The following is a 275,102-nucleotide window of genomic DNA, read 5'->3' as shown; positions in this document are numbered from 1 at the left end:
CAGCAGCGGCACCACAAGCGCCCCGGCTGCCCGTTTCTCTGCCCGTTTTGCGGTAGGTCGCTCACGGAGGACTTGGCACGTGCCGGCATTCGGGAGCCACATGGCAGGCGGGCGGTCCAGGACACACAGACACAGAGATGCACAGGGCCCCACGCAGGCCTCATGCCACACACGCCCCACCCCCCATGCACACGCACGGGGGAGGACCCCGCCCCGCCCACACGGCCAGGCCCCCCTCCTGCTGCGCTGGTGCGGGCCAAGGGTTAAGTGCCTTTTGCGAGGTGGTGAGTAGGAGAGAGCGGAGGCTTCCTGTTTAGACAGGGAGGTAGGGGGAGTTATCTCGCCCGGCTCCCACGCTGGGCAGAGGGAGAGATGGGGGGGAGCCGGAGTCCAGCGAGAAGGGGAGGTGCTGGCGGCAGGCAGGGGGTGGGGGCTGGCCGGGCACAGCAGGGACAGTCCCTGGGAGCGGAGGTCCCGAAAGACCACAAAAGCACCCCCCACCCCTCCTGTCCCCCAGCTGCTGTGGTGGCCCTGAGCCCACCCCTTCCACATCAGGGAAGCGTTTGCTGGTGGCTTGCTGGGGTCCGGGATGTCAGGGCTCCGGCCCCCTGGGCCCTTCAGGGACAGGGCTGTCTTTGTGTCCTAAAGGTGGCCGGGAAATCAGGTCTGGGCCATCCAAGAGGGGTACAGTGGGCGGGGCCGGGCGAGGCAGGGAGTCGCCCGGAACTGGGCTGGCTGGTGGTGGGCAGTGAAGCAGCAGGAGGCCGGGGGCGGGGAGACCCCACCCCACGCCCTCCTGTGACACTGCCCCGCAGGCAGTAAGAGGGGCCCCGGCCTAGGACTCGGGGAATTGGGGTTCCCCACTCATCTCGCCCGGCCCTACGCTGAGGACACGTCCTGGCTCTGGGCTGGGCCCCAGTGTCCCCACCTGCTGCCCAGGAGACGTCCTCCCAGGAATGCCCGTCACAGCCGCCCACTGGGCGCTGGCTGGAATGCATGTTCCCAGGCCCCGCCCGGCCCCTGTAACCGGACTCCCGGGGGCCGCCCGCCTCCAGCTGGAGAGGGAGGGGGCTGCCCCCGTCCCCAGGGACCTGGCTTTGTCCAGGAGAGAATAGCTGCCCTCAGCCACCCACAGGCATGCGTTGGGCGCCTACTGAGTACCAGCCCAAGAGGGTTTTGTGAGGGGGAGCTTCCCGCCCTTCCCCCAGCATCCTGGCTCCCACCTGGTTTTGGGGGGCACTCAGCCTCGCTGCTGAACCCAGGGTCTCCGGGCGTCCAGGCTCCCCCCCCACCAACACTGCTGCCCCTGGGGGCTCCCCTGGGGATGGGGGAGCTGCTGTCCCCAGGGGGCCTCAGACTCTGCCCCTCTGTCTGGCCTCCCTCACCCCACCCCCTGCCGCCGAGGGCACAGCCGAGATGGCGTTATTAAAAATGACATTTAACCAGAGCTGGAATTACCACGCGGATGGCTGCAAACCTCGGAATCAAAGCGGGAGCCGCCGGGCGGGCGCGCCTGGCAGGGGCCCCGCGGCCTCCTGCCGCCAGGGCTCCGCGGCCTCCCGTATAAAACCCCGCGGCCCCGAGTCCGTGTACCTCTTTTCATTAGACTAACAAATAGCACGTAACCAAAAACATCTGTGGACAGCGGCCCCTAATGCTCTCAAGATGGGGCCGCCGGTCCAGCCAGTGGGCAGCCGGGCGGCTGCTGGACGCAGGCTTGGGTGCAGGGCCCCCAGGGAGCACCTGCCCCCCACCCCGCTCTCCCAGGCCGCCTCCTGCACCTGGGGGACCTGGGAGCTGCCCCCCTCTCCTTTTGCTCGCCCCATCTTCTTGCTGTGAGCCCAGGCATCAGAGCTCCTGCATGCAAGGGTCTGGTCCCCTGCCCCTTGGTGGGGGGGCAGCACGGCCAGCCCTGGAGGAGGGGGCACCATCCAGAGCACAGGGCCCAGAGGCTGCTGTGTGACCTTGGCCGGTTTCTTTCTGTCTCTGGGCCCCTTGTTCATCGCAGGGGGAAGGGCTCCTGCCTCCTTGCAGGGTGCTCCTGGGCTTGGGGAGCGGGTGCAGGCACAGTGTGCAGGCGCCAAGGCGGGAGCGGCGTCTGGCAGGGTGATGGCAGCCGAGGAAGCAGGCTCAGAGCGCCGAGTGGCCGGCCCAAGGCCACACAGCCGGCTGAGGCTGCCGGGGAGGACCCAGGGCCTGCGCTGCCCTACTCAGGATGCTGGGAAGCCCAGAGCCGGGAGCAGATGCCGTGGGGCGCAGCGGGCGGCTTGTCCAGAGTGGGCCTGGCCCGGCCCTGGCCTCGGTGGCCTTCTGGTCCGGGACACAGCAGAGGGTGGGCTCATCCGGGACACAGCAGGCCATCTCTGCCACTCCTCCCCCCACCCCTGGCGGCCCTGCCTCTAATCCCTGGGCTCTGAAGCCTTGCAACCTAATGCCCGCTGCCGCCGCCCAACACAGATCTGGCTGCTGCCTGGAGGAGGGAGGGCTGGGGGGAGGGGACAAGTGCCTGTGGTGGAGGAGGGAGAGTGGCCTGGGTTCCATCGCCCCCGGCAGTGACCCCTCCCAAGAGCCAGTGCTGTGAACTCCGCGCTTCCCCCTCCGCACCAAGATGTCCCGTGTGCTCTGTCGCTCACTGAGCACACGAGCAGGCCAGACCCCGGCCCCCAGGGCGTGCCGCGTGCCGGCTGTGTGGCTCCCTGCGCTGTGCCCAGCGTCCAGCTCCAACCCTGCAGGCGGCCCCCCTGCATTCTCCCCCATCCCCCCCATCTGACAGAGGGGGAGCTTAGCTCAGGAAGGTAGGGCGACCCCCAGGGCCTGTGTCACTCCCCGGGAGCCCCAGGGGTCCCCTTGCTGGAGGCAGCGCAGGCCTGCCCAGCAGGGTGGGGCCCCGCCATTGCACCGGGGCACGGGTAGGGGCTCCGGCTCCCACGTGCCACTGGGAGGAGTGTTGGGGCTGCCGGGGGAAGCTACTGGAGACCTGGAGTGACACGGCTACTCTGGCTTCACGCGGAAGCACCAGCAGGGATCCACCCCAGCTGGAAGCCAGGCTGCGTGCCGAGAGGAAGAAAACTCGCTGTGGCCGCACAGTCACGTCGGCGGTCTTCAGGAGCGAAGTCGGGGAGGCACCTGTGAGCCCTTCCCTCCTCCTTCCTTCCCCCCATAATCTCCGGGGCCCTGCAGGCTCGGCGAGGAGCCCCAGGCATGAAGGAGCCAGCTGGCTGCCAAAGGGTGGGTGATGGCAGCGCTGCCTGGGGTGAGAGGGGAAGTGGAATTCCCAGGGGACCTGAAGGACCAGGGCGTTAGCCCCAAGGGAGCTGGGAGGGTGCTTCGCGGGAGGGAGCAGCAGGTGCAGAGGTGGGGGCACGAGGCCGTCCCAGGGACAGAAGGCTGGGAGACAGCCACGCAGCCGCCTTGAGCCTCATTGGCCGTTTCTGTGTTAAGAGTGGTGGGAGAGCTTTCTGTGAGTCCGGGGTGTCCTGAGTGTCCAGGCCGCCCAGGCCCGTCTCGTGGGAGGCCAGTGGCTGTCCTGGTGACAGTGGTTGTGTCCAGGCTTTGCGTGGCCTCCTGGGGGTGCCCACGTTCCCCAGAAGCCATTACTGATTGCGCCAGCCTTGGTCTGACCCCAGCTCCTCTGCTGAGGAGCCCAGATCCTGGGTTGGGGCCCCTGCTGGGAGGGGGCAGCAGGGAGCTGGGAGCTGGAGCAGCGTGGGTTCCTGTGGCCGTTCCGCCCTTGGGGGAGGCAGCTGTGGAAGGAGTGGCACCATGCAGCTGCGTCTGGTGACAGATCCACCACCAGGGCTGTGTGTCGCATGTGCACAGTGACCGTTGGATGGAAGTTTCATTGTCGCGGTGGCGAAGGGCGTCCCAGGCTGTCCAGCTGCAGATCCCACGAGGGATAAGAGTTTGGGGCACTCCTGGCATGGTGGGGACAGCTGAGCTGGGTGACGGGGGGCTGTGTGCCTGAGTCATCTCAGTAAATCATTTGCATGGCCCCATTTTCCAGACAAGGAAACCGAGGCCCAGAAACAGTGGTGAGGACACGGGGGCACCGGACCTGCAGCTCTCGTCTGCGGGGTGCTCCCCACCCCTGGCAGCAGGACCCCCCAGGCTGGGCTCACTCTGCCCTCACCCCGCCTCTCCAGCCTCGGTTTGGTGGTGTGTAGGAGGTGGTGGGGGGAGATTCCACAGCACTGGAGCAGAAAGAGCTGCCCCCCCCCGCGCAGGTAGGCAGGCAGGACGGCTCCTGGGGCAGGGACAGCCCCATCGTCCCCCATGTGGCTGGATGGTGGCTCACACAGAGGCAGCGCCACCCAGCAGGATCCCCGTGGGTCAGGTCAGGGCTACGGCCCCAGGCTCAGCCTTGCTGGCTGGGAAGAGCTCAAGTCTCTGAGCATCATGACAGTACCCGGGGCTCGGGCCGTGCAGGGCCGACCGCTCACACACACGGGCTCAGCTCCGTGCTCCCTGTCCCGACAGGAGTCTCCCAGCACCCACACACGCACGCTCAGCTCCGTGCTCCCTGTCCCGACAGGAGTCTCCCAGCACCCACACACGCACGCTCAGCTCCGTGCTCCCTGTCCCTGACAAGTGTTTGCCAGCGCTCTCCCTGCCACCTGGCGGGAGGGGCAGGTGTGAGGTTAGGACTGTCTGCCCCCTTAGAAGTGGGGAAACAGCAGTGAGCGGTTTCCCAGGCTCCCTCGGGCAGGGGGCTGCAACCAGGAGCTCTGAGTCCCAGCAGGGGGCGTGTGGGGGAGGGGGCCTTGCTGGCACCAAAAGAGACGCAGGGACCCTCTGCCCCTGCCAGGGCTCCTGGTGATAGGGGTGGGGTGGGGTCCCTGGTCTCGAAGGACGGCGCTGACTGGCCGCAGCCCTGGGCCAGCCATGGAGGGACCTGGCCACGGCGCCCGTGCAGGGGAGACATCTTGCTTCACTTTCCGTGCCTCCAACTGTAACCATATCTAATTTCATGACAAATAACGCCTATGAAACACAGCACGGTTATTCTTATAATGCGGCATCTGAGGTTAAATATTCCAACTGGAGATGCATTGCAGCTTCTAGGAGATCCGTGGGTCAGACAGCTCTGGGAGGAAGGCGGAGGGGCCCAGAGGTGTGTCCTCAGGCACCGCACTGGGCACCCAGAACATGTACACACACACACACACACGTGTGCCCTCGCCCCCACGCACTCAGCCAGCCGGGGCTCCGGCAGAGCTGGCTCAGCCGTGGCGTCGTTGACACCCCCTGGGAAGCTCCTCCCAACGCTGGCTGGGCTCAGGCAGCCACCGGAGCAGGGCTCCTGCTCTCTGGAGCAGCTCGGGGTGTGCAGGACAGCATGGAGCTTGGGGCATGAGGAAGAGGGGAGCGTATGGGGTTTGCCTCCACCGCGCGCCAGCTCTCGGCTTCTCCGTCAGTCCTCCCAGTCTCCACGCCCAAAACCAGAACCAGATGAGAATGGAGATGAACAGCGGGTGGGGTGGGGGGGCACTGACGGCATGGAAGGGGGCGCTGGGAGAGAAACGTGGAGGCAGTGAGCCCGGCGCCAGAGAGGCCAGTGGCCGATGCGACCCCGGTGACACCCGGGGGTCGGCTGGGAGCCCCCGCAGAAAACCTCAGGCTCCGGCGAGCTCACGGCTGCCCGGCGGGTGGGACTATGAGGTCACGGCCAAGGCTTTGCTGCCTTCTTCAAGACAGGGACCAGCACCGGTGGTTGGGAGTCATCTGGTCTCCCTGCAGGGTCGGCAGGTGCAGGTGTGGCTCCTGGGCAGGAGGGAGGCAGGCCCTCCCCGTGTGGCTTGCGGGGCAGAGGGCTTTCCCTCTCCAAGCCTCAGCTCCTCCCCCTTGGAGGCGGGGCTGGGAGGCGAGGGTTTGGGGGTGCACACACAGAGCGCACTTCACACACAGCTGCTGCCCGCCCCATGATTATTATCACTGCCATCGCTATCATTAGCCGCTCAGGCATGGGCCCCTGAGAGAATGGGCTGAGGTCCTGCCGCACCCCTGGCAGCTGCTGGCCCCCTGGGGCCCTCCTCCCTCCCAATCCAAACTAGCCTGCAGCCCCACCCTTGGCGGGGAGCCCTGAGCTGGGGCCGGGGGGGGGGTGTTTACTCCCAGTGTCTGCTGGGGCCCAGGCGGAGGGGGAACGGGCAGTGCCTGCACTCAGCCAGGCCCTTGCAAGGTGACTGCTTGGCCACCCCCATTCCTACCGAGCCCTTTGCACAGCGGCCCAGCTGGGCCCTGTGTGTGTGTGCACGTGTGTGTGTGCATGCGCACTCAAGGGAGGGGCTCCACCCCAGGGCCTCCTGCTCCACCATGGAGGCCTCTCAGGCCGGGGCCTCGGGGAGCCCCTGCTGGGACCCCCTTCATAACAGGGTGGCGTCCTGTCCGCCTGAGGACGGTACACACCTCCCTCGAGGTCGGGGGAGTTAGAGAAATTCCCATTTCACCCAGAGAAAGGGGCTCCCCGTTCGGCCTCTGTTAGCGCCTTCAGCGAGTTCATGGAAAGTGCGCGTTGTGAAAAGACCGTGCGTGGAATTGTCTCACACGCAAATCAGCTTTTAATTACATTTTCCACGCACTTTGGGAAGGACGCTTGCATTTCTTGTGCAGGCACTGGGCAGACGTCCACCCGTCAGGTAACAGGAAGCAGTCCAGGTTTTTCATTTGTTCCAGCAAGGAGAAGCTTGGGGGCATCTGGGGCTCAGAGACGGCGTCACCACCCCAAGGCTGCACAGCCGGCACTGCCGATCCTGCTCCCTGCAGTGTGCAAGGCTGGGGCCGCCAGGAGTCGTGCCCCCACTGTCCCTGGCCACCAAGCACACACACTACAGGCTGCAGAGCTCCGGGGCCAGCCCACGTGGCAGGGACAAGGCTGGGGGCAGAGAACAGAGGACGCCAGAGGCAGGTGCCCAAGTCTGTCTAGCCTGAGCTCCCTGCGGATAGGAGTGAGGAGGGGGTCCTGGGGCCAGGGGGGTCCCAGCAGCTGGGGCTTTGCCAGTGTGCGCTAGCTGAAGCGGGGCTAACGACTGCTAGTGAGCTCCGCCGGGAAACCCAGGGCCAGGCTGCCGCCAGGGCGCGGACACCCGGCTTCTGCCTCCAGCTCCATCTTTTCCTATCAGGGGGCCCGCACCGCCGTGGGAGTCAACCAGGAGTGGGTCCCCGCCCACCTCTGAGCCAATCACACTGGCCGGAGACGCTGGCTGTGTGCTGGTTGGCCGAGGCCTGGGAGGGGCGGAGCTTAGCCTGCACTGCCTGCCCCCGGGGGTGGGGGGTTCTGGAGGAGCCTTTCATCCCTAATGCTCAGGGCGGGACCTGCCGCCGGGCTGCTTGGTACAAGGCAGGCACAGCTCAGCGAGGACCAGTATCCTTCCCAAGGGCCCCCAGCGCCCGGGTGCAGAGGAGGGAACTCACTCCAGGGCCGCCGGCGCAGCCACTGGTGTCCACGCAGCAGGCCTGGGCAGCTGACTCCCGTCTTGTCCCATGTACAGGGAGGTTCTGTCACTGAGCCCCCTTGCCCAGGGCTGAGGGCATGCATGCTGGGCCCGCAGGGGTCTTGTGGGGCCTGGCCCTCCCCCCCTTGCAGCAGCCGCCGACATCAAACACTGCCAAACGTGCTTGTTTGTGACCGAGAGCAGTGGCAGCCACGGTTCGGAACCTCTCGCTCGTGCGCCGTCTGTGCTGCACTTTGGGACGAATTCAAAAACATCTGTGCATCAGGGCGCCCGTTCTGGGCCTTTGACAAGTCCGGGGGCTTGGGCTTCGGGGACCTGCAGGCTGCGCGGTCCCAGGTCGTGTGCCACTCATTCATTCATTCATCCATCCATCCCGTGTTTGCAGGCACTGCTGCCAGCACAGGGGGAAAGCAGCTGGGGCAGTCGGAGCAGACCACGCATGGTGGCCGCTGAGAGGTGGACAGGGCCCGAGGCTTCTGGGGGGAGGAAGCCATGCTGAAGATGAGAGTCCCGGCCAGAGGGGACAGTGTGTGCAAAGGCAGGAAGTGATGGGGTGTGAGCATCCAGGGACCTTAAGGGAGGCTGGCGTGGTTGGTGGGAGGCTCGGGAGGGGCAGGGGCCCCCCAAAAGGCTGGAGAGGCGCAGGTCCTGATGCTGGGTCCCGCCAGGGTGAGGGGACAGAGACCTACAGCGTGCAGGGGAAGAAGGCACCACTGTCAGGGCAGTGCTGGTGCAGGGTGGGCGCCTGGCCCAGCCCCTCCCTGACTGTGCCTCGCCAGGCCAGGGCTTGCTCAGAATGAGCCTCCCGCCTGGCGCGGACCTGGGACTTTGCCCGGTCAATCGGCAGTGCCTCCTCCACCCCGTGCCCCCTCCTCTCCTCTCTGAAAAAAGCTGCAATGTCCTGATCTTTTGAGTGGGGGTCTTGGTGGGTCCAGTGGGGGAGGGGGCAGGCCGGGCAGGCCGCTAATGAAATCAGGGCACCCTGGTTGGGGGGAGCGAATCATGAAAATGGCTGTATTTGGTCAGCAATGGCTGGGTGACACTTGTGGGTCCCGCCTCAGCCACCTTCCAGGCCTGGTGGAGGGCCCACAAGGCCCCCCACGTGCCCTGCTGGACAGACGCAGCTGGCGAGAGGGAAGCCGGGCCACGGTGCCTGGGTCTGTGGAGTCCTGGTGACAACTTGGTGGGGTGGGCGTTATGGGTGCACCTGCCGTTGGGACACAGAGAGGCGGCGTGGACATAAGGGCAGGCAGATGGAGCGGCTCAGATACTCGAGCCTCGGCTCCTCCTCTGTGAAGCAAGTTCGTGACGGCGCCGACTTTGCGCGGCCCCCGAGGGTGGATGAGAAGGGCTCCCAGGCCTCCCTGGACCCCCGCTCTGGGGCGTGGCTACTGACCGGTCTCTGCCCCTCTCCATGGGCCTCCCTGCCCCCCGGCACGTCCGTCCCACGTTTCTCCCAAGACGGGACAGTGTGTCCCAGCCTTAAGCTGCTACGCTACAACACAGATGCTACTTACAATGAAATAACAGGAACCAGCGTCGTGGTTCATCTGGGGAGAGAACCAGCAGATGGAAGCTCTCTCTCCCTCTCTTTCTGTAACTCTGCTTTTAAAATAAATAAATCAGGGTCCCACGTTGTGGCATATTGGGTAAAGCCACTACCTATGACGATGGCATCCCATCTGGGTGCCAGTTCTAGTCCCGGCTGCTCCACTTCTGATCCAGCTCCCTGCTAACACACCTGGGAAAGCAGTGGAAGATGGTCCAAGAGCTTGGGCCCCCACACCTACGTGGGAGATTCAGTAGACGCTCCTGGCTCCTGGCTTTGCAAGGGTCCAGCCCTGGCCATTGCGGCCATTTGGGGAGTGAAGCATCGCATGGAAGATCTCTTCCTCTCTCTCTCTCTCTTCTCTGCCTTTCAAATAAATAAGTTCCCAACTCACTTGGGCACATGACAAGAAATAATTGCTGACGCTGGGGTGAGAGGGTGTTTTGTCACATACGAGGCTGCCAGGCGTCCCCCAAAGTGGCTGTGCCGCTGGGCGTCCCCAGCAGGGGCTGGGGGTCTGCATTTGGGCCGCTCTGATGTCTCCCTGTGGCTTTGATTGGCATTCCCTGGAGAGCAAGGGGCGTGGCTCATCTGCCACCTGACTGCCTCTCTGGGTGATGTGTCTGCTCAGATTTTTTGTCTACTTTATCACGTTGCGTAGAGTTTCATTTTATGAAAAAAAAAATGTTTTTCTCATGGTGGTTTCAAAAATACGTTCTTCTCTTGGGGTAACACTTGCCTCCTCGGCGTTACCTAGCAACCTGGGGTTGAGCTGCGGGGTGGATGTCAGCCCCATCTTTCCCGCCCCTGCCAAGCCAGGGGCGAGGATTTGCCGCTGGCTGCTGGGTCCCTGCTCATCTGTTTGCTCTAAGAAGCAGAGCCTGCCGGCGCATGGCTCACTAGGCTAATCCTCCACCTGTGGCGCCAGCACACCGGGTTCTAGTCCTGGTCAGGGCGCCGGATTCTGTCCCGGTTGCTCCTCTTCCAGGCCAGCTCTCTGCTGTGGCCAGGGAGTGCAGTGGAGGATGGCCCAAGTGCTTGGGCCCTGCACCCCATGGGAGACCAGGAGAAGCACCTGGCTCCTGGCTTCGGATCAGCGCGGTGCGCCGGCCGCAGCGGCCATTGGAGGTGAACCAACAGTAAAGGAAGACCTTTCTCTCTGTCTCTCTCACTGTCCACTCTGCCTGTCAAAAAAAAAAAAAAAAAAAAAAAAAAAAAAAAAAAAAAGAAGCAGCAGCAGCAGACCCGAGCCTGGATGTCTCCCGGTGCACAGCTTCCCCGAGGGAGCGTGTGGGACGGGTGGTGAGACGGTGGCACCTGAGATGTAAAGAACGCTGTGTGGGGGACCAAGGCTGTGCCCGCACTCCGGCTGTGCCTGGGACTCCCGCTGAGCCCACGGCAGACAGAGCCAATCAGCCCCAGCCCCTGGGACTCCGCCTTCGCTCGGTAGTGGTCCTGGCAGTTACCAGCAGGTGATCAGAAGTGGCAGGCGACGGCACCGCGGGAGCCAGCGCTGGACCTGGTGTCTCCCGAGTTCCTTCTGAGCCTGACGCTGCGTGGGCTTCCGCTGCCCGGAGAGGGGGTCAGCGCAGACTCGCACAGGCTGAGCGGGCGGCAGGGTGGGTCAGTGGTCCGTGACCTGGGTGCTAGACTGGCAGATGGGCTAAGTGGCTGCGTGACCCTGGGAAGTCCCTGGGCCTCCCTGGCCTGCTCTCTTGATTACAGATGGGCTCCGTGGTCACATTGCTCCCCAGGGTTGCAGATGTGAGGGTTCCCGAAGTTGTGCGTGCTAGGTGCCTGGCACACGGGGCTCTGTGGGGCACAGCTGGGGAGGCCCCTTTCAGACTCGTGTGGGGTCTGCCCGTGGCTGGGCGGGGCCTCCGCCCTAGGCGCATCCGAGCCCCCACCCAGTCCTGTCCGAGCCCCCACCCAGTCCTGCACCTGCAGCTTCCATGGAGGACGACTTGGGGTGTGGGAGGCAGGTTCGGAGGAGCAGGGCCACAGCACCCCGCTGAGTGTTTTGGGGTTCCCCCACGGGCAGGGGGCTGGACCTGGCCAAGGCCAAGGGCTCATGAAGATCAGAGGTGCTCGGGCACCCGTGCCCCCCGTGTTGTAAGGGCACCCGCGCTGGGCACCTCCTGCAGAAGCTCCTGGCTGTGGGGCGGCCGTGAGCTGAGCGGACGGGGCTCTATGAGCGGACCCGGCTCCCTTCCAGGCCTCCGAGCTGCACCCGACCGGCTTGCTTGCTGGGTCTGTGGTCACCCCGGGAAGAGCCCAGTCTTACCACGGCCGCCAGCTGACTCAGAGCACCCAGAGTGAGTGCGCGAGCCCCACCTCCTGAACAAGACCCTGCATCCTCACTGATGATGGTGGGGGCGGGGCCGGGGTGTGTGCACCCCCCCCCCAGCCCTGGACCTCCAACCCAGAGCCTCCCGCACCTGCAACCTGACCGTGCAGTTTTGTTCTGGACTGCAGGAAGTCTGACAGCCCCGGGGTTCACAAGCCCCCCAAGTGAATTCAGAGGGCACATCCAGGGTGTAGACCCAGGAGGGAGGGGCACAGAAGCTGCACCCAGGCCAGCACCACTGGGGAGGGGGAGGTAGGGAAGAAGGGCAAGAGAAAGACAAAGGCCACCTCTGCCGGGCAGCCCACGGCCCACTCCCTCCGATTCAGGATCGTCCCCCCTCCCAGTCGGCTCTCAGAAGCAAAGCCAGCCCCAGGGCGAGGGGGGGGGGGCCGGGTCCCAGTGCTGCCCGTGATAATGGGCCGCCTTGCCACGGGAGGGGACCCTAGCCCCTGGACCGTGCCCACAAAGCCTCCCTTCCCCCAGCACCTCGGCTCGGGGACAGGGTGCCTCCCCAGGAACGGGGTGCTGGTGGCCCTGGGGTCCAGGTGTGTCCCGTGGCGGTTGAGGAGGGGTCCCGCGGTGCCAGAATCTCCGAGGCTGGCGGCCAGCAGCCCGGCTGTGCGCCCCTCCCCGGGGGGGCGGGGATGCCTCGCTCCCCAGCCTCAGTTTCCCCGGCTGTGAAATGGGGATGGTAGCAGCGGTACTCGGCCGCCGAGGGTAGTCGCGCGTGGAAGGAGGCTCCGCGGGCCAGCTGGGGAGCAGATTCCCCTGCGTCGGTGCCCAGCCCGGGAAGGGGCAGCCCCGGCGGAGGAGGCGGCGTCTACGGAGGGCCGGGGCGGGGCAGGGGTCGCCGCGGCCCCCTCCCCGGCGCTCTCACCCGCGCGGCTGGGCGGCGGCGGCGGGCGCGGGGCTGGGCGCGCCGGTCTATTAACGTCTGTGTGTCTGGGCCGCGGGTCTGCGGCGAGGCAGGCGCCAGGGGCTCGCCTGGAACCAGATGTGCCTCGGCGCCGCTCTGGCCGCTCGCACGCACGGGCTGGCGCGCACATGGCCGGGCGGGGCGGCCGCGGCTGGGGGCGGAGCGGCCCGAGCGCGCCCCGGGGCGCTGGGCTCCCGGGGCCGGGGGTGGGGGGCGGCGGGGGGGGTGTCCCGCGGGGGCCCTGTCCCCCTCCTGGGGAGCCCAGCCCCTTGCTCTCGCCGCCCCCGCCCCAGTCCCCCAACTTGTTTTCCTAAGTTTATTTCCGAAGCTTTCTGAGTCACAACTTTTCCCCTAAGCCGGGGCGTTTGGGCCGCACCGGGTAATGGGGGCGGGGGCGGCTTTGAAAGGCGGGGATCCGGACGGGGGGCTTTCCGCCCACCGCGTGAGGACAAGGGCTTCATTGAGACCGACGTCCGCCCCAGCCCGGGGTGGCCGCGGCCCTGCCCAGGTCAGCACCGCGTGCCCAGCCCGGCCCTGGGGTGCTCGAGCCCTTGGGTGCCCGCTCCCGGCCCAGGGCTGGATGGGGAGGGGCACCCGGGTCCCTGTCCACGGAGGCCCACGGAGAGCAGAGAGGAAGCCAGCGGCCTCACCAGGGCCTCGGGGCTTGGGGAGTTCCCTCTTGGTTTGCAGGCCAAGCCCGCTTGGAAGAAGAGTTTCTTAGAGGCGATGTGGCAAGGCAGGGCTGGGCCTTCCCAGCTGCCTCATTCTGCACCCCAGGCGCTGAGATGACGCTGGGGGCGGCGGCGGGGGGCCCGCGGGCAGGGAAGACGCTGTGTGGCGCGTGGGGGCTGCGCTGCCCCATCCCATCGAACCCGGTTCCCGGCAGAGCCCTGGGAGGAGGGGGCGGCTGTGCTCCAGGGATCCGGCTGGGGCCTGGGGTCCAATCCACTGTGCATTTGGAGGCTCAGGAAGCAAGGTGGGGGGAGGACGCTGGTCCCGGTGGCATCCTGCGGTCCGTGCACGTGTGTGTGCGCGGGTGTGAGTGTGCACGTGTGTGGGTGTGCGCGTGTGTGGGTGTGCACGTGTGAGGTGAGTGTGCATGTGTGAGGTGAGTGTGCATGTGTGTGTTCACGTGAGTGTACACGTGTGAGAATGCATGGGTGAGTGTACGTGTGTGGGTGTCCATGTGTGTGCACATGTATGAGTGCACGTGTGTGAGAATGCACGTGTGTGAGTGTGCATGCATGTGAGTGCACGCGTGTGAGTGTGCACACGGCTGAGCGCACGTGTGTGCACATGTATGAGTGCATGTGTGGGTGTGCACGTGTGTGGGTGTGCGCGTGTGTGGGTGTGCACGTGTGAGGTGAGTGTGCATGTGTGAGGTGAGTGTGCATGTGTGTGTTCACGTGAGTGTACACGTGTGAGAATGCACGGGTGAGTGTACGTGTGTGGGTGTCCATGTGTGTGCACATGTATGAGTGCATATGTGGGTGTGCACGTGTGTGAGTGTGCACGTGTGTGAGTGTGCATGCATGTGAGTGCACGCGTGTGAGTGTGCACACGGCTGAGCGCACGTGTGTGCACGTGTATGAGCTCGTGTGTGCATGCACCTGTGTGCACGTGGGGGTCTCAGCCCCAGCTCTGGGAGGGAGCGCAGAACCTGACTGAGGCTTCCGCGTGCCTGGGCCTCCTTCCCAACAGCGTCCCTCCGCCGGACACAAACCCTGAGGTTTAGAGAGGGAATCGGTGAAAAATCGCGCAGCCAGTGCGCGGCCGGCAAGCGTGGGGCCCGGATGCAGCCCCACCCGGCCGCACATTGACATGCGAGTGCGACTGGGGGGAGCACTTAGGTTGCCCGGGCACTGCACTAAAACTTCCCGTGTGCTGTCTCGCGGCAGCCCCGGGAGGGTCTCGGGGTCACGGTCCAGCAAAGCTGGGCCTTGAACCTGGGCGGCGTCCAGCACCCTCCAGCTGGCCATCGCTGCGTGCCTGTGTGGGCCAGCCTGTGGGCGCCCTGGGCAGCAGAGAGTCCCCACAGGTCCCTGCCACAGGAGCGTGCACCTGGGGGTTAGGGCTTCCCCACCGCGTTCATCCAGAGACGCTGCAAGAGACCTAGCGCCAGTAGGAGGGGCCGGGTGGCTCGGTGGTCGGCGTCCCCAGTGGGCGAAGCGGTGCCGGCAGCCACCACGGCTGTGATGAAGGAGAAGGGAAATGGGGCAGGGAGCTTCGGGGTTGGGTGAGCGCCGGCCTCCGTGTGCCCAGAACTCGGCAGGCGGCTCACGTGGGGGCTGCTGCCTACAACCAGGAGGTCACCGTCACGGTCGCCGGTGTCACCTGCGCACGTGCTGGGCGCCATCGACAGGAAACTGAGGCAAAGCCACTGCTTCCCAGGGCTCGCCCAGCTGGCACGGGAAGGCGGGACTTCCTGTAACTGCTTCCGGGCAAGTGGGCAGTGGCTGGACAGTTGTCCAATGCCTAACTGTAGGGGGCACCAGTCCCATTGTAGTCTGTGACATTGGCACCCTTGGAGTGTGCAGTGCACAGCCTGGGCGACCATACCTGGTGTGCCTGGCTGTGTCTGATCCTAACCCTGGACACAGGCCCCATGCCAACGAGAAGCTGACATTCCCGCCCACTCTGCAGTCCTGTGATAGCCGAGTGCCCCTGGACACTGGCCACAGAGTGACGGGCGAGCTCCCTGTGGCTCTGCCCACTAGGGCAGCCTCCAGCCACTCGCGGCTGCCGACCCAGGCGCCCGCAGAGGCACTGGAGCCCATGAGGTCTCTGTGCCGCTCGCTCCCCGACGGCTTGCAACGAGGGAGACTCCACCGCGGGGTCCCGCCTGGCCTGTGGACAGCACGTCCCTTTTAAAGAGGGGACCCGGGGCTCCCAAGCAGATTGTGAGCTAGGGTCAGACTGTCGGTGGCCTCACGTTGAGCTTCTGGGAGCCGGGGTGGACGGGTACCACCGTGTCTGGCTGCTCCCCGCTGTGGGCTGGCCAGGGAACCTCGACGTGCATGGGCCGGGGGTAGAGGAGAAAGGTGACTTCCCTTGGAGCCCAGTGCGCCGGGCCAGGCCAGGGGCAAGATTCAGGGCCCGTGATGTCACGTGTGACCTTCCCTGCACGCCTGGACTACGAGGGCTGTGCAGGGTCCCGCAGGGCCCTCAGTGGGGTGCGCGATCCAAACGGGGTGCACCAGGGAGCCAGAGCGGGTGTCCCTCGGGGTTGGGGTCCCTGCTGCAGCACTGCACTGTCCTTGTCCTGATGGGCAGAGGGTCAGACCTGGGACCCCTGGGGGGCTGTTCTCGCTCTCCGGTGCTCAGGGGACACGGTCCCTGCTGCCTGGTGGAGTGGGGGGCTGCCTACTGTGCCCCCCACCAGGGCCCCCTCCCAGGAGCCAGAACAGAGATGGGAGCAGGAAGGAAAAACAGAGGGTGGAACCGAGGGTCCTGTGGCTTTGCTGCCCCTCTATGCCTCAGTTTCCCCACTTGCAAAATGAGAGGCATTAAAAAAGTGGGTTATGGCCGGCGCCGTGGCTTAACAGGCTAATCCTCTGCCTTGCGGCGCTGGCACACCGGGTTCTAGTCCCGGTTGGGGCGCCGGATTCTATCCCGGTTGCTCCTCTTCCAGGCCAGCTCTCTGCTGTGGCCAGGGAGTGCAGTGGAGGATGGCCCAAGTGCTTGGGCTCTGCACCCGCATGGGAGACCAGGAGAAGCACCTGGCTCCTGGCTTCGGATCAGCGCGATGCGCCGGCCGCGGCGGCCATTGGAGGGTGAACCAACGGCAAAGGAAGACCTTTCTCTCTCTCTCTCTCTCTCTCTCTCTCTCACTATCCACTCTGCCTGTAAAAAAAAAAAAAAAGGGGGGGGTTATTTTATTTATTTGAAAGAGAGAAAGATCTTCCATCACTCCCCAAATGGCTGCAATAGCCAGGGCTGGGCCAGGCTGATGCCAGGAGCCAGGAACGCCATCTGGGTCTCCCACGTGGGTGCAGGGACCCAAGCACCTGGTCCGTCCTCCACTGCTCTCCCAGATGCATTAGCAGGGAGCTGGATCGGAGTGGAGCAGCCGGGAAGGGATGCCGGCCTCGCAGGCGGCGGCTTAACCCATTCACCACAGCGCCCGTCCCCAAATGAGGGGCTTTGAGAGACGCCTTCCAAGGTTGCTTTGCTACTAAACCAACCTACTGAGAACGGCCAGCTCCGTGCCCGGCCCCCGGCCCCCGGCCCCCAGCCCCCAACCAGCCTTGGCAGCTGGCTGCAGGCTTTGAAAGACCCAAGAGCTCCTAAGTGGGGAAGAAACCCCCACCCTGGGGTCTTAGCACAGAGCTCTGTCCAGGCCTGGAGATGGTTAAGGAGGGCAGCCTCCCGCCCCCAGCAGTGAGACGTCGGCTTGACAACACATTTGGCATCTGGCCATCCGCCTTGGATGAAAACCAGGCGGGACAGCGCTCACCCCTTTTGAGACCAAGTTCTGAGCACGGGGCTGTCCGCTTCCTCTGCCCAGGTGCCGCCACTCTGCAGCCCTCTCCGGGGGTCTGAGCAGGGGGAGGAGACAGGGCCGGCCACAGGTGTGAGCGGAGAGCCGCTGGCTGCTGGTGCCCTGAGGGAGGCGGCCAGGGTCAGAAGCCAGAGGCCTGGTTGGGTGGGAGGGCGAGAGAGGGCCTCACACCGGTACCACCCCGGGGAGCCCCAGGCCCCAGAGCCAGCAGCTGCGTCTGGCCCCGAGGACAGGACTTGATCCCAGCCCTCTTGGGCCCAGGGGGCCCCCATTTCTTGCGGCAGCACCACGTGGGGATGCTCTGAGCCGAGAACCACACCGCAGGGCCGGGGAGGCTCCCACAGATCCTTGCCAGAGCAGCTCTGAGCCTCTCTGGCCATGCCAGGCCCCGCCTGCACCCCAGTCGCCTGCACCCCAGATATCAGCGATGTGGGGCGCTGCTTTGTGTGCCTTCACCTGCCGGTGCCAGTGTTTCTCCCAGCTCCCCTTTTCCATGCATTTTATTTATTTATTTATTTGAGAGGTAAAGTTACAGACAGTGAGAGGGAGAGACAGAGAGAGAGGTCCTCCATCCACTGGTTCACTCCCCAGATGGCCACAACGGCTGGAGCTGGGCCAATCCGAAGCCAGGAGCTTCTTCTGGGTCTCCCACATGGGTTCAGGGGCCCAAGCACTTGGGCCATCTTCCACTGCTTTCCCAGGCCACAGCAGAGAGCTGGATCGGAAATGGAGCAGCCAGGACTCGAACTGGCACCCATATGGGATGCTGGTGCCGCAGGCAGAGGATTAACCTGCGCCACAGTGCCAGCCCTTCTGTGCATTTTAAAACATAACTTTGTTGAGCTGTAACTCACAGACTGTGTAGTTCACCTGTTCACCGTGTACGGTCCAGTGATTTTCCAGTATATTCGATGGTACAACTGTCATCCTCATTTTTAAATTTTTAAAATTATTTGAAAGGCAGAGAGGGGAGAGATCGACCTTCCAGTCACTGGTTCACTCCCCAAATACCCACAACAGCCGGGGCTGGGCCAGGCTGAAGCCAGGTGCCGGGAGCTCCATCCGGGTCTCCTGTGGGCGGCAGGGCCAGGACTCCTGTGCCGTCATCTGCTGCCTCCCTGGGTGTGCGTTAGCAGTGGGAGGCACAGGTGGGACTCGATCCTGGGCTCCCGACACGGGATGCGGGTGTCCCAGGCCGGGGCTTCACCCACTGTGCCACAGGACCTGCCCCAGTCCTGACCTTGGAACATCTCCCGGTCCCCAGAGCGCCCTGCCCCCCGCCAGCCGTCACTCTGCAGCCTCCGATCCCCTCGTCCCAGCTCCTGGCAGCGCCCGTCTGTGCTCTGTCTGTGGATTGGCCCACGGTGGGGGCGTTCCATAGCCCTGCGACGTGTGTCCTTTGGGGTCCGGCTCCTGCCCCTGGCGTGGTGTTCTCTGGGTTCGGCCGAGCCAGAGCAGGTGCAGGTCTGCGTGGGCCACGTTTGACGGCCGCAGTGAGTGACGTCACTGGGCATGGTCGCGTCGGTCCTATGTGCAGGCGATTCTCCACCTGCTTGCCCAGCGCTGGGGCTGCAGTGTCCTCCGGCAGCCTCAGGCTTAACCCGCAGCGGGATTCGCACGCGGCGGCACCACCGTCCACGGCCACCGCGCTGCCATCTCCCCGCGTCCTGGCCCGCACTCGCTGTTCTCTGTCTCTTCCGTTCTCCTGTCCTAGGGGCTGCGAAGTGGTACCCATTGTGTGCGTGGCTTGCTGTTTGTTTTTAAAAGATTTATTTATTTGAAAGGCAAAGTGGCAAAGAGAGACAGACAGACAGAGAGAGTCTTCCATCCTCTGGTTCACTCCTCAGGTGGCTGCAATGGCCAGGGCTGGGCCGGGTTAAAGCCAGGAGCCAGGGGCTTCAGCCAGGTCTCTGCCCCGTCCGTGGGTTGCCTTTTGCTTGCTCCGTGGTGTTCACGAACGTTTCCAGCTCTGCCTTTGTCTCTCTAGTTGCTTTGCGTGTCGGGCCCACGAGACGGTCGTCTGGCCCTTGTGGGGGTGAGGGGGCCTGGCTAGGAGGTTGAGACTCCCCACTCCCTGCGACGCGCCGCTCCACATCAGCTGCCCACTCAGAAACCCAACCTCTCGCCTGCGCCTGGGGATTTAACCGAGGCCGCAACCCCAGGCCCTGCCTTCCTGGAGCTTCGAGTTGAATGGGGCAGGCAGGAAGCAGGTGGCCGAGCACGGGCTCCTCTGTTTTGAGAAATTGTAGATGTGCGGGGCACAGACCTGGGATTCTGCAGCGTGGAGACCTCGCCCCGGCCAGGGGCTGGGGGGGGCTCTCGGGGGGCTCGCAGGCTGGGCCTGAAGGCTGGGTAAGCGTTGGATGGCACGTGCAAAGGCCCCGAGGCGGGAAGGAGCTGTGCTCCCTGCCAAAGGCAGCTCCACTGGGGCTCCTTGGGGTCTCGTGGTCCCGTGGGAACGTGTGCCAGACCCCAGGGAGACGCTGTGCACTGCGCTGCCTCCTGCCGTGCCCTGGGGGACACGACGGAGCCGCCCTCCAGACTGCAGGGTCATCCCGAGCCTGCTGAGGCCTCCCCGTAGCCACAGAGGTACTGGCCGCAGGGCTGGGGGCCCAGCTGGCCCAGGCTGGGGTGGCCTGTGACCCTGGGATCTCACATGCGGCGCTGCGGCCTGGGGAGACCACAAGACGGGGCCGAGGACCCCCTGGGGGAGCGCAGTGCCGCCGTGGGCCCCGCCCGCCCTGGGATGGCTTTTCTGCTTCTCCAGGCCGGCAGCAGCAAACGGGTCAGTATCTTGGGTTCTGCTCTGAATGAACGGATGAGCCGTCCCCCTGAGCCCAAGGTCCTCCAGGCTGGGAGGCCGGGCCCCTCCTGTGCCTCCTCACTCATTTACTCAACAAACACTTACAGAGCGTTGCCCTGTGCCAGGCCCTGCAGTGGGGTCGAAGGAGACAGGAAACACTGAGTCTCTGGGCCAAAGACCCCACGCAGAGCCTGCAGTGCGACAATAACCCAATAACCGTGTGTACTGGGGACCCACAGGGCTCTGGGAGCCTCAGCCTGCGGATCTGGGAAGGCTCCCTGGTGGAGGTGGCGCCTGTGCTGGGACCTGATGAGCCAGGGAGAGGGAGGAATGTGGCAGGCGCAGGCCCGACAGCAGCAGAGAGGAGGGGTGGGTGCCCCGTGTGAGCACTGGCTCCAAGGATGTCACCGGCCTGGGACAGCAGCCGCTCAGCCCCGAGACCACCCACGGCCACCAGCCCTGGCTCCACCCACCAGAGTGGCCCCAAGCCACGGGTGGGCTCCAGGGGTGTGGGTGCCGGTACCCAGCGCAGCCGAGGCCTCAAGCCCCTCCTCCCTGAGGGTCCGGGGCTGCTGTCCACGCGGGGCATCAGGTGGAAGCCTGGTCTGGGGTGGAGGCGGGGCTAGCAGGGAGGGACCCACTCCTGGGTCTGGAAGTAGCTGGAAGCCGGGCATCCGTACCCACGGGTTTCGGGGGCCCTGTTTCCTGCTCTCCTTGCTCGGCCCCCTCTCTCCTTCCACCTCTTTAACCGCCAGCCCCCCAGCAGCCCATTCTGCCCCAGGGACCCTCGGGGGCGCTCTGGCTCCCAGGTTCCCGCCCGAGCCCACCTCCCAGGGCCCCTTGCTAGGTGGGGGAAGGCGCAGGCTCCACGGGCCGCCGTCACCTCCACTTCCTGCCCCGGACACCGGCGCAGCTCGGAGCGCCCGGCCCAGCCCCGTGTTAATTTGTGAAATCCACATCAAGGTCCCAGGGACCCGGGGTTTATTTTTGCGATCCTGTTGGCAGGGCTCGCACGGGGGCGGGGGCTGCTTTACTTGGTCAGAATAAATGCTAATTAATAAAAGTTATTTATTTGGCTTGGAGCTGGCCGCAGCTCCGGGGTCAGACGCAAACTGGCTGTTTGAAGCAAAAACAGAGCGCGTCTCTCAACAGCTTGAGAAAGGCCGCGGCGAAGAGGCCGGGTTTATTTGTCTTAGGAAGAATTTGCAGTTAATTCCCTCCAGACTATTTAGGCCCTTAAATTACACGGAGTAAGGAAAACCCTGGGCGCGGGGCGGGGGGAGCCCTGGGTCGTTTGGTTTTTAAACGTCCCGGGCCCGCCAGCGTCAGCCAACTCCATGGTATGTGTGAAATAAAGAAATGGCAGGGAACTGGCACCCGCCTTATTATTATTATTTTTAATCGTACTGGAATCAGGAACGATAGAATTTTAGAGAAGCGAGCGCGGCAGGCCTCCTCCATCTGACTGCCTCTTCCCCTGCCCCCGCCCTGGCATCCAAACGGCCCGTTCCGATGGCAGCGGCTCCTGCTTCGTGTACCATCACAGGGAAACGTACGTGGTTGGGAGCTTGGGGCACAGCCAGGCTGAGCGCCCAGCATCTGTCAGCCTGAGGCCGAGGCAGAGGAAGGGGCCGGGTGAAGGCGCCCGCGGCTCGGGACTGTTTATTTGTTCTCCAAATGCCTGCAGCCCCAGTGCGGGCTCACGGAGGATGTGGCCGCCCACGGTTCCAGGAGGTGGCTCAGGACAGACGGCCGCCGGACCCTGCACGGTCACCGCCTGCAGGTTGAGCCCCGAGCGGGGGATCTGAGCGGGGCTGCTGGGGACAGCAGCTAGGCCTGGCCTTCAGCTTCAAAGCTAGCACAGGACAGCCTTGCTAGGGGCATGGACCCGTGTCAATATCTGTTTTTATTGTTAATGGACGCACAGCACTTGTACGAGAGGACTTTGAAAAGTTCACGGGAAAATGGCACTAAAAGGTTGTTTGTTTTGGTGCAGAGATACCTGGAATCCATGCGTACGAGGGCTCTGAAGAGCTCCTGGTAGCACGGTAGGTTAATCCTCTGCCTGCAGCGCCGGCATCCCCTATGGGCGCCGGTTCAAGTCCCGGCTTCTCCACTTCCGATCCAGCTCTCTGCTATGGCTTGGGAAAGCAGTGGAAGATGGCCCAAGTCCTTGGGCCCCTGCACCCACGTGGGAGACCTGGAAGAAGCTCCTGGCTCCTGGCTTCGGATCGGTGCAGCTCCGGCCGTTGCAGCCATCTGGGGAGTGAGCCAGCGGATGGAAGACCTCTCTCCCTCTCTCCCTCTCTCCCTCTCTCCCTCTCTCCCTCTCTCCCTCTCTCCCTCTCTCTCTCTCTCCCTCTCTCCCTCTCTCTATCTGTAACTCTACCTCTCCCGGGAGACACATATGCTGAACAAACTACAAGGGGCTTTGCAATCGCTCTGCACCCCACTCAGTCTCCCCTTCAGTTCCCTTCCTCCCTTTCACAATTTAAGAGGCAGAGAGGGAGAGAGGAGGGCTCCCCGCTGCCGGCTCACTCCCCCAGAGGCCCGCGGTGGCTGGGGCTGGGCTGGGGCTGCAGCCAGCGCGGAAGAAGCCGGGTCACTTGCACCGCCCTCCCCGCCTCCCCAGGAAGCTGCAGTGGAGCCGGAGTGGCCGTCAGCTCGGGCGCTCAGCCGTGGGTGTGCGCGCTAGCCAGTGGGCTCAGTGCCGCCTCTCTAATCCTGTCTTTCCGTGGACTTTTTGAAACACTCTTGTCCTGTTTATGGGGTGAGGGGGCCATTTCTTAAAAAAAAAAAAAACGTAATTGAAAGATACAGCAACAGAGTGGGGAGGGAGAGAGAGAGAGAGGGAGGGAGTGAGGGAGAAGGAGGGAGGGAGGGAGGGATCTTCCATCTGCTGGTTTACTACCCAGATGCCTGCAACAGCCAGGGCTGGCCCAGGCTGAAGCCAGGAGCCCGAACTCCATCTGGATCTCCCACACGGGCGGCAGGGGCCCAGGCACTTGGGCCGTCCTCTGCTGCCTGCCGAAGTGCATTAACAGGGAGTTGGGTCGGAAGCAGAGCACGTGAGATGGAGCTGGCACTCTGATGTGGGATGCTGGGGTTCCAAGCAGCAGCTCAGCCTACTGCGGCACAGCACTGGCCCCCAGGGGGACATCCAACAGGTGGAAGAGCATATCGGGGCAACTGGTATACCCATCGCCTCAGGCATTCTTCCCTTCCCTGTATGGGAGGCGTTTGAAGCCCTCTGTAGCAGCTTTTTTGAAGACAGGTGCTGTCATCCAGGCTGCCCCTCCATGTGACACGGCCTTGGGAGTTTCTCCTCCCGTCCCCTGCACCCCGTGCCCCTCACTTCCTAGGCCCTGCCGGGCGCTGTCGTCTCTCTACGTGGGAGTGACCGTTCAGGCAGCACTGACTGCCGCTGGCGCCAGCTCCAGCAACCCAGTGTTCCCGGGGGCCGCTGCCTCGCCTGGCTCCCAGGGTGCCCGTCCGCGGGCTGGGATGGAGGCCGGGGCATCTCTGCACCCGGGAGAAGACGTGGGGCTGGAGGCCCCTCTCGGCGGCATCTCCCGGAGCTCGGGCTCTGGGGGCAGGGCCTGGGACATGTGCTAGACCCCTCATGTCCCCGTGCCAAGCTTCAAGGTGGCCGCGGGAGCAGGCGCCCTATCCGTGAGCTCCAGCCTTGGCCTGCTGAGCTGTGACAGATGTGGGTTCCTGTCCCAGCCGCACGGCTTGGGAGAGACACAGTCCCTGGTGGTGCGGGGCTGGGGGTCATGACCAGCTTCGGTCGGGTATGTCCCATCCCAGCGGCCCTGTGACCCCCGGAGGGAGCTGGTTTGAGACCCACTGTGGAGCCCAGCTGGTGTCAGGGTGTGTGGGAGGGGCCCACAGCACCTTGGCATGAAGGTTTGGGCCCCACGACGCTGCACACCGGGCGTCTCCGGCACCGGAGCGGAGCTGCTGCTTCCGGTGCCCGCTTGGCCAGCGAAGGCTGCCGCGTGCATTTCATCCAAACGCCCCCCAGGTCTGAGCTGCTCAGAAACTTCCCCCAAAATCTCCTTTTTTGGCTGCAAATGCCTCCTGCGTTGGTCGTGTGCCCAAACGGCGTCGGCTGGAGGAGGGCAGAAATCAGCTCTGGGCTGGTGGGCGTTCCAGAAGCTTCCATGCCTGCCTCCAATCCGTGGATCACCGCTGGGTTTTCAGCACCCGCGGCCTTGCCGTTCCGGTTTAAAGTTTCTCTCCATCAAGGGGGCGGCGGCGGGAGGCGAGTGAGACAGCGAGAGACGTACCCAGGCCCCAGGGGCTCGCTCTCGCTCTCAGCCGCCTTGGCCTTTTCCTGGGGAGGGGTGAGGAGTGACGGGTGTGCCCCTCCCTCGTCTCCCCCGCCCCGCTCTGTCTCATGCGTGTTTGCCAGTGTTTCCCTGGAGGCGACACGGACTGAGCGTGGGCTCCCAGTGCTGTGTCTGAGCCAGGTGGTTTGCAGTCTGGGACCGCGCGAGCCCTGGAGGCGGAGGCCTGAGCCGGGCACAGAGAGGGGCCTGCCGCCAGACCCTCGCCAGCCGCTCCCCACTCAACACTGTCTCCCGGGGCCAAAGTGCCCTCGGCTGAGAGCCACTGGTTCAAACCCTGCTTCAAGGTCGTCGTCCCAAGGTCACCCTGAACCAGGGCACCCTCCCTGGTTCCTGCGGGTGGCCCCCACCCGCACAGGCACGACCCTTTGCTAGCCCCATGGAGCAAGCTTTGAGAGGCTGAGACAACAGAGCGCCCACCCACTGGTTCATTCCCCCAAATGCCTCCAGTGGCAGGGATGGGGCCCGGCTGAGGCCGGAGAAGCCAGGAGCTTGATCCCCGCCTCGCGGGGAGGGGGCAGGGGGACCCAATTACTTGAGCATCACCACAGCCCCCAGGGTCTGCACTGGCAGGAAACTGGGGAGGGGGAGCTGCAGCCAGGGAGGAAGCCCAGCTACACCGGGGTGGGACCCGGCATCTTCACCCCCAGGCCAGGCCCTGCTCCTCCCACCGGTGTAACCTACTACCCGCCAGCCGGGGCCTCCAGAGCCCCTGAGCTCTGCTAACCTGCGGCTGTCAGCTCGAGGGCAGGGCCCTGTGGCAGCATGGAATGTTCTAGAACCCCAGAAACCGGACAGTGACCACACGGCCGGCTGTGCGCGGAGCACACGGGGACACAGCGGCCGTGGGACAAAAACAGGAGCCGCAAGCCCGGCCATGTGCTCTGTGGGCCGACGGCGCGTGGGGACGCAGGGCAGGGGCGGGGAGCAAAGGCGAGTGCGTGTGCGTGTGCGTGTGCGTGCGCGTGGGAACGCAGGGCGGCACGAGCCTGGCGGGGCCCTGCAGCTCCGCTTCTAGGGGTCTGTGCCAGACATGCGCGGGCAGAAGCGGGAGCGCTTCTTGCGGCCTCCTCGGTTTCCAAGGCTGGGAACGCGCCCGGGCCCGTCTGTGGGGCTGGCACATGGGGAGCGCAGCGGCGGGGGCGGGAGCCAAGGCGGCAGTGAGGGCGTGGGAGGGCGTGGTAGTGCTCGTGGGGAGGGCGGCGCACCAGCGGGGGCGGGGGAGCCAAGGCGGCAGCGAGTGCGTGGGCGTGCGCGTGGGGAGTGTGGTGCACTGGCGGGGGCGGGGAGCCAAGGCAGGGGCCAGTGCGTGGGCGTGCGCGTGGGGAGGGCTGGGGCGGCACTCTCCGCAGCAGAGGAAGCGAGAACACGCGTGACTGCGAAAACCAGCAGCTAATTCTAAGAATAGTTCCTGCAGGTGCGGGGAAGGAGGCTGGGGACCCTGGACCAGGACACAAAGACAGAGGAGAGCGGGGGCGGGGGCGGGGGTCGCCCCAGGCACCAGGATGCCCGGCTCTGACCCAGCTCCCCGCCGGTGCACACCCGAGAGGCATGGCCGGGTTCCTGCCTCCCACGTGGGAGACCTGGCTTCCGCGCCCAGCTCCTGGCGTTGGCCCCAGCCAGGCTGGCACTGACGTTTGGGGAGTGAACCAGTGACTGGGCGCTGGTTCTCACTCTCGCTCTCTTCCTCTCAGTTAGTAAATAATAATAGTAAAAGCACAGACGAGTGGAAGCACCAGTGTGTGCAGCATGGTCTCATGCTTGCTCAGTTTTTGAATAAGAGGGGCCAGCGCTGGGGCGTAGCAGGTAAGCCACCGCCTGCAGCGCTGCCATCCCACATGGACACTGGTTCGAATCCCGGTTGCCCCTCTTCCAGGCCAGCTCTCTGCTGTGGCCCGGGAGGGCAGTGGAGGATGGCCCAAGTGCTTGGGCCCTGCACCTGCATGAGAGACCGGAGGAAGCTCCTGGCTCCTGTCTTAGGATCACTGCAGCTCCAGCCGTTGCAGCCATCTGGGGAGTGAACCAGTGGATGGAAGACCTCTCCCTCTCTCTCTCCCTCTCCCTCTCTCTCTCCCTCCATCTCTCTCTCTCTCTGCCTCTCCTCTCTCTCTCTGTATAACTCTTGACTTTCAAATAAATAAATAAACCTTTTAAAGAAGTTTTTGAATGAAAGTTTTTTAAGATTTTTTCATTTATTTGTTTGAAAGTCAGAATCAGAGAGAGAAAGAGAGAGAGGTCTTCCATCTGCCAGTTCACTCCCCAAATGGCCACAACAGCAGAGCCTGGGCCAGGCCAAAGCCAGGTGCTTCTCCTGGTCTCCCATGTGGGTGCAGGGCCCAAGGACCTGGGCCATCCTCCACTGCCTTCCCGGGCCACAGCAGAGAACTGGCCTGGAAGAGGAGCAACCGGGACTAGAACCGGTGCCCATATGGAATGCCAGTGCTGCAGATGGCAGTTTTACCTGCTGTGCCACAGCACCGGCCCCTGATTTTATATTTTAATCTTGGAAACCATAGGGCAGGGGGCTGGTGAATTCTTTGTCTCCCTCTGTACCCTTCGGGATTTGAATCTGTTACTGTGATACTGATTTTATTTTATTAAACTATACATTTTTATAAGAGAACCAGATAGGTGAGGCGGCGCTAGGCTGGGCGGCATGGGTTCCCAGTGCTGGATGAGCTTTCAGAGGGAGGGGGGCTCATTGTGGACTCGGGTGATCATGGAGGGCTCCCTGGAGGAGGAGGTGATGAACTGAATCCCGGAGCAGGGGTGAAGTTCAGCAGTTTCACCCCTGGCTGGTATTTTAATGTGGGAATAGTAGTTGAACACTTCTCTCTCGATTCCCCACCCCCACCTCCGCAAGGGACAGGACGGGCCCAGGAGGTGACCATTACTGGGAAGGTGCTGACCGCTGTGTGCCTAGGGCTGTGTGCCCAGGGCTGCTTCCTCTGTGCCACAGGCGGGCTCTGAGCCTCTGCCAGCCCCGTCGCCAGCGCCCACCCCTGCCCGCCTCCTCCTCTCCGTCCCGTCCTTGCCTGGGCTGCCTCCCTCCCTCAGTCCCTCCGGCCAGAGTAGAGAGCCCTTGTGCAGCCCTCAAACCAGGTCAGCCCCCCCCCCCGTATGCCCTGGGTGGCCCCCCGGGAGCTGAGCGCCCCCGTGCACCCTGGCCCACACCCTGGCACGGCCCTCGGCCTGTGGCGGTGACTCCCGGGCCTGCCCCCAGCAGCCAGCGCACAGCAGGTGCACAGGATGCCCGCGGCTGCTCTCCACCGCTGGTGTTGGGATGGGGCTGCGAACCCTGGAACGTGGGCCCGAGACCTTGGCTTTGAATCCCCTCCCCTGCCCCGCCCTTGCCCTGTAGATTTGGAGGAAGGAGACCCCAAGGCCTGTCCCTGCCCTGGGCTCTCAGAACCTAGGCCCCTCCCGTTGCTTGTTGGTGTTCTTCCTTTATTATTACCATCCAACAACAAACGGTGACGCCAGGCGAGCGTGCCGGGCCCCAGAGCCTGGCCAGGTGCTGGGGACACGCAGCTGCCCCCTCGGCCCTCGGTGAGGCATTGTCTCCGAGGGAGCATGGCCCTGTGGCGCCCTGTCCCCATCTCAACCTTGGGCTCCACGGGGGGATGGCCTGCGGGCTTGTCAGTCACGCCCCCGGGGTCTAGCCGGCACGTAGGAGGTGAAGAACGAGAGGGAGGGAGTAACCAGATCCTGCTCTGACCCTGGGTGCGCGCCTCCCCTCCCCCGCCCGCAGGCGCACTGCAAACGCACCGGGGGATGGAGCCCCTGCCCGCTTCCCCCAGCCCCGGCCTGGCCTGGGCTCCGCAGGCACCTGCTGACCGCCCGTCCCCGCCCCTCCGCAGGGGAGTGCCCCAGCCCCGGGCGCGGCGGCGCGGCCAAGCGGAAGAAGAAGCAGCGGCGGAACCGCACCACGTTCAACAGCAGCCAGCTGCAGGCGCTGGAGCGCGTGTTCGAGCGCACGCACTACCCCGACGCCTTCGTGCGCGAGGAGCTGGCGCGGCGCGTCAACCTCAGCGAGGCGCGCGTGCAGGTGAGCGCGGGGTCGCGGGGGCCGCACCTGCCCGCGTCGGGTCCGAGCTCCGCCCCTTGCTGGCTGTGCCACCTTGGGTGGGTTCCTTAGCCTCTCTGTTCCTGGGACTCCCCCTTGTAGGATGAGGATCACGGGGGTCTGTTTCGGGGCGGGGGGGGGGTCTTATGGTCATGGAAGGAGAACAGGTGTTTGGCTGCGTGCTTAGAGGAGTGCCCAGCTCAAAGGATTTTCAGGAGTGAAGCCGGTTTTCAAGTCCCCAGCACCAGCGCCTGTCCCACCACTCATTAAAGCCCCAGGCCGGGGCTGATGGCCCTCACCCTTTAATCCGGCCGGCCGTCCACCCTGCCTCCACCACGCGCTCTGCGCCAGGCAGGGTTAGAGAGAGGGGGAAAGAGATCCGCCCACTGGTTCACTCCCCCAGATGGCTGCAATGCCCAGGGCTGGGCCAGGCGGAAGCCGGGAGCCTGGAGCTCCATCCGGGTCTCCCACGCGGGTGCAGGGCCCCCAGTCCTTGGGCCCTCCTCTGCTGCTTTCCCAGGCTCATTAGCAGGGAGCTGGGTCGGGAGCGGAGCAGCTGGGACCCGCACTGGCCCCTGGGCCGCCCCCGTTTTACAGATGAGAAAACCGAGGTTCCCAGGGGTGATGCTGCTAGCCCAGGGCCGTGGTGGGGCAGGTGCACACCCCCGGCCCACAGGGGCTGGGAGTCCCCTCTGCCGCCCCCCCCCCCCCCGCGCACCCTCTCACCACCCTCGCGCCCCAGGTCTGGTTTCAGAACCGCCGTGCCAAGTTCCGCCGGAACGAGCGGGCCATGCTGGCCAACCGCTCCGCCTCACTGCTCAAGTCCTACAGCCAGGAGGCCGCCATGGAGCAGCCCGTGGCCCCCCGGCCCACGGCCCTGAGCCCCGATTATCTCTCCTGGACGGCCTCGTCCCCCTACAGGTGAGAGCGGGAGCCCCACAGCTCGGGAGGGGGCCCGGGGGTCTGGGTCTGGGGTCCAGCGAGGGGTGGGGAGTGTGTGTGTGTGTGTGCGTGACCTGTACATGTGAGTGTCAGAGCGTGCATGCGTGTTCACGTGTCTTGTCGACGTAGCACACAGGAGCGTGTGTGTGTGTGTGTGCATGTGCACGTGAGCCCCCGTGTGTACCCGGGGCACCTGTGTCAAGGTCCAGGCGAGAGAGTGAGGCTGGGAGGGCGGAAGAAATGGCAGCCCTGAGCCGTGAGCCACGCCCGGGGCAGGAAGGCAGGGGGAGATTCGGGGGAGCTGGGGGGATCGCTGGACCCCAGAACTCCAGGGGCATCAGCTGCTCCTCCCCTGTGTGGGCGGCCACTCTGGATCCAGGGTCCCGTGGGAGGCAGGGATGGAAGCCGGCAGCTGTGGGACCTTGGCCCTCGCCCCCTGCAGGGGAGGGACCCAGAAGCACCCCAGTGCGGTGTGTGCTCCATTCCTGCCCGCCCGGCCGGGAGGCCCAGGGCCAGTGCCTTAGAACCGCCCGACACTGCTCTCACCAGCAGATAGGCCAGCTCCTCCCAGATCTGGCTGCCCCGCCCCCAGACAGAGCCCCCCAGGAGAGCAAGCTTGGGGGGAGGGGCGGGGGCAGGAGGACCAGTGGCCAGAGTCCAGAACCAACAGGCACGGGCAGTCAGCGGCAGCCGCGGGCCAGCCTGACCCATGTGTCCTTGTGTTCCTGTCGCCCCCAGCTCCGTGACCCCCTACAGCCCTGGGGGTTCAGGCCCTGCCACCCCAGGGGTCAACATGGCCAACAGCATCGCCAGCCTCCGTCTCAAGGCCAAGGAATTCAGTCTCCACCACAGCCAGGTGCCCACCGTGAACTGAGGGCCAGCCCCGCCCACAGTGGAGGAGAGGGCAGGTGCATGGGAAGGGATTCTCACCTGGCCCCTCCCTCCCGACGGACTCCTGAGCCCCGGAGGCTGCTGTGGCCCCAGCGCCCCATCCACGGCCCCTGGAGGGTGCCACCCCCCGTGGAGCAGCTGGGCCCCAGGCGCCAAGGACCTCACTACTTTGTGTATTAAAACGAGAGAGCTTTTGTCTTTAAGAAATAAAACCGTTTTTTTTTTTTTCCAGTCCCAAGAAGTTGTGGGAGGGTGGATGAGGGCAGAAGCGGTGGTGGCTGCTCAGAGGGAGCTGGGAGCCCGCGGTGTCCCACCCAGCCACGCCCACGCTGGGAGGGGGGGAGGTCTGGCTCTGCCTGGGGCAGCCGTGGAACCCGCCCCCGGGCCAGGCTCAGACCCAGGCCACCACGGTGCCCTCCCGCGGAATGCGTCTTCTGCCCCCTGCAGGCCTCGGACGACAGTGGGTTGGGAACAGCACCTGTCCTGGACCCTTCTGCCATCCTGGGTCCCAAGGGCACCCCAGCGGTCCAGGGGACCTTGTTCTGCGGCTGGGGGCTCCTGGACTGAGCGACAGGGGCAGGTGCAGGACCCGAATCTTTCCATCCTGGGAGGAGCCCGACATGCAGCCGGGAAGATGGAGTGCAGACCTGGCCAGAGGAGGGGTCCCCTCCCAGCTGACGTCCTCGGGCCCCCAACCCACCAGCGCACAGACAGAAATGGGGGTGACATGAGTGGGGTCTGCAGATGAGGCCAGCCCCTCCCCCTGGCCCCGTGCCGCCCTCTCACGGGCACACCCACTGGCCAACAGCCCCAGGAGGTAGGACAGCACCAGGAGCCGTGTGGGTGGGAGGAGGCGGCACCCCTGGAGCTGGGCCGAGTGCCCCCATTCTGCCCTCCCCCGCCACCCACCGCAGGGTCCCCAAAGTCCCAGCAGTGGTGAACAGGCAGGAGCCGCCCCAAATCCTGGCCCGAGGGAGGTCCCGGGTCTGACGTGGGGCTTCCTCCTCTCCCGGGCGCCTCCCCAAATGCCCCCGGTCCTGCTCCTCCTGGAAGTCCACCCCAGGGACCTGGAGCGGTGGCCCCAGCACTGCTGCTGCCCGGTCCGGGGACGGGGCGGCGCCTGCCCTGATGGTAGCGGGGACTCCGGTCAGCGGGTGAGCGTGGGCACTCGGCCGTCCCGCCCTGGCCCTGTTGGGGGGGGCGTCTTCCTGCTTGTTTGAGCTCGGCCTTGGTAAGTGCTGTCTGGGCCTCCATTCACGTGCATTTACTGAGAAAATATGAGAGCCTTGCTGTGTGCCCAGGGCCCTGCCCCAGGTCTGGGGGAGGGGAGAGCAGGCGACAGACCCTGACCGCGAGGGCTGCACCAAACAGGTAATGACAGAGGCTGGGAGGGGCGTAGCTCCGGGGCCCAGGTGGGGGCAGTCTCGGCGAGGAGCTGTGCGAGGGAGGATAGACAATCTACCAGGCAAAGAGCGGAGGCAGAACCGTGTTTCTTGCTAAGGGCACAGCACGTGGGAAGGCCCCGAGACAGGCATTGGAAGCGTCTCTCTGAGAGGCAGCGGCAGGCCTGGCACACAGCAGCGTCCAGGAGAAAGACACTGGACTCCGGGCCTGCCTGGCGGAAGCTCCTGGAAGAGGCTGGCCTGTTCTCCCCTCCCGACAGAGCTGGGGCCAGGCTCCTCCCTGCTCAGACCTCGCCTCTTCTCCACCTGGGAGACAGCGCCTGGGAGCTGACGGACGGACAGACAGGGCCCCAGGCGCCCGGCAGTGTCTCAGGGCTGGACAGCAGGCATGTCAAGTCTCTGCTGTTTTTATTTTTTAAAGATGTATTCGTTTATTTGAAAGAGTGAGAGAGAGAGAGAGAGCGCACAAGAGCGAGCACTCCCATCGGCTGCTTCTCTCCCCAGACGGTCACAGCTCCAGGAGCCGTCCGGGGCTCCCACGTGGTGGCAGGGGTGCAGGCACTCAGGCCATCCTCCGCTGCTCTCCCATTGGTGTTCAGAAGCGGAGCAGCGGGGACTTGAACTGAACCAGCACCCTGATTTGAGAAGCTGGTGCTGCCGGCGGTGGCTGACCCCGCTGTGCCAGCACCCAGGCTGCTCTCGGCTCCCACCCGGAGACCCTGAAGCCCTGCCGGAGGGGGCCTGGCAGTGGTCCCAGGAGCGCCAGCTTTGCCAAGGGCTGGGGTTCGCTCCCATGGCCATGTGACCGGAGGCTGTCAGGGTCCCTTCTCCCGCGCTCTGGTTCATAACGTGCCACTCGGGGGAGCTGAGGGCGCCCGGCCGCCCTGCCCGGGAGGCAGGAAAGAGCCAGCCCCACTGTGGCTGCTGTGGCTGCTGTGGCCTGGGTCCGAGCGTCCTGGGCCTGTGACCAGCACAGCGTTTGTCCTAAGGACAGGTGCAGAGCCTCCCGGGGCTGGGGGTCTGGGGGACAGGAGGGACCAGGCCCCTTCCTCTCCCTGCCTGCCTTGGCGGGTGGGGCCCAGGGGCTCAGCACAGGGCTCTAAGGTGGCTGCTTTCCATTTCCTTTACAAGATTTATTTATTGGGCCGGCGCCGTGGCTTAACAGGCTAATCCTCTGCCTGCGGCGCTGGCACACGGGGTTCTAGTCCCGGTCGGGGCGCCGGATTCTATCCCGGTTGCCCCTCTTCCAGGCCAGCTCTCTGCTGTGGCCCGGGAAGGCAGTGGAGGATGATCCAAGTCCTTGGGCCCTGCACCCGCATGGGAGACCAGGAGAAGCACCTGGCTCCTGGCTTCGAATCAGCGCGATGTGCCAGCCGCGGCGGCCATTGGAGGGTGAACCAACGGCAAAAAGGAAGGCCTTTCTCTCTGTCTCTCTCTCTCACTGTCCACTCTGCCTGTCAAAAAAAAAAAATATATATATATTTATTTATTTATTTGAAAGGCAGAGTTACAGAGAGGCAGAGAGAGAGAAGAAGAGAGAGAGAGAGAGAGATCTTCCATCTGCTGGTTCACTCCCCCATGGCTGCAATGGCTGGAGCTGAGCCAATCCAAAGCCAGGAGCCAGGAGCCAGGAGCTTCTTCCAGGTCTCCCATGCAGGTACGGGGGACCAAGGACTTGGGCCATCTTCTACTGCTTTCCCAGGCCATAGCAGAGAGCTGGATTGGAAGAGGAGCAGCCGGGACTCGAACCGGCGCCCATATGGGATGCCAGCACTGCAGGCTCTGGCTTTACCCGCTGGTCCACAGCGCCGGCCCCAGCGTTCCATTTTTACATGACATAAAGGAAGAAGGACAGGCAGCCCGGCTCTTGCCAAAACTAAACCCAGAGAAACCAGGGCGGAGTTTCTGGCTCGAGGCCTTGGGCAAAGCACTTCCCTGGACTCAGTTTCCCCTTCCGCACAGTGGGGGATGGAAGCAGAGTCTGCCCCATGGGGCCGTGGGCTCCAGTCCGTGTGGGTGGCCGAGCAGCAGGCAGGGAAGAGTGCGGGGTGTGCATGTCGAGGTCCTCCCGGTGCCTGGGTGCCCACATCTTGGGGGCCCCTGGGGGACCCACTGCAAACCGTTGCCTGTACTCCTGCAGCCCGCCCCTGGGGGGCGCAGTGGCTCCCGGTGCGGCCCGGGCTATTATGTGGTCGCCGGTCCTGGAGAACCCAGACCGAGGCGGCCGGACCTTGTGGCTCAGGGTGGTTCACAGCCCGCCGGGCGCCGGGGTGTCTGTAGTAAGTTCACAGGAAAACGAAACAGCCTTGCAAAACGGAGCGGGCAGGCAGCGCTGCGGGATCCCCCGTGAGCGCTTAGAAGGTTACGCGTGCGCTTCCACGGGAGTCTTTCCCACGCCCCAGGGGCAGGCTCCGGGGCTCCACCCCAGCTCCCCGCTAAGGCAGCAGTGCCGGCCCAGCGCTGGGGTCCCTGCCACCCACCCAGGCGGAGCCCCTGCTCCTGGCCTTGCCCCTGCTGGGGGCGTTCGGGGCAGGACGCTGGGAAGGGAGGTGGCTGTGGTGCACTCCTAGGTAGCCGGTGTCCGAGTGTGTGTGTGTGTGTGTGTCCCTCAGTCCCACGCACAGAGCCACGCGCCCTCCCCCATCTGTGGCCGCCGCCCGGAGCTCCTGCTCGGCTGCCCGGGGCTCCCTCAGTCCCCAAGGTCCTGCCGCTTGCTGGGCACCAGGCTCCCTTTACGTCATGAGCGATTTTTTTTTTAATAGATTTATTTGAAAATTACAGAGAGATCTTCCATCCACTGCTTCACTCCTTTATCCCGATCTCCCACATGGGAGCAGGGGCCCAAGCACTCGGGCCATCTTCTACTGCTTTCCCAGGCCACAGCAGAGAGCTGGATCAGAAGTGGAGCACGGGGCGGACACTGTGGGGTAGTGGGTAAAGCCCTGGCCTGCAGTGCCGGCATCCCATATGGGCGTTGGTTCTAGTCCCGGCTGCTTCACTTCCCCGCGTGGGAGGCCTGGAGGAAGCTCCTGGCTCCTGACTTCAGATCTTTGCAGCTCCGGCCCTTGAAGACAATGGGGAATGAACCAGCAGATGGAAGACCTCTCTCTCTCTCTCTCTCTCTCTCTCTCTCTCTGCCTCTGCATCTCTTTCTCTTTCTGTGTAACTCTTTCAAATAAATTCATAAATCTTTAAAAATAAAAAAGAAGGCCGGCGCCGTGGCTCAACAGGCTAATCCTCCACCTAGCAGTGCCGGCACACCGGGTTCTAGTCCCGGTCGGGGCGCTGGATTCTATCCCGGTTGCCCCTCTTCCAGGCCAGCTCTCTGCTATGGCCCGGGAGTGCAGTGGAGGATGGCCAAGTGCTTGGGCCCTGCACCCCATGGGAGACCAGGAGAAGCAACTGGCTCCTGGCTTCGGATCAGTGCGGTGCGGTGGCCATTGGAGGGTGAACCAACGGCAAAAGGAAGACCTTTCTCTCTCTCACTGTCCACTCTGCCTGTCAAAAAGTTAAAAAATAAATAAATAAAAATAATAAAAAAGGAAAAAAGAAGCGGGGCAGCCGGGACTGGAACCAGCGCCCATATGGGATGGGGACGTCGCGGGTGGCAGCTCTGCCTGCTGTACCCCGAGTTGGAGAACTCTGTAAGTCCTGGCTCAAGCCCTGGAGGAAGTAGCAGTGCACTGAGCTTGGAAGATAAGGCCGGGAACAGGTACCCTGCATCAGAAGGGGCGCTCCGGCGAGAGACGGTTTGTGGGGGAGATTCCAAGCCGGCCTCGCGGTTCCCACCCCAGGAGCCTCAACCCCGTGTCGCCCTCTCCTGTCGTGAGTGGAGTCTGCGACTCACTTTTAGCTGTCAGAACGTGGCGAGGGGGAGGGGGCTTTTCCCAGGGAGGGAGGTCGCGTCAGTTGACTGACGTGGAATCTACAGGGCGGGGGTTGCCCTGGAGGGGGACCGGCGAGGCCTCTGTGGGCAGAGCCCGGGGCAGGCACACTGCCCAGTGGTTAAGACTCCTCTTGAAGGGCTGGTGCAGTGGGGCAGTGGGTCCATCCTCTACCTGCAGCACCGGCATCCCATATGGGTGCTGGTTCGAGTCCCGGCTGCTGCACTTCCTATCCAGCTCTCTGCTATGGCCTGGGAAAGAAACAGAAGATGGCCCAAGTCCTTGGTCCCCTACACCCGTATGGGAGACTCAGAAGCAGCTCCTGGCTCTTGGCTTTGGATGGGTGCAGCTCCAGCCATTGGAGCCATTTGGGGAGTGAACCAGCGGATGGAAGACCTTTCTGTCTCTCCCTCTCACTGTCTGTAACTCTACCTCTCAAATAAATAAATAAATAAAAATCTTTAAAAAAAGACTCTGCTTGGGACGCCTGTACCCCCCACTGAGTCCTGCTTCTGGCCAGTGTGGCCCTGGGGGGCAGTGCGGGTGGCTCAGGTCCTTGGGTCCCTGCTCCCCACGTGGGAGACCTGGCCAGGGCTCCAGGCTCCTGGCGTTGGCTTGCCCCAGCCCTGGGAGTGAACCGCAAATGGAAGACGTCTCTGATGTCTGTCTCTCTGCCTTTCAAGTAAACAAAAGTGAATCAAGTGGAAAGAGGACCCCAAAAGCCGAACGCAGAGCAGAGGGCCCCTTTCCTGGGGGCTGACGGGGGGGGGGGGGCGGCTGCTGGGCGCGGGCAGTGGGTGCTCATGACCTTGGGGGCTGACGCTGAGCCTCACAGGAGGCCCCAGCCTGGGTGACGCCTTGACGGCCACCTCCTGAAACCCTAAGCCGCTTACCTGTGTGGCACCTGCTGCGCGGAGTTGGAGAGCCAGGGCAGTGTGGGCGGGGCCGGGCAGCCCACCTGGTCCTTGCCTCCCTCTGCCCAAGCCACGCCCACAGAGCCCCCAGGCCCGCCACGGAGGCTCCCGCTGTCCGCCAGCCCACAGTCACAGCCCCCTGCCCTTGGGGGCCGCTCTGCACGGACCGCACACTGGTGTCCTGAAACAGCCGGAACCACGCCTCTCCCCTGCTTGACCCCTGTGACGGCTCCCCAGGGCCCCCAGGCCAGGCTTCTCCCCTCCCCAGCCCCTCCCCCAGGTGCCCCAGTGCCCTCCCCGCCGCGCCCCCACCCCGTCACCTGCTGCAGGGGCGCCTCCACCTGCCCCGGGAAGATCCACTCTGGTGAGCGTGGTGATGCCGTGCCAGCTTTTCAAACACGGACTTAAATTCTGCACAGTTCGCAGCTCTCATACACAGGATGGCTCTCCGTGACAACGCTGCGTGTGGACCGTGGAAAGAGAAATCCCGCCGCTTTGAGTTCAAAGAGTACGGCTGTTCCAGGGCATGAGGACGCCCCAGGAGCTTCCAGTGACACCACGGGGGGCCGGGGCTGGCGCTTGGCCACCGGGGCTGCCGCGTGCTTATGTGGGGGTGCCGGGTTCAAGTCCCAGCTCCACTCCAATTCCAGCTGCCTGCTAACGCACCTGGGAGACAGAGTGCTGGGCCCCTCCCACCCGCGTGGGAGACCTGGCTGGGGTTCCCGGCTCCTGGCTGGCCCAGCCCCAGCTGTCTCGGGCATCTGAGGACTGAACCACTGGGCGAGATTCCCTCTCTCTCTCTCTCTCTCTCTCTCTCTCTGCCTCTCGATATCTCTGCCTTTCGAATCTATTTTGAGTGGGAGGAGGGGGGAGTGGGGTCAGAGGTGAAGCGGAAGCAGCCCCACCCGTTGGCACACGCCCATCACTTGTCGATTATGTTACACGCACGGAATGTGCCCGGGACAATGGAATTCAAAGACGAGTTTATTTCGGTTCTTAAGAAAGTTCACGGCAGGCGCTGGTGTGGCAGAGCAGGTAACATCTCTGCCTGATGCCGGCATCCCACAGAGGCGCCGGTTCGAGTCCCGGCTGTTCCTCTTCCAATCCAGCTCTCTGCTGTGGCCTGGGAAAGCAGTGGAAGATGGCCCGAGTCATTGGGTCCCTGAACCCACATGGGGGACCTGGAAGAAGCTCCTGGCTCCCGGCTTTGGCCTGGCCCAGCCGTAGCCATTGTGGCCACGTCAGGTGCAAACCAGCAGATGGAAGATTCTCTCTCCTTCTCCCTCTCTGTGTAGCTTTGATTTTCAAATAAATAAATTAATTAAATATTTTTAAATTTTGGCCGGCGCCATGGCTTAACAGGCTAATCCTCCGCCTTGCAGCGCCGGCACACCGGGTTCTAGTCCCGGTTGGGGCGCCGGATTCTATCCCGGTTGCCCCTCTTCCAGGCCAGCTCTCTGCTATGGCCCGGGAAGGCAGTGGAGGATGGCCCAAGTGCTTGGGCTCTGCACCCGCATGGGAGACCAGGAGAAGCACCTGGCTCCTGGCTTCAGATCAGCGAGATGCGCTTGCCGCAGCGGCCATTGGAGGGTGAACCAACGGCAAAAAGGAAGACCTTTCTCTCTGCCTCTCTCTCTCACTGTCCACTCTGCCTGTCAAAAAAAAAATTTTTTTCATGGCAAATGTATATGATGAAGAAAACCATCCGTGGGCTTCCAAAGTGTTTGCACCAAATTAGTTTGTCTCTCCATTCCGGTTTTGCACACGTTCTTTGAAGCACCCTCGTATGGATTTCATACGCGTAGTAAAACATAAAAAGCCCTGGGAAGTCATACACAAGGCGTGAGTGGGGTTTTCCCAGGGGGTGGGATCGTGGGTGGCCTCTGTTCTTCATGTGAGTCTCTGTACTTGGGTACCAACAATGACAAAACTCCAGGAATCCTGTTCAAGCTGAAACCATCTGTCTGGAGGACACTAAATATGGCACAGCCTTAATAACATCCCTTGTTTTCTCCCAGTAGCTGTACTTCTGGAAATGTTACTTCTTAAAATGTAATTGCTTAGTTACTTATTTGAGAAGCAGAGAATTGGAGGGGGAGTGCTCCCCCTGCTGGTTCATTCCCCAAATGACCACACTGGCCCGGTTTCCCACATGGGTGGCCAGAAGCCCGGCTCCGGGAGCCATTGCCTCTCCCCCCCGCCCCGGGGTCTGCATAGCCGGAAGCTGGAGTCCGGAGCTGGGGCCAGGTATGGAACCCAGGAATGTGGCTGTGGGACGTGGACAGCTCGAGCAGCATCGTCACTGCCCGGCTGAGTGCCTGCCCTGGACGGAAATGGGCGTGCTCGGGGTGGCTGTGCCGAGGTGCCCCCCGCCCCTGAGAGCACCGCTCGGGCTGACGCAGTCTGCAAAACTAATTAGCCAGGAGCAAGGGCTGACAACAAGGGATGGTGCGCGGCAGGGTGCCTTTAGAATCCGTGTTCCTGGCCCCTGGCAGCCCTGGGAGGCAGTGTAGACGTGTCATGGAGAAGCTGCAGCCACAGAGAAAGCCCCGTGACCTGGCTCTCCAGGTCACGGAGCGGCACCGTGACCTGCACCTGTGGCTCCCCGGAGCCCAGGCACCCTCGGCGAGTGTTACCTCCCACCCAGGACGACGCAGTGAATTCACACGCAGTCATGTAACCCCCCATCCCCGGACATTCACTCAGCAGCCCTGCCGGGGACACAGGCACCGCGGGGCACAGCAGGGACTCGGGACCCCGTCCCCTTGATGGTGAGGAGGCCAAGGAAGGTAACAAGACAACAGGAGTTCTGCACACAGGTCCTGCCCGGCGACGCGTGTGGACCTGTGCCCCAGGGCTCGCCTGGGTCTGGTGCCAGCACAGGTGTTCATTTTCCTGTTTGGGCTTTTCCGTGGTCCCTAACCCCATGCCATTGACTGTCACCTGTGAGTGCCTGTTAGCAGTCCCACCCCCCTTCTGGCTGCCTCCCTTGGGAAGCCTGCCTGGGTTTCCACCAACAGACACCCCCTCTTCCGGGACTCCCCAAGCTCAGCCCTTCCAGAATCGGAAGGGGTTCATCTCTCCTCCTGGGATGCAGAGAGGCCCCCAAACCCGAGTCCCAACCTGGCCTCGGAGACCAGCACCCAGGGCTAAGGAGTCGGCCCCTCTGTCCACCCTCTGCTGCGCCTGTCCCCCAAGTGCCTCCCACACCGAGGGTGCAAAGAAATCCACTAGGGCAGGGAGCCCTGGGGGGGCCACCTGGGGGGCCAGGGAGCCAGGTGGGCAGGGGCCACAGGCATTGGGGGATGGGGAGCCAGGTGGGTGGGAGCCGCCAGCATTGGGGGATTGGGGGCCAAGGAGCCAGGTGGGTGGGGCTACCTGGAGGGACGGGACCAGGTGGGCGGGGGCCGCCAGCATTGGGGGACTGGGGGACAGAGAGCCAGGTAGGCATGGGCCACCAGCACTGGGGGTGGGGGGACGGGGACCCGGTGGGCGGGGGCCACCAGCTCTGCCTGTCCCAAGGAGGCATGTGGGGGAGGGGCGTGAATGCTGGCACAGCAGTAAATTTGTACAATTTGAAAGCTCAGTCCCCGCCCACCCCTCCCCTCCCCCTGGGGGGGGGGGTGTCTGCACAAACCCCAGCTCGCCCATTTCCTAGGAGATGGCCCCTGGCCTTGACCCCACGCCCCACCCCCAAGGGGCTGAGAAGTCCTGAGCTGCCTCCCTGGGCTGTGGCTCTGGAAGCCCCTGGACCAGCAACAGGAGGAAGGGGGAGGTGGCCGCCACCTGGGTGGAGTCTGGGGCGGTCGAGGTCAGGAAGAAGCCCACCCGCACTCTGGGCTGGGGTGATCGCGGGGGGTGGGGACAGCCGCATTCTGCTGCCTCTGGCTAGGGCAGCAGGTATGAGCAGCCCGAGGCCCCACCTGCAGGGGTGGCCCTGCCTCCCCTCTCCCTTGGGACTCTGCTCTGGGCGCCACCCTTCCCCACTGCCTCTCCTGCACCTGCCACTCCCCGGGGGCCCCCAGCAAGGGCCATGCCACAGCCACTGTGCCCGCTGCCCCCTGTCCAGCCCCTGCCCTCCACGCGGGACTCCAAGGCGCCTGGCTCTCCTCCCCCTTCACTTCCCAGCCCAGGCCCTGGGGTTCTCATCTTTGCACCCGGGCTTGGAGACCCCTGAAGCCTCAGACTGCGTCTGGGGGCCCCTGCCCTGCCAGGGTCAGAGGGCTCTCCCACTGCTCCCGCACCCGCCTTCCCCTGGGCTGTGGGCACTTGCTGTTCTGCAGGCCCTGGCCTGCGGGTGCAGGGTCGTGGAGGAGCTGCTGGGCCGGTGGACGGATGAGGGCCCGGGAGCCTGGGCGGCCGCCTCCATCCCCCAGGGCTCAGGCTCACACGGTTGCCGCGGATGCACTTCCCTCTTCCCAGGGATGGAAAACACCGGAACAGACGTGTGCCAGGCTGCCGCCCGACCCGTGCCTTCCTCTGGAAATGCCGCCTCTATCAGTGCCGGGCTCTCCCAGGGACAGAGGCCGCGTCTCACCACCAGGGGGCACTGTGACCGCTTCCAGCTCGCAGCGGAAGCTGGGCAGAGCCGGCTACACTTCCTGCCGAGGTCTGGGGTCTTGCAGCGTTGAGCCCCTTCCCCCCACACCCCGCCAGGGCAGGCCCCATCAGTCAGAGGTGCTCGGGGCCCGCGGGGTGCTGGGAGGGAGCACTTGGGGAAACTGAGGCAGCAGAGATTTGGAGCCGGGTAGCCCCGGGCTGAAGGTGTCAGCCTCGCATGGACAACAGCCAGGCGGGAGCACCACAGGGCAGGGGACCCCGACTTGGGCATCCGGGGCTCATCTGCTCCCGCACCGGGAGGCTCGGTGGGAGCAGCACCGGGGTCCCTCGGTGTGTGCCAGGGACCAGTCCTGACGGTCGGCCCCAGGCACACACCAGCAAAACCGCCCAGCAAGCCGGAGCCTCAGGCCTGCAGGGGCAGTGGGGGGGGGGGGGGACCCCGGGAACGCAGCAACCCCGGAGGCTCCGAAACTGCCGTTTAATGATCGACAACCACATGCGCGTGGTCCGACGGGAGCCTGGGACACAGGCGTGCACACACACACATGCACGCGGTTCCCCCGCTGTTCTGAAACTTCACAGATTTCGAAGGAGCCACAGCGCTCTTAGGGACGCAGTCTGGACCGCAGTGGAGTGGCCCGGAGCTTGGCCTGCGCGGTCCCGCCCGGGGCGGGGGTTGGCTCTGGGAGTCCTGAGCAGTCTCTCTCCGCCACGCCCGGCTGTCACTCAGGGTGGAGGATTTTCTACTTGTCTGAGAGCAGTCTCTCAATGGCTCCAGTCGGTGACTCCATCCAGGAATCTAAGGGGCTAAGAAACACGCAGGCACACGCAGGTACATACATGTATGTGCACACAGACACACGTGCACACACATGCTCACACAGGCCATGAGTGCAGCTGGCTTAGTAGGAAGCCAGGGCCCCTCACACAGCAGACGGGGTGCCAGGCCCCTGAGTGGGCGGCGCTGGCGCTGGGCGGTCACAGGTGGCGGGTGGCACTGGCGCTGGGCAGTCACAGGTGGCGGGCCGCTTCCCAGAGGATCTGCAGGGCCATGGAGGCGCAGGGCAGCTGGGCCAGGGTGTAGGCCAGGGAGCGCGTGGGCGGCCGCAGCTTCCCCAGGTAGGCCACCGTGTGCACCAGGCGGCCCAGGAAGAAGACCAGGAAATGCATCCAGGCGATGAGGGGCTCAGGCCCCAGGAAGGAGTAGACCAGGCCCAGGAAGAGGAAAGGGTAGATGGTCTCCATGTCGTTGCGGTGGGCTCTGCGGAGGCGAGGCGGGAGTGAGCCAGGCCCACCCAGCACGGCCGCCGAGGGCAGGGGGCTGGTGGGGGGTGAGCCAGGCCCTCCTAGCACGGCAGCCCAGGGCACGGGTGAGCCAGGCCCTCCCAGCACAGCCACCCAGGGCAGGAGGCTGGTGGGGATGAGCCAGGCCCTCCCGGCATGACCACCCCGGGGCAGGGGGCTGGTAGGGGGTGAACCAGGCCCTCCCGGCATGGCCACCCCAGGGCAGGGGACTGGTGGGGAGTGAGCCAGGCCCTCCTGGCATGGCCACCCCAGGGCAGGGGACTGGTGGGGAGTGAGCCAGGCCCTCCTGGCATGGCCACCCCAGGGCAGGGGACTGGTGGGGAGTGAGCCAGGCCCTCCCGGCATGGCCACCCTGGGGCAGGGGGCTGGTGGGGAGTGAGCCAGGCCCTCCCGGCACGGCCACCCTGGGGGCAGGGGGCTGGTGGGGGGTGAGCCAGGCCCTCCCGGCATGGCCACCCTGGGGCAGGGGGCTGGTGGGGAGTGAGCCAGGCCCTCCCAGCACGGCCACCCTGGGGGCAGGGGGCTGGTGGGGGGTGAGCCAGGCCCTCCCGGCATGGCCACCCCGGGGCAGGGGGCTGGTGGGGAGTGAGCCAGGCCCTCCCGGCATGGCCACCCTGGGGCAGGGGGCTAGTGAGGGGTGAGCCAGGCCCTGGGCAGCACAGCCGCCTGGGGCGGGAGGGGGCTGGTGGGGGGTGAGCCAGGCCCTCCCCAGCACGGCTGCCCGAGGGGCCGGGGCCTTGTTCCCCTCCGGGTCCCAGCCGCTCAGTTCCTTCATGGGCATGACCAGGAGGGAGGCAGCAGTGCCCAGCAGGGGCCTGGAGCAAGCAGCCCGGGAAAGCCAAGGCCCTGGGAGGGGGCGTCACACAGGGCCGCTGGCTTCCGTCTTCCCACGGTGGCCCCTGCCACACTCGGCCCTGCAGTGCCCTCTGCTTCCAGGACACGGGCAGGAGACGCAGGGCTCTGAGCGGCTGGGCACTTGGTGGAGCTGGGGTTCGAGCCCATTCTGACTTGAGTTAGGGCTTTGGACCCCCAGGGCGGGTCTCTCCTGCGCCTCCTTCTCCTGACTCTGCCGCTGCCCCTACACTCAGGTGCCAGGGACAGCAATCCCCAGAGCCGCGTGTGCCCCCTGGGGCCGGCCCAGCCCCCACCCGGGGCCCAGGGCTCCCCCTCCTCCTCCTGCCCCGGGATCTGGCTCGGCTCCTTGTTTAAAGTAGTCGGGCGTGTGGGTGGGAGGAGCGCGGGCTGTGTGTACCCCACTGTAAATAATCTGCCGAGAGAAAGCTCACCCACTTCTGCTAAGAGCCGGCTCACGTTTCCCGTGACCCCTGCTAGCGGTCAGTTTGCTTTATGAAGGGGAAGGACGTCAGTCCCATAAATTAGAGACTAGGAGCAACCAGACCCTGGACGGCCATGAGCGACCACGCGGAGGGCGCGCAGGTAAACATGAGTCCGGAGCCCAGACTGTGCCCTCCCCTGCGACAGGCCACGGCCCTGCAGGGACAGAAGCCCCCTCTCCAGACCCCCGCTGGAATGGTCACCGCAGGTGCTGGTCCAGCTGGAGGCCCCTGAAGGTGACCTGACCCGGAGGCCTCCTTGTCACTCCTGCTGGCAAGTGGGGTCTTGGGTGAGGGCCTAAAAAGAGGGCAAGGCGGGGCCCGGAGTGCTGGACGCCCCGGCACTGGGCAGGGCGGGGGCGGGGACATCTCCGCAGTGTGGCTGGGTGGTCCAGAAAGGAGACTGGACAGAGGCAAGGAAGAACTCTCCTGGGAGTGGGATGGACATGTGCAAAGGCCCTGTGGTAGGAGTAAGCTCAGAGAGGCGGCGCAGGGGCTGGGGCGTGGCACAGGAGAGGAGGGCACCTGGGGAAGTCGGGGGAAGAACCTGGGGTTCAGCCTGAGGCACAGGAGCTTCCAGAAGCTTTCTCAGAATGAACTCGGGGGTCGGCCGCCGGTGTCTCCGTCCCTGACGTGAGCCTCGACTTCGTGACCCAGCTACGGGGAAAGCAAGTGGACAGCGCCCATCCCATCCGAGCACGGGTTCAAGTCCCGGCTGCTCCACTTTGATCCAGCTCCCTGCTATGGCCTGGGAAAGCAGTGGAAGATGGTCCAAGTGCTTGGGCCCCTGCACCCACGCAGGAGACCCGGAAGAAGCTCCTGGCTCCTGGCTTCTGCCTGGCCCCGCCCTTTGGGGAGTGAACCAGTAGAAGACCTCCTCTGTCTGTCTCTCCTTCTCTCTCCGTAATTCTGCCTTTCAAATAAATCTTTAAAAAAAAAAAAAAAAAAAAAACAAGTTTGCATCCGGGCAGGTGTCTCCCAGCTCTGGGAAGACGCAGCCTGCCCACAGCAGAGAGAGGCGGGCTCTGGCGGATCCTGGGGGGCCAGCCTCGGAGGGGGGGGGAGAGGAGTAGGCGGGGACTGGGCCACTCCAGGTCCATAGCCTTGGCCGGGGCAGCAGGGGACAGCGTCTGGAAGGGCGGGGCCTGCACTGCCCCAGGCCACTCCACCAAGCTCCCTCCCTACCATGAAAGCAAAGACAAGCTTCCCCCAAAATCGACCACCAACAGCCCCCCAGGCGGTACCCCGGAGGAGCCGCTCTGCGGTATTTATGTACAGGGCCCGCCAGATGTTTATGGGAAAACACGGGACAAAAAGACGCATCTATTTTGGTGCCAAAACCTCTGGAATCCAGACATGCATGGGGCTTTTTTAAAAGCCCACTGGAAGATGCTGTAATGAAGAAACTGCACGGATTTCAAAATTGTTTAACACCAAAATAAACTCTTCTGATCCACCTCCCGCAAACCTCGTATTTATTTGAAAGCTGCAGGGAAAGTACAAGCAGCGGAGAGAACCGCTCCGCCCAGACCTCTCTCCCCAAAGAGCGCGTTTACCCTCACGGGCAGAGCCTGGGAGGAGCGGCAGGGCCAGGGCCAGGGCCAGGGCCACGGCCACGGCCAGGCCCAGAGAGCCGGTGGGGGAGGAAGCCGGGCAGCGCGAGCGGGCGGAGGAAGCAGAGGCCCCTCCAGACAGCAGGCTGAGCGTTGAGCCGCAGCAGCTCCCGCCCAGGGTCACCACGCAGGGCTGAGAAGGCTCCCTGCGGCTTGGGGCTGGCCCAGCGCAGGGACAGGGACGCAGCCAACTCACCTCCCGCCCCCGCCCCCAAAGCTGAGACCTGGAGGGAGTCACGTAGCAGACAGAGCCCGAGCCCGGGCCGTGTGTGTCACAGTCAAGGCAGCCGCAGCTGGGAGGGCGGAGGCTCCCCAAGCCAGCTCCTGCCAGCCGTATCTGGCCTGCCTCTCACCTGCCAGGGCCAGCCACCTGACCTGGGGCAGCTGCGTGGTGAAGACAGGTGCCAGCCGGGGCAGACAGCCCGGGAACGCTAGCGCCAGACCCGGACCTTGAACCCCTGGAGCCGAGAGCCAAAGCAAGCCTCCTCCTCTACAGCTCAGCCGGGCTGTGGTGCTGTGCCCTTGGCGACAGAGCACGGAGCGCCACGCTGTCCTCGTGCATGCGTGCCCAGGGACAGCCGGGCCTCCTGGCCTCCTGCAGAGTTGGCCCACATTCTGGCTCCAGCCCATGCCAATCTGCAAAGCAGATCCCGCTCCCAGAACCAAGCTGTAAGCGTGCCTGTGTGGACTGGGACTGCCCCCTGCACGCTGGGCTAGCATTTAGCCAAGTTTTGCTTCTGGGGGGCTGGGGTGTGGGGGGGTCTCGCTCGGTTCCAGCCAGCCTTCCGGAATGGACAGCAGGACTGGTGGCCCCCTGAGTTTGCCTGACGTCCGGTGAAGTCTGGGGGCTGACGAGCCCTGGGGTCCCAGCCGCCCCCCCCCTCCCGCCCCCCGCACACAGGAGCCCCCAGTGCATCCTCACGGATATAAAGTGGATGAGTGAGGGTGGGGGAGGGAGGATGGACAGACGGGGGATGGGCGGTGGCTGGGTGGGGCTCGCACGGCTCCTTACACATTGTAGCCACACTAGGAGAGTGGGAGAGCAAGAGCCTCCACGCCTACATTACACATCCTGTGATGGCTGGAAACCACAGGTGCGGATATTATTGTCCAGGGCCAAGAAAAACAGCAGAAGAAAAGCCACAGCCTTCCTTTTCATGAAGGAATTCCTACTATTCAAACTTCAGTGTCCCACCCACGCCCGCACACCTGGGGCCTCGCCCGCACACCTGGGGCCTCGGGAGGGCTTCCTGCTCCCCCCCCCCCGCCCTGCCCCGGAGGCCCCCTCCCCAGGCTGCTGCCAAGAGCCGCGAGGCCGGCACTGGCCACAGGAAATCCACACCGCGTCCCACGCTGATTTAGACACGGCCGGGCCTGAAGCATCAGGCTTTGAGTCAGTCTGACAGCGTGGAACCGCGTATGACACAGAGGATGCTGGGAAAACAGAGCCCCGAGGACAGCCCACGGCGCGCCCGCTTTTGTGAACCGTATTTCGACACAGAAGACGGGCAGGAGAGAGCCGGGAGTGTTAACAGGGCTGCGAATCGGCAGCGGTTTCCCTCTTCGCATCCTACGGATTCTCACCACGACCCAACGCGTCTGCAGTGAGCCGCTCCGATGGCCACAGGAAGGGAAACTGTTTCTAACTAGCTGGGGACGCGTGCGGCCCACGGAAAGATGGCCACCTCCACGCAGGAGGAGAAACGCAAAACAAAAACCAAACACGGTCTGAATCTTTGCCGGTCACGTCGGCGGAGGTCTGACAATTTGACCGCATGTCAAACAGTCCGCTGAAAACGGCGTTAAGGGCCGGCGCTGTGGCGTAGCGGGTAAAGCCGCCGCCTGCAGTGCCGGCATCCCATGTGGGTGTCAGTTCAAGTCCCGGCTGCTCCACTTCCCAGCCAGCTCTCTGCTGTGGCCTGGGAAAGCAGTGGAGGATGGCCCAAGTCCTTGGGCCCCTGCACCTGTGTGGGAGACCTGGAAGAAGCACCTGGCTCCTGGCTTTGGATAGGCACAGCTCTGGCCATTGCAGCCAATTGGAGAGTGAAACGGCGGATGAAAGACCTCTCTCTCTCTCTCTGTCTCTCTGTCCCTCTGTCTGTCTCTCTCTCTCTGCCTTGGGGATGGCCTGAGTTCAGGTCCCAGCTCTGCTCCCGCACACCCTGCGAGGCAGCAGTGACGGCCCGGGTGCTTGTGCACCTGCCACCCACGTGGGAGACCTGGATCCTGGCCCAGCCGTGGCTGCTGTGGGCATCTGGAGGGGGAAGCAGCAGATGCGAGGCCCCCCTCTGTCTGTCTCCCCCTCAGCCTTTAAATAAAAGTTTGTGGAAAGTGAAATTTAAGGGAAGTTTATTTTGGTGCAAATCTTGCTATCTACACATAGTCAGCACCACTGTACACATTTTCCATGAATTTTTGTTCACGAACTTCTTAAACACACCTCGGAGCCGCACATTCGTCATCTACACGGACTTCAAGATGTTTTTGCACCAAAGAAAACTTATCTTTTAATCCCATTTTCCACAGACTTCTCGAAGGGCCGTGCGTCACTTTCTGAGCATTTGTTAGACAAGGAACAAACAGGTGCACGGGAGAGCTCGGCCCCCCTGCCGTGACCTGGAAGTACTTGCCTGAGGCACCGCTCCACATCCGGGTCGCTTCTGCAGTACTGGGGGCCTCCGTGCCGCAGGGCGTCCTCGGGGTTGGCGAAAGCCTGAAAGACAGCAGTGGAGGATCACTGACCGGGAGACGTGGCCGTCCCCCCGGGCCTGCGCTCCGCATTGGGACAGAGGTCTGGGTCACACACCTGTGTCCACAGCAGCCACTGGGTCTGCCCCAAGACCCTCCTGTCCCTGCTGCTGCGAAGCTCACAGCTGACAGGGAGCCACCTCGGAACCAGGGGAGACCAGGTGGTCTCACCTGTTCACAGAGATGTCCGTGGGGGGTGAGAGAAGGCTTCCCTGAGGTTGAAGGGTGCATCGACAGAGAACAGCAGGTGCAAAGGCCCTGGGGTCAGAAGGAGCTGGACAGCTTAGAGCAGGAAAACCAGCATGAGGGGAGCCCCGAGACCATGGGCCAGGGCCCGGGATGGAGTTGTAGGGGTCAGCGGGGTCCTGGAGGCACCGTCAGAATTTGGACTTCGCCACAAATGCACGAGGGGAGGCTTGCCAGCCCTGGCCTTGAACCCCGGCTCTGAACTTCCCCGTGCCTCAGCTTTCTCACCTGCAAACTCGGGTGAAAGGGAGCCCAGGCACCCGGTGATGGGCGGGCCGAGGCCTGGGGAAGCCTCTAGCACTGGGGGGGGGGGGGGTGCTCAGGGACTCGTCAGTGTCCCTCAAGGTCACGCTCCAGGCAGCAGGGGTCCAGCGTCCAGCCCCCAGCCCCCGCTCCACCTGCTGCCGCCCGGCCGCTCCAAGCAGAACCTGTCTCTCGGCAGCTTTGCCATAGGGCTCATCCGATGGCCAAACCCGTGCTTCTGACTCAGCGCTGGCCCGAGGGCAGGCCTGCCCTGCCCCCATGTGAATGGCCTGACGCCTGTCGGGGTTACAGCAGGAGCTCCACACCCAGAGTTCCTCCCTGCTGGCCCTGGAGACCACGCATCGGCAGCTACCCAGAGTCTGCAGGCCCGGGACCCCCCTCCTAGGGCCTCGGCGTTCAGGGGACGCCTGCCTTCCGAACCCATGGCCTTGCTCACCTCGCGTTCACGCCAGCCGGCTGCCAGGAGCCAGCCTTAGCACCTCCTGGTGCCGAGAACCTGGGCTCCGACTCCCCCAGGAGCAGGGGGCAGGCTTGCGGGTAGGAGCCACTGGCGTTGGCTCCAGTCATAGGGGCTGAGAGCGTGGGCTCAGGGCAGGCACTGAGTGCCCCCCCCCGTGCCCCCAGACTTGCCCGGGGTGGGGGATGGGCAGAGAAGCCCCAGCCCATGTCTGTCATCTCTGCTCCCTGGACACCACAGGGGCCTGTGCAGACCCCGAGCCCCAGGAGAGGCCGCAGGGGCAGGCGAAAGGGTTCCTATCTGCAGAGCAGCAGGCCCACCTCCTCCCAACCCTAAATCCCCTCGCGGAGGCTCCCCAGCCCTGAGAGGCTGTGGGCCCTGGACCCGCCCCCTACGTTCAACCCCGGCTGTGTGAACTTGGCAAGCGTGAGAAGCCAGAAGCCCAGGGCGGCCTCTTAGCCCAGGTGAACACAGCCCCCCCCCCCCCCCCCAGCCTCCCCCAGGGCCGGGGCAGGAACTCTCGCGTTGCTGTTCATTTATTCTTATGTGAAGGGGAGAGATCTCCCATCCGCTCATTCACTCCCCAAATGCCTGCAACTGTGGGAACTCGAGACTCAATGCGGGTCTCCCAGGTGAGCGGCAGGCACCGGGGTACCTCAGCCATCACCCAGGGTGTGCAACGTTAGCAGGAAGCTGGAGGGGGAGTGGAGCGGGGACTGGAACCCAGGCCCTGGGGCACTGCACGCCCACGCCCACCCTGCTGGGGATTTAACACCCAGGGGGTGGCACACAGGAAGGGCTCTGGGACTGACTGCAGGTGTCGGCTCTTGCACCTCCCACCCCGTGCCCCCAGGCAGGCTGTGTGTGCCTGCACCAGGGACTGAGCGTGGCTCCCGGGCAAGCTCCAGGCTCCCAGAGCAGGTGTCTGGAGTCTGCGCCCCTAGCTTGCCTCCCGACAGGAAATGACTCCCCACTTAAAATACCTGGGAAGATAAGCAGCAGGTGCCCCAGGGCCTCAGCATTCTCTCATGGACCTGAGCATGGCCTGGGCTTTGCAGACCCACCGCGGTCGTGGTCAGTGCCAGGTGCCGAGTGCTGCCGCGCTGGGCCCTGCGCCTGCCCCGGCCCCCTCTGGTCACCGTCAGGGTTCAAGGACTTGGACGGGGAGGAAAGTCCCCACTGGGTGCCCCACGGCCGAGACCCAGCCTCTGGAGGCCGCCCTGGGTCCTGGGCAGCCTGCGCCTGGCCGCCTGGGAATTTCCACTGGGAGGTTTGCCGGCTCCTGCTCGCCCCGGGCGTCAGAGCTCCTGGGCCGGGAAGCCGCCAGGTCAGGCGCAGGCTTTGCGCCCTCACACTGCTCACGGATCCCACGCGCCACCGTCCAGGGAGGCCCGGGCTGAGTCACCTGTCCCGACGGCAGGAGCCAGAGGTGGCGGGTGCTGCTGGCCCCCAGAGCCAGGGGGGAGCCATCCAGGGGTCTGGGAGGACACGGTCCCGAGCCAGCTCTCGCGCTGGCCCTCACACCGCCTGGCTGGCTGTCCCAGGGCAGGAGCGGGCCGGGCCGGGGGATCCCCGCGGAGGGCACGTACCTTCTTCCGAAGTCTCACTTGCCCAGTGATGACGGCCACCGCGTACATCTTAAGAACCAGCAGTACGCTGCAGAGCAGGAAGGCTGGGAGCGCCTGGCCGCTCGTCATGGCCAGGCTGGGGGCAGGCATGTCCGCGAGGAGCGCTCCGGGATGGACAGACGGACAGACGGACGGACGGATGGATGATGGCGGCGGCAGCAGCAGCAGCGGCGGGACTGAGAGTGAGACGGGCGGCTGCGGGAGAGCACGGAGGAGGTGGGCAGAGCCGCCGAGGCCGTCCCCACCCAGCACCCGCCCACTCCCCGCCTGCCGGCCCGCCCACCGGCCGTGCCAGCAGCCCCCTCTCCTAGGACGCTAAGGAGGAGCAACTTCTGCCTCCGGATGCTGCAGAGCCCGGAGATCCCCACGCCCACCCCCACCCCCACCCCCATCCGGCGCTGGCAAACCCTGAAACACTTTCGAATCCCACTCAGATCCGTTTCCTCGGCTGGAATGCTGGGGGTCGGTGCCCAGAAGGGGATCCCCCACGTGGCGGATGTCACAGATCCATGACCGGAGGGGTCAGGGCAAGGGGACCAAGCCATCTGCCCCAGCCCAGCCCGGACTTGGGACTCAGCCACACCCGTGTGGCCGAGGCTTTGCTGTCCATGGGGGCTTCCCACCTGCCTGGGGTCTACATGTCCTCCCTAGAATCTGCGAACGCGTCACCTTCCGCGGCTAAAGGACTTTGCAGACAGGGGTCTCGTAAGGACTGCAGGTGAGCACCAGGCTCCCTCAGGGCCTTGTAGGAGGCGGCAGCTGGCCTGGGGACAGACGCAGGGCTGAAGTCATGGGAGGAGCGAGCTGCAGGTGCTGGGAAAAACCAGGGGAAAAGTCTCTCCCCAGGAGCTCCTCCAGCCCGCAGAGCCTCGGAGCCTCGCCTGAGCCCCGTGAGGCCCAGTGAGGGAGCACCTGGGCCATTTGTTACCATGGTGACAGCGACCAGGCCCCTCCAAGGCCAGTGGCCCACTCCTCCCCTGGAAGCCCCTCCCGGAGAGCACCAACCCTCTGAGCCCTAACATTCGCCGCTCCACCACCTTGCTGTGTCCCCGGGGGTCCTGGTGAACGCAGGGGTCTCCTACTCTCTTTGGATCTGCTGGCGGGGGGGGAGGGAGGGAGGGAGAAAACAGCCTCCTGCACCTGCTCCATTCTTGGGAATACCTGGAGCCTCAGGGATGGCGCAGAGATCCGGGGCGGACCGGCCAGAACCAGACCCAGCTGGCCTCGAGCCTGGTGCCAGCCCTGGGAGGAGGCGGGCAGCTGTGCGGCCCCGGGGAAGGCAGGGTCCCCCTCTGAGCGGGTCTCCTCGGCTGCAAGGTGCACCGGCCCCCGTTGCCGCTGCTGACCGAGCACCCGGCGCGGAGGTGGCCACGATCAGGATGAGCCTCTGGGCCTGGGCTTCCTCCTCCTGGTAATGGGGCCGCTTCCCTCCCCAGCGGGACGTCAGGAGGGAGGCTGGGGAAACCCGCCCCTGCTGCTGGGGACCGTGATGTCCTGCCCCTCACGACGCGCCACACACTGCTTTACCTGGACGAACGCTGTGTTTGATAAAGCGACCCTCGTGTCCTGAGTCCCCGGCTGCCAGGCCAGACTGGCGCTGGCGCCCACAAAGGCCCCATCGGGCACGGCCAGTAGGGGTGCACCCCTGCGTCCCGGGAGCCGAGCGAGCCCCCTCCTTGCTGCGTGGGGACTCCGATGCCTGCTTCTCTTGTCCCAGTTCTGGGAAACCCCTGGAGGCAGCTTGGGCACGTGGGCCTTTGTCCTCACGGCTGCGACCCCAGGTTAAGACAGCCACGCCCACATCGGAGTGCCCGGGCTCCTGGCTGCAGCTCCCTCGGAGGCAATGGTGACGGCTCAAGTGCTTGGGCCCCTGCACCCTCGTGGGAGACCCGGAAGAAGCTCCTGGCTCCTGGCTTTGGATCGGCCCAGCTCAGGCTGTTGTGGCCATTTGGGGAGTGAACCAGCAGATGGAGATCTCTCTCTCTCTCTGCCTCTCACTGTCTGTAACTCTACCTCTCACATGGGTACAGGGGCCCAAGCTCTAGGGCCATCTCCACTGCTTTCCCAGGCCACAGCAGAGAGCTGGATCAGAAGTGGAGCAGCCAGGACTCTAACAGAGGCGCCCTATGGGATGCCAGCACCACAGGCGGCATGTTTACCCGCTACGCCACAGTACCGGCTCCAATAAATAAAATCTTAAAAGAAAAAAAAAAAAAAAGGCCCAGCTATCCGGTTGGGGTCCAGTGCCTGTGCCACCCCCAGAATCGTGGACCAGACCCATCCTGTGACAGCCGGAGTCTGTCCCTGCCCGGCTGGTTCTTCTGAAAGGTCAGGAGAGACGCGCTCCTGCTACAGGGCTGGGCAGAGGGAGACCCTGCCGGGAAACCTCCCGCCCACGGACCCGACCTCAGCCGGAATCTCTTCCTCCCGGCCGCTGAAATGAGCCAGCGAGGCCACGGCTTGGCAAGGAGGACAGAACCTTCTCTGATCTGCAGCCAGGAGCGTCCACAAAGCCACCCCCGGCCAGGGGAGCCGCCACTGCCGTTCGGAGTGCGGTGCCGACCGTGGCCGGGCTCCTCACTGGGCCTTGGCTTCTTTGCCTTTCGGTGAGCTCGGTGCCCCTGGCCGCCGGGGAGGGGCCGGGAGCCTGGCGGTGGGCACGGGGAGGGGTGGCCTGCTGGACACCCAAGAGTGCGTGCACAGAAATAAGCGCAAGGCCTGTGTCTTCCCAGGTGAGGTCAGGTCTTCCACGCTGTCAGGGCTGCAAAGGTGCCCCCGCCTGCCCCCTCGGCTGCCTGCTGGGCGGGTTTATTCCAGCTCCAGTCCTTGGTATTTCCTGAGGATCCGAAACCCTGCTCTTCATGCTGGTTAATTGCCTGGAACATCAGAGGAGGCCGGGGGAGGAGGAAGCGGCCCCACCTCGGCCGCTGGTTCCTGGCCCATGCAGCCGGCGGTGGGGAACCGCACACGTGGAACTCGAAGCGGCTGGGGCTGAAGTGACCTTTTACCGTCACTTTAACGGCCGGGAGTCATCCCTGTGGCTGGCGTCAGCCCTCGTCTGAGATGCAGCGTTTGCGAAATGTGCTGTGCGGGCCACAGATGCACACCAGGCACGGAGCAAGGAGCTGTCTACTTATTTCTTTATTTATTATTCATTTGAGAGACAGAGGTGGAGATCTCCAGTCTGCTCAGTTCACTCCCCCAAATGCCCACAAGGCTGAGGTTGAACCAGGAGGACGTCAGGAAACAGCCTGGCGCTCCACCAGGGGCTCCCACGTGCGGGGCAGGGACCCAAGACCTTGAGCCATCACCTGCCGCCTCCCAGGGCGCGCCTTGCAGGAAGCTGGAACTGGAAGCGGAGCTGGGACTCGAACCCAGACACTGCAACTGGGGACGCAGGGGTCCCAAGCTGCCTCGGACCCACTGCTCGGGTGGCTCGGAAGCCCCTCCTGGGACAGAGGCCCGGCAGGGGGCCACCCCGGCACCCCCCACCCAGGGTGAGCCGGCCACCTTGTCCGTCTCCCTTCCTCTGACTACTCCTTTGCAAGAACTGAGCTCCTGTTGAGCATATGGGGCAGGGGGCAGCCAATCAGAGCACCCCTTTTTGTATGTGGCAGCCATGTGACCCAGGCCAGCCAATCACAAGCTCCCTAGCACGGGACTCAGTGAAGGAGCCTGGGAGATTCTGGTACTGACAGCCGGGCTCCCTCCCCGCACTAAGGGAGCCCCAGCCCGGGAAGAGACAACGAGGCCCTGGCCTCCCAGTCACCCCGGGGCTAGATGTCTAGAAGCTTCCTTCTTTGCTTAAACAGACGTCAGAGAACACCCCCTTTGCTCCAAGCTCTGTGGTGGCGCGGACAGAGCCCTGGGGTCCGCGCCCAGCTGGCTCCACTTTCTCTCCGATCTCCATTCCGTCTCCCACTCGCACTTACTGAGCCAGCCACCCTGCCGCCTTGCTGGTCCCCAGGTATGCCCATCCCACCCCGTCGGAACTCCCTTCCCCCAGGGGTTCACTGAGCCGAAACCTGGCCTTCAAATCTGTGCTCACATCTCGCATGCTCGGCCAGGCTCACCCAATCAATCATTGATTGATCGTGGCCGTATCCGTTCTGCCCTCTCCAGAGGCCGCCTCCCTGTCTCCGCGCTCCGGGGCAGGGGTCGTGGTTCACGGGGTCTGTGCCTGACCTCCAGCCACAGCCACAGCTCACTGAATTGCCCGGAATCCAGTCCATCTGATTCGGATTTCTGGCCCTGAGACCCAAGATAATCCAGATGGAGATGAGGGAGGAGTGTGGTTCTGGGTCCTGACTCCAGTCTGTCTGCTTCCCAGAGCCTTTGGGAGCCCGACGGGTATGTCAGAGTGGGGCTGGCTGCCGGATGGGCCGAGACCACAGGAGATAATGGACAGTGCCCCGGGACACCTGCTTCCGCTCCCCCCCGCCCATCAGCCAGGGCTGGGAAAGAGTGCGTTAGGAATTCGCCAATGACACACTCATCCTGCAGCTGAAACACACAAGCTGACACATCATCAGGTACAAGTGGTGAGAGCTGGAGGCTGCCAGCAGCCCGCCCGGCTGCCGCGGGGCCGCTGACGCCATGCCATTCCCAAGACATCCAAGGCGGCCTTCGGAAGTGGCACCAGGAATGGACGCTGGCATCCCATGTGATGGCCAGGTCGAGTCCCGGCTGCTCCACTTCCCATCCAGCTCCCTGCCAATGCGCCTGGGAAAGCAGTGGAAGATGGCCCAAGATGGCCCCTGCACCCACGTGGGAGACCCGGATGGAGATCCAGGCTCCTGGACTCAGCCTGGGCCAGCTACAACTGCTTTGGTCTTTTGGGGAGTGACACAGGGATTGGAAGAGCTTCCCCCCGTACCTCTCTACCTTTCAAATAAATAAATCTTTAAAAAGAAGGAGTGACACCACCCTACAGCTGGGGCAATGGCCACAGGGTCACTGGACACTGTCTTCTCGCCCCACACTGGGCCAACCACAGAGGGTGTCAGATTTAAGGGAGGTAGAGTTAGGAGACCCCTTTTAAAGATGTGTAGCCTGAGGCCCGGTTGGCAGCTGGCCTCCGCGGGCACTGGTCCATGCTGAGCTCCCCAAGGCGGTGGGACCTCTCCCTACTTTAGTCACCTTTTGTCACTGTGACAAAATACCCGAGGCAAGCCGCCTTATCAAGAAAGCTTCCATTGTGCACGTTCAGGAGGGAGCCAGGTGCGGGGGCCGCGCACGTCACCACCACGGCGCTGACGCTGACGCCTCTCCCTCTGCATCCAAAGTCACCGGGAGGAGGGGGCTTGGGGCTCGATCTGTGACCCCACCCTGGTGACTTCCCCGAAGCCCCGCCTCTAACCAGCAGCATCACCTTAAGTTCCACGCTCAGAATCCCATTTAACCCAAGACTTCCGGAGTTGAAATCCCACGTGAGTTTTTGGGGGGCAAGTCAGATTCAAGCCCTAGCGCCCCCATCCTCCAGTATCAGCATGGCCTGAGTCAGGAGACTCCGGGTGGAAGCCCCTCCCCCTCTCGGGAATGGGGACACGGACACAGCTCCGACGGACGCTAACGGGAGACCCCAGGCACACACGGGCACACGCTGGGTGATCCTCTTGATAGGGACCGTCCACCACAGGCAGCCGCACAGGGATGGCAGATGGAGTGGTGGTGGCCGGGGGTAAGCAAAGGGAGACAGGAGCGCCTTGGAGGACGGCCCAGTGCTGGGGCTGGAGAGTGGGGATGGGCACACAGGCTGGTGACCTTGATCTTGACATTGACTGGGAAGCAAACAACCGGTGTGGGGGGTGCCGGCCCCCTTGGTGAGGCTGTGCTGGAACGCCGGCGCCATGAGATGCTGGCACATTCCTGGCGGGGTGCCCTGTCTCAGGGGACACCGGCCCCGCGGCGGCGGCTGCAGCAGCCCGTGATGGAGGCCATCTGCCGCTCCCGGGGCGGGCGCCGGGCCTCAGGCCCGCTGCTGCTGCGCAGGGCTACGGTGGGGCAGGTGCGTTTCCTGGACCCAGCTGAGGGAGGAGAAGGCTCTGTCTCAGCAGGAACGGCTGCCAGGCAGGGCACTTCCAGGGAAGTTGCTCTCTCCCCGAGGGTGGCTCCCGACAGAGGCTCGGGAGCCGGGGGTGCCAAGACCCTTCCAGGGTCCACACGCACACGGCCCACAGGGCTGGCTCCCGGGGGGCGGCCCAAGGATGGGCCACCCGCCATGCGGCTCCGGACAGGAGTCCAGGAGTCCGTTCCTGGTGCAGGCTCCTGGGACAGCTGGCCAGGCTCCGCACAGGAGCAACAGGAGCCCCTCCGACTCCCCCCGCCCCCGCCCCACTGCAGCCCCCAGGCCCCAGACAGCCTCGGGTTGCTCCCACAGCCTGTCACCAGCCAGGCATTTATGGCTGTTTGTTATTTTTTTAAAATCTCTTAAGCACACTTCCTGCCTGGCTTCTGACGCAAGGACCATCCCTGGAGCTCCCTGACGGCCCCGACAACATCAGCCTTGCCAGGCACGGGGGGCCCAGCACCTGTGACAGCAGTAGCAGCAGCAGCAGCCGCCGCCGGCATTTCTTCGGCGCCTCCTGGGAGCCAGGCACACGGTGGATGCTTTATGCATAACCTCAGCGGCTTCGTCCTGGGCGCCCCACCTGCAGGGTAGGGCAGCTTAGGCCCATTTTACAGCGGAGGGACTGGCTCGGGGCTGCGGATGGCCGGCCTTATCTAAGGCCGCAGATCTGGACGGCCGTGGAGCGTTCCCAAGCCAAGGCCCTGTGCTCCGAACCCCCAGGCGGAGCTGCGGCTGGGATTCCAGCCAGCCGTTCCCTTCTTGCACAACTCTCGTTGCTTAAAATTCCTTCTTCGTGCTGAGCTGGATCTGCCCTTCGAGGCCACGGGGGACACGCGCGCGCACACACACACATGCTCCCTTCCCCCTCCCCCAGCCCTCAGGAACCCGAGGACACTGCTGCATCCACCCTCAATCTTGTTTTTGGGGCCAAGCAGCTGCCAGCCAACAGCTCGCCCTCGGAGCTTGGCTTGCAGCCCCTACAGCGGGCAGAGGGTCCCTGTGGCTCGTTACGGCCCCTCGCAGAAGGCCACCCTCTCCATGTGCGGCTGACTCGGCCCAGACCGGAAGGGGCACACCCCCCCCCACAACCCTCTCTGCTCCGGGCGCTGGGAGTACTGGGCTCGGAAGCAGGCCTGGACACGTAGTGGGCGGCACCAGTGCTCTTGCCCCAGAGTGGGGACAGGACAGAGCAGCCTTGGGCTCGGGGCCCTCCTGAGGCGGGGGCCGTGGGGACTGCGCAGAGCTGGCCTCGGCTCCCAGCTCGGGGTGACTCCACACAGGCTGAGTAAGGAAGGCAGGTCCCAGGGACAGCCAGCCCAGGGTAACATCGGAGATGGCCAGAGCCGGGATCAGAGCTCAACAAGTCCTTCCTCCGTCTGTGCGGGGTACAAGTGCAGGCCAGCGTTGATTACAGTGATAGCATCAGTGGTGATAGTAGATAGCATGCTGCTAGTGCTTCCCCCAGTCAAACACCCTGCAGAGTTACGGGGGGAGGGGGGTGAGAGATCCTCCATTCACTCCCCAAGTGGCCACAGTGGCCAGGGCTGGGCCAGACAGGAGCAAGGCGCTCCATCTGGGTCTTCCATGTGGATGGCGGGGCCCAAGCACTTGGGCCATCCTCTGCTGCCTTTCCCAGGCCATTGGAAGGGAGCTGGATTGGAAGTGGAGCAGCTGGGACTTGAACTGGCGCCCATATGGGATGCCAGCACTGCAGGTGGCGGCTTCACCTGCTGCACCACAGCGCCGGCCCCCACAGTGTATTTTTTAAATGACATTTGCCCAGTGCTCACCACGCGCCTGGGAAAGCTCACTCGTTTGATTTTCATTGCCTGCCGTTGGCATTGGAGTCTGTGATTATTCCCGTTTTATTGATGAGGGAACAGAGGGACTGCTCACCCAGTCCCGTGGCTCGCAGTGGCCTGCCCGCAGCCTTCAGAGTACCTAGGGAGGAGGCCTGAGGCCAGAGCAGCACACAGCCCAGGCCAGAGTCCCTGGTGCGCTCTCTGCCGCCCAGGGCGTGATCTCCCCGTCCCTTCCTCTCAAGCCCTCAGCCAATCGGATGGCGCCTACTCCGGGGAGGCAGACACACACAGATAGCATGGAGCCAGGGCACCCCGTGGCGAGTCCAGTCAACCCAGGAAACTAACCATTGTCTGTGCCCCCATCACCAGCAGGCTTCCACCCACATCTCCTAAACGACGTTTAAGCTCTCACTCAGGTCAGAAGCACAGTCACGACTCCACCTGGCGTGACACAGCTGTCCCGGTCCAACCACAGCCGCACCGGTCGCCTCCCCAGACGGGGAGACCAAGTCTTCAAGTGAGGTTCACGCCTTCTGGTACCCCATGGCTTCAGTGCTACTGTATAAAGTCAGTGCCTCTGGGGCTGGCGTTGTGGCACGATGGGCAAAGCCACCGCCTGCGACGCCGGCATCTCACACGGGTGCCTTTCGAGTCCCGGCTGCTCCACTTCCGATTCAGCTCCCGGCTAACGCACCTGGGAAGGTAGCAGAAGATGGCCTAAGTGTTTGGGTCACTACCACCCATGCGGGAGACCCGGATGGAATTCCAGGCTCCTGGCTTTGGCCTGGGCCAGGGCTGGGCCATCTGGGGAGTGAACAAGTCAATGGAAGATCACCACCCCCATCCATCTCTGAAACTCTGCCTTTCAAATCACCTTTAAAATTTTTTTTAATTTTAATTTTAGTTTTTGACAGATTCAGTGTGATTTGTAGATACAATTTTAAGAAATAAATCTTTAAAAAAAAAAAAGGTCAGTACATTATACGCAACGTGACCAAGGGATAAGAGCAAAGAAGGCTGCACGGACCCTCACAGCAGAGCGCAGTGGCACTGCTGTTTCAGCCGCTCCTCCTGCTTGTGAGCCCTGGCTGCTTGGAGAAACATCCCCACTCGCCGGAGGCCGGGGCAGGACACGCACGGCCGGCTAGGGACCTTGCTCCGGCCCTGCTGGGTGGTACGGCCACTGAGCTGTCCGGCTTCGGGATGGTGGGAAACACAGAATCATGGCTTGCGGAACCTCTGTGGCTGGGAAGTGGGGCCTGGCCCGAAGCGAGGCAGTGGCCAAGGCGTCAGTGGGTCCCCAGGGGGTGGTTTGGGCAGAAATATTGCATGCTGGGAAGGCAGATCGATATCCTGAGTGTCTATTCCAGCAAGGACGGAGCGCCACTCCTTCCACGATGCAGGTGGCCGGGCACCTGGGGGAGCGGGGCTCCGTGTCGGCAGACCAGACGCTCGGCGGGGGCCACAGCAGGTCGTCCTGGCTCTTGAGTTCTTTGGGCAGTGACGGGGTGGCTGGGGACGAGGTGAGCAGTGTCCACAGACAGGTCTTCCTGTCTACCCAATTTTTTAATTTTAAAAGAATATTTATTTTCATTTGAAAGGGTTACAGAGAGAGAGAGAGAGAGAGAGAGAGAGAGAGAGAGAGAGGTCTTCCATCCGCTGGTTCACTCCCCACATGGCCACAATGGCTGGAGCTGCACCGATCCGAAGCCAGGAGCCAGGAGCTTCTTCCAGGTCTCCCACGCAGGTGCAGGAGCCCAAGCACTTGGGCCATCTTCCACTGCTTTCCCAGGCCACAGCAGAGAGCTGGATGGGAAGTGGAGCAGCCGGGACTTGAACAGGTGTCCATACGGGATGCGGGCACTGCAGGCCGGGGCTTTAACCCCCTGTGCCAAGCGCCGGCCCCGTGTCCACCCAGTCATTCTCTGCCCCTCTGCTGAGGTCACCTTTGGTGAGCATTCTCATGGGACCCAAAAATCTTCATCCGTCCTTCCTCACTCAGAGGGGCCTTTCCCACACAGTTCTCCCCCAGAAGGTTTTGTCACCTGCTTTCCAGCCCTGGTCCTTCCGAGCCCCTGACCAGGTCACTGGCCACAGCCCATGAATCCGTATACGGTCGCCCTGTGGTCACTTGTGCTCCCAAGAAGGGTGCGGTGGTCAGAGTTCTGCCAGTGGGGGGCACTCCCCTCGCCACTGCCCTACAGGGCTGTCCCAGAGACGGGCCGTGGTGCCACCCACCTAGTGGACACAGCCCCCGTGAGCCAGGCCTGAGTCGTCTCTTCGTCAGCTGACTGTAGAGTACCCCTAGGAGGCCACAGGTGCACCTGGGAGAGAGCAGGCAGCAGGAGCAGGACCAAGTGTGTTGGGGCCACTGCAGGTGACTTACCTGGACCACCCAGGCCTGCTCGGGCGGGAGAGGCAGGAGCTCACCTTGTCCCAAGACGGGAAGTCTCAGCACGGCCTGTACCACAGGAGTCCACGGAACGCCACGGCCGTGGAGGCCCCGTCCTCGGCCAGATCTGCTTCCCAGCCCCGGCCGCTCGTATGCCCTCCCAGCGCAGTGCCTGCTGCTCCTTGCTCCCCGGCTCCAATCAGCAAAGCGTTGCCAGCACCGTGGGTCAGTGTGGCACTTTGTGGAAGGAAAATTGGCCGAGGTCCCTGCAAATACATCGCGAGCCAGGGCTGCAGGAGTGACCCGCCCCGAGGCAGCACGCTGGCGGCACGGCTGGCCTTGGCCGTGGACGGGAAACTGCTGCCTGTGCCCTCGTGCGCATGGGGTGGGGGCACACTCCCCAGATCAGCAGCTGCGCACGGCAGGGACTGGGGCAGGGGTGGGGGGCGGGGGAGGTGCTGTCAACTCGCTCAGGCGCTGAATCTGCTTGTGGGACAGCAGCGAAAGACAGAGGCAGGACCAAATCTGGAACTGGGGAAGTGACCACGGAGGGGCTCGGGGACGCACTGCACGCACAGTGAGACGGACCCGAGCTGGAACCACGGGTCCCCTGGCCTCCATCAGCCCCTGCCCTGCCCGGGGGGCCGCAGTGACACTGGGGGTCTCCCGGCATCAGTGTCATTTGTCAGTGTCCAGTAGTCCCCAGCTGTCTGATTACTTCCTTTTCCCTGGGCACGTTCCCCCGGTGGAAGGCCATAGCTTTGGGGAAGGCTGGGAAGGACCAAGCACCACGCATTTCCCATAGGGCACTGGGGTCCCTCCTGGAGGGGATCTCAGCCTCCTCTTCGGGCAAGGAGTCGCAGGCTGGGGGCGCGCCGCGGGGCCCTGACGCGCTGTTTTGTGATTCAGGATGGAGGTTTGTGCGTCTGACCCGAATTCTGCCTGTGCAGACCACGTGAGGCCTCCGAGGCTTCCTGTCTCCTCGCTGCTGGGACCCCGGGACCAAGTGTCCAACGCCACAGCCCTGCGGACTGTCTCCTCCGCCATGCACGGACTCAGCCCCATCGCGGCGGCCACGCCCACCCTGAATGTCACCACTTGGCCCCTGCACCTTGGGACCTGGTGGCCCCCACTGCCTTTGAGTTGCCAATTGGCTGAGTGCCAGGTCCCTTGGCCAGATTCTGCCCTACAGAGGGGTAGCCACAGGGCTCCACTCCCAGCTTGTTCCTCACGGTACTGGAAGGGACATCTTCTGGGTCCCTCCAGGTGGGTGAGGGCTCGTAAACCACATGTCCAGGCTAAGGTTCCCATCCCCCTACGCCTCTGCCTCCTACGGCGTATCTGGTGCTTCCACTCAAGGCCATTTCGGGATGCGTGCTTCAACCACCCCCTAACCAACCATCCCACCAACCAACCAAAAAATAACCCCCTAACCAACCATCCCACCAACCAACCAAAAAATAACCCACTAACCAACCATCCCACCAACCAATGACACAACCCACCTACCAACCCACCAAACAACCCACCAACCCACAAAACAACCAAAAAATAACCCCCTAACCAACCATCCCACCAACCAATGGCACAACCCACCTACCAACCCACCAACCAAAAAATAACCCCCTAACCAACCATCCCACCAACCAACCAAAAAATAACCCCCTAACCAACCATCCCACCAACCAATGGCACAACCCACCTACCAGCCCACCAAACAACCCACCATCCCACCAACCAACCAAAAAATAACCCACTAACCAACCATCCCACCAACCAATGACACAACCCACCTACCAACCCACCAAACAACCACCAACCCACAAACCAACCAAAAAATAACCCCCTAACCAACCATCCCACCAACCAATGACACAACCCACCTACCAACCCACCAAACAACCCACCAAACAACCCACCATCCCACAAACCAACCAAAAAATAACCCCCTAACCAACCATCCCACCAACCAACCAAAAAATAACCCCCTAACCAACCATCCCACCAACCAATGACACAACCCACCTACCAACCCACCAAACAACCCACCAACCAACCCACCATCCCACCAACCAACCAAAAAATAATCCACTAACCAACCATCCCACCAACCAATGACACAACCCACCTACCAACCCACCAAACAACCCACCATCCCACAAACCAACCAAAAAATAACCCCCTAACCAACCATCCCACCAACCAATGACACAACCCACCTACCAACCCACCAAACAACCCACCATCCCACAAAACAACCAAAAAATAACCCCCTAACCAACCATCCCACCAACCAATGACACAACCCACCTACCAACCCACCAAACAACCCACCATCCCACAAACCAACCAAAAAATAACCCCCTAACCAACCATCCCACCAACCAATGACACAACCCACCCACCAACCCACCAACCAAAAAATAACCCACTAACCAACCATCCCACCAACCAATGACACAACCCATCTACCAACCCACCAACCAAAAAATAACCCACTAACCAACCATCCCACCAACCAATGACACAACCCACCTACCAACCCACCAAACAACCCACCAAACAACCCACCATCCCACAAACCAACCAAAAAATAACCCACTAACCAACCATCCCACCAACCAATGACACAACCCACCTACCAACCAACCAAAAAACCCACCAAACAACCACCAACCCACCAACCAACCAAAAAATAACCCACTAACCAACCATCCCACCAACCAATGACACAACCCACCTACCAACCCACCAAACAACCCACCAACCAACCAAACAAGCAAACCACCCACCAACTGAACAACCCACTCACCCACCCTCCAACCAATGAGCTCCCCCACCAACCCACAAACCAACTAATCTACCAAATAACCAATCAGCCAGCCCCCCAACCAACCAACCTACCCGCTCACCAACCAACCTACCTACCAACCAATTGACCAACCCACCAACCCACAAACCAACCAATCTACCAAGCCACCCACCCACTGAACAACCCACCCACCCACCCTCCAACCAATGAGCTCCCCCACCAACCCACAAAACAGCCAATCCACCAAATAACCAATCAGCTAGCCCCCCACCAACCAACCCACCCACCCACCAGCCAACCTACCTACCAACCAATAAACCAACCAAACAACTCACCCAACAACCAGCCAAACCACCAATCCACAAACCATTCAACCCACCAAACAATCAACCAACTCCTTCACCAACCAACCAACCAAAAAACCCATCTACCAATCATCCCACCAAGCAACCAAACAATCTACCTACCAACCAACAGGCAAACAACCCACCAACTCACAAACCAACCAACCTGCCAACCAACCAATCAACCCACCCACTCACCCACCAACCAACCAACCAACCAACACACCTACCAATCAATCAACTAGCCCACCAACAAACCCACTAACCCACCAAAAACCCACTAACCCACCAACCAACCAACCCTCCAACCCCCTCACACACAGCCCACCCACCCACCCACCAGCCAACCAGTCTGAGCCCTTTCCAGCGCCCTGGGCCACCTCGTCAAGTGCAGGCTCTGCCCGCTGAGCTGTGGCTCGGGAGTTTCCCCAGACCGCGTGTGGGACCCATAATCCCCAGAGCCAGAGGGTAACGGCATCTGGAGGCGGGGCTTTTGGGAGGTGCCTGGCAGGTTGGTGGGTGATTGAGCCAACAGCTTTGTTACCAGAGCAAGCTCTTTCCCGCAGCTCATCCGCCTCACCCCGCGATGCCCGGTGCTGCCTCGGGACTCTGCACCTGCGGGAAACCCACACCTCCCCAGATGCAGCCACGTGACCTTGGACTTCCCAGCCCCAGAACTGTCAGACTCAGATCCCTCTACAAGCTGCAGAGCCTCAGGCATTCTGAGAAATGGCAGAGCCCACGGCAGTACACTCAGCCTGAGCCAACTTCCCACCCCTTCCACCCTCACCCCCCTCCCCACCCTCCGTGCCCACTCATGGTCTCAGACGAGTCTGTGTGCCTTAGCCCAGTCTGGCTTCCAGCCAAGTGTAGGACCTGGCCAGAGAGAGCAGGCTGTCACTCCCAGACAGGCCGCTCTGTTGGAGAGCAAGGCGCCCCTCACTCCTGACCCCAAGCAAGGGGTCATGAGAAGCCCTGGTCTGCAGCCAGTGGTCAGGGGCACGGGTGACTCTCCGGAGTCACAGCTGACATCTAAACGAGGGGCACAGGGGGCCGGCGTCGTGGTGCAGTGGGCTAAGTTGCCGCTTGGGGCACCCGCATCCCACGTCAGAGCGCCGGTTCTGAGTCCTGGCTGCCCTGCTTCTGATCCAGCTCCCTCCTAACGTGCCTGGGAAAGCGGCAGATGAGAGCCCAAGTCCCTGGGGCCCTGCCACCCATGCAGGAGACCAGCATGGACAGCCTGGCCCAGTCCTGGCCGTTGTGGCCATTTGGGGAGTGAACCAGCGGATGGAAGACCTCTCTCTCTCCTCTCTCTATCATCTCTCTCTCTCTCCCTCCCTGATTCTGCTGCTCTGCCTCTCAAATAAATAAGTACACCTTTACAAAATGATAGAAACAGGAGGGAGGGGTACTGTCTGCCGGACGGAGCCTTTAACCCAGGGGTTTCTGCCGACTCCAGGAAGTAGCAGGGGAAGGGCGTTGTGAGCAGCAGGGGTGCAGGAAGCGAGCTATTCTCCCAGCAGGGCATCGCCATTTCACTCATAATCAGAATTTTGGAATCACTCAGACACTTGTCACTCTCTTTTGGGCCAGGTCTCACCATCCAGTGTGAGTTATCTCAACGGACTGCGTGGGCTCCCCACTCGCTGGGCCCTCGGGGACCACATGTGGCCCATGGCTGCCGTCGTGGCCGTCGTGGCCGGGCATCTTTCCCCAAGGAGGAGGCCGACCTCGCCTGCCTTTCACCGTGTAACGAGTGTTCTAGGACTCGACACCCTCCTGGGTCAAGGTCACGGGTGTGGTCAGACTCTCAGACCAGCCTATCGGTCCAGCCCCGGAGCCCGCGAAGCACGACGCTGAAGCTGCCCTAGACCCAGGCTGATCTGAGCCTTTGAGGGCCACTCCGCACACGCCAGTGAGGGATGGAGAGCACACAGAGTGTGGCAAACCCAGGACGGAGCTTGGCCGTTGGAAAAGTGCTACCTGCAGCCATCTCATGCAGTGAGTCTCCCCACGTTTTTAGGGCAGGGGAAGGTGAGGCTGGAGAGGCCACGTACCTGCCCCCGTAGCCTACAGGAGCAGGAAGGAGCACAACCCCGCACCAGTGCCTGGGCCCCATCAGGCACCACCCCTGCCTGAGAGTACCGCCCAAAGCCTCACTTTCTCCATCTCTAAAGTGGGCACAATAATAGACCTGCCTCCCACGACTCCTGAGACCGCAGAACTGTGCCGGCTGAACTGCTATTGCTGGTGTTTTAACAGCTGGGATTCAAAGGGGCAACACCTTCACGCAGAGGGCAGGCGATGTTTCGTTTGTTTTCTACTTTATTCAAGAGGCAGAGAGACAGGGGGTGGGGAGAGAGAGCGAGGGCTCCCCTCCACTGGTTCACTCCCTAACTGCCCACAACGGCCAGGGCTGGCCGGGGCCAACATGCAGGAATCCCATGTGAGCGGCACCTGACCGCTTAGGATCCGCATCACCGAGAAGCTGGAGTCAGGAGCGGGAGTTGGGCTTCGAACCCAGGCCCAGACTTGGGACACAGGGCACCGTAAACATGGCAGCCACTCGGGACACACGAGGACCAGCCCTGGGTCCCCCCGTGTGCCTCGTGAGGCCTCCCCACAGCAAAGCCCTGGCCCCCGGGGTCCTCGGGGCCCCTCTGCCCCGGCCTCGGAGGCGGAGCTACCCCCATCTGCTCCGTTGGGTGCTCAGCTACCCTGGAAGCAAAACCTCCCCTCCTCCAAAAGCCAGTTCCGGGTCACCTGTCCCGACCACGTGGGGCTCCAGGACACTGCCCGCGCAGGAGGGCCCGCCCGCTGTCACCTTGCGCTGTACAGACAGGACACAGTGGCCGGCCGAGCCCCTTGCTGCCAGCAGCCCCCTCCTCACTGCGTTTCCCGCCGCGCATTCTCCAAGCAGGAGTCTGGCTGCTGGCACTGGGACCCTGTCACCGCTGAGCTTGCCAAGGGCAGCCGCGGAGAGACGAGACCACCAAGCCCCCACCCGGGGGGGGTGCCCAGAGGCTGAGCGGGCCCATTCTGGCTTCCAGCCAAGTGCAGGACCTGGCCAGAGAGAGCAGGCTGTCACTCCCGGACAGGGGGCAGAGACCCGGCCTCGGCTTGGGGTGTTACCCCCTAGCCGCCAAATTAATGCCAGCAATGAGCCAGCGTGTCCGGCCCCCAGAGCTTTCCATGTGTGAGCTCATTGTCGCCCTGCAGCTGTCTTCGTGGGTGGGGCTGTTAGGATCCCCATTTTAGAGATGAGAAAATTGGGGTTCAGGATAAGGACATGACTCAACCAACGTCTATAAGACTCCGCAGAGAGCCCCGGGGCGTGGGGAGGGCTTGGCTGAGCGGGGGCTGAAGCCCGGAGCGGGGTGTGGCTGGGCCCAGCTGGACGCTCCAACCACACCCAGGGTCTCGGGGGAGCAGGAAGGGGGTGCGTGCGCTCTGCGTGCCGGGAAGTCATCCCAGGGCTGGGGAGCGGCACGCCTGAGGCCGGAGCCTGCCAAGGCCACCCCGCCCCTACCCGGGCACAAGCTGCAGCCCGGCGTGACAGCCCCAGGAGGCCCTGCCCCTCCTCTCTCATCCCCGGAAACCCAGCCAGCCCTGCAGGCGGGCGGCGTGCCTGGTGTGCTTTACAGGCATTACCGGGGCGTGTGTGCGTGTGTGTGTGTGCACGTATGTGTGTGCTTGCTGTGTGTGTTTGCGTGTGTGCATTTGTGTGTATGTGTGTATGTGTGTACGTGTGTGCGTGTGTATGTGCATGTGCGTGTGTGTACGTGTGTGCGTGTGTGCTTTGCTGTGTGTACATGTGTGTGCACGTGTGTGTATGCACGTGTGTGCTTGTTGTGTGTTTGTGTATGTGTGTGCGTGTGTGTATGTGTGTACGTGTGTGTATGTGTGTGCGTGTGTGCGTGTGTATGTGCATGTGCGTGTGTGTACGTGTGTGCGTGTGTGCTTGATGTGTGTACATGTGTGTGCATGTGTGTGCGTGTGTGCGTGTGTGCTTGATGTGTGTACATGTGTGTGCACGTGTGTGCGTGTGTGTGCGTGCTGTATGTGTGCTTGTGTATGTGTGTACGTGTGTGTGCATGTGTGTGTTTGTTTGTGTGCGCGCGTGTGTGTATGTGTGTGCATGTGTGCACGTGTGTGTAAATGCTTCTCCCCCTACTCCCACCTGCTCTGCTCAGGTTCGGCCACGCGCCTGGTGCAGGGACTCAGGGCTGCGGGAGGCCCAGGGGCCTGGGGCCTCGGAGCAGAGCCGTGTGCGGCTGAGCGGGGGTGGGTTGGACCCCACTCCAGCTCAGGGTCCCAACCCCTTGCCCTCCTCCCCCACCCCTCCCCCAGCCGCCCAGGCCTGGCGCTGCTTCCAGCCTCGGACCCCGGCCCTCGCGGGAGGCCTGGGCCAGCTGGGAACCCGAGGGGCTCTGGGGCTCTGCTGTGTCCTCCCTCTCTCCCCAGCGTGACTCAGGCCGGGACGGGGCCTGGGCGGCAGCCAGGGCCTCCATTTTACGCAAGCGTTGTTCTTCACGCAAACCACAGGCCCGTGAGGGCCTCGCCTCTGCCTCTCTCTCCAAGGGCAGGCTCCGGGCGCCGGGCAAAGAGCAACCCCCCCCCGCCCCGGAAGCAAAGTCACCAGTGAGGGGGCTTCCCCAGAGCCAGCTCAGCCCCTCAATGCTGCGTCCTGCTGCCCCCCCGTCCTGCCTGCTGTCCCCACCACGCCCTCGTCCTCTTCTCCAGCCGAGAGTGACCACCCGCTAAATCCGGCAGGCACGCCGTGGCCGCAGGGTTTTTCCAAAGGGAGCTTCGCGTCCGAGGACAGCCTGGGGCTAGGTCACGTGTTCATTCCGTCACGCGTGTGTGCAGTGCAGTGGGAAGAGCGTGGCTGCAGGAGTCAGCCCGTGGGCGTGTCCCGCTCCCCAGGGGCCACTTGTGCAACCTGGGACGTCCCCGTCCCTCCTCCGTCCCCTCGCGCGGGCTGTGGGCAAAGGCTGCTCTGCAGAGTTCAGACTGAGCCGGGGCACCAGCCGCACGGCCGGGTGCCGAACCCGAGGGGCCGCTCGGGTACAGGAAGGGCAGCGGCGGGCTCAGGTGTCTGGGGGCTGGGGGAGCCCGAGGTGGGGGACAGTGAGACTGCTGCAACCGGGCCCGAGAAAGACCTGCAAAGGGGACATCCTCGCGGGCAGCCTGGGCCCAGAGCAACAGGTGTGACCAGGGCAGGACCCAGGGGACCCACACCTCCGCAGGCGCTGAGAAGGGACCGTGTCTCCCGCTGGTAGGGAGGTCTGGGAGCAGCCACACAGGAGAAAGCTCAGAGCTGTGAATTTAAGAGCTGAGCGCTGGAGCCAGCACTGTGGCGTGGTGGTTTAAGCCGCTGCCCGTGATGCCGGTATCCCATGTGGGTGCCGGTTCGAGTCCTGGCTGCTCCACTTCCGATCCAGCTCCCTGCTAATGCAGCAGAGGCCGGCCCAAGTGCTTGGGCCCCTGCACCCACGCGGGAGACCCTGATGAAGCTCCTGGCTCCTGGCTTCAGGCTGGCCCAGCCCTGGTCATTGTAGCCATTTGAGGAGTGAACCAGCGGATGGAAGACCTCTCTCTCTCTCTCTGTATCTCTGCCTTTCTTTCTGTAATTCTGACTTCCAAATAAATTATTTATATAATATATATAATTCCAAATAAATAATTTATATTATAAAATAATATAAAGAAACACTTGGGGAAACCAGAATTAAGACAAGTTAGTTGGGGCCAGCGTTGTGGTGGTGGAGTGGGTTAAACCTCCATTTGCGGCCAGTGGAGGCCGGCGCCGTGGCTCAACAGGCTAATCCTCTGCCTGCGGCGCCGGCACACCGGGTTCTAGTCCTGGTCGGGGCGCCGGATGCTGTCCCAGTTGCTCCTCTTCCAGGCCAGCTCTCTGGTATGGCCAGGGAGTGCAGTGGAGGATGGCCCAAGTGGTTGGGCCCTGCACCCCATGGGAGACCAGGAGAAGCACCTGGCTCCTGCCTTCAGATCAGCGCGGTGTACCGGCCACAGCGCACCGGCCGCGGCGGCCATTGGAGGGTAAACCAACAGCAAAGGAAGACCTTTCTCTCTGTCTCTCTCTCTCACTGTCCACTCTGCCTGTCAAAAACAAACAAACAAACAAAAAAAACAAAAAACCTCCACCAGCAGTGCTGGCACCCCACATAGGAGCACTGGTTCGAGACCCAGCTGCTCCACTTCCTATCTGGCTCCCTGCTAATGCATCTGGGAAAGCAGTGGAGGGTGGCCCAAGTGTTTGGGCCCCTGCACCCACGTGGGAGACCCGGATGGAGTTCGGCCCTAGGTCTTGTGGCTACTTGGGAAGTGAACCAGCAGATGGAAGATCTTTCTCACTCTGCCTGTCCAATAAGTTTTTAAAAGGTCGTAAAGGAAGATGTTAACTTTGATGCAAACATTTTGAAATCTGGGTCTTCAAAGTGTTCATGAAAAAACCACGTATGGATTTCTATGTTCTTTTGCACCAGAATCAACTTAATTAATTCCACTTTTTCCACGAGCTGCCGGAAGTGGCCTCGTAAGGGATCTCTGAAGGAAGGGGGTGGACGGACACGCAAGAACAGCGCAGGGCCTAAGGGCCACGCCGTGCTCGCTGCGTGCCGAGCGCCCTGCGGCGGTGCCGTCGGCACAAATGGACATTCTTGTCCTACCTGTGACCTCTCGTGACCTCCGTGACACACGCAGACCACCGGGCACCGCCTGAGCCCTCTCCCCAGCAAAGGCGATGATGTTGGCGCGAGGTGCGAGCCTGCCGCGGGCCAGCTTAGCCAGCTTTGGAGCGTGCGAGACAGTGGGCCACCCAGTGCGGGCCCAGAGGGGGGTGGTCAGTGGAGCAAGCCCAGGCGTGAGCTTCAGCGCTGGGGTGCTCAGAGTCCCCTGGACTTGGGTTTGAATCCCACCCTTGGGGCACTGGGTCCCCAGACCTCATTTCTGTCCACTCCAAGCCCCAGCAGCTCTGCCGTCCGACAAGTTCACCCCCTCTGCTGCATAACGTAGGCAGCAGCGCCCCCGACTGCACTGAGGCGTGGGTAAGAGGCTGTGTGCCGGGGGCCCATCCGGGTCTCACCAGGCCCGCGGCATCCGTTAGTTCTGGCTCCATTCAGACGGTACGTTAGCAGGGCCAGCTCTGCGGCGGAACGGTAAAGGCACAGCCTGTGACACCAGCATCCCACATGGGCACTGGTTCGAGTCCCAGCTGCTCCTCTTCTGATCCAGCTCCCTGCTAAGGCACCTGGGAAAGGAGTGGAAGATGGCCCAGGTGCTTGGGCCCCTGCACCTGTGTGGGAGACCCGGAAGAAGCTCCTGGCTCCTGGCTTTGGCCCGGCCCAGCCCTGACTGTTGTGGCCATTTGGGAAGTGAACCAGTGGATGGAAGATAGCTCGCTCCTCTCTCTCTGTAACTCTGCCTTTCAAATAAATAAATAAATCCTCTATTAAAAAATGGAGAAATTCCAATTTGGACTGTATAATATAAATATATTTGCTGGTGTCTGTTTATTTGAGAGGCAGAGAAACAGAGAGAAAGAGATCGGTGCCTGGGCCCGAGGGCCAGGCGGGGGCATGCAAATTCCCAGCACTGACGCAGGCGGTCAACAGGTGGCGCAGGCCCTGAGGCACGTTACAGACCCCCCCCCCCCAGATACCCTGAGGCACGTTACAGAACCCCCCCCCAGATACCCCAGCCCCTCCGCCTCCAGGCAGACAGCCCAGAGAGAGCGTCTCTGTGTCCCGAGGACAAGCCGGCCCCTCCCTGTGTTCCCTGATAAACACTTCCGCTGATTCCCCTGGTGTTTAGTGGTTCTGTCTTCAGAATCCCGGCCCAGCCCAGATGGTCTGGGGCTCTGGTTTGTGGGAACTTGGCTGCCCGAGGCTATGGGGTAGCTCTGGCTATGTTGGACAGATGGTGGGCTAGCCTGGGGACCTCGCGCCTCAGCTGCTGCTCCCAGAGCTAACCACTATGAGCAAACTTTTGACAGCCCGGGTGCTGGCTTCGGCCGCCAGCCTCGACTGCTCGCCCTCTGAGCGCCGGCCCCAAGCCCAGGCCAGGGTCTCTGCCAACAGCGGCGCCTGACTGAGGCCGGCTCCGCGAAGTCAGCTGCCTCCGGTCTGGAGTTCTGCTTCTCAACGTTGGGGGGGGGGGGGGGGCTCTCCTGTGAACATTCTAGAAAGTCTCCCAGCCAATGCACACATGCGGTACAGGTGGCCTGCCGAGGGGCTGGCGGACGGGGCCGCGTGCACCTGCTGCCCAGGGTTAAAGTGTGCTGAGCTCGTCGGAGCTGGAACCCACCGGCGAGTCCATGGACGGAATGAGCCAGGGAATCGGATTTGCCTACGGATTCCCACCAGGGCGGGGAGGAACCTGCCCCCACCCCCGCATGCCAGGCGCAGGCAGAGGCAGAATCCTGTCCACTCTGGGTATGGGGAAAGCAACACAATGAAGGGGGGTGTGGGGCCGAGTCACTGCCGGAAGGGGGCGGGGCAGGGAGCAGGAGAGAACGGGCCGTGTGCAAAGATTCTGTCAGGGCAGTGGGCATGACTCCAGATTAACTCAGGGGGCCGGCGCTGTGGTGTAGTGACTAAGCCACCACCTGCAGTGTCGGCATCCCATGTGGGCGCCGGTTTGAGTCCTGGCTGCTCCGCCTCCGATCCAGCTCCCTGCTAATGCGCCTAGGAGGTGGTGGAAGATGGCGGAAGTGCTTGGGCCCCTGCACCCCCGTGGGAGACCTGGGAGAAGCTCCTGGCTCCTGGCTTTGGATCGGCCCAGCCCTGGCTGTTGCAGCCACTTGGGGAGTGAACACCAGATGGAAGACCTCTCTCTCTCTCTGTAACTCTTCCAAATAAATAAAGAAATCTTTATTTCTGGGGTCTCTGGGGGGTTTCTGGAACGTGCCTCAGAGCCTGGAACTCCATCTGGGTCTTCTTATAAAAAAAGAGAATGAAACCGGTTCACCAGAGGGAGTTGCTGACTTGAACAAAAGCCAAGACGTTGGGCTTGTGAAGGCTGGGTTAGAGGGTGAGCTTCAGACTCACTGGGCTGGAACCGCCAGGCCGCTCCCAGCATGCACTGGGGCGTCCCTCCCCAGCCGCGGGCAGTCTCTCCCAACTGGGAGGGTGGCGAGTGGGGTGTCGGCCCTGGGGTCCACGCGGCCGCACTGGGCAGCCACCCTCCCAGCACTGGACGGGGCGGGGACGGAGAAGGGACAGTGGCCGTGCCCCTGGGCTGCCGGCGGCTGCTTTCGCAAGCTCCTCCACACCCAGCCTCCCTCCTTTCCCACCACGGCGCACTTGGGAACTTTCGGAAAAGGTTTGCTGATTAGAAAGGCAGACTGACAGGGGCGAGAGACGGAGATCTCCCATCCGCCGTCCGCTCCCCACGTGGCTGCCAGGCTTAGCCAGGGGCCGGGACGCCGTCTGGGTCTCCCATATCAATGGCAGAGCGGCCGGGACTCAAACTGCATCCTAACCAGCAGTGCCACAACCCCGGCTCCCCCGCGGGGATGTCCCCCCCCACACACACACACCGCAGGAAAGCCTTGAGCTTTGCTTGCTGGGTTGCGGGTTGGAACAGCGTTGTTGCTCCCTGGAGCCGCTGCTCTCGCGACGCCTGGGGCGCTGGCCCTACTCCCGTCCTCAGGGCTCCATCCCCGTCCACCCCTGTAGCAGTGCAGTGGAACGGGCTCCTTACTCTCCCCGGGCTGCAGGTGAGGAGACGGAGGCCTGGGGGAGGGGCCAGGGCGGTCGCCCAGGGTGACAGCGGGACGTGAGCTCAGGGCCTTGACGCCCAGGCCCAGGGACGTCAGAGGAACCCCGATCTCGCCGCCTGGACAGGGCGCCCCCCACGCGGCGGTGAAAGATGTCAGTCAGGTGTCCTGGGAGCAGCCGGGATCTCGGAGCCCTCGTTCAGAATTGTTTTAAGGCCTAACAACTGCTTCTTGGGTAATTTTGAGGACAAGAAAATGGGTTCTAGGGGCCGGTGCTGCGGCTCAGTGGGTTAACACCCTGGCCTGAAGTGCCAGCATCCCACATGGGCACTGGTTCTAGTTCTGACTGCTCCAATTCTGATCCAGCTCTCTGCTATGGCCTGGGAAAGCAATGAGGAAGGCCCAAGTGCCTGGGCCCCTGCACCTGCATGGGAGACCAGGAGAAGCTTCTGGCTTCAAATCAGCCCGGCTGCAACCATTGTGGCCATCTGGGGAGTGAACCAGCGGATGGAAGACCTCTCTCTCTCTCTCTCTCTCTCTGCCTCTCTCTCTCTCTCTCTCTACCTCTCTCTGCAACTCTGTCTTTCAAACAAATAAAATAAAATCTAAAAAAGAAAGAAAATTGGTTATTATTTTAAAATTTATTTATTTATTTGAGAGGTGGAGTTAGAGAGAGAAAGAGACAGAGAGACAGAGAGAGGTCTGGTTCACTCCCCAAATGGCTGCAACGGCTGGGGCTGGGCCAATCCAAAGCCAGGAGCCAGGAGCTTCTTCCGGGTCTCCCATGCAGGTGCAGGGGCCCAAGGACTTGGGCCATCTTCTGCTTTCCCAGGCCATAGCAGAGAGCTGGATCCAAAGTGGAGCAGCCGGGACTCGAACCACAGGCAGAGAGTTAACCTACTACACCACAGCTCCGGCCTCAGAAAACGGGTTCTTTACCAACACCGGTGCATGGTGTTCGTCCCTCAGCGAGGGGTCCTCGTGTTATTGGCTGCCGTGTTCCTACCTCTCACCCGCCCCTCCAGAGCTCCAATTCTCTGCAGAATGGGTTCTTCCTGTGTCTGTGGGTGGCTGCCCATTTCTAACCCTGTGCGCTGGCTCCATCTAGTGGTGGAGCTTGGGAAGTACAGTAGCCTGGTGAAGGAGACAGGGTTGGAGGACCTGACCCTTGGGGTTGCCAGAGGCCAGGACCTCCTGTGTGCTTGAGCGATCTGTCTGGAGGTCATCTTAGCTCTTCTGCTTCATCATAAATGACCTCATCCAAGAAAGAGGCACTGGGGCCGGCGCTGTGGCGTAGCAGGTTAAGCCTCCGCCTGCAATGCCGGCATCCCATATGCACGCTGGTTGGAGTCCCGGCTGCTCCACTTCCCATCCAGCTCCCTGCCTGGGAAAGCAGCAGAAGATGGCCCAAGCGCTTGGACCCCTGCACCCACGTGGGAGGCTCGGATGAAGCTCCTGGCTCCTGGCTTCGGCTGGATCAGAAGTGAAGCAACAGGGACTTGAACCAGCGTTCTGGTCTGGGATGCCTGTGCCCTGAGTGGCGGCTTAGCCTGCTGTGCCACAATGCTGGCCCCTGGTGTACCCAGTTTTTTAAAGATGTATTTATTTAATTTAAAAGTAAGAGTTGCAGAGAGAGGAAGATAGGCAGAGAGAGAGAGAGAGAGAGAGAGAGAGAGAGAGAGAGAGAATCTTTCATCTGCTGGTTTATTCCCCAAATGACTGCAATAGCTAGAGCTGCACCCATCCAAAGCCAGGAGCCAAGAGCTTCTTCTGGGTCTCCCACGAGGGTGCAGGGGCCCAAGCACTGGGCCATCTTCTACTGCTTTCCCAGGCCATAGCAGGGAGCTGGATCGGAAGTGGAGCAGCCGGGACTCTAACCGGAGTCCATATGGGATGCCGACATTGCAGGTGGTGGCTTTACCTGCTACGCCACAGCGCCGGCCCCGGCACCCAGTTCCCCAGCACAACGTTCCACTGTAAGGCCACAGTGGTTTGTTGACCCCTCCCCTAGCGGTGGACAGTTAGATTTTATTCCAACCATGGCTATCACAAAAGTGCTTCAATAAGGACCCGTCACAGTGTCTCCTCGCGCCTGCCTGTGGGTCCCGCGGGGGCCTCCCTGCCAGGAGTTGTGCAGGTGGGAGAACAGGAAGGGCCCAGGGCAGGCAGGGCTGTGGGCCCAGTCACTGCCTCCACAGCCTCCTCCCCCAGTCCCGGGGGCTGAGCAGGGTCTTTGTGCGAGCCAGGGACGGGGGAGGGCGTGGTGGGTCCCTGTGTATGTGGGGGGGCACTGCTGATGTCCTGGGGGCGGTCACACACTGGTGGACGGGGGAGGGCGCGGTGGGTCCCTGTGTGTGTGTTGGGGGGGCACTGCTGATGTCCTGGGGGCGGTCACACACTGGTGGACGGGGGAGGGCGCGGTGGGTCCCTGTGTGTGTGTTGGGGGGGCACTGCTGATGTCCTGGGGGCGGTCACACACTGGTGGACGGGGGAGGGCGCGGTGGGTCCCTATGTGTGGGGGGCACTGCTGATGTCCTGGGGGCGGTCACACACTGGTGGACGGGGGAGGGCGCGGTGGGTCCCTGTGTATGTGGGCACTGCTGATGTCCTGGGGGTGGTCACACACTGGTGGACGGGGGAGGGCGCGGTGGGTCCCTGTGTGTGGGGGGGCACTGCTGATGTCCTGGGGGCGGTCACACACTGGTGGACGGGGGAGGGCGCGGTGGGTCCCTGTGTATGTGGGGGGGGGGCACTGCTGATGTCCTGGGGGCGGTCACACACTGGTGGACGGGGGAGGGCGCGGTGGGTCCCTGTGTGTGTGGGGGGGGCACTGCTGATGTCCTGGGGGCGGTCACACACTGGTGGACGGGGGAGGGCGCGGTGGGTCCCTGTGTGTGGGGGGGGCACTGCTGATGTCCTGGGGGCGGTCACACACTGGTGGACGGGGGAGGGCGCGGTGGGTCCCTGTGTATGTGGGCACTGCTGATGTCCTGGGGGTGGTCACACACTGGTGGACGGGGGAGGGCGCGGTGGGTCCCTGTGTGTGGGGGGCGGCACTGCTGATGTCCTGGGGGCGGTCACACACTGGTGGACGGGGGAGGGCGCGGTGGGTCCCTGTGTGTGGGCACTGCTGATGTCCTGGGGGTGGTCACACACTGGTGGACGGGGGAGGGCGCGGTGGGTCCCTTTGGGGGGGGCACTGCTGATGTCCTGGGGGCGGTCACACACTGGTGGACGGGGGAGGGCGCGGTGGGTCCCTGTGGGGGGGCACTGCTGATGTCCTGGGGGCGGTCACACACTGGTGGACGGGGGAGGGCAGCACCTGTGAGATCCCCTCTGCAGGATCCGCACTTGCTGGTTTCCATGGCGATGGTGGGGGCAGCCAGGCGCCTTCCTGTGATCCGGCCTCCCCCACCCGGGCACAAGTGTCTGGATCCACGGGGCACTGTGCCAAGCTGGGCCAATCCAATCCCTTCCCTGGGACTTTGGAATGGGGGGGCTCCCTCTGGGTGTCTGGCCCAGCACACGCACAAGGTCATTTCCACGTCCTTGCGGAAGCTGCTACTGTGCAGAAGCCTGGAGCGGAGCCCAGAGAGGCGGCGATGGCAGAGGAGGAGAGGGCCGGCTCTCCTGCCCTGGCTCGTCCTGCCTTGTGGTCCCCGGGCTCCTGGATCCTGGGAGACCCCCGTGGGCCTGGGGCTCCAGCTCCTTTTCTCCACTCGACCCCATTCCAGAGTTTTCTCCTGGTTGGAGCCTGAAGTCCCACAGATGCAATCCACGTGGACCTTGCTGGGGGCGGGGGGTGCCCAGCATTTGGGCAGGGACTTTCCTCCTTGCCTGGTGGTCACTGAGCGGCTGAGCAGCCCTGAGCCCACGCTCGCCCAGTGGGCAGGCCCTGCGGGAGAAGCAGTGGTTCTGGGTTGGCCCCGTTCCACAGAGAACCCTCGGCCACCCAGGCTGCCACAGCAGCCTCCCCCGAGCCAGGCCCGTGTGTGATTGGCCCAGGGCTCTCGGTCAGGGAACCCCAGCGATGGCTGTGGCGTGGTGTGTAGGAGCAGAGGGTCCTGGGGTGCTCCCAGCCCGCGGGCTGAGGAAGACTTCCAATGAGGCCTGCAGGGGGAGGGGTGTAGCTGTGAGCTGGGGGCAGGCTCACCTGGCTCTCCCACTACTCTGGGTTCCCACTGCTGGGCCTTGCTCTGCCCCCAGCCCCCAGCCTGGAGTCCTGGTGGGCAGTGCCCAGTGTGTCTCCCTCCCTGCAGAGCCCAGCACCTGCCCCAGAAGAAGCCCCGGCCACCATAGATGGTTGAGTTCTTTTTCCATCTCTGTAGAGCAGAGCACAGAGGCCCAGAGTTCAGAGAGAGAACTTTCCAGAAGCCTGGCCTCCCGCTCCACCCATCCCCCTCCATGCCCTGCACCTGTCTTGCTGCAGGTGGCCACCAGGACCGTGTGTCTGCTGTGTGCCCAGCCCACGCCCTGCGCCGCCAGATCTCACTCGGCATCTGTGGCACAGGGACAGCTGTGACAGCCAGCTGTGGGGACAGCCACAGAGTGGGGACCTGGAGAGGTTGCCCAGGCTCATGTCCCCGGCCAGGGCAGAGGTAGCACTGGGGCCTGGGCGGCTTGGGCTGGTGGAGGAGCGAGGAGAGAGGCAGGGCGGTGGCTGGGGGCTCAGGTGGGGCGTGCCCTGGCTGGGGTGTCCTGAGGCCCCACCCCTTCCTACTCAGGTGCTCACCTCCTTTGCCGTTACCTAACCTCCCCACGTCGAGCCCTCCCCCTGGCCTGTCCCACGGGGATTTCTCTGCCACCTCACAGGGTTGCTCTGGAATTGGACAGGAGAATGACGGCAGTGCACTTAATACAGACACAGAACACAGCACTTTCAATGTGCGTCATAGTCTATACAGAGGACGCCAGTCCGTGAGGACAGGAAGCAAACCGGGGAGGGGGCGGCACTGTGGCACAGCAGGTCAGGCTGTCCCCACGGCACCGGCACCCCATATTGGAGTGCCAGCTTGAATCCTGCCCACGTTCTTGGGTTCCTGCCACCCATGTGGCAAACCCCAGATGAGTCTGGGCTCCTGGCTTTCAGCCTGGCCCCTGTGGCCATTTGGGGGGCGAATCAGCGGACGGACGTTCCCTATTTGCTGCCTTTCAAACAAATAAATCTTACAACACCAGCGGAGAAGGCAGAGGGCGTTGAGAGGGAAAGGGTGACACAAGGGGTCTTCCGGCAGGGTAGTGGAGCTCACTGTCTGATCCACCCCCCACACCTGTATCAAAATGTATCTGATTGTATCAGGGTGTGCTGTTCGTGGGTCAGACCTCAGTACAGCTGTCTGAAAGCACCCTTATTGTTCCCTAACTATCCAGATTTCACGGGAATAAACTGTGTTGTTGGTACACAAATAGCAGACAACAGAACACCAAATGTCACGTGTGTAAGGCCACCACAAAACACGCCAAACCCCAGAGTTAAGGGAAAGGGTTTATTGACTGGGGAAATCCGACCGGCCAGAGTGAAGAGACAAAGAGAGAGGGGGCGGAGGCCGGCGCCGTGGCTCAACAGGCTAATCCTCTGCCTTGCGGCCCCGGCACACCGAGTTCTAGTCCCGGTCAGGGTGCCAGATTCTGTCCCGGTTGCCCCTCTTCCAGGCTAGCTCTCTGCTGTGGCCCGGGAAGGCAGTGGAGGATGGCCCAAGTGCTTGGGCCCTGCACCCCATGGGAGACCAGGAGAAGCACCTGGCTCCTGGCTTCGGATCAGTGCAGTGCGCCCGCCACGGCGGTCATTAGAGGGTGAACCAACAGCAAAGGAAGACCTTTCTCTCTGTCTCTCTCTCTCTCACTATCCACTCTGCCTGTCAAAAAAAGAGAGAGAGAGAGAGAGAGAGGGAGAGAGAAGGGGGTTGGGGTGAGAAAGAGAGATCAGGAGAGATCAAGAGAGATCAGGAGAGATCAAGAGAGAGCAAGGGGGTAGGGAAGTAGGAGCAGTGAATCCCATTAGGGTGAGGGAGGAGCTGACACCTGTGGATGGGCCATCTGGTCACCTGGCTTCCAGCAATGGCGGTGGGGGTTGGAGTCTAGGATGGTGTCCCGGACATAAATCGTGCCACAGACAAGACCGTGCCATTTTACTAACAACCTGGCCCAGACACTAAGTTACGGAGAACAGGACACAGTGTAGACTCCTGGCGTTTTAAATGAGCCAGGCTTTGGGGGCAGGGAGTTTGGCACAGCGGTTAGGACATGGAGATGCTCAGAATTCGATCAGAGTTGCCCGGGTTCAAGTCCTGGCTCTGCCTCCTGCTGACATGCACCTGGGAGGCAGCAGGCGATGGCTCCAGGACTTGGGTCCCTGCCACGCAGCTGTGTTCCTAGCTCCTGTGCAGACCCCTGGGCAGCCCTCAGACCTGCAGCTCACTGGCGCCCTCTAGTGTCTACCCTTGTGTGAGCACCTGAAGTCTCCCAGCCGGGGCTTCCCCGACACCTGTCTTCCAGGGATACAGGTGTGGAGCAGAGGGCGCTGTCTCTGGTCCTGAAAACCCCAGCCAACCACGACGCTGTCGGCAGCCGAGTCGTCCTCCCAAGCCCTTCCTGGCTTCTCGTTCAATTTGTGACTCACCCTAAATTCCTCCAACACGGAAAAGGCCAAGCCAGTCAGGGTCACCAGGAAACAAAGAACTTCAGTGGGCGGAGACACTGAGTGAGAGGGAGGCAGGACGACAGGTGCTGGAAATGCGGTGGGAGTCAGAACTGACTCTGAGCCCGCGTGGGGGCAGTGCGGGAAGAGACCCCTTCCCCACCATCAATCTTCCAATAGGGGGTGGCAAGCCAGAGCCCATGGTGACAAGACAGAAATGCAAATGTCACCTGGGCTGCCCTGGGGACCGTGTGCCACCGAGGGCTGAGCTGCAAGGGTGACCGAGGCAGCCAAGACCAGCCACCTCCTCCTCCACCACCACCACCAAGGTGGGCCTCCTAATGAAACAGCAAAGTCAAAATCTATTGATGGGGCCGGCGCTGTGGCGTAGTGGGTAAAGCCGCCGCCTGCAATGCCAACATCCCACATGGGTGCTGGTTCGAGTTCTGGCTGCTCCACTTCTTATCCAGCTCTCTGCTATGGCCTGGAAAAGCAGTAGAAGATGGCCCAAGTCCTTGGGCACCTGCACCTGCGTGGGAGACTCGGAAGAAGCTCTTGTCTCCTGGCTTCGGATCGGCACAGCTCCGGCATTGCAGCCAATTGGGGAGTGAACCAGTGGATGGAAGATCTCTCTCTGCTTCTCCTTATCTCTTTGTGTAACTCTGACTTTCAAATAAATAATTTTAAAAAGCTATTTAAAGGTGCCTGCAAATCTTGGCCACTTCCCTCAAAGACTTCTAGATCTTTATTTTTTAAAGCTTTAGTTATTTACTTGAAAGGCACAGTTATAGAGAGAGGGGGGGAAGACAGAGAGAGATCTTCTATCTGCTGGTTCACTCCCCAGATGGCCACAATGGCTGGGTTTGGGCTAGGCTGAAGCCTGGAACTCCATCTGGGTCTCCCACGTGGGTGCAGGGGCCCAAGCACCTGGGCCATCTTCTGCTGCCTTCCCAGGTGCATCGGCCGGGAGCTGGATTGGAAGCGGAGCAGCCGGGACTCAAATTGGTGCCCTTGTGGGATGCCGCCATTGTAGGTGGCGGCTTAACCCGCTGCACCGCAACAGTGGCCTCAAGGGACTCCCAGACAAAGAATTGTCCAGAAACATCTACGGCCTCCAACAGGCCGAGCTTCTGGCTAACAAGACTACAGGGTCTGGACGACACCCAGGGTTAATGCCAGCTACCCAGGTCCTTGACAGGGAAAAGGCAGGATGGGCACAACTGCATGGAGGACTTGTGGGGCACCTGGCATGGCCGTCCGGGTCTCCAGAACCCCCGAAATGTTGCTGAATCCCATGGCCCCTGACTCATTCTCAAGGTGGCCCCAACAGGGAGAGATGGGCTGAGCGGGACAGGGAAGTCGCCCACAGAAGGAACTGCGGGCCCACTAGATTACATCCCCAGGCCGTTGGGGGAGGGGAGCCAGGCATTACCCGACCAAGCAGGTGGAAGTGAGGGCTGCAGGACACGCAGGGGGTCTGTGTCCAGGGCCAGCTGGAGGGGCCCGGGCCGTGGGAGGTCAGGTGGCGCTCACGGCTGCTCAGTGCACACTCACACCAGACGGACACTTTACCTCCACGGCCTTAGTCCCTGAGACCTAGAGCCCCGGTCTCGTCACGAGGAAGACGCCGGTCAGACCCATGGAGTACGTGACCAGCACTCAGGGCCGTCAAGGTTATTGCTGGGACTTGCGTATGAGCTTGGAGTCCCCCTTGTGCTACAAAAACCAAACTCTCCAGGGGAGACTCGGATGCAGTTCCGAGCTCCTGGCTTCAGCCTGGCCTGGGGCTGGCCATTGCAGACATTTGGGGAGTGAGCCAGGGGATAGAAGATCTTCCTCTCTCTCTCTCTCTCTCTCTCTCTCTGTACTCTGCAGTTCAAGTGAATAAGCCTTTGGAAAAAAAAAAAAACCGGCCGGCGCCGTGGCTCAACAGGCTAATCCTCCTCCTTGCGGTGCCGGCACACCGGGTTCTAGTCCTGGTCGGGGCACCGATCCTGTCCTGGTTGCCCCTCTTCCAGGCCAGCTCTCTGCTGTGGCCAGGGAGTGCAGTGGAGGATGGCCCAAGTCCTTGGGCTCTGCACTCCATGGGAGACCAGAAGCACCTGGCTCCTGCCATCGGAACAGCGCGGTGCACCGGCCGCAGCGCGCTACCGCGGCGGCCATTAGAGGGTGAACCAACGGCAAAGGAAGACCTTTCTCTCTGTCTCTCTCTCTCTCTCACTGTCCACTCTGCCTGTAAAAAAAAAAAAAAAAAAAAAAACCATACTGGAAGAATGCTGTGTGGGATGCAGGATACCCTGCCCTGTCGCTGAGACCAAGGAATGTTTCCGAATGGCTAGAGACCTCGTGGGATTTTTTTACATTGAGTTCCCAGGTCACAGTTCTACGGAGCCCACAAGGTATGAGTGACCAGAGCTTTGGTGAGCGTCAGTATTCACAGGGCCGGCGCTGTGGCGTAGGTTGAGCCTCCACCTGCTGGGCCACCTGGACCACCTGGGCCACTTCCCAAGACCCAAAGTCACCAGGCTCGTGTCTCCCAGGCCGAGGTCACTCATTCTCCCCTGAATAGATCTTATTTATTTCTACCGACACCATGAATTAAGGGGGAAATAGAGCTTGCCGTATGGTAAGGGAAGCAGAAACCAAAGTCAGCCAACGGGATTTAGAGGGAGAGGATTTCTTAAAGAAATTATTTTATTAATTTGAAAGTCAGAGTTACAGAGAGGGGAGAGGCAGAAAGTCTTCCATCCGCTGGTTTAATCCCCAAATGCTACGACGACTGGGGCTGGGCCAGGCCGAACCCAGGAGCCAGGAGCCAGGAGCTTCTTCCAGGTCCCCCACACGGTGGCAGGGGCCCAGGGACTTGGGCCATCTTCCACTGCTTTCCCAGGCACATTAGCAGGGAGCTGGACTGGAAATGGAGCAGCCAGGACTCGAACTGGGGCTTGAATACAGGATGCCAGCGCTGCAGGGTGACCACAGTGCCCAGCTCCTATTTATTTTCTTGAAAGACAGAGGGAAGAAAGGAGGGAGACAAGGAGGGAGGGGAAGAGAGAGACCTTCCTTCCATGGTTCACTCCTGAATGCCCACAACAGCTGGGCTCGCCCAGGAAACCCCTCTGGGTCTCCCAGACGGTGACAGGGGCCCACACTGGGCCATCACTTGCTGCTTTTCCAGGCGTGTGAGCAGGAGGCCGGACTAGGAACGTGGAGTGGCTGGTGCTCTAACCGGGTGCCCTACACGGGACACGGGACACAGCTGGTGCTCTAACCGGGTGCCCTGTGCGGGACGTGGCGCGGCTGGCGCTCTAACCCGGTGCCCTACACGGGACACGGGACACGGCTGGCGCTCTAACCGGGTGCCCTACACGGGACACGGGACACGGGACACGGCTGGTGCTCTAACCCGGTGCCCTACACGGGACACGGGACATGGCTGGCGCTCTAACCCAGTGCCCTACATGGGACACGGGACACAGCTGGTGCTCTAACCCGGTGCCCTGCACGGGAGGTGGCGCGGCTGGCGCTCTAACCCGGTGCCCTGCACGGGACGTGGCGTGGCTGGTGCTCTAACCCGGTGCCCTGCGCGAGATGCGGTGCGGCTGGCGCTCTAACCCGGTGCCCTCCACGGGACGTGGCGCGGCTGGCGCTCTAACCCGGTGGCCTCCACGGGACGTGGCGCGGCTGGCACTCTAACCCGGTGCCCTGCACGGGACGTGGCGTGGCTGGTGCTCTAACCGGGTGCCCTGTGTGGGACGTGGCGCGGCTGGCGTTCTAACCCGGTGCCCTGCGCGGGACGTGGCGCGGCTGGTGCTCTAACCGGGTGCCCTGCGCGGGACGTGGCGCGGCTGGCGCTCTAACCCGGTGGCCTCCACGGGACGTGGCGCGGCTGGCGCTCTAACCCGGTGGCCTCCACGGGACGTGGCGCGGCTGGGGCTCTAACCCGGTGCCCTGTGCGGGACGTGGCGCGGCTGGCGCTCTAACCCGGTGGCCTCCACGGGACGTGGCGCGGCTGGCGCTCTAACCCGGTGGCCTCCACGGGACGTGGCGCGGCTGGGGCTCTAACCCGGTGGCCTCCACGGGACGTGGCGCGGCTGGGGCTCTAACCCGGTGCCCTCCACGGGACGTGGCGCGGCTGGGGCTCTAACCCGGTGGCCTCCACGGGACGTGGCGCGGCTGGCGCTCTAACCCGGTGCCCTGAACGGGACGCGGGCACCACAGATGGTGCCCAGGAGTGTTTCCTGACCATCAGCCTGAACTTCAAGACCCAGAACGGGCAGTCCCGGGGTGGGGAGGGGCCGAGCCCCTACGCTGCCCTGCCCCGCTGGGACCTGCGAGCCCCTTAGGAACGGGCAGCCCCCGCCCCGCCCCCGCCCCAAACGAGCGCATTATCCCGGCGTGTGTCTCAGAGAGGAACCCCCTGCACCCCAGGCCCCGCCGAGCAGGAGTCTGGAGCCCCCAGGACACAGCTGCTCACAAGGCACCAACCGTGGGAGGCGGCCCCGGTGCCCGCGTGGGAGAACGCCAGGCGCCCACTGGCTTCGGGTGTTGTCGAATCCCCAGCCTGCAGGGGGCGCTCCAGAAAACAAGCCCCCCCACAGCCCCTGCGCTTCCGGAAGTCACCGCCACAGCCCCGCCCCGCCCAACATGGCCGCCGAGGTGGGCGGGGCCTCTGGCGGAAGTGACGCCACCGGGGCGGAAGTGACGCCACCGGGGCGGGAAGTCCCCTGACGCCTGCGGCGGGCGTGCAGCCCGGCGGCGGCTGCGGGCGGCGGGGCGCGGGATGCGGTGCGCGGGGCTGCTGCGGCTGCTGCGGCTGCTGCTGGCGGCCCAGGCGGCGGCGGCGTTCGAGCCCATCAGCGTGGGCATCGCCATCGGGGCCGTGTCGGCCCTCACCGGCTACCTGTCCTACACGGACTTCTACTGCCGCTTCGCCGAGTGCTGCCGCGAGGAGCAGCCGCTCAACGCCACGGGTACGCGGGGGCGGGCGGCGGGCGGCGTGGGAGGCCTTGGCCGCCGGCTGTCCGGGGGACCCCGCCCCAGGCTTCGCGGGGGCCGGGGTCTCGGCCCGCGCGGGTGTGAGCGCACCTCGGGGGACCCGGCCTGCGGTGGGTGTGAGCGCGCCCCGGGGGACCCCGCCCCAGGCTTGCCCGTGGGCCGGGGTCTCGGCCTGCAGTGGGCGCCCCGGGGACCCCGCCCCAGGCTTCCCGGGGGCCGGGGTCTCGGCCCGCGCTGGTGTGAGCGCGCCCCGGGGGACCCCGCCCCAGGCTTGCCCGCGCGGGTGTGAGCGCGCCCCGGGGACCCCGCCCCAGGCTTGCCCGCGCTGGTGTGAGCGCGCCCCGGGGACCCCGCCCCAGGCTTGCCCACGCGGGTGTGAGCGCGCCCCGGGGACCCCGCCCCAGGCTTGCCCGCGCGGGTGTGAGCGCGCCCCGGGGACCCCGCCCCAGGCTTGCCCGCGCGGGTGTGAGCGCGCCCCGGGGACCCCGCCCCAGGCTTGCCCGGGGCCGGGGTCTCTGGCTGCGGTGGGCGGCCCAGCCGCCTAGTCGCCCGCCCTGGTGTGCGCGCTGGCCGGCCCGGGGCTGTCTTTATTTTGTTTTTTGGTAACGAGTGCCGTCTCTCTCGCAGCCCTGCAGCGGGACTTGGAGAAGCTGTTCGGACAGCATCTGGCCACAGAAGTGATTCTGAAGGCGCTGACCGGCTTCAAGAACAACAGAAACCCCAAGAAGCCGCTGACCCTGTCCCTGCACGGCTGGGCCGGCACCGGCAAGAACTTTGTCAGCCAGATCGTGGCTGAGAATCTTCACCCCCGAGGCCTCAAGAGCAACTTTGTGCACCTGTTCGTGTCCACGCTGCACTTCCCTCACGAGCACAAGATAAAGCTGTACCAGGCAAGAGAACCCGCCGCCGCCGCCATTGGCCGCCCGGGCTGCCCGCTCCCCGCCGTTGGCCGCCAGGGCCGCCCACCGGCTGCTCTGCCTCCTGCCCCGCCGCCCGGGCCACCCCCGGCCTGCTCTGCCTCCTGCCCCGCCGCCCGGGCCGCCCCCAGCTCCCTCTGCCTCCTGCCCCGCCGCCCAGGCCGCTCCCCGCTCGCTCTGCCTCCTGCCCCGCCGCCCAGGCTGCCCCAGGCCACTCTGCCTCCTGCCCCACCGCCCAGGCCGCTCCCCGCTCGCTCTGCCTCCTGCCCCGCCACCCTGGCCGCCCCCGGCTCCCTCTGCCTCCTGCCCCGCCGCCCAGGCTGCCCCTGGCCACTCTGCCTCCTGCCCCACCGCCCAGGCCGCCCCCGCTCCCTCTGCCTCCTGCCCCGCCACCCAGGCCGCTCCCCGCTCGCTCTGCCTCCTGCCCCGCCGCCCTGGCCGCCCCCGGCTCCCTCTGCCTCCTGCCCGGGCCGCCCCCGGCCCGCTCTGCCCCCTGCCCCGCCGCCCGGGCCGCCCCCGGCTCCCTCTGCCTCCTGCCCCGCCGCCCGGGCCGCCCCCGGCTCCCTCTGCCTCCTGCCCCGCCGCCTGGGCCGCCCCCGGCCCGCTCTGCCTCCTGCCCCGCCGCCCGGGCCGCCCCCGGCCCGCTCTGCCTCCTGCTCCACCACCCTGGCCGCCCCCGGCCCGCTCTGCCTCCTGCCCCGCCGCCCGGGCCGCCCCCGGCCCGCTCTGCCCCCTGCCCCTCTCTCGCAGTGTGCATCCCCGCGGCTCCGTGGCCCTGCCGGTCACGACCTCCCCTCCCACTGTTGCTTTCTCCGGTGCAGAACTCCAGTGGGCGAGGGCCATCTGCGGAAACGCTGGCTTGCTGCTTGCAGTCTTTGTGATGGGCCGCAGGGCGGAGCAGGAAGGTGGACCCAGGTCTCCCAGCTGGAAGTGTACAGAGCAGCCGGCCCCGGCCTGCAGGGACGAGGGAGCGGGGTCCAGGGTGCTGGGGTCGGGTGGGGTGGGCCTGACCTGTTTGCTTTCCCGCCGTCTCTGCTATGTGTTGCCAGGTGCACTGGAGGAATTTTTCCCCTCCTGAATAGCATTTATTCTTTTTTTGTTTGTTTTTTTAAAGATTTATTTATTTATTTATTAGAAAGTCAGTTACACAGAGAGAAGAGAGGCAGAGAGAGAGAGAGAGAGAGAGAGAGAGGTCTTCTACCGATGGTTCACTCCTCAAATGGCTGCAACGGCTGGACGGAGCTGGGAGGAACCAAAGCCAGGAGCCGGGAACTCCATCCTGGTCTCCCACGCAGGTGCAGGGGCCCAAGCACTCGGGCCATCTTCTACTGCCTTCCCAGGCCATAGCAGAGAGCTGGATTGGAAGTGGAGCAGCTGGGACTCGAACCAGGGCCCATATGGGATGCTGGCGTGGCGGGCGGAGGCTTAGCCCACCATGCCACAGCGCCGGCCCCAGCACTTACTCTTTTTGTTCCTCCCATCCTTTTTTGAGATGTCGTTTGTGTGAGGTTGGTGAGGAAATTCTCACTTAAGTGGGCATTGGCCCTGACGGGGTTAATCTTCCTGTTGGGTGGGGACAGAGGGAAGAAATAGAAACTGACCGGGCCAGGAAGTGGAAGTGCAGGAGCGCCACTCGCGGAGGCTGGGTGTTGGCCTGCTCCTCAGATTCCTCGCAGACAGCTAGACGTCCATGGGGCAGAGAGGGTGTGTCTGCGGGCGCGTCACGGTCACGGCCGTGGGTGTCGGAGGCTGGAGGGCTTGTTGCCTGGGTGTCTGTCGAGAAAGCACTGGACGGCTGCTTTCCCGCCGTGTTGCCCGGCCGGCTCCCACGGCCGTGGTCTTGGGCACTGCGTGGGGTGAAGCCTCTGGGTTGCCGGCTGATCCCAGCAGGGGAACGTGGTCCGCGGGGAGGTGGAATCTGGGTGGTTCTCTGACTGTCAGACGGCAGGGCACTGAGAGAGTTTGTGGGAGACAGAATTACACAAGTTTATTTCTGGTGCAGAAGTATTTAGAACCCGGGCCTGGTTTCCCGTGGTGTGCGTTTTCCCCGGACTTCTGGAAGACCCCTCGTGTTTTCACCTTTGCAGCGAGGAGCCGACCCCCCTGCCAGCTCCCACTTGTGGATTCTAGACAAGGCCTGGGAAGCCGTTAGGGAGGCCTCTGTGAGAGCCCCGACCTGGGGCCTCCCGGGCAGGAGGAGGACCGGCACCCGTGCCCCTCCGCACACTACTTGCCTCTCTGCTTGGCCAGGACCAGCTGCAGAAGTGGATTCACGGGAACGTGAGCGCCTGTGCGAGCTCGGTCTTCATATTCGACGAGATGGATAAGCTGCACCCGGGCGTCATCGACGCCATCAAGCCGTTCCTGGACTACTACGAGCAGATCGACGGCGTGTCGTACCGCAAAGCCATCTTCATCTTCCTCAGGTCGGCCGGGCCCGCGAGCCCCTGATTCTTCCCTGGGCTGGGCCAGAGTGGGTGACGTCCGGCGACCGCCAGCATTTTGTTTACCAGCCTGACAAAAGGCACCTAACTCGCTTCGGGAAAAAGGACCTGAAGGCAGACTGGCGGGCGGGGAGATCGCCCATCCGCCAGCTCACGCCCCAAATGCTTGCAACAGCTGGGGCTGGGCCAGGCCGGAAGCCAGGGGCCTAGAACAGCATCCGGGTCTCCCACACGGTGGCAGGGAACCAAACGCTTGGGCCGTTGTCCGCTGCCTCCCAGGGTGCCTTAGGGAACTGGATCCAGAAGCAGGGCAGCCAGGACCAGAACCGGTGGATGAGAGATGCCCGCACGCGGCAGGTGGCCCGGCTTCTGTCATTTTCCTGTTGCCATATCAGCGTGGCCCAGAGAATGAGCTGCAGAAATGGTCGCTGATAAACGGACGACCTGACTGTGTGACAGTTGAGCGACCTGACTGTGGGTGACAGACGGGCGACCCGACTGTGTGTGGCTTCTGAGGGTTGTAAGAAACCATAGCAGGACCCAGCAAGTTCTGGAGAGACAGATTGTAGGTCCCTTGAGGGCAGGTGCCGGTATCTGTTTCTGTATGGTCCAGCAGTACCGGTATCTGTTTCTGTGTGGTCCAGTAGTGCCGGTATCTGTTTCTGTGTGGTCCAGTAGTGCCGGTATCTGTTTCTGTGTGGTCCAGTAGTGCCGGTATCTGTTTCTGTGTGGTCCAGTAGTGCCGGTATCTGTTTCTGTGTGGTCCAGTAGTGCCGGTATCTGTTTCTGTGTGGTCCAGTAGTACCGGTATCTGTTTCTGTGTGGTCCAGTAGTACCGGTATCTGTTTCTGTGTGGTCCAGTAGTACGTAGTAACTGTTCCTTGATAAGCACAGCCTTGGAACAGGGTCATTGCCCAGTGCAGCAAGGGGACTGACTTAATCTGTGAGATTGTTGTTTTTTTTTTTTTTAAGATTTATTTATTTATTTATCTGAAAGAGTTTCAGAGAGAGGTCTTCCACCTGCTAGTTCACTTCCCAAATGGCCGCAACGGCCAGACCTGGGCCAATCCGGAGCCAGGAGCCAGGAGCTTCTTCCAGGTCTCCCACGTGGGTGCAGGGGCCCAAACACTTGGGCCATCTTCTACTGCCTTCCTAGGTAAATTAGCAGGGAGCTGGATCAGAAGTGGAGCAGCTGGGACTCGAACAGGCGGCAGCGTTACCTGCCACGCCACAGTGCCGGCCCCTAATGCAGGTTTTAATCTGTGTCTCTGGCTCGCAGCAACGCTGGTGGCGACCTCATCACCAAGACGGCCCTGGACTTCTGGCGGGCGGGAAGGAAGCGCGAGGACATTCAGCTGAAGGACCTGGAGGCGGTGCTGTCCGTCGGGGTCTTCAACAACAAACACAGTGAGTCGGCCGGCGTGGGGCGGCCCCGGGCTCGGCCAGCAGGGGGCTCCCCAGGCTCCCCAGGGCCGCGTGGCCGCTGAAGTCAGGACTTCTGTTCCAGAAACCAGATGGGGGTCCAGCCGAGTGCTGGGTCCGGTGTGTCGCCCCCTTGGTGCCGAGGGGTAAAGGCCTAGAGTGTGCGCTGGCCCGGGATCAGGGTGGCCCAGGTGCCGTGGCCGGGACAGGCAGGAGACGCGCCGGGTCTCGTTTCGCAGGTGGCCTGTGGCGCAGTGGGCTGATAGACAGGAACCTCATTGACTACTTCGTCCCCTTCCTGCCCTTGGAGTACAAGCACGTGAAGATGTGCGTGCGGGCGGAGATGCGCGCCCGGGGCTACGCCGTGGACGAGGACATCGTGAGCAGAGTGGCCGAGGAGATGACCTTCTTCCCCAAGGACGAGAGGGTCTACTCGGACAAGGGCTGCAAGACGGTGCAGGCGCGCCTGGATTTCTACTGAGCCGCACCTTTGCCCGGCTCCTCCGGGTTTTGCACATTTGCACCTGCGGGCTCTGGGGACACGCCAGTGGAAGTTTCTAAGAGTTCGTTTTTGGAGAGACACTCACCTGTCTGGGATGCGGGTCAGTCTGCCACGTGACAGCTCGTGGACTGCCAGGATCTCCCGACACTTACCTGAGGTGGCGCGTGCGAGGCCCACGGCGGCCACGCCCCGGAAGCTGCTCTGTCTCGGGGCTCCTGGCCCGCTCTCCGCGGGAATTGGGGTTGGCAGCGCCGTAGACGGGGTGCTCCCTGCCTGGAAGGATGTCCGTTCCGAGCCCTCGGCTGGCGTGAGCTGGCTGCGTGTGGGGTGGGGGCGCCCCCGGGCCTCTGCAGCCGCCTGGGCAGACCGGGCGGCCCTCCGTGTGTCCCTTGCCCTGGCTGCTGACAGCCCCGGCCCTGGAGTTCCTGTGCCCGTCTCTCACTTGTGTCGGTCCCATCCTGCCTTGCACCGCATCTCCTGCGTGTCAGTCACTGGCGGGGTCCCTCCTCCCGGCCCCATACACCATCACCAGAGACAGACGGAGACCGCAGCCTTTCCACCTGAGTCCACGGCCCCCTGTCAGATCCCACGCGGTCGGCCACCGCCCCGCAGAGCCCCATGAAGTCGGCAGGAGCTGCGCACGCTGCGGGGTGGACACGGCTGGACAGGGCAGTTCGTGGGCAGATAAACCCCGTGGGTCCCAGGGATTGGCCCTGCTGGAGGCCGGGGAGGCCGGGTTTTAAGGATATATTTTTTTATGATGTTTTTACTTCATAGGGTGTTGCTTGTTTTAAAGCAGGGGGCGGGCGCAGAGCGGGACGAAGCTCATTCCTCTCTCAGGTGCTCGGTGTCCCCCGGGGTCACACCTGGAGTGGGAATGGGCAGAGGCCAGCCCCTGGGGGTGGTTGTGTGTGTGTGTGTGTGTGTGTGAGCATGTGTGAACGTGTGCACGCCCTGGTCCTGCAGCGTGTTTGTACGTGAGGGGCGACAGTGAATGTTTGGCGACACAGAAGTGCCTCGAGGTCCCACGCAGCGAGGTGAAGCTTACAGTGTTCAGGGCACGTTCTAGAACCGGAGCTGGGTTACATTTTTTGACCACCTTCTGGGAGCCTGGACGAGAGCAGGCACGACTTTGTGTTTACGATGACGCAATAAAGTCCACGTGGTGGCCACCTTTGACCGCTGTCGCTGATTCCTGACTTGGAAAGGCCCTCGGCGAGCACAGCCCCGCCCCAGCACCGCCGCCACCCCTTGCGAGGTGGGGACAAGGCCTTGAGCAGATTTCTTGAATGGGAAGTGACAAAGCTCCCGTCCGCCGGGTCGGATGTCACTAGCTAACTCTTCCCTTTGTTTACTTATTTGGTAGCAGCTTGAGCCTGGAAAACAGGCTGTCCAGCAGGGCGGGCACTGCCGGGGCCAGGGCCTGTGAGTTGGCAGTCTTTGCATCACAGAACCAATATTTACCCTGAAGACTATTATCCCCAAACAAACAGGATGGAGCTGCCTTAGGTGATGGGCAGTTGCATCAGAGATGGGCTTCTCTCTAACAAATGTGCTCCTACAATGAGTGGAGAGCGGCCGGTGCTGTGGCGTAGCGGGTAAAGCTGCTACCTGCAGCGCTGGCATCCCGTGTGGGCGCCAGTTCAGGTCCCAGCTGCTCCACTTCTGATCCAGCTCTCTGCTGTGGCCTGGGAAAGCAGCAGAAGGTGGCCCAAGTCCTTGGGCTCCTGCGCTTGTATGGGAGACCTGGAAGAAGCTCCTGGCTCCTGGCTTCCGATCAGCTCAGCTCCGGCTGTTGTGACCATTTGGGGAGTGAACCAGCGGATGGGAGACCTCTACCTCACCTCTGCCTCCCTCTAACTTTGCCTTTCAAATAAATAAAATCTTTAGAATAAAATGAGTGGAGGAAGCAGACTGAGATGCTGGGAAAATGATTCCTTGATGGTTTCCCTGAACCCAGCTCGCTGGACGCTTAGGCCCACGACTGGCTATGCTCACCAGGTCTCAGCGCGGCACTGAACTTGGCGGCTCTTCTCTTACAGGAAGTGGGTGAACCCAGGCCCGTCCGCAGGATTGAGAGGAGCTGACTTCCTGTGAAGTTTAAACCCCCTGCACCGGGGTTCCCCGCTCACTCCTGTCATCTCTCAGTTCAAGGGGCCCAAGTCGCAGGACACTGGCTTTGTAGGGCTGGTTCTCAGTTTCCACTCCATCCCGCAGTGCTTCGAAATGGGACCCCTGTGTCTCCAGCGAGGGTCTGCAAGGTGCAGTCTTTGCGTGATCGATAGGCCGACTCTCTGGCTGCTAGGGGTGGGACGGCAGGCCAGCTCCGGCTCAACGCCAAGAACTGCCTTGGAGACCCGGGATGTGCTGAAGAGGAGCCCAGTGGAACTACTGGCATCCTCTATCAGAGCGCAGGTTCAAGTCCCGGCTGCTCCACTTCCGGTCCAGCTCCCTGCTAATGCACTTGAGAAAGCAGCAGAAGATGACCCAAGTGCTTGGGCCCCTGCTGCCTGCGTGGGAGACCCAGATGGAGTTCCAGGGTCCTGGCTTCAGCCTGGCCAGCCCCAGCTGCTGTGGGCATCTGGGGAGTGAACCTTGTCAGTCAGGCACAGCAGTGTGTCTAAGACAAGGAGTGAGGGCCAGTGCTGTGGCGTAATGGGCTAGGCTGCTGCCTGCAGTGCTGGCATCCCATATGGGCGTGGTTTGAGTCCCGGCTGCTCTGTTTCTCATCCAACTCCTTGCTGATAATGTCTGGGAAAACAGTGTTGGGTGACCCAAGTCCTTGGGCCTTTGCACCCACATGAGAGGCCAGATGAAGCTCCTGGCTTCAGCCTGGCCAAGTCCTGGCCATTGCAACCATCTAGGGAGTGAAGCAGCGCATGGAAGAGTCCACATTCCAGCAGCTGCCTGGTCCTGCGTGGCACCGATGCCTGGGCTTGAGCTCCGTGGCACTGGACGGGGACACCAGTGCCGCCAGGTGAGGGGCTGCAGCGGTCCCAGCGGCCTCGGCCCTTGTGTTAGACTTCACCCGGATCCTGCTGGCTAGGCGCCGCTTCGAGCCCCAGCTCCCAAGGCCTGCAGTGGAACACAGCCGCGAATCACGTGCAGCGCTGTAAAGCCGTGGCCGCCGGCACGGGTGAGCGCTGTTCTCAGCTGAGCCCTCCCAGGTTCTGCTCCAACAGAGACGAGCGAAAAATGAGTTAAGACTTAAACAGCGTGGCAAGTGACCCCACCACGTTTTAGAAGCCGGGAGAGAGCAGAGGGCGTTGCTCGCTGGGGGAGCTCAGGAAGCAGGTGCCAAGCTGCCTGCACCTTGCTTTCCACTCTGGCTCCACACACGGCGGCTCAGGTGCCACGCGGGACGCTTACATCCGGTACCAGACTGCCCAGGACCGAGTCCCGGTTTTGCTCCCGACTCCAGCCTCCTGTGACGCAGACCCCAGGGAGCAGCAGTGGCTGCTGGGCCCCTGCCACCAGGTAGGAGACCCACATTGTGTCCTGGCTCTGGCATCTTTGGCCTGGCCCAGCCCTGGCTGTTGCAGGCATTTGGTCTGTGAGGCAGTGGATGGGAGATTCTGTATCTGCCTTTGCAATAAATAAATGCTCAGGTTCTGAGTAGTCACATGGTCCCAAGCCTGTCTGGTGCCCGAGTGACCCCCTGAAGTACCTTCCTTCTACCCAAACATTCACTACTCCCCATGGTAGAATGAGAAGGCCATGCCAAGATGGCCGCTGGCAAGGGAGCGCCAGTTACTCAGGAATGGCTTCGGAAACTCCCTGGGAACCCACCTGGCAACAGAGCCTGCCTGGCAACAGGCTGTGATTGGTTAGGGCATAGACCGCCCCTTGACCAGATTGGCTGCCTTGGCTATATAAGCTGCTGTACCCACAGAAATAAACGAGTCTGCGGGCTGCTGCCTCTGGCCTGCTTTCACCAACTCCCGGGGTCTGTGCGGTGACTCCGCCCCCACCGCGCGCCTCCTCTCAGAACAAATCCGCAGCAACAACTCCCACCAGCATTGGCTGTGGTCGCCCTGGGATGGAACTGGCCCCTGCTGAGCCTCTGTCTCCTATCATGCTGTCCCACAGGACAAACGCCATGGGCTGTGCTGTGTCACGATGTACATGACAATGACAGGAACTTAGGACACATGGCTGCTGTGGTGGTGCAGTGGGTTCCCCTGCCTATGACACCAGCATCTCTCGTGGTCACTGGTTTAAATCCTGGCTGCTAAGGGCCGGTGCTATGGTGTAGTACACTAAGCCTCTGCCTGTGGCGCCAGCATTCCAAATGGGCGCCGGTTTGAGTCCCGGCTGCTCCTCTTCCGATCCAGCTCTCCGCTATGGCCTGGGAAAGCAGGCACCTGTGTGGGTGACCCGGAAGAAGCTCCTGGCTCCTGATTGGCCCAGCTCCAGGTGGGGAGCAAACCAGCAGATGGAAGACCTCTCTCTCTCTCACCCCCTCAAATAAAATATTTTTAAAAATAAATAAATATGGGCCGGCGCCATGGCTTACTTGGTTAATCCTCTGCCTGTGGTGCCGGCATCCCGTATGGGCACCGGGTTCTGATCCTGGTTGCTCCTCTTCCAGTCCAGTTCTCTGCTGTGGCTCGGGAAGGCAGTGGAGGATGGCCCAAGTGCTCCCATATGGGAGACCAGGAGGAAGTGCCTGGCTCCTGGCTCGAATTGGCGCAGCGCCGACCGTAGCAGCCATTGGGGGGGGGTGAACCAACAGAAGGAAGACCTCTCTCTCTCTCTCTGTCTCTCTCTGTCTGTAACTGTCAAATAAATAGATAAATCAATCCTAGCTGTCCCACTTCTGACCCAGCTCCCTGTCAATACACCTGGGAACGTAGCAGAGGGTGGTCCAGGTTCTCGGGCCTCTGCACGCACGTGAAGACCTGGATGGAGTTCCAGGTTCCTGGCTTTGACCTGGCCCAGCCCCAGCCATTGTGACCATTTGGCGAGTGAACCAGCAGATGGGAGATCTCCCTGCCTCTGTCTCTCTCTCTGTAACTCCGTCTTTCAAATAAATTAATTAAAAAAAAAAAAAAAAGCCAACAGCTTACAATCTAAAAAAATTTCTCATAATGTTAAAAACCATTTTAAATAAAGTTATCACATTTTCAGTAAAACATTCATCCTTCCTTGAAACAGAAACACTTGAAATTAAAATATAATTTAAAAAAAATCATGATCGCTTGTGGGAGCTGGGCGCGAGGGCCTCGCGTCCATGTCCGCGGTCCCTGAGCGCGACGGCCTGCGGCTCAGAGCGGTGTAGACGACATTTGTCCGGTTCCTGGCGGGGGCAGGGCCGGGCCGGTGGGGGTGTTCCTCCTTCACTGGAAGCCGCGGCCCTGGCTCCTCAGCCGTCAGTCGTCGTAGTAGTAGTCTAACTTGGTGAACACAGTCTTGCAGCCCTTATCCGAGTAGACCCTCTCCTCCTTGGGGAAGAAGGTCATCTCCTCGGCCACTCTGCTCACGATGTCCTCGTCCACGGCGTAGCCCCGGGCGCGCATCTCCGCCCGGATGCACATCTTCACGTGCTTGTATTCCAGCGGCAGGAAGGGCACGAAGTAGTCGATGAGGTTGCGGTCGATCAGGCTGCTGTGCCAGAAGCCGCCTGGGAGGAGCAGAAAGGCGCTGTCCCCACCAACCCTCCGCCGTCCGTCTGTCCCGTGCGACACCCAGCTGCTGCTGTGCGCCCAGCGCCCGCCCCAGGGGGCTCACCTGCAGGGGGCTCACAGCCCAGGGGACCTGGGGGGTCCCACCGGGTGGAGAGGAGGCTCATAGCCCTGGGGGCCTGGGGGGTCCATGGGTGCAACCATCCACCGGGTGGAGAGGAGGCTCATAGCCCTGGGGGCCTGGGGGGTCCATGGGTGCAGCCATCCACCGGGTGGAGAGGAGGCTCATAGCCCTGGGGGTCTGGGGGGTCCATGGGTGCAGCCACCCACCGGGTGGAGAGGAGGCTCATAGCCCTGGGGGCCTGGGGGGTCCATGGGTGCAGCCATCCACCGGGTGGAGAGGAGGCTCATAGCCCTGGGGGCCTGGGGGGGTCCATGGGTGCAGCCATCCACCGGGTGGAGAGGAGGCTCATAGCCCTGGGGGCCTAGGGGGGTCCCACCGGGTGGAGAGGAGGCTCATAGCCCTGGGGGCCTAGGGGGGTCCCACCGGGTGGAGAGGAGGCTCATAGCCCTGGGGGCCTGGGGGGTCCATGGGTGCAGCCATCCACCGGGTGGAGAGGAGGCTCATAGCCCTGGGGGCCTGGGGGGTCCATGGGTGCAACCATCCACCGGGTGGAGAGGAGGCTCATAGCCCTGGGGGCCTGGGGGGTCCATGGGTGCAACCATCCACCGGGTGGAGAGGAGGATCATAGCCCTGGGGGCCTGGGGCCCAGCAGAGGCGGCCGGGAGGAAGCTGGTTCTCAGGCTGGCAGTTTCAAGACAATGAAAGGAGAAGGCGGGTTCCCAGGGAAGGGCTGGGCCGGCCACGCCCCTTCGTCCTGGGACCTGGGCCTCTGTCCGCTCACAGCAGTGGGAGGGGCCAGACGAGTGCACCTGGTGCCTCTGGGCAGGGGCCCTGCCATGTGTCCCCCTCCCACAGGGGCTGGCGCTGCACCTGCCCAGTCCCCCTCCAGGTTCCTGGAACCCTGACCCAACACTCGCTCCCTCCTTGTCGGCCACGGGACGCCCAGCACCGCACGGCTTTCTCCACCTGAGCCGTTTCGCTTCAGCTTCGCTGTGTAATTCCTCTGACTCTGCTCCCCCGAACACAACTGGTGCCGACAAAACGTGGGAGAGATCTGACACTGAGCGGTGAGGGCTGGGACGCTGCCCACCCCCTCCAGCTCACTGGAAGGCCTCCCGTGTGCAGACTCCCACTCGGCCCTGGGAAAGGGGCAGAGAGCCAGCCAGGCGTGGACGCTGCCCGCACGGGTCTCCCCTTCTGGGTGCAGACAGGGGACAAACCAGCGAATTCACAGGTTCAGGTGGTGCTGGGGGCACTGGAGAGTGGGCCAGGCAAGCAGTGTAGACACAGTGAGCAGCGAGGGCTGGCTGGGGAGGTGCCCCCCGGACGCAGTCTGAGTGACAAGGACCAGACCACGCCGAGACAGGAAGCTTCCGCCGAACAAGGGACCTGAGGGCTGGCGCTGTGGCGTGGCGGGTAAAGCCGAAGCCTGCAACGCTGGCATCCCAAACGGGCACCAGCCGGGCCCTGGCTGCTCCACTTCCGCTCCAGCTCCCAGGGAAAAGCAGTGGAAGGTGGCCCAGATGTCTGGGTCCCCGCACTTACGTGGGAGACCTGGATGAAACTCCTGGCTTTGGCCTGGCCCAGCCCTGGCCGTTGTGGCCATCTGAGGAGGGAACCAGTGGATGGAAGACCTCTCTGTCACCCTCCCTCTCTGTAACCCTTTCAAATAAATACTTAAATCTTTTAAAAAGTAACACCTAGGGGTCTCAGGCCCGTGGCTGCACAACCACCTACTGCCGATGCCCAAAGGGGCACCCCCAGCTCGCAGCCTCCCCGGAAAACCACAGCGGCCAACCTCCTGCTCGCGCCCCTGCCTGGAGGCCCTACACACCCTCTCGCGGCTGAGCCGACCCCGCGCCAGTGTCTCTTTCCAGCCGCTGAAGCCACACTCCTCCCCCACACAGCCCCGAGGGAGTCCTCACTTCAACCTCCAAGACCCCAGAATCCTAGCACCTCCCCCCACCCCGAGAGCTACCACGCCGGTCTCCTGGCCCGGCTGCCTTCGGTCTGCACACCCGGCAGCCGGCACAGCCCAGTGCCAGCCGAGCCACTGCCTGCTCAGAAGCCTCAGTGCCTCCCCCACCTGGAATCAAACCCAAGGCCTCCGTAACCTGCACCCCTGACCTTAGCCCTGCTCACCTCCACTTCCTGCCGGACCAGCTGCGACCCCTGGCCTGCGCCCACCGCAGGGCCTCGTCGGCCCACTCCCTCCACCCTCCCAGGGAGCTGTCCACTCAAATCCAGCTTATGCATGTCCCAGCACCCCCAGATCTATCCTTAGTTTCTTCTCCCCGCTGGGGGCAAGAAGAGAACACACACACACCTGTGTGTATGTGTGTGCGCACACATGTTATCTCCCACATCTGACAGGCTTTCCTGCCATTAAGATGTAAGCTGTGGTGTAGCGGGTAAAGCCGCTGCCTGCAGCGCCAGCATCCCTCATGGGCGCTGGTTCAAGTCCCAGCTGCTCCACTTCTGATCCAGCTCTCTGCTGTGGCCTGGGAAAGCAGTAGAAGATGGCCCAAGTCCTTAGGCCCCTGCACCCACGTGGGAGACCTGGAGGAAGCTCCTGGCTTCAGATCGGCACAGCTCCAGCTGTTGCAGCCATCTGGGGAGTGAACCAGCGGATGGGAAACCTCTCTTTCTCTGCCTCTGCCTCTCAAATAAATCTTAAAAAAAAAAAAAAAAAAAAAAATTGGCCGGCACCGTGGCTTAACAGGCTAATCCCCAGCCTTGCGGCGCCGGCACACCGGGTTCTAGTCCCAGTTGGGGCGCTGGATTCTATCCTGGTTGCCCCTCTTCCAGGCCAGCTCTCTGCTGTGGCCCGGGAAGGCAGTGGAGGATGGCCCAAGTGCTTGGGCCCTGAACCCCATGGGAGACCAGGATAGGCACCTGGCTCCTGCCATCGGATCAGCGTGGTGCGCCGGCCGTGGTGGCCATTGGAGGGTGAACCAACGGCAAAAAGGAAGACCTTTCTCTCTGTCTCTCTCTCTCACTATCCACTCTGCCTGTCAAAAAAAAAAAAGTGAGCTGGGTGAGGGCGGGAATGTGTTTCTCCCCACTGGCTGTGCTGCTGAACGTAGCAGGTGCTCAGTGAGCCTGGGGGTATCTGGCACCTGCCTGTGGCCGGAGCAGCAGCCCAGCCGGTCTGCCTGATTCCCAGGAGGGTCCCCCAGAGTGGCTTTGCAAGCTGGCACGGCGCGGGCTCTGGGCCACTGGCCTCCATCAGGGATGTGCGGGATTTAGTCTGAGTCGGCACCCGTCTGACGGTTCTCCACCTCCCGGGGTTCAAGGCCAAAGGTACGGATGACATTCATTAGAGAAGCAGCGAGCAACACAAGCTCCGGTTCTGGATTTGGAGACACGGGACAGGGCGCCCGTCTGCCCGAGCCTCAGCCTCACCTGCACACTAGGGATGGTCGTAGTTTTTCCCCAAGGTTACTGAATGGAGATGAGACAAAATAGACACGTGGGCAGTGCTGAGACAGTGGGGGCCCAGTGGTCACCTCCCCAACAGCCATCCTTGGTCGCCGTCTGCTCGGCTTCTACGAGAACTGGCAGCCGAAGAAATCGGCCAGTGCTTTGCAGGTTCCCACCACAACGCCGCTTCCGGGGCTGTGCCTCGCGCGTTGGAAGGGGCCGGGGCAGTGCTGGGCGGTGGACGGGAGGGGCCACTTACTGTTCTTGTTGTTGAAGACGGACACGGACAAGGCGTGCTCCATGTCCTTGAGCCTGATGTCCTCCCTCTGCCTTCCACGCCTCCAGAAATCTAAAGCCACGTCTGTGATCCTCTCTGCACCCGCATTGCTGTAAGACACGGCCAGCGGGTCACGGCTCTGCTCCCGGGGGCCCGGCCCCGGCCCGGCCAGCCCCGGCCCGGCCCTCACCTAAGGAATATGAAGATGGCCTTCTGATAGGAGACCTCGTCCACCACGTCGTAGTAGTCCAGGAAAGGCTTGATGGCGTCGATGAGGCCGGCGTGCATCTTGTCCATCTCATCGAATATGAAGATGGACCTCGCACAGGCACTCACGTTGCCTCGGATCCACTGCTGTAACTGATCCTGGGGTGCGGGGCAGAGGTCAGTGCCGGCTTCTCGGCGAAGGCTCGGACCCTCGGGCCAGCGCCCACCACCTGCGCTTCCTGGTGCCGTGCGCACGCTGCTCTGCTCAGAGCACTGCACACATGAGCCCTGTGGCTCCCTGAACACCCCCGTGGAGCAGGCGCCACCATACCCATTGGACAGATGAAGAAACCGAGGCCAACAAGAGCTTAGTCATCTTGCCCGAGACTGTAAAATGCGTGTGGCGGAGCCGGCTCTGAACCCACCCTGCCTGTTTCCCGAGCCCCACGCTTGGGTGGGGGAGTCCCGTGCTGTGAGCATCGCCCACATTACTGAGCAGTGAAGGCGTATCCCGGGCGCACCGGGGAAGGCAAGTGGGGAAGGAGAGCAAGAGCAGAGCAGCCTGGGGAAGGGGAGGGCGGGAGGGCCGGCGGCCGGCTCCCGTGGGCAGCGACACGCCGGGGCCTCTGCGACCCCATGCCTGACGCAGTGTTCCATGAGAACACACTTAGGGGCCTCCTGTAGGACAGGACCCCTTGAGGACGTCTGAGACCTGAGCGCTGGTTCTAAACAAGTGGGCGGTGCCCCCCGTGCCCCCCGCCCCGTGACAACAGGGCAATCTGCTGTCTGTCGTCTGGGGAAGATTCTGGAAGTTATGGCGTCAGTCTTGCCGCCTTTCAGTTTTTTTTTTTTTTGTTGTTGTTTTTTTTTGTGACAGGCAGAGTGGACAGTGAGAGAGAGAGACAGAGAGAAAGGTCTTCCTTTTGCCGTTGGTTCACCCTCCAATGGCCGCTGCGGCCGGTGCACCACGCTGATCTGAAGCCAGGAGCCAGGTGCTTCTCCTGGTCTCCCACGGGGTGCAGGGCCCAAGCACTTGGGCCATCCTCCACTGCACACCCGGGCCACAGCAGAGAGCTGGCCTGGAAGAGGGGCAACCAGGACAGAACCGGCGCCCCGACCGGGACTAGAACCCGGTGTGCTGGCGCCACAGGCGGAAGATTAGCCTAGTGAGCCGCGGCGCCGGCCTCCGCCTTTCAGTTTTGACCGGACCTCCGTGGCTCCGGTGACAGTGCTGCCTGGAAGCTAAGGCTGGCGGCAGCCGCCTGCCCCGGCCAAGAGGGCAGTCACTGCTGGAGCGGGGGATCCCTCAGATCTGCTCGGCCCCCACAGCCGCCTGCCCCGGCCAAGAGGGCAGTCACTGCTGGAGCGGGGGATCCCTCAGATCTGCTCGGCCCCCACAGCCGCCTGCCCCGGCCAAGAGGGCAGTCACTGCTGGAGTGGGGGATCCCTCAGATCTGCTCGGCCCCCACAGCCCAGGACGTCGCCTCTGTCACCCAGACTCCACGAGCGACAGGGGACACACGGTGCCCGCTCACCGCGAGCAGAGCACAGAGCACAGAGCTGGTCCCAGCGGCGCCCACACGGCCCCCCGGAGCCCACCACGGCGGTTACTGCTGCCTCCCCGCTGCTGGGGGACACTTGAGAGGCACAGGCAGGCCAGGACACCTGCCCGGAGTTGCCCAGGTGCAGCCGCAACTGGACCACGAGGACCAGCGCCGAACGCTCCCGGCTTTATCAGCGTGCCTGGGGCGGGGGGTCCGCTCACCCAGGCAGAATGAGTCCACACCAGTGAGCGCCGTCCTGCCCACACTGGGGTCTGCTGCCCGGCCCCTGAAAGGCTACAGTGAGCCTTTGCTTGAGGTTCGCGTGCCTGGCAGGGTGATGGGTGCGAAGCCTCCCACGCACCTGTGAGCTTCACGGAGCTCCGGGGAGGCAGGTGGGAGAGCAGGGAGTGTCCCGCCCAACCGGGCTGTTAATCAGTGACCTGCCCTGGGAACCCAGTTTGCAACAGTTAGGCTAAACAAACAGGTGCCTGCTTCCTCTTGGATGACATGAATGAGACCTGGGATCCCTCCAGGCACCGGGCCTCAACCCCTCTGCAGCTGCCACACCTTCCAAAGGGAAACTGAGCCAGGCGCCAGGCTGGGGCTCACTCCCCTCCACAGGGACTCCCCGCACCCCTGCCCACGCCAGGAGCGGGGCGCTTGCCTTGTACAGGGTGACGTTGGAGGCGTGGGGGAAGTGCAGTGTGGCCACGAACAGGTGAACATAATCACTGCTCAGGCCGCCCTCGTAAATGTTCTCCGCGATGATCTTGCTGACCAGGTTCTTGCCAGTGCCGGTCCAGCCGTGCAGGGAGAGGGTGAGTGGCTTCTTGGGCTTGGGGTTGCTCAGGAAGCCGGACACGGCGTTCAAGATGACCTTCTTGGCCAGATGCTGCCCGAACAGCTTGTTGTCCAGGTCCTGCTGCAGCGCTGGGGAAGACAGGGCCGCTGAGGGGCGGGGGCCGCAGCGGCCGCGAGAGCTCCTCCAGCATCTTGTGAAAGAGGGGGCAGCGCCCGAAGTCCTGCCTCTGCTGGTCCTGCCCAGCTCCTTGCTGGACACGTCCTGGCCCCGCGGCCCCGGGACCCCTGCTCGGTTCCTCCAGGCCCAGCGCCCGGCGGGGAGAGGACCCAGTCCGCCCAGCCCTGGTGCCCTGGCTCCGACCACGAAGGAGAAGGCCCGCGGAGCCGCCCACGGCCCCGTCGCGCCCTCCCCGCAGCTCGGCTCCCCCCGGCCTCCGCCCGCAGCCCTGGCCTGGGCGCCAGGCCCGTCCTGCAGCCGGAGCCTCGGCTGCCCGGGCCGGCCGGCCCCGGGGCCCCTGCTCACCCGGCTCCCTGCGGCCTGAACCCCGCCGCCCCCAGCCCCCACCCCGCCTACCCTCCCGGTTGAGGCTCCGCTTCTGGCCGCAGCACTCGGCGAACAGGCAGTAGAGGCGCGGGTAGGAGATGTAGCCGGTGAGGACGCCGGCCAGGGCCAGACCCAGGCTGATGGGCTCCACCGCCCGCACCACCGACGGCGCCAGCAGCAGCAGGCCCAGCGCGGCCCGGCCCAGCTTCATGCCCAGACCCGCGCCTCCCCGCGCGTTCCTGCGCTGACCACCGACCGGCGCTACCGCCAGACACGCTCTTCCGGTCCCACCCCGCCGCCGCCGCCATCTTTGTTCGGGGCGGGCTATGGCTGTCTCCGGTGTCCGCCATCTTTTTTAGGGGCAGCGCGGCTTCCTGCTTCCGGCAAGTGGGCTCCCAGACCTCGGTTTGGCTTTTGTATTTTTATAAGGATACGCAGTGTTTTTTTGTTTTTGTTTTTGTTTTCTCTTTTTTAAGGACAGTTTTGGACTTACAGAACATTGACGAGACAGTACGGAGAGACCCCATGAGCCACACCCCCACCGTTTCCCCTATGACTAAAATCTTCACACTGGTTTGCTGTAACTAGTATTTGGCTGTCAGCTGGTTCAGATCTCTACTTTCTCTGCTCCAGAACCCACCCCCCGTCTCGTTGCCACACTGCGGTTACCCTGATGCTTTCTTAGACTTCCCTTATTTCGATGGCCTTGGGTACTGGACAGCACTGGTCAAAGGTGTTGCAAGTTCTCCCTCTGTTGAAACCGGCACGGTGCCCGCTCTGACCAGGCTGGGGTGCGGGGGTCACGGGAGTGCAGCGATGTCTTCACCTGCCCACGTGTCCAGCACTGCCCACGTGACGGAGGCCATGGGGCTCCGGCTCTCCGGCCCTCTGCACTCCGGCCGGGTCCACCCCAGGGGCAGGAAGCTGCTCCACTCCTCGGGACAACAGCGCCGCAGAACTACCCAAGCTGCGCACGGCCGGCCTCTCCACTTATTCACTCAGTTATTACAGCGGCGTGGGCCCCCGGCTGCTGATTTCACACTCTGGGTTGTAATCCACTGCTGCATTGTTCCTCGGATTGTTCCGGTTTTGCTCACGGAAGTTTTCAGTTCCTTTGATGTATAACCAATGTATATATATAAACAAGGTATGCATTTTTAAAAGATTTTATTTATTTACTTGAGAAGCAGAGTAAGAGGGAGAGACAGAGAGGTCTTCCATCTGCTGGTTCACTCCCCAGATGGCCGCAGCTGAGCCAGTCCAAAGCCAGGAGCCAGGAGCTTTTTCCAGGTCTCCCATGTGGATGCAGGGGCCCAAGGACTTGGGCATCTTCTACTGCTTTCCCAGGCCACAGCAGAGAGCTGGATCGGAAGTGGAGCAGTCGGGAAAAAGACTGGGGCCCATATGGGACGCCCGCGCCCCAGGCAAAGGCTCAGCCTCCTGCGCCACAGCACCAGCCCCTATTGCTGCTATTAACCATTCTATTCATTTATTTAAATTTTTAAAACTTATTTTCATTTTATCTGACAGATAAGAGACCTTTCAGCCCCCAGTTTACTCCCCAAACACGTGCAGCAGCTGGGGTTGGTCCAGGCCAAAGCTGGGAGCCGGCAGCTCCATCCTGTCTCTCTCATGGGAGCAGGGGCCCACGCACACGGGCCATCTTCTGCTGTTTTCCTAGGTGACCTGGCATGAAGCTGTGTCCCAGGCGCAGCAGCTGGGCTATGAACTGGCACTCTGATGCTCACACCGCAAGCTGCCCCACAGCGCCTGGCCCCTTTCTCCATTTCATCGATGAGAAAACCAAGACTCAAGAGAAAGGAGATTTGCCAACGAACAAGGTTAGGAGCAGCGAGCAAGGGTCAGGTCTGGCCCGTGTACACCAAGCCTGCACAGCCGCAGGGCCTGCACTCAGCCAGTCCACAGGTCACCAGCCCGCTGCTTCCCAGAGAAGCACCTCAGCCAGCCGGTCGGAGCGTCTACGTCTTCTGAATTAGAGGAGGGAGCCGGCACTGTGGTGCAGAGGTTTGAGTCCCACCTCAATGCTAAATGCCCCTGGGAAAGCAGCAGATGGAGGCCCGAGTGCTGGGACCTGCACCCATGTGCGAGACCCACGGGAAGCTCCTGGCCCAGGCCTGGCCGTCGCAGCCATTTGGAGAATGAACTTCAGCTGGGACGATCTCGCTCGCTCTCTCTGCCTCTGGCTCTCCTTCTCTGTAATTATTTTTTTCAAATAAATAATCTGAAAAAAAAAAAAAAAAAAAAAAAAAAAGAATGGAAGGAGAACCCATTTCTCAGTAGCTCGGTTTGACATCTGAGCCACCCAGGCCTCGGGCTATGAAAGCATCACCTGGTGTTGCTGAAGGTGACAAGGCCGGTTCGCTTTGTATTTAATAATTCAGCCCCACACGGGATAGGAAGTGGAGTTCTCCCAATGCAGAGAAAGAGGCCATTTTGCAGAAGTCAGAAAATACAGGTGTCCACTGAAGTCGTCCCAGCTGCTGCCGCTCTGAGCCACGGATGCGTCCCTCCCCGGTGTCTGGACGTGGAGGACACGAGTCCATGTCCACCACTAAGAGCACAAGCCAAGGGCCGGGACCACTGGGCACACACAGCTGTTTCCTCCCAGACCAGAACAAAGAGAGAAAGCCAGTTTATTTACAAAACAGATTTAATGATGCAGAGTTTGTCCCCAAAACAGACGAATGAAACACCAGTTTGTTTTCAAAGCTTACAAACTGCGTGCTTGAGGGCCCCACCAGGTAAGCCCGGGATGAGTCTGTTTCGGGGAGCGTGCGTCCGGGGCCCAGCAGCTACTGTCCGGGAGCCTCCGTGCTGGGGCGGGGTGCTGCCACCGGCCCCACCTGTCTCAGCGTCCCCCCCCCACCTCAGTACCGCCTGTTCATCTTCTTGAACTTCTCGTAGTGGTAGTCATCAGTGGCTTTCTCGTTAGCGGGCCGCTTGCGGTTAGGAGGGGACCCTGCAGGGAGAAGACAGCATCCCACTGGCGCCCACCAGCCTCCTCCATGGGAGCCCCAGTGCCTGACCCAGCCCGTGGGACGCAGCAGGCCCCCTAACTGCCAGTTACACGAGTGACTTGTGGCTCCAGGCTGCTGACAGCAGCTTCCTGCTGTCTCTGTGCTCGGCAGCCTGGTGCGTCCTGAGCGCAGGCCCAGGGGCGCGTTCTGGTGTAGCCCCATTTAGAGGGGGACATCGAGGCGTGGGGAGGGCCAGCGCGGGCTCCACGCGGGCATCCTGGCCCTGAAGCCCAGGCTCTGGCCCCGCCCCACACGGCCCCGGCGGGACTCACTCTCGGGCTCTGGCTTCTCCGTGTCGCCCACTCTCAAGGGCCGGGCCTTGGGCTCTTCCTTGTTTCTCCGGATGGGGGCGTTGAGCTCCTCGTGGTAGACTGCAGCGAGAGACCAGGGGCCGAGTGAGGGGGAGGAGCCCCAGGACCCCTCCCACGGGGCTGGGGGCAGGGGGCGGGGCTCACAGCGGTTGTGCTGCACGTAGTTCACAGCCATGTTGGTGGGCACGAAGGATGTCTCACTGTCCTTCTTCTTGTTCTGCTGCTCGGCCAGCAGGCGGGCCTTGGCGTCCTCCGTGGAGATGATGTTCTTGATCTTAGCACTGCCGGAGAGAGAGGCCCCAGCGCCATCAGAGCAGAGCCAAGGGCACAGGGGGCGCCCTCTGCTGCTCAGAGGAAACCAGGCCTCAGAGAAGGGAGGGACCTGCCTAAGGCGCCAAGCCTGGAGGGCCAGAAAAGCGGGCTCCAGACCCCCCCCCCCCCACTGTACTTCTTCCCCCTGCAAAGCAGACTTCGTAGCCAAAATGAGAAAAGGGATCAGGAGAGCGGGTGGGGGAGCCTTTCCCGTGCTCAGAAGACGGGCACAGCGTGGCAAAGGCTGAAGACACGGCCCCTGGCCTCCTCAGCCTCTGCCCAGGCCTTCGGGGCAAGGGCACGTGACCGCGCGACGCGCCTGCGCGTACTCGATGCCGAGGTCCACCTCGGGGATGCCGCTCAGCATCTGGTTGGACAGCATCTCCTCGGTCTTCTTGGCGGAGGACACGCGGATGTTCTCGGGCAGCTCGTAGAGGCAGTCCTCGGCGCTCCGCGGCTTCACCCTCTGCTCCTCGCACTCCACGATCCCCTTCCGCCTCTTCAGCTCCGTCTCGATGTACTTCATCCTGGGGGCGGGGCGGGGAGCTCACCACAGGCCCCTCCCGGGCGAGGGCTCCCCACGCCGCCCCAACCCGGAAGTGCCCATCAGACCACAGAGAAGCGGCAGAAACACAAACAGCGAGTCGGAAGTGTTCAACCTAAAGCATCAACCCATAGGAGATGCCGGCTCTCTAACGGCCTGGTCGGCAAAACGGCGAGCAGGGGAGGCCGCCTCTCCGCCGGCAGCGTCTGGGGAGTATTGCCAGTCGACGGCCGCCAGTGCCGCAGCCCCCTTTCACTGGGCTCTGGAGAGGTTTGCAAAGCTCTCAAGCCTGAGAGGCGGCAGGAGGGGGCAAACTTCGATGTCTTTTAGGAAAATTCTAGAAATGCCACCTCCGAGGGCACAGCTGGGGGACACCTACATGTCCGCGTCCTCGTCCCTGCGGTTGGTTTCTGCAGAGAACGACGTCCCCAGGTGGAGGTCTTCCTCTTCGCTGATCCTGCAGGGGGGACCAGAGCAGAGTGGGCGGAGCCGCAGTCACCCTGGGCGGGGCGGGGGGGGGTGCTGCACAGTGAAGAAGGCGCAAGCACAAGTGATAGCCTGCTTAGGGCCGGGAGAGAACAGACGCTGCGGGAGGGTGGGGTACGGGGAGAGCCCAGGATGCCCGGCGGGAAACCATGGGCCTCCGGCGGTCCCGTGGGGCATGCGTGGCGACCCTCAAGCTTGTGACTATCTGAGAGCGCTTTTGTCATCGTGCTGTTCTGCAAACTCCCAGGGTTCGAAGACCGCGGGCACAGGCGGCACCCTGCCCCGCGCTGAGCTCGCGGCCACAGTCGGTGTCGTTTCTGCCCGGTCCCAAGGGCCCGCGCGGTGACAGGTCATCCCACGGTCAGGTACTGAGGCTGGCGGCTCAAACAGACCGTGGTGCTCGGGGGGGGGGGGGGTAGAGGAGGCCATCAGAGTGGGGCGCCCACCACTGCGCCCTGGTGGGGCTGGGAGGACAGAGAAGCAGAGGCCACACGCCCAGCGCTGCCTGTCTCCTCCATCTCAGGCCACCGCCAGACGCGGCTCTGAGAAAGTAGAGCTGTGGGCTGGGTGAGCCTCTCCCCTGCAGAGCCAGCCTCCTCGTGCGGGATGGCCGGGGCAAGCGTGGAAGCTGGGAGCAGGCCGGCGCTTGGTGCAGCGGCTGAGGAGCCGCCCCGCACCCCCCGGCCCCGCCCCCCCCCCTTACTTCTCTCTGCCCCTCTCCTTCAGCTTCTTCATGTCCACCATGCCGCCCGTCTTCATCTGGAACGCGTCGTCCTGTGGAGCGCAGACGGCACAGGGAGGCAGCTGCACACGCGGCGGGGCTTCCGTCCACGGAACAGCGGCCACGGGGAGGCCCCCGTACTTACCACCAGCGTGGTCTCTTCTTGTACCTTCTCTCCCACCAGCAGGGCGGCAGCACTGAACAGACCCAGAAGAGGAGAGAGGACTCGCACAACCCTGGTCTGAAGGTGCGACGTCACTCGAGGGGCGGCATTTGAGGGGCAGACACCAGAGCCAGCGGGAAGACCCCAGGACTGACCCGGGGCTCCCCGAGCACTGTGGGTGCTCCAGCCATTGCAGCCAATTGGGGAGTGAACCAGCAGATGGAAGACCTCTCTCTCTCTCTCTCTAATTCTGACTTTCAAATAAATAAATAAACCTTTAAAAAACAACAGCAGTTGCTGGTGTGCGGTAGCTTTGGAACACACCCAGGGCTACAGGGCTCAGGGCACGTCCTGGCTAAGCGTCGCGGCCAGGAACGCGGTCCCTGGCCGGCAGTGTCCGTCACCCCTGCCCCGGCCTCCTCGCGTCCGCGGGACCCACCTCACGCCGTTGGGCCTCTTCCTCAAGTTCTGCACCTCTCGGGTCTCCTCCAGTTTTAATCTGGGAAAAACAAAAAGCCACGCACAGGCTGAGTCTCACCGGGCGCCTCCCAGGGCGCCCCAGCCTGCTGCCGAGTCCAGAGGGCGACCCGGCGCCTGGGCCCACCGGGAGTCAGCTCCACCACGCGCCCGGCCCTGGGGCGCCTACCTCACCCCCAGGCGCCTCAATGTCTCCGTCCGCAACCCCAATTCTCAAGCGTCCGCGCCGGGCCTGGCCGGCGGCAAGTCCCCCAAACACATCGCTCCGGGCCTGCACAAGCCCCGCCCCCAACGCACCGAACCTCCTCCGAGTCCTGCTCATCTTCCTCCGACTCCGAGTCGGCCCGGCGCCGCCGGAAAGTCTTCCCGGTGACTGGCATAGCGGCAGCCGGACCCGCGGTCCCGCCGCCCCGCCGCCCCGCCGCCCCGCCGCTGGACAGTGGCAGGGGGCCGCTTCCGGCGCGCCGCAGTGACGTCAGAGCGCCGGCGGCCCTCTGGTCCCGCCCCCAACCCGCCAGGCCCCTTCCCAACCAGCACCGCCCCCGCGTGACCACGCCCCCGCCCGTGGCGCCGGCCTCGCCCGATTGGACGGCTGGGGGGGAGGAGGCGGGGCGCGGCCGAGCACGACCCTGCGCAGCGCGGCGGAGGGCTCGCTTGACTGACAGGCGGCGGCGGGGGCTGTGGCGGCGGCAGGTGAGTTCCGGGCCGCCGCAGGCTGCCTCCGGGGGGCCGGGCCTTTCTCCTGAGGAGCGACCCCAGCCGGCCCCGCTCCGGGCGGTCGGGGCCTGGTCCGGCCAGCGGCGCCGAACGCTGCGGCCAGGTGAGCGGAGCCCGTGGCCTCCTCCTCGTCGCCGCCGCCCCTTTTGGCTTTCGCGGCCGGCGCCCGTGGGGGCCTCGGGGTGCTGGCGCCCCGCTTGCGGGCCGGGACGGAGGCCGGCCTCCGGGCTGCTTTCTGACGCGGCGTTGGAGCTTGCGCGTGGCGTCTCGGGGCCCTGTGGCTTTGGTTCCCCGGGGGCTCCTGGGCCCTGACCTGGGTTTTTCTCTGCGGGACAGGAGATGACCGCTGCTCGGGGTGGCGGGTTACAGCCCCAGCGCCGACCCCGAGCGCCGCGGGAGCTCGCGGGCTGGTCGCCCCTCTGGCCCGCGCCCCGGAGAGGCGCCGGGAGCGTACACTGGACGTGCAACGCGGGGTCCTGCAGCGCCCGGGGGCGCGCCCGGCCGTGGCGCAGGTCCGAGTGTCCGTGTCGTCTCCGGGGCCCGGCCGGCCCGTGCTTTCGGGAGAAGGCCCTCGGGTTGTGTGGCTCGCTACGTGGCAGGCGCCTTGAAGGCTCTCAGAATCCTGCGAGATGGATGCAGCCGCTTCGTGTTTTACAATGCGGATGCTGAAGGTGGAGCCGGGGCCCCGGCGGGCCCAGCGCGGCTATCAGGGCTGCCCAGCCGAGGGCGGGGCCTGCGGAGGCTGGGCTGTCGCTCGGAACCAGGGCGGTGCCTCGCTGTTCCCTGGAGCGGCCCCTCTGATGGGTGCTGCTGCTCCTGGGAATGGGGCCGCCCGGAGCCTCGGCACTTCTTGGTGTATGAAAAGCCTCAGAAGGCCGCCTTGGGCGGACTGGCTCAGCCAGGCCCAGATGCACACGGCACGCGCCGGATGCGTGGGTTTGCTGTGGGCACCCAGCCAGTGCCGTCTGCAGCTGCCCGCTCAGAGCCCTCCCACCAAGGTGGACTTGCGGGCCCCTTCCCACCCCACTCCAGGAGGGCCCGGCGACACCCAGCGGTCTGTGGCCGCTCTGGTTCAATCTCCGTTAGCAGAGGCTGCGGGCAGCGGGGCTGCAGGGCCTTTGGGGGGGGGGGGGGATGAGGCTGCTTCCTCCAGGGAGCTTGGGTTCCGCTCAGCTCAGAGTCTTGGTGTTGGGGTCTTGTGTGGCTGGCTGCTTGTCCAGGGCCGGCCTGGGGTGGGGTTGGGTTAGGTTGGCTTGCCGGTCCCTTTCTGGACCTCGGTGGAGTGCTGGCTGGGTACCGTGTGGGATCCAGCGAGGTGAGCCGAGCGTGGTCTGGCAGCTGTGGGTGCCCCGTAAGTGCTTGTCGGGCCAGTGTTTCGCTTCAGCAGAGTCCGTCGGGCACTTACTGCGTGGGCAGGCGCTGCTCTCGGTGAGACGTGTCCGTGTGCAGATCCCGGGTCGAGTATTCGCATGCGGGGTGTACTGATGGGTGCTTGGGGAGAAAGGTGGTCGGACGCCGGGCTTCAGTCAGCACGTTCTGGTTTGTGGTCGGAAGGGTGACCAGGCAGACAGCGCACGGGCCCGAACCGCAGGCCCTGGGTTCAAGACCCGGTTCTGCCGGCTCACCCCGTGGGTCTGGGCAGACTCCCCCCACCCCCAGCTTTCGTCTGTCCTGGGGCGGCTCTGCCCTTTCGTGGCCCTCTGCCCTCTGGTGAGCCTCTCAGACCCTCAGCTGCTTGGGGGCTTTGGGGTCTGTGGGTCTGGACTTTTTTTAAATTTCATTTGACAAAGGTGTTTGTGGAGTATGTGCGGTGGGCTCCAGTCCTGACAGGCGGATGTGTGTAGTGGTGGAAAGCCCAGCAGATCAGCAGACAACAGCCTGGCTGGCTCACGCTTCTGGCCCAGCCCTGGCAGCCCCGGGACTCCTGCACCCCCTCGGGAGTGCCTGGGTTCAAGTCCCGGCTCCACCCTGTCAGTGCACTCCCTGGGAGGAAGCAGATCGAGGTAGTGGGGCCCTGCCCCCCATGTGGGCCACCTGGATTGAGGGCCTGGCCTGGTGCAGCCCTGGCTGTGGTGGGGGCATTCGGGGAGTGAAGCAGCAAATGGGAACTCTCTGCCTCTCTCGGCCTTCCCCATAAATCATTAAAAGAGAGGTCTCGGAGAAGACTTGAAAGCAGAGAACAAATATTTAAAGATACAGAAAAAATGACAGTTCTCTGGCTCCAGTGAGCAAACATGGATCAAAGACATAGAAGTTTCTGGAAGACCAGCTTCCATTTGTTACAAAGACTTTGAAACAAAGACAGCTGCCCTCTGGGACAAGAGCGAGTCCGGGTGATGTGGATGGCGGCTGACAGCGATTTCGCAGTGTGGGAGGGAGACGGATGCTCGTAAATCCCATTAAGCCCTGATTGCCGGGCGGACGCCGGCTGCCAGACGCCGACTGCGTCACCTGAGCGGCCAGCCGCTGATTTCAGGCTCTAGGAGCCGCGGCCTGCCTGGCCCTCGGTGGCCGTGGCCGGGACGCAAGTCTGGATCCGTTCCGAGTCGTCTCCGTCTGGCCTCCTGCTTGCCGCAGGGCGTGAGGCTTCCTGTGGCTGGTCACTGCCCCCGACCACTGACCGCTCCCAGCAAGCGACTCTCAGAGCCCGGCACAAGGGTAAGGCCAGGCTTTGGGCTGCGCAGATACTGGCCTAGGCTCCGGGCTGCCCAGTGTAGAGGACGCGCTGGGAAGGGAGGCTCAGAGGGGCTGCCTGCGAGGCTCTCCCGGGCAGGCGGGTGTTTGGGGAGGGGACGCTCATCTCTAGGCCAGGCTGGCCGGGGGCTGTTGGGGCGCTGACAGCAGTCCTGGGTTCAGCTCCTGAACAGTGACCTCAGCCGGGAGCCGGGAGATGACGCCAGTCTGGAGCCGCGTGATGACCTCAGCCGGGAACCGGGGGATGGCCTCAGCCGGAAACTGGGTGATGACGCCAGCCGGAAACTGGGTGATGACCTCAGCGGGAGCCGGGGGATGGCCTCAGCTGGAAACTGGGTGATGACCTCAGCCTGGAGCCATGTGATAACCTCAGCCGGAAACTGTGATGACCTCAGCCGGGAACCGAATGATGACCTCAGCCGGGAGCCTGTGATGACCTCAGCCGGGAGCCGAGTGATAACCTCAGCCGGGAGCCGAATGATGACCTCAGCCGGGAGCCTGTGATGACCTCAGCCGGGAGCCGAGTGATGACCTCAGCCGGGAGCCTGTGATGACCTCAGCCGGGAGCCTGTGATGACCTCAGCCGGGAGCCCGTGATGACCTCACTGGGAGCCCGTGATGACCTCAGCTGGGACACTGTGATGACCTCGGCCGGGAGCCTGTGATGACCTCAGCCGGGAGCCTGTGATGACCTCAGCCGGGAGCCTGTGATGACCTCAGCTGGGAGCCTGTGATGACCTCAGCCGGGAGCCGAGTGATAACCTCAGCTGGGAGCCTGTGATGACCTCAGCCGGGAGCCGAATGATGACCTCAGCCGGGAGCCTGTGATGACCTCAGCCGGGAGCCGAGTGATGACCTCAGCCGGGAGCCTGTGATGACCTCAGCCGGGAGCCTGTGATGACCTCAGCCGGGAGCCCGTGATGACCTCACTGGGAGCCCGTGATGACCTCACTGGGAGCCCGTGATGACCTCAGCTGGGACACTGTGATGACCTCAGCCGGGAGCCTGTGATGACCTCAGCTGGGACACTGTGATGACCTCGGCCGGGAGCCTGTGATGACCTCAGCCGGGAGCCTGTGATGACATTAGCCGGGAAGCAGGGAAAGCCACTGTGTGCTGAGAGGCAGGGGGAGCGTGGGGGTGCGGGAGGCTGGCATGGCAGGGCTGGTGGGCATCCTTGGTGGGAGGCCTCTCTACCCTGAGGGCCTGGCTCCGCCCTGAGAGGAGGAGCATGGCCCAGAGCCCTGGGAAATGCTGAGTAACGGCACCCGAGGCAGCCAGGCGCGATGGACGTGCGGCCTGTCCTGCCCTTGCTGAGCTGGCTGTCCCTCCCCAGGTCCCACCCTCACTTGGTCCCCTGGGGGCCGGGGGGGGCACCTTTGCCCTCACTCCAGCCCAGCCCTTATCAGGATGAAGCATCTTGGAAATTTCGATGGGGCCAGGCATTGGTGCCCTCCCGACGTCCCAGCCCTGCCCCCAGGAGATGAGGGTCTGGTGGGCCTGGAGGGCGAGCACACCCGGCCAGCTCTGCTCCAGGCCTGGCGGCTTGCTGACGCAGCAGCGTGGCAGTCCAGCCGCTCCTGGGGCCTGAACCTGGGTCGCGTTCTTGGAGCAGCGCAGCGGTCTCCCTTCAGCCTTTATGAGATGCCTTCTCCGTGCACCCCACTTTAAGGAGCCAGCCACTTGGAGGAGCATATGGGCCAGGAAGCTTGGGGTGGGTGGCCCAGAGGCCACGCACCCTGGAGGTGCAGGGCAGCATGGGCCCACAGTGGCAAAAGGGCGGGCCCACCATGTCCCAGGCCTTCAGTCTACTTCCAGAGGGGAGTGGTTAATTAACCTGATTGGCAGGTGGGCACAGTGGTGTGGCCAGGTAGGGGCATGAGGTCACACAGGGGCGTGGTAAAGGCATGGTCTTCCAGCTCACAAACCTGATCAGTTTTATCGTGTGTGCCTGCCTACATCATTCCCGGCTCAGAGACTCCATTCCCTTAATCCTAAGGGATGCTGATGGATGTAGAAACATCATGTCCTCTGTACCAGCTTCCATAAGCTATGAGGGGCGTAGTGCGGGCCCTGCCTGTCCTGGGTCCGGAAGTCTCCGCCTGTCTCATCTAACACGTTCGCCTTGTGAGCTGGAGCAGTCTGTCACCTCCAGTGTCTGTGTAACCAGGGCTTGAACTGCCACCTGTGTGGGATGCCAGCACTGCATGTGGTGGCTTAACCTGTTACGCCACAGTTCTGGCACCCAAGGTCCCTCTCTTCTTAAAAGATTATTTACGTGGAAGACAGAGGGACAGGTGCCTCCATTCACTGGTTTACTCCCCACATGTCCACAGCAGCCAGGGCTAGGCCAGGCCAAAGCCAGGAACCAGCAGCTCCACCCGGGTCTTCCGCATGGGTGGCAGGAACCCAAGGTCTCGAGCCGCCATCCGCTGCCTCCTGGGGGTGTGAGCAGGAAGCTGGATCAGAAGCGTGGGCGTAGCTGGGACCCGCGCCCTCGCACCGGCGCTCGGATATGGGAGGCAGGTGTTCCAAGCAGCAGCGTGACCGGCTGCACCACAGCGCCCACCCCAAGAGTCCCTTTCGTGTCTCTCTCTCTGGCACAGTCCCTCCGCTTCACTGAGAAGGGGCTCTTGCAGGCACGGGGAGGCGGGACCTGCAGCGGGGACGGGGTCCGGCAGGACCAGCTGCCTCTGCGGCAGGGTGCCGTGGGGCTCGGCGCGGGTCCTGAGGTTGCTGATCCTCTTGAAGCGGGAGCTTGGGTCTTAGAGTCACCTGAAAATCAGAGCTGCTGCGTTAGTGCCCTGCGGTGTGCCTCACTTAACCAGCACCTTTGGGCACCGGGGCTTTGGGGGCCCCAGTGAGGAGCGATGGGGGGCCCTCCTGTGTGGCGTGGGCCTGTGACTTCCGTTCCTGTTTCAGCCTTCTCTCTCGGGAGCACAGCCATAACGCACGCTGTGTCTGGGGCCGTGCGGATCAGTGGGAAATCTGAGCGACGGGCCTGAGTGCCCACCCGCGGAGGGAGGGCCCAGGTCCTGTGGGCAGCTGTGGAGTGCAGCAGGGAGGTGTGTCTGGGCCTGCGTTCTGTTTCCTGAAGCTCCTGTGGAAAGTGTGAGATGTGGACGCTGGCGTTCTCGGGTCTCCTCTCTGTCTACCTGCAAGTGGGATTGTAAGGTTGTATGCTAGGAGCACGAACACGCTTCAACAGGTTCCTGAAAAATGGGTTTAAAGGTCAGCCTGTTGGGGCCGGCGCCGTGGCGCAGCGGGTTAAAGCCCTGGCCTAAAGCACCGGCATCCCATATGGGCACTGGTTCTAGCCCCGGCTGCTCCTCTTCCGATCCAGCTCTCTGCTATGGCCTGGGATAGCAGTAGAAGATGGCCCAAGGGCTTGGGCCCCTGCACCCATGTGGGAGACCCAGATGGTGTTCCTGGCTCCTGGCTTCGGATCGGCACAGCTCTGGCTGTTGCGGCCAACTGGGGAGTGAACCAGCGGATGGAAGACCTCTCTCAGCCCCTACCTCTCTGTAACTCTGTATTTCACATAAATAAAATAAATCTTTTTTAAAAAGCCTGTTTTGGTGCAAAACATTGAAATCCATGCATTCTAGGGATCTTCTAAAAGTTCATCAAAAACATGTATTATGAAGATTGTGTGTTTGGATTTCACATTTCCCACAAACTCTTTGAAGTACCCTCAGATGTTTAGCTTTGTACAAGATTGCCAAAGTATTTTCCAAAGCTTTTTACACCATTTAACCCTCTGTCAGACGACACGAGAACCCAGCAGTTCAGCAACACCTGGCATTGTCTTTCCAGTTTCCGATCTGGGGCATGTGAGGTGTTAGCTCGAGGTTTACCTTGGGTTTCTCCAACAACGATGATGTCCAGCGTGTTCTCATGTGCTCATTGACTGTTGGTTTTTTTTTTTTTTTAACACTTACTTTATTTGAAAGGCAGAGTGACAGAGGGAGGGAAAGAAGGGGAAAGAGAGAGAGACAGAGCTTCCATCCACTGGTTCACTCCCCAAATGCCTGCAACAGCCAGGACTGGGCCGGATTGAAGCCGGGAGCCAGAAACTCCATCGGGGTGTCCCACGTGGGTATCAGGAATCCAAGTACTTGGGCCTTCACCCACTGCCTTCCCAGCTGTGTTCTCGGGGTCCTGGGTCGGAGGCTAGGGAGCCAGGACTTGAGCTGGCACTCCCAGTCGCGCCTGCCCGGGACGCTGGCTTCCCACTGCACACAGGCTTGCTTCTCCCGATTCCTGTGTAGACACACAGTAGGGGTTAGTTCATGTTTCTTCCACTTGGATGTTGTTAGCATCACTGTTGAAAAGTCCATCTTTTGCCCATTGAATTACGCTAACATCTTTGAAAATCACTTAACCGTGTGTGCGTGTGCTTCAGAAACCTCATGGAAAATGTGTATGATGAAGAAAACTACAGATTTTGAGGGTTTTTTTTTTTTTTTGGCACTAAAATAAAAACGTTACCTTTAACTGCACCTTCCTGTTGACTTTTTGAAGTCCCCGTGTGTTCAGTCTCGTGCTGGAGTCTGTGCTGTAGCTTTGGAGAGAGTCTTGAAGTCAGACGGTCTAAGTCCTCCAACTTTGTTCTTTTTAAAAATGTTTTGACTGTGCTGAGTCTTGGTTTGCACTTTATGATCAGCTCCACCATTTCCTTAGCCTGCTGGGGTGGGAGTGGGCGTGGTGGCGTAGTGGATAAGCCCCCGTTGGAACGCCTGCCTCCCATGTTGGAGTGCCTGGGATCGAGTGCTCCCTTCACTTCCGATGCCACGCTTTGCTAATGCACACCCTGGGAGGCAGTGGGTAATGGCTCAGGTTCTCGGTCCTTGACGCCCGTGTGGGAGGCCATGTTGGAGTTTCCACCCCTGGCTCTTACAGGCATTTGGGGAATAAACCAGCAGATGGAAGATCTCTCTCTGTGTGTCTCTGTCCCCCCTCACCCCCTGGGTCTGCTACTCTGCCTTTCAAATGACTTTTTCAAGCCTGCTGTGGGTGCGGGTATGGGGTGAGGCTGCCACTGTGGGCACCTGCGTCCCTATCTGAGTGCCTGAGTCTCGAGTCCTGGCTCCACTGGCTATCTCTGCTTCTTCCTGATGATCCTGGGAGGCAGCAGGCGACGGCTCAGAGAGATGGGTCCCTGCCACCGATGTGGGCAGTGACCGGGAACTCAATCCAGGTCTCCCACGTGGGCAGTAGGGGCCCAGCTGCTTGAGCCATGCCCTGGTGCCCCCAGGCAGCTGGTCTGGGAGCAGCCAGGACTGCAGTTCGGGCACTGTCGTGGCAAGTGCAGGCGTCCCAGGTGGAGTCTCTACCACCACACCAAGCACCTGCCCCAGGTCTTTTTTTTTTTTTTTTTTTTTTATGATTTTTCATTTATTTGTGTAAGAGGTAGAGTTACAGACAGAAAGAGGGAGAGACACTCCCCAAATGGTCGCAACTGCCGGAGCTGAGCCAATACGGAGCCAGGAGCTTCCTCTGGGTCTCCCACACGAGTGCAGGAACCCAAGCCCTTGGGCCATCTTCTACTGCTTTCCCAGGCCACAGCTGGGAGCTGGATGGGAAGAGGAGCAGCCAGGACAGTGGGCGGAGGTTTAGCCCACTGTGCCACAGCGCCGGCCCCCGTCCCAGTTCTTAGTGGCTGCCTGTATAGTGCAGCAGCGTGTGTTCTTTGTCCGGTGGCCTGCTGTGGCTCACGTACACGCAGTTTCCCTCCCTTTACTAACAGTGGTACAGTGAACGGCCTTGCGTTGTCTCTGCACACAGCCTTGTTTCTTTACTGGATTTGCTGTTCTCTGCTGCTTACACTGTTGAAGCTGTTGGTGATTTGTGTGCAGTTGGCTATGGAATGGCGGCGCTCCCGGCTGGCATTTGGAAGCTGAAAAGTCTGGTGATTCAGAACAGAGCTTGGGAAACTGAGGCAGCGGGTCAGGGTTGTTCTGGTTGGCCCATGAATTAAGAATCTTTAAGGGGCTGGCGCTATGACGTAGCGGGTAAAGCTGCCGCCTCTGCAGTGCCGGCATCCCACATGGGTGCCGGTTCGAGTCCCAGCTGCTCCTCTTCCTATCCAGCTCTCTGCTATGGCCTCGGAAAACAGTAGAAGATGGCCCAAGTCCTTGGGACCCTGCATCCATGGGGGAGACCTGGATGAAGCTCCTGGCTTTGGCCTGGCCCGGCCCTGGCTGTTGTGGCCATTTGGGGAAGATCTCTCTCTCTCTTTGCCTCTGCCTTTCAAATAAATAAACCTTTCAAGAAAGAGCGGGCCTGTTGCCGTCATCCTGGTCCTAGGTACCAAGGTCATACCGGGCTTCCACGGTCGCCAGCCATCCAGCTGCAGAGACAGGGCACACAAAGGTGCTGGAAACACCACACACTGCAGCTTAAAATAGCACAGGACCGATGCCAACCCAGGGCTCTTGGCCTCCACAGAAAAGATAAACAAACCAAGAAACCTGTCTTCAGGTGTTCACATAAGAAGGCCTGGAATTTAGAACCTTGAACCCTGTCATTGTCATGTGAATCTTTTAAACGTCGGCTTCTAACTGCCTCTCCCTCTTTGCCCTGCCTGCCAAGGGGGGCCGCAGCCATGCCGATGAACCCTGTGGTGCCATAGCCTGAACTCACTGAAGACCTGGGGGCCAGGGGCCCTGAGCTCTAAGGATGATCCGAGGGGCTCGGCCGTCCTGTCCAGAGGGCCCGGCCAGGCCGTGGCAGCCTGAGGAAGGCCCCACAGCCCCCTCTGCACGCTGTTCGAGGTCTCCTGTCTGAGGGATTACAGAGGTGATGCCTGGCAGTGACCGCTGGAGGGCCCTGCACTCCCGGACCCAGGAGGGGCCGAGCCTCTGTGCCAGCTCTGCCCAGGCCTTAGCTGTCCCAGGGCTGGTGGGGTTTTACTGCGCCTGTGGGTGGAAAGGAGAGTGTCCAGCCATGGAGAAGTTCACCTGCCCCTGATGCGAGGAGTTCCGTGCTGTTTTTTAGCTTTCCTTTGGTGCTAAGAGTGGTTTTTGAATAACAGGACCTGCTTGTAACCCACTGGTTTGTCCCCCAGGTTCCTTGGCCGCGGTCTCCTGTCACCACAGACCACCGCAGCCCGTCACTGCCAGCTGTCCTGGGAGAATGTGAATGCTGGCTGCTTGCTGTGAGCTTCGCTCCGCCCAGAGGTAGCCCCCCAGCTCCGCTCCCATGTGCACCCCTCGAGTGCAGACCAGGGAGGGAGATGTCTGCCTCTCTCTCTCTCTCTCTCTCTCTCTCTGCCCCTACCTCTCTGTAACTCTGCCTTTCAAATAAAAAAATAAATCTTAAAAAAGGCAGGAGGAAGTCGGAGATAGAGACAAGACTGGCTGTGGATGTTCACGGACGAGGCCAGGCACGGAGCCGGGGTGAGCCAGGCAGCCGTGTCCATCTTTGCCCGCTCAGATTCCCTGCGAGTTAAGAGCGCCAGTGAGCCCAGCTAACTTGGGTTTAGTGTTAGCTGACTGTGCCTGTCTGTGAGGCCTCTAGACAAGGGCCGGTGCCCTGGAGTGTGGAGGCGGGCACCATGGGAGGTTGCAGCAGGCAGCGTGCCTCGGGGCTGGTGCCCAGCTTGGTCAGTGCCTGGTGTCTGGGTGTGTGGGCCGGTCATGCCCCAGCTGCCCCTACGGTGTGGGCCGCGGCGGGGGACCACGGGGGCCTGGGGTCCTCGACACACAGCCCTGCCTTCGACGGGACCACTCTTGGCTCCGTTTGCTTTTGTGGCTGGTTTGGGCCTTTCTTGGCAGCAGAGTGGAGCGCTACTGCGGCCAGATTCCTGGGTCTGGTTCTGCTGAAGACGCCAGGCAGCTGGAAAAATTACTTAGTTATTTTTAAGTGTTCTTTTGAAATAATTACAGATTCACAGGAGGTTGCAAAAAATACACCAAGGGGTCGCTTTGACCCCGCGACGGCACGTCGCTGAGATGTCAGTAGTGACGCTGGTGCCACCCACGGGGCTCTCCCAGGTCCCGCCAGCTCTGTGGGTGCTCCCTGGTGTGTGTGACCGACCCCCACCCCCACACGGGGCTGTCTGGCACCGCCGGAGGCTCCTACAAAAGAAGCATTTGTTTCCCAAGGCTGAAACCTTTCAAATCTGACTTAAAGAGAAAAAGGCCACAGGCAGAGGAATGTGGGGAGGACGTTTGCCCCGAGGTCACCAGCGATGTGTCCCCGTGTTACTGTGAGCTTCCTGTGATGGACGCGTGTCGCTTACACAAACGCGACAGAGCTGTTTCTCCGCCCTTGCCTGAAGCCTGTCCCCCAGATCTGCGCTTCCCGGGCCCCACTCTGACGCCCCCTACTCCCAGGACACGTCCTCCAGAGGCGCTGCCGCCTTGCTGCCTGCCCCGGGATCGGGTGTTCAAGCGACGGCAGGTGGGGCTCTCCGGGACGCGAGGCAGGGGCCCTGCCTGGGCACTTGGCCTCACGGAGGCCCCTGCCAGACCTGCTGGCTCCCAGGGTTGGGAGGCAGCCTCTGCCACTTGCCTTTTTGACGCCCAGCCTCTCCACGCTGTCCCCTCCCCGCCGGTGCACTTGGGAGCGGTGGGCCCCTGGACGCGGACTTGGCCTCCTGAAAGAGCAGCGGTTGTGGGTTCTTTGGCACGCAGCAACCTGAACGCAGGCAGGGCCTTCGTCTTCCCTAACAATTATTCTGCTCATCTCACCCGCTGCTGGCCCGGCGCTCGCCTTAGGGTGGCCCTGCGCCGGGCTCTGACATCCTCAGTCATGGAGAGTGAGGCTTGGAGGTCCAGCGGCCCCCCTGCGTCCGCAGCTGCTCTGAGCAGAGCCAGGACTCCTTCCCCCGCCCTCCCCGGCTCCCACCAGCAGTGGCTGCCAGAAACCTTGAATCGCCTGTGTCTTCTCGTAGGTGAGCCCGGGCCACTATGGGGGACTCCAGGGAACTCTGCCCTCACCTGGACTCCATAGGGGAGGTGACCAAAGAGGACCTGCTGCTCAAGTCTAAGGTAACGGAGCAGGCCTGTGGGGCCGGGGCATGGCCTCCGCGGCCCTCTGTGTAACGGGCGCGCCGGCGTCTGTTCAGAGGCCTCCCGTGGAAGCGGGCTGTGTCCGGCACGAATTACGGTCTCAGCCGGGCCACCGGGGAGCCACTGATGCTGTCGGTGCGTTAGCGGCTGGCCAGGCGCACAGGGCAGCCTCCGGGCGGAGGAATGAGCGCTGCGTCCGGAGCCCTGGGGAGGGTGGGGCGTGGGGCTGGGAGGGCAGCGTTCCCTCTGAGAGGGAACTTGTGCTGTTCGCCCGGCTCAGAGGGAGGGACTGTGAGCAGGTGGGTGGCAGGAAGCCCCTCGCCGGCACGCCCTCCCTCCTGCCTTTCCGGTTCCTGTGTGTGAATACAAGCAGGCGGCCTCAGGTTTCATGTTTCCCTTTCTCACGTGGACAGTGGGTGCCGGGGTTGCTTCGTCCCGGAGCAGTGGGTCGTGGCGCTCTCTTCGGCCTGGTCAGTCGGCATCTCCTTGCATCGCGAGTCACGGTGTGGACCCGGGGACTGGTCCTCGCTGAGTGGCCCTGTGGGCTCTGCAGCCTCCCACCAACGCAGGCCGTGTCTCACAGAGTGTGAGGTGTACGTGGGCAGAGCTGCGTGTAGGACACATGACCAGCGTGGGCACATGGGGTCCGATTCCTGGACATCCTGCCAGGTCCTCTGTTGAGCACTGCATGGCCGAGCTGGCCGTGGGAGTAGCTGCTTTCGGGGAGACGTTGCTTCATGTGTGTGGTGAGAAGGGGCAGCGGGAGGCTCAGGTGCAAACGCTTGCCCCGGCTGACTGGGTTCTCTGAGTGCACACGCGTGTGGTGCTGTGGGCTCACGCACAGAGAGGATTCCTCCTGCAGGCAGGGATGAGGGCGACCCTGAGGGTGGGGAAGAGGCGGACCTCGTGGGAGCAGGTACAGCGTGGACCCGCCCTGCTGGGCCAGCAGCCCCCGTGTGTGTCCGTGCCTGGAGCAGGGCCAGTGCAGGCCTGTGGGTATCCTGAAAGGGACAGAATAGGCCAGCACTGTGCTAACGTGCTCAGAAGGGGCAGGGCTGCCAGCAGGGAGCTCACAGGGACGGGGGACACGCGTGGCCGAGAACCATCTGGAAAGATGTGTACCTGCACCCGTCGTCGGGGCGTGGCTCCTGGGAATAGGCGGGTGCATTTCTCCGTGGGCAGAGGCAGGGTCCTAGCGTGCTCAGAGCTTCAGAGCCGAGTGCTGTGGGGACGCCTGGCCCACCACTCTCGGTAGCAGGGCTGGGGTCCCTGCAGCAGAATGCGCCGGTCACAGCCCTCCAGGGGCAGAGCCTTCACTGAGCCATGAGCCCAGGAACAGAGCTGGGGCAGTCAGCCAGGGGAGGGCTGAAGAAATCACAGTGTCTGGCGTGGGACCCCGTGTGCACGCCGCGTGTCTGGCGTGGGACCCCGGTGCACGCCGCGTATCTGGCGTGGGACTCTGCACATATCACGTGTCTGCCATGTGGGACACTGCGCATGTCACATGTCTGCCGTGGGGGACACTGCACACGTCATGTGTCTGCCATGGCGGACCCATGCAGACACCGTGGCATCTGGTGTGGGACACCACGCGGACGTCCTGGAGCCTGAAGTCTGGTCTCCGTTTGGTCTTAGGTGGATGCCCACAGATAGGTCAGCAGACAGGAGCGAGTCAGGAAGCTGTGTCGTGTGGCCCGGATCTCATCTACTTTGTGCGGAGCGTGTCTGGAGGGCCATGCTTCAGAGTGTCGTAGCCCAGGTGCCCCCAAGTGCCCAGGTCACACGGCGTGTTCACGTGGGGAGTGTACATCGTGAGAACTAGGCCTGCTCGGTCACACACGCGTGTTCACGTGGGGAGTGTACATCGTGAGAACTAGGCCTGCTTGGTCACACACGCGTGTTCACGTGGGGAGTGTACATCGTGAGAACTAGGCCTGCTCGGTCACACACGCGTGTTCACGTGGGGAGTGTACATCGTGAGAACTAGGCCTGCTGAGGTCACACACGCGTGTTCACGTGGGGAGTGTACATCGTGAGAACTAGGCCTGCTGAGGTCACACACGCGTGTTCACGTGGGGAGTGTACATCGTGAGAACTAGGCCTGCTCGGTCACACACGCGTGTTCACGTGGGGAGTGTACATCGTGAGAACTAGGCCTGCTCGGTCACACACGCGTGTTCACGTGGGGAGTGTACATCGTGAGAACTAGGCCTGCTCGGTCACACACGCGTGTTCACGTGGGGAGTGTACATCGTGAGAACTAGGCCTGGACTTCCCAGTTTCTTGGAGCCCAATATAGTTTTATCTCCTTACTTCCTTTCCCACGGACTTTTTGAAGTCCCCGCGAGTTAGTCGTTGAGTGTCTGTGAGAGCACACGACGCGTTTGTAATGGTGACTGAAGTGAACGCATCGGGAGGACGGGGTGCACTGGAGTGCGGGGGTCGCAGCTGCCTGTCAGTGGGGCGAGACCCCCAGCGCCACCTCGCTGTGTCCGGGCCGAGGGAGAGGGAAGGGGCCCAGGCTGCTCTGTCGCACAGGGAGGCCTCCGAGCCCCACGTTCTCATCTGTGAGGAGGAGGCTTTGGTGGGGCCTGCTGCCCAGCTGGTGCCGAGAGTTACCAGGGCTGCGTACAAAGCCTTGCAGGATGCCCGGCTCGGCGTAATGCCTCGGCAGGTGTCAGCTCTCCCTGCCACGGCGCCTGATCACGCAGCTGCTGCTGAGAGCCCACTTAGAGCCCACCTCACGGTTGCTGTGGGATCTCGGCTGGCAGTGGCTGTCCTAGACACACACAGACAAAACTATGTAGGGCACAGTTGAAACTGCAGTAACAGACCCTGTGTGCACAGAACTGGCCAGAGGTAGATGGTGGGGAGGTGGCTCTGCTTTCTCAACACGTGGCTTTCGTCTGACTCCAAGGGGATTGCTTCCTCTCCAGCCATCACATCTGCATTCCAGCACATAGTAAGAGAAGGGCAAAGATGGCACGCAGCTCAGAGGAGGCACGCGGCTCAGAGGAGGCACACAGAGGTGGCACACAGCTCAGAGGTGGCACACGGCTCAGAGGAGGCACACGGCTCAGAGGAGGCACACAGAGGTGGCCCACGGCTCAGAGGTGGCACACAGAAGTGGCACACGGAAGAGGCACATGGATCAGAGGTGGCACACAGCTCACAGGAGGCACACACAGGAGGCACACGGCTCAGAGGAGGCACACGGCTCAGAGGAGGCACACAGAGGTGGCCCACGGCTCAGAGGTGGCACACAGAAGTGGCACACGGAAGAGGCACATGGATCAGAGGTGGCACACAGCTCACAGGAGGCACACACAGGAGGCACACGGCTCAGAGGAGGCACACGGCTCAGAGGTGGCACACACAGGAGGCACACAGAGGTGGCACGTGGCTCAGAGGAGGCACACAGCTCTATCTCTGACTTTCAAATAAATAAATAATCTTCTTAAAAATTTAAAAAATTAAAAGAATCTGAAGAGTGGCAGGTACTGTGCCCGGGGGAAGCTTGCTCAGGTGGGTGGGGTGCTGCAGAGACCCGGCGGGCGAGTGAGCCTCAGCCGGATGGAGCCGTGTGTGCGACTCCCTCCAGGCAGGACCTGCGTCCCCACGCTCGCTCATGCTCCACTCTCTCTCCAGGGAACTTGCCAGTCATGTGGTGTCACCGGACCAAACCTGTGGGCCTGTCTTCAGGTAAGGAAGCCCCTGTAGCTCCTGTGTCGCCCGTGGGCACCGTCGGAAACTTTGGGCAGGGGCATAGGGCCACGGGGTGAGTGCGTCCCTGGCCGGCTGCTCTGGTAGTGGTAGAAGTGACGAGAGAGAGGCGAGCAGGTGGGAGAAGGCTCGCACCGAAGGATCCATCTTTGTAAAGACAGCTCTGCACTTGCCTGTGTACACGCGTGAGCGGCGGCGGCGCCTGGCCTGGAGCCTGCCCCTCCCCCGGCCTTTGTTCCCTCACCTGCACAGGAGGGGCCTGTGCCACGCCATGTGGGTCGGGGTAGACTCTGGTGAGGTGCGTACTGTGATGGGCCGTGTGGCCCCGGGCCCCAGTGGTGCTTTGGTAACTCGCTTATGAAGAGTAAAAGCCGACGTGTCGGAAGCTGACGGTTTTCTCTGGGTGGTGGAATTACAGGTCATTTTTTTTCTTTGTACATCTGTAGCCTTTTTCAAATTGTCTTCGAGTATGTGTTTCATTTTACAATCACACTAGCAATGGCCGTTACTTAGAATTTCTTTAGACAAGAGAACAGCACAGGCCAGCGCCGTGCCTCAATAGGCTAATCCTCTGCCTGCGGTGCCAGCACACTGGATTCTAGTCCCAGTCAGGGCGCCGGATTCTGTCCCAGTTGCCCCTCTTCCGGTTCAGCTCTCTGCTGTGGCCCGGGAGGGCAGTGGAGGATGGTCTAGGTCCTTGGGCCCTGCACCCGCATGGGAGACCAGGAGAAGCACCTGGCTCCTGGCTTCGGATCAGCACAGTGCGCAGGCCGCAGCAGCCATTGGAGGGTGAACCAACAGTAAAGGAAGACCTTTCTGTCTCTCTCTCTCTCTCTCTCGCCGGCGCCGCGGCTCAATAAGCTAATCCTCCGCCTGCGGCGCCAGCACCCTGGGTTCTAGTCCCAGCTGGGGCACCGGATTCTGTCCCAGTTGCTCCTCTTCCAGTCCAGCTCTCTGCTGTGGCCCGGGAGTACAGTGAAGGCTGGCCCAAGTGCTTGGGCCCTGCACCCGCATGGGAGACCAGAATAAGCACCTGGCTCCTGCCATCAGATCAGTGCGGTGCGCCGGGCGTAGCGGCCATTTGGGGGGTGAACCCACTGAAAAGGAAGACCTTTCTCTCTGTCTCTCACTGTCTAACTCTGCCTGTCCAAAAAAAAGACACATTGCTGTCTCTCTCACTGTCCACTCTGCCTGTCAAAAAAAAAAAAAAAAAAAAAAACCCACAAATATATATAAATGAGATGGCACGCGGGGGGTCGAGGGTGAAGGCATCCAGTATGGCTGCTCCCGTCGGACCTGTCAGCCAGGGGGAAGTAGACTGTGAGGCGAGGCACTGTCCAGGCCCCCAGGGGACCGCAGGATGTGCGAGGCCTGGCCCTGCCTCGGGGGACCCCACAGCCCCTCCAGAGACAGGTGTGGGAACCTTATGCAGAAAATGGTGCCTGCCTGTTCTGAGACTCGGACTCCCCTGCCTGTGCTGACGGCAGGTGGGCGTGACGGGCAGGTGGGCGTGACGGCAGCTGTGGTTGCCAAGGGCAGAGGCCTGCAGGGGAGGCCCTGGAGCTTGGAGGGTGGGCAGCTCTGGGATGGGAAAGTGCAGGGCACCAGACAGGGTCCTCAGGGGCGTGTTCGCCATGGCCCCCACCACCTCGCTGCTTATTCCGGACTCACTGCACATCCCGTGTGCCTCTTAGAAAATGGTTGTGCCAGGCCGGAGTTGTGACTCAGCAAGTTAAGCCGCTGCCTGCGACGCTGGCGTCCTTATATGGTGCTGGTGCGAGTCCCAGCTGCTGCACCTCCCATCCAGCTCCCTGCTAATGCTCCCGGGAAATGGCCCAAGTGCTTGGGCCCCTGCACCCATGTGGGAGCCCCGGGTGGAGTTCTAGTGTCCTGGCTTTGGCCTGGCCCAGCTGCAGCCATTGCGGCTCTTTGGGGAGCGAACCAGCAGATGGAAAAATCTCTCTCCCCGACTTTTTTTTTTTTTTTTTTTTTTTTAATAAAAAAGACTTATTTGTTTATTTGAAAGAGTTACACAGAGAGAAGGAGAGGCAGCCCAATTGGCCACAACGGCCAGAGCTGTGCTGATCAGGAGCCAGGAGCTTCTTCCAGGTCTCCCATACAGGCGCAGGGGCCCAAGGACTTGGGCCATCTTCTACTGCTTCCCCAGGCCATAGCAGAGAGCTGGATCGGAAGTGGAGCAGCCGGGACTCGAACCGGCGCCCATATGGGATGCCGGTGCTTCAAGCCAGAGCTTTACCAGCTGCGTCACTTTTATCTTTCAAATAAATAAAATCTTAAAAAAAAAAAAAAGAAAGAAAGAAAAGAAACAAAATGGTCCTGCAGTCTGGGGTTGCCCACCACACACGTTGGCCCCAGTAACTAGCTCATCAGAAAAAGGGTTTTGGTGGAGGGAGAAGGTCTGGGATCCCAGCAGCCAGGCCGCAGCTGCACCCTGCCTGGGTTCCTCGCGGGAGGGTGGTCTTCCAGGGCACCTTGCCTGGCACAAACTGCAGGTGTAGACCCGTGCTCCCCCGGCGTGATGGTCCCACTCCCGTGCAGGTCTTGGTGGGCGGAGAGGGGAGGCGTCTTTGGGGTGGGGTCGGAGACTTGCTGGGTTGATGCCATCTGCCGCCCTCCCCCTCTCCCCAGGTCGCCTGCCCCTACGTTGGCTGCGGGGAGTCCTTTGCTGACCACAGCACCATTCACGCACAGGTGGGTGTGGTGGCCGAGAGCAGGGCTCTGCAGGCAGACGGCCTGGGGTTCAAACCCCAGCTCTGGCCACCTCCCAGCTCCATCTGCCTGCTCTGGGCCTCAGTGGCTGGGGCTGTAAAATGGGGATATCCGGGGAGAGGGACACAGTAAAGCCAGGGGCATGTGGTACTTTGCGCACACACGCCTGGCTGACAGGTTGCAGCCCTGGCGTTCCTGTCTGGAGGGTGAACAGCGGCTGAGCTCACGGCCCCTCCCTGAAGGCTTCCTGAGGCTGGGCGGTGGAGGCAGCCCCGTTGCAGGCTGGGGGCCATCCGTACAGCCAGGGGATCCTTGACCCCATTTTGGGTCTTATCCCCTAGGCCAAAAAGCACAACTTGACCGTGAACCTGACCACGTTACGGGTGTGGTGTTACGCCTGTGAGAAGGAGGTGTTCCTGGAGCAGCGGCTGGCGGCCCCCCCGCGGGGGTCCTCGCCCACGTTCTCTGGACAGGTAGTGGGGCGGAGGGGTCAGTCTGGCTGCTGAGGGCTGTCAAGGTCGGGTCAGTGGACCTCAGCACTGTGGCGCCCGGACCAGTACATCCCCCGTGCAGTCTGGTCCTGGGTTAGCACCTTGTCAGCAGACGCTCGCTGAGCCCAGCTTTGCACCTGTGAGGCAGTGAGGGTGCAGGAGGACTGGGAGCAGGCTGTGCACGTGAAAGGCAGGGGTTGGGGTGGGCCCAGGCTGTGGGCTGAGTGTGGACCCTTCCCTGGCCTAGGGAGGGGGCTGAGCAAGGCCACAGACAGCCCCCAGCTGCTCCGGGTCTAAAGCGCACCCTAAGGAACCCTCAGCAGCAGGCTGCTGGCCAGCCCTGAGAAACAGCGGGCCCAGCGCAGGCCTGCCCTCGGGAGGGGAGGAACCCCCTGTGCCAGGGCTGCCCGTGTGGACGCCGGGGAGGCTGGAGTCACGCCCGCATCCTGTATTGGAGTGCATCCTGGGAGGCAGCAGGTGTGGCCCAGTGCGCGGTCCCCGTCACCCACCTGGGAGACACAGATGGGATTCTGTTGTTTCTTTGTTTCTTTTTCCCAAACTTGTTATGAATGAAGTAAGTTTGTTACTCATTATTGCAACTAAAAATTATAGGTCAGGGAGTTCCCAGGGCAAGGCTACCAGACCCATCCCTCCCGGCAGCGCCCTGTGCTCTGGCGGGCTCTGTCCAGGCTCGGGGTGTGGGGCTGGGCTGCCCACCCCCCGGAAGTTCCTGGGCCTCTGTCCCCTACCCTCTGCCCCCATCCCTGTGTTTCCTCACCCTGGGCCTTTGCCGCAGGACTCTCCCCCGCCTTCCCACCCACTGAGAGCTGTCCCCATAGCCGTGGCTGATGAAGGTGAATCTGAGTCAGAGGACGACGACCTGAAACCCCGAGGTGAGGCCTCCAGGCCCCCTGGCGGGGGCTCCGTCTGCTGCACCGGGCAGCCGTGGGGGGACCAGTGATCTGAACGGTGTGGTGGCTTCCCGTGGAGGCCAGCCGGCCCAGCTGAGGGCCTGGGGGCCTGGCCGTTCTCACCCCCTCTCTCAGCCCCCTGCACCGGGGCCTCCCTGAATGTGTGGTGCAGGCAGTGGGCCCGGCGGGGTGGAGAGGCCAGGCATCCGTCTCCCTAAGCCACTCAGGGGACCACAGCTGTCGGGAGCAGGGGTGGCCTGTACGTGCCTGGAAGATTTCTGGGTGGGCACCCCTGCCCGTCCTCCTCTGGCTGGGTCCTGTGGTCTTGAGGGCCACAGGCCAGCGCCCTCCCCTCTTCTGTTGTGTTTGTCCCCCAGGCCTCACAGGCATGAAAAACCTTGGGAACTCCTGCTACATGAACGCTGCCCTGCAGGCCCTGTCCAACTGGTAGGTGGTCACCTTGCCTGGGGCAGTGGGGGGCGGGGGAGTGGCCCCCACGCCATGCTGCACGTGTCGTCCACAAACATCAACGTGTATCTCAGAATCCCTAAAAACACACGTACCCTTGGACCCAGCAGTGTCTTGTGGGAATTTACCCCAAGGAGGCCCCGAGAGAGGGGGAGAAGGCTGTGTGTGGCGGGGCTGCCTGCCGTCCTGGGGCTTCATGCCGGGGCTGTGTCCGCAGTGGTGTGCTGGCCTGGGCTGCAGGAGCAGCGGTTCTTGGAGCAGGAAGGGTTCAGAACCTGGGGACTGTGGAGCCGGGGTCAGAGAGCCGCAGGTGGCGCTGCCTGTCTGGGGGCAATAGTGTTTCCTGTGGGGGGATACTGTTTCCTGTTGGGGGTAAGTTGCCAACCCCATGAGCTCATCCCTGGGAGGGACTCCATGTACCCATGTGGAGAGGGGAGGCAGGGGATGGGTAGAAATGCGTAGAAAAGTCTGGAAGGAGGAGCGCCCAGGTGTTCAGAGAAGGCATCTTGCTTGTCTATATTTTCTGTTTTTTCTAAGCTAAATTTCTGACAGCTTTAAAAACGTGTGGGCAGGAAGGTCTCTGCAGGCTAGGCCATAGGGGAGCAGGAGCTGGTGGGTCTTGGTCACAGGGCTGTCCCCTGGCCTGGCAGGACCCCAGCAGGAGCCTCCCATCCCTGCTGGCAGAGATCCCAGGGCCACCATAACAAAGGACCACAGGCTGGGTGACACCAACAGAAACGTTCTCTTCCCGGTCCTGGAGGCTGGAAATCGGGGTTCCTCGCCAAGCCTGCCTCCTTGATGCCTGCCGGGGCCTCGCAGCGTCTCCCTCCGTGCGCGTGTGTGTCTGTGTTTCTGTGTGTGTCCCCTTTCCTCTTACAAGGGCCTCCTTTAACCTGACTCCCTCTGTGAGGCCCTGGGTGCACACACAGCCACACCCCGGGGTCCCAGTCTGTGAGCTTCGGGAGCACCAGTCCAGCCTGTGATGGGCAGGGTCTCCCGCAGCCACTTCAGGGTCCACGAGGCCACTGTGTGTGCCAGGTTGAGCACCAGCGGCTGCGCCCGTCTACCCCACTCCTCGTAAATGATGCCACAGGCCCCTTCTTGTGGCCTGGCTCACCATGCCCTCCCTCCCGCAGCCCTCCGCTGACCCAGTTCTTCTTGGAGTGTGGAGGCCTGGTGCGAACCGACAAGAAGCCAGCCCTGTGCAAAAGTTACCAGAAGCTGGTCTCTGAGGTCTGGCACAGGAAGCGGTGAGTGGGGACCTCCTGTGGCTTCAGCCTGAGCGGCCCCGCCTCACCTGATCCTGGGGGGCACCCATCCCTGGTTTACAAGCGGGGAAACTGGGGTGCAAAGAACTTTAGGCACCTGGCCAAGGCCACACAGCCTGTGGAAGGTGAGTCAGAATTTGAAGCTCGTGGCCATTGGCAGGTATCTGTGGGGGCCGAGAGGTCCTCCAGGACCAGTCCCAGGTCTGGGCTGCAACCGCCGAGTGGGTGCTCGCGGGAGGTGGCTCTGTGTGCTGCGGGTTTTTGGCCCAGAGGATGGGGTAGGTGGTTTCTCCGGGGAGGGTCCGAGGCTGCTGGGTGGCTCCCGGGCGGAAGGTTCGGTGCCGTGTCATGCAGCTGTGTCAGAGAAAGTGTGAGTCTGTGTACGTGTTCTCCCAGGAAGCCCTGGGAGTCTCCGTGGTGCCTGCCTGGGGAGGGCCCTTGCTGGTGGTGATCCGGGTCTGCACTTGCTTGAAATTGGGTTTCCAGTGATGAACACGTGCTACTCTGGAATGAGAAAAGACACAACAAACATTCCAGAGGGGAAGTGGGATTTCTGGCGGACTTGTCACAGCCCAGTGGGGGCAGGTGCCGTCTGTTCTCTCCGCCTGGCTGGGGCACCTGCCGCCTGGCCTCCCTGCCAGCCGTGGAGGCGTGAGGGCTCCTGGGGCTCTCAGGACAGCCTGTGTCTGAGCAGCCTGCCGCCTGCCTGTGTCCCCTCAGGCCAAGCTACGTGGTCCCCACCAGCCTGTCGCACGGGATCAAGTTGGTCAACCCAATGTTCCGAGGTTATGCCCAGCAGGTGAGCTGCCCAGGGCACAGAGGGGCCTCCTCTGCCAGGCCTGACTTGGAAGCCAGGCCAGGGTGGACAGTGGTGGCAGCAGCCCAGCATCGCCAGGCAGGCCCCAGTGACCAGGCCCTCACTACCTGAGCCCCTCATGTATGTGAATATGTGGGGGCCTCCCAGCGACCCCCAGGTGTTAAACCCCACTGTACAGATGGGCAGACTGAGGCTCGGGGGCCAAGTCCTTTGGCCTGGTCACACGACCTGGACACAGAGTCCCCACCTCCAGCACTACACTCAGATTGGCACGTAGGAGGGATTTCATTAAGGAAAAAAAACACTTGATTCAACTTACTTTCAACCTAGAGAACACCTTTGAAATCAACTATATCTCTGTTGAATGAAAATCATGAGACCAAGACATAGCCTAGAGTAGTCACACGTGTGCCCCTGCTGTGTGCTGTGGTCCAGTCCCCGCCCCTCGCCAGGCTGCCGCACAGGAAGCAGATAACCAGTGGCTGAATGGGTTCCCAGCTGGTCCTGCCCAGAGGGGCTGGACCTGCGTGCCTGCCTGAACGTGGGCCGGATGGGGCAGCAGGCATCTCGGGGAGGCCTGTGCTCTCCCCTGCTGCCACCGTCCCCCTGCTGGCCGCGTCTGTGCGCATCCTCAGGGGCGAGCAGCACCGCCCGCGCACCCCCTCTGGGGGAGAAAGGCCACCCAGTCACGGCGCTCCACCTGGCGCGGCCCTGCGTGTCCTCACAGGTGCCGCCCCTCCCTGCAGCACTGCCTCCCCGCCCCGCATGAGGCACCCTGCTGGCCCTGGGACCGGCAAGGCCACGGCCACGTGGCTGGATGACTGCTGGGTGGCGCAGCTGCGTGCGGGAGCAGCACCCCTTTCTCTGGCCCCTGGGTCGCTTCTGAGTCTGAGACAGAAGCAGCCGTGGTGCCGGAGGGTCTGTGCTGCCGAGCCGACTGAGGATCTGCCAGGGGACACGGCACTGGTGTTACAAGCAAAAACACAAGGCGTGAACGTGGCCTCTGGCTGTTCCCACTTGCCCAACAAGCCCCAGGTTCCACACCTCAGAGTGCCGGGCTCTGCCTGAGGGACCTGCCCTGCAGGGGGGTCGGGGGGCCCAGCTCCTCTGCAGACGCCTGCCTGGACACTTGGGGTGCTTGGCTTGGCCCCGAGCCCAGGTTCTCCAGGGAGAACACCCCAAGCACCCCGGCCGTCAGCCTTGGCCGCCACTGCCACCTTGTGACCTCCCGGGGCCAGGCCGGGGGCCTCTGCTTCCACCAGGCTTGCAACCCGGTCACAGTGGTCAGCGTGGAGCCTGCTTTCACCTGAGACCAGTGGCAGCTTAGTCCGTGTTGTGCCCAGGTCTGCAGGAAAGGGGCTCCGCCACAGGTGTGCCCTGGTGCAGGCAGGCGGGTGAGGGCGTGTGGGGGCTGGCCGGCCTGGCCTGCTCATCGTGGGCCCCTGCCTTCAGTGTCTGCTGCGATCCCCCTGCCCGCCCCACTGGCCTCTCGGTCAGGTAGCAGATGACCACTGGCTGAATGGGGTGCGATGCTCCCCCACCCGTGAAGCACCTGTGAGTGGGGCACGTGCACGTGGGGGCTCCGCCACTCCTCAGCTCTGTGACTTGGGGGGAGCCCTCAGCCCCTCTGCGCCTCTGCCCTCCTCAGGGTGAGGGTGAGGGAGAGGACAGCTGTCCCCAGTGCCGGTCCCTGGAGGCCGTTGACGCAGGCCCTGGTCCTAGGACACCCAGGAGTTCCTGCGCTGCCTCATGGACCAGCTGCACGAGGAGCTCAAGGAGCCGGCCGTGGCGGCAGCGGCCGCGCTGACAGAGGCTCGGGACTCAGACTCGAGCGACACCGAGGAGAAGCGGGAGGGCGACCGGAGCCCGTCAGAGGACGAGTTCCTGTCCTGTGACTCGAGCAGCGACCGGGGTGAGGGTGACGGGCAGGGGCGTGGCGGGGGCGGCTCGCAGGCCGAGACGGAGCTGCTGATCCCAGACGAGGCGGGCCGTGCCATCTCTGAGAAGGAGCGGATGAAGGACCGGAAGTTCTCCTGGGGCCAGCAGCGCACAAGCTCGGAGCAGGTGGACGAAGATGCCGATGTGGACACGGCCATGGCCGCCCTTGACGAGCAGCCCGCAGAGACCCAGCCACCATCACCGCGCTCCGCCAGCCCCTGCCGGACGCCAGGTGGGAGACAGCTAGGGCTGCGTGGGGCTGTTGGGAGGAGGCTCAGCCCTGCTTGCTCGGTGCCACAGTGGGGAGCAGGTCCCACCGCTAGGCACACCCCGTAGGTTCCGGAGGCGGGACAGCGTGTCCAGGTCTGCATAGTCGATAAGGCTGGGGCCGGACACAGCCCTGGAGCCCTGAGCCCTCAGCTGGACATGGAAGGGACAAGTCTGTTCCCCTGTGTGTGCTGGGCCCACAGGGGTGGTGGGCGCAGGGCGGGGGAGACAGCCGGTTCAGGCCTCAGTCCTGTTAGGACTTGCTCGCAGGTCCTCTTCGCACGGGCCCTGGGGTTGGCCGGGGGCTCCTGGCCCGGCTGATGGCTGCCTTGACCCACCGTGGCCTCCTCTGCCCCCAGAGCCGGACAACGACGCCCACATACGCAGCTCCTCTCGCCCCTGCAGCCCCGTCCACCACCACGAGGGCCACGGCAAGCTGCCCAGCAGCCCTCCTCGTGCAAGCCCTGTGAGGGTGGGGCCGTCGTATGTGCTCAAGAAAGGTTCGCAGGCAGGCGGGGAGGGCAGCACCCCGGGGGCTGGGCTGTGTCCCCCTCCCACAGCACCCTGGGGCCCGAGTGGAGGGGCCCATTTTACACACAGTGACACTGAGGCGTAAGGAGGTGTCGTGTGCCAGTCACAAGTCTTGTAAAGATTCCACCCCACATCTGGCCGAGAGAGCCCCGGGCCTGCGCCTCACCCCAGCGGGGCAGGTGGGGGCTGGACCTGGTCCCATGCTGTGCCCCCAGCCCAGGTGCCGAGTGCCGGCAGCCGGAGGCGGAAGGAGCAGCACTACCGTAGTGTCATCTCCGACATCTTCGATGGCTCCATCCTCAGCCTTGTGCAGTGTCTCACCTGTGACCGGGTAGGTGCCCCAGGAACGCGGAGGGCCAGGCTGCCAGTGGCCCCCTAATCTGGGGCTGACTGCCTGTCAGTCTGGGGGGCTCCTGTGTCCCCTGTCTGGAGATCTGCCCCTCCTGCAGCTGGGGCTGGGGCTGGGGCTGGGCGGGCGTCAGGCTGCCTTCAACCCCACAGGTGTCCACCACGGTGGAGACGTTCCAGGACCTGTCACTGCCCATTCCTGGCAAGGAGGACCTGGCCAAGCTGCACTCGGCCATCTACCAGAACGTGCCGGCCAAGCCAGGCGCCTGCGGGGACAGCTACGCCGCCCAGGGCTGGCTGGCCTTCATCGTGGAGTACATCCGACGGTACGCCCACCCCCGCCCACTGGGACGGGAGCGGGGCCCACCCCCCGCCCGCTGCTCTCCTGGGCAGAGGACGGCCTTCACACAGAGACGCGCGGGCACTGCAGGGGCAGGGCAAGTTGGGCAGGGAGCTGAGGCCCAGGAGTTTGCTAGACGGTGGTGTGAGGGGCTGTTTCTTGGCCACTATGGGATAGCCTGCATTGACAGTTCCGAGGGAGTGACCAAGTAGCAGCTAGAGCAGGGGCGCAGCCGGGGCGCAGGCCGAGCCTTCGGGGAGAGTGTCAGCTCTCCGGAGCCCTCCCGTGAGCCGTGGCTGCTTACCCGCCTGATGCCAGGGACGCAGTGGCCGGCTGGAGGAGCCGTGTGCCCCGGCCCCTTCACAGAGGACAGAGGCGAGGCTCAAGGAGAGGAGCTGCTGCTTGCCCACGGATGCCGCGGCGCCTGCCTCCAGGAGGCTGGCCGTGTCCCCCTCCCCTCCTCTGGGATTTCAGGCTCCTCCTGGGGCTTAGGCCTGGGCAGACCTCAGCCAGAATCTGGGTCTGGCCCAGGCCCTGGTGACACGGCCATGACCCGCCTCTGTAGGTTTGTGGTGTCCTGCACCCCCAGCTGGTTCTGGGGGCCCGTCGTCACCCTGGAGGACTGCCTCGCTGCCTTTTTCGCTGCTGACGAGCTAAAGGGTGAGTGGCCTGGCTGGCAGGGGTGGGGGTTGCTGGGGACCCCTCGCACCCATGCTTCAGGCCACCAGGGTGTAGCCAGGCTCATAGATGTGGCTGGGCTGGGCTTCTGAAGTGGAACCTGTTGAGTTCCCTCCCAGCCACTTGCCAGGCTAGGCCTGGATTGAGTCTTCTCCCAACCCTACCTTGTGACCCTTGGGTGTTGACCTGTCTTGTTTTTTCACTGGTTTGGTGGACAAAAGTGATACTGTGCTTTGATGTCCATTTTCCTGATGGTTGATGAGGTTGGGTGTTGTCAGCGCATTGGCAACGTGTGTCCCGCCCTCGCCCTGGCGACATGTGTCCCGCCTGCCCTGTTTCCTGGCTGATGAGCACCTTGTTAACATTCAGAAGCGCTCGGCCTCCCGCACACCATTTTCCTTTGGGATTTCAGTTGTGGTAGAATACACACAACGTACAAGTGACCACTGCGCCCGCCTGTAACCATTTCACAGACCTGGCTGCTGGGCAGGCCCCCGCGTCCCTCTCCAGAACGCCTGTGTCTTCCCGAGTGTAACCCTGTCCGCGGAGACAGCTGCCCATTCCGGTCCCCCCGCCTGGCCCCCTCCTGCTCTGCCTGACCGCTCTAGGGACCTCATGGAAGTGAGGTCGCACAATGCTTGCCTAACTGCACTGGGTGCAGCGTCCCCCAGGCACCTCCACGCTGCAGCAAGTGTCTCTGCCCCTTCTGTCCCCGTATCCGTGCTGTGGCTGGACCACCCTTCCTGCTCGTCCACCAGAGGCTGCCCCTTGGGTTGCTTCATTTTTTTTTTAAAGATTATTTATTTGAAAGGCAGAGTTACAGACAGACAGGCGGAGAGAGAGAGAGAGAGAGAGAGAGAGAGGTCTTCCGTCTGGTTCACTCCCCAAGTGGCTGCAATGGCTGAGGCTGGGCCAGGCCAAAGCCAGAAGCCTGGAACTCCATCCGGGTCTCCCACGTGGGTGGCGGGGGCCCAAGCACTTGGGCCATCCTCTCCTGTTTCCCAGGTGCGGCACTGGAAGCGGAGTGAGTGGCTGGGACTTGAACCAGTGCTCTGATTTGGGATGCCTGCGTCTCAAGTGACAGCTTGACCCGCTATGCCACAGGACTGCCCCTGCCCTCCCCAGCCCCTCACCCCCTGGTTTCACCTTTTACCCTTGTTTTTGATGAGATCCATACCGGAGTCCAGGTGTTCCCAGGGTCAAGTGTATCCTAGGTCTACTTTCGTTTTCCTGGTCTGTCTGGGGCCTGGACACGGCCTTCAGTGCTCAGATGTTATCACACCCAGTGTTTACGCCACTCCCTGTCCTGCTCACCGTCGGCCTTTGGTCTTCCCGCCCCAGGTGACAACATGTACAGCTGTGAGCGGTGTAAGAAGTAAGTGCGCCTGCCCCCCGACCTCCCGAGGTGACCCCTCCGTCTCCCACGGGACACCAACCCCCTCGCTGCCCCTCCTCCCAGGCTGCGGAATGGAGTGAAGTACTGCAAAGTCCTCCGGCTGCCCGAGGTGAGCGGGAGGCTCCTTGTCCACGCGGCGTGACGTCTGGTGCCCTCGGTGCTGAGGGAGCCCCTGGAGATCCCGCCTCGGTGAAAGCCGTCCCCCTGGCGCTCGGTGGCCTCTGCGTGGGCTCCGCGTATTTGTCACGCGTGTTTCTGAGGCCCCTGAGCAGGCGTGGGGTCGTGAGGCCTCGAGGAAGGCAGCTGGGCCCCTGCAGACAGTCCAGTGGGGAGGAGGCCGAGGCCCGGCCGGGCTGTTAGGGAACACCTGTCTGAGGATGTGACGGACAGGCAAGACCCCAGCACAGGAGGCGTGGCCAAGCCCACGCGGGCTGAGAGCTCAGTGCGTTTGGGAAAGCTTGGCAGGGAAGCTTCTGGAAGTCAGTGCCCACACAGCTGGGCTGCAGAATCCTTGGGCCTGGCAGGCCAGTGAGAGCTTCCTGGAGGGCCTGGCCAGAGCCCCTGGATAGAACCTGTGGGTGACCCCTGCGGGCGGGCCCCAGCAGTGGCCTGGCTCCCTTGGGCAGCCTTCCTGACCCCGCCCCGCCCCGCCCCGCAGGTCCTGTGCATCCACCTGAAGCGCTTCCGGCACGAGGTGATGTACTCGTTCAAGATCAGCAGCCATGTCTCCTTCCCCCTGGAGGGCCTCGACCTGCGCCCCTTCCTGGCCAAGGAGTGCACCTCGCAGATCACCACCTACGACCTCCTGTCCGTCATCTGCCACCACGGCACGGCTGGCAGTGAGTCTGGCCGCTGGCCCGCGCAGCCTCTCCCCTGCCGTGCCCGTCCCTGGGGTCCTATAGCCTCTGTCCCCCCAGGCGGGCACCCCCTGGGCCCTGTAGCCTGCTGTCCCCCCAGGCGGGCACTCCCCAGGCCCTGTAGCCTGCTGTCCCCCCAAGGTGGGCACCCCCTGGGCCCTGTAGCCTGCTGTCCCCCTAAGGCAGGCACTCCCCGGGCCCTGTAGCCTGCTGTCCCCCCCCAAGGCGGGCACTCCCTGGACCCTGTAGCCTGCTGTCCCCCCCCCCAGGCGGGCACTCCCTGGACCCTGTAGCCTGCTGTCCCCCCAGGCGGGCACCCCCCGGGCCCTGTAGCCTGCTGTCCCCCCAAGGTGGGCACTCCCCGGACCCTGTAGCCTGCTGTCCCCCCAGGTGGGCACTCCCCGGGCCCTGTAGCCTGCTGTCCCCCCCCAGGCAGGCACTCCCCAGGCCCTGTAGCCTCTGTCCCCCCCCCCAGGCGGGCACTCCCCAGACCCTATAGCCTGCTGTCCCCCCAGGCGAGTGCTCCCCAGGCCCTGTAGCCTGCTGTACCCCCCCCCCAGGCGGGCACTCCCCAGGCCCTGTAGCCTGCTGTCCCCCCCCCCAGGCGGGCACTCCCCAGGCCCTGTAGCCTCTGTCCCCCCCCCAGGCGGGCACTACGTTGCCTACTGCCAGAACGTCATCAATGGGCAGTGGTACGAGTTCGACGACCAGTACGTCACCGAGGTCCACGAGACGGTGGTACAGAATGCCGAAGCCTACGTCCTCTTCTACAGGTGGGCGGGCTCGGGGCGCTGGCCAGGCGCGGGAAGGGCTGGACGGATGCTAAGCCAGGAGAATAAGGATTCGGGATTTGAGAAAGGCCTCTGGCTGCCCCGGGGCCCCACCCAAGACTCCTGGTATGAGAGTGGTGGTCCCAGTGGGACGGCCTGCAGAGATGGCTGCGTGGATACGTGGGCTCCCTGTGGCCCTGCACGTGCCTGGCCAGTGACCCCCTGCACAGCAGGGAGCCCAGGCTCAGCTGCTTCCTTGTGCCTCCCGGCCCCAGGAAGAGCAGTGAGGAGGCTGTTCGGGAGCGACAGCAGGTGGTGTCGCTGGCCACCATGCGGGAGCCCAGCCTGCTGCGCTTCTACGTGTCCCGGGAGTGGCTGAACAAGTTCAACACCTTTGCTGAGCCAGGGCCCATCACCAACCACACCTTCCTCTGCTCCCACGGAGGTGAGGCGCCCTCTGTGGGAGGGCGAGGGCGGGGCGAGCGGGCTGAGCCCCCAGCCTGCCCTGCCTGACCCTTCTGCAGGTATCCCGCCCAACAAGTACCACTACATCGACGACCTGGTCGTCATCCTGCCCCAGAACGTCTGGGAGCACCTGTACAACAGGTGAGGCCCTTCCAGGCCGGCCTCTGGGCAGCGAAGGGGGGTGGGAGAAGGGCCAGTGCCGGGGACCCCCCCCCCCCCCGGCCAGGAGCAGGGAGCACTAAGCTGGCCTTTGCCCGTGACACAGTGCCCCGCCGGGCCCAGGGCAGACACGCAGGTGCCCCCCTCCCCCGGCCTCCCCCTCAGGGCTCGTCTCTCTGCCCCGCCCCGCCCTGTGCAGGTTCGGAGGTGGCCCCGCCGTGAACCACCTGTACGTGTGCTCCATCTGCCAGGTGGAGATCGAGGCGCTGGCCAAGCGCAGGAGGGTCGAGATCGACACCTTCATCAAGGTGGGGGCGGGCTGGGGGACAGGGCGGGATGTGTGCTGTGGGACATGTGCCATGGGACGCTGGTCCCTGAGCAGCCCGGCCCTCCCTGGCCTCTGCCTCCTGAGTGTCAGTGACAGCCACGACGGCCCCCAGACAGGGCCCGGGGTCCCCATAAGTGAACAAGCAAGCTGGGAGGCGGGACTCCGAGCTGGGTCCTGCACGGGGGTGTGGGGTGTGGGGTGTGGGCGGGGCCATGCTGCCTGTCTCCGAGCGGTGGGAGCAAGGGCTCTGCTTCGTGGCCATCACAAAGGGTGCTCTCAGAAGACCAGCGAGTGGCGTCTAGAAGGGGGCAGCAGTGCCCACCGCGGGGTCCTGCTTAGTGGAAACAGTTACGGGGAGAGGCTCACTGAGATGTCCCCAGTGGTCTCTGGTGCCAGGCAGAGGCGGGGTGACTCAGGGCGGGGGTCTGAGCCTGCGCCCAGTGGTCTCTGGTGCCAGGCAGAGACGGGGTGACTCAGGGCTGGGGGGGCTGAGCCTGCGCCCAGTGGTCTCTGGTGCCAGGCAGAGGCGGGGTGACTCAGGGCGGGGGGGCTGAGCCTGCGCTCCCGCCCACCCAGCTCAACAAGGCGTTCCAGGCCGAGGAGGCGCCTGGCGGCATCTACTGCATCAGCATGCAGTGGTTCCGGGAGTGGGAGGCCTTCGTCAAGGGCAAGGACAACGGTGAGTGCGGCCGAGGCTGGGCGGGGTCTGTGCTGTCCCTGCAGGGCAGGCTGGGCGGGGTCTGTGCTGTCCCTGCAGGGCAGGCTGGGCGGGGTCTGTGTTGTCCATGCAGGGCAGGCTGGGCGGGGTCTGTGCTGTCCCTGCAGGGGAGGCTGGGCGGGGTCTGTGCTGTCCCTGCAGGGGAGGCTGGGCGGGGTCTGTGCTGTCCCTGCAGGGCAGGCTGGGCGGGGTCTGTGCTGTCCATGCAGGGGAGGCTGGACGGGGTCTGTGCTGTCCCTGCAGGGGAGGCTGGGCGGGGTCTGTGCTGCCTCCTGGGACTAGGGAGCCGCCTTTGCTCTGCCCTCCCCCCTGCCCCCATCCCCTGTGGCCTCCCTCCTGTGCCCACTCCGCTGCCCAGGCGGTAGGTCTGAGCTGCTAGAACCACGGAGAGGGGGAGGGCAGGGCTTGGCCGCTCCGTCGTCTGACCCCTCGGAGCCAGAGACGGAAACATCCCCGGGAGCTCCTGGCAGCCCCGGAGGCCCCAGCAGGAGCAGCAGAGCCCAGCTCCGGCCTGGACGTGGTCGTCCTCGCCACGAGCGTGGCCTGGCGGGGTCGGCAGAGCCAGTGGGTCCCATGCTCGGGAAGGGGCGGGCCCCCACTGCCGCCTGGGCCCGCTGGTCGGAGTGGGCAGCTTTGCCGGCTCAGCCGGGTGTGCCGTGGTTGGGAGCCGACGGCCAGAGTCCCAAGCCCCGGCCCGGGTGTGGGTGCTGGCCTTGGCCTTCTCCAGCCGCGACCCAAGCCGGACACTCGCCCGCCCAAAGTCTCGGTCTCTGCACACAGCCCTCATCTCCCTTGGCTGCTGGGGGTTAAACGAGACTGAGGCGCCTGGGGAGGGGACTGGCTGGGGCACTGCCTGCAGGGGGAGGGCACTGCCCGCCCTGACCGGCTCCGCCCCCCATGCTGGAGTCCAAAGCCGTGGTGTGGTTCTAGCTGGCTCTGAGGGCGCCCTGGAGGGGCTCCCTTGCCTTGTGGGGGTGGGGCCTGGAGGCGCTGAGCCTGAGCTGTCTCTTCCAGAGCCCCCCGGGCCCATCGACAACAGCAGGATCGCCCAGACCAAAGGAGGCGGCCACGTGCAGCTGAAGCAGGGTACGCCCGTGGTCCCTGGTGCCCTGCCCTGTCCTACCCCACCCCACCCCGCCCACGGCCCCTGCTGCCTGGACCCATTCTACCCCACCCCGCCCACGACCCCCAGTGCCCGGCCCCGTCCTACCCCACCCCACCCCGCCCACGACCCCCCACTGCCCTGCCCTATCCTACCCCACCCCCACCATGCCTATGGCCCCCAGTGCCCGGCCCCGTGCTACCCCACTCCACCCCGCCCACAGCCCCAGTGCCCGGCCCCTCTTACCCCACCCCACCCTGCCCACGCCCCCCCCCGCCCTGCCCCTCCTACCCCACCCTGCCCACGGCCCCTGCTGCCTGGACCCATTCTACCCCACCCCGCCCACGACCCCCCGCTGCCCTGCCCTATCCTACCCCACCCCCACCATGCCTATGGCCCCCAGTGCCCGGCCCCGTGCTACCCCACCCCACCCCGCCCACGGCCCCCACTGCCCTGCCCCATCCCTCTACCCCGAAGCCCCGCTGCCCAGACCCGTCCTACCCCACCCCATCCCGCCCATGGCCCCCTGGTGCCGGCCCTGTCCTAACCCACCCACGCTCCGCCCACCCCCCCACCCCCCCCACCCCCCCCATGCCCAGCCTCGTCCTCCTACTCCTCCACCCTCCCACCCCCCCCAGCCCCGCCTGGGAGCAGGGCCCAAGCAGGTCCTCTGGGCCTCAGCTCTCTCCCCCACCTACCTCCTGCGCCCTCTGCTGGCCTGGCCTGTGTGCAGCAAGGGGCAGCAGCTGCAGACCGGTGCTTGGGCTTCTCTGGATGGGCCTGTGGCTTCCGTGTGACTGCACTGACCTTGAGCCCGTGCCTCCCGCCCTCCTGAGCCCCCGGCCCCCGCCCAGGCGTGCCTCTCCCGCCCTGCAGGGGCTGACTACGGGCAGATCTCCGAGGAGACCTGGACCTACCTCAACAGCCTGTACGGAGGCGGCCCCGAGGTCGCCATCCGGCAGAGCGCGGCGCAGCCCCAGGACCCGGACGGCCTCCACGGGGAGCAGAAGATCGAGGCCGAGACGCGGGCTGTGTGACGCGGCGGGCCGGTCTGTAGGTCACCCTGGCCGGGTCCTTCCCTCTCCCGACACCCTCTCGTGTCCCCAAACTCGCCTTCCACCGGGCTGCCTGGCAGGATCCGCGTGCGGCCCCGGCTGAGCGCCCGGTGTTCCCGCAGGCCGCGTCTGCCCCTCGTCCCCGGGAGGGCGCCGGAGGCCCAGCCGTGCGCAGGCAGCGAGGGGTTTGCTTCACCGTGCATAGCGCTACTGCCAGGAAATAGACTCCCTCCAGGCTTGTTTAAACGACCAGGACTCTGTGACGTTCATTTGACACCAGTCACTGTCAGCCTTGTGTCCCCAGACCTGCCTCTCGCTAGATCGGGCTCAGCCTTTGTCCCTCGCTCCTGACGCCGCCCCCGAGTCAGACCCCGGGGCCGGGACGGAGGCCTGCAGCCGTCTTCCGCTGTGCACTCGGCCCGGGGCCCCAGAGACTCGCGCAGGGAGCCGGGGAGCCAGGGAGCTGAGGGGCCGGGAGCCGGGGAGCCAAGGGGCCGGGAGCCGGGGAGCCCAGGGGCCGGGAGCCGCAGGCGGGCAGGGCTCCCTGTGCCCGTCCCTGCAGCCTCGCTTCACCCCTGCATCTCTCGGTGTCGCCAGGAAGACCCCAGAGGCCTGGGCTGCTCCCAGGATCTCTGTGCTGCAGACAGAGCTTGGACGTGAAGGGGGCGTGGGTTGGACCTCCCACGGTGGGGACGCCCTCCCCGGCCCTGCTGAGCCTGCCCTGCGACTTGCCTCACTCCTGGGGAGAGCCGGCCCGGCCCCCAGGGCACCGATGACAAGCAGAAATACCTCAACGTGTTGTCACCTGCTGCCCCTGCGCGCTCGGCTGAGCCTGTCCTGGGTGAGCCGGCGAGGACGGGCTGCCTCCGGGTCAGACTAAGCAAATGGGCAGTGGAGGAGGGGTCCTGAGACCAAGCCCCCCAGCCCGCCGTGGCCTTCTCCGTGGAAGCGTCCCCAGGGAGTTGGAGAAGCCCTGAGACCGCCCCGGGGGGGGGGGGGGGGGCGTCCTTCCCAGGGCCTGTTCCTTCCCCGGCCAGCAGGTGGCGTTGCTCGGAGAAGGGCCCTGCCAGGGTTTCCTGTGTTGGAGCGCTGGGAACCTGGGGTCGGCCCGCGGCCAGTCTGCCGAGGCTGTCACAATAAACACAGATGCGTTCCCACGGCCCGCACCGCTGTCTGCGCTTACTGCGCCGCGTCCGTCACAGGGGGAGGCCCGCACAGGCCCACGGAGCCGTGGTGATGAGCGGAGCCGTGGTGATGAGCGTGGCCCGTGCTGGGCGAGGGAGGGGCCCCAGCATGCTTTTAGAGATGGGAGCGGGGGTGGGGGGCGCTCCAGCAGCGCCTCTGGAGAGCAGGGTGCCGCCTGTGGTCCTGCGTCCAGGGGCCCACATCAGAGGCCCTGGGTTCGAGCCCTGGCTCCGGCTCCGGGGGGCAGCCAGGGAGGGCCCAGGTGATTGGGCCCCTGCTCCCCCAGGGGAGACTGGATTCAGTTTCTGGTTCTGGGCTTCGGCCCTGCCCAGCCCGGGCAGAGGGGGTGGACGGGTAGAGTGGCACGCTTCTCCAAGACAATTCACAAGATGCCTGTGCAGGATGTGGCTGCCCAGCGTGGCTTCCGGCGTCTGTTCTAAACCCAGCGCGGGCAATCGACCCTGGGGCGCGGTGCTGCCTGGCGCCGGGGCCTCGCGGGCTCTTCCCTTCTTCCCGGATGGGAGAGGGCTGGGCGCACCGTTGGCCTGAGAGAGGGCAGTAGAGGCCTGGGACAGGTGACGCCAGGAACTGCTGGCTGGGCGCTGCTTGGCCTCAGGCGGCCAGGGGCCAGCCCCTGCCCGGGGGCCGCGGGGCCTGTTTCTGCCGTCCCTTTGGTGGCCCTGAAATGTCGCCACCTGATGTCAGACAAGCCCGATGCAACTCCGGACACGCGCGCGTGCACGCACACACACACACACACACACGTGCGCGCTGCTGAGCCCGGTGGGCGGCGTTGACACGCGAATTCCCCGCCCAGGGCACCCGCGCTGTCGGTCACCATCCAGCCTCCTCCTGCAGTTTCAGCAGAGCAGGAGGGGGCGCGCCGCACCCCTGCCCCTGCCTGTCCATGCCCGGGCACCTGTCGGGGACGCTCGGGCTCCCCTCTCTGCACTGCCTCCCGCGTCCGCCAGGGGTCGCCACCGCCTCCGCGGAGCGGCCGCCGGGCTCGGGCGCGGCCGGGCTGCACTGACCCCCGCTCGGAGTCAGGGATTTGCTTCCGTTCCGAAGCCCGGGCGCCAAGTTTTCCCCAGTGCCCAGAGAGGAGCGGTCCCGACCCAGGGGCCGGTGTCCGCGACCGACCCAGGAGCTCCCCCGCCGGCCGGGAAAGGCTTCCTAAGAGCCTCGCCCCCTTGGGCCATCTGCCCAGCGCCGGGGGCCACAGCCCCGGCCGGGGAGCCTGGCCTTGGAGACGGGGACAAGTGCTGGTGCAGGGACGCCCCCGGCCCCCGTGGTGACCAGCACCTGGCTCCCGCAGGGCTGCCCCGCCCCTGCCTGGTGTAGCTGCTAGCATGTCACTCTTTGCTGAAGCGGCTCTGAGAACCCCTAGGGAACAGAGGTGTGGGCTCAAGCCCGCGCAGGGGGCCGAGACCCCGGCCAAGCCGCCACCACGGAACCTGAGCGGGTCACCAGGGAGGAGCCACCAGCTGAGCGGGCACCGCACGGTGGGACGCAGCGGGCCACGGCTCGCCCCTGCCACCCACGGGGAGACCTGAACCGAGTCCCCAGCTCAGGCTGCCGTAGGCATTGGGGAACGAATGAGCCTCTGGGTGGGAGATTCATCCTGTCTGGTATTCTCTCTCCCCTCCTCCTCTGCCTTTCAAATAAAACTGAAAATCAGCGTTAGAAAGAAATTCCTGCTCCAAGGAGCCTTTGGAACCCCGGGGCTGAACCTGAGTGGATCTCACATCACAGGAGGGGGTGGCATCTGGAGCCAGGGGGTCTCCAGCCCCCGCCCCAAGCAGATGACGTCATTGGGCCTTGTGTTTACCCAGCCCATCAGCAATGGTGCAGACCAGAGCCAGCCCCCAGCCCAGGGTCATCTCCGTGCAACACAGCAGTCCCGGGGTCCTAGGACAGACGTCACCTTTTATTGAACACGTGGATTAACACACGGTCAGCAGTGGCCCCCTGGGAAGCACTGTACTCCGACAGTGGGCCAGGCTGGGGCCGCCCCCGACACACACAGGCGTCCGAAGGTGCTCGACACAGGTTAACATGGAATTCTGGGTCTTTTTTTTAGACAAAGTTTTCAGATGACCTAAGCACGGGAGGCAAGCCAAACCGAACTTTCTGGAAAAAGACTTAGTAGGAACATAACCTCACTGTTGTGTAAACTTTATCGTCCCAGATGTTCCCCAAGGCATCGGGGGCTTTGTGCCACGCGAGTCCCGGCAGCCACGGGCGCCTGTGCAGGAGGAGCCCAGCTGAGAACACTGGAGAATCCCATCACAGCTTCCCACGCCTTGAAAAAAAAAGGTTTTTTTTCCCATCCTGCAAAGGAGAAACCGGGCACAAGTTCCTCCCCTTCGCCTTGTGTTCAGCTCAGTTCCAAGGCAGTTTCCTTTCAAGGTCGTCATTCTCACAGCGCTGCTGGCGGCGGGCGGACAGGCGGCGGGCGGACAGGCGGCGGGCGGCAGATACACGGAGGGCGGTGGTCACGGGGAGCCCCACGCGCCTGGGATGCGTGAGCCGCTCCACGGCACAGATTTCACAGTAGGATCCACGGAGTGAGCGCTCCATCTCCACCGTCAGAGCACATTTCCTACGCCCAGCCCGGGGGCTCGGCCCCTCCCCCCCCAGCCGCGAGCCAGCGCCAGAGACCCGCTCGCTTTTTTGGAGGGTGGGGGAAGGGTCCAGATGACCTGAAGCGAATGAACCAAAGGCGGCCTGGGGGCCAGGAGAGGGCACAGGCTATGCTGCACCAGGTCTGACTGACGGCAGGACGAGCGGCAGGATGAGCGGCGGCGGCCAAGGGCTGTGTCGGTCCCGACCCTCGACCAAGATGAGGTGCACGCCATGCAGTGCCGAAGCTTCCAGGACCCACTCAGCATCCCTGGCGTGGGGGGGGGGGGCGGAGCCCTTCGTGGCGCTGCCGGCAGCAGCGTGGTCGCCGTGCACCTGCTGCTCCACAGGGACAGAGGCCGGCCATGCCGTCACCCTGACCTGCTGGTGTGGGTTCGTCCTCTCCAGTGACTGCAGCGAGGCCGCACGGCAGGGCCCCGGGAGAAGCCCTCAGGTCTCTCCGCGGTTTTCAGCGCCTGTAGGCTCACTGCTTAAACCCAAAGCCACTTCCTCCTCACCGTCTTCCCCTTGCATGGAGTCCCCGGCGCTGTGGGACTGCTGTGCCCACAGCTCCACAGTCTTAGACTCAGGGTGCTGGAGGCAGCGCGTGGTCGCCAAGGTTACCAAGGACAAACAGAAGAATGAGGATTCTGGCCCCACCCTCGGGCTTCCAGTGCGGGGTGTTCCTTCTCTCTGGCCAGTTCTGCCCCCAGCAGGGCCAGGGACCCCGCCAAAGATCCACAGGGGGAGGAAAGCGGCCCCCTCTAATTCTACAGGGCCCGGGGTGGGGTGGGGGTGGAATGCAGGAGTGGTGGCTACGGGGTCACACGGAGGTGCCCATGCCGAAGCCCCAGGACGCTGGTACTGGGACTCGCTGGAAGAGGAACCTCACTTTGCAACGGGGAGACCATGCCTGGTGGGGGCGAGCAGGCCGGATGCTCCTGGGAGAGGCAGACCCAGGCCAGGAAGCAGGTCGCCCGGGAGCTGGAACTCGATGTTCAGTGCGGCCGCTCCCAGGCCTCTGAACCAGGGCTGCACGCCCAGCGCCCACGCAGGTGCTCCCGGGCCGGAACAGGGCCAGAGGGCCAGCACCAAGCACCCAGTGCGAGCCCAGACCCAGAGAGCGGGATACTCACCAGGCATGGGGGAGGGTAAGTTTGCTAACGTAAACAGCGGCCTGGGCTACTCCGCCCCGTGTGCGTCCAGCCCCCCTAGTCCCCAGGAGACCAGCGGCAGGGTTCCCACAAAAGGCACAGTGTGAAATGCGGGGGGGGGGGGGGGACGGGCCACGGTGAGCCCCGGGTGGACTGGGGGCCCCAGAGGGACACAGCTGAGGCCCTGAGGGGCAGCGCTGTGGAGAGAGGAGGAGGGGGTGGCAGGCGGCTGTGGGTGGAGACTGGCGCGGCTGGGGCGGGCGCTGGGGCCTGGGGGGACGGAAAGACCCCGCCGTCCCTCCGAGAAGGCTCACCCGAGGCTGTGACTCGCGGGCACCACGTTTAGGGATCTACAACACAGAAAGAAAGAGAAAGAAAAACCCCGGGTTAGAGGAGAGGTGCAGGTGGGAGGCGGGAGGGGCGGGCCGCGGGATAGGCAACTTTCACCATAGTATCTCCGTATCTCCGGCTCCAGCTGCGGGGCTGGGAGGAAGCCACAGAGCTGGCGTGGGAGGCCAGCCCCGCCCTGCAGAGCCCGCGCCCTCGGCCCCTTTAGTTTCCAGGGTGGGCACTCTGCAGCCGGCACCAGTGAAAGTTCTCCATCGCGCAGGGCAGACTCTTGGAGGCCAAGGGCACAGAGCAGGAAGGAGGCAGTGGGGGACGGGTGGGGGGAGGCAGGGGCCTGCCGGCCATGGGGGTTAAGCTCCCTGGGAAGGGAAGAAGCACTTGAAATACACGACACTGGGGAAAACAGAACGTTTATTGTTAGGGATGCGCGAGGGCACACGTACAGGACGCAAGACGCAAGACGGGGCCTTGTCTTGGAGAAGGGGAGGATCAGCCGAGCCAGAGAACTTACTCAGAACAGCGCCAGCCGTGCGCTCCGGCGTGGAGCCGTGGCAGGGGACCCGCCAGCGCGGAGACCAGGGGGCCAGCAGCCGGCAGTCACCCAGGAGACAAACGGAAGAGTGAGCCGTCCGCGCGACCCACGCCAGGGATCCCCTTCAGTCGGGTGGGGGTGGGTGGGGGGTGCAGCTGAACCAAAGGCCATTTAAGAAACACAAACCACACCACGCCATGCCAGGCCATGTCCGGCCGACCAGCGGGAAGTGACTCTAAGTATTTAGGCAATCTAACTAAGCACACTGTAGACACACACACAATGGGCACACACCACACGCATGTACACACACATGCACAGAGAGCAGCAGCCCCTCCCGGGCAGGGGGCGGGGCTCGGGCCGGGCCCCCACCCTGTCCCCTTGGCCACCTGCCAGCGCACCTCTCAATCGACACAGCAGTTTCTGTAAACAGCCGCGGTTTTGTTTCTTTTATTTTAACAGAGAACTGTTGGAGGAAAAAAGAGTGCTTCCGGTGGAGACGGAAGTTCCGTGGGGCCGTTTCCATGGTTGCGTGTGGTTCGGGCACCCACTGGAGCTACCAGATACCTGTCCTGTGTGGTCCTGCTGCGCCGCCGCGGCTATCGCGGGTCCCAAGGCTGCGACCCAGTGACCAACACCGCGACAAAGCCCCCAGCCCCAGCCCTGCACCTCAGCTCTCCAGAAACAAAATGTGCACAGCGCTCATGAGACAAAAACCACGCAAACCTGGGTCCCACAGAAACCGCGCCTCCCAGAGCCGGCCTGGCGGGAGGCTGTGCCCGGCCCACTGCGGGCCTTTTCACTCGTTTGCTTGCACCTAGAGCTGGTCCCCTTCCCCGCGTCCCCCCCCGGGGGGTGGCCGCTGCCCTCCTTAGGGAGGGGACCTGGATGAAGCTCCCCAAGGGGCTGGGTCAGCAGGAGTGGCTCTGGCTGCACTGCGGTGGCACAGGTGCAACTGAGAATCAAAAAGTGACCACGCCCTTCAAAAATCCGGCTGTGCCCCTGTGACCTGGGGGAGAGCACACAGGAACCTACGGTGCGTGCGGCGTCCCGAGAGCTGTCATTATTTCCAAATAAAAAGTGTTTAAAAAGAAGAGGAGAAGCCGCCGGCAGTGGCGGGAGGTGACTCCGTCCCGCGCCTGCGGCTCTTGTGGAATCCTCCCAGACTCAGACCCCAGACGGCTGCATGTGCAGCTGTCGCTTTGATAGGACTTCGGGGGCCGGCGCTGTGGTGCAGTGGGTGGAGCTGCCACCTGCAGTGCCCACATCCCCATGGGTGCCGGTTCGAATCCCGGCTGTTCCACTTCCAATCCAGCTCCCTGCTATGGCCTGGAAAAGCAGAAGACGGACCAAGTCCTTGCCCCTGCACCTGTGTGGGAGACCCGGAAGAAGCTCCTGGCTCCTGGCATTGGATCGGCGTAGCTCCGGCCGTTGTGGCCATCTGGGGAGTGAACAAGCAGATGGAAGACCTCTTTCTCTCTCTCTCCCCGCGCCCCCCCCCCCCCCGTAATTCTTTCAAATAAATAAATCTTAAAAAAAAAAAAAAGAAAAAAAAAGGACTTTGAACTTGGGGGCAGAGCCCGCAGGCGGAGGCCGGGAGCCTGTTTCCTACTTGCAGGCAGAGAGGACGTGAGCTAACAGCTTCCAGAGCTAGATGAAAACTGACGCTTCGCGCAAGCCTTCTCCTGGGCCCTGCGGCTGCTTCTGCGACCTGAGGCGTGGCAGCCTGGGCAGCTCCACCGCCTGCCCTCCTCCCTCCCGCCCACACCGGTGCCAGACCCCTCGGGAGCCGGTGAGACTCTGTCAACTTTGTTCTGGCTCCGGTTCATCGTACGAAGGAGCCAGAAATTCTGACACTTCCCAGGAGATGCAAGTGCCGAGTCTGAAATGGGCTAATCATTAAAAAAGAAGAAACACAGGAAAACATCTGCAAGTGGATCTGGGGTCTCCGCCTCCTGGAGTTCTATCCGCCTGCGTGGGCGCTGCACCTGCGCGGGGCCGCCAGCAGGGGTCTGGCTGCGATGGGCGGAGCCAGGGCACCCAGAACGGCTGTGTCGAATCCCTCCCCCCACTCGTTACTGGCACAAAGCTGGCCAGCTTGCAGTGGGTTGCTTGGGATGAGACAGGTGTCCAGCGCCCCTGGACGCTCTCAGCCGCGGGGCTGGCCCCGTCCAAGAAAGAGGCACACTTCCGGTACCAGCATTCGAACCCAAGGAGGGGCAGATGGCTTTTTTTTTAGCTTTATGACTTCCTCCCGAGTGAACGATTGTAGCACTTAGCCGGCTAGCATGGTCCAGTTTATTAAGCTACAAGACGTGACATCCTAGAGCCCCAGACAGTATGGCGGACGCGAGCCACGGAGCACCCCGGGGGGCCGCGCGTGGACGCTGCCACTCAAACACTGACCGGGGCTGGGACGCAGCGGTCTGTGCCGCCCACACAGGAAGAAGAGCTTAGCAGATTTCACGGCAGAGCTGAGTCGGCGGCGGGCGCCTTCCACGCGCGATCTCACAGCGAGGGAGGCGACTACAGCGACACGAGAAGCAAGGGCAGGCGGGCGACACCTGCCGTCCACTGGGAGGCGCTCTCCTTCCGGCCTCGCCCAGAACTGCCCCGAGCAGTCACAGCGTGGGACAGACAGCGCCAACGGCTTTAAGAAGTGTGTGTGTGTAAGCGGTATTAAATATAAGTCTTAGCACCTTTGGCATTTTTGTCCAAATAGACTTGGACGTAGGAAGTGGGGACGTAGCCCTCCTCGTCCTCGCTCCTCCGGATGCGGGTCCAGCCGTCGCCTTTGTCCTCCTCAATGACGTACAGCGTCTCTCCTTCGGCCACAGAGATGGTCCCTTCGTTCTGGCCTGGGAAGGCAGGGTGGGGACAGTGTCTACTCAGGTGCCATGCGGCAGGTGCAGCAGGAGGTGCGGGCCGCCATGTGCCGCCCTGGCCCTGGCCTGGGGCCTGCCTCCTGCCGCAGATGCCGCCAGGGCCTGTCCTCCAGGTCCCCAGGGGGCTCCCTCTCCTCCCCCCCAGGGCAGTCTTGGTAGGGGGGGGTCTCTATCCTTGCACCTCCCTGGATTTCCAGCCGGGGCCATCGACTGTGCTGGCTGCAGCCACGCCCCCTTTGAACGCCGCCCTCCCGTCTCGCTCCCCGTCTCTGTCTCGCTCCCCATCTCCGTTGTTTCTCTGTGGCTAAGGCTGCTCCCTGCCGTTGCCTGGGCCCTGAGTGCAACACAGGGTGCACCCGGCCCCTCCTCCTTCCCAGGGACGCACTCGCGGGACCTCCTGCAGCCCCCTCCTCTCTGCTCCTGGCTTCCCGGCAGCCTGAATCCGAGCGGTTTCTCTGTGGTCATCCCTTAGTGGGGTCTCCCAGAGCCACGCGCCAAGGTCATGGGTAAAGACCGGCACTCGGTGGGGAGACCAGCGTGGAGGTGCAGTGGGTTAAGCCACAGCATCCCATGGGAGCCGGTTTGGGTTCCGGCCGCTCCACTTCTGAGCCAGCTCCCGGCTAATGTGCCTGGGAAGGCGGCGCGCGCTCAGCCCCTATACCCCCACATCTGGCCAGGGCCCAGCCTGGCTGCACGGGCCGTTCTCTGGACCCTGGAGGGACACACCGTCCTCCCACCCCCCACCCTTGTCTGGGAGACCCCGCCAGCTGCCCTTCGCTGTGCGTGGCTGGGGCAGGGGGCTCGCTCCAACCTCTGCACCTCCCTGGCTCCCGTTCAGGACCTCTGCAAGACAGCCGCTCTGTGCGCGGCCACCGAGCAGGGAGCACGCGTCCCCCACACCGCCCACCGCAGCCGCACCGGGCCAAGGGGCGGAACCCAGAGCCAGCAACTGCACAACGACACAACTCCTAGGCAGCCTGGGCAGGGCGGGGCCCAGGCGTCACCTTCGAACGTGTAGAGCGCCTTGCAGGTGCCGATGGCGGGCAATGGCTCCTCGTCGTCAAACTCGTCGTCGAAGTCGGGGGCCAGCACCTTCACCTCGCTCTCCTGGCTCTGCTCCTCCGTGTAGCTGCCATCCGGGCTGCTCAAGAAAGCAAGGCACACAGCCACTATAGCGCCCGCCGCCCGGGGCCGCCCGCCCGCCGCCGCTGCGCCGCCCAGATACTGTACCTCTCGCGGTCCTGCGCGCAGTTGTTGACGGCCGGGGCCGTCTGGCTGTCGTACAGCCCGCTCTGCCTGCGGGCCGGGAGCCGCCCTTCCACCTCCGCCAGCCAGGCCTGCAAGGGAAAGACGCCGACGCGCACTCGGTCCCAGGGTCACCTGCAGGCTGCACCCAGGGCGCAGGCCCTGACTTTCCAGACAGCCCCTCCCCCCCGCCTCCAACCCAGAGGCAGAGGCCCGCGGTGGGAGGGGCAGTGGGCGCTGGGCGGCAGTGACTCCGGAGGTCACTCCCTGTTCTTTCTCTTCCGGGGGTCCTGGGACCCTGAGGTCCCTAAGGGAATCTGGGGAACTTCGGCCCCAAGCACGGAGGAGGTTTGAAAGCCACATGGCCCACGTTTTAGGAGTTGTTACCTCTTTTTTTTTTTTTTTTTTTTGAGATATATTGATTTCAGTGAAAGTCAGAGAGAGAAGACGGGAGCGAGGGAGGGAGCTTTCATCTGCTGGTTCTCTCCCCAAATGGCTTCAACGGCCAGGACTGGGCCAGGCCAAAGTCAGGAGCCCAGAGCTTCGTCCAGGTCTCCCCCGCAGGTGCAGGGCCCAAGCACCTGGGCCATCTTCCACTGCTTTCCCAGGCCATAGCAGAGAGCTGACCTGGAAGAGGAGCGGCTGGGACTCGAACCAGCGCTCTTATGGGATGCGGCATTGCAGGCAGTGGTTTAACCCACTCCAAAATGCTGGCTCCTTCATTGATTTTTAAATTGCTTTTGGATCCACCAAGACAGTGGGTCGCTCTGGACTGCCAGCTTCACTGACAGGAGACAAAGCAGAGTGAACTCGGGTGAAACGCTTTGAAACGAACCGCGTGTGGGCTTTGGGCCCGGCAGTTAGGCCCACAGGGGGGCCTGGGCCCCAGCCCTGGATCTGCTCCCCATCCCGGCTCCCTGGAGTGTGCACGGGGCGGGGGGGGGGGGCAGCAGGTGACGGCCCAAGTCCTTGGGCTCCCCCACCCTCCGTGGGTGCTCCCTGCTCCTGGCTTCAGCAAGGCTTAGCCCTGGCTGCGGCAGCATCTGGGGAGCGACGCGGCAGATGGGAGAACTCGCTCACGCACACGCACACGCACACGCACGCACACACACGGGGTGTAAACACAACGTGAGCGCTGTCAGTTTTCAGAGCCGATTAAACCAGTACAGGCAGAGGAGCAGGGCCCTGGGTGACGGGCGCTCGGGGACCCGACCTCCCCACCCATCTCCGCCAGCCTCAGGCGCCCGCTCCCGTCTGCCGCGCTGCCTCCAACAGCGGCTGTCTCATACCTCGAACTTCTGCGCCTCCAGCCGCAGCTTTTCGATGTTGTGGCTGACTTCCGCCAGTTTGTGGTCCAGACTGGCCGGGTCCCCCATCTGAGGGTTCCTCAGGTACACGTCCTTCATCTTTGTTATGGCGTCTCTGGAAAACAGAGCAAGCAGGACGTGGTGTCAGCGGCGCTCCCCGAGGTGGCGCCCAGCCTCCGCGCAAGGAACCCTGCACCCAACGTGGCTGCGTGGCTGCATGGTGCTGCAACCCACGGCTGATGGCTGATCTTTAACTTGCCCAAGCTTCTCTCAACGACCTCAGCGAATGAGAACCAAATTAACCCTGCGCTTCCCAACCAAAGCTGCAGCAGGCTCACTTCATGAAGGGCCACGGCACTGCTCTTACAGTGTCATGCATACCACCTTAACTGTGGGCGCCTGAATCTACTGCAGACCACCTTAACTGGTAGGGAAATGGAATCCTCTGGGGTCCCAGCGGTGGCATGGTAGGTGAAGCCACCACCTGCAACACCGGTTCCTACCCCAGCTGCTCCACTTCCGGTCCAGCTCCCTGCCAGTGGCCTGGGAAAAGCAGAGGAGGACGGCCCAAGTGCTGGGGTCCCTGCACCCACGTGGGAGACCTGGATAGAGCTCCTGGCTTGGGCCTGGCCCAGCCATGGCCGCTGGGGCCATCTGGGGGGTGAGCCAGTGGACTGAAGATCTCTGTCTCGCCCTCTCTCTAGTCTTTCAAATAAATAAATGAGAGAGAGAGAGAGAGAGAGAGAGCGAGCGCGCCAGCAAGCAGGCATCCCCGCTGGTGCCCATGGGGAGCGGGCACCTAGAGGCTGGAGGCCGCCTAGGGGGTGACTCACGTCCTCCCGAGGTCCTGCTGGCAAGCTGGACCCCAGCGCCCCAGCAGCGCTGCCCCGGGGAAGGCCGTGGGCCTTGTAGGACCCTGGGGTGCCCCGACTTTAACCCGGCCTCCAGGTGCGGTCAGCAGGCTGACCCAGAGGACCCTGCGGGTTAAGGAGCTCCAGATAAACAAGGTGTGACCCTGTCGCCACGCAGCACCGCCGAACAAGCTGTGTCCTGACCTGGGACACGGAAGTGAACGGGAGAGACGCCCATGGGTCCTGGGCGCCGCTCCGCCTGCCTGCGTGCCTGCCTGCCTGCCTGTGTGCGCCCGGGCCCGCGGCCCGCCCCTCCACGCGTGTCCCAGCCCCTTCCCTGCTCGCGAGCCTCCCCCACTCCCTCAGCACCGCACTGGCCGGCACCACCAGCGGGGCCCTGGCGGGGGCTCAGGGCTAACCTGGGTCCCGGTGTCAGGAGGGGCCCTGTCACACGGCAGACGCTCAGGGTCAGTATTTATGACGTGAACGAGCGTCCCCACAACAGCTCCAGCGTCTCCCTCTGCTGTCTTCCACACAGGACCCCGGCCCGGCCTCCTGGTCCACCCCTCCAGCTACTTCCTGGGTGTGAGCCCGGCTCTGCTCTCATCCAGCTCCCGCTAAGGCACAGCCTGGGAGGCGATGGCTCCAGTACCTGGGTCCCTGCCACCCACAGCGGAGACCCGGATGGAGCTCCCGGCTCCCAGGTCCCGGCTGTTGCAGGCATCTGGGGAGTGAACTAATGGATGGGGGGTCTTTTGGTCTTCAAAATAAATGATACATTTTTAACCACAGAAGTTGGTCCACTTCGTTGCTGTTTGTGAGGACCCAGCGTTGGGACCCGCGGGGCCTCCCTGCTGAGCCGCTTATTTTAATATTAACTGGGCGACCTCCTGCGTTCCATCCGTTGCCCTTTTTTCTCCAACTTCCTGAGGTGGCTTCACACCTTGCTGGCCTCTCGTTTTCTTAAGATGTACTTTATTCATTTATTTAAAGGCGGAGTGTCAGAGAGAGATCACAGGTCCACTCTGCATATGGCTGGGACAGACCCCAGCCAGGAGCCTGGGACGCCATCCAGGTCTCCCTCACGGGTGGCGGGGGCCCGAGCACCTGGTGCTCACTGGCAGGACGCCGGCTGGGAGCAGAGCGGCCGGGACGTGAAGTGGCGCTCCGGATGCCAGCACTGGTGCCCGCGACGCCAGCCCCGACTCACGCTCCGAGCACAAAGCTTACGGCGCGCGAGCTCTCTCGGGCGTTTCCTCCAGTGTAGCGAGAAGCACAAAGCAAAATTCCTCCCTCGTGAACTATTTCAAACACAAAATTAAAGACCAGGCAACCGCGTGGGTGCCTGCCCTTCCTCGCTGGATGTTTACAAGTGACCTGTGTTTCAGGAGTGGCTCTACGGCGGCCACTGCCAGCAGCAACGGCGCCGCCTCCCCGATTCCGCCTTCTACGGAATCAAACTTCGCCACCGCAGAGCTGAACCGTGCGCGGGGCCAACGCCGAGCCTCTTCAAAGGGCACACGACCTCGCCATCTCAAGTGTGAAATTCAGATTTTGAGATGTATGCATATTTCCTCATAATATACTTTTTTCAGGAAGATTTGAGAGACCCCTCTTTTTCTTTTTTTTTTTTTGCAAGAGGGAATCCCACGGGCTGTCACGAAGCCATGCAGTATTCAATGACAAAACACACAGCTAAGATGATCGCTTTTAAACCTGCTGTAGGATAGCCCGCCTTCCCGACTGAACTTGTTTTGTTTTGTATTTTTTTTTTTTTAATTAGTTGGAAAGGTAGAATGATGGAGGGAGAGGGAGAGGTCGTCCATCTGTAAGTTCACTCCCCAAAAGCCCTGAACAGCCAGGCCCAGGCCAGGTGGAAGCCGGAGCCTGGAACTCCACCCGAGTCTCCCACGTTGGGGGCAGGGGCGCTCGGGCTTGGGCCGTCATCACCTGCTGCCTCCCGGAGGCATTGGGAGGGGGAGCTGGATCGCGACAGGAGGGGCGGGGACTTGAACCGGGGCTCACAGGGACATGGGAGCCCCGCACTTGGGTTTCTCCGTGAGCGGTGGCCCACTCTACCTCTGATCCACCTCCTTCTGAATGTCCTTGTTGAGCTCGTCCACTTTCTGTTGCAGCTTCTTCCGCCTCTGCTCGGGCGGGAGGTTGCTGAAGTCCTCCGGCGTGGCGCCCTGGGGACGCAAACAGACGTGAGGAGCCAGGGAGCCCCACGCGCCCCGCGACAGGGACACGGGGGCTGCAGGGGGCTTCCCGAACCCAGTGAAGCGCCCTCCCGCCACACCCAGCCGGGGTGCAGAAATCAAGGCATGCAGACGGCAGGGGTCCCACAGACCAGCCCCACAGCCCCCTGGAAAGGCAGGAAGACAGGCTCTCCACTTCCGGGCAGAACCGGGGAGCATTTCCAGGGGGACCCCGCTTGTCCCCCGCACCAGTGTCCGGAGCAGTGCTCGCCTCGCCTTCTACCGACCGGAGACGACCCTGGCAGCCGCCTGTCCTTCCCTTCCTGTCTGCGCAAGGCAGGCTCGGGCTTCCATCCCCGGGACCGACTTTGTCAGGGAAAAAGTTTTTAACAACACGCTCTTCCCTCTCCCCCTCCACTTCCTGGCCCCTGCTGCTGTGTCCCAGGGCAGGGCTGGGAGCCGGAGAGAAGGCCCCCCGGGGCTGGCTTCCACCCGGCACCAGCCATCCAGGCGACCCGACTCCTTCCTCCGGAAACAGTCGCTCTCTGCTCCGAGTACGCGCCTTGGTAAAGCAGACCTGGGCAGCCCTGGGCAGACGCGCCGTGGAAGGAGGCGCCAGGGGCCTTCACGTAGGCGAGGCTGTTTCCATGCGGACAGAAATCTGCTCCTCTAGCCAGGGGCAGGGCGAAGCAGCGGCTGCTAGCGGACTCCAAGCAGCGCACTCGGGGCTCGTGATGGGCGACTCCGCAGATGGTTACCCGGAGGCCTGGCCCGGCCCTCTGGGCCCACGCTGTGGGCGCCGGCAGCACGGCTCCTGAGGCCAAGCCCGGCAAGCAGCATTCAACTCCAGAACCACGAGGACGCAAAGCTCGCGTTCAGTCCAAGGCCAACGCGACCTGTGCTTGCAGGCCGCGGCGCCTACGGCATGGGAAGCCCCGGGAGTCAATCCCTCGCTTGTCGGCTCGTCCCACTGCCGCGTGCGCGGATTCCGCTCGGGGGTGATAGGCACGGTTTCTACAATGCTGGGTTTTTGCTTCTGCTTTCTAAAAGTTGAAATATGACAAAACTCACGTCAGACACGCTGCTTCGGGAGCCAGGGGGTGAGGTAAGCGGTCAGCGTGAACTCTGGGCAGGCCTGTTGGGCCTCACCGTGCTGCTGAGAGCCGGACAGAACTTTCTAGAAGGAGGGAAGTGTGCCCAGCGGCAGGCCCCCGCCTGGCAGCTACGGGTGGCGACTGAGAACATGATGTGGGGAGTGACTTTTCACAGTCCACTTCATGTTAATGAGTCAAACGTGCATGGACGGCACGTGCCGGGGGGCCGCCTCCGACGTGGACGGCGTCAGCAAGAGCAAGGCCCGGACGCAGAGCACGCTGGGCCCACAGCCTGGGACAGTGTGGACAGAACTCAGACTTCTCTCCCGTCGACCAGGAGTTGGCCTGAGTGACCGCCTGCGTCCCTTGTGGAAGACGTCCCGACTGTCGCGTCGCCGCTGGACACCTGGGCAGGCACCTTCAAAGGCCGCTGCGGCCGGCTGGAGCCCGCGTTCTTTCAAACAGCACTCGGCCATGCACCCTGCCATGACGGACTTTCCCGTCAGGCGGTGAGTCAGGCCCCGCCCGGGCGGCTGGCGTGGCTGCACCTGGCGTGCCGCCGTGGGAGCGTGGATCCCACACACACACACACACACACACGCACGCACAAGTTCCAGAGGCCTTGCTTCACTCGTGGGCAAACGCTGGCTCCTCGCAGGCCCCTGGGTTTCCTTTCCCCCTCTTCTGGGGTCTCTGTGTGCAACACGTGGATTCACAGGGATGCCAAAAAGTAACACCTCGGCAACAAGCCGGTCAGGAGCCGCTGGCGCTCAGCAAAAGAGCAAATAAACGCCCTGGTCCCAGCAAGACTCCGGTCAGTCGATCTCATCCCCCAGCCCCCCTGCAGGTGGCTTCACGTCCTTGAGAACACCCGATCGCTCTGCCTGGAGCGGCTGTGAGGACGCTGAGGGCTCCTCTCGCAGCCCAAGGGCTGGTTCATGTCCTACAGGATTCTTCTTTTAAGGGTTGAGTTAGATGACAAATAGGTTGAAAAAAATACGCATCTCTCTGTATACAGACACACACTCATGAAGGTATTTCAAAACGTTGTGGCCAAAAATGGAATTCAAAGCTAAGTCTGTTTTGCTCCAAGAGAAAACTTGCAAATCCATGCACGGTTTTTCCCCGAGAGGCGACGACCATGAGCCTTCTGAAGTTCCCTCTGGAAACTGCACGCATCGGCACGAGAGCCCGTCCTGGGCTGCCTTCGGCGGTGCCCTCGGCGGTGCCCCCGGCGCCCACTTTTTCCTGGCTAAAGGGTGGCCCTCAGCTGCGGCCCAGGGGGAGACCACGTAACCAGTACGGTTATGGGTTATGTCGGTTAAGAGTTTCTTTTAATCAACATAATGATTAGTTTGGCTGTTCACCAGGGCTACGCGTTAAACAGAGACGACACAGGACGCTAAGTAAGGAATTCTGAAAAGGCTTAGGGGGTCTTCTCACCGCCCACACATCCTCTCGTGGGCCTCGAGCCAGCTCTGCCAAGGCCCCAGCGTGTATATGCGGCCCCCACGGGCAGCCGAGCTCGCCCCGCCTGCCTCCTGCAGGTGCCTCCCCCACTTACAGCAACTCCAGGGGCTCCCAGAGGGGGGCATCTTTCATCTCTTGAACTGACTTTTATTCCACACAATCCATAAATAGCCCCGTATTTAAAATGCACATTCAAGTTCCCACGGATGGACCCCAACACCTGTCACCCTCCCAAGGCCCCCGATCACGGGTTAGGCGTTAATTTTCTTAGCCACTGGAACAGATTACGGTCACCTCCAGGATGTCTGTACCCCAAAGGCCCCGTAAAGAAACCCCCACAAAGCACAGGCGAGGAGAAACACACACCGACAGTTAATGTGGACACGGGCACAGCGTGGCAGCCACAACACACACACCACGAAACCAGGGCGGACCCAGCACATGCAGGGGGGTTGTGCTTACCAGCTTGAGAGAAAGCTTCGTGGGAAAATTGGAGAGAAAACGGGAAAAAGAGAGAGGGAGAGAGAGAGAGAGAGAGAGAGAGACAAGTGAGAAGGGAGGTACTGGGTGAGCTCCCGCACCAGCGCCGCCCGGAAGGCCACCTGTCGCCCGGGGGCAGTGGCTCGGGCCGATCTGTGCCAAAGTTCACAAGAGGGGCTGGGCCCTGGCGCAGCTTCCGGGCGCCACGCCGCCAGCACAGATGCAGACAGACACGCAGGGCTGACGTCACAGTCCGCTCAGCCCCCTCACGCGGACCCGGACGCCGGCCTGCGGTCGGCAACAAGTGGCTGTGAAAATAACGCCGTGGCCTGTGGCTCACAGAGTCCCCCTGGGCGGCCCTGCACACAGGGCCTGACCGCTCATTCCACACTGTCCCCCGAGGCCGCTCGCGTGCCTTAGACCACCCAGCAGGCCACCTCTGGAACCCGTGAGAGGGGCCGCCAAGGACGAGGCCGAGATGACGCCCGTGCCACACGTGTACGGGGGCCGGGAGCCTGGTGCCTCCGAGGGCCGGGAGCAGGTGCCTCCGGAGGCCTCCCGTTGAACTCAGGGCCCGCCAGCTGCGTCAGCTGCAGGGCGAGCACCCGCGGCCCTGCCACCTCCACGGGAGAACAGGACGGGACCGGCGAGGCCCCGCCTGCGTGTTGAGATCCCAGCGCAAGGCGCTTGGCCGCCGTCAATCCAGAGGTAGGGCAACTGCCAGCCGGGGCCAAAGACACTTTGCAGGCGAAGGGCCGAGCAGTGCCCTCTGGGTTGGAGAGGCCTTCAAAACCCCTCCACCAGCTTTAACAATTCGAATTCTTCCGACTTACTCAAGGGTGATGCTGTTTTTTTTTTTTTTTTTGAAATAGCCAATAACCTTCTAAAGAAACTGTCTCTATGAAGAAGAGATTTCTACAGGAAGGAAACAGCAAGACGGACTTCTGGGGCAAGCCGGGTGGCTGCAGCCGTGTTCCGGCCGGTGCCGCGCCCGTGGGCCCTCCTGTGGACTTTTGCACAGATCTGCTCAGCACGGGTCGAGTTCGGCACACACAGACACCACGGTGGCGCCCCCGGCGTCTCCCCCACAAAGCGCACGGCCGAACACAAATACCACCGCACGCGTGGTCTGGACAGCGCTCACTCGCGGCCCGGCACCTGCACCGGTGCGCCGTGGGCTGTCTACCCAGCTACTTCTGGACGTGGAGTCGCCACGTTCTGACACGGACAGGTCGTACAGGAAGCAAGCCGTCAGGGCTGAACGCGAATCCCGCCAGATCCCCGCGCGGTGCCGCGTCCCGAGGCCGCCGCGGCACCGGGGATTCTTGTCCAGGATTCGACCCTGGTTTCCAGCCTCGAGCCAGCCAATCAGATCACGGAAAACCAGGAAGCCAATCAGAGGTTTCGGTAGGGACACTGCCAGAGGCCACATGCGGGACAGAGCCAGAGCCAGGGTGGCCGAGCGCTGAGGGACAGTCACAGGGACCAACCTCACGCACAAAGAAGGGGGACCGGGAGGGAACGCACGGCCGTGTATTTAAGGGGGGGCTCGTTGTGCCCCCCTGGGATGCGCTCTGCTGCGTCCCCCGAGCTCCAGGGCACCCCCCCTTACAGAGCCACGCGTGCCACACGTGCACGGGCACTCAGCTGCCCGCGGCGGCGTCTCAGGGTGAAATTTGGCCAGGAAGTCACACCCAGTGCCGTCTTAGACGAGGGCCACGGCCCCTCTGAAGGGAGTGCAGAAGGAGTGGAAGGGGCTCAGCTGCCTGCCGTGAGCGGCACGGATCGGGGCTCGAAAGATCGGCTGCTCTGCGCACGGTGGTTGCCGGCCGAAGCAGCCTGTGGCCGCACGTGCACGATCAGGCTTTTTCCTGGTGAGAATTTCACCGGGTGCCGGGGCCTGAGTCCCCGGTCTGGTGCTGTCAATGGGGTTAGTGGCTGTGCCGAGACAGCGCCACCGGTAAACTTACAACATAGTCCCTAGCCTCGAAGGCACAGGTGGGTTTCCCTATGGTCCTCTTCATGAGTTCTCTGTGAAAACAGAGAGACTGAGGCTGCCAATCACCAGCGAGAGAACAAGACAGAAAAATTAGAATTCAAGTGACCGGAAGACCACAACCCTGGACAAAGCCCTGACAGTCGCTGGGGACTTTCAAAATCTTTTGGATGGTATTTCCCATATAATTAACATGGGAGAGTCCATATTTGAGATACAGAAGTCCCTGCAGAGGCCAGAAGAGCAGACCCTACACGAAGGCAGGGAAGCCACGCCGTAGGCTGCCCCGTGAGAACAGAGTGTGGGTGTTCAGAGAACAGAATTTTCTCCCAGACGCTGATGGCTTACAAGAAGAAACGGTTTACCCTGTCGAATTCCTTAGACACAAAACAAATTCTGGGAACAGCGGTTTGCACAGGATTTGTCCACTCTGATGAGTGACTGAAACTGAACCAGGGCCGGCGCAGCGGCACAGCGAGTGCCAGCATCCCATATGGGCACTGGTTCGAGTCCTGGCTGCTCCACTTCCGATCCAGCTCCCTGCTGTGGCCTGGGAAAGCAGTGGAAGTTGGCCCAAGTCCTTGGGTCCCTGCACCCACGTCGGGGACCCGTTTGGGTTCCTGGCCGTCTGGGGAGTGAACCAGAGGATGGAAGTTCTGTCTGTCTCTCCCTCTCTCTGGCCAGCGAAAGCTTTGGCCCGGCCCTGCAGGTGGGCCTCGAGTTTCAGCGACTCTACAGCAGGCTCGTTTTTAAATTGATCATTTGACACGGCCCTTGATGGTGTCATCAACATCTGAGTGACCCTTGGCAGAGAGAGGGTCCCTGGTCCCTGCTAAGCCCTGCACCTTCCATGCTGAGATCGCTTTAACATCAAGTCCCACCTGGGTTTGCTCCTGAGCCTGCTAACCCCACTTCTGTGAAGTATTCCCTAGTCCTTCTTTTTTTTTTTTTTTCCCCCCACTTTTCGCAGTGCTGCTTCCTGGGGAAAGGACATCAAATGCGGCCTAAAATGAGGGCAGCAGACGCCTGTTCTTAATGAAAGCACGCCGTGCGAGTGGCCCTCAGAAAAACACTCGGCACTTGGCAGCTGCTTTTTTTGTTTGTTTGTTTTTTTGACAGGCAGAGTGCACAGTGAGAGAGAGAGACATAGAGAAAGGTCTACCTTTACCGTTGGTTCACCCTCCAATGGCCGCTGCGGCCGGTGCACCGCGCTGATCCGAAGCCAGGAGGCAGGTGCTTCTCCTGGTCTCCCATGGGGTGCAGGGCCCAAGCACTTGGGCCATCCTCCACTGCCTTCCCGGGCCATAGCAGAGAGCTGGCCTGGAAGAGGGGCAACCGGGATAGAATCCAGCGCCCCGACCGGGACTAGAACCCGGTGTGCCGGCGCCGCAGGCGGAGGATTAGCCTAGTGAGCCGCGGCACTGGCTGGCAGCTGCTTTTAAGCTTGCCAAGCACATATTTGAGAACTAAGAAATAAAATTTGTTTTGTTGAATATGGTTTGTTTAAAAAAAAAAAAAAAAGGCCATTTTCCTCTAAATCATCAAAACAGCCAGTTTCTCACGTCACCGTTTCGTGGTTTGAGTATTTTTCCCTAACCGCCGTTCTGCACGTCCTGAACGCTGACTGCTTGGTCTTTCCCTAAACATCTGGGGATACCGCGAGCACAGAGACCCCCTGGCAGCCGACGGTGTGACGGTGACAGATGGTCAGATCGATGCATCAAGAGCAGTGAACAGTAGCGCACATCCGAGAGTCCCCCGCGAGAACCCAGAAGACAAACGCACAGGCCTTCACCATCAATGGATGAGTGAGGGAAGCGGCATTGGCGGCGTAGCTGGCCGAGAGCGCCCGGGCCCTGCTCGGGTTCTGGAAGTCTAGGGGGACGGGCCGGGGAGGCCTAAGCCGGCGTGATCGAGCCAGGAAGCCACGGATTCCTCGGCAAGTCCGAACAACAGAGCCCGGCACAGTCCATCATCCACTCCTGACCAACAGTCCCTCTGCTGGGCCACTGCGGGTGTCGCTAGGAAAGGGGCCGTCTGCTTCTTAGCCGGACCCACAGCGCTGCTTTCCCACGCGCTGCAGAGGGAGCAAGGCCGCTTCCGGGCCGCGCCTGGAGAGGCACACACAGCTCGGTTCGCAGCCACTGCCACCATTCTGCCACCACTGGCCAGCCGCTGGTTCCGTTTCCAGGGCGGCTACCTCTCATCGAGGGAATCAGCTAGGGCCTAGACTCTGTCCCCAGGCCAATGTGGCAGCTCACAGCACGGCAGGGGGGAAAAACCAAAATGTGACGGGCACCCAACTCTGGCTTCACAGACACGGGAGGAAGTTACCCGACTACCAGGGGCCTGGGACCCCAAAGAAAAAAGGCGAAATCACGTTAGACCAGAAGTGTTCCTACAACTGCTGCAGCTCCCACAGCACAGGAATGTTAAAACCTTGCTGGATTCAGTAAGGCACTGAGTGCACGTGTGTGTGTGTGCAGGGGCTACTCCTGGGTGTGCGTGTGTGTGCGTGTGTAGGGGTTACTCCCGGGATGTGTATGTGTGTGTGTGTGGAGGGGCTACTTCTGGGGTGTGCGTGTGTGTGTGTAGGGGTTACTCCCGGGATGTGTATGTGTGTGTGTGTGCAGGGGCTACTCCTGGGTGTGCGTGTGTGTGTGCGTGTGTAGGAGTTACTCCCGGGATGTGTATGTGTGTGTGTGTGTGTGCAGGGGCTACTCCTGGGTGTGCGTGTGTAGGAGTTACTCCCGGGATGTGTATGTGTGTGTGTGTGTGCAGGGGCTACTCCTGGTTGTGTGTGTGTGGAGGGGTTACTCCTGGTTGTGTGTGTGTGTGTGTATGGCGAGGTTACTCCTGGTTGTGTGTGTGTGTGTGTGTGGAGGGGTTATTCCCGGTGTGTGTGTGTGGAGAGAGGTTACTCCTGGTTGTGTGTGTGTGTGTGTGGAGGGGTTACTTCCAGTAGCAGACCTGGGGGAGCTGAGAGTAGAGCGCTCAGATTTACCTAGGGGGCTACAAACGATGCCAGTCCCCCTCCTTTTCCATAAACCCACCGGCATCTACGTGGGACTGAAGCACCAATCCCATCAATCCCCGTGGCCAGCAGAGGTGCCACCTGGACCACACCGCAGGCCACAGAGGAGTCAGCCACGTGAACCACCTGCTGCCCGGACAGGGACGTCACAGAGCCTCAGGCTCCGAACACAGACTCCGGGCTCAAACCCTGGCCCGGCGCTACCCACCCTCACCTCTGTGCACTTCAGGTTCCCTCACAATAAAATAAGAAATATTACTACCCAGGCTTCAAAGCGTGGTTGAAACAGTTACATGGGCGCGTGACACTGAGTGTGTGGTAAGTAGCAGCCACGTCTCGCCACTGGGGACCCCTGCGTCCCAGACTGCGGTCCCGGCTGCTCCACTTCCAACCCAGCTCCCCGCCGATGCACACGGGAAGGCAGTGGATCAGGACCCAAGAACTCGGACTTGAAAGACCCAGATGGACTTCCTGGCTCCTGGCTTTCGTCTGGCCCAGCCTTGGCTGTCGCGGGCACGTGGGGAGTGAACCAGTGAATAAAAGACCTGTCACTCTGCCTTTCAAGTGGATAAGTAAAGAAAGAAAGAAAGAATTAGGCCTTTTGCAGGCAGCAGGTACTTGAATTTTACTAAAAACGCTACTGGAACCATGAGACCTCGGCCAGTTCCGCTCTGGCTCTGCACGGCGTTCACATGATTTCAGCAATTATTAAGCAAATATTTTCTGACCGTGTGGTCACTTCCAATTCCTCATCTCATTGCTGCTTTTAGAAACAGAATCTAAAGTCCCCCTTTTTGGTAAAATCAAGGTAAAAAAAAGCAATGACTTAGGTGCTTTGGAGAGGAAGCGAGGAACGTTCCAGAATGCCGGGCCCCTCTCTCCCCCGCCCTCTGTCTTCGCTTGCTGTCTGCCTTCTCCTTCCAGCTACAGCCCCAAGCTCTTTCTCCGCGTTCACGGGAAAACATAATGGATTCACTCACAGACACAACGGCTCCTGCAGAACAAAACGTGCAAGGAAGAGTGTGCGCGAGACGGACCCCGGAGCGGCACTTACCCCACGCTTTAGGCTCCTGAAGCAGTGGATTTTGGGTTTGGAGGTCATGAACTCGTTGAAGCGATGGGAGAGGGGTTCCTTTGGCTGCTTGGGAGACTGGGGGCCGTTGGGAACAGCAGAGGGTGAGGCAGAGGCAGGGGGCGGGGGGGGAGGCTGACGGGGGGATGTTAAAAGGGACACAAGCTACGTGTAAGAGATGGAGCAGTGACAGAGTAAAAAACCAGAAACAAGAAGACACAAAACAAAAATAAGCATCAAATCATATCTGAAACCCAAAGCAAGTACAACACAAACAAGTAAACATCGAGGCCACGGCCAAACGCCAGCGTGGAGAGCGTGTGACGTGCGGCGCGGGGTGGAGGAGGGTGGGGAGGCACCCGGCGCATGCAGCCTGCCCACGCCCACCAGCCCCGCCAGCAGCAGCGTTCAGCGTCTACACCGTCTACACCGTCTACACTAACACAGCTGGGGGGGAGCCAATGGATGACCTTCGGTGCGAGGTTGTGAAAACAGCAAGACAGTGTCAATGGAACATGAACTCGCTCTACGGTTAAAGCGGGAACATTGCCGCCACCTGTCTTCCGCCACCGTTACTGCCGACATGCACCTGTGGGTCCCGTTAGGCAAACTCAAGGGAAGGTGTGCGCGGACGCACGTGTTAACCCACGGCCACCAGTGCGGTTAGATCATCGGTTACAGGGACGCCACGTGCTCTGCCCTCCGCCGGCCTCGGCCGTCTGGGGACCGTTACGGATGAAAGGCGGGAGCAACACGCCCACCGGGCGACTCAGCCGTTAGTGCGGTGATACGGGACAGGTGAGATGCGTCCGAGACAAGACAGAGGCCATGGCAGACACCACCACCGACGCCGCCACCGCACACCGGGACACGACGGCACGCCCGCGCCTCGTCTTCGGCATCGCGGCAAGACCGAGCCGCCACGCGGCCGCCTCCGCCCCGGATGGGCGCCTTCCGCACCCCGACCGAGCAGCAGTACCTTATTTTTCTTGATGAACGGCCAGAGCTTCCCCTTGGATTTGCCCGCGAACTTGGGCTCCGGCTTGCCCTCCCCTCGCGAGCTGGACAGGCTGTGGTCGGACACGGCGCGCTGCATGGGCTGGGTATAGTCCTCGAACTCCACGTCGCCCGGCGGCTCGAAGCCGGACTTGTAAGCTTCGACGACCAGCTGGGAGTCCTGAAATTACAGCCGCGAACAGAGACTTCCTGAGGGTGAGCTCTGACGACCTCCGCCAGCCGCTCTGCGGCCCTGACTGGCAGCGGGTTTTTTCTGGGAAGATTCTCATCACTGGCTGTGACAACGTAGTCTGTAAAGCCCTGTCTGTCGTCGAGATTCCAAGACACTTTGAATACCCACTTTTCTACATTTGGAGAAAGAAGTTTTGGTTAAAAACTGGTGTGGGTAGCGCTGGTGCCGTGGCTCCCTTGGCTAATCCTCTGCCTGCGGCGCCAGCATCCCATATGGGCACCGGATTCTATCCCGGTTGCCCCTCTTCCAGGCCAGTTCTCTGCTGTGGCCCAGGAGTGCAGTGGAGGATGGCCCAAGTGCTTGGGCCCTGCACCCCATGGGAGACCAGGAGAAGCACCTGGCTCCTGCCTTCAGGTCGGTGTAGCTCTGGCCATTTGGGGGTGAACCAACAGAAAGAAGATCTTTCTCTCTGTCTTTCTCTCACTGTCTGTCAAAAAAAAAAAAACCACACACACACACACACACAAAAGGCCGGCGCCGTGGCTTAACAGGCTAATCCTCCGCCTTGCGGCGCCGGCACACCGGGTTCTAGTCCCAGTTGGGGCACCAGATTCTATCCCGGTTGCCCCTCTTCCAGGCCAGCTCTCTGCTATGGCCCGGGAAGGCAGTGGAGGATGGCCCAAGTCCTTGGGCCCTGCACCCCATGGGAGACCAAGAGAAGCACCTGGCTCCTGGCTTCGGATCAGCGCGATGTGCCGGCCACAGCGGCCATTGGAGGGTGAACCAATGGCAAAAAGGAATACCTTTTTCTCTGTCTCTCTCTCTCACTATCCACTCTGCCTGTCAAAAACACACACACACACACACATACACAAAAAAACCCGGCATGTTCAATGCAGGAAAAAAAAAAAAATCAATGGCTTATGATTATGTAATTCCCTTGAACAACATGTGATTCAACAACCTGGTTTCCATTAATACTTTTTAGGGGCTGGGACTGGGGTACAGCAGGTTCAGCCCTCGCCAGAATCCCACATGAGTGCCAGGTGACTCCTGGCTGCTCCACTTCTGACCCAGCCTGGGAAGGCGCCTGGGAAAGCAGCAGAGGACGGCCCAGGACTTGGGTCCCTGCAACCCACTTCAGAGACCTGGAGTTCTTGGCTCCCAGCTTTGCTCTGGCCCAGCCCCAAATGTCACAGCCATTTAGGGACTGAACCAGAGGACACAAGATCTCTTTTTCTCTCTGTCACTTGCCTTTCTAAGAAATTTTTTTTGGTAAGTTCTTTTTAAAATTTATTTTTATTTATTTGAAAGGCAGAGAGGGGGAGAGGAGGGAAAGAGAGACAGAGAGACAGAGACAGAGACAGAGAGAGAGAGACAGAGAGAGACAGAGAGAGACAGAGAGAGAGAATCTTGCCTCTGCTGGTTTATTCCCCCAATGCCCACAGCAGCCAGGGCTGGGACGGGCCAGAGCCAGAGCAGGGACCCGAGTACCTGCCGCACTCTGGGCGGCCCCTCGGCGCGCGCTGCAGGAACCGGACTCAGCAGCGGGGCTGGCACTTGAGCCCAGCACACGACGGGGCTGCACCTTAACCACTAAGCCAGGCGCCTGCACTCTGACCGCTGGATTCTTCTTGTTTGTTTTAAAGATTGATTGATTGATTTGAAAGGCAGAGTTAGAGAGAGAGAAGACACACAGAGGGAGACATAAAACTTCCATCTGCTGGTTCACGCCCCAGATGGTCACAAAGGCAGGAGCTGGGCTGGTCAGGAGCCAGGAGCTTCCTCCGGGTCTCCCATGTTGTGCAGAGGCCCAGCACCTGGGCTGTCTTCCTCTGCTCTCCCAGGAGCATCAGCAGGGCGTGGAGCAGAAGTGGAGCAGCCGGGTCTTGAACTGGCACCGCTAAAGCAACGGCTTTACCCACGACACCACAGTGCCGGCCCCCATTGAATTCTTTTTAAAACATTTATTTCAAAGACAGAGTGACAGTGACAGTGACAGAGAGAGAGAAAGAGAGAGAGAAGAGATCGTCCGCTCGCTGGTTCACTCCCCAGATGGCTGCCAACAGTCAGGGCTAGGCCAAGCCAAAGTTCCAGCCTGGAGCTCCATCTGGGTCTCCCACACGGGTTACAGGCCCCAAGCACTTGGGCCATCTTTCCCAGGCGCATCAGCAGGGAGCTGGCTCAGAAGTGGAGCAGCCGGGACTGAAACCAGCGCTCTGGTACGGGCTGCCTGCCTGGCCAGCGGGAGCTCAGCTGGCAGTGTTGCGACACTGGCCCCAGGACCTTAAAGAAGACCCAGCAGAATGAAGCAGTCGGCCACTCGAGTAGACCCCAAGGGGGTGAGGAGTGACCCTGCAGACGGGGGGGGGGGGGGGGGGGTCCAGGCAGAGAAGAGCTGGGAGGAGGGGTCTGCGTTTTCAGGAAAGTCCAGGGGGCCACTGTGGCTAGGATGTCGGGGAGGGCACGGAGGACAGGGGACGCGCCAGAGATAAATAGCGTGGGCGGGGGTCTGTGGCCAGCTCAGGGCTCTGCACCCCATGTGACTTTGGCTCCTGCCAAGGGAGACGGGCGCCCCTGGACGCTCCTGGGCAGAGGGGCCATGCTCCACGTACGACGAGGCTCTCTGTGGAGGGCAGGATCGGCAGTGAGGCAGGGCACGGGGCCTGGGGGCAGCAGAGGAGCAGGGGACGTGGGGGGAGGGGGCCGTTCCAGGTGCTGCACGTTTGCAGGGCTGTAGACTGACACGCGTGGAGAGGATTCCTGTGGCTGGGTGGAGAGAGGGAGGGCCACAGGGAAGGTGGGGCGGGGCTGTGGCGTAGAAACAGCCCTCGAGTGTCCCCCCAGGCCTTGGGGTGCTGGGCCTGGGCCGCAGTGGCTGAGCTGGAGGCCGGAGGGGTCAGGTCCCTGGGCAGCCCGCTGGGCTGGGACGAATGCGGGCTCCCTCCCACCTTGCACACACCCCTGCAGGGACACCAGTGCTATGCCGTGAGGAGCCGGTAGAGCCCGCAGCAGGGCCACACGGGGCTGCCTGCTACTGGGCTTTCAGCCTCCATAACCCGGAGCTAAAGCAACCTCTTGTCCTGAGGAGTGAGAGAGAGAGAGAGAGAGAGAGAGAGAGAGAACGCTCTTCTCTAATGGTTTACTTCCCAAATGAACACAACGGCCAGAGCCAGAGCTCAACCCTGGTCTCCGGCGTGGGTGGCAGGGCCCCGGCCACTGGAGCCATCACCGCGGCCTCCCAGGGCCTGCCTCGGCGGGAAGCAGTCGGGAGCTGCAGCCAGGAATGGACCCAGGTGCTTGATGCGGGCCACGGCCTCTTCGCAGGTGTTTCACCTGCTACGCCGCATTACGCCGGCCCCGTACGCCGTCTCTAAGTATTCAGCCCCAGGCATTTTGTGACAGTGACAGAAAATGGGCCAGCCGGTCATCCAGGCGGGAAACCCCCCGGCAAGTGAATCTGGACGCCCGCAGCGAGGCCCAGAGGCGCAGGCTGGACGGGCCAGCGTGGGCGGGGAGGGGCGCTCCGAGAGCCTGGCCCTGCTGCGGAGAGCGAATGCAGAGACCGGGGCGAGGGCTAGGGCCTGCGGAGAAGAGGAGGAAGCAGCCACGAAGGAGCCTGAGACCAGCCAGGCCGGCGGCGAGATGTCCCGGGAACCAGGAGAAAGCAGGGCCGGCAGTGCTGCCGGTGCGAGGAAGAGGAAGGCGGGGAACAGACCCTGGGCTAGCAGTGCAGGGGTCGTGGGGGCGGGGATGAGCAGTTGTAACAGAGAAGCGGGTCCCTGTGACGGGAGAAAATCCTCGAAATCTAGACGGTTGGATTTTCCCAGATAGGGGCTAGCACCGGTTCGAGTCCCGGCTGCTCCACTTCCGATCCAGCTCCCTGCTAATGTGCCTGGGAAAGCAGCGGAAGATGGCCCAAGTCCTTGGGCCCCTGCACCCTCGTGGGAGACCCAGAGGAAGCTCCTGGCTCCTGGCTCCAGCCTGGCCCAGCCCCGGCCGTTGCAGCCATCTGGGGAGTGAACCAGCAGATGGGAGACCGCTCTCGGCCTCTTCCGCTCTGTAACTCTGCCTTTCAAATAAAACTTAAAAAGAAAACACTTTGATTCAGAAACGTCTCAATGACCACTGACGAAATGTTTTGTGCGAAAGGAAGTGAGAGAGCCAAATCCAAGACTCAGAGGTTTTCACAAAGGGCTCTCAAGCGGGGCCGCCCCAGCGGCGAGGCGCCTGGGACCCCAGCGTCTCCCTGGCACGCGCCGTGGGAGGGGCGGGGCAGAAGGGAGGCCCGGCACTCGGCCGTACGCAGCCCCGGGGCCGATACTTGCGTTTTTCTGGTCGATGGACTCGGCCGCCTTCACGATGCCGTCCAGGCACTTTCCGAGGATGGGCATGACCTGCCGGTCCACCTCGGCGTACATCTTCATGGACTCCCCCAGCCGCACGATCCGCCTCTCCTCCATCTCTTGTATTTTCTGCAAAATCCGACTTTGTGTGAAATCAACGCGTTCCACTCTTCCGGCAGGGAGGTGCTCCCTGGCGGTACCGTGACCTCCCGGAACTCCCCGGGAAGGAGGCGGGCTCTGAGGCAGGGCCGCCGGGCCGCCCGGTGCGCGCCTCCCACGCCTCCACCGGGAAGAGCCGCAGCCCCACGCAGGAGTTTTCAAGTGACAGCACTGTTTGTGGCTGCTCCAGCTCAGCCCCGGCGGAGACATCACCAGCGTGCCTCCGGCTGCACGTCAAGAAGCAAATCGTTGTTGTTTTCTGTAACCGGACTCACATTTGTACAAAGATTCCCAAGCAGGGGAATACGTACGGGGCACCTAAAAATATCCTGGTACAGAAATTGTTGAAATCCAAGCACTGGAGGGGTATTCAAAAAGTTCATGGAAAAACTGCATGGGGGCGGAGCTGTGGTGCATCAGGTTAAGCCTCCGCCTGCAGTGCCGGCATCCCATACAGGCGCCGGTTCTAGTCCCAGCTGCTCCACTTCCAACCCAGCTCTCTGCTATGGCCTGGGAAAGCAGTGGAAGATGGCCCAAGTCCTTGGGCCCCTGCACCCATGTGGGAGACCTGGAAGAAGCTCCTGGCTCCTGGCTTCAGATTGGCCCGGCTCCGGCCGTTGCGGCCAACTGGGGAGTGAACCAGCAGATGGAAGACACCTCTGTCTCTCTCTCTGTGCCTCTCCTTCTCTCTGTGTGTAACTGTGACTTTCAAATAAATAAATAAATAAGTCTTTAAAAAAAAAACCCAAAACTATGCATGGACCTCAACATTTTTTGCACCAAAATAAACATATCTTTGTTTAATTCCATTTCTCCATGAACTTCTTTAAGTAACCCCCCATATGTAAGTTTCCTCGGCTATTTTGACAACCTAAAGTTGTCAGAATGAAGCAGTCCAAGGAGAGCCGTCCAGGTGTTCAGACCTGCGGGTCTACGGCAGCTGCTCTGCCTCCCGCGACCTGGGCCACGACTCCCGGCTCCACACCTGGCAAGGACACGGTGACCGGTGCAAAGCAGGCGGTTTCCGAGACACTGCCCTGGACCGCGGCTGGGTCTAGATGCTTCAGCGCGGCGGCGGTGCAGGCCGGGGTTACAGAAGCATCTAGAAGACGACGCGCGGGCAGGGCGAGGGCCGCGGCCTCACCTGGAAGATGCTGGGGATGTGGGTGTGGTAGTGCTCGTGCTGCTCCTGGTTGAACTTCTGCAGGACTGCGGAGTAGTCGGCTTTGCTGTCCTCTGCCATCTGGTGCCGCACCTGCGCTTGCTGCCGGGCCTGCGGGCACAACGGGTCCCCTCACTCCGGGCAGGGGTCAGCCCGGGGCTGCCCTCCAAGGGCCCACCGGTAGTGAGTGGGTTTTGGGGGGTGAATGTTTTGAATGTGAATTTCCTTAGGGCAAGCAGTGTGGATGCCAGCCTGCTGCAAACCCCACCGGTCTGCACACTCTCCAGTGGGACCAAGTGCCACCGTCCCCCGGGCCCACCCCTGGGCCCACGCTGACACCAGGGTGGCCACGCACCTCTCCACACACGCACTTCATTTTCTTTGAGGAGGGGAAGGAGAACCCATCAATATGTTTACCCGATTCCCAAGAGGGGTTCGCGCTCGGAAAGAGCCTACGTATGACCTACAACCTATGACCTAGACCACGGGTCTATGGGGGCGTGTCTAAAACTCTCCACCACGTTTATTTTTACAGACATGTGGGCCTGTCAAAGACTGTGGAAAATGGAATTAAGACAAAATTAATTTTGGCGCAAGAAAAGCTTTGAAATCCACACCCATGTTTTCTTTTAATGTACATTTCCATGAACTTTTTGAAGACCCCTTCTATACAGGGTTTTAAACGTTCTTTGCATCAAAACCGTCTTTTAATTTCATTTTCCATGAACTCTGGCAACCTTTGAAGCAGTGGTAAGCGTGGCGCCTCCTTTTAAGCCTGTTTCTTCTAACTCAAATGCACGCCTAAGACATGAGGACGCTCCAAGCAGCACGCCGCGTCGCACTCACGCACATGGTGCTCAAGGAGAGGTGGTGCGCGGCCTCGCGGGCCGGACGCCCAGCCCCACCCGGTCAAGGCTCGGCTCAGTGCCCGGTGGGTGGCAGAGTCCCCACGCTGAGCCACGGACTGGGCGGGACCCCAGCCAGGCGGCCGGGTGCTCTGTCCACTGCTTTACCGCCCTGCACCACTCGGTCACAGGGGTTGGAGACCACCGGCGACAGCCAGCCAGCCAGACCCGGCACAGGCGGCCCAGACGCCGGCTCGGCCCACTCCCCGGGTGACCTGACCCGGTTTTCCACCTTGCGGGCTCCTGCAGGTTGTGGGATTGGCACCCCCCACACCAGGCAGGGTCTGGGCAGGGCCGGCAGGGTCTGGTGCGTTCGATCCCTTGCTCATGGCCCCGCAGCTCCCTCCCTGGCCATCTGCTTCGGCTTCCGCCCCTGCTGGTGTCCACGGCTCGGTCTCTTCGGCCAGTCTCCAAAATATTAAAATCCCCAGCTACCTTCAAAACTCCACCCCCTCCCAACACACACACACACACACACCCCGTGGCCTGCCCAGCCCCCACACCCCATCTGTTCCTCTAACTCGTCCAACCCCAGACTCTCCGACCCGTTCGGATCACCGACAGCTTCGGATTTACCGAGGAACCCAGGGAAAGCCCCACCAGCCCCCAGGCGTCTCAGCCGGCGGAACCAGGACACGGGCCTGGGCCACGGTAGCTCCTCGCCCGAAAGCAGGTGACATCCCCTTGACCCCTCCACCCCTGCCTTCTTCCCAGAGCCCAGCTCTGCCCCACCCCCCCCTCGGCTCCCCCACTGCCCACCGCGCCGGACCCTTGGCCCACCCCAGGGTACACAAGACCCAGCCGGCAGTCGGCCACCTCTGTGGAATTTATTTTTCTTCTTGAATAAAATTGTTTCGGCTGTGAGTTCAAATCCGGCTCCCTGTCCTGACAGAAGCCATTCTCCACTTCACTCGCCAACCTCCCCCAGAGAGTCTCAGAGCCGGCACCGCGAGCCGCTCCCGCACCCCCGGCACCCTGGCTCCCCGGCTCGGAAGCGGCTGCGGCTGGGGTCCCCTTCCTCCCACTTCCCGGAATCCCACCATCGCCTTTCTTCCTGTTTATGCGCCGCGATCCTGTGACCCGGCTCAGGACCGCTGGACCTAAACCGTGGGAGAGATGAGTCAGGCAGAAGGCACCCAGCCCGGGGGCAGCCGGGCAGAGCTCCCGCGGGCACGGGCCTGCGCAGGCAACCTGCTCTCTGCCCGGACGTCACCCGGCGAGGCCCACCGCGTCCACAGGCGCGGCCTCGCTGTGGCTGCACGGGGGGGACTCAGACACACCGCCGTGACGGCTGGCCCTCGGGCCCAGACGCTACCGTGGGGGGAGCTGCTGTTTGTTTTTCCACCGCAACGGGAGAGTCCTCTGACGCCGGCGGACGACTACAGATACAGGAAAGGGAAGAAGTGTCTTCACGAGCATGTGCAAAGACGGTCCCGGGCCCCGCTGGGTAGCAGGTGTCTCCGAGGGTTCACCTGCTGACGGCCGAGGCCGGCACCCCGCCCCCACTTCCCCAGTCAGTCTAAAAATAGCATCGGGGTCTCAGAGGTGCAGGGTTTCCATTCTAAACCAGGACCGGGGGCTGAGCTGTTTCTCCTAACTCAACGAAGACACACACCCCGGATACACACACACAGACACTCCCCGGACACACACACAGACACCCTGGACACACACCGACACACACATATACAGAGACACACCCTGGTACATACCCCGACACACACAGACACCCTGGACACACACACACACACACACTCCCCGACACACACACACTCTGGACACACACACACACCCTGGACACACACATCCTGGATACACACACATACACACACACCCCAGACACACACACACAGACACCCTGGACACACACCGACACACACATATACAGACACACACCCTGGTACATACACACCCCGACACACAGACACCCTGGACACACACACACACACACCCCGGACACACACACACAGACACCCTGGACACACACACACACACTCCCCGACACACCCCGACACACACACACTCTGGACACACACACACCCCACACACACACATACAGACACACACCCTGGTACATACACACCCCGGACACACACACAGACACCCTGGACACACACCGACACACACATATACAGACACATACCCTGGTACATACCCCGACACACACAGACACCCTGGACACACACACACACACTCTGGACACACACACACACCCCGGATACACACACACACACACACACCCCAGACACACACACAGAGACACCCTGGACACACACCGACACACACATATACAGACACACACCCTGGTACATACACACCCCGACACACAGACACCCTGGACACACACACACCCCACACACACATACAGACACACACCCTGGTACATACACACCCCAGACACACACACATACAGACACACACACCCTGGTACATACACACCCCGGACACACACACACCCCGGATACACACACATACACACACACATACAGACACACACACCCTGGTACATACACACCCCGGACACACACACACACCCTGGGCACACACACAGACACACACCAGACACACACACTCTGGACACACACAGTCTCACACATACACACACATGTACCCTGGACATACACACAGACACACCTGGTCTCAGAATACAAGGAGGTGCCTGGGACTACAACCTCACCACGGGGCAGACACACACACACACACCCCGGTCTCAGAATACAGGGAGGTGCCTGGGACGGCGGCCTCACCACGGGGCACACACACACACACCCTGGACACACACACACACACACACTCCCCGACACACACACACTCTGGACACACACACACACACACTCCCCGACACACACACACTCTGGACACACACACACACACCCCGGTCTCAGAATACAGGGAGGTGCCGGGACGGCGGCCTCACCACGGGGCACACACACACACACACCCTGGACACACACACACTCTGGACACACACACACACACACACACCCCGGTCTCAGAATACAGGGAGGTGCCTGGGACGGCGGCCTCACCACGGGGCACACACACACACACAGACCTGTGCTGAGCCCTGCTTTGTTTTGTTTTGCTCCGGATGAGTCAGACTTGCAGAATTTAGAGAAAATATTCTCAAAAGTCCAGAACGACCACAGCCGCCCGCGGCTGGCAGTCACAGACACCGTGGACGAGATCTGGACGCCGCCTGTGGTTTCCATCGGAAAGACGGAACTTCAACCCGAGAAATTCTTTGACAAACCCCTGGGGACGCCCCCTAGATGGACGCGAAGGGGGTGCGAGCACGTGGCCTGCAGGACTCCGGGTGAGTCCTAACGAGGACCCCCAGGGGTCGGCGTGGCAGGTGCGGCACTGCAGCCCCCGACCTGGGGGTCTTGATGGGTCTAGACAGAGACACTGTTGGGGGTCCTGATGGGTCCAGACAGAGACGCCGTGAGCCACTCACGAGTGACGGGGCCACATCGCGCTCTCTAACCCAATCGTCCTTCTCCCCGAACACCTGCGACAGCAGGCACAGTTCTGCAGGCTGTCCGGCGGCCGGCAGCAGAGCAGCCGGGGCACGCAGGCTGGCTAACCACACGGCACCCTCCCGTCTCCATCCAAGGCCCGCGGTTTGAGTTTTAACCACACGAGTGGGCACGGACGGTTCCATGTATGCACAGCACTTTAAAAAGTTGGGGGGGGGGATAAAACTGAAAGATGAGTTTATTTTGGTACAAAAATTGTTTTGCAATCAATGCCTGGTCCATGGCAAGCAGGCAGCGGGACAGGACTGAGGTATGGATTTCGGAATTTTTTTTTTACAGCAAAATGAACTGTTAACTCCATCCTCTCTCCTTCCCTTTCTCTGAAAGGCAGAGCCGCAGAAAGGGATCACAGCGGCCAGGCCGAGGCCAGGAGCTTCCTCCTGGTCTCCCACGTGGGGGCAGGGGCCCAAGCACTTGCCAGGCACATCAGCAGGGAGCTGGAAGGGAAGTGGAGCAGCCGGGACTCGAACCGGCGCCCGTGGGGCTGCAGGTGGCGGCATCACTGCCTACGCCAGCACTCCAGCCCCTGCCTGCATTTTCCGGGACCATGTTTCCGGGTGCTCGTGTCCCTCAGCATCGCGCACACTGCTCTCCCTCAGATGATAAACCATGTAACACCGCGGCGGCCAGCGGTTCGGGAAAGACGCCTTTCCCTCTGCCAAAGGGTCCAGCACATCACTGACGTCCCCCTCTGACACCAGTCCTTTGGGGAGAGCAATGGGGGACGTCGGACAGCACCGCGGCTCCGGCAGCCACAGTTCACCGCACCACAACGGTGGGCGGAGACAGCCTGGCTTTAGGCGGGGTGGAACGGGGTCCCCGCCTCTGAGAACTCCGCCTGTCGCACCCTGCAGAGCGGGCAGATGGGCCCCGGCTTGGGGCCAGGAACCCAGCAGGGCACCGGCCGGCCGCCTGATTCTCTCCCGGAGCCACTGACAGCGTAGACGAAACCAAACCTGCTCACCAACAACCCGGCCGCCTTCTCCCAGCGACACAAACCCGCTCGCTGTGAGTAACTCCCAGAACCACAGGCCGGACAGCGACAGCCCCACTGCAGACACGGCCCCCACCTATTCCTAGGTCACTGCAGCTCAGCAACCAGCAACGCGCGGAGAACCCTGCCAACGCGACCTGGCACGCTGATTCCCCAGCACTTGCCAAGGATCTGGAGCAAAACGGATTTCACTCGGTTTTTCTTTTTAAAAATTTATTGTATTGGAAAGGCTGAATATGAACAAATAAGAGAGAAACAGAGCGAGAGGGGCTGGTGCTGGGGCACAGCGGGTAAAGCCGTCACCTGCAGTGCCGGCATCCTATATGGGCACCTGTTCTGGTCCTGGCTGCTCTACTTCCCATCCAGCTCTCTGCCGTGGCCTGGAAAAGCAGTGGAGGATGGCCCAAGTCCTTGGGCTCCTGCACCCACGGAAGAAGCTCCTGGCTCCTGGCTTTGGATCAGCCCAGCTCTGGCCATTGCAGCCATTTGTGGAGTGAACCATTGGATGGAAGACCTCTCTCTCCCTCCCTCTCCCTCTCTCTCTCTCTCTCTCTCTCTTTCTGCCTCTCCCAAATAAATAAATAACTCTTTAATAAAAACAAACAGTTCAGCAATCACCACTCCTGAAGAGGGGTTGGGGAAGGAACACCTTACTTTGCCAGGAAGGTGAGGGCAGGTCCTCACGCCCCGTTCCCAGAGCAGGGACGGGCGGGAGAGGTACGGCTGCCTCGAGACCCAGGCAAAAGCGCTGCTCCGGGAAGCTGGTGCCCTGGGACGAACACTGACAAAGCGAGACTGAAACGACCCTCCGAGCGGAGCAAGCCGCTGGCGAAGTGGCACCGCTTAACCCACCGGCGAACGGCTGCAACTGGACGTTTCCAAGTCCGCAGCTAGGAATGCTTTGAAAATCGCTACGCAGGCAGAGCGCTGAGAGTTCTGGTCGAGACTCCCAGGCCGGGGCCTCTTGCCAAAACGAGTCTGTCTTTGATCAATTACAAGGGCAGCTAAAATACAAAACAGAGAGAAGCCTCAAACTAAGTTAACCAAAGAAATATGCTCCAACTATTCCAGCAATTTCCTGACTTTTTTTTTTAATACTCTTACAACTTTCCAGCCCCTGGGGGTTCCCCGGCACACAGTCCCTGAAACAGAAGAAGAGAGTAAGGAGAGACAGCACAGGACACCGAATCTCAGTGGGGCTCGGCCGCTCGCTCGCTGAACAGCCCCGGGGAAGGCCTCTGCCCCAGGCTCGGATCAGGGGAGACGTTCAGGATCCGTTCACCCACGGCGAGCTGAGCTTCCTGCTAACGGAGGGGCAGCGAGCGCTGGATGGTGGCACAGGCCCAAGCAGGCTGGCACAGACAGGTGGGGATGAGCTCGGAGATCCGGCTCCGGCATCCATCAGGGTCTCGAGACCCCCTCCCTGGTTTCTCACGCAGGGTCACTGGCAACCGATGCGGTCTTCGATACAGTGGGGTTGAAATGGACTCCCTCTTCCCCTGGTCTCGTTAATAAACAGCCCCCCCCCGGAACAGGGCCCCCGCGGCGCGGACCTTCAGCCTGCACGCCAGCTGAATGCTAATGTCCACGCGGCCACGGAGTCCATCGGCAAGGACGGGAACACGGCCAGTGCCGTGCAGGAGAGACGGCCGCCACGGACGGGCAGACACGCAGCCACGGCCCAAAGACCAACGGCGCACCTGCCCTCGGCCAGAACGCCCAGGGCTCCGAGTCGCCAGATGCCTCGCCGAGGGTCGGGTGGGCACCAAGCCCCTGCCCGTGAGGTCCAGGGTGAGGGAGGCTTCCTCCACACCCCGCAGCCTCGCTGCACGTCGGGGACCAGAGGAAGAAGGCCGTGTGGGTCCTGGGCCGTGGCCGTGGGCGGAGTGGGGAAGGGAATACTCAGTGAGTCAGTGCTGCACAGATGGCCCACGAGGTCCCCGGCCGAGAAATTAGCATAAAAATGAGTTCCAGGTTGTCTGGCAGAAACTGCTGCAGCTCTCTGCGGGGTTCGCTTCCGCAGCCCCGCGGCCCCGCTGCACTGGAGGCTGGGGAAGAAGCTCCCACAAAAAAGATGATCGTCGGCCAGCGAGGAAACAGTGGGACGGCCCGAGAGCGGCCACGGCAGAGGGGGACGGGCCCACGAGAGCGCGAGCGCGAAGAACAACGGGAGGGAGACACAGAACAATGGGAATCGCTAGGAAATTCTGACGCTACAGACGCAGTCACTGGCGCTGGGCTGTGGCGTGGCGGGTTAAGCTGTGACACCCACATCCCACACGGGCGCTGGTTCGAGTCCCGGCTGCTCCAGCTCTGATCCAGCTCCCTGCTAATGCACCTGGGAAAGCAGTGGAGGATGGCCCAAGTGCTTTGGCTCCCGCACCCATGCAGGAGACCCAGATGTGGCTCCTGGCTCTGGTCTGGCCCTGCCCTGGCTATTGTGGCCATTTGAGGAGTGAACCAGCAGATGGAAGATCTCCCTCCCCCTCTCTCTGTAACTCTACCTATCAAATAAGTCTTAAAAAACAAAAACAAAACAAAAACGCTCTGGAGGAAAAGGTTTGGTGGCATTCACGAGGGTCACATTCGCCATGTGGCTTTGAGTCTCCTCCCCCGACCGTGCCCTCCCCTCCTCGTCTAGATGGCCGGCCGGCTCCAGCGGCGTCTGCCTGCGGCACCCTGCACCGAGCTCTCGGCTGCCTGCCCTGCTCTGCCCTCTCTGTTTCTGCCCAGCCTCCTTCCGCTGCAGCCCCCGGGAGGCGCCCTTCGTGGACGCCCTTCGTGGACGCGTCTCCACCTGCCGCCCTTCCGCAGGGCTCCTGTAGGCGAACCCATCCAACCCCAGCTGGCTCAGCCTTCCCAGCCGCCCCGCCTCACTGTCACTTGCTCAGAGGGCCTCCTGGAAGGGAACTGTCACAACCCGACTGGTGTATGAATTCCTGGACAGCAAATCCCCCCAGTGAGGGCCTGGATGCTTCGGATGCTCGAGGAACACGCGACCGATCTACGGCAGATCTTGTCCATTGATCTACGGCAGATCGACAAGAACGCGCGACCGATCTACGGCAGATCTTGTCCATTGATCTACGGCAGATCGACAAGAACGCGCAGTTGATCAACGGCAGATCTTGTCCATTGATCTACGGCAGATCGACAAGAACGCGCGACCGATCTACGGCGGATCGACGGACAAGAACGGAGCTCGGAGGCACCCGATGCAGCCCCAGGAGCAGGGCACAAGGCAAGGTTGGGATGACAGTGGTGTCGGCTGCCAGGCTGCAGCTCCGATGGGCCGCACGCTGCACCGAGGCCTCGCCACCCTTCATCCCAGCCTCTGTGACAAACAGGAAGTGGGCCCAGGCTTGTGTCCTGCTGTCAGGAAGTGGTGGGGACAAGAGCCGAACCCACTCCTGTGTGACGGCAGGATGAGGGCCGAGCCCTGGGCCTGGCCGGACCGCGTCTACCAGTGAAAGGGAAACATTCCACGACAAGTCACCACGGGGAAGCCACGAACACAGCCTGGGGCTCACAGGAAGTGCTAGGTGTTCGAAGCTACGGCCCTCCCTCCCCCAGGACACACACATCCACACATGTACTCACATCCACACACACACACTCTCACACATGCACTCACACTCACACACACACACTCACTCACACATCTCGGGGGTCCACGTCCATCTCGGGTCTGGGGCGGGGGAGTGACCGGCTGCCGCCTGGCTGCCGTCCGTCACTGACTGTGCACAGCCCAGAGCTGTCGGGCGGCTGCCACCTGGGAGTGACTGAACCCTCCCCGGCTCTGACCTGGGCGCTGACTGGTCTGAGAGCGGTGACCGCGGAAGCGCGCGCTGGACACGCCCTCACTCCCTTTCCAATTCTGCGTCTTTTTCTCCGGCTCTGAATAAAACGCTTCTTTTCTAAGTTTCACAAGTTCAGCTGCAGTCGCAGCCCTGACTTCCCGCGAGCAGACCAAGCACTTCCCCTTTCATTTTTCATTTAATTGTTTTCCCCGTTGCCGCAGTGAGCGGTTCCCCCAGACGGCCGGGGCCACACGTCTTATGACACAGAGGCCGGGGGCGCACTCAGGACCCCTCGCGTGTTCGGGAAAGACGTCAGCCTGGTGGTGACGGCGTGGCGCAGCGAGCGTGGAGCAGCACCACGCCTTGCACGCCGAGCGGCGAGGTGGCCGACTGGCTGGAGACCTCCCCACAAATGGTAAAAATACTCCACTCCGCCGCTCAGCTGGCGCGGGGCCGGGGAGACCCGGCCTGCTTCCCGACCCAAGGAATCTCCCGGAACAGCCAGGGTCACGGAACCTCCCGGAACACCCAGGGTCACGGAACCTCCCAGAACAGCCAGAGTCACAGAACCTCCCGGAACAGCCAGGGTCACTCGTTTTCTGAGCCCGTTATCCCAAGGATCCCCATTCACAGTCAATCCCTTCTTCCTCGCTTAAAACGGACACCGACCCCTTACTGTTGCTTCTCCTTCACCGGGTTCCGTGGTAAGACGATGACACATAAAAAGCACAGTTCTATTGTAATTAAAAAACCCGGGAAATTTCAACTTTTATCACATACTCGGCCTAGCGCTCTACTTTAACTCATAAATGCCCCAGGACTGCCTGTGCTGGTCACAGAAGGGAATCCGCTCAGAATTTAAAAAGCTAAAGACATTCAGAGCCAACGTTTCCAGAGGTCACAATGCCGCCCGAGACATGGGACGAGGCTCCCGCAGAATCAGGGCTCTCCTGAGACTTCCCGGACGTCTCCTCACACAGGGTTACGGAACGAGGACCCAGGACGACGCGTGGGGGTCGGGGACCCTCGCTGTGTCGGGAATTCTCCCAGCGAGGGCCCCGGGTGAAGGCGTCACGGTGACCCCACGTGGCCGATGACCGCCTGTAAACCGAGCCCTGGCGGCTGAAGGCCCAGACAAGCTGGAATTTAAAAAACATAACTTGAGCCGCGCAGTTTGTAACCGCGGGCTGCAGTTTCCGTGAGACAATGTCCCATTCTGCGTTTGCAAATTATGTCAGAGCCAGCGGTCCCGGGGCGCGGGCACGCGGCACACAGGGAACGATTCAGCGCCCGCCGCGCGTGCCCTCGGCTGGATGCAGGCATTTCCCAAACACTGTGCTCTCTGTCCAGAAATATTAGCTCACATTCCACTCATTTTGATAACCTTCTCCTTTGTCTCCCCAGCACCACGCGAGCCCCCATGGCATCCTCAGAACTCGGAGACGGCGCGGCCCCCAGCACAGGCAGACGCCCACCCCCAGGTCGTGACCAGCCCGCCACTCAAGAGGTGCTTAGGGGCACACGGGAAATTTCATGACATGGCAAACGCGGCGGCAGGGGAAAAAATGGAAGGCAAATTCCTCAAAGTCAAACACCGGTGATTCTCCATCCGCGGCCCTGCGGGTGCCCAGGGGACAGGTGAGTCACAGAGCGAACGGATGGATAAGAACCCTTCTCAACTTCAGGCCTGAACAAAGTCAGAGACAAACGGGAAAGGCAACAGACCACGAAGACACGATCCCGCTAGAATTTCCGAACGACTGGACTGTCCCAGGTTCCCGGCTGTCCCGAGTGCTCGGTGTCACCAAGCCGGCTGGGAGGACCTGAACTCCATCACCTTCAGCACAGGGGTGAGGACGAGCCTACGCTCAGCCGTAGCCTGCACGGATGACCAGTGCCACAGCACCCACCGGCCCCTCACCGACACAGCTGACCTCCACGAGATCCCGCGGGAGCCACAAGGTGACCAGTGCCACAGCACCCACCGGCCCCTCACCGACACAGCTGACCTCCACGCCACGAGATCCCGCGGGAGCCACAAGGTGACCAGTGCCACAGCACCCACCGGCCCCTCACCGACACAGCTGACCTCCACGAGATCCCGCGGGAGCCACAAGGTGACCAGTGCCACAGCACCCACCGGCCCCTCACCGACACAGCTGACCTCCACGCCACAGGAGGCTTCACATTCGCATCCCTCTGATGGCGCAGCAGGTTAAGCCACTGCCTGTGATTCCAGCATCTCATGAGCACAGGTGCACAGGTTCAAGTCCAGGCTGCTCCACTTCCAATCCAGCTCTCTGCTGTGGCCTGGGATAGCAGCAGAAGATGGCCCAAGCGCTTGGGCCCCTGCACCCGTGTGGGAGACCCGGGTGAAACTCCTGGCTTCAGCCTGGCCTCGCTCCGGCTGTTGTGGCCATTTGGGGGGTGAACCAGCAGATGGAAGAGCTCTTTTCTTTTTTTTTTTTTTTTTAAGATTTATTTATTTTATTTGAAAGTTAGAGTTACACAGAGAGAGAAGGAGAGGCAGAGAGAGAGAGAGAAATCCTCCATCTGATGGTTCACTCCCCAACCAGCCACAACGGCCGGAGCTGTGCCGATCCAAAGCCAGGAGCCAGGAGCTTACTCCAGGCCTCCCACATGGGTGCAGGAGCCCAAGGGCCTGGGCCATCTTCCACTGCTTTCCCAGACCACAGCAGAGAGCTGGATGGGAAGAGGAGCAGCCAGGACTAGAACCGGCGCCCATATGGGATGCAGGCGCTTCAGGCCAGGGCATTAACCCGCTGTGCCACCGTTCCGGCCCCAGACCTCTCTCTCTTTCTCTCTCCCCCCCCTCTGTTTCTCTAACTCTGCCTTTCAAATAAATAAATAGATCTTTTTTTAAAGAATTATTTATTTGAAAGAGTTACACAGAGAGAGAAGGAGAGGCAGAGAGAGAGAAAGAGAGAGAGAGAGATCTTCCATTCCGCTGGTTCACTCCCTAAATGACTGTAATGGACAGAGCTGCGCCGATCCGAAGCCAGGAGCCAGGAGCTTCCTCCGGGTCTCCCAAGTGGGTGCAGGGACCCAAGGACTTGGGCCATCTTCCACTGCTATCCCAGGCCATAGCAGAGAGCTGGATAGGAAGAGGAGGAGCAGCCAGGACTCAAATCGGCGCCCAGATGGGATACTGGTGCTGCAGGAGAGGGCTTTAACCCGCTACATCACCTCACTGGCTCTCAATCTTTTTAGTTTAAGAAAAAAGTTAGACTTCTTTGAAAATATTTGCAAAATAAAAGAAATCACACAACATGAAATTAGCACTAGGCAATGCTAAGAGCGAAAACACTGCGTCGACTCAGCCTGGTGGTGGCACACGGATCCGGGCAACACGGTTAGGAGCAGGAGGAACAGCCAAACTGCTGTGCGTAGGGAATCGCAGTGTCGGGTCACACTGAAAGCAAAGGAACTCGGGAGCTCCCAGGTCCAGACGCCACTCCACCAGCTTCCATGGCTGTGATGCCACTCACGACGCCGTGGAGGGAGCAAACAGAACGCTCAGAAAAGAACAAAAGGATGCTCCTATGGGGAAAAAAGACAACAAAACCCAACACCGCATCGTTGGAAGTACTCAAGCGGCTGGGAGCAGCAGGTGGGCCGAGTGGAACACCGACGTCCGGCAGCCGCACGTCAGGTCCCTGCTCGGGATGGGACCTGGGGGGTGGGGGGGGTCCTCTTGGAAATCACTGGCCCACGAGAGCCTGAACTCACAGAATCCACGCAGACCCAAGGCTCCCAGTGCAAACCCGGACTCTGCGATGTCCTAGCCTGGGTGATCCCAGTAACGCCTGCCCCCCAGACAGCCCACGGCAACAGGAAGCACAGAAGCCGTCCTGGCTCCAAACGTCAGCTTCCACAGAACATTCCAGAAGCAATCCTGGATCCGCGCTCTCACAACAGCGAGCCCCAGCTCCATCGTGGGGAACGTAACAAAGAAGATGGAAATCCACAGAGCTGCAGGCAGGGGCCGACCGAGACGCTTCTGGCACGACTACGATGTCCGATGTCTGGGGCGGGCAGCCTGGTGGGGCCGGTAGAACGAATGCAAACCCTGGCAAGGTGCCGCCACTGCCTTAAGACAAGGGATTGCGGGCGCCGTGGCTCACTAGGCTAATCCTCCGCCTGTGGCGCCAGCACCCCAGATTCTAGTCCCGGTTGGGGCGCCAGATTCTGTCCCGGTTGCTCCTCTTCCTGTCCAGCTCTCTGCTGTGGCCCAGGAAGGCAGTGAAGGATGGCCCAAGTGCTTGGGCCCTGCACCCGCATGGGAGACCAGGAGGAAGCACCTGGCTCCTGGCTTTGGATCGGCCGTAGCGGCCATTTTGGGGGTGAACCAATGGAAAAGGAAGACCAGTTTCTCTCTGTCTCTCTCTCACTGTCTAACTCTGCCTGTCAAAAAAAAGAAAAAAAAAAAGACAAGGGATTGATGCGGAACGCCACACCCCGCTGTTCCCCGGATGGACGCAGCCTCTCGGAAGCGAACGCTCCCAGGGACCCACTTCTCCAAGGAGGTGGCCAAGGGCTCTGGGATTCAGTGCAACGCAGGGGGAGAGCAAATAGAGCGACGCCCACAGAAGATGCCAGCGAAGGCTGGTACAGAAATACATCTGTACCCAGTTGTGACTGTGCACACTTACACAGTCACACAGTTGTAAACAGCAACTGACACGGAACTGATACAGGAAATAAACGACAATCAATCTTGGTAAACAGCGAGGACCCAACAAAAGTGTGGCGAGAATTACGGTGGAGCGCGTTATGGGCAACTCACTGCTAATCAATTTGAGAATTCCTGGCGCAATGGATTCAGAATCATAAAAACGCAACCCACCAGGATCAACCGAGGAGTACACAGAAAAAACTGGATCGCTGTGGTGCAGCAGGTTAAAGCCCTGGTCTGCAGAGCCCGCATCCCATGTGGGTGCCTGTTCGAGTCCCGGCTGCTCCACTTCTGACCCAGCTCTCTGCTGTGGCCTGGGAAGGCAGTGGAGGATGGCCCAAGTGCTCGGGCCCTGCACCTGCGCCTGTGGGAGACCTGGAAGAAGCTCCTGGCTCCTGGCTTTGGCCCTGGCCATTGCAGAAATTTGGGGAGTGAACCAGCAGATGGAAGACCTCTCTCCTTCTCTGGTTCCACCTCTCTCTCTAATTCTTTCAAATAAATAAAATAAATCTTAAAAAACTGGATCAGGATTCAGTGAGACTTTTGCACAAAGAAGTGTCACAAAACCTGCAGAGAGCAGCTAATTCCATCCTACACGTGGTTTGGAGAAGACGACCAACACGCCAAAGTCACCAGGAAAGCAAAGGAGAACAGACAGGAAAGGGGACTTAGAGACCCGACTGTGTGAGGAGGGACCCTGTCGATGGAAAGGTCTGGAGTAAAACATTAACCAAACAACTCCGGCTGATGCATTTAAGGGAACACATCGCAATCTGACTGAGTGTGTCCCAGGAACGCCAATCGGGCTAAATGTGAGGAAACCAATGAACGTAATTTACCACATTGATGAATTAACGGAAGCAGGAAGGCGTTCAACGGGATTCAATATTAATCGAGCTCAAAAAAGCAGCAGCAGCAGCGCCAGCTCTCGGGAAAACAGAGACGAGGGAAATTCCTTAACCCCATCGAGGGCGCCTTCAAATCCCCCCCACCTTGTGTCCTCGTCTCCTGGGTTTGTCCTGACCCAATCCCAGCTGTGGCAAGCTGTCTCGGCCTTTCAAGTAAATGAAAACTAAAGAAGCAAAGACAGGCCGGCGCCGCGGCTCACTAGGCTAATCCTCCGCCTTGCGGCGCCGGCACACCGGGTTCTAGTCCCGGTCGGGGCACCAATCCTGTCCCGGTTGCCCCTCTTCCAGGCCAGCTCTCTGCTGTGGCCAGGGAGTGCAGTGGAGGATGGCCCAAGTGCTTGGGCCCTGCACCCCATGGGAGACCAGGAGAAGCACCTGGCTCCTGCCATCGGATCAGCACGGTGCGCCGGCCGCAGCGCGCTACCGCGGCGGCCATTGGAGGGTGAACCAACGGCAAAAGGAAGACCTTTCTCTCTGTCTCTCTCTCACTGTCCACTCTGCCTGTCAAAAATAAAAAAAAATAAAAAAAAAAAAAAAAAGCAAAGACAAAAAGCAGCCACCATCCATGTATCTGCCCACGGAGAGAGGAAAGCACCCGCCATCTGTGTCTGCCCACCGAGAGAGGACGTGGTACCGACTTCCCACTGACCCCAAAGGCTTTTCTAAATCAACTTTGCGTCAAGCTAACTTGTTTTAACATTTCATTTATTTATTTTTATTAGAAAGGGAGTGGGGAAGAGAGAGAAAATAGATATCCATCTGCTGGTTCATTCCCCAAATGCCTGCTCCAGCCACGATGGGCCAGGCAGAAGGCGGAAGCCTTGGACTCAGCCTGGGTCCCCCACGTGGGCGGCAGGGACTCAGCACTCGCTCCCTCACTGGCTGCCACCCAGGGTGCAATCAACGCGAAGCCAGATCAGTGCAGGAGCCAAGACGCCAGCAGGACCTCCGACGCAGGCTGTGGGTGACCAAGTGTGACCTGAGTGCCACTACCTGCCCCAACTTACTCTTTTTTATAAAGATTTATTTATTTATTTGAAAGGCAGAGTTACAGACACACACACACACACACACAGGTCAACCTTCATCCGCTGGTTCACTCCCTCAAAGCCCACAACAGCCGAGGCCGGGCCAGGCCAAAGCCAAGGAGCTTCTTCCAGGTCTCCCATTGGGTGGCAGGGCCCAAGCACCTGTGCCATCTTTTGCTGCTTCCGCAGGCCATCAGCAGGGAGCCGATCGCATGTGGAGCAGCCGGGACTTGAACTGGTGCTGCCTTAGGGGCTGCCAGTGTCCCAAGAGGCACTGTGCTGGCCCGAGAACACGTATGCTCACTGCGCCGGCCCGAGAACACGTATGCTCACTGCGCCGGCCCGAGAACACGTATGCGCACGTATTAAGTGATTTCAGGGAAGAACACATTGAGTCTTGAGGAGGGGGCTAAGCAGAACTGAGTAACTTCCGACCACACTACTTCCCTCCCAGCGAACGTGGCCAGAGGAGAGCAGCGGGGCGAGGCCGTGCAAGGGCCGACAGCTGTGGGCGGCGGTGACTTCCGCCGAAAGGGCGCGCACTGGGCCCTGGGAGGAGCCGGCACCAGCCTCACCACATCCCTAGCCGCTCCGGAGAAACAGCGCCAGTCCAAGCCCACGGTACAGCAGCTTCTGGGGGGGCTCTGACATGTGAGCCGCGAGCGGCCCCCGGCCACTGCTGCCCCGTGCGTTAGGACAAAGACCGGGTTCCAGTGGCGTTCCGAGTGGCCAGGCGCGTCCAGGGGCGCTCAGCCGCCCGCACTGACCCTCCAGAAACGCACTTTGCTTTGGAGAACCATGAAGAGAGCGGCACAGCTCGTGAGACCACCCCCACCCCCGGCAATTTACTCCCCACATCCTAGCGCCAAAGCGCCCGCAGAGGTCCGTGTGTGTGCGTCCCCGGGGCCGGGGCCCAGCGCACGCACACGCGGAGGCCGGAGGTGCTCTCGGCCGCACCTTACCTTCTCCACGTCGGCCTTGGTGACGTTGATGTCGGCGTCCATCTTCTCGAAGTACTGCTGGGCTCGGTCGGCCTCTTTGCAGTCGCGCTCAAACCGCCTCTTGCTCTGCAAGGCAGGGGAGGGGGCGTCACCGACGGAGGCCCGAGGCGCCCACGCCAGGTGAGGGGTCCAGCTGCACCCAAAGCCCACCCTCCACGAGCCCGTTGGCCAGGTGGCCTCTCAGGGGTGAGGTTAAAGCCTGCACTCACGGCCACCAGAGCAGCCACACTCGAGCTCTCTGGGCTCGGCACGATGGTTCCAGGAACAAATTACATCCTAGTGGGAGAGATCCGTCACGGCGACGGCGTGTTCCCGTCCACCCGCGGATCGGATCGAGCTTAGACTGAGTGCCAACGGGAAGGCCCACGCAGACGTTCGCGGGCTGCTGTCCACTTACCGCCTCGAGCTGCTTCCAGCAGGTCTCTATGTGCTGCTGTGCCTTCCGCCCATCGTGGAAGTTCTAGAAAGGGGACAAGACATCCGTGGTCAGCAGCCGCCTTCTCTCGCACGGACACGGGAGAAACAGTCCACACAGAGACATTTAAATAGCAAACACTGGGGGCCGGCGCCGTGGAACAGCGGGTAAAGCAGCTTCCTGCAGTGCCCGCATCCCATAGGGGTGCATGTTCAAGTCCCGGCTGCTCCACTTCTGATCCAGCTCCCTGCTAGTGCACCTGGGAAAGCAGTGGAGGATGCTTGGGCTCCTGCACCTGCATGGGAGACCCAGAAGAAGCTCCTGGCTTCGGACCAGGCAAGCTACAGCCATCGTGGCCATTTGGGGAGAGAGCTGGCAGGTGGAAGGTTTCTCTCTGTAACTCTGGCTTTCAAATAAATAAGTAAGTAAGTACTGAGTGTGTGCTCCAAAGAGATTTAAGAGTTACAAATCACAAGAGGAACTGAAAGCGAGCAGGGTCACAGGTTCCCCACGAAACTTCAGGTCCCGACTGGATCTGCAGGCGCCGTTTCCACAGGTGTAACAGCAGCGCCGTGGGGCGAGGACCGCCATCGCTTCCGCCGCCGCTGGGATTCAGGCACCAGCTCCTCGCTCATCCGAACCCCACCATTCGGCTGCCTTTACTCCATCAGAGAAGCCGCAAACATCCTCACTGCTAATTTCAAACATTTTTCTCACCCCAAAAAGAACCCCCCAAGTCTCTCAGCTGTCGCCCTCCCGGCTCTCACGCCCTCCCGGCTGTCACCGCGGCTCTGCCTGTGTGGGTGTCTCGTGTGGACCCGGTCACACAGGAGCACCAGGACGTCTGTGGCTTTGCCGAGTACGACATCATCCCCATTCTCACCCGGGCCAGACCTTAATTCCTTTTTGTCACCAGACGCCGCCGCAGCGGTGGCTACCCCACATTTCCCACACTGTGCCTGTCCTTCCTCACTTGGCAGACACGGGGCGGGGGTGGGGTCGGGTGTTACAATCGACGCTGCTAGATTTGTGTACGAGTTGCGTGTGGTCGGATGCTTTAAATGCTTCTTTAGGGGCCGGCGCTGTGGCACAGTGGGTTAATCCGCTGTCTGCAGCGCTGGTGTCCCACATGGACGCCGGTTCGAGTCCCAGCTGCTCCACTTCTGAACCAGCTCCCTGCTAATGCACCTGGGAAAGCAGTGGAAGATGGCTCAAGTGCTTGGGCCCCTGCACCCATGGGGGAGACCTGGAAGAAGCTCCTGGCTGCAGCCATCTGGGGAGTGAACCAGCAGGTGGAAGACCTCTGTCTGTCTCTTCCCCCCTCAACGCTGCATTTAGAAATTAACGCAGGCCTGGCAGGCTTTCTTATGTGAACAAGCAGGAGCCAGTGAGGGCTCCGAGCTCAGACGCTGGGAGGGGATCTCAGAGGGGGCCGCTGCGGCAGAGCTGGGAGACGGTGCAGTGTGACGGGGTCAGATTCCAGGTGTTTCCAAAAACACACACACCCCTTCTAACTGTGGGTTTATTCCTCAAATGCTCACAAGAGCCAGGCCTGGCCAGGCAGAGGCCAGGAGCCAGGACCTCCATGGGGGTCCCCCCCGGGCGGCAAGGACCCAAGCACGGGAGCCATCACCCGCTGCACTCAGGCGAGGAGGCAGGACTTGAACTCGGGCCTCCACTGTGAGAAGCGGGCATTCCAAATGGCGCCCCCCATTTTAAGATTTATTTATTAATTGAAAAACAGAGAAATATTGATCTTCCAGCCACTGGCTCACTCCCCAGACAGCTGGAGCTGGACCAGGCAGAAGCCAGGAGCTGGGAGCGTCCTCTGAGTCCCTCCCACGTGGGTGCAGGGGCCCAAGCGCTTGGGCCAGGCGCATCAGCAAGGAGCTGGATAAGAAGTGGAGCAGGCGGGACTTGAACTAGTGCCCGGATGTGGGATGGCACGGCAGATGGCAGCTTAGCTCAATGTGCGGCAACACCAGCCCCCAAGTGGCATCTCAGCCACCGTGCCAGAGGCCTGCCCGGAGTATCTTTTGATTCTCAGGGCGGGTCGGGTGAGGGGTAATGGGGCATCCAGGTGGGCCCGAGGTTGCTGGTCTGAGCGGGGGGCTCAGACGCGTGGCTGGGGGTGTGAGGTGCTGAGATCTGTTCGAGGCTCCCAAGCAGAGGGCCTGACGTTCACTGGGACCTGCGTCTGTGCTCAGCGGGGCCAGCCCAGGAGAGGAACGGGCATGAGGGGTGCTGACAGCCCGGAGACCCGGAGACCGGACAGCGTCAGCGAGGAAGGCAGACTGCAGAGGGAGAGATTCTAGGCGCACGGCTCTGTTAAGGAAACAGTGTCGTTTTGTTAAATTTTCTTTTTCCTTTTTTGTTAAAGATTTATTTTATTTGCTTGAAATGCAGAGTTAGAGAGAGGAAAAGGGAGAGAGAGAGGGAGGGAGGGAGAGAGGGAAGGAGGGAGGAGAGGAAAGGAGAGAGGAGACAGGAGACAGGAGAGGAGAGAGAGGCCTTCCACCTGCTCATTCAGTCCCCAGATGGCCACAACAGCCGGGGCTGGGCCAGGCAGGACAAAGCCAGGGCCAGGAGCTTCTTCTAGGCTTCCCATTTGGGTGCAGGGGCCCAAGCACTCGGATCATCCTCTGCTGCTTTCCCAGGTGCATGAGCAGGGAGCTGGATGGGAAGTGGAGCAGCTGGGACTGGAGCTGGTGCCCATATGGGATGCCAGAGCTGCAGGCGGCGGCTTAACCTGCTGCACCACAGCGCCGGCCGCACAATTTTTTTTTTTTAAAATTCAGTGAACTAAAATCACCTGTTCCTGCCATCCCCGATATCTCCCTCCTGGCTCCCCCAACTAAGCCGATAGACTGGTGGTGTCCCGGGTCCGTCTCCAGCCCATCAGCGTCCCTGGAGGCCGACCGGCCTGGGCCCACTGCTTTGGCTAGAGCGCCACGCCCAGGCCTGGCCCCTCCCAGAACAGGGATCTGCACCTGCAGCCTCTCCGGGCTGGCGGGGTCCCGGATCTTGGCTCTGGCCGGGCAGCCCTCCCAACTCTGCCGGTCTATGGCACACGCGACCTGTGCGCCTGGAGGCTGGGAGCAACAGCACTTCCCCATGGTGACCGGTGACCGGCCTGGACCCTGCCCACTCCTTGAATAAACCTCCTTCCTCCAATTACAGCTGTGAACGTGCTGCCCGTTTGCTGCCTGACAAGGTAGGCACTGGTGCCGGGCTGCACCGCGGAGGGGGCGAGGGGACAGGTCGGCCGAGGCCACAAGTCTGCCCTAAGTGCAGGCTCAGCGCTCTGCCCCCACACAGAAGATAACCGAGTCCCGTGTTTACAGAACAGGGCTCCTTTATAAGGGACTGCGGCGCGGTTCCCTTTGGGGTCAGGTTTCACTGTTTCTCTACTGCACATGGGACTCTCAGAAAAAGAATTCAGGCAAGGAGGAAGGCTGTCCCCCAGGGAGAAGGGACGGGGAGGCCGCGACAGACCCAGGCGACTTGCCTGCACCCCTGTGTGGGGCTCTCCCCGCTTCCCCGGGGACGCCCCCCCGGCCAGGCCCCGGAGCCTGGCTGGGATCTGAAATGCTGCAGCCCAGGGCGGTGCGCGGGGAGCGAGGAGCCCCGGATGGACAGATTGGAGAGGCCGCCCGGGTCAGCCTGTCCCGCCGAGTGCTATAAAAGGAAGCGTCTCCGAAGACAGCAGGCTTCCAGAAAAGGCCAATTTTGGAAGCACTGGGATGACTGACTGAAGGCCCACGCGGCGCATTCCCGGGCCACTCCTCCATCAACTTGCACAGTGTGTGCCTTCCACTTCACTGGCGAGTCCTCTGCCAGGAAGACGCCTCGGCCACACCTCCCCCTCCGCTGCTACAGTCACCAGGAAACTTCAGCTAGGGTCCTGTCATTGCATGTGGCTTAAGAGAGCAAGGTGGGGGCCAGCGCTGTAGCACCCCATATGGGCGCCGGTTCGAGTCCCAGCTGCTCCACTTAAGATCCAGCCCCCTGCTAGCGCCCTGGGAAAGCAGCGGAGGACGGCTGGAGCCGAGGTCCCTGGGCCCCTGCACCACGTGGGAGACCCGGATGGAGCTCCAGGCTCCTGTCGCAGCCATTTGGGGATGGAAGATCTCTGTCTCTCCCTCTCTGTAACTCTGCCTTTAAATCAATCAGTCCTTTTAAAACACAGACACAGATCAAGGTGATGATGGCCACTTTCCTCCAGTCTTTCCTCCCCAGCACTTGTCTTGTTACTTATTTGTTACTTAAGGGTGTAACAGGAGCCTTCAGGCCCAGTGTGCCCTGGGGGCCCTCACTCTCCCTGTCTGTCTGTCTCCTTCTCTCTCTCTGTCTCTCTCGACCTCCTTTAAGGTACAAGTTAAACAAAGGGGCTCCCCAGATCTATCTGTTGTTTGGTAACAAACAATAGGAGAGCGGTTCTCCGCACAGTGAGCCAGTGTGCGCCTGCAGCCCGTGCATAAAGACCAGTTGTTCTCTGCACAAAGATAACCAGGCTTGTTTGGGGCCCCGCATGAAGTCATCCCAGCTCTTCCCCTGACCAGAGAGGAGACAGGAAATGCCATCCCAAAGGGCCCACAGAGCCGCTCCTTATCTCCTCCGGGGAGAGAGGCTTGGGTTTCTGAAAACACCGTGAGGACGCCAAGGCCACACGCACCTATCTCATTCCAGCTTCGCAGCAGCACGTTAGTCTACACAGATGAAAACCAACCTTCAAAAAAACTTTCAAGAAATTTCCCGCCGAGACAGAAAGCAAAACCGAATCCCAGAGGACCCAAGGTCAGCAGGCACGAGGGAAGAGCGGGAACGGAAAGGCTTCCCAGAGTGGAAAGGAGCGCCGTGCGGAGCCGTGCCGACGGCCGCGGAGGGCTCCACCCCCGCTCCGCCACCCGGCCGCTGTCCCTTTAAGGCTGAAAACCGACGTGAGGACAGAAAAGGCGGGAAGAGTAGAGAGGGCACACTCAACCGAGGGCAGCGGCCGTGTGCAGTGTTAAATAAAACACGGAGGCCGGAGTGGAACGGAGAGGAACTGCTGACAGAGTGGGGGCAGTGGCCCCGACACGGCGGCTCCGAGCCCCACCCGGGCCTCCCCGGGCCCCCATGAACCCACACCCCGCCTTTAAACCCCAAATCGGAAACCAGGTACACGCATCCTGTTTGTACCCAGTGAGGCCCGAGCGTCAGAAAAGCACCATCTCGATGAGTGTGGCCCAGGTGCCACGTGCAGGGGCCCGGCTTCGCCCTGCACTGACCGCCCGGCACCGGGCAGGACCCAGGCCCTGGGCAGGGGCCGGCAGGCGGCAGGGAGCCCGAGTCTTCCTCTACTGTGCCTTTGCTCACTGCTCCTCTGCCGTGGGCTGTGCTGCCGCACGCCCACATCCAGCGCCGGCCCAGACCCCGCAGCCTCTTCTCCGTCCAACACGATGCCCTCTCGGCGCCTTCAAACGCCGGCCCCTCTGCAGGGCCTCCTCGGCCGACTTCCAGAACAACCAAACGGCTCCCGTCCCCCGCCGAGTCCCTTCCCCTGCCACAGAGCTGCCACCTGCACACGAGATCAAGGAGAGCGCCAGGTGGACAAGTGGAGCTCTGGGGGCCGCAGCGGCCGGGCTGGGGGCCTTACAGCCTGACTCAATCTCCCACGGCTCAGGCCGACCGCGTGCCCGTGTGTGCGGGGGCCGCTGGCAGCAGTGGCTTCAGCAGAAGGCAGCTGGGTGCCAAGGGCCTGGGCTGTTCGGGGACTGGCCAGATGCCAGTGCCGGGACATGGAGGAGGAGGAGAGGTGGGCTGGGGCCGGACCTCGCGTGGCCTCCCCGGACATGAAGAATGTGGTGGAAGCCACTGGAAGACTTGGGAAGAGAAGTGGCCCCGTCTGAGCTGCGTCACAACAAGCCCGAGCTGGCTGCCCTGCAGGGGGACGTGCAGGGGACGACAGAATGGGGGCCAGGGGAGGCTGTGGCCCGTGCCTTCCCTGGCCAGAGCTGGCTGGGAGATGAGGCTGGCCACGGGCAAGTGTGGGAGATGAGTGAGGAAGGTCAGTGCAGCATTCCCAGGAGACAGGAGGACCAGCTGGACCAGGACAGACGTGGAACAAAAGGACAGAGAGAAAAGTTCCCATCTGCCACCCCCTGGCTCGGGGCACCTGCGCCCCACAGCTGAGCACCTGACTTCCAGCTCTCTGCTAACGCACCCTGGGAGGCGGCGGGTGAAGGCCCGGGCACTCAGGTCGCTGCCGTCCGCCTAAGACCCGGGTGCAGTTCCGGACTCCTGGCTTCTGCCGTGGCTTTTGCTTTCATTATTCATTAATAACTTAACCTCTAGAAAACGGGTGCCGGTCAGGGGCCGGCGTCATGTCTCAGCGCACTAAGCTGCTGTGGTGATGCGGGCATCTCATCTGGAGTGCGGTTCTGGTCCCCCACGAGTCCAGGCTGCTCGGCTTCCCGGCTGCTGCAGCCATCGGAGGGGGTGAACCCGCAGACTGAAGATACCGCTCTCCTTTCAAATAGATCAACCTTAAAAAACATCCACCCTGCATAGCTGCCTTACAGGACACGAAGCCTCTACACGGGGCTAGAAACTGGACTTCTTTTCCTTTTTAAGGCTTATTTTACTTATTTGAAAGACAGAGTCACAGAGAGAGAGAGACTGATTCCATCTGCTGGTTCACCTCCCAAATGGCCACAATGGCCAGGGCTGGGTCAGGCAGAAGCCAGGGGCCCAGAACTCCATCCAGGTCCCCATGTGGGTTGGGGCAGGGGCCCGGACACTTGGGCCATCTCTGCTACTTTCCCAGGTGCATTAGCAGGGAGCTGGATCAGAGTGGAGCAGCCGGGACTTGAACTGGCGCTCACATGGGATGCTGGTGTTGTGGGCGGCAGCTTATCCCGCTGCCCTACAACACGGGGCCCAAATAGGCTCTGCTCAACCCCAAATGTTAGAAGGAGCGTTCCAGCTTCCAGTGTAGGATCGATTTCCAAATATTTCCGAAACCTCGGGAAGCACTTAGTTAAGGGGTCTGTCCAAGGTCGGGGCGTCTGTGGGGACGCCCTGTGGCCCAGAGGATGGAGCAAGCGGCAGGGGGCGTCGCATGAGTGCCCAGTGGCGCTGCCTGTCCACCTGCAGGGGGCGCTGGCCAAGAACCTCCAAGTCCCCTGCGAAAGCCATGGACCTCCGGCTGCTCACGCACGGTCAGCGGCGATCCTCGTGGATTACCTCGGACAGGCTCGGAGCGTGCAGCTGGCCCAGACAAGCCCTAAACGCTTCCGCAAGCAACAGTTGCAGAAGGGAGGGATGTATTCGTCATCAACTCCGAAGCACCCAAATCTCAGAAGAAGCCAACTCGCATCCAGCTCAGGGGCCCAGCCACACACCTGGGGCTCTCGCCCGAGTCTACTGGCGACCACTAATCCTAACAGATGGCCGCGGCTCCTGCATGTTTTGACCTCAAAGTCTCCAGCCTGGGAGTTCAGCTTGGTAACAATCTTGCCTCTCCCGCCAGGGAGGCAGCCCCCTGCAGTCCGGTTCCTGTAACTCACTAACAACCCGTGAGAGCCTACAGCTCAGACAAGAAGCCGGGAGGGAAATTAATTTTAATAGCATTAAAATCAGGCACAGCTACCGAAATCCTGATGATTAAAATGGAAGGATATAAACTGGGCGCTGGTGTTGTGGCACAGTGGATAAAGCTGCTGCCTGCGACGCCGGCATCCCATGCGGGTGCTGGTTCGAGTCCCTGCGGCTCCTCTTCTAATCTGCTGTGGCCTGGGAAAGCAGCAGAAGACGGTCCAAGTGCTTGGGCCCCTGCACCCAAGTGGGAGACCCAGAAGAAGCTCCTGGCTCCTACCTTCAACTAGGCTCAGCCCTGGCTGTTGTGGCCATCTGAGGAGTGAACCAGTGAGTAGAAGACCTGTCTGTCTGTCTCTCTCTTTCTCTCTGTCTTCCCTGCCCCCTCTGTAACTCTTTCAAATAAATAAATTTTTTTTAAAAGGGTATAAATTATATGTATACTGGGACTAGTACTTTTTTTTTTTTTTTGACAGGCAGAGTGGACAGTGAGAGAGAGAGACAGAGAGAAAGGTCTTCCTTTACCGTTGGTTCACCCTCCAATGGCCGCTGCGGCCGGCGTACCGCGCTGATCCAAAGACAGGAGCCAGGTGCTTCTCCTGGTCTCCCATGCAGGTGCAGGGCCCAAGCACTTGGGCCATCCTCCACCACACTCCCGGGCCACGGCAGAGAGCTGCACTGGAAGAGGGGCAACCGGGACAGAATCTGGTGCCCCGACTGGGACTAGAACCCAGTGTGCCAGCGCCGCAAGGCGGAGGATTCGTCTATTGAGCCGCAGCACCGGCTGGGACTAGTACTTTTGAATATTATATTAACATAAACCTATCTGTAAATGACACTGGGAAGCAAACTCGGAAAACGTGGGTTTCCATCCACAGCGGACCGTGGGTTTTGTTCTTTCATTCAGTCACTAACGTTCTTTTAAAATTTTGGGAGCCTGTAAATGAGTCCTAGCTCCCCCTGACCCCAAAAGGAGAGTAAATTTTAAAATGTTAAGAATTCTATTTTTTGTGCTCACCTGAAAAACAAAACAATTACAATATTCTCTGTGAATCTGAACAAAACCTAAGAAAGAACCAGGCAACCACGACCCTGCGGGGAGCTCACCCTGCTGCTTGCTCTCCTTCCCCACTCGCTCCTGCTCACCACCACCGAACCCCAGCAACCACGGCCCCAAGACAACGTCCCCGTGCTGTGCGCTCAGCCTGCATTCACCCCGGGGCCCGGGCAGGGTTCCACCACTTCCAACGAGAAGGTGCGGTGGGGCCAGAGACACGGCCACCGGTCAGGGAGCTACACAGGGCAGGTGGGGCTCTGGGGGGCTGCACAGGGCAGGTGGGGCTCTGGGGGGCTGCAGAGCCCGTGCCTGTCCTCCCCTTGCACCCCCACCTGCCGGCAGCCCCAGCGCAAGGCGGAAGCACGTGGCCCGCCGGTCGTGGGGCACAGGGAAAGGCGCCGGATTTGCCCTCCCATTTGTGTCCCTCTGTGTCCCTCTGCCGAGGACGAAACGCTAACATCCCACAGCGGCTCTGGACGGCGTCCTTGGCCTTGGTGAAGAACCCGCCTCCCAGTCCTGGCTCCACCCCCAACCCCAGCGTCCTGCTCCTGCCCACCCCAGGTGGGGCAGGTGACGGCTGGAGGAATCGGGTCCCTGCCACCCAAGTGGGAGACCCGGGTGGAGCTCCCAGCTCCTGGCTTCACCCCCAAACCCAGCGTCCTGCTCCTGCCCACCCCAGGTGGAGCAGGTGACGGCTCGAGGAATCGGGTCCCTGCCACCCAAGTGGGAGACCCGGGTGGAGCTCCCAGCTCCTGGCTTCACCCAGGCCCAGCCCTCGCTGCTGTGGGCATTTGAGGAGTGAAGCAGCTGATGGCGCTCTGTCTGTCTGTCTGTCTGTCTCTGAAACTTCAAAGAAAAAAGTCATCATAAAAATTAGAGTTTAACCAGGAAAAGCCAAGGTGGCCAAAAGCCAAACTCCAAAGGGAAACCCTGGTTACCAGGAGGCCCCAAATAGCTCCTTTCCCAAAGCCAATTGCAGAGGGAGACGTTCCCACCATGAAATCCAGCGTCCCTGCGTGTGAATGGAAACACTCGATGATATAAAGAAGGCGCACGCGGGCCCGCGCTGCCGGGGAGGGGCCCCCTGCCCCCGCCCCCTTGCCGCGCTGCCGGCTCCGTATCTGGGGAGAGAGGCCTAACACAGCCATCTTCATCCCCACGGGACATGGCAAGGGCAACTGTGACGTGCAGTGGACGTCGGCTTTCGGGATCCAAATAATGAAAGAACCAACGGCATCCGAATCATTTGTAAAGATACCGCGTTAGCACAGCGTAGTGGCACGCTGCACGGTCAGCAGGCCGGCGGCAACCACTGTGCCTACGGCAGGAGCCTGCTCCCAGCCAGGGCTCGGTCCTCCCGCCCGCACCTGCTGCCCAAGTGTCCCCCGTGTGCCCCAAATGGCCTCCTGGGGCCCTGACGCGTCGCCTCCGTCTGAGGGAGCAGAGAAGGGGCTTCAAGGAAGCTCCAGGCCGGCAGCTCCACCCAACGGAACGTCTGACTCAGGTCTCTGCTTGGAAATCCGCAGATACAGGAGCGCGGTCCTCTAAGACATCATTCAGTGTGTGCCTCAGCCACTATAATTCACTCCATAAAAGTACTATAATTTCTGATAAAAAAAGGGAAAAGAATTCAAACACAGACATGACTGCCCATAAAAAAGACCTACGATTACCACGGAGTAAATAAAACAAAACAACTCAGTCCCCCGTGGCAAAGGCGCACGAGGCCCCTCACCAAGGAAACAGCAGGAAAAGCCGGCCTCCTCCGGCCCCACAGAGCTGCTCTGGGCCCGGCAGGCACGTGGGGCCCACGCACGTGGGTTGAGGAAACCCCTGGAGCTCACATTCTAGTGTGAGATGGGGGGGAAGCCGACAAGCTGGCACAGAAAACGTGAGACGCGGGAAGTCCCGGGCAAGAGAGCGGGAAGCCGGAGACGGTGCGCGTGGAGGGGAGGAGGGCTGGGGGCAGGGAGGGGGTCTTTAAACAAGGTGGGCAGGGAAGAACCCAAGTGCCCGAGGAGAGCAGGTGCACCGGTCCTCGGGCAGGTGCGCGGCGGGCACGGCGAGGGGTGGCGGGGAGGCCAGCGCCTGTGGGCTTCCCACCTAAGACTCGCTCCAGACACAGAGCTCCTGTTCGCTTCTAAGGCCCAGGCTCTGTGGGCGCCGGGTGGAGGGTGGTCAGGGAGGAGACCCAGGGCACTGAACAAAGTAACAAACAGGAAGAAGACAGGCCTGGCGAGGTCGGGGGAAGGCCAGGGAGCAGGTCGGCCGGCTCGGACTCCGTATTTGTTTTATCTTCCTGAGGCCCGTGGGCTCTGCTTCCCTGCTTCCTCTCCATATCATATCTCTGCGGAAGACGCCAGGGCCTCTCCCCCTCAGCGCCACGGACGCCCGGCCCTGGGTCCTGGAATTCTCTGGGTGGGGCTGAGCCGTGCCCCGCTCAGTGGGCGGCAGTCCTGGCCCCAGCCACATCCAAGGCCGCCCGTGCAGGGACGGAGCTGCCCGGGGTCGATCAGGCGTCCTGGTCCAGGGCGCTCGCTCTCATGCAGACAACACAACTCCTTCGTCAGCCCGATTTTTAACTCTGTGGACTGACCTGAAGGCACACAGCTCTTCCTAAGCACACGGCAAGGCCTACGCTGCACATGTGTAGCTCAGCAAGCGCTAAACTCAGATGCTCAAAGGCCCTGCCATCCCGGCCTTTGCACTGGCTGTTTGCTCTGGGGGGCTCATCCCGGGCCACTCCTCCCCATCCCTCCAGTCTCGGGGTGAAATTCTTCATGTTACGGTCCCTGGAAGCTTGTCCCTGGGCCCCAGTCCCGAGCATGTGAGATTTTCTCCCATTAAATGCTCTCATGGAGCGGCTGGCGCTGTGGCGTAGCAGGTAAAGCTGCCGCTTATGACGCCGACATCCCATATGGGTACAGGTTCAAGTCCCGGCTGCTCCTCTTCCAGTCCAGCTCCCTGGTCATGGCCTGGGAAAAGCAGCAGAGGATGGCCCGAGTGCTCCGGCCCCTGCACCCACTTGGGAGACCTGGATGAAGCTCCTGGTTCCTGGCTTTGGCTTGGCCCAGCCCTGGCCATTATGGCTATCTGGGGAATGAACCAGCAGACGAAGGATCACACTCTAACTCTTTCAAAATAAATTAAATATTACTAAAAATAAATAAGTAAATAAATGCTCGCATCAATGACACCTGTACAAGCAGACTTCTTCAAAACCTTCGTGGAGGGGCTGGTGTCCCATATGGGTTCCAGTTCAAGTCCCGGCCGCTCCACTTCCAATCTAGCTTCCTGCTATGGCCTGGGAAAGCAGTGGAAAATGGCCCAAGTGCTTTGGCCTCTGCACCCATGTGGGAGACCCAGAAGAAGCTCCTGGCTCCTGGCTAAAGACTGGCCCAGCTCTGGCCATTGTGGTCATTTGGGGAGTGAACCAGCGGATGGAAGATTGAGCTCTCTATTTTTCCCTTTCTCTGTCTGTAGCTCTATCTTTCAAATAAATAAATCTTTAAAAAATAAAAAAATAGGAGCCAGTGCTGTGGCTCAGCAGGTTAAGGCCCTGGCCTGAAGCACTGGCATTCCATACGGGCGCTGGTTCTAGTCCCGGCTGCTCCTCTTCCAATCCAGCTCTCAGCTGTGGCTTGGGAAAGCAGTGGAGGATGGCCCAAGTCCTTGGGTCCCTGCACCTGCGTGGGAGACCTGGAGGAGGCTCCTGGCTCCTGGCTTCGGATTGGTGCAGCTCCGGCCGTTGCGGCCATTTGGGGAGTGAACTAGCGGATGGAAGAGCTCTCTCTCTCTCTCTCTCTCTCTCTCACTCTCACTCTCTTTCTGTAACTCTGTCTTTCATATAAATAAAATAAATTTTTAAAAAATAAAATGAAAATGGCTAAAGCAAATTTAAAAAAATAAATAAATAGGCCGGCGCCGTGGCTCAACAGGCTAATCCTCTGCCTAGCGGCGCTGGCACACCAGGTTCTAGTCCCGGTTGCCCCTCTTCCAGGCCAGCTCTCTGCTATGGCCCGGGAAGGCAGTGGAGGATGGCCCAAGTGCTTGGGCCCTGCACCCCATGGGAGACCAGGAGAAGCACCTGGCTCCTGGCTTCAGATCAGCGCGGTGCACCGGCCACGGCGGCCATTGGAGGGTGAACCAATGACAAAAAGGAAGACCTTTCTCTCTGTCTCTCTCACTGTCCACTCTGCCTGTCAAAAACAATACAAAACAAAACAAAATAAAAATAAATAAATAAAAAAGTTGTGGAAAACGGAATGAAATGGTTACTGCGTGTTCCCCGCGGTCTCTCTGGGGCCCCATACCCTGACTTTGCTTGGCCGTCACAGTCGGGATGACACATGATCTCTGCCACTCCTGAACGCGTCCTCCGTGTCCCCTGGAGCCACATCTGTTGCTGGTTCACGTTCCTCCGTGGCACCGGGTTTCTGTGGCCCCAGAGTCACATCCGGAAGTCTACGCCTGGACCACTCTGCCTCTCTATTACTGGGATCCGGTTACACAAGCAGTCAGAGGCAACGACACGGGCAGCAGCCGAACGGAGAACGAGGGCAGGCTCTTGACCAGGCTGTCCTCCGGTTAGCGACACAAGGCCGCGGTGCCGATGGCGGGCGCGGAGGGAGCGGGGTAGGGGGCTGCGGCCAGGCACTCTGTCCGCCTTCTTTTTTTTTTTTTTTTTGACAGGCAGAGTGGACAGTGAGAGACAGAGACAGAGAGAAAGGTCTTCCTCTTGCCGTTGGTTCACCCTCCAATGGCCACTGCGACCGGCGCACCACGCTGATCCGAAGCCAGGAGCCAGGTGCTTCTCCTGGTCTCCCATGGGGTGCAAGGCCCAAGCACTTGGGCCATCCTCCACTGCACTCCTGGGCCACAGCAGAGAGCTGGCCTGGAAGAGGGGCAACCGGGATAGAATCCGGTGCCCCGACCGGGACTAGAACCCGGTGTGCCGGCGCCGCAAGGCGGAGGATTAGCCTGTTGAGGCACGGCGCCGGCCTGTCCGCCTTCTTAACCCCCTCCCCAGCACCTCTCACGCCAGTGTTCCACCCAGTCCAGACCACACCGCCCTGCTGCCTCTTTATGTCGGCTACCTTCAAATACAGCAGACTCAAATCCCTCACTGGATTCGCATACCGGGGTCTGCAGGCAAGTTTTAGGAGTGGTGAGGGGGCCTTGAAACTGCCCTGGAGACCCCGAGAGCCTGCCCGGGAGCAGGGCCTGCCGTTTCCGTAGGACCCCCAAGGCACGGCACACGTGGCCCCACTGAAGCTCCCAGGGACGCCCCCGTCGGCTGCGCCCCCCCCCCCCCCAGGCAGAACGGCGCGGAAGCCGGTTACCGATTTCCTCTCCTGTTTCAGCTCCTGCACGTAGCGAGCCAGGTCCACCATGATCTGCGCCGTCATGTTCTCCGAGATGAGCTCGTGCTGCCCCGCGTAGTCGTTCATCTCGTTCAGGGTGGAAAGGAAGGCCTTGCAGGACGTGTACCTGCGGGGCAGAGCACAGGCGGGCGCGCCGGCTCACACACGGCCCCGGCCCCGGGGAGCAGCCCCGGAAACCAGGTTAATTGGCGTGGACCTCTGGGGTCCCGAGGATTCCTCACGCGCCCAGGGCTCAGCCTTGATTACAGCGGAGCCGGCTCCTCCCTCTGGAACCGCACCTCCCCGCAGGAGGCAGTGTCCGGCCTGTTAGCACCTGGTCCAAACACATCCAGGCTGAAGGTGCGGACACGAGAGGACAACTCAGATCTAAGCCACCCACCCACACACACACGCGTGTGCGTCCTTCAGCCGGCCACTTCCAGACGCCTTCGTGGCTGGCCGACAGGGACGGTAACGTGACAGCCCTCCGGATGTTGTAAAGCCAAACCAAGACTCATGGCACAACCAGAGTTCCCGTATCGGCTTGATGAGGCTAAACTTTTCCCAGTTACTTTAACTGAAGCCACCTGAACAGGCCCAGGGCCTCGGTAGAAGATGAGGGCATCGAGGACGTTTCTACCGTTCTCTCCCCTAATTTAAAAAGTGACCCAGAGGCCGGCACTGTGGCGGTGTGGTTAAGCACTGCCTGTGACACCAGCATCCCATATCGGAGCTCTGGTTCCAGTCCCGGCTGCCCCACTTCCGATCCAGATCCCTGCTCATGTGCCTGGGAAGGCAGCAGAAGACGGCCCAGGCGCCTGGGCCCCTGCACCCACGTGGGAGACCCAGATGGAACTCCTGGCTCCTGGGTCCGCCTGGCCCGGCCCTAACCATGGCAGCCATTTGGCAAGTGAATGAGCGGACGGAAGGTTCATCTCTGTCCCCCCCAGCCCCGGTCAACCTGCCTTTCAAATAAACCCTTAAAAACACGACATAAAAGCTGGCCTGGCCCAGACATGAACGGAGACACCGTCACTCTTGCAGCTCTGCCGGGGCGTCCACACACGGCCAGTCAGCCACGATGCACTCACTTGTACTCGTCCTCCTCCTTCGAGTTCTTCTTCGGTTGGTATTTCTTGGAAAGATTCCTGGAATGGAAACGCAGATACGTCACTCACAGAGGAGGATGCTGGGGAAATCAGGAGGGAAGACAAAGCGAGTGCTTCGAGTTTACACTAAAACAAACGAAAACACGCAGCGTCCCCAGCTGCAGTACCCCCGTCTTCCTGTACCCACAAGTGTGCTGAGCGGCCGTTACCAAAGACCCGCACAGCTCTGCCCAGAGGCAGAGCTGCTGGGAACGGCCAGGGCCGCCGCGGTTCCCAAGGGCACGGCAGGACCCGGGTGGGCGACACCGGAGAGTGCAGACAGAGAATCCAAGAGTCCGAGTTAGAACTCAGCACCGAGGGTGTCTTTCCAAGGCTGAGTGGCTGTCCCTGCACAGAGCGGACGAGAGCCACTGGGGACCAAGTCTTCCGCGTGGCAGACAGCATGTTGGAGATGTCTGTGCTGAGACACTTAACCAGAAAAACCTGTTCTGGAGACACAGAGAGCAGGGAGCGGGTGAGACAGCGAGAGACGGCGTCAGCTCCCATGCGCTTGGTTCACTTCCCATAGGCCCCCAGTGGCTGGGAGCTCAACCATGTCTCCCCGAGCCATCACCTTCGCCTTCCTGAATCCCTACGAGCAGGAAGCCGGGATCAGGGACCAGAGCTGGAACCTGAACTCGGGTTCTCTGACGCGGGACACGGGCATCCAGACCACCAGGCCAGTGCCCCTCCACCCAGGGGTCTCGTCACCCACCTAACAGGCACACGCCGAGCACACAGCCCTCTCTCAGTTCCCTTCCCAATCCTACCTCCAGGTTAAGAACCCAAATGCTACTGCCTACGTTCATCGCGCTTAAGGACCCACAGAAACTAAGAAGTGATCCTGAGAAAAGAAAGCCCTCCACTGCCCTCCCGGCCGGCGCCAGCCCCCGGTGCTGGCCACTGACCCTCGGCGGGGCCCCCGCCGCCGCCTCCGTCTCCACTTCCTTGTTGCCGTTCCTCTCTCAGGTATCTTTATGATTTCTCGTTTCACTTTTACTTCTTCCACTTCCCTGAAACCCAGACTCATCCAGAAAAATCAGTCTCCCACGCTGAACGCGGAACCTTTTACAGATGAACTGAAATCTACGCACATCTTAAAGAAACAGGATGAGACAAAGCCAGGGGCATGGACGGATGGACATTCCAGGGGCCAGTGTTGTGGCACAGAAGGTAAAGCCCGCACTGCATATGGGCGCCGGCTCAAGTCCTGGCCGCTCCACTTAAACTCCAGCTCCCTACTAATGTGCCTGGGAAAGCAACAGAGCGTGGTCCAAGTGCTTGGGCCCTGCACCCACATGGGAGACCCGGAAGGAGCTCCTGGCTGCGGACCGGTCCAGCTCTAGCTGTAGTGGGAATCAAGAGGCTACTGCCAGGACAGCGCGACCTTGGACTAATCCATGTGTCCCGCTCCTCGTCCGTAAGCTGCAGCCGGTGTGGACATCACTCCGACTGTCCCTCCGACGTGAAGTTCTGAGGGACGGTCCACCATCCGGTGCAAGATATTCCAACTATTGCAATGACGCTAGAAAGACAGACGTGAGCACAGAACCATCTAGAAATTACTGGACACTCTGATTTTTTGAAGGTTGTGAAAACGTGAGCGTGCGTTGAAATCTATCAACAATGGTACGTTTTTTTCTGGTGCTGTGTTTATCTGAGAAATCCAGATACAAAAGAACACGAGAGAGCAAGATTTTCTTAAACAGGAGGAAAAAAAAGCAAAAGAAGAAATCTTTTCTGTTCAAAGCACAGCCTGGTGCTTCTCAGTTGCTCTGTCACAACCACTCCTGGAGAGGCAGACGGAGGGGCCAGCACCGCGGCACGGTAGGCTAAGCCTCCACCTGCGGCACCAGCCTCCCAGTGAGGCACCGGTTCAAGTCCCAACCTCGCTCCCGGCTAATGGCCTGGGAAAGCAGAGGAAGACGGCCCGCGCGCTTGGGCCCCTGCAGCCGCATGGGAGACCCGCAAGCTCTTGGCTTCAGATGGGCCCACCTCCAGCTGTTGCAGCCATTTGTGGAATGGCCAGCAGACAGAAGACCTCTCTCTCCCTCTCTCTCTTCCTCCCTCCCTCTCCCTCTCCCTCTCCCTCTCCCTCTCTGTCTCTCTCTGTCTATATCTCTGCCTCAAATAAATAAATAAATTTTTTAAAAAAGAGGCAGATGTAGGGGCAGGCGTTGTGACATAACGGGTTAAGCTGCTGCCTGCGATTTGAGTGCGGCTACACCACTTCCACTTCAGCTCCCTGGTAACACACCTGCGAACGCCGTGGAAGACGCCCACATGCTTGCGCCCCTGCACCCAAGTGGGAGACCCAGATGGAGTTCTAGGTTCCTGGCTTCCGCCTGGCCCAACCCCAAGCATTAGGGCCATTTGGAGCCTGAACCTACACATGGAAGATCTCTCTTTCTCTCTCTACCTTTCAAATTAATAAACCTCTTAAAAAAGAAAGAAAGAAGAGGCAGAATAAAGACCAGAACAGTCCAGGTGAGGAACGAAAGGGGGCGCAGGTGAGCGGACACAGAATCGAGAGATTCACTCCAAGTCCAAGAGAGCAGCACGCCCGGGACAGGGGCCCCGGCGAAGCCTCGGTGGCCCCGTGGGACACACTGCTATCACATGGTTTTACAGGGTGACCGTTCTTCTGTTAACTGCTATTTACAAATCCACATCCCACATAAAAATTCTTTCAAAACGGTTACGTGAAAGCAGTTCATTTAAATCCATGTTTTCTTTTTAGCCGTCATAAACATCATTTTCATTTCGCGTGGAGTTGACGGGAGCCTGGCTTGGACAGAGCCAGGTGAGGCCAGGGCTCCCTCTGGCCCCCCGGGACCCAGGGACCTGTGGTGGGAGCGCGGGGGGGGGGGGGAGGGGCAGGAGCGCTGATGACTAATTCATTCCATAAACACCAGCAGGAGCCCCCGGCCAAGGCCAAGGAGATGGGTGAGTTCCGGCCCCAGGACGCCTCTCTCCAGAAGCGCCACAGGAGATCGGCTCTGCTAGTGGGGGGAGATTTTAACATCGAGCAGGCAGATGCACTGTGGAAAACATCATTTTTAAAAGATTCACCTAACCCCATTCTTCCGTTAATGCTAAAAAATTTATTTACTTGGATTTATCTGAAAGGCTGAACCATCTGCTGGTTCAGCGCCCTGACGCTCACCACAGTCAGGGTTGGGCCAGGCCCGGAGGTAGGAGCCCGGAACTCCATCCAGGCGTCCCACACGGGTCCTATACGGGATGCAGGTGTCCCACACGGGTCCTATATGGGATATGGGTGTCCCACACGGGTCGTATACGGGATACGGATGTCCCACACAGGTCCTGTACGGGATGCGGGTGTCCCACATGGGTCGTATATGGGATGTGGGCGTCCCACACGGGTCCTATACGGGATACGGATGTCCCACACAGGTCGTATATGGGATGCGGGTGTCCCACATGGGTCGTATATGGGATATGGGCGTCCCACACGGGTCCTATACGGGATATGGGCGTCCCACACGGGTCGTATACGGGATACGGGCGTCCCACACAGGTCCTATAGGGGATACGGGCGTCCCACATGGGTCGTATATGGGATGTGGGCGTCCCACACGGGTCCTATAGGGGATACGGGCGTCCCACACGGGTCGTATATGGGATATGGGCGTCCCACACGGGTAGTATATGGGATGTGGGTGTCCCACACGGTGGCTTGACTGCTGTGCCAACCATCTGCCCCTGAAAACATCATCTCTACAAGGGTGGGGTCCTTCAAGAACCCCCAGCTTGCCCAAGGACAGGGAAGATGGCTCCTCCAGTGCGATGCTGGGCTGGATGGTGGTTTTGACAACCACACAGAGGCCTTTCAACAGGACACACCCGGCTCCAGCCCCTCCTAGTCACCAGGTCCAGGGCAGGGCCCAGGAATGTTTTGGCTTTTTCCCCTTGTTTCATTTTCTTAAAAAGGTCACCACGACGGTGGCAGAATGAAACTCAAATCAGAAAACTCGGCTTTCCCAGCACCAAAAGGTGAAAAACAAAAGGCAGGGACACCTTAAAAACAGCCCCGGCCACTCGGGCAGAGCGACAGGACAGGAAGAGGGACAGGGACCAGTCCCCGGCCACCCACTCAGGCAGAGCGACAGGACAGGGAGAGGGACCGGTCCCCGGACACTCGGGCAGAGCGACAGGACAGGGACAGGGACCGGTCCCCGGCCACCCACTCGGGCAGAGCGACAGGACAGGGACCCCTCCCCGGCCACCCACTCGGGCAGAGCGACAGGACAGGGACAGGGACCCCTCCCCGGCCACCCACTCGGGCAGAGCGACAGGACAGGGACAGGGACCGGTCCCCGGACACTCGGGCAGAGTGACAGGACAGGGACAGGGACCAGTCCCCGGCCACCCACTCGGGCAGAGCGACAGGACAGGGACCCCTCCCCGGCCACCCACTCGGGCAGAGCGACAGGACAGGGACCCCTCCCCGGCCACCCACTCGGGCAGAGCGACAGGACAGGGACCGGTCCCCGGACACCCACTCGGGCAGAGCAACAGGACAGGACAGGGACCGGTCCCCGGCCACCCACTCGGGCAGAGCGACAGGACAGGGACCCCTCCCCGGCCACCCACTCGGGCAGAGCGACAGGGACAGGACCAGTCTCTGGGGCTGAAAGCCGCCCCACCCACTGGTCACAGAAAGGGAAATAACTGATTCGGACAGAGGGAAAGGAGGCAGGAAGCCCCAGAACCTGGTTAGGGTCAGGGGCTCAGCAGGTGCACCTCCACTTCCCGGACTGAGTGCCTGCGGCAGGCCCTGCAAACCTAGGGTCCCCCAGGACTAGGACAGCTCTCTGCCCAGTGGAGACCCCAGGACAGAGCTCCGAGCACCACAGCCAGTCTCAAAGCCAGCTCCAAACCCACCCTGACCTCAGCTTTCAGCAGCCTGCGTGGACCACACAGCCCCCCAGCCCCCTCCCCCCAGCGCCAGGTGAGGAGGGAGGGAGGCCGGGCAGGGAGCAGGCACCCGAGCACCCAGAGAACAGGTGCTGAACAGACGGGACACTGAGTCGGCCTGGGCCTGGGGCTCTTCATACGCTTTATTACCGTTGTTACTCATGGTTTACACATGAAAATGATGACGCACCGGCCAGCACTCCGCCCAGATCAGCCACCCGGGCCAGGACCAGGAGGACACCCCCGGCACTGGGAGTCGGACATGAACCTTCCCAAGCTGCCCAGGTTACAGGGGAGCAGGACGGAAAGATGTCAGGTCACATAAAAGGAAGGGAAGGGACAGAGAGAATGACAGAAAAGCCAACCTGTGAGAAAGTCACAGGGGAAAATAAACACAGTGTCGGGCCAGGGCTGTGGTGTGTGGGGTAAAGGCTGCCTACAGCACCGGCATCCCATGTGAGCACCGGTTCGAGTCCTGGCTGCTCCACTTCCAATCCAGCCCCCTGCTAATGTGCCTGGGAAAGCAGTGGAAGACGGCCCAAGTGCTGGGGCCCCTGTACCCACGTGGGAGACCCGGAAAAAGCTCCAGGCTCCTGGCTTTGGATTGGCTCAGCTCCAACTCTTGTGGCCATTTGGGGAGTGACCCAGTAGGTAGAAGATCTCTCTCTCTCTCTCTCTGCCTCCAACTTTCAAATAAATAAATCTTTTAATAAAAAATGCAAATACCGACTGGCGCTGTGGCTCAACAGGCTAATCCTCCGCCTAGCGGCTCCGGCACACGGGTTCTAGTACCGATCAGGGCGCCAGATTCTGTCCCGGTTGCCCCTCTTCCAGGCCAGCTCTCTGCTGTGGCCAGGGAGTGCAGTGGAGGATGGCCCAAGTGCTTGGGCCTTGTACCCCATGGGAGACCAGGAGAAGCACCTGGCTCCTGGCTTCGGATCAGCGCGGTGCGCCAGCCGCAGCACACCAGCCTGGCGGCCATTGGAGGGTGAACCAACGGCAAAGGAAGACCTTTCTCTCTGTCTCTTTCTCTTCCCTGTCCACTCTGCCTGTCAAAAATAAATAAAAATAAAATAAAATAAAATAAAATAAAATAAAATAAAAAATGCAAATACCAAAACCTTCCAGTGGCCAGCGCTGTGGCGCAGTGGGAAAAGCCGGCCCCTGCAGTGCCAGCAACCGGTATGGGCAATGGTTCGAGTCCTGGCTGCTCCACTTCTGATCCAGCTCCCGGCTAATGGCCTGGGGAAGCAGTAGAAGATGGCCCAAGTGCTTGGGCCCCTGCACCCACGTGGGAGACCCGGAAGAAGCTCCTGGCTTCAGCCTGGCCCAGCTCTGGCCATTGCAGCCACCTGGGGAGTGAACAAGTGGATGGAAGACCTCTGTGTCTTCCTCTCTCTGTGTAACTCTGCCTCTCAAATAAATAAATAAATCCTTAAAAACCATTCCAGAAAAATTTTCCACTGCAGACAAACTCAATAAAACACAAAGCAAGGCTCCCACGAGCACAGGGCGAGGGCACAGAATGGGAAGAGAAGGGAGAGGCACAGCCAAGCCAAGGAAATGAACTCAGGACGCAACCCTGCAGCCGGAGAATAAATAAATAACCCAGGCTGAGGAGCTCATTCATCAAAGGAAAACAGCAGCAATGACCCAGTATGAAAACAAAGACCATAATCGGCGGGGGTGGGGGGGGGCCCTAAAGGACAGGAGACGTGAGGTGGGCCTGTACGGGCCGTGTCTGAGTGTACAGACATGAGGTGGCCTGTACGGCCGTGTCAGTGTACAGACGTGAGGTGGGCCTGTAGGGCCGTGTCAGAGCACAGACGTGAGGTGGCCTGTACGGCCGTGTCAGTGCACAGACGTGAGGTGGCCTGTACGGCCGTGTCAGTGCACAGACGTGAGGTGGCCTGTACGGCTGTGTCAGTGCACAGACGTGAGGTGGCCTGTACGGGCCGTGTCAGTGCACAGACGTGAGGTGGCCTGTACGGCCGTGTCTGAGTGTACAGACGTGAGGTGGCCTGTACGGCCGTGTCTGAGTGTACAGACGTGAGGTGGCCTGTACGGCCGTGTCAGTGCACAGACGTGAGGTGGCCTGTACGGCCGTGTCAGTGTACAGACGTGAGGTGGCCTGTACGGCCGTGTCTGAGTGTACAGACGTGAGGTGGGCCTGTACGGGCCGTGTCTGAGTGTACAGACGTGAGGTAGGCCTGTACAGCCCGTGTCAGTGTACAGACGTGAGGTGGCCTGTACGGGCTGTGTCTGAGTGCACAGACGTGAGGTGGCCTGTACGGCCGTGTCAGTGTACAGACGTGAGGTGGGCCTGTACGGCCGTGTCAGTGCACAGACGTGAGGTGGGCCTGTACGGCCCGTGTCTGAGTGTACAGACGTGAGGTGGGCCTGTACGGCCGTGTCAGTGTACAGACGTGAGGTGGGCCTGTACGGCCGTATCAGTGCACAGACGTGAGGTGGGCCTGTACGGCCCGTGTCTGAGTGTACAGACGTGAGGTGGGCCTGTACGGCCGTGTCAGTGTACAGACGTGAGGTGGCCTGTACGGCCGTGTCAGTGCACAGACGTGAGGTGGCCTGTACGGGCCGTGTCTGAGTGTACAGACGTGAGGTGGGCCTGTACGGGCCGTGTCAGTGCACAGACGTGAGGTGGCCTGTACGGCCGTGTCAGTGCACAGATGTGAGGTGGCCTGTACGGCCGTGTCAGTGCACAGACGTGAGGTGGCCTGTACGGGCCGTGTCTGAGTGTACAGACGTGAGGTGGGCCTGTACGGGCCGTGTCTGAGTGTACAGACGTGAGGTGGGCCTGTACGGCCGTGTCAGTGTATAGACGTGAGGTGGCCTGTACGGCCGTGTCAGTGCACAGACGTGAGGTGGGCCTGTACGGCCCGTGTCTGAGTGTACAGACGTGAGGTGGGCCTGTACGGCCGTGTCAGTGCACAGATGTGAGGTGGCCTGTACGGCCGTGTCAGTGCACAGACGTGAGGTGGCCTGTACGGGCCGTGTCTGAGTGTACAGACGTGAGGTGGGCCTGTACGGGCCGTGTCTGAGTGTACAGACGTGAGGTGGGCCTGTACGGCCGTGTCAGTGTATAGACGTGAGGTGGCCTGTACGGCCGTGTCAGTGTACAGACATGAGGTGGGCCTGTACGGCCGTGTCAGTGCACAGACGTGAGGTGGGCCTGTACGGCCCGTGTCTGAGTGTACAGACGTGAGGTGGGCCTGTACGGCCGTGTCTGAGTGTACAGACGTGAGGTGGGCCTGTACGGCCGTGTCAGTGTACACACCTGAGGTGGGCCTGTACGGCCGTGTCAGTGTACAGACATGAGGTGGGCCTGTACGGGCCGTGTCTGAGTGTACAGACATGAGGTCGGCCTGTACAGCCCGTGTCTGAGTGTACAGACGTGAGGTGGCCTGTACGGCCGTGTCAGTGTACAGACGTGAGGTGGGCCTGTACGGCCGTGTCTGAGTGTACAGACGTGAGGTGGCCGGTACGGCCGTGTCAGTGTACAGACGTGAGGTGGCCTGTACGGCCGTGTCTGACTGTACAGACGTGAGGTGGGCCTGTACGGGCCGTGTCTGAGTGTACAGACGTGAGGTGGCCTGTACAGCCCGTGTCAGTGTACAGACGTGAGGTGGGCCTGTACGGCCGTGTCAGTGCACAGACGTGAGGTGGCCTGTACGGCCGTGTCAGTGCACAAACTTGAGGTTGGCCTGTACGGCCGTGTCAGTGTACAGACGTGAGATGGCCTGTACGGCCGTGTCAGTGCACAGACGTGAGGTGGGCCTGTATGGCCGTGTCAGTGCACAGACGTGAGATGGCCTGTACGGCCGTGTCTGAGTGTACAGACATGAGGTGGCCTGTACGGCCGTGTCAGTGCACAGACGTGAGGTGGCCTGTACGGCCGTGTCAGTGTACAGACGTGAGGTGGGCCTGTACGGCCGTGTCAGTGCACAGACGTGAGGTGGGCCTGTACGGCCGTGTCTGACTGTACAGACGTGAGGTGGCCTGTACAGCTGTGTCAGTGTACAGACGTGAGGTGGGCCTGTACGGCCGTGTCAGTGCACAGATGTGAGGTGGCCTGTACGGCCGTGTCAGTGTACAGACGTGAGGTGGCCTGTACGGCCGTGTCAGTGCACAGACGTGAGGTGACTCCTGCCGCTCATCTTAATGTCTTTAATACACTTGATACCTTGCACAGGGCCAGCGCTGTGGCTTAGTGAGCTGGGCTCTCACCGCAGGGCTGGCATCCCTGTTCTAGTCCTAGATGCTCCTCTCCCCATCCAGCTCTCTGCTGTGGCCTGGGAAAGCAGTGGAAGATGGCCCAAGTGCTTGGGCCCCTGCACCTGCATGGGGGACCTGGAAGGAGCTCCTGGCTCCTGGCTTCGGCTCAGCCCAGCTCTGGCCGTTGTGGCCATTTGGGGAGTGAACCATCAGATGGAAGACCTCTCTTTGTCTCTCCCTCTCTCTGTCTGTAACTCTGCTTCTAAATAAATAAAATATGTTTTAAAAAGCCCTCTGTATACATATGACATGTGAGATACACAATGTATCTGAGGAAATGGCTTCTACCTCAACACTGCTCGGGCGCTCAGCACACAGGGTAAGACGCCGGCCGAGACGCGAGTAGGGGTCGCGGCTCCAGCGCCTGACTCCAGCTTCCTGCTGACGCAGACCCTGGGAGGCAGGGTGGTGGCCGCAGGAGCTGAGTTCCTGCGGGGCACACGGGAGAGTGGATTCAGTTCCTCCAGCCGCTGCAGGCATGTGAGGAATGAACCAGGGATGCTGGCGCGCACGCTCTCGCGCTCTCGCTCTCTCTGCAAGTAAGGATTTTACCAAGTGAATAAATACAATGAGCTTTCCCAGGGTAGTATGGGTGGCTCCAAGGACAATGACCCCCACGTGGACCAACGTTCATGCATCACATTGGCGATGGGGACTCAGGCCTCGGGGAAAGTGAGTTAGGCAGGCTCCTTGGAGCTGGGCTGACAAGGACCCGGCAGTGCCCGCGGGGTCGGAAGGCCTGCACTGAGGAACCGGACCTCCTGACACGCCCTGCCCGCGGGCCACGGTCTACCTCCTCTTGATGGTAACTTCGCTCCTGTGGCAAACAAACAACAATCAGGATTCCATCAAGGAGATGGGAGGCTGTGAAGCTGTAAAAGCCCCGGCTGCTGGGAGGCAAGGAAGAAAACACACTGCTCATTTGCCTGCGTAAGACCTCAGTCACCGGTCAGCCCGGCTGTCCCGGGGCTGGGGGCGGGCAGACGCTGCACTGCCTGCAGGGCTTCACCGTAAGACCCACTGTGCAGCCAGAACAAATATCTGCTTTTTACCAAACACTGCGAAAGGCAATCAGCAATGGATTCTCCTGTGCAGGTCCCACATTTTATTTACAAAACCAAGCAGCCCATGAATTTCGCCCCCGGGTCAGTTTGCCAAGCCCTGACCCCCAGGGGCCCAAGTCCCATTTATCATTCCTGCATCTGGAAGAAGCCAACATTTCTCTCCTCTGCTGCAGGGGAGGGAGATGCTCAAAGGCAGGAGTCGTTCCCCCAGAATGGCACACTGACTCAAGTCACCCTTCTCTCTCTGCCTCCCAAATGAAAAAACAAAGATTAAAAACAGGGCCTGCGCCGCGGCTCACTAGGCTAATCCTCTGCCTGTGGCGCCGGCACACCGGGTTCTAGTCCCGGTTAGGGTTCCGGATTCTATCCCGGTTGCCCCTCTTCCAGGCCAGCTCTCTGCTGTGGCCCAGGAGGGCAGTGGAGGATGGCCCAAGTGCTTGGGCCCTGCACCTGCATGGGAGACCAGGAGGAAGCACCTGGCTCCTGGCTTAGGATCGGCGCAGCGTACTGGCCGCAATGTACCGGCCGTAGTGGCCACTTGGGGAGTGAACCAACAGAAAAAGGAAGACCTTTCTCTCTGTCTCTCTCTGTCTCTCTCTCACTATCTAACTCTGCCTGTCCAAAAAAATAAATAAATAAATAAAAATAAAAACAAGGGGTAGGCGGGGTGGCCTGGCGGGTCAATCCGCCACTTGGGGTGCCCGCACCCCGTATCAGAGCTGGGGCTCACTGAGAGTCTCTGCTGCTCCACTTCCAATCCGGCTTTCGCTAGTCCCGGGAAGGCAGTGGATGACGGCTGAAGCACCTGGGAGACCCAGAGGGCGTTTCCAGCTCTTAGCCTCAGCCTGGCTCGGCTCTGGCTGTTGTGGGCATCTGTGGAGCGAACCAGGGGATGAGAGGTACCTCCCTCTCTCTCTGCCTTTCAAATAAACAAACAAATCCATCTTTTAAAAAAACAAGAGGTGGCTAGAAGTTAAGACTCTGATTAAGGCTGAGACACCCGCGGGGCTAGGCGTCGTGGGCAGTGGATCAAGCCGCCGGCATCTGCCATCAGAGTGGCTTTGATCAAGATCCCTGGGAGGCAGCTGATGACGGTGCACGCGCTTGGGGGCCCTACCACTCACTCAGGAGAGCTGGCTGGAGTTCCTGCCTCCTGGCTCGGGCCTGGTCCAGCTGTGGCTGTTGTTGGCATCTGGGGAGTGAACTGCAGGACAGAAGATATCTCTCTCCCTCTCCCTCTCTCCCTCACTCTCTCTTTCCCCCTCTGACTTTCAAGTAGATGAAAAAAATAAAACTCAAAAAAAAAAAAAAAAGGCGCCTGCAGAACTGCCTGGGTTCACTTGCTCTCTCCGGCTCCAGGGTTCAAGTACCGCACTGCTCCCAGGGCCAGCTTCCTGCCAATCACACCGTGGGAGGGAGCGGTCCAAGCGGCTGGGTCCCTGTCACCCACATGCTTGACCTGGACTGAGGTCCTGCTCCTGGCTTCGGCCTGGCCCAGCTCTGGCCATGGTGGGCACCTGGGGACTGCGCGAGGTGGGAGTTCTGTCTGCTTCCTGCAAAGGGTGCGCGCACTTCCTGAAGTGCTGATGAGCTGACTCGGCAATTCCACACGCTCCACGTGTTAAACACGATCAGGTCACGCACTGCATACGTGCCACTTCTGTCCGTTAAAAACAAGGAGCGACGGAAACTGGAGACTGCCGGAGTTGTCAGGGGTGTGAGGAAGCTGCGAGGCGCAGTAGGGGAGGGGCACAGGGGCCAGGGAGCAGGGAGCAGGGGCCCAAAGGGGGAGGGGCTGCCACACGGGAGCTGGGCGAGGCCGGGAGACACAGCACGCCTGACCTGCACAGGAGCCAGGGACCTGTGCCTCCAGCAGAGACCAGGGCCCAGGGAGCCGGGTCTGTGGGTTTTCCGGACACTCGCTGGGCTGTGGGGTCCATGCAGGACGCAGGCAGCCGCTGCTCAGTTTTGAACAGACGGAAGCTGTGACCTGCGGCTGTGTAGAAAACACGCAGACGATGGGGACCAGGACAGAACAAGGGAGGCCGCTTAGAGGACTCGTAACAAACGCCAACAGCGACTCGCGGTCGGTGGTAGCGCTGGGAGTGACAGGAAGGGGTCGGCTCCGGGACAAATCTGGACAGTGGAGAGGCCAAGGTTCCGATGGCGTAGACAAGGAGGTGAGAGGGTGAGAGAAAGAGAGAGAGCGAGAGAAAGAGGGAGAGAGCGAGCGAGCACAGGGAGCCGGGGTGGCTGCAGGGTCTGTGACCCCAGCCAGGGCGGCTGCAGCGGTAGAGGTGCAGGCGTTTGGGTCGGGGGCGTGGGGAGTCTGGTCTCGGCCACACTTCAGATGGGGAGGGACAGCTGAGCCCCAGGAGAGGGCACGGGAGAAGGGCGCTGGGGGAGAAGCCGGCCAGGAGGGACCCTAGTGGGGCTTCAATGACCAAGGCTGGGCCAGGCCAAAGCCAGGAGCTTCCTCCAGGTCTCCACGCGGGTGCAGGGGCCCAAGCACTCGGGCCATTGTCTTCTCATGTGCATTAGGAGCTAGATCAGAAGTGGAGCAGAGGGCAGTGCTGTGACATAGTGAGTGGGACCCCTGCCTACAGTGCCGCCATCCCATTTGGGTGCCAGTTCGAGCCCCGGCTGCTCCACTTCCAATCCAGCTCTCTGCTAATGCACCTGGGAGAGCAGTGGAAGATGGCCCAAGTGCTTGGGCCCCTGCACCCACGTAGGAGACCTGGAGGGAGCTCCTGGCTACGTATTGACCCAGCTCTGGCTGTTGCAGCCATCTGGGGAGTGGGCTGGGCTGGAAGACCTCTCTCTCTGCCTCTCTGTAAGTCTGCCTTTCGAATAATAAATGAATGAATCTTAAAAAAAAAAAAAAAAGTGGAGCAGCGGAGACTTGAACTGGCACCAACATGGGAGGCTGGTGTTGCAGGCGGTGACTCTACCTGCTATGCCACAGTGCCAGCCCCAGATGTATTCTTTACTTTTCTTTTTAAATTAATTAATTTATTTGAAAGGTGGAGTTCCAGAAAGAGAGACAGAGAGAGAGGGGGAGAGAGACAGAGAAAGAGGGAGAGAGAGGAAGAGAGAGAGAGAGATTTTCCATCCCCTGGGTCACTCCCCAAATGGCTGCAACAGTCAGGGCTGGGCCAGGCTGTAGCCGTGAGAAAGGAGCCAGGAGCCTCCTCCCGGTCCCCCATGTGGGTGCAGGGGCCCAAGCACTTTGGGCCATCCTCCACTGCACTCCTGGGCCATAGCAGAGAGCTGGATTGGAAGAGGAGCAGCTGGGACTTGAACCAGCACCCATACAGGAACGCCGGCCCCAACAAACGCTGACATTGAAGTCACAGGGGAAGGGGCTTCCCCAGAGAGTGCAGCCGCAGCAGCTGGGCTGGACACGGGGCGGGGATGGGGGAGAGAGCTGCCGGACTCGGGGCCGGGGGAGAGCTGCCGGACACGGGGCTGGAGGGGGGGAGAGCTGCCGGACACGGGGCTGGAGGGGGGGAGAGCTGCCGGACTCGGGGCTGGAGGGGGGGAGAGCTGCCGGACTCGGGGCTGGAGGGGGGGAGAGCTGCCAGACTTGGGGCTGGAGAGCTGTCAGACACGGGGCCGGGGGAGAGCTGCCGGACACGGGGCTGGAGGGGGGGAGAGCTGCCGGACACGGGGCTGGAGGGGGGGAGAGCTGCCGGACACGGGGCTGGAGGGGGGGAGAGCTGCCGGACTCGGGGCCGGGGGAGAGCTGCCGGACTTGGGGCTGGAGAGCTGTCAGACACGGGGCCGGGGGAGAGCTGCCGGACACGGGGCTGGAGGGGGGGAGAGCTGCCGGACACGGGGCTGGAGGGGGGGAGAGCTGCCGGACACGGGGCTGGAGGGGGGGGAGAGCTGCCGGACTTGGGGCTGGAGAGCTGTCAGACACGGGGCCAGGGGAGAGCTGCCGGACTCGGGGCCGGGGGAGAGCTGCCGGACACGGGGCCGGGGGAGAGCTGCCGGACACGGGGCCGGGGGAGAGCTGCCGGACTCGGGGCCGGGGGAGAGCTGCCGGACTCGGGGCCGGGGGAGAGCTGCCGGACACGGGGCCGGGGGAGAGCTGCCGGACACGGGGCCGGGGGAGAGCTGCCGGGCTTCCTAATCTACAAGCTTTTCCCATGACCTAAGTCCTCGGGGCTGGGCGGGACCGCAGCCAGGTGCACTGGCCTTCCCAGCGCAGACCCACGGCAGACGCAGACCCACGTCTCCCCTGGGCTCCGGAAGCAGAACTGAAGCCTGGAGCGAGGCAGCAGGGGGAGGCGGGAGTGAGGCAGGAGTGAGGCGGGAGTGAGGGATTCGTTTGTCTGTGCTGACACAAGGGAAGCTACCACGACCAAAACAAATCCAGCCCAAGGGGAGGGCCGCCGGAAGTCCTTCTTTCGCCCGCGGGGATGTGACCTATTTCCACTCGGTGACAGCACTGTATGACTCAGCGTGCACTGTGGCAGGCACACCTGGTCTCGGTTCTGGCAGCCTCCAGGTGAGGCGGCTGAGCGCACCCACATGTCAGGCTGAGCGCACCTGACACCCCCTGCAAGCGCCAGGGATACAATGTTTCCACCAGGGCCAGGCTTTGCGCTCTCAGCTGCTCAGCCGGTGCTGCCTAGGGAACCGCAGCAGCAACCTGCTAAGAGCCAGGTTCCTGCCACCACAGACCACGCCTCTCTCACAGAGGCTCGGCGATTAACACCAAGTGCTTCCACACCGCACAGCACGAACTGACCGAGTCGACCAGCGACGAGAACGCCTTCAAGATTTCCCATGCCACGTCTGGGTCTATCAATCAATCATTTTAAATATCTTCTACACGCATGCACACACATTCCTTGGATAATTCCATCACAAAAGATTGAGGGTGGCCCCAAGGACCTCTAAATACAGCTCCACGGACCTCTCACACGCTGCTCGGGGGACTGTACATTAGCACAAGCACCTGGGGAAGCGGCTCCAGCCCGGCTCCTGGAGCCACGCAGAGGTGCAGCCCGGGACCCTGCGATCCAGGCCTAGGAGCGCTCTGAGCCATGTGTTCAGACAGGCCCCGAACACTTCCCGAAGCGCTATCCCTTCTATTCCAAGTCACCCAGGGACAACAGGACGGCTGAGCCTAGGGTCTCTGGCAACCAAAATGCTGAAGAGCAAAGAAGACTAAAGCAAATTGCCACCACCTGCTACAAAGAGAAGGCGGAGCCAAAGGTGCCCGAAACATCAGCCGCAGGCCCCACGCGGGGGTGACTCAGAGGGCCCCCGAGGCTGGTCACCGCTGGTCAGGTGGCTGTGCCCGAGTGCACCTGTGCACCTGGGGTCTGCACACGGTCCTGCTCCAAGACTCGGCAGAGAACACCGAGCCCTCTCTCCACCAACAAAGACGGAAGCAAGACACGAACGGAGCCTAAAAGCAACGGCTTGGTCTGCATTTTAACTCTTCCATTGAACTGAACTTCCTGCATTAAACATGATCACGGCTGTTGAGACAGGACGGGTGCCGGGGGCCTCGGCTGGCGAGATCGCCCCCTCCCCGCTGAGCACCTCCCCACACCACTCACCTGAGTTGCTTTGCATAGCTGAGCTCAATCTCCGTCCTTTCCTTCACAAATTTGATGTATTTCTCGAGAATGTCGATTCCCCACTGCGTGTGCTTCTCTAAGTTGTCAAATTGATCCTGTTTAAAAAAACAAACACAAAGGGGGTTCACGGTCTCTCTCTGGGACGAGCGCAACGCCAGTGGACAATGCTGCGCTGATGTGTCCCACGAGAGCGCTCAGTGCTCGGGGGTTGAAGGGTTTCAAATCAACAAGACCACGTTTGGTTTGAAAACTGCCTGGCGTCCTGACCTCTGACCCGTGCGTGTGTCTCCCAGTCCTTTGAGAAACACGGGTTTGGGATGTAATTAACGTCCCAGTGCGGAGGGAGATGCCTTTCCCGGATGTCAACAGGTGAAACACACGCACATGCACACACACGTGGGCATGAGCTCACACACGTGGACACACAAGCTCGGTCACACTCTCAGCACCTCCTTGCTAATGCGCCTGGGAAAGACCAGGCTTGGGTTCCTGTACTCTGGATGGAGCTCTAGGCTCCCGGCTTCGGCCTGGCTCAGCCCTGGCCGTTGCGGCATTTGGGGAGTGAACCAGCAGCTGGAAGCTCTCTCTCCCCTTCTGGCTTTCAAATAAGTAAAATAAATCTTAAAAAATAATGTTGGGGCCGGTGCTGTGGTATAGCAGGTAAAGCCGCCGCCTGAAGTGCCGACATCCCATATGGGCACCGGTTCGAATTCTGGCTGCTCCACTTCCCATGCAGCTTAGCTCTCTGCTATGGCCTGGGAAAGCAGTGGAGGATGGCCCAAGTCCTTGGGCCCCTGTACCTGCATGGGAGACCCGGAAGAAGCTCCTGGCTCCTGGCTTCAGATGGGCCCAGCTCCAGCCACTGAGGCTTATTGGCAAGTGAACCAGTGCATGGGAGACTCCTCTCTCTCTCTCTGCCTCTCTGTAACTCTGCGTTTCAAATAAATAAATAAATCTTTTTTTTTTTTAAATCCTGTTTTCTTCACATGAATGAAGTAGCTCACGGGGACAGTGCTCAGGCACACATGAGGCTCGCACAGAGAGCCGGGAACAGTGCCTGCCGCGGGGGAGCCAACAGGATCGGCAATGCAGCCTGGCCGCCACCCCGAGAACCAGGGCCGCGGGGTCCTGCCCAGAAAGGAAGCACGGCGGGCAGCCAGAGGAGCATGGAGCTCAGCTCCACAGGGAGAGCTTCGAGGGGACCGAGGGGGGAAGCTGGCCACCTCCGGGGAGGCCCCCAGCAGGCCCAGGACAGGGCAGGCGGCCAGACTTCTCCCAGCCGAGTCATTTGCCTAAGGGACGCAGACAGAACCTTTGCCTAAGTTCACGAACCAGTCACGGGGAGCATGCAAAGCGGGACAGTGCCACGTCAAACGTGACCACGCAGAGCGGCCAGCGGTCCCCTCCCACAGCTGGCAGCACGCTGCGAGCTCAGCGCCACGCTTCAGCCCGGAGTCTGCAAAGATCCACCACGCCGGCCGCCTGCTTCCTTTTTTAAAAACCGCTTTATTGAGGGGTGACTGACACAAGAAAGCTGTACATATTTAAAGTCCACACCCCGGTGAGTTTGCAGTATGCACCCGTGAAACCATCACCACCATCTACCCCAGAAACACATCCCCCACTTCCCAAAGTTCCCGGCCTTTTATTTACGTGTTTATTTGTGGGGAGATCTACCCTGGAGCCGGCATCCCCTGTGAGCACAGGTTCAGATCCCGGCTGCTCCGCTTCCAATCCTATCTCCTGCTGATGCACTTGGGAAAGCAGTGGAAGATGGCCCACGTGGGAGACCCAGAAGTTGTTCCTGGCTCCTGGCTTCAGCCTGGCCCAGCTCTGGCCGCTGCAGCCATTTGGGAATGAACCCGCGGATGGAAGACCTCTCCCACTCTGCCATGTTCAGAAGAAGAGGAAGATCTACGCTTTCCAGGAACTTTCTAAGGACACACAGTGTCAGGATCTGCAGGCCCTGCAGCTGGCTGTGGCTGTAATTTGGCCGTGCTGCCACTCCTCGAAGGCGTAAATTTCCCCAGACTCGTGCATCACGCTCGGGTGAGAGGAGACACAGGCATGTGGCGCAGTCAAGGCTGCTGCTGCTCAAACCTGTGAGGCTCCCTCCTCACCCCCAGCCCACGACCCCGGCCAGCCCCGAACAATCCCAGGAGGTAAGGCCTTACCTCACCAACATGACTGGAGAGGGGCCGGCTCAGTGGCACAGCGGGTTAAATAAATAAATACACATGTCAAATAAATAAATCTTTTTATTTAAAAGTGCTTCTTTGGGCCCGGCATTGTGGAGCAGTGGGTTAAGCCGCTGCCTGCAGTGCCGGCATCCCATATGGGTGCCAGTGGGAGTCCTGGCTGCTCCACTTCCAATCCAGCTCCCTGCTAATGGCCTGGGGACGCAGTGGAAGATGGCCCAGGCGCTTGGGCCCCTGCACCAGCATGGGAGACCCGGAGGAGGCCCCTGGCTTCAGCGTGTAGCCCTGGCTGCTGGGCCATCTGGCAAGTGAACCAACACAGGGTAGAGGTCTCTCCCTATCTCTGTAACTCTGCGTTTAAAAAAAAAAAAAAAAAGCTTTTGATACTAAAATAAAAAAATAAAACAAGCACAACAACAACAAAGTCCATCTGCATTCACATGGAGTCCACCTTAAAACCACTGGGCACAAGCCAACATTATGCTTTCAGTGGAGCGATCTGCACCAGGCCACTCTGCAAGCTGCAACACAGCTCTCACTAAAAGCACAGGCGCCGCCGATAAGCCGGAGGCAATAAAAGCCCCTCCCGGGGGCAGACACACCAGTGGCCCGTGCGAGGGCGGCCGAGGTACGTGCCCGGCAAAGGCATCCGTGAGGCCGCCACACCCTGTGTCCTATCACAGGGTCCACGGCAGCGAGGAGAAATTCAAAACAGATGAGAAACTCATCAACCCACTTACATTCTTGACGAAAATGTGGAAAACTTAATGGGAAAAAATTCCAAACCTTCTGAAGGCTCCTTTGTGGGCAAATATTCTAAACGGTTCTTTAACAAAACAGCCTTTGCTACTTCAAGGAGGGAGCCCTGGTCAACAGCGCGCCCCCTCCTGCTCCAGGCCCCCAGGGAGCACTGGTCCTCAGGACCCCTGGGGTCTCTGGGGGAGCCTGGGGGACTGCAAAGGGCTCGGGGTCCAGTGAGTTGCATCTGTCCACATGGACCCAATCAGGAAGTCAAACTCTAGCTTTTCACATTCATTCATGTCTGAGAGGACGGTGCTGGGGCTAGCGTTGTGGTCCAGTGGGATCAGCCTCTGCTTGCGATGCCATTATCCCATATCAGAATGTGGTTCGAGTCCCGGCTGCTCCACTTCCCATTCAGCTCCCTGCTAATGCACCTGGGAAGGCAGTGGACGATGGCTTAAGTGCTCGGGGCCCCTGCCCACCCATGTGGGAGACCCTGATGGAGCTCCTGGCGCTGGTTTTTGGCCTGCCCAGCGCCGGCCATTGTGGCCATTTGGGAAGTGAACCAGCAAAGATCAGCAGAGAAGATCTCTTTCTCTTTTTCTCTGTCACTCTGCTTTTCAGATAAATAATATAAATCATAAATGAGCAAATGAATAAATAAAAAGACAACAGTATAGCCATATAGTTGATGTAAATGGCTTTTTTTAAAAAAAATTTTTAAAAACTGTACTTTCCAAAACAAAACAAAAGAATTCTTGGGAAGAGTGGCACTGTTTAACATTTCTACAAATCTCTTAAATGTCCGGCTTAATGGAAGACAGCTGGGTTCTCACGGAGGCTTCTGCAACCAATCTCCTGCCGTTCCGCACTTGGGCTAAACCACATGAAAAAATACAGCGTCGCAGATACGGCTGGACGAGACGAGAGTGGTCCAGGTAACTGTGGGTGTTCCCTGTGGACGGCACACCAGAACCGGACACACAGTCGCTTCTCAGAGGCTGGCTGCAATGGCCGTCTGCTGCTGCTCTCCCAGGCCTACTCGCAGGGAGCTGGACCGGAAGTGGGGCGGCCAGTGGGCCGGCGTCCCCTGTGAGTGCCAGTGGGAGGAACACAGGCACCACGCACCAGCGGGGTCCAGAGCCCGGGCCCGCCTCGTGCCATGGGGCCGCTGTCCTGCACACCCACGCCCATGAAGGCGGCTGTCTCCGGGGAACCTCCAGGGGCTGGGGGACCACACGCTCAGAGTCCCTGCTGCAGACACAGACTCTCCGGCTTCGGAAAGCCGTGCGCTTCCAAGGAGTCAGAAAGTTGGGCGAGGAACAACAGTCTAGGGGGACACAGCACCCTGCACACCCACGCTCTCAGCGCCGCACCTGCTCGCGCCTTCCTCTCCCTGGGTGCTTAGGAATCTCCCCGAGCCCCTCTCCTGACCTCACACTGCTGCTTGGGCTGGGTCGGGGGCGTTCAGCTACGAGGTGTTCAGCCAAAGAAGCTGGAAAGACCCCCGAGGAGGGGGCAGCTGGGTCCGTGGGCGGGCAGCGTCCTGCGGTGCAAGGAGGTCCAGGTCTACACGGTGCCGCAAAGAAATCCCTTTATACGCTGGAGACCGAACCCGGCAAGGCCGAGCCCGTGACCCTGGCCCGACTCAGCACACCGTCCGCAGCGTGCTCACAGAACCAGGAAGTTCCCGCGGCCTTGAGTGTAATGGTGCTTCCCGGGGACTCTGCGAAGTCTGCTACAATCACATCCCCCGCCCCAAATCACACACGGGCCTGCACGCCGTCCACTCCACCGTGAGACGTCCACAAGGACGTCTGTGCCAGCTTCTAACTGGAACGGGAGAGTGCGCTGAACTGACAGTAATTCCGATCCCTGGCACAAGCCCATCTAGAAAGACCAAGTGGCTGCAGTGAGCTCTGTGAGAGCGGCTGACTCGGTCCTGAGGCCCCGCCCTGCCCCACAGGTCCCTCCCTGTGGAGGGGTTACGCCCTCTGACCCTGGAGCCAGTGCCATCGGTGCTGCACAGACATGGAGGTGCACATGCTCAGAATTTTTTTTTTTTTTTTGACAGGCAGAGTGGACAGTGAGAGAGAGACAGAGAGAAAGGTCTTCCTTTTGCCGTTGGTTCACCCTCCAATGGCCGCCGCGGTAGCGTGCTGCGGCCGGCGCACCGCGCTGTTCCGATGGCAGGAGCCAGGTGCTTCTCCTGGTCTCCCATGGGGTGCAGGACCCAAACACTTGGGCCATCCTCCACTGCACTCCCTGGCCACAGCAGAGAGCTGGCCTGGAAGAGGGGCAACCGGGACAGGATCGGTGCCCCGACCGGGACTAGAACCCGGTGTGCCGGCGCCGCAAGGCGGAGGATTAGCCTGTTGAGCCACGGCGCCGGCCCAGATTTTTTAATATTAAAAATATTATATATATATACACAGAGAGAGAGAGAGAGAGAGAGACAGAGATCTTCCATCTGCTGGTTCACTCCTCAGATGGCTACGGTGGCTGCAGCTGAGCCAATCCGAAGCCAGGAGCCAGGAGCTTCCTCTGGGTCTCCCACGTGGGTGCAGGGGCCCAAGGACTTGGGCCATCTTCTACTGCTTTCCCAGGCTACAGCAGAGAGCTGGATCGGAAGTGGAGCAGCCAGGACTCGAACCGGCACCCATATGGGATGCCGGCGTCCCAGCTGTCAGCCCCAGCACTGGTTGTTGAGGGGTCTGACACCAGCAGATGGCAAAGATCTTGTCTTCTCTACCCTTCAAATACAATGAAACAAAATTGTAAAATGTTGAAATGCCTAGTGCAGCAAGAACCGTGATGTGAGTGCCGCCGCAGGGCAGGGCTGGGGAGCCCAGGACGTAACAGACTTAGGAGGGAGAGCACACCCAAGGAAAGGCACTCCAGGTAAACTCAGCACAATCCTACACTTCGCCACCACCGTGGGCACATGCATAGGCTCACCTGCTGCCAGCAACCGTAGTCTGAATCTGTTGTGAAAACAGAAACACTAAGGAATCAGTCCCCGGCCGCGGCTGAGGCCACGAGAAGGTAGCCAACACAGCACATGCATGGGTTAAAAAGGCAAAGCAAACAGAGAGACTCTGCCATGGACGAGGCGGTGACACAGGGACGTGGGGAGATGCCGAGGGTGAAAAACCGCATTTTTGTTTTTATGACAATAATGACATTGTGCAAAAGGGCAGCAGGGAGGCCGAGGCTGGGGGGGGGGGGGCACAGAGCGGCAGCCGCCGGGCGGGGAGTGCAGGGCTGCGTCCTGGTGCAGAGAAAGCTCCGGGCGGCTGCCGTGCGAGCGAGCGAGCGGGGCGGCGCTCTGCTGTGCCTTCCCGTGAGAATGGGAGGGCAGCTGCTGCCCGTGTCAATGCTCTCACTACACCGTGGCCACTTTCGGTTCCTCTCTCTGCTCCTTTGGCTTCAGTAAAAGCATCAGAGGCAGACGCATGGAGCTGCCTCCCGACCCAGGTGAGAGAGATCCCACGGCAAACAGTGGGAGCAGCAGAAGATGGCCCGAATGTCTGGGTTCCTGCACCCACATTGGAGACCTGGGTGGAGCTCCAGGCTCCTGGCTCCAGCCTGGCCCAGCCCTGGCTGTTGTGGCCAATTGGAGAGTGAACCAGCAGATGGAAGCTCTCTGTCTCTCTCCTTCCCTCCCTTCATGTATCTCTGTGCCTTCAAATAAATAAATGACTTCAAGTGTATTTTATTTGTTTATTATGGTTTGTTTGTTTGTTTGTTGACAGGCAGAGTTAGACAGTGAGAGAGACACAAGAGAAAAGTCTTCCTTCTTTCCATTGGTTCACCCCCCCAATGGCCACTGTGGCTGGTGTGCTGCGCTGATCTGAAGCCAGGAGCCAGGTGCTTCCTCCTGGTCTCCCATGCGGGTGCAGGGCCCAAGGACCTGGGCCATCCTCCACTGCCTTCCCGGGCCACAGCAGAGAGCTGGACTGGAAGAGGAGCAACCGGGACAGAATCTGGCGCCCCGACCGGGACTAGAACCCGGTGTGCCAGCGCCGCAGGAGGAGGATTAGCCTAGTGAGCCGCGGCGCCGGCCTTCAATTGTATTTTAAAAAGATGCCCAACAATGGCCAGTGCCATGCCTCACTAGGCTAATTCTCTTCCTGCGGCGCCAGGTTCTAGTCCCGGTTGCTCCTCTTCCAGGCCAGCTCTCTGCTGTGGCCCGGGAAGGCAGTGGAGGATGGCCCAAGTGCTTGGGCCCTGCACCTGCATGGGAGACCAAGAGGAAGCACCAAGCTGGTGCAGCGCTGGCCGTAGCGGCCATTTGGGGAGTGAACCAACAGAAGGAAGACCTTTCTCTGTCTCTCCCTCTGCCTGTGGTCTCAGCCTCTCAAAAAGATAAAACAAACAAACAAAAACAACTTCACTGAAAAAAAAAATCCTGTCTCAAGGCTGGCACTGTGGTACACTGCGTTAAGCCACTGCCTGCAATGCTGGCATCCCATACGGGCGCCAATTCAAGTCCTGGCTGCTCCACTTCTGATCCAGTTCCCTGCTAATGCACTTGGGAAAGCAGTAGAAGATGGCCCAAGTGCTGGGCCCCTGCACCCATGGGGGAGACCTGGAGGAAGCTCCTGGCTCCTGGCTTCAGATGTTGCAATCATTTGGGGAGTGAACCAGCAGATGGACGATTCTCTCTCTCTCTCTCTCTCTCTCTCTCTCTCTCTCTCTCCCCTCCCTCCCTCTGTCACTATGGCTTTCAAATAAATAAATCTTTTTTATATTTAAAATCAGTCTCAGAACTCACCCCTTACTAACTTGTAACCGTGGGAGTCGAGCGGACTCTAAGGAAAGCCCCACAGCAGAGTGTGCTGCGTGGGGCAGACAACGCTCCGCCTCCCAGCGACGGAAACAGGACGGGCTTGGCCGGGTGGTGACCGGGAGACGCTCATCCTTCCAGTGTCTGGCTTCCGCCCGGAAATGGAATCTACTTGTTCATTTCCTGGCTGCCATGCAGAGGCCCGACAACGGAGGCGTGCCCTGGGAGCCGGTCCCTCCTGACCCTGCTCGGCCAGCCGCCTGAAGCCTCTTAAACCCCCCACACCACCCTCCGCCAGGGAGCCCGTCTCTCCTCCAGGAAACAAGTTCAAGGCCAACCCAGGAAGAGGAAGACACGCTCCCTGAACCCCAGGAAGAACCGTACGGCAGCCCACAGCGTACAGAAGAGCCGAGGGCACCAGGGCAGCTCGTCATGGGAAGGGCAGGACACATCTTTAAAGCCCGGACTTATTTCTAAACGCTAAACATTTCCAGGTTTCGGTGAGAGAAGGGGTACTGGGTGCAAACTATTTTTTTAAAAATATCACAGGAAAAACAAATCCAAGGCCCTGGCATCTGTAACTCAGTTACCATTGAAAAAAAATTCCTTTTTTTTGCTCCACAATGCTTACAATTCAGTCACTCACTTTGGTTTAAGAAGGTTCAACAAACACATGTGCCATCCTGTGCCATGAGAAGGGACCCCAATTTCCCACACCCCTTCCCCTGCTGGGCATCTGGCCCGAAGCTAGCAGCACAGGGTAACCTGGGCCAATCACAGCCTCCCTGGGTGGGGCCGGCGCCACGGCTCACTAGGCTAATCCTCCTCCTGTGGCACCGGCACCTGGGGTTCTAGTCCTGGTTGGGGCGCCGGATTTTGTCCCGGTTGCTCCTCTTCCAGTCCAGCTCTCTGCTGTGGCCTGGGAGGGCACTGGAGGATGGCCCAAGTGCTTGGGCCCTGCACCCACATGGGAGACCAGGAGAAGCACCTGGCTCCTGGCTTCGGATCAGTGCAGCACTGGCCGTAGCGGGTGAACCAATGGAAGGAAGACCTCTCTCTGTCTCTCCCTAACTCTGTCAAAAAAAAAGCCCCCTGGGTGGGCAGCGGGTGGAGCCGCTGAGGGGCCCACATCCCATGTGTGGAGCCGGGTTCCAGTCCTGGCTCTGCTGCTGATTCCAGCTCCGTGCTAACGTGCACCCCGGGAGGCAGCAGCAGGTGATCGCAAGTCCTTAGGTCCCCACCACCCACATGGGAGGCCCGGCTTGAACTCCTGGCTCCTGCCTTCAGCTTGGCCCAGGCCTGGCTGTTGCAGGCATTTAGGGAGTGAACCAGCAGATGGAAGATCTCTGTCAGTTGGCCTTTCAAACAGAATGTAAATGGATTAAAAACAAACGAAAACCTCCGTGGGAGCAGGTGCTGGAGCTGAGGAGCTGAGAATGGAGCCCCCACGCCTGCTGAGCAGGATTTCTGACCACGTGGGGGACCCAGTCTGCAGGGAGGAGCAAAGTGAGCACAAGACAGCACCACCCCAGGGGGCAGACAGATAAATAAATCTTTACAAAAATAATAAAGAGTGGTGCGAGGGGCAGACAGCCAGGATTTCACAGGACAGGAGGCTTGGAAGCGGCGATGAGTGTTTGCCAACTCATACATACAACCACCATTAAAAAAATCATTTGTTTAGTTAGTTGAAATTATTTAGTTAGTTAGTTAGTTGAAAGAGTTACAGAGAGAGGGAGAGACCAAGAGAGAGAGAGAGAGATCTATCCACTGGTTCACTCCACCAATGGCCACAACAGTGGGCCCGGGGCTAAGCCAAAGCCAGGAACCAGGAGCTTCATCTGGGTCTCCCATGTGGGTGGCAGAGGCCGGAACACTCGGGCCATCTTCCATTGCTTTCCCAGGTTATTAGCAGTGAGGTGGACCGAAGTGGAGCGGCTGGGATTCAAACTGGTGCCCACGTGGGATGCTGGCGTCGCAGGCAGCAGCTTTACCCGCTACGCCACGGCGCCGGCCACACAACCACCTTTTTTTCCCCAAGATTTATTTGTGACGTACAGCCTGTGTTTTTAAATTATTTAGTGAGACTTACAGATATAACATATAGTTTTGAAAAGAGTTTTTACTGCATGAATCCTAAAATGCCATTAACGATGAGAAACCTAATTTAAAACAAATTTAAAAGACAGAGCAACACAGAGAGGGAGGGAGAGGGAGAGACGGAGAGACAGAGAGAGGGAGAGAGGGATTGCATCTGTTGGCTCACTCCCCAAATGGCCTCAACAGCCAGGGCTGCGCTGGGCTGAACGAAGCCAGGAGCCAGGAGCTCCATTCAGGCCTCCGGTGTGGGTGCAGGGCCCAGGCTCTTGGGCCATCTGCTGCCACTCTCCCAGGCCATCAGCAGCGAGCTGGGTTGGCAGGGGAGCAGCCGGGACTCGACTCGAGAAGGGATGTCAGCTTGGCAAGGGGCGGCCTTGCCCGCTGTGCCGACCCCCGCTCCACGACCTTGTTACCCGGGCTGTTCACATTGTACCACGGAGTTTCTGTCAGCTCTGAGTCCTAGCCCAGAGGGTGGCTTGGCACCGAAATTCTCAGAAGAGGAACAGCAAGGGAGAAGCGACTTCCCGGGAGGGAGCAGCCAGGATCACGGGCGGGACTTCAGGCGTTTTACGGAGGGCAGTCCTGGGACAGGGCCCTACGGTGAACTCAGCCCAGAGCCCCGTCCCTCCGTTGCCAACCCATAATGAGAGGCAAGTGATTAGCCAGGAGGGCCCTGCCCGCGTGGGCGGGATTAATGCCCTTAGTACAGAGGCTTCAAAGAGCTGCGCTTGCCCTCCATCCCCGGTGCCACCTGAGGACACCTCGATGTCACCGGGGCGACGAAGACGGGGGCTTCGCCAGCCCCCACGCCTGCTGGCACCTCGATCGTCAACCTTCCCATTTTCAGAGCTGTGAGAAACACAGTTTTGTTGTGCTAGAGTACCCAGCGTCAGGTATTTTGCTACAGTCATTCTAATGGACTAAAACAACGTTAAAGAAAACCAGAATAAATGGAGAAAGATACTAGGATCATGGACTGCCCGGCAGTTCTCCGTCCAATTACTCACAGATTCAATGCATTTCCAAGTTAAAACCCCCAACAAGGGGCCTGTGTTGCAGCACACCAGGGAAAGCCACTGCCTGTGACGCCGGCATCCCATAAGGGCACGGGTTCGAGTCCCAGCTGTTCCACTTCTGGTCCCGCTCCCTGCTAGTGCGCCTGGGAAAGCAGCGAAAGACGGCCCAAGTGCTTGGGCCCCTGCACCTCTGTGGGAGACCGGGAAGAAGCTCCTAGTTTTAGCCATTGCAGCCTTCAGGGGAGTAAACCAGTGGTTGCAAGATCTGTCTGTCTGTCTCTCTCTCTCCATCTTTTATTCTCTCTATATAATTCTTTCAAATAAATTAATCTTTAAAAAAAAAGCAGCCCAACAAGTTGTTTGGAGAACATAATTCTAAGATGTCAGTTGGGTTGCAATGGCCCATGAATCACCCAAACACTCCTGAAGAACGAGGTGATTAGAGGTGCCACATAGATGTATTACAAAGGTGATTAGAAGGCTGTGGGGTGTTGGCCAGGGACAGAAATATAGGCAAGGACGAAGAACAGAAAGACCAAGGACAGGTCCGTGCAAAAAAGGCTCTGGATTTGGGTTAGAGGCGGCCATCCAGAAAAAATGCGGAACCTGGGGTTGGCGCTGTGGTGTAGCCGGTGATGCCCTGGCATCTCCTATGGGCGCCGGTTCAAGTCCCGGCTGCTCCACCTCTGATCCAGCTCCCTGCTATGGCCTGGGAAAGCAACAGAAGATGACCCATGTGCTTGGGGCCCTGCACCCACGTGGGAGACCCAAAGAAGCTCGTGGCTTAGGAGCTCCCGGCTACCCCACTGTGGGCATTTGGAGAGTGAGCTGGCCGATGGAAGATCTCTCACTCTGCCTTTCAAATAAGCAAAATAGGCCGGTGCTGCAGCTCACTAGGCTAATCCCCGTCTGTGGCGCCGGCACCCCGGGTTCTAGTCCCGGTCGGGGTGCCAGATTCTGTCCTGGCTGCTCCTCTTCCAGTCCAGCTCTCTGCTGTGACCCGGGAGTGCAGTGCAGGATGGCCCAAGTGCTTGGGCCCTGCACCCCATGGGAGACCAGGAGGAGGCACCTGGCTCCTGGCTTCGGATCAGCGCAGCGCCAGCCGTAGCGGCCATTTGGGGGGTGAACCAACGGAAGGAAGACCTTCCTCTCTCTCTCTCTCTCTCTCTCTCACTGTCTTAATTCTGCCTGTCAAAAAATTTAAAAAATAAACAAAATAGATCTTCTTTTAAAAATGCAGTGCTTGGTGGCTAAGGATCCCAACACTTTGAAGCACCAGCCATGTCCCACAGAGCAAGCTACTGGCCTGCGTTTCCATTTCTTACCTTAAAAACGGGGGTAAAAGTAGGCCCCCCCGCTGAGTCAACAAGGGCCTAAGTGAGCCTTCATCACCACCACCACCACCACCACCATCATCACCACCATCACCATCACCATCACCTAAGGAACGTGCAGGGATAATCGCACATCTGTCTCACAACACACAGCAGCCGGGGCTCGGCAGCGCCGTGAGACCCTGAGCAGACAACCGGCTGACGCTCGCCCGCTCGTTTCAATGATTTACACATCATGCTCAGGATGTCAGCGTATTCTGAATATGTTGGCACAGCTCCTCTTTTCAAAAAAAATATTTGAGAGACAGAGTTACAGAGAAGCAGAGGCAGAGAGAGAGAATCTTCCATCCGCTGGTTTACTCCCTAGTTGGCCGCAACGGCCGGAGCTGTGCCGATCCGAAGCCAGGAGCCAGGAGCTTCTTCCAGGTCTCCCACGTGGGTGCAGGGTCCCAAGGACTTGGACCATCTTCCACTGCTTTCCCAGGCCACAGCAGAGAGCCGGATCGGAAGTGCAGCAGCCGGGACTTGAACCGCTGCCCACATGGGATGCCGGCACTGCAGGCGGCGGCTTTGCCCGCTGCGCCCCAGCGCGGCCCCGGGATGATGTTTTTGATGTCAAGGTGGGGATGCTCTTAAAGCAGGCATTCAGAGGAACATCCACGCTAAAGCAGCGATGGACACATGACTGGACGGAATTCTGTTCATGAAAACACACCCCAGGGAGAGTGAGCAGACGACGGATCACGGGGGGGCGGGGGGGGCACACTTGTAACACACCTGCGCACACCTGCACCGCTCAGTGTTCAGTGCTATAACGAAACGCCCGAGGCAGACAGGAGGGTTATTCCGCCCTGCATTCTGGGAGCTCATGGCCACGGTGCCAGCAGCAACCACGTGGCCAGACAGGAGCCAGAGCGGGACGCGGGGGCCAGGCTCCCTCAGGCTCTCACAGCTCACTGGCAGTGCCTCTGGATCCCTTGAGACTGTGGGGGTTGTCTTCAGGGACAGGCCCCCCCCCCCCATCCGAGGACCTCTTACTAGGCCCCGCCTCTTAAAGCCCCCGCACTCCACTCCCACCTCCCCAAGGACCAAGCCTCAAGAACTTGGGGAGACCAACCACAGCCAAACCATAAGAACCTACACTGAACAGGGCAGTGCCACCAGACGACGAGAACGCCCTCCCATCAGCTGCTAAGGAAAAAAAAAAAAACTCAATGGGGAAAAGGCAGAGGCAGGAGAAGAGTGAGAATCCAAAGTGACAAGATCTGCGGCTTTTCTTAGTGACCAGGAGCGTCTGTGACACCACAGTGAGCACGGTTGACATGTACCCGTCTGACAAAACGCAAACTCAGAAACAGGAAGGATGTGGTGTGACAGGAACACCCCCACGCTGGGGCCTTGGAAGCCTGGCTGGCTTTGCCAAGAACAGGGGGTCCTGCGTGCCCCGCGTGGCCCAGCGCTTCTCTGGGCAGAGGGCTCCAGGATGAGGGCCCAGATCGCCCACGCCTGCTGATGCCCACGCGGGGACTTGTGTTCGGATGTTTATGGCAGCAAAACGCTTCGTAGCAGAATCCTGGGAACAACCCCGCCGTCCGGCTGATTCTGTCTATCTGGGTCTCAAAACGAGCAAAACTCAACAGTGCCTTTTTCTCTACAAATGATGAAAAACGACAAAGGGAAACAGAGTTGTTTTTTTTGTTTGTTTGTTTGTTTGTTTTTTTTGACAGGCAGAGTGGATAGTGAGAGAGAGACAGAGAGAAACGTCTTCCTTTTTGCCACTGGTTCACCCTCCAATGGCACCAGGCTGATCCGAAGCCAGGAGCAGGTGCTTCTCTTGGTCTCCCATGGGGTGCAGGGCCCAAGCACTTGGGCCATCCTGCACTGCACTCCCGGGCCACAGCAGAGAGCTGGCCTGGAAGAGGGGCAACCGGGATAGAATCCGGCGCCCCGACTGGGACTAGAACCCGGTGTGCCAGCGCCACAAGGCGGAGGATTAGCCTGTTAAGTCACGGCGCCGGCCTGAAACAGAGTATTTTAACACAAGGTGTGGATGACATGACTACACAGGGAAGGGGGGGGTGTCACCAGGAGTGTTCTTTCTGTGGGTGGCGCCTTCCTGGGCGCTCATTTCCCTGCTACTTCTGTACGTATCGCCCAGTACCTGCACATTTCCACACGTCCCTTGTGACGTCACATTCACTCCATTGTCACTTGACGACCGGGCTGATGGGAAGCCACTCCAGATCGCCTGAGCTCCTGCCAACCGGAGATCGAAGCCCAAGACAAAACATTCACGGGAGAAACGCCGAAATCGATAGATAAGATATTGAACTATTACTTTTTTCTGATTTATGTGCTTCTTATTGTGGACCCATAAAAAACCTAAAATGGTCTCAGAAAATGGGCCTCACTTCATAGCCAAGTATGGATTGATTATTGATTGCAAAAGGAAGACTTCACACTTGAGGGGGAAAACAAAGGAAGAAAAACCTGGACAATTATTACCTAAAAAGCAAAAGTACTTTTCACACACGCTGTAGGAGTACAATTTCCCGTTCAGGTAGAATGTTCACAAAGTTAGAACACAAGATACCGCAGAGGCCGGATGCGCTGCCTTCACCCTGCGCCAAAAACACGTGCAGCCAACAAACCTTTTGCTGTGCGGCTACCATGTGCCAAACGCTGCTCTGGGAACCAAGGACACGTCCACAACCAAAGACCGACCTCTCTGCTCTCACAGAGCTGACCTGCGAGTGGATCTTTACTGCACAAAGCTGGAAGGGCATCTCAGAACGACTCATTCGGTAGTCCATGAGGAGGACTACGATGTCTCTGAATAAGAACACTTTATTTGGCCGGTGCCGTGGCTCAATAGGCTAATCCTCTGCCTGCGGCGCCGGCATACCGAGTTCTAGTCCGGTCGGGGCGCCGGATTCTGTCCTGGTTGCTCCTCTTCCAGACCAGCTCTCTGCTATGGCCTGGGAGGGCACTGGAGGATGGCCCAAGTGCTTGGGCCCTGCACCCGCATGGGAGACCAGGAGAAGCACCTGGCTCCTGCCATCGGATCAGCGCGATACGCCGGCTGCAGCGGCCATTGGATGGTGAACCAACGGCAAAGGAAGACCTTTCTCTCTGTCTCTCTCTCTCTCACTGTCCACTCTGCCTGTCAAGAAAGAAAGGAAGAGAGAAAGAGAGAAAGAGAGAAAGAAAGAAAGAAAGAAAGACCCACTTTATTTGTAAATGATTTATTTTATTTATTTGAAGGGCAGAGTTACAGAGAGAGAGGGAGAGACAGAGAGGTCTTCCATCCTCTGGGTCACTCCCCAATGGCCGCAATGGCCAGGCAGAAGCCAGGAGTTTCCTCCAGGTCTCCCACGTGGGTGCAGGGACCCATGGACTTGGCCGTCTTCCACTGCTTTCCCAGGTGCATTAATTAGCAGGGAGCTGGATCAGAAGCGGAGCAGCTGGGACTGGAACCAGTGCCCACATGAGATGCAGGCGGCAGCTCAACCCACTGAGCCACAATACCGGGGAGGTGGCTGTTCCGGAAATAGCTCCTTCCTTCACTGTACTGTGTCCCCGTTGCCTTCTAGGCAACAACTCACGGCACAGCAGCACAGATACGCCAGCAAGTTCAAGTGTGATGCTTTTACTAAAAGAAAGATGTCTCTACAGACCTCTTCTTTTTTTTTTTTTTTTTTTTTTTTTTGACAGGCAGAGTAGACAGTGAGAGAGAGAGAGAGAGAGAGAGAAAGGTCTTCCTTTGCCGTTGGTTCACCCTCCAATGGCCGCTGCAGCCGGCGCATCGCGTTGATCTGAAGCCAGGAGCCAGGTGCTTCCTCCTGGTCTCCCATGGGGTGCAGGGCCCAGGGACTTGGGCCATCCTCCACTGCCTTCCCGGGCCATAGCAGAGAGCTGGCCTGGAAGAGGGGCAACCGGGACAGAATCCGGCGCCCCAACCGGGACTAGAACTCGGTATGCCGGCACCGCAGGTGGAGGATTAGCCTAGTGAGCCGCAGCACCGGCTCTATAGATCTCATTTAACGTGAGATAGAAATGTGGGATTTGGAGCCGGCCTTGTGGTGCGGAGGGTGGCTGCCCCACTTCCCATCTGGCTCCTGCTAATGCGCCTGGGAAGGCAGCAGATGGCCCAAGTGCTTGGCCCCTGCACCCACGGGGGAGATTGGGATGGAGTTCCAGACTCCTGGCTTCAGCCTGGCCCAGCCTTGGCCACTGAAATGATTTTGGAAGTGAACCAGCAAATGGAAGAGCTCTCTCACTCGTTCTCTCTATAACTGCATTTCAAGTAAATAAATAAATCTTTTTTATTTATTTATTTTTATTTTTATTTTTTGACAGGCAGAGTGGACAGTGAGAGAGAGAGACAGAGAGAAAGGTCTTCCTTTGCCTTTGGTTCACCCCCAATGGCCGCCGCACTGTAGCAGGCACACGGCGCCAATCCGAAGCCAGGAACCAGGTGCTTCTCCTGGTATCCCATGGGGTGCAGGGCCCAAGGACTTGGGCCATCCTCCACTGCCTTCCCGGGCCACAGCAGAGAGCTGGCCTGGAAGAGGGGCAACCGGGACAGAATCCGGCGCCCCGACCGGGACTAGAACCCGGTGTGCCGGCACCGCAATAAATAAATCTTTTCCAAAAAAAAAAAAAAAAAAGCAGACCTGTCTTGCAGCATCTTTGCCCTCAAATTTCTAAATCCAGTGCTGCCCCTGCACGGCGTCCACTTCCGGAGGTCCCAGGAGAAGGCACCTCCTCAGCTGTGCGGATCCACCGTGTCCTGCTAAGGTGCAGCTGACAACACTGGGCAGATCGGGGCTGAGGCATTCCTTCTGGCCTGGTCGGTGGGTGCCGCCCCTGCCTGTCCTTTGTTATCCTGGGCTCCAGGTAACACGGCCTCCCCCGCCCCTACCCCCCCGCAGGCTGCTGGGGGCACTGCGGAACAACAGGGGGGTACCCTGTTCTCACAGACCTACTAAGATCACCAGGGCTGGCGCTGTGGCGCTGCAGCCTGTGAAACTGGCATCCCATGTGAGCGCCGGTTTGAATCCCAGCTGCTCCACTTCCAAACCAGCTCCCTGCTAATGCGCCTGGGAAAGCAACAGATGATGGCCCACGCCCTTGGGCCCCTGCCACCCACGTGGGAGACCTGGGAGAAGCTCCTGGCTTCCGCCTGGCCCAGCTCTGGCCGTTGTGGCCATCTGGGGAGGGAACCAGAGGGTAGAAGCTCTCTCTCTCTTCCTCTCCCTCTGTAACTGTGTCTTCCAGAGGAACACCTACATCTACGAGAGAGAGAGAAACAGAGGGACAACCTTCGGAGGCAGATGTTAGGCGTGGAGGTTGAGAGGCAGGTTGGGACACCCAAATCTCACACCGCAGAGCCTGGGTTCAAGTTCTGACTCCACTCCCAACCCCAGCTTCCCGCCAGTGAGCGTCCTGTGGTGTTGGCTCAAGTCCTTGGGTCCCTGCTGCCCATGCGGGAGACCCAGACGGAGTTCCTGGCTCCCAGCTACGGCCTCCGCCGAGCCATGGGGGTGTGGGCGCTGAGGAGTGAGCCAGTGGACGGGGCTGCTCTCTCGTGCTCTTTCTCAAATAAATCAATAAATAATTTATGGAAAAATAGCCAATAACGTGAGAATTCTACATAGAAGATAAATCTGTTTAAAAAAAAAAAAAAAACCTTCAACTGCACCATTAGAATCTGTGCTACTTTCTGAGATTCAGTGCAAAAAAAAAAGTTAAGAAAAAAATCCCTAACACATGACTGCCTTCCCCAGGCCTTGCCAAAGAATGCGGGCTATCTGCGTGTTTATACACCTATAATTCTAGCACCAGTGTTTTCTTTTCATTAATTATACAAGGGCGGCCGCTCTGCTTAATAGCTGAGAGCCACCCAGGTCCCAGAAATAAACACGCAGATATTTCAGAGAGACCGCGCCATGTTTGGCTGTATTTCTGAGTGGCTGTAAATGAGCCCAACTGCAACTTATTTCCGTGTTTTCAATTCCCCACTTCTGCATTACAGTTTCTTGGGGTGCGAATGCCAACATTACCGACTCACAGAGAGACCCACAAGGGGCGAACCGGCGTTGCCCAGGGTGCCTCGCGGGTGTAGACGCTGGCCCCAGGGGCCCCAGAGTCTCACTTCTCTGTGAGTTTCCTCATCGTAAGTGAAAGTAATCACGCACTGCACGTGAGGCCACGTTTAGAAAAGAAGCGGCTAAGACGGCAAGTTTTATGCGGTGTGTATCTTACAAGTTTAGAAAGGACGAGCAGTCTGGGGAGAGGCGGGCAGGCGCACAGCAGATCAGACCATATAGGGCCATGCGGGCCTGGGCAGGAATCCGGCTGGAGGAACACTGCAATCCCGCCGACGGAGTTCAAGACTCCTGCAACCCGGTGGCAGCCCTGCTGTGCTTCTACCTCACCCCAGGGGCCGCGGGACCTCAACCTGCACTCGCAGGCGCTCCTGCGCGTGAGGAGCCGGGTCTAGTTTCAGAAGCAAGAGGGACTCCCGTGGGATCTGGAGACGAACATGAGGCAGTAAGACACAGGACGAACCTGGAAAGTCACAGGCCCCTAAGACCAAGAGCTCCCCCCGCCCCGGCCCGGAGGCCGTGACTGGCTGCCACAGGTGCCGGGGGACAGCGCGAGGCAGGGTCCTACCACGGGCCAGCGACAGGCATGCAAACCAGAGTGGCCCTCTCGGCAGGCACGGGCGTCCCATCCCCACTTCCTGCCTGGCCCTGAGTCAGGGCGGAAGCCAGCGAGAAGCCTGGGGGCGGTGGTGACCGGGGTGGGGGTGGGGGTGGGGGGGGCTGAGAGCAGGATGTTCTCCCTGGCTGCCCAGGGTTCTCTGACAGGGCCAGGGAAACCCCCCCCCCCCGAGGGGGAAGCACCGGGCAGGCTCCAGGAGTCCTGCAAAGTTCTATGCAAATTCAAGGGCCGGCGTGGTTTCCAGAGCAGCTGGCAATGCCTGACGGCAGCCACGGTCAACATGGCTGCGTGCGAGGCTCGTCACTGCTGACAGTTCAACTCCAAGGCACGTGGTGGTCAGCGTAAGGTCGGCTGCTCACTGCCCTTGTCTTCCAAATACAAGATCCGCGAGGAGCCTGTGGACCGGACATCACCCACCCCGACCTCTCCGTGTCTCGGTTGTTCCTGATTCAAGCCACCATCATCACAGACGGAGGTGGGCATGTGGCCTAGCAGGTTTTTTTTTTTTTTTTTTTTTAAGATTTGTTTATTTATTTCAAAGTCAGAGTTACAGACAGAGAGAAAAGAGAAAGAGAGAGAGAGAGAGAGAGAAAGAGGTCCGCCATCCGCTGGTTCGCTCCCCAAATAAAGCAATGGCCAGGGCTAGGCCAGGCCGAAGCCAGGAGCCAGGATCTCCACCCAGGTATCCGACGTCAGATGGCAGGGGCCCAAGCGCTTGGGCCGTCCTCTGCTGCTTTCCCGGGCTCATTAGCAGGGAGCTGGATTGGAAGCGGAGCAGCTGGGATTCAAATAGGCGCCCATATGGGATGCCGGCACTGTAGGCGGCCACTTTACCCTCTGCCCACAGCACCAGCCGAGGTCTAGCAGTTAAGATGGCTGTGCCCACAGCGCAGTACCCACGTTTGACTCCTGGCTCCGCCTCCTGACTCCCGTTTCCTCCAGTGCACATCTTGAGATTCGGATACAAGTGATGGCTCAAGTTAACTGGGTTCCTGCCCCCCGTGTCTGAGTCCAGGATTAAGTTCCAAGTACTCGGGTTCCTCCACCCACGTGGGAGACACAGATGGAGTCACCGCCTGGCCCACAGCAGCTGCTGTGGGCATCTGGGGAGTGAACCACCTGATGCCAAATCTCTGTCCCTCCTCTTCTCCGTCTCTCGCTCTGCCTTGCAATACATAAAGATCTTAAATAATTCTTTTTTTTTTTTTCTTTGACAGGCAGAGTGGATAGTGAGAGAGAGACAGAGAGAAAGGTCTTCCTTTTTTGCCGTTGGTTCACCCTCCAGTGGCCGCTGCGGCCAGCGTATCTCGCTGATCTGAAGCCAGGAGCCAGGTGCTTCTTCTGGTCTCCCATGCGGGTGCAGGGCCCAAGCACTTGGGCCATCCTCCACTGCCTTCCCGGGCCATAGCAGAGAGCTGGCCTGGAAGAGAGGCAACCGGCATAGAATCCGGCGCCCTGACTGGGACTAGAACCCGGTGTGCCGGCGCCACAAGGCAGAGGATTAGCCTGTTCAGCCACGGCGCCGGCCTCAATACATAAAGATCTTAAAGTAATAACTATCACTTCCTGTATCCCAACTACACGCCAGGCTCTGCTCCAAGCACTACTAACAGCTGCTTACGTGAGGTGGGGGAAGCAGGCACACACAGGATGTGGTCAAGGGCCACACGGCCATTAACGCATAGCAAGGATGTTTGGACCCAGAGCTCTGGGGTCTGCGCGCCCACCTGACCTCCGGGCCGCCGCTGAAGACGAGCCTTGGTCTTGGAGTCTCCTACTCTTGGATGCCCACAGGGTGCAGGATTCTTGACGAAGCTCCTGCCTTTGGGCCCCTCGACAACGCACGACAGAGTTGGTGCCGTGTCCACTTCCTGACAGCGGCTCACAGAAGCAGGTGCAAGAGGAGAGCGGGAATTTGGACCTAGAGGTGATTCCGGTCTAAGCTTCAAGCTTTGATAGACGGGGGAAAACAAGTGAAGGAAGTTGGTCAGAGTGAAAGACGCAGCCTTGCCCAGGCCGGGGCGGGGCACTCTGTGGGATCCCCGTGGTGAGACATCTACGGAGCAACGTCGCACAACACGGGGGAGTGGGTGCGTGTGTGTGAAATGCTTTGTGCAGAGGGGCCCCATCCTGAGGTCAGGAGCGATAGCCCCAAGTATCCAGAGAGGGGCCCCATCCCAAGGACAGGAGCGATAGCCCCAAGTACAGAGAGGGGCCCCGTCCCGAGGTCAGGAGCGATAGCCCCAAGTACCCAGAGAGGGGCCCCGTCCCGAGGACAGGAGTGATAGCCCCAAGTACAGAGAGGGGCCCTGTCCTGAGGTCAGGAGTGATAGCCCCAAGTACAGAGAGGGGCCCCATCCTGAGGACAGGAGTGATAGCCCCAAGTACCCAGAGAGGGGCCCCGTCCCGAGGACAGGAGTGATAGCCCCAAGTACCCAGAGAAGGGCCCCGTCCCGAGGTCAGGAGCGATAGCCCCAAGTACCCAGAGAGGGGCCCCGTCCCGAGGTCAGGAGCGATAGCCCCAAGTACAGAGAGGGGCCCCATCCCGAGGACAGGAGCAATAGCCCCAAGTGCTCAACCAGCAAGCTGACTCTGCTCATCTCACAACACCGGACACTAACGTCACGACACATTTTCACGTCCCTCAGGCCATGGGGGGCAGAGGTCCCACGAATTCCACCACCACCACAAAGGTGGGGCCACCTTATAATCGTCCTCACACATGGCACCATAAACAGCAATTACAACACCAGTCAAGTTCAAGTTTGGCTTCAGGAGAGATTCAAAGCAAACAGTGATTAAGTTCGGTCTTATCTCAGTGGCCCACAGCACCTCCAACACAGAATTCTGCTTGAAACTTTATTTACTCATTCCTGAAAATAAATATGACTGAGTGAGGTACATCACGGCCTCCTCACTGTAATAGAATTTTTTTTTTTAATTTTTTTTTTTTTTTTATTTTTGACAGGCAGAGTGGACAGTGAGAGAGAGACAGAGAGAAAGGTCTTCCTTTGCCGTTGGTTCACCCTCTAATGGCCGCCGCGGTAGCGCGCTGCGGCCGGCGCACCGCGCTGTTCCGATGGCAGGAGCCAGGTGCTTATCCTGGTCTCCCATGGGGTGCAGGACCCAAGCACTTGGGCCATCCTCCACTGCACTCCCTGGCCACAGCAGAGGGCTGGCCTGGAAGAGGGGCAACCGGGACAGGATCGGTGCCCCGACCGGGACTAGAACCCGGTGTGCCGGCGCCGCAAGGCGGAGGATTAGCCTGTTGAGCCACGGCGCCGGCCTGTAATAGAATTTTAATTGTTAGTATTCCTGAAAATAATTTCAACCTTTTCTAAAAAAATTACTTAATTCATAAGTGGGATTATCAGAAAGCGCTTATTCTGTGAAGTCACACATCAACAGACACTGCCCTCTGAGGGCAGGGAAGGTCACTCTGAACAGCATAGAGTCTTCAGTTCAAAGGAAGACCTGCAGCAGTCTCTCGGCCACAGCTCATTGCTCCAGTGACAGACAAGGAAACCCAGGCTCTTCATGCCTATTTGAAAGTTTGCTTGTTTGTTTTTTATTTGAGAGGCACAGAGAGGGAGACCGGGAGACACAGCAGCAGGTGCTCCTAGGCACTGGCTCACTCATCAAAGTCCAGGAGGGGCTGAGCCTGCATCCCGGCGCGGGGACCTCTACCCAGGTATCCTCCGTCTGGGCGGGGACCCAGTTACTCAGTGGTCACCACGGCCTCCCAAGGCCCCCATCAGCAGGAAGTTGGAGTCAGGAGCTGGAGCTGAGTCTCAGGACCAGGTCTGAGGGCCGCAGGTGCCTTTCGGGCATCTTAACCGCTCGGCCCAACGCCTGCCCCACACCGATGTATTGCTTATTGATAGACTGAATTTTTAGGAGCAGCTTCAGGGTGACAGGAAAACTGCGCAGAAAGTTCCCACATGTGGGCTCCTGTGGTTTCTGACACCATTAGCGCCCTACATAGAAGTGGCTACATTGTTACAACTGATAATCCAGCACCCATACATTATCTTCAAGTGCAGGGTTCACACCAGGGCTCCCTTCGTGTTGTACAGTCCTGCGGGTTTTGCCAACGGGATAACGGCCGTGCCCACCTCCAGTCTCACACAGATCATCCCCGGGCCCTCACACCTGCTGCGCTCATCTCTCCACGCCACCCTCCCTCCCCCACCCGGCAACACCTGCTCTTCTCTGGCTCTGGGCCTTTCCGGCAGCTCCCGGTGGGAATCGTACAGAAGGCTGGCTGCACACTTGGGAACGTGCACTGACGGGTCTCCCGACTTCCCAGGGCTTGATGGCTGCTCACTGCATTTTGTGGTGAACAACGTCCCACACCCCCGGAAGGCCTACACTTTGCTCCCCATCCACCTCCTGCTTGGCTGAGGGTCGGCAACTGTGAAGAGAGCTGCCGGGACATCGGGAGCAGCTGACAGGTGACGGGGCCGCCGGGCTGCTCCTCTTCCAGTCCAGCTCTCTGCCAACGGTTCTGAAAAAGCAGTGGAGGACCACGTGGGAGACCTAGGAAAAACTCCTGGCTCCAGAGGGACGCAGCTCCGGCCACTGTGGCCACTCGGGGAGAGAACCAGCAGATGGAAGACCTCTCTCTCTCTCTCTGAAACTCTTTCAAATACATAAATTAAATCTTCAAAAAAAAAAAAAAAAAAAAACCACCTGTTTTTTTTTTTTTAATTCCTGAGCTATTCTCTTTTATTTATTTGTTTTAATAAGAATCACAGGTGACAACACGAATATAGTTCTATTTAGAAAGCACACAGAGCCTTTGATGGTTTCAGGAGGATTGGACAGAAGGGACAAAGGAAAAGGTCTTCCTTTTCCGTTGGTTCACCCCCAATGGCCACTGCGGCCGGTGTGCTGCGCTGATCCGAAGCCAGGAGCCAGGTGCTTCTTCCTGGTCTCCCATGGGGTGCAGGGCCCAAGCACTTGGGCCATCCTCCACTGCCTTCCTGGGCCACAGCAGAGAGCTGGCCTGGAAGAGGAGCAACCGGGACAGAATCCGGCGCCCCAACCGGGACTAGAACCTGGGGTGCCGCTGACACAGGTGGAGGATTAGCCTAGTGAGCCACAGCGCTAGCCACTGCTCTGCTTCTGATCCAGCTCCCTACTAATGTGCCTGGGAAAGCAGTGGAAGATGGCCCAAGTTTTTGGGCCCCTGCACCCGCGTGGGAGACCAGGATGAAGCTCTGGCTCCTGGCTTCAGCCTGGCCCAGCCTTGGCTGTTGCGTCATTTGGGGAGAGAACCGGCAGATGGAAGATGTTCATCCTCTCTCTCTCTCTCTCTCTCTCTCTCTCTCTGTAACTCTGCCTTTCATGTAAATAAATAAGTCATTTTCACAAAGGCAGGAAAGCACACTGACCCCACAGCACAGAACAGATCCCTGCACGTTAAGGGGAAGCTGACCTTTCCCCGGCAGCTCTCCCGACCTAGCAGGCGTTTATAGGAAATGTTGATGCACAAAGGGCACAGTTCTTCATTTCATACTGTGAAGAATGTGCGGGCACTGCGGGCACGGCCTGCAATGTGCTCCCGGAAGCACTGCCGGCTGGCATGAACAGGGGCTGGTGTGCGACACGACAGGGCGAGCCCCCCCCCCCGCCCCCGCCCCCGCAATGCCGTTGGAGTCTCTGTGCACCAGCGGGAAGCTGGGTGAGAAGTGGAGCAGCCGGCGGGGACTCAAGACCCTGCTCTGAGAGGGAACGCCGGTGTCACCGTGCTGGCTTAGCCGGCTGCGCCACAGTGCAGGCCCCAGGATTGTTTTTGATGCCGGTCAAAACTCTGTCTTTACCCACCCAGTTGCCCAGCACTTACAAACAATAAGAGTATAATGTAGCTAAATTGTACCACAGCAATCTCTACAAACTGAAAATTCTGTCCCTTGAAATCCCCACGTGGGGGCTTCATGTCAACAAGCAAGACTCACTCACAAAACAACGCATCCAAAAATTAAGTCTAAACTCCACGGCATTCGTCTCATAAAAAAAAGTCTTTGTGGATTTAACAGTGCTGTTGGAAGGCCAGCTCCAACCAGAGTGATTTAAGAAAACATTGTGGAATATCAATTCTGGAATTTGCTCCTATATTTACAAAAATTTTAAAACATCATCATGACTGCTCCATCTGGAACCAAAGTCTGCCACATAAATTCAGAAATTAACTGGGAAGAAACCAACAGAACCACCCCGGCTTGTTTTGTTGTTTACTTCTGGTCTTCCCAGAGATGGCCAGCCCCAGGCAAATGCCATTTTTCAAGTCTCCAGATGCACAAAGCTGACCGATTCTCACAAACACGGGGCTGTCTTCACAGGACCTGACTGGATTACAAAGCAAACAAACAAACAAAAAGCTTCAGAATTGAGAGTAACCACCAGAATCCCCTTTTAGGGCACAAAAGCATGTTTTAATTCCACTTCTCTCTGTGAATACTAAAAGGGAGATTCCTGCTGTTAAAACCCCAGCAAACAGGCAGAGACTCTGCCTGGGGACAATGCAACAGGTTCACGTTCAACCAGGAACCAGGGCCGGGCAGGCCTCTGGCCTAGCGGTGGAAACCCCCCAAGTCCCGTAGGGAAGAGCCTGGGTTCGAAACCTGCCTCTGACTCCCTCCTATCTCCAGCTCCCTGCAAGTGCAGACACCAGGACTCGAGCCCCTGCCACCCATGGGAGAGGCCTGGACTGAGTTCCCAGCTCCCGGGTTGGGCCTGGCGCAGTGCCAGCATCGCTGGGCGCGTGGGGAGGGAACCAGCGCGCAACAGGGTTCGTTCTCCTTCTCTCTGTGCGGGTCTTTCCCTGTCTGTCTCTCAAAATAAATAAAACCAACATGTGCAAACATGCACTTTCTCATCTAATCAGAGTATTCTAGAATTCCCTGTGCCGAGCGTCTTTGTTCTTGGTTTACTACATCTTGCCTTATGCTGGGAACAGCAACTTGTTTCTGTGACAAACGCCCTCGGCAACACAAAGACCCTCAGGATTTATTAACAAGCCGGGAAGGAAGCCACAGCAGCAGGGGGTGAGTACCCTAGGCCAGCCGGGCAGAGACTCGGCCCAACCCCAGCCTCCAGCTCCTGGCGCTCTGCTCTGAATGCCTACACAGGCTCCAGGAAGGCTCCGACGGGCGCTTTGAGAGGCTGCCATCTCCCATCTCTTCAGCGGCAGGCGGCTCTCAGCCCTCCACGCCCGCTGCGAGCCCTGGACCTCACGGCAAAGCAGACGCACAGACTGCCACTGCTTCCCAAACCGAACACGTCTCCAGAACACTGTTACCTGGCCGGGCATTTTTCCAAAGCGCTTTTCGTGTAAGATCACATGGAACTGGTCATGATTCTAGCAATTTCTAGAAATCTCACCCCTGCTGACCTCATGGCCAGTGGTCAAGCAGTTTCCTCTCCGCTGCCCACGGTGCACGGCTCAGTGCCTTGCACAACGTGTGTTTGTGGAAGTGAATGACAACACGGGTGGACTGAACGGTGTCTAAGGTCAACCTCACTGCAGCGGCTCAAAAAAAGAACCAAACAGACCGCTTCAGCCACGCTGTAATGTCCGCAAGGTATAGAAGCCCCACCCGGACACTCCCCGCGAGCGCCGCTCTGCCGCTGCAGCTCCTGCTTCCCAAAAGGCGAGCGCCGGCACCGAGGAGCCAACCAGACACAGAGCCGCCACACAGCGCCACAACCGACGTGGTGGCAACTAGTTCAGGGGTGAGCACTGCCCACGCCCTCCTCGGGGTTCCACTGCACGCTGTGGCCCATCATCCTGCAGCTCCTCACACACCCTTGAACCTGCCCAGCATCGAGCACGCCCACATCAGACAGGCGGCTTCAACCAGCACACCCCTCCATCCGCTGCGAGGGGACCCTCAGCCCTGCAAGGTCGCACAGCCACCGTGTCACACAGCACTCACACTGCCTCTGACACCCCCAAGGCCCAAGGACCTTCCCAAAGGGCGCTTTGTCACTGTACCCACGACTTGGCCGCTCAGCACCAGTCTGGTTTTGACTTCCTTTCTCTTTTATTTATTTATTTATTTTTTAAGATTTATTTAGAGAGCTCTTTCATCCATTGGTTCACTCCCCAGATGGCTGCAACAGACAGGGCTGGGCCAGGCTGAAGCCAGGGGTTCCATCTGGCTCTCCTACGTGGGAGGCAGGGGCCCAAGCACCTACACCACTGTCTGTTGGCATTGGCAGGAAGCTGGGTCAGAGCGGAGCAGCCGCACTTGAACTAGCAGCACTCTGCTATGAAATGCCAGCATCCACAATGCCAGCCCCTACGTTTACTTCTTTTAATTTATTCATCTGAGACACACAGAGAGCTCTCGCCCTCTGGTTCCCTCCCCCAGGGCTGAGGCTGGGTCAGGCCAAAGCCGGGACCCAGGAGCTCAGCCCAGGCCTACCAGAGGGTGGCAGGAACCTGAGCCACCACGGCCGCCTCCAGGGTCTGCATTTCAGGAAGTTGGAGTCAGGAGCTGGACTCGGTTATGGAACCCAGTTCTTATCACACGCTGAAGACTGAAGGGGGACTTCCTTTGCCCACGTTAGCTTTTTCGTTCTCAGCTGTCATCAGAACTTGTCTTTATCCTGCCCACCCTCTTCCGACTGCGGCCCGGGCTTTTCTTCCTGGTTTAGTTGGCTGCTCCTCCCACGTGCTCACACACAACCCCTGGCGTCGCACAGGAAATCAGGGCAGCGAGGAAAGACGACCCGCAGCGGTGACGAAACAAACAACTCGGTGAGCCTTTTGCTTTCTCGGCCAAACGGTGCCTTTTGGGCAAAACAGTTATGGTATTTCCACCTGCGGAGTCACACCCAAGACATCCGGTCTACGTCCAGGGAGCCTCGCCATGCCAGGAATGTACCCAGCGACTCCATGTACGGGTCACTTTCTGCGTAGCTAAACCTCTGTGGGAAGTCCGCAGGAGACTTCCAAACAGAGCCGTGGGCGCTGTGCCGTAGCTGACAGCGAGGGACTCTCTGCTCATGCAGTGTCACCCCCTCAGTGTCAGCTCACCCTCGAAGTCAGCTCGAGGGCCGGAGGTCATCCAGGCTCGCCGGCACCCAACTCCATCGATCACTTCTTCTTCATTTTGTGTTTAAAGACTGATTGATTTATTTGGAAGGCAGAGTGACCGGGAGACAGAGCGATTTTCCATTAACAGGCTCACTTCCCAAATGGCTGCATCAGCCCAGAGGGGCCAGGCTAAAGCCAGGAGCCTGGAATTCCATCTGGGGCTCCCACATGGGTGGCAGGGGTCCAAGCACTTGAGCCATTATCTGCTGCTTCCGCAGGCGTGTTATCAGGGAGATGGATTGGAAACAGAGCAGCAGAGACTGGAAGCTGTGCTCGCCGGGGTTGCCAGCACTGCAGGTGGCGGCCTAACCCACTGCACCGCAATGCCAGCCCCTACGGATCACTTCTACGGTATTCCGAACAAGGAAGCACACGTTGCATTTCTTTTTGTCTCCCACTCAATTTCTTCTTGACATAGAATTCGAGACATGAGAGGCCGGCACTGTGGTGTAGCAGGTAAAACTGCCGCCTGCAAGCGCTGGCATCCCATGTGGGTGCTGGTTCGAGTCCCGGCTGCTCCACTTCCGATCCAGCTCCCTGCTAATGCTCCTAGAAAATAAATGGAGGATGGCCCAAATGCCTGGGCCCCTGCACCCACGTGGGAGACCTGAAGAAGCTCCTGGCTCCTGGCTTCAGACCAGCTCAGCTCCGGCCACTGGAGAGTGAAGTAGCAGATGGAAGACCTTTCTCTCTGTCTCTCCGCCCCACCCTAGTAACTCTGCCTCTCAAATAAACAAATTAACCTTAAAAAAAAAATTCAAGCCATGAAGTAGAATCAGCACAACCAGCAAGTGCAGAGGTGAATAACGACCGGCAAAACGCAAGCAGGTTTCCGAGCCCGAACTTCACTGCTCCGTGCGCTCGTTAGCTCGCTCACCCCGGGATCCTTAAGGCGGGCACTGCCATTGTCCCCACTTCACAGCTGAAGGAACTGAGCTTAGACGACTTGTCCAGGATGACTCAGCTGGTCACGAACAGGACATGAACCACGCAGGCTGGCGCCAGACCTGTCTTCTTGACCATATGACACACTAAGCAAATTGTAGAAAACTTAGAAAAACTTAAAAATAAATGGCCTTCAGCTCTCTGCTGTGGCCCGGGAAGGCAGTGGAGGATGGCCCAGGTCCCTGGGCCCTGCACCCACATGGGAGACCAAGAGAAGCACCTGGCTCCTGGCTTCTGATCAGCGCGGTGCGCCGGCCGCAGCGGCCATTGGAGGGTGAACCAACGGCAAAAAGGAAGACCTTTCTCTCTGTCTCTCTCTCTCACTGTCCACTCTGCCTGTCAAAAAAAAAAAAAAAAAAAAAAAAGGCCTTGGGGTGAGCTTTTGGCACAGAAGTTCAGCCACTACTTGTGATGCCTGCACCCATATCAGGGCCGGTTCAAGTCCCAGCAGCTCTGCTTCCAATCCAGTTCCCTGCTAATGCATCCCGGGGGGCAGCAGACGATGGCTCAAATGCCCAGGCCCCTGCACCCACGCGGGAGACCCAGAAGAAACTCCTGGCTCCTGATCCACCCCGCTCCAAACATTGTAGCCATGTGGGGAATGAACCAGCAGATGGAAGATCTTTCTCTGTCTCTGTGCCTTTTGATTAAAATGAAAATAATCTTTAAAAATCAAATAAAAACTCACAGCCTTAAGAGACGACTCTCTGCATCTAGCCCACCAAGTGCCTCACTGTGCATCCTTTTACCCAAGGAGGGAGTGGGCTGCCAGGAATAACCAGATCCTCTGCCCGCGCCCAGCAGAGCAGGTGCGCTGGCCCAGCGGCGGTCCTGCGTCACACTGAAGCCACAGGAAGCTCGCGTTTTATTTCCTCCCTCTTAGCACATGTGTGAAGCAGAGCAGCACGGGCTGTGTTTCAAAGAGGAAATGAAATCTGGGGGGGAAATGGCAGAAATATCTCTTAGCAAAGGGAATCGTGATGAAGTGTCCACCACTGGGACTTGATGGGTGTGACCACAACATGAAACGGAATCTGACTTTTTCCACAAACGAGAATTGCCCCATTCAGAGTGTACAGTGTAACAAGAACCTGGGAACCACTGTGGCAGTTTGGTTCTCTCTCTCTCTCTCTTTTTTTAAAGATTTATTTTATTTATTTGAAAGAGTTAGAGAGAGAGGGAGAGAAAGAGAGAGAGGTCTTCCATCCACTGGTTCACTCCCCAGATGGCTGCAATGGCCAGAGCTGTGCCGATCCGAAACCAGGAGCCAGGTGCTTCTTCCAGGTCTCCCACGTGGGTGCAGGGGCCCAAGCACTTGGGCCATCTTCTACTGCTCTCCCAGGCCACAGCAGAGAGCTGGATCACAAGTGGAGCAGCCAGGTCCAGAACCGGCGCCTATATAGGATGCCAGTGCTGCAGACTAGGGCTTTTAACCCACTGCACCATAGCACCGGCCCCTCTCTTTTTTTAAAAAGATTTATTTAAATATTTGGAAGGTAGGGTGACAGAGGGGCGGAGACAGTGGGGACTATTCCATCTGCAGATTCACTCCGCAAACACCCACAACAGCCAGGGGCAGCCCTGGCTGAAGCCAGGAGCCAGGAACTCCATCCGGGTCTCCCACGTGGGTGGCAGGGCCCAGGCAGCTGGGCGGCCGTCTGCTGCCTCCCAGGCGCATTAGCTGGAAGCTGGAGCAGAACTGCAGAGGAGCCGAGACCCACGGCGGGCACCCGGACACGGGACGTGGGCGCCCCAAGCCACAGCTCGGCCTGCCGCACCACAGTGCCCACGGCTTCCTGTGAGCCCCACCACTCCACTTCCTCTCCTCAGCTGCAGAGAACGTGAGCACAAAACCTCCCTGAGGCTTCTCCACGACCGGCAGGGCTGATCTTACACACACGCGGTAGCCCTGTCCTCCAGCCAATGAAGAGCGCCGGTGCGCCTGTCGTGGGCGCGGCATCTGGGGACACCGGTCCACTGGCCGCTTCCACACTAAACCACCCCCAAAGCTCAGGGGTTAGGACCCAGCCTGGCCGGTGCCGCGGCTCACTAGGCTAATCCTCTGCCTGCAGCGCCGGCACCCCAGGTTCTAGTCCCCGTTGGGGTACCAGATTCTGTCCCGGTTGCCCCTCTGCCAGTCCAGTTCTCTGCTGTGGCCCGGGAGTACAGTGGAGGATGGCCCAAGTGCTTGGGCCCTGCACCCGCATGGGAGACCAGGAGAAGCACCTGGCTCCTGGCTTCGGATCGGCGCAGCACCGGCCATGGCTGCCGTTTAGGGGGTGAACCAATGGAAGGAAGACCTTTCTCTTGTGTCTCTCTCACTGTCTAACTCTGCCTGTTAAAAAAAATTTAATTAGTTAAAAAAAAAAAAAAACAAGACCCAGTCTGTGATGGGCCAGGATTTGGACAGGGACGACCCTGGCTGCGGCCTTGGTGGGCAGGGCTGACGGCTGGAGAGGTGCACCTGCGGAACCACCCAGAATCCCTCACTCGTCCGCCTGGCGGCTGATGGGCACGGCTGGCTGAGGCCTCAGTCGGGCCGTCGACAGAACCTCTGTGGCCGCCTTCTCCTGTGGTCTGTGTGTGTGCTGCTGAGGCTTCCTTACAACATGGCGGCTGGGTTCTGTGTCAGCATCCCGGGGAGGCAGAAGAGTGTTGCTGCCTCAGAGGCCACAGCGGGGTGGGGGAGGGACCGGAGCCCCGCCCACCACTCAAGGGGAGGAGCCTGAGGTCACACATTGTACCCGGAGCAGGTGGCTGGGAGCCTGTGGTGGGTGACCCACCGCACGTGGAAAGGAGGGCTCTCCCGCAATCTGATGCACTTGGTGACACAGTATCACCGATCTTCAATGATCGCTGCGAGAGATAAAGAGGAAAATTGGGGGCCGGCACTGTGGCACAGTAGGCTAAGCCTCCGCCTGTGGTGCTGGCATCCCATATGGATGCTGGTTTATTTCTGGCTGTCCACTTCCGACCCATCTCCCTGCTAATGTACCTGGGAAAGCAGCAGATGGCGGCCCAAATACTTGGCCCCTGCAACCATATAGGAGACCCAGAGGAAGCTCCTGGCTTCGTATCAGCCCAGTTCCAACCATTGTGGCCATCTGGGGAGAGAGCTAGAGGATGGAAGATATCTCTCTCTCTTTCTCTGTAACTCCACCTTTCAATTAAAATAAGTAAGTCTTTAAAAAAAGAAAAACTGGGGAGGCCAGTGCTGTGGCATAGCAGGCTAAGCCTCCGTCTGTGGTGCCGGAATCCCATAAGGGCGATGGTTTATGTCCCGGCTGCCCCACTTCCGATCCAGCTCTCCGCTGTGGCCTGGGAAAGCAGTGGAAGATGGCCCGAGTCTGCACCCTCATGGGAGACCCAGAAGAAGCTCCTGGCTTTGGATCGGCTCAGCTCCAGCAGTTACGGTCACTTTGGGAGTGAACCAGTGGATGGAAGACGTTTCTCTGTCTCTCCCTCTCTCTAACTCTGCCTCTCAAATAAATAAATAAACCTTTAAAAAAGGAAAAAAAGGAGGAAAATCAAACAATACTAGGCACAATGGAAATCTGAGTTGGGAGACCCACGGAGGCTCCCCTCGGGACACGCCTGCTTTCCTGGGGGGTCCGGGGAGGGGGCTCATCTCACGGAACCCTTGCCAAGAGCCGAGCGCGTGGGCACAGACGCGTTCTCTCTTCCCTGCGTCACCCCCCCCCCCCATGCCGGGGTGATGGGAGCAGCACTCAGAGGCACTTAGCTGAGCTGCGCACCGCTCCGCAGAGAAGCCCCGGGGCAGCACGGGAGGCTGTGTGGTGCCTGTGTTTTCTTCCACAGTTCCTGGCTCACAACCCCCTCCCCAGGAGCAGAACCCAGAACCTCAGAGAGTGGTCATGAGACACCCCCCCATTCCAGGGGGCCCCGCCCACATCCTCGGGGAGGAACGAGGAGGGATTCTTCCCTCCAAGTCCGTGGGGGCGTCGCTGCAGAAACCCCAAAGGACAGGCTCCAGAGCTGTCCGAGAGCACGGAGCAGGTGGGGGTTCTCAGCAGAGGGCACCGGCACTTCGTGGCCCTGGAGCCTCCCCCTCCCTGCTGCTGTGTCCGAAAGATAAAGAAAACCAGAAATCCACGCTCACTGGCTGTGAAGGGGAAGAATTCTGAACTTTCCCGGCCCATCTCCGCAGGTCAGAGTAAGCACACAGGCATTGCAGCCACACTATTAGGCCGTCTGCACAAGCCCATTAAAGTGACGAACGCGCGACATTAATTCCTGATGACGCCCCCAAACCGAGTGCCCATGGGTGGCCATTTAGTTCTAGTTTTCCCATGTAGGACTCGGTGATGAGTTTTACTTCTTAGCACATCAAAGCTCCGAGCACCACTTATTATGCCCTCATAACCATTTACAAAACCAATCAACGCCTCCCTGCCTGCGACCCCACCCACCTGTGAGTTTCACAGAACGATTCCCGGGAAGGTAAGCAGCTTGGCGGGCAGAGGGCACAGCCGTGCCCAAAAGGGCAGTGACCGCTGGGCTAAGCCGCCGGGTTCTGAGGTTAAGTAACAGTGTTTGCTGGACTCCCTGCCAGAGCTTAGAATCTACCACCTTGGCCGGCGCTGTGGCTTAACAGGCTAATCCTCCCCCTTGCGGCACCGGCACACGGGGTTCTAGTCCCGGTCGGGGCGCCGGATTCTGTCCCGGTTGCCCCTCTTCCAGGCCAGCTCTCTGCTATGGCCCGGGAAGGCAGTGGAGGATGGCCCAGGTGCTTGGGCCCTGCACCCGCGTGGGAGACCAGGAGAAGCACCTGGCTCCTGGCTTCGGATCAGCGCGATACGCCGGCCGCGGCGGCCATTGGAGGGTGAACCAACGGCAAAAGGAAGACCTTTCTCTCTGTCTCTCTCACTGTCCACTCTGCCTGTCAAAAAATAAAAATAAAAATAAAAGAATCTACCACCTCCAGGCTCGCTTTTCTGATGATCCAAATTCACTTCTCCCACTTGGAGCTCTTCCTTGAACTCCAGGAGCTCGTGTTTAACTATCTACTGGATTTCCTCTTTTTGTGTGTTTGTTTCAAAAATATTCACTTATTTTTAGCTAACTGAAAGGCAGAGAGAAAGAAAGAAGACAGAGCGGGGACGGGTGTTGTGGTGTAGGGGTTTGGGATGCCGCCTGCGATACTCACATCCCATACGGCCACTGGTCGGAGACCCAGCTCTCCGCTTCCAATCCAGCTCCCTGCTAATGGCCTGGGAAAGCACGGGAAGTTGGCCCACATTCTTGGGTCCCTGCACCCATGTGGGAGACCTGGAAGAAGCCCCTGGCTCCTGGCTTCAGCCTGGCAAAGCCCTGGCCCACTGTGGCCATTTGGGGAAGTGAACCAGTGGATGAAAGATCCCTCTCCCTCTCCCTCTCTCTCTCTCTGTAACTCTGCCTTTCAAGTAAATAAATTTTAAAAAGGAGGATGAGGAGGAGAGAGAAGGAGGAAGAAATCTGCTGGTTCACTCCCCAGTGCCACCAACAGCCAGGGCTGGGCCAGGCCGAAGCCAGGAGCCAGGAGCTCCACCTTGGTCTTCCATGTGGATGGCAGCAACAAAGTACTTGACCCTTTACTGGCCATTTTCCCCGGCACATTAGCAAGAAACTAGATTGGAAGCAGAGTGGCCAGGCCTGGAACCAGTGCTGTGACGAGCGATGTCGTGTCCCAGGAGGTGGCCCTACCCACTGCGCCACTCTGCCTGCCCCCACCGGGTTTTGGACTCTGTTCTCTCCCACTCTCTTTTGCCTCCATTGCATTTATCATGATGTGACGCACTACAAGCAGAAATCATACATGTGAGAGTTATTTAAGTCACGCAGAAAAGGGAATTAATAGTTTATTTTGGTGCAAAACAATTTTGAAGACCATGCATAACTTCTTCATAATACAGATTTTCCAAGGATTTTCTGGATATCCTCTATATATGGATTTCAAATTGTTTTTTGCACCGAAACAATTTATCTTTTCATTCTATATTTCTACAGAATCTTTTTAGAGGCTTGAATTTTTTTTCCCTAAATTTAAAAAAACGTATGTATTCAAGAAATGGAGAGAGAGATGAAAAGAGAGTTCTCCCATCCACTGGTTCATGCCCCAAATAACCACAACAGGCAGCGCTGAGCTGGGTCAAAGCCGGGAGCCAGGCATTCACTCCAGGCTTCCCACGTGAGTGGCAGGAACCCAACCACCGAGCCATCCCCTCTGCCTCCCAGGGGCTGCAGGAAGCTGGAGCCGGAGCCAGAGCTGGTGTCAGAGCCAAGCACTTTGATGTGGGCTCCAAGCTAATTAACCAGCCACACAACCAAAGGCTAAACCCGCAGAACATTTGGAAATACTCTCACGCGTGCAGATTTCACAATGCTTGCTTCACTGCCCTCTGCCCAGAACAATGCCTGGCACATGCTAAGCGGTCCGCTATATTTTTTCAGATAAATCAGTGAATGGTGACTTAGCTGAATGAATCACAACCCAAAATCAAAAAGAACAAAGAAGACCTTAACGGGCTGGTGCCGGGCTACGGTGGGCCGAGCCACTCCTTGCGTCACAAGCACCCCTAACTGCAGCACCAGTTTGAGTTCCCGCCGGGGAAGGCAGAGGAGGACGGCCCAAGTGCCTGGGCTCCTGCCACCCATGTGGGAGACCAGGACGGGATTTCTGGCTCCTGGCTTCAACCTGGCCAGTCCAGCTGTTGCGGCCATTTGGAGAGTGAACCAACAAATGGAAGGAAGATCTCTCTCTCCTCTTTCTCTGATGGCCCACCTTTCAAATAAATAAATAAATCTTTAAAAAAAAAAAAGACTTTAAAATAGTTATATCAATTCTAAGCGGCTGACAGGGCAAGGAATTAGCACTAAAATATTACCAGATTTTAAATTCATTATAAAAGAGAAAATGGGGGCCGGCGCTGGGGCAGAGAGGGTAAAGCTGCCATAATGGGCGCTGGTTTGAGTCCCGGCTGCTCTCCGCCCAACGCAGCTCCCTGCTAATGTGCCTGGGAAGGCAGTGGAAGATGGCCCAAGTGCTTGGGCCCCTGCACCCATGTGAGAGACGTGGGTGAAGCTCCTGGCTCCTGGTTCTCTCTCTGCAATTCTGCCTTTCAAATAAATAGATAAATCTTAAAAAAAAAAAAAATGAGCAAAAACTAAAACTGTGGGGAATGTGGGAAAGCAGTGAAATGAATACCCCACATCCGATCTGGGAACTAAGTGGGAGCCCAGGGATGGAAGATGGGACAGAGTGAGGATTAAAACCGATCTGATCCGTAGTTACTGTGCCGTAGCCTGCTCAGGGCAGGAGCGGGTTAACAGAAAAGGCATCTGCGTAGCAACTGTGAAACAGGCTCCATTCTGTCCCCACGCAGGGGAGGCTGGCGCCCGGGGTGCACTGTCACCAGCCACTCGGCTCTTCCAGCTCCGTTCTGATTTTATGCTCTCCAGGAAACCTGGTATGGGAGGAGCCTTCCACACAGCTCAGCAAATCCGAATACCCCCTCTCCTTACACACTCTTTCACCCAAAGTTTAAAATCTGCGTTCTGGTTTGTTCATCAGTCTTGGGAATTCACTGGAAAGACTCAAGTCTGTTAGCTACAAAGTGCTGACAAGCAAACCCGGGAGCTCTCTCAGGCCTGTGCCAGCCGAGCAGAGACAGACGGGAGAGACGGGAGGTTTGGATTTTCTCCCCCGAGGCTGACCTACATGGGATGCCAGGAAGTCCGTGGAAAAACAGAATTAAAACTTGTTTATGGGCCGGCGCTGTGGTGCAGCAGGTTAACGCCCTGGCCTATAATGCCAGCATCCCATATGGGAGCCGGTTCGAGACCTGGCTGCTCCACTTCTGAGCCAGCTCTCTGCTGTGGCCTGGGAAAACAGTGGAGGATGGCCCAGGTCCTTTGGCCCCTGCACCCGCACCAGAAGAAGCTCCTGGCTCCTGGCTTCGGATCGGCGCAGCTCCAGCCCTTGTGGCCAATTGAGGAGTGAACCAGATAGAAGCAGATAGACCTCTCTCTTGCTTACTCTCTCTCTCTCACTTTCTCTCTCTCTCTCTCTCTCTGTATAACTCTGACTTTCAAATAAATACATAAATATTTTTAAAAAATTGTTTATGTTGGTGCAAAAAAAATTTGGAACCTGCGTCAGCACCTGCACCATCTCTCCAAGGACCCGTCTGGTCCTGTCACACACGTTAGGAGCCCATGCTCCGTTCAGGTGTGCAAACAGGATTGCAAGGGGAATAGCCCCCTTTAAAGGTGCCACGCTGGAGGCCGGCGCTGCGGCTAAGGAGCCTGGGAAAGCAGGGGGCGTGGCCAGAGCGCAGGCATGGCCCCTGCACCCACCTCTCCCTGCCTCCTGGTTTCAGACACTGGCCTCCTTCACTTGACTCTGCAAGTGAACCACTGTCAGGAAGATCTCTCTCTCTCTCTCTCTCTCTCTCTCTCTCTCTCTGTCCCCGTGTCTCTCCCTCTCTCTCCATCACTTTGCCTTTCAAATAAGAAAAATAAATCATAAATAAAAATAATAATAAGGGCCGACGCTGTGGCATAACAGGTAAAGCCGCCACCTGCAGTGCCGGCATCCCACATGGGCGCCAGTTCGAGTCCTGGCTGCTCCACTTCCGATCCAGCTCTCTGAAATGGCCCCTGCAGCCACATGGGAGATCCGGAAGAAGCTCCTGGCTCCAGATCGGCGCAGCTCCTGCCGTTGCAGCCATCTGGGGAGTGAATCAGCAGATGGAAGCCCCCGCCCCCCGCCTCTACCTCTCTGTAACTCTGCCTTTCAAATAAATAAATAATCTTAAAAAAATAATAATGGTGCTAAGTTTCCTTTTTACTACACACATAAGAAAACATTTATTTCTCAAGAACCACAAGCTTGGGGCTGGCGTTGTGGCGTAGCAGGTGGGGTCACCACCTGTGATCCCATACAGGAGCCAGGCATGTCCCAGCTGCTCCACTTCCAATCCAGCTCCCTGCCTGGGAACTGAAGCGGAAGATGGCCCAAATGCTTGGGCTTCTGCACCCATGTGGGAGACCCGGAAGAAGCTCCTGGTTCCTGGCTTTGGCCTGGCCTGGGCCAAGCCTTTCTGTCCATCTAGGTAGTGAAGCAGTACATGGAGGATCTCTCTCTCTCTCATAAAAAAAATAAATCTAAAAAAGGGGGGAGGGGGTGCTGTGGCGTAGTGGGGTAAAGCCCCAGTCTGCAGTGTCAGCATCCCATATGGGTGCCAGTTTGAGACCTGGCTGCTGCACTTCCCATCCAGCTCCCTGCTGTGGCCTGGGAAAGCAGCAGAAGGTGGCCCAAGTGCTTGGGCCCCTGCACCCGCGTGGGAGACCTGGAAGAAGCTCCTGGCTTCGGATCAGCCCAGCTCTGGCCATTGTGGCCAGTTGGGAAGTGAACCAGTGGATGGAAGACTTCTCTCTCTCTCTCTCTCTCTCTCTCTCTCTCTCTGCCTCTCTTTCTCTCTCTGTGTAACTCTGGCTTTGAAGTAAAGAAATCTTAAAAAAAAAAAAAAAAAGACATTCAGTTCATGAGATGCTAAATATGAACGGATTATGGCTTTTGCCACAAGAAAATGAAGTTCTCTCTACCTTTTCTTGAATCTGGTAGTGTTGGTCTGAACCTATTACCAATGTTAAATAACCGAGGTTGTTATATTTTACATAAATTTGAAACAGAATTTTGAAAATACGATGGTGATTATAAGTTGGTCCCAGCTAGAAGACCATGATCCGTCAATATCAGAGCAGGGTGTTCAGCCTTGAGGTTAAGACACCAGCTCACACACCCAGCGTCCCGTTCCGGAATTCCTCCTCACTCCAGCCGCCTGCCAGCGCAGCCCCTGGGAGGCAGCACCGAGGGCTCCGAGGGCTCCGCTGTTCAGGTCCAGTAGCTCCCCTACAAGCCTGGATGGAGCCCTTGGTTTCTTGTTTGGGCCCCAGCTGTCCTAGGCCTTTGGGGGACGCACCACTGGACGGGGAGCATACACACTCTCTCAGCCTCTCAAATAAATAAATAACCAATTTTAAAAATTAAAACTTGTATAGTCCCAAATTTTTCTCTAATACATATACACATTTGGCTTCTTATGATTTAAAAAAAAATTTTAAACGGAGTATATCACTCGGCTCAAGCTAGTATGAGTGCATGTTACTAAAACAGGAAACAAATACTTCTTTATTAACACTAATTCCGGAAGACTTCACACCCACATTCCTCTAGAATTTAATTAGATTAATTTTCCAGGACATTCATGAACGCTGGGTAGCACGCAATTTTTTTAAGTGTCAAAATAAAGTCTTATTTTTAAGTGTGGGCGGTGTTGCTGAAACAAGGGTGAGTAATCCTTGCAGGAAACACAATATTAGTCTTAGCTGGGAAGCAGCAGCACTTTCTACGGCTCTCACCAGCAGAAAGCCGAAGGCACAGGGTGGCCACAGCGCAAGCAGGGCGCTCACGGCCCCACCCACCCAAAATGCAACCTATACCAAGTTTCGGGATTATGTCTGCCGACAAGAAGCTGCCGGAAACATCGAACAGGACCACAGGGCCACCTGTGTTTCGTTTTGTTTAATATCTATTAGGTAGAAAAGGCCGCGCAAGGATGCAACAATGGGACGACGGATTGCACTCGCTGCAGCCACCAGTCTCGGAGGGTAGGACAGGGTCCGGGTGTGCTCTCTCCCCTGAGGGTCTCGCCGGGTTTCCCCCAAACAGAAACCTCTGACGCATTCAGAAGAAAAGTGACAGAGCTCTGAGCTGTGGTTAGTACTGCACCGCACTGGTTCAAGGGCAGTGAGGAAACGCGATAGCTCTCCCACCCCCAGCCCTACCAACAGTCCGGAGACAGCTCTCCCACCCCCCACCCTGCCCTACCAACAGTCCAGCACAGCTCTCCCACACCCGGTCCTACCAACAGTCCAGCAACAGCTCTCCCACACCCGGTCCTACCAACAGTCCAGTGACAGCTCTCCCACACCCTGCCCTACCAACAGTCCAGCAACAACTCTCACACCCGGTCCTAACAACAGTCCAGCACAGCTCTCCCAAACTCAGCCCTACCAACAGTCCAGCGACAGCTCTCAACCCCCCACCCGGCCCTACCAACAGTCCAGCAACAACTCTCTCACACCCAGCCCTACCAACAGTCCAGCACAGCTCTCCCACACCCAGCCCTACCAACAGTCCGGCGACAGCTCTCCCAAACTCAGCCCTACCAACAGTCCGGAGACAGCTCTCCCACACTCAGCCCTACCAACAGTCCGGAGACAGCTCTCCCACACCCGGCCCTACCAACAGTCCAGCGACAGCTCTCCCACACCCGGCCCTACCAACAGTCCAGCGACAGCTCTCCCACACCCGGCCCTACCAACAGTCCAGCGACAGCTCTCCCACACCCGGCCCTACCAACAGTCCGGAGACAGCTCTCCCACACCCGGCCCTACCAACAGTCCAGCGACAGCTCTCCCACACCCGGCTCTACCAACAGTCCAGCGACAGCTCTCCCACACCCGGCCCTACCAACAGTCCAGCGACAGCTCTCCCACACCCGGCCCTACCAACAGTCCAGCGACAGCTCTCCCACACCCGGCCCTACCAACAGTCCAGCGACAGCTCTCCCACACCCGGCCCTACCAACAGTCCGGAGACATCTCTCCCACACCCGGCCCTACCAACAGTCCAGCGACAGCTCTCCCACACCCGGCCCTACCAACAGTCCAGCGACAGCTCTCCCACACCCGGCCCTACCAACACTCCAGCGACAGCTCTCCCACACCCAGCCCTACCAACAGTCCAGCACAGCTTTCCCATACCCAGCCCTACCAACAGTCCGGAGACAGATCTCCCATACCCAGCCCTACCAACAGTCCAGCGACAGCTCTCCCACACCCGGCCCTACCAACAGTCCAGCGACAGCTCTCCCACACCCGGCCCTACCAACAGTCCAGCGACAGCTCTCCCACACCCGGCCCTACCAACAGTCCAGCGACAGCTCTCCCACACCCGGCCCTACCAACAGTCCAGCGACAGCTCTCCCACACCCGGCCCTACCAACACTCCAGCGACAGCTCTCCCACACCCGGCCCTACCAACACTCCAGCGACAACTCTCCCACACCCGGCCCTACCAACAGTCCAGCGACAGCTCTCCCACACCCGGCCCTACCAACAGTCCAGCGACAGCTCTCCCACACCCGGCCCTACCAACAGTCCAGCGACAGCTCTCCCACACCCGGCCCTACCAACACTCCAGTGACAGCTCTCCCACACCCGGCCCTACCAACAGTCCAGCGACAGCTCTCCCACACCCGGCCCTACCAACAGTCCAATGACAACTCTCCCACACCCAGCCCTACCAACAGTCCAGCGACAGCTCTCCCACACCCGGCCCTACCAACAGTCCGGAGACAGCTCTCCCACACCCAGCCCTACCAACAGTCCAGCGACAGCTCTCCCACACCCGGCCCTACCAACAGTCCAGCGACAGCTCTCCCACACCCGGCCCTACCAACACTCCAGTGACAGCTCTCCCACACCCGGCCCTACCAACAGTCCAGCGACAGCTCTCCCACACCCGGCCCTACCAACAGTCCAGCGACAGCTCTCCCACACCCAGCCCTACCAACAGTCCAGCGACAGCTCTCCCACACCCAGCCCTACCAACAGTCCAGCGACAGCTCTCCCACACCCGGCCCTACCAACACTCCAGCGACAGCTCTCCCACACCCGGCCCTACCAACAGTCCAGCGACAGCTCTCCCACACCCGGCCCTACCAACAGTCCAATGACAACTCTCCCACACCCGGCCCTACCAACAGTTCACAATTTCAAGATGAAAAAGAAATCAGGAGTCCCTACTTTAAAACTTTGGGGCACAGGGCGGGGCCAGAGCTGTGGCACAGCAAGCAAAGCTGCCGCCTGCAACACCGGCATCCCCTACGGTGCCAGGTGGGGTCCCGGCTGCTCTGTTTCCGATCCAGCTCCTGGCTAATGGCCAGTGGAGGACGGCTCGGTGCTTGGGCCCCTGAAACCACATGGGAGGCCCAGATGAAGCCCCTGGCTTCCGGCTTTGGCCTGCCCCAGCACTGGCCATTGCAGCCATCCCTTTCTCTAACTCTTTTTTTTTTTTTTTTTTTTTTTTTTGACAGGCAGAGTAGATAGTGAGAGAGAGACAGAGAGAAAGGTCTTCCTTTGCCTTTGGTTCACCCTCCAATGGCCGGCGCGCTACGGCCAGCGCACCGCACTGATCCGAAGGCAGGAGCCAGGTGCTTCTCCTGGTCTCCCATGGGGTGCAGGGCCCAAGCACTTGGGCCATCCTCCACTGCACTCCCGGGCCACAGCAGAGAGCTGGCCTGGAAGAGGGGCAACCAGGACAGAATCTGGCGCCCCGACTGGGACTAGAACCCGGTGTGCCGGCGCCGCAAGGCGGAGGATTAGCCTAGTGAGCCGCGGCACCGGCCTTCTCTAACTCTTTCAAACAAATATAAATCTTAAAAAACAAAAAAGTTTAACAATTTTAGTGCCCAACAAAATAAACACAGCTATACCCACCAGGCATAGACAGCAACACGAACAACAGAGGAGGGAAAACTTCGCAAAATCTGTGTTTAAAGGGGAGAAGGCTGCCTGCAAACTATACACGGGCTCACAGCAGACGTGACTGGGCCGGCACCTCGGTCCCAGACCTCCAGCCTCCAGGACAGTGAAATCAATCTGTTGTTTATAAGAAAAACAAAACAAAAACCCAAAAAGGCAAAAAAGTTACTTAGGCCATGAGTGCTTGTTGGGCAGGAGGCCTAAGAGCCAAGTCTGAACCTCCTTTGCAATTTTGTTGCAAACTTAAAACTGCTCTAAAAAAGAAATCTATTTTGTTTAAAAAAAAAAAAGTGTCTAGAATTATACAAATTTTTACCACTGCCAAAGAATAGGAAGTTGTTACGGGCCGGCACTGTGGCGCAGTGGCTTAAGCACCACCTGTGACACCGGCATCCCATATGAGCTGCCCTTTGAGTCCCGGCTGCCCCACTTCCGATCCAGCTCCCTGCCAGTGCGCCTGGGAAAGCAGTGGAAGATGGCCCAGGTGCTTGGGCCCCTCACCCACGTCGGAGACCCAGATGGAGTTCCTGGCTTCTGATTTTGGCCTGGCCCAGCCCTGGCCATCACAGTCATTTGGGGAGTGAACCAGAGAAATGGAAGATCCCCTTTTCTCTCTAATTCTGCCTTTCAAATAAGTCAATTTTTTTTAAATTACCTTCTCACCATTTTTAGAAAGCTGATATTAAAAGGGAAAAAGGATCCATTGATTCAGTACATATTTATTGAGCTCCCACACTCAGTCAGGCACGGCTGCCAGTCTAGTTGGTAGATAATTCCTAACACTGCTACCTCTTAACGTACACAGCACAGTTAATGTCCACAGATCCAACACAGCTCAATGTACACTGTAGGCCTGGCTCTGTCCTGAAAGCACAGGCTAAAAAAAAGGAAAAAAAAAAAAAAAAAAAGGTGTACAATGCAGACGGGGGGGTGGCTTCCTACATTCACCAGGGTGCACCCTGCCGCCCCCTGGGCTTTTTCTCTGCACGTTGGGCTACTTCGGTTCTCATCAGCTCCAGAGCAGAGAGAGAGAGAGAGAGACGGCAGAGGAGCAGTCGGTCAGCCGGAAAGACAGGAACTGGGAAAAGGGCAAAATTTCCTGCGGATTTACACATCCTTCATGCAGACGCGCGAGTTCACACAAAAGCCCGGCCGACACTTCCTCACTGTAAGTAGGTAAGAGGAAAGCACCCGGGCCAAAGACACGCTCGCTTGGGCGTTGCCCTGAGGACCAGTGACAGCTCCGAGTCGGTGAACCCCGGTGAACCCCGCTGAGCCCAGGACTGTGTTTCTGAACCAGGCCTCGAGCGGGTGCGTGTTGGCTGATCTCTCGCAGAAACACCTGTTTCTCTTTCGCCTCTGAGGTCGCGGGCTAGAAGGTAAGGCCACTGTACACGATTCGGCCGTGAGAAGCAGACCTCCTTCAGCATAGGCAGCGGGCTTCAACCGTCTCACACAGGTGTTGCACGCACAGCAGTGATTCAATGAAAATTTTAAAAACTGATCTGATCGGGGGTGCTAGCGTTGTGGCACAGTAGGTTAAGCCACTGCCTACGCTGCCAGCATCCCCTGTGAGCTGCTGGGTCCCAGCTGCTCCACTTCCCATCCAGCTCCCTGCTAACGCACCTGGGAAAGCAGTGGGGGATGGCCCAATTGTTGGGGCCACTGACACCCACACGAGACACCTGGATGGAGCTCCAGGCTCCTGGCTTCAGCCTGCCCCAGCCCCAACTATTGCGGTCACTTGGGAAGTCGATCAACAGATGGAAGATCTCTTTTTCTCTCTCCCTCTCTCAGTAACTCTGCTTTTTGGGTAAATAAAATAAATCTTTCCAAAAAAATAAATTGAAAAGCAATGTGAAGGCAGAGCCATACAGATATAATACTATATATGTAATATATAATAATATAATAATAATTTCTGTATTAAGCACTTCAAAATAGCGATTAGACTTTGTCACAACCTTCTGATACAGTAAGAGAAGGCCCAATTTAACCTAAACTTACCCAGGAAGGTTATTGCAAATTATGAGTTTAAAGTCATTTTTATGGTTGTATAATAACTCGCTGACATTTCACAATTTCTCAGAAATTTCCTAGAATGTGGAAGAACACGACCATGGAGGAGTTTGAAAAAGAGAGAGTGAGCAAGAGAAAGGTTTTACCCCTGTACAAAGCAGGATGTGGCTACAGAGCAGCCCTTCATGTAAAATGCACGTTAGAAACCCGTCAATTTCCAAAGCCTTTACCTAAAACCTGCGTCAGATCTAACAGTGTCTGTGAAGGACCGAGAGAGCGGCAGCCACCTGTTACAAATAACGCACGGCCACCAAACCAGGGCTCCGGCTCGCTCTGTCTGGAGCGTGATCCTGCCAAGCCAGGCTCCAGTGCCCCATCATTATCTCATTACCCAAGCGCACGCTCCCCAAGCCACCATTCAGGGAAGCCTTCCCTCCCTCACTGCCCAGCGCGCTGTGCAGACCCAGGCCCCAGGAAAACCAGGTTCCATCTGGGATTTCCTCATCGCTCTAGGCCAGCTTCTTATCTCCGAAACCACCAACAGGGCGGATGCTTGGTGCAGACGTCCAGAGGCTGATGGGGACACCTGATCCCACATGGGGTACCCGGGCTGTGCTCCACTAGGGATCACCAGCTTCCTGCCAGTGAGCACCCGGGGGACCCAGCAGGAAATGGGCTCCGCGACTTAGGTCCCCACCGCCCACGCGGGAGACCTGGACTAAGCCCCCTGCCATTTATGGGTATTTATGGTATTTATTTATATATTTATGGTATTTATGGGTATTCAGGAACGAACCTGCAACCAGGAGATCTCTCTCTCTCTCTGCCTTTCAAATAAATTTTAAAAACTTTTTTAAAAACTACTAATAAAATACTGATGGGAGACATTTTGCTGCCCTCGCCGCGTACTCTCTCCCTCCTGTGAAACTCAGCTACTCCAAGCAGAGGCGGAACTCCTAGGGGAGGCCGTTTCCAACCACTCCTCACTGCCACATGCTTGCCTATTCAGAACCGAACACTGAATCATTCCTTCTCATCAGGGACCAGCCAGGAAACACTCAGCTACCGCACACTCTCCTCCCTTAGAAACGTTTTCCTGTGGTTCTCCAGGGCAGAGGAGCCCCAACACGTCGCAGAAGAGCAGGACCAGGAATCCCGCCATCCCAGGCGCCAAGCCTGCTCCCCTGCGCCCCGTCACGCGCCCCCGTTCCCAGGTAGGCTCAGCCCTCCCCATCCTGGCCCTGCCACCTCTCCACTCCCCCTGCAGAAACGTACAAATATCACTGCAGTCACGTGGTCCTTCCACCCCCACCCCCACTCACTGCCTCCTGCAAGATGGCCAGGGTCAGCAGGAAACGCCCACCGTGGCCTTTGGTCCCCAGCCCATCGGCAAGGCCTGTAGCTGTTGCGTCCCCCCCCCCCCCCAGCATCCCATTCTGCGCCCTGCGGCAGCCTCCATCCTCTGGCTCAGGATGACATCTGGTCTGCCCCCACGCCAGGTAAGCGAGCAGGACCCAGCAGTGAAGGAAGCACCGTGCAGGGGCCACTCGCTGCCTACTCAGCTCAGGTGTGGGCAAATATTCTTTAAAAATCTGCCGTCTGACACTCGCAGTGAATATCTAAACGTCAGCGGCGCTGTCACTCAGGGTCCCTGCGCACAGGGGACGTCTCCAAGACCAATTATCTAAGGGAGGCATCGCCCTGGGCATCTTGGCCGCTTCTGAGCCCGAGAAATGGTTATGTAAAAACAATTAATGCAAAAAAAAAAAAAAAAAGATGCGCCCCGTCTCTGGAGCCAGCCCTGTGTCTCGCCCTGCGAGTCCCGGGCCTCGCTCGCCCGCACCCTGTACAGCCCCCGAAGGTGGGAAGCGGGGAATCACAGGCCGGCCCGGGAGCCCAGGCTCGCCCGCTCCTCCTCGGGCCAGCGCACCGCCATCGCCGCCCGGCGCCGTCCCCGGGGGAAACCGCTTCCCCGCCCCGGGCGCCCTCGGCGCGGGGCCCCAGCAGCTCTCGACGCCCCTCTCCCCCCGACCCGAGACCCCCGCACTCCCGCCTCGGGCCACAAGCGCCGCACCCTCCCCAGCTCCTCAGTTTCAGGACCCGAGAGGCGCGGGGCGCCCCAGGCCGCCAGGGTGGGAAGCCCCCGCCCCCCGGGGAAAGGCTCCGCTCCCCGTCCCCGGCTCCCCCGGCCCGCCGACCCCTGCCCCGGAGAAGGCGGCCCCAGGGACAGCGGCTGGGGCGCCCGAGGACACAAGGCAGCCGCGGCGCCGACAGCCTCCACGCCCCCTTCGGCCCCTCCCGGGCTCAGGCGATCGCCCCGGGGCCGAGGGCTCTGCCCACCCCGCCCGCCCGCAGCCCCCGGCCTCCGGCAGCCCCGGGCCCGCGCCCCCTCCCCGGGGCGGCGGGGGGCTCCGACGCGCAGGGACCCCCACACCGACTCGCCTGGCCTCGGAAGGGCGGACTGGCTCGTACCTCCCGCTCCGGCCGAGGCCGGCGGGGGGCGCCGGGACCCGCGCCTCCTGCCCAGGCCGCAGGGACCCCGAGCGGCGCGCCCTCGCCCCCTCCCCAGGCTGCGAGCGCAGGCCGGCGGCGCCCGGCAGGCCCGGCCCCTCACTCACCCAGAGCTCGGTGCCCCAGCTCATGGTGCAGGGGGCGGGAAGGGGCGCTGCGCGCGGCGGGCGCGGCTCTCCAGTCCCCCTCCCCGGCGATGCCCCGGTCCTCGAGTGCCCCGCAGCCGCGGAGAACGCGGTGCCCGCACCGCCGCCGGCTCCCGCGCTCCCCGCCCCGGGTCTCCGCGGCGCTCTCCGCCCGTCGCTCCGCGGCAAAATGGCCCGAGGAAGCAGCAGCCGCGGCCGCCGCAGCGCCCGCCCGCCCCACGCCCGGCGCGCGAGGGGAGGGGGCGGGCGGGGGGCGGGCGGGGAGGCGGGGCGGGGAGACGGGGGGCGGGGAGACGGGGGCGGGGCGGGCGGGCCTGACAGCTCGCGCACGCGCGCCCCTCCCGGCTGCCCGGCCCCGCGCCCCTGGCCGGGTCCTGCGCGTCGCCGCGGGGTCCGGGAAGGCGCGGAACGCGGCGGGAGGAGCGGCCGGGCCCCGGGCGCAGCGCTGATCTTGGTCCCCCGAGGCCGGGGGCCGCTCCGCCGCGCGGGGCTCCAGGAAAACACTCTCCCCGGCAGCCGCTCCCCCGAGCCCGGGCGGCTGCGGGCGCTCGCGTCCCGCGGCCCAAAGAGCGCGGAGGCCCCGGGGGGCGCAGCCCGCGGGGCGCGAGTGGGGCCTGGAGCGAGGCCGTGCGTGCGCGGGGCGGATCCGGACGTGGAGCCCGAGGCTGGGAGGGAGCTGGGACCCTGGGGCGCACACCCTAGAGAGTTCTGGTTTCCGAACCCAGCCAGGTCCGGCTTGCGGGACCCGGAATCTCGGACGTGAACTCGAAGGCGCTGGCCGCTTCCGGGCCGGCGTCCACCTGCAGCGCGTGGCGCCGGGCCCGGCCCACGGCGGTGACCGGAGCGGAGGGCCCCGTTCCCTGTGCTCCCACGCTGGAGAGCTCGGGACCCTCTCTGCACCCACCAGGGGCCCTTGTCCCGCCCCGCGCTCAGTCCGAGCCCCCCAGCCGCGCCGCCCCCGCCCCGATGTTGCTGTCTGCTTGAACGTTTCGCCATCCCGGTGGCCCGGCGGAGCCCCCTCTGCTCCAGACACTGCTGGGCGCGGGGGCCAGGCCTGGGTCCCCGGGCAGGGCCACAGCAGGGGCGGCGGTCCAGTCCGGCTCGCAGGTCCCCCAGCGGCCCGCAGCCTCGGTAATCCCCTCGATTTCCCGGCCTTGGACGTGTGCTCGTCTAGGAGGCCTCCCAGGCGGCCGCCGGTGACAATGCGCTAACCCGGGGTGAAACAACCGGCCGCTTTGAAGAGGAAGAAGAGGAGCGCGAAGAGGAAGGAGCGGCAGGAGAGAGACCACATGAGGGTGAAACTCCACGATGAGTAAGCAGGAAACTGTTAGCTACGGAACCATTACGGTCACGCCAAGGATCGCTAACGTCATTCAGTGGTGGCGGTACCCGGAACGTGTTTGCAAATACCAGAATCTTCCAGAAATGAGGGAGAAAGACACCACGGATCTGGTGGCACTGGAAACAACCGGGAAGAGAGTGAAATAGAACACGGGGCCGGCGCTGTGGCGCAGCCGGTAAAGTCGCGGCCTGTGGTGCCGGCATCCCAAATGGGCCCCAGTTCTGGTCCCGGCTGCTCCACTTCCTATCCAGCTCTCTGCTGTGGCCTGGGAGAGCAGTGGAAGGTGGCCTGAGTCCTTGGGCCCCTGCACCCACGTGGGAGACCTGGAGGAAGCTCCTGGCTCCTGGCTTCAGATCAGTGCAGCTCCAGCCATTATGGCCAATTGGGGAGTGAACCAGCGGATGGCAGACCTCTCTCTCTCTCTCTCTCTCTCTCTCTCTCTCTAATAAATAAATAAATAAATCTTTTTAAAAAATCGCCCAGCAGGGTGGGGAAAAAGGCTAAAGTGCACTATTTTTTTAGGAAGAACTAAATATCTTTGTTTCCCTCATTGTAAGAGGGAGTGGCTCTAAGATCAGGGCTTTTTGCTACTAACCCCTTGACCTGACCAGCCATGGAATCACCGGGGGTATTCTAAACCCTAAGAAAATGCTGCAGGTATCTGGTAGGTCAGTCCGGGCCATGCACACCTGTCTGCTCCCTCGGGAACACCCAGGTAACACTGATGTACAAAGCAACCGTCTCGCTGGGTGACCACACCCTTCCACGGAAGCGTGGGCACGTGATCACCAGGAGCACTAAAATCAGCTATGTGCACGAAGAGGAGACGACCCTGAGTAGGCTTCGGTGTGGCCCACTTAGGGCCTCTGGCAGTTCTAACTCTGCTTGCAGGGAGTCAACATCTAATTCAGGGTCTGGGTGTGCAGATACCGACAGACGTGGGACTTTACAGCAGGCAGGGTTTAGTGTCCCCTAAACTGGCATTCAAGTGTCCCCCTACTTATTGGGGTATTAAGCGTGTGACCTCTGACCTCTGGCAGGTTGCTTAAGTTCTGTGAGCGTTGGTTTCCTCATTCGTAAAGCAGGGACCCCAGAGGCTGTCGGGGGCTGGAATGAAGTTGGGGGTGGGCACAGGCTCATGTGTCAGAAAGCTGTGGTGTGCTGGCTCAATTACTTTTTTTTTGGACAGGCAGAGTGGACAGTGTATGTATGTGTGTGTGTGTGTGTGTGTGTGAGAGAGAGAGAGAGAGAGAGAGAGAGAGAGAGAGAAAGGTCTTCCTTTTCCGTTGGTTCACTCCCCAATGGCTGCTGCAGCCGGCGCTCTGTGGCCGGTGCACCACGCTGATCCAAAGCCAGGAGCCAGGTGTTTCTCCTGGTCTCCCATGCGGGTGCAGGGCCCAAGGACTTGGGCCATCCTCCACTGCACTCCCGGGCCACAGCAGAGAGCTGGACTGGAAGAGGAGCAGCCAGGACAGAATCGGGCGCCCCGACCGGGACTAGAACCCGGTGTGCCGGTGCTGCAGGCGGAAGATTAGCCAATTGAGCCGAGGCGCTGGCCTGAATTACTTTTCTAAGCACTCTCCTGCTCTTTAAAATGGAAACAATGCTACTTACTTCAGAGCTTCCCGTGCAGGTGAAAACAAAGCCGACAGGTGCGATGGTCTCTACATGGTCAGGCCAGGAGTGTCGGCTCCCTTTCCTGTCCTCCCACCTCCTGCAGAACTTTGGCCGTAGCAAGGAAGGCCACTGTTTTAGCATTTCATTGCAGCAAGAAGGGCTCATCTGAATTACCGGTGACTGGTTGTCTATTGATGAAGTTCTCTATTTTTAAGATTTATTTACTTATTTGAAAGGCAGACATATATAGAGAGAAGGAGAGCGCGAGCTTCCATTGGCTGGATCACTCTAAATGGCCAACGCCAGGAGTCAGGTGCTCCATCCGGATCTCCTATGTGGGTGCAAGGGTCCACGTTCGTGGAGCATCTTCGACTGCTTTCCCAGGTGCATTAGCAGGGAGCTGGATTGGAAGTAGAGCAGCCAGGACTCGAACCAGTGTCCATTTGGGATGCCTGCGCTGCAGGCAGAGGCTTAACCTACTACACAACGGCACTGGCCCAGTGAAGTTCTACTCTTAATGAAATTCTCAGGATTTGTGTTTCATAAAATATGAGGAAATTTCAAAAAGTCTGTGGAAACTGGCATTTCTGAAACCCATGAATGCAAGAAGTCTTCAAAATCTTCCATTAAAAATGGTGCATTAGGGGGGCCGGCGTTGTGACAAAGCATGTAAAGCCCCTGCCTCTGACGTCATCCCATATGGGCACCAGTTTGAGTCCTGGTTGCTCCACTTCTGATTGAGCTCCCTGCTAACATGCCTGGGAAAGCAGTGGAAGATGGCCCAAGTGCTTGGGCCTCTGTCACCTGTGTGGGAGACCAGGATGGAGTTCCCGGCTCCTGGCTTCAGCCCGGCTTAGCCCCAGCTGGCCAACTGTTGTGGTCAGTTGGGGGGTGAACCAGGGGATGTGAAGCTGCCGCCTGCAGTGCCGGCATCCCATGTGGGTACCAGTTCCAGTCCCGGCTGCTCCACTTCTGATCCAGCTCTCTGCTGTGGACTGGGAAAGCAGTGGAAGATGGCCCAAGTTCTTGCGTCCCTGCACCCGTGTGGGAGACCTGGAGGAAGCTGCTGGCTCCTGGCTTCGGATCGGCCCAGTTCTGGCCACTGCGGCCAACTGGGGAGTGAACCAGCAGATGGAAGACCTCTCTCTCTCTCCCTCTCTCTCTCTCTCTGCCTCTCCTTCTCTCTGTGTGTAACTCTGACTTTCAAATAAATAAATACATCTTATCAAAAAAATTTTACTTTCCATAAACTTGTTGAAGTACCCTCACAGCATCCCTCCGTGTTTGGCTTGAAACTTCCCAGTCCTTTAGCACTGTAAGGACCCGCGAAGGCAGTCAAAGGTTAAAAGCTGGTGTTGCATCGAGCTAGGAACTGGCCAGTGAGTACAATCTTAAAACTGCAAGCAATTTTTACACCTGATCATCGAAAATTCCCCTGGAGGTCTGAGCAGGAGGAACTGGCTGTCCTGTGGGTGGGGTCGTTACACGCTGTGCCTGGGCCAGCAGGGTGAAGAGAAACAACTCTGACGTTCATCTCCACTCCCAGAATGCAAGACCTGTCAGGGCCTGGCTTTCCTGTGGAGGCCTCTGCAGAGAGACGTCCTCAAGGGTCTTCCCGAGCCCCAGGAAACCTCAGAGCCCTGAGGACCTGGTGTGTGGACGTGGACCTGACGCCTGCATGGACTGCCAGGCCTCTGGCTCCTCATGCCATGCTTAGAGAGGCTTTCGGTCTGAAATACCAACACTTTTGATAAGAAAAAAAAAAATGGCAATTCTACCTTATTGAAATTGGAGATGGAAATACATGAAATTTGTATACCTAAAATAAAGTTAAAAACAAACTGGAGACTATTAACCCATGAGTTACTTAGAAATTTCTGGGGGCTGGTGCTATGGAGCAGAAGGCCAAACCTCCACCTGTGAGGCCCATGTGGATGCTGTTCGAGTCCCGGCTGCGCCACTTCCCATCCAGCTCCCTGCTAATGCGCCTGGGCAAGGCGGGAAGATGGCCCAAATTCTTGAGTCCCTGCACCGTCTGAGACCTAAAAGATATTCCTGGCTCCTGGCTTCAATGTGGCTTCAGCCTGGTCCTTGTGACCATCTGGGGAGTGAACCAGCAGAGGGAAGACCTCTCTCTTCCTCTCTCTCCTTCTATCTCTTGCGTTTCAAATAAATACATCTTAAAAGAATTTGGAAGATGTTTAAACAGATGCTGAATTTTATTACTAGGTTCAGACTACTAGTGCAGTCTTCAGCCGATATCGCAGTTAAAACAGCAAAATAAAACGCGCTTGACCGAGACGGGACGGCTAACGCAAGCTCAGGAGTGCATCCTTCCCGCCCCTCCAGTGTGCACCAGTCAGTACCTTCACGTTCAATGCCCCTTTGAAAAAGCTGCCAGGGAGAAGCAGGCATAACTGGTTCTGTTACTCACCGGTCCCACTGACAGCATCATGACTATGCAAATCAGCTTTTCTTGAAACTCTGAAACTCTGGGGCCCTCATCGCCAGAGTGCTGGTTTCCTCTGAGAAGTAACTGTCTGAGAGGCTCTGTAACCGGCTCGCCCTCGCCGCTCCTCTCCACGCCTGGCAGGACACGGGGAGGCAGGCGGGGCGCTGGCACCCCCGGGCAGAGGCCTTTGGTGTGGCCCTGGGCACAGCACATAATTCCCAGGTACAAAGAGGCAAGGAGTCCGAAGAACCCAAATTAAGCCCTTGTAAAGTGTTTAAGAAAAGATTAAAGTCTTGTTCTCTGAGACGACTTTCGGGTTTCGTCATAAAGTGGAATGAGAACGCTGGCTGGGAGAGGGCGTTGGCTCATGGGTCAACTCTGGGGGCCCAGCTCCTCCCGATGTGCTTCCTGGGAGGCAGCAGACAATGGCTCACGTAGCTGGGACCCTGCCACACATGTGGGCTCCCTAAATGGAGTCCCAGGCTCTGTACTTTGGCCTGGCCCAGCCCCGGGTGTTCCGGGCATTTGGGGAGTGAACTGGCAGCCGGAGGATGTGTCTCTCCTCCACCTTTCATTACAAAATGGAAACATGTAAATATTTCTTTAAAAAAGACTCTACTTGCCCATTCTGTTTTTAGCATTACACTCAAACTTAAAACCAGAGATTCTTCAAAATGGCACCTAACTTTAAAAAAAAAAAGCCCAAAGTATTGCAAAAAATGAAATGACATTTAAGAATCACTTTCCCTTAACACTTGGTTCACGTTGAGAATCAGTTACCCTTATTCCTACTGCTCTTTCGCATTGCTGAGTTCAACAGTGCTTTCTGGAAGATTCTCTAGCCTTTCACTGCATGACACGTTGGTCTCTGACTCTGGGCTCTGCTCTCCTGAACACTAAAAGCACGGGGCGGCACTGTGGCGCAGCAGGTTAAACCGCCGCTTGGGACACCCACACCCCGTATCGAGAGTGTGGGACTGGGGCTGAGTCCAGCTACTCCATCCTGGGAGACAGCGGACGGTGGCTCAACGCCCGCCTCCAGTGCGGGAGACCCAGATCCAGTTCCCAGCTGCTGGCTCTGGCCTGACCCAGCGTGGCTGTTGTTGGCACTGGGGAGTGAACCAGCTGATGGAAAACCTCCCTCCCTCCC

General features: G+C 60.8%; 8 protein-coding genes across 17 annotated transcripts in view; 4 read left to right on the top strand and 4 right to left on the bottom strand.

The window, feature by feature from the left end:
• The window catches only part of PRRX2 (paired related homeobox 2), a 34,912-nt gene extending 4,865 nt beyond the window's left edge, over window positions 1-30,047 (top strand). The window contains exons 2-4 of the mRNA XM_062207393.1: window positions 27,780-27,967; window positions 28,728-28,906; window positions 29,666-30,047. Coding sequence (XP_062063377.1) covers window positions 27,780-27,967; window positions 28,728-28,906; window positions 29,666-29,801 — 503 coding nt within the window. The 3' untranslated portion in view covers window positions 29,802-30,047. The remainder of the gene's footprint in view (window positions 1-27,779; window positions 27,968-28,727; window positions 28,907-29,665) is intronic.
• Window positions 30,048-41,022: 10,975 nt separating this feature from the next.
• Window positions 41,023-50,379, bottom strand: PTGES (prostaglandin E synthase). The gene is made up of 3 exons (XM_062207391.1): window positions 50,136-50,379; window positions 47,462-47,544; window positions 41,023-41,840 (listed from the first exon to the last, which is right to left on the bottom strand). The coding sequence occupies exons 1-3, from the start codon at window positions 50,262-50,264 to the stop codon at window positions 41,591-41,593; spliced, it is 462 nt and encodes a 153-aa protein (XP_062063375.1). The 5' UTR covers window positions 50,265-50,379; the 3' UTR covers window positions 41,023-41,590.
• Window positions 50,380-84,751: 34,372 nt separating this feature from the next.
• On the top strand, window positions 84,752-95,305 carry TOR1B (torsin family 1 member B). 2 transcript variants are annotated; one of them, XM_062207389.1, is made up of 5 exons: window positions 84,752-84,946; window positions 85,599-85,861; window positions 88,139-88,314; window positions 89,612-89,739; window positions 89,994-91,430. In XM_062207389.1, the coding sequence occupies exons 1-5, from the start codon at window positions 84,757-84,759 to the stop codon at window positions 90,233-90,235; spliced, it is 999 nt and encodes a 332-aa protein (XP_062063373.1). In that variant the 5' UTR covers window positions 84,752-84,756; the 3' UTR covers window positions 90,236-91,430. The 2 variants fall into 2 exon arrangements, with proteins under 2 accessions (XP_062063373.1, XP_062063374.1); XM_062207390.1 differs by lacking the exons at window positions 88,139-88,314; window positions 89,612-89,739; window positions 89,994-91,430 and adding an exon at window positions 92,299-95,305.
• An 81-nt stretch (window positions 95,306-95,386) lies between these two features.
• Window positions 95,387-103,066, bottom strand: TOR1A (torsin family 1 member A). The gene is made up of 5 exons (XM_062207387.1): window positions 102,831-103,066; window positions 102,120-102,385; window positions 99,895-100,070; window positions 99,687-99,814; window positions 95,387-95,879 (listed from the first exon to the last, which is right to left on the bottom strand). The coding sequence occupies exons 1-5, from the start codon at window positions 103,009-103,011 to the stop codon at window positions 95,629-95,631; spliced, it is 1,002 nt and encodes a 333-aa protein (XP_062063371.1). The 5' UTR covers window positions 103,012-103,066; the 3' UTR covers window positions 95,387-95,628.
• Window positions 103,067-105,453: 2,387 nt separating this feature from the next.
• C12H9orf78 (chromosome 12 C9orf78 homolog) lies at window positions 105,454-109,275 on the bottom strand. Of its 2 annotated transcripts, none has more exons than XM_062207385.1 (9): window positions 109,150-109,275; window positions 108,815-108,874; window positions 108,358-108,409; window positions 108,195-108,265; window positions 107,385-107,462; window positions 106,791-106,988; window positions 106,294-106,430; window positions 106,111-106,209; window positions 105,454-105,780 (listed from the first exon to the last, which is right to left on the bottom strand). In XM_062207385.1, exons 1-9 carry the CDS (start codon window positions 109,230-109,232, stop codon window positions 105,689-105,691), a joined length of 870 nt encoding a protein of 289 aa, XP_062063369.1. In that variant the 5' UTR covers window positions 109,233-109,275; the 3' UTR covers window positions 105,454-105,688. The 2 variants fall into 2 exon arrangements, with proteins under 2 accessions (XP_062063369.1, XP_062063370.1); XM_062207386.1 differs by having other exon boundaries at window positions 109,155-109,267.
• A 198-nt stretch (window positions 109,276-109,473) lies between these two features.
• On the top strand, window positions 109,474-143,800 carry USP20 (ubiquitin specific peptidase 20). 3 transcript variants are annotated; one of them, XM_062207383.1, is made up of 26 exons: window positions 109,474-109,545; window positions 119,333-119,444; window positions 121,163-121,259; window positions 124,929-124,982; window positions 127,653-127,715; window positions 128,075-128,206; window positions 129,021-129,117; window positions 129,513-129,582; window positions 130,740-130,853; window positions 131,592-131,670; window positions 133,411-133,858; window positions 134,253-134,393; window positions 134,640-134,755; window positions 134,926-135,098; window positions 135,678-135,772; window positions 137,132-137,165; window positions 137,250-137,295; window positions 137,845-138,025; window positions 138,690-138,816; window positions 139,089-139,258; window positions 139,338-139,419; window positions 139,637-139,745; window positions 140,342-140,444; window positions 141,498-141,569; window positions 142,462-142,638; window positions 142,763-143,800. In XM_062207383.1, exons 3-25 carry the CDS (start codon window positions 121,179-121,181, stop codon window positions 142,620-142,622), a joined length of 2,748 nt encoding a protein of 915 aa, XP_062063367.1. In that variant the 5' UTR covers window positions 109,474-109,545; window positions 119,333-119,444; window positions 121,163-121,178; the 3' UTR covers window positions 142,623-142,638; window positions 142,763-143,800. The 3 variants fall into 3 exon arrangements, with proteins under 3 accessions (XP_062063367.1, XP_062063366.1, XP_062063368.1); XM_062207382.1 differs by having other exon boundaries at window positions 142,462-143,800; XM_062207384.1 differs by lacking the exon at window positions 109,474-109,545 and adding an exon at window positions 109,610-109,672 and having other exon boundaries at window positions 142,462-143,800.
• On the top strand, window positions 110,226-113,441 carry LOC133771982 (uncharacterized). Its single transcript, XM_062208449.1, has 3 exons — window positions 110,226-110,373; window positions 112,046-112,227; window positions 112,426-113,441. The coding sequence occupies exons 1-3, from the start codon at window positions 110,226-110,228 to the stop codon at window positions 112,765-112,767; spliced, it is 672 nt and encodes a 223-aa protein (XP_062064433.1). The 3' UTR covers window positions 112,768-113,441.
• A 1,911-nt stretch (window positions 143,801-145,711) lies between the features above and the next one.
• FNBP1 (formin binding protein 1) lies at window positions 145,712-268,612 on the bottom strand. Of its 6 annotated transcripts, XM_062207377.1 has the most exons (16): window positions 268,503-268,612; window positions 221,276-221,391; window positions 205,345-205,401; window positions 204,233-204,380; window positions 190,238-190,300; window positions 189,802-189,906; window positions 172,952-173,080; window positions 171,631-171,777; window positions 167,093-167,290; window positions 166,096-166,278; window positions 156,849-156,958; window positions 153,901-154,033; window positions 152,597-152,703; window positions 152,371-152,510; window positions 151,181-151,339; window positions 145,712-147,951 (listed from the first exon to the last, which is right to left on the bottom strand). In XM_062207377.1, exons 1-16 carry the CDS (start codon window positions 268,524-268,526, stop codon window positions 147,944-147,946), a joined length of 1,827 nt encoding a protein of 608 aa, XP_062063361.1. In that variant the 5' UTR covers window positions 268,527-268,612; the 3' UTR covers window positions 145,712-147,943. The 6 variants fall into 6 exon arrangements, with proteins under 6 accessions (XP_062063361.1, XP_062063364.1, XP_062063362.1 ...); XM_062207378.1 differs by lacking the exon at window positions 145,712-147,951 and having other exon boundaries at window positions 150,029-151,339; window positions 166,096-166,248; XM_062207376.1 differs by lacking the exon at window positions 145,712-147,951 and having other exon boundaries at window positions 150,029-151,339; window positions 152,371-152,507; window positions 268,503-268,611.
• Window positions 268,613-275,102: the final 6,490 nt, after the last annotated feature.

Source organism: Lepus europaeus, chromosome 12 (genome assembly GCF_033115175.1).
Source record: "Lepus europaeus isolate LE1 chromosome 12, mLepTim1.pri, whole genome shotgun sequence".
Classification (NCBI taxonomy): Eukaryota; Metazoa; Chordata; class Mammalia; order Lagomorpha; family Leporidae; genus Lepus; species Lepus europaeus.
Note: the sequence above shows the minus strand (reverse complement) of the source record. Positions and strands in the feature narration are given on the sequence as shown.

Excerpts from the sequence above, each read along its gene's own strand:
- PTGES (XM_062207391.1), bottom strand. The coding sequence starts at position 50,264 with ATGCCTGCCCCCAGCCTGGCCATGACGAGCGGCCAGGCGCTCCCAGCC. Across the intron at positions 47,545-50,135 it reads AAGTGAGACTTCGGAAGAAG|GCTTTCGCCAACCCCGAGGA; the intron begins GTACGTGCCCTC and ends GCTGTCTTTCAG. Across the intron at positions 41,841-47,461 it reads GATGTGGAGCGGTGCCTCAG|AGCCCACCGCAACGACATGG; the intron begins GCAAGTACTTCC and ends TCGCCTCCGCAG.
- TOR1B (XM_062207389.1), top strand. The coding sequence starts at position 84,757 with ATGCGGTGCGCGGGGCTGCTGCGGCTGCTGCGGCTGCTGCTGGCGGCC. Across the intron at positions 85,862-88,138 it reads ACAAGATAAAGCTGTACCAG|GACCAGCTGCAGAAGTGGAT; the intron begins GCAAGAGAACCC and ends CTGCTTGGCCAG. Across the intron at positions 89,740-89,993 it reads GGTCTTCAACAACAAACACA|GTGGCCTGTGGCGCAGTGGG; the intron begins GTGAGTCGGCCG and ends CTCGTTTCGCAG.
- TOR1A (XM_062207387.1), bottom strand. The coding sequence starts at position 103,011 with ATGAAGCTGGGCCGGGCCGCGCTGGGCCTGCTGCTGCTGGCGCCGTCG. Across the intron at positions 99,815-99,894 it reads GCCATCTTCATATTCCTTAG|CAATGCGGGTGCAGAGAGGA; the intron begins GTGAGGGCCGGG and ends CGTGTCTTACAG. Across the intron at positions 95,880-99,686 it reads CGTCTTCAACAACAAGAACA|GCGGCTTCTGGCACAGCAGC; the intron begins GTAAGTGGCCCC and ends TGCTCCTCCCAG.
- C12H9orf78 (XM_062207385.1), bottom strand. The coding sequence starts at position 109,232 with ATGCCAGTCACCGGGAAGACTTTCCGGCGGCGCCGGGCCGACTCGGAG. Across the intron at positions 107,463-108,194 it reads AAGGAGAGGGGCAGAGAGAA|GATCAGCGAAGAGGAAGACC; the intron begins GTAAGGGGGGGG and ends TCCCCCCTGCAG. Across the intron at positions 106,431-106,790 it reads GAGGTGGACCTCGGCATCGA|TGCTAAGATCAAGAACATCA; the intron begins GTACGCGCAGGC and ends TCTCTCCGGCAG.
- LOC133771982 (XM_062208449.1), top strand. The coding sequence starts at position 110,226 with ATGCGGATGCTGAAGGTGGAGCCGGGGCCCCGGCGGGCCCAGCGCGGC. Across the intron at positions 110,374-112,045 it reads TGGAGCGGCCCCTCTGATGG|GCTCTAGGAGCCGCGGCCTG; the intron begins GTGCTGCTGCTC and ends CGCTGATTTCAG. Across the intron at positions 112,228-112,425 it reads TCTCAGAGCCCGGCACAAGG|CTCCTGAACAGTGACCTCAG; the intron begins GTAAGGCCAGGC and ends TCCTGGGTTCAG.
- USP20 (XM_062207383.1), top strand. The coding sequence starts at position 121,179 with ATGGGGGACTCCAGGGAACTCTGCCCTCACCTGGACTCCATAGGGGAG. Across the intron at positions 121,260-124,928 it reads ACCTGCTGCTCAAGTCTAAG|GGAACTTGCCAGTCATGTGG; the intron begins GTAACGGAGCAG and ends CTCTCTCTCCAG. Across the intron at positions 139,259-139,337 it reads CTTCCTCTGCTCCCACGGAG|GTATCCCGCCCAACAAGTAC; the intron begins GTGAGGCGCCCT and ends ACCCTTCTGCAG.
- FNBP1 (XM_062207376.1), bottom strand. The coding sequence starts at position 268,526 with ATGAGCTGGGGCACCGAGCTCTGG. Across the intron at positions 171,778-172,951 it reads ACATCCCCAGCATCTTCCAG|AAAATACAAGAGATGGAGGA; the intron begins GTGAGGCCGCGG and ends CGGATTTTGCAG. Across the intron at positions 154,034-156,848 it reads CAGAAGGAGGTGGATCAGAG|AGACGCCATAACAAAGATGA; the intron begins GTAGAGTGGGCC and ends TCTGTTTTCCAG.